General features: G+C 43.4%; 4 protein-coding genes and 1 long non-coding RNA gene across 28 annotated transcripts; all 5 read left to right on the top strand.

Annotated features, from left to right (window-relative positions):
- The first annotated feature begins 2,156 nt into the window (after positions 1-2,156).
- Positions 2,157-36,049, top strand: HIF1A (hypoxia inducible factor 1 subunit alpha). Of its 2 annotated transcripts, none has more exons than XM_033061458.1 (15): positions 2,157-2,318; positions 16,400-16,590; positions 17,384-17,529; positions 17,625-17,709; positions 20,888-21,000; positions 22,028-22,230; positions 23,858-23,964; positions 24,134-24,281; positions 25,163-25,383; positions 25,569-25,849; positions 26,352-26,474; positions 26,684-27,072; positions 27,911-28,019; positions 30,697-30,823; positions 30,966-36,049. In XM_033061458.1, exons 1-15 carry the CDS (start codon positions 2,284-2,286, stop codon positions 31,115-31,117), a joined length of 2,430 nt encoding a protein of 809 aa, XP_032917349.1. In that variant the 5' UTR covers positions 2,157-2,283; the 3' UTR covers positions 31,118-36,049. The 2 variants fall into 2 exon arrangements, with proteins under 2 accessions (XP_032917349.1, XP_032917350.1); XM_033061459.2 differs by lacking the exon at positions 2,157-2,318 and adding an exon at positions 12,990-14,024.
- Positions 36,050-44,551: 8,502 nt separating this feature from the next.
- LOC116997357 (pre-mRNA-splicing factor ISY1 homolog) lies at positions 44,552-45,132 on the top strand. Its single transcript, XM_033061905.1, is given in 2 exon segments — positions 44,552-44,927; positions 44,930-45,132. Coding segments are annotated over 2 exon segments (579 nt in total).
- Positions 45,133-46,071: 939 nt separating this feature from the next.
- On the top strand, positions 46,072-54,253 carry SNAPC1 (small nuclear RNA activating complex polypeptide 1). Its single transcript, XM_033063878.1, has 10 exons — positions 46,072-46,214; positions 46,870-47,029; positions 47,965-48,105; positions 48,588-48,692; positions 49,600-49,758; positions 50,164-50,238; positions 50,878-50,940; positions 51,503-51,644; positions 52,318-52,398; positions 53,885-54,253. The coding sequence occupies exons 1-10, from the start codon at positions 46,087-46,089 to the stop codon at positions 53,917-53,919; spliced, it is 1,089 nt and encodes a 362-aa protein (XP_032919769.1). The 5' UTR covers positions 46,072-46,086; the 3' UTR covers positions 53,920-54,253.
- A 4,160-nt stretch (positions 54,254-58,413) lies between these two features.
- SYT16 (synaptotagmin 16) lies at positions 58,414-163,660 on the top strand. 23 transcript variants are annotated; one of them, XM_033061619.1, is made up of 11 exons: positions 59,516-61,237; positions 66,197-66,338; positions 87,438-87,532; positions 88,162-88,266; positions 89,660-89,730; positions 107,783-107,900; positions 118,328-118,945; positions 138,983-139,239; positions 143,012-143,455; positions 144,487-144,676; positions 155,035-163,660. In XM_033061619.1, the coding sequence occupies exons 7-11, from the start codon at positions 118,399-118,401 to the stop codon at positions 155,346-155,348; spliced, it is 1,752 nt and encodes a 583-aa protein (XP_032917510.1). In that variant the 5' UTR covers positions 59,516-61,237; positions 66,197-66,338; positions 87,438-87,532; positions 88,162-88,266; positions 89,660-89,730; positions 107,783-107,900; positions 118,328-118,398; the 3' UTR covers positions 155,349-163,660. The 23 variants fall into 23 exon arrangements, with proteins under 23 accessions (XP_032917517.1, XP_032917514.1, XP_032917521.1 ...); XM_033061624.1 differs by having other exon boundaries at positions 89,664-89,730; XM_033061625.1 differs by having other exon boundaries at positions 88,240-88,266.
- Positions 163,661-170,312: 6,652 nt separating this feature from the next.
- Positions 170,313-182,531, top strand: LOC116997769. Its single transcript, XR_004418241.1, has 4 exons — positions 170,313-170,578; positions 171,755-171,877; positions 177,202-177,318; positions 177,402-182,531. It is a non-coding gene; the product is annotated as an uncharacterized LOC116997769 (long non-coding RNA).
- The last annotated feature ends 104,954 nt before the right edge of the window (positions 182,532-287,485 follow it).

The raw sequence follows: 287,485 nt of genomic DNA on the forward strand, positions 1-287,485 counted from the left end.
TGCACAGCTGCAGTGCACAACTGAACTTCTTCCTATGTTGAGCTGCCTAAACCTCATTTTGAAAGATAAAGTTGTCTGTGAGCCCTTGGGGAGGGCATCTTGATACTTATGCAAGACACTTGAGCTTGGCTCTTGCTTAGATTGTTTTTCTTCTCGAGGCTCCACTGAGCACAGAACAACAGAAATATCAGTAGTTCACAGCCACGCTGCCACCGGCTATTGTGTTGTCACAGCTCATAAGTAAAGTAGAACTGGGCTTGGTCCGTGTTTGGATGGAAAACCTTGAAGGAATAAAAGGAGGCAGAAGCACCTGTGCCTCTTCTGTGTATCTAACTGCTGTGGGCAGAAGCAATCCATTTCATACAGGAACTCCTTGTGATTGCTAACAAATGTCACAGTCACTGCTTTTTCTTCTGCTAAATAGAAAAACAAACAACCCCCCCAAACACAGAACACCCATGACTGTATGCCAAAAACAACTGCTTGTTACCTGGAAGCTGAAAATCCACAGCAGAAGTGTTAGGAAGGTGCAGTACTGAAAGACCATCACTTTGCCCTGCAGGTGTTTCTTATGTCACCACACATGCACACAGCAGCTAAAGAATGTCACTTATGCCTGTCAAAGCTGCTTTTTTTTAAAGGTATCATTACTGCTGAGCTGCAAACTGAGTAGTCTCGTAAGGTTCAGCTCCAGATGGTCATTTGAAGTCCTTGCTAGTGGGAGCCCACAAAATGCAAAGGAACCCCTGAGCTCTGTGGGGTCACTCCAGGTGGAACTGTGCCTTTCCTGCCTCCCTAGAGTGCTCACGCACACGACCCTGAGCTAAGGGTGCAGAGACAAGGCTTTTAACTTTAAATGTGAGGGCTCTGCCCCCAGTTTTCCTCTCCTTGCTCCCTCACGGCTGTATCCTGGCTCCTAATCCAAGAGGCCATGGTGTTCAGTGCCCAGGTGTTCCCTGTCCAGCCTCTCCTGCTGAGCCTCCAAGGTTAGCAGGAGACCCTGGGGCTCTCAGATGAGCAGTGCCTGAGGCCAGGCTTGCCATGGGGGGAGCAGGGAGAGGAAAATTGGATGCAGGCAGTGGGATGATGGCATTGGATGTGTGCCAGCCTGGGTGGGTAGCAGGGAAGGCAGAGGGGTCAGCAGTGCCCCGGTACAGCCCTGGTCCAGCCTCTTGGCTCTGCTGTCGGGTTTGGGAAGTTGTAAAACTTGCTCGAAATGTGCTTAATTACCTGTCGGGTCCCCTTCTGGGCTGCCCGGCCGTGGAGCTGACTGTTCCCTTTAATTAATGTGAGGTTCTGAACCCTTTAACTGGAAATGGGCTGGAATACATGTCCTGTGAGGAGTGGCTGCGGGAGCTGGGTTTGCTTCGTCTGGAGAAGAGGAAGCTCAGGAGAGGCTTCATCACTGTCTAAAACTCACAGAGAAGAGGTTGTAGGGAGGTCTCTGCTGTCGTGGCTGCAGTGAGAGGACAGGAGGACATGCCCTTAAGGCAAGACAGGGGACATTCAGATTAGAATAAAAAATGAAAATAAAAATTTCACTGTTAGGGTGGCCAGGCATTGGAACAGGCTGTGTGGGATTCACCGGACCTGGAGATGTTTAAGAGGCGCTGGGAGATGTGGTTTAGGGGCTAGAGGAGCAGTGCCAGGTGAATGCTTGGACTGGATGACCTTAAAGGTCTCTTCCAACCTCGAAGATTCCATGAGACTAAACGTCCTGGGTTTTCATTGTACTACGATACCTTTGGGAGAGGCAGCGGAGACAGGGACTGAACAAAGTTATGCGAGAAATGAAAAGAAAAGGAAATAAAGGACTAACTCGTCGCACCGTGCCCACGGGGGTGCGATTTGTGGCAGGATACGCTCGGCGCGGCAGCGAGCGGGCCGAGCGGGGATGGTGTGGGGATGGTGTGGGGCCATGCCGGGTGAACCCCGCCGGCGGGCGGGCGTTGTGGGGCCGGTGTGGGGCCGGCCGGGCCCGGGCCCGCCCCGCACGCAGCGCCGCACGTGAGGCGGCGGCCCCCGCCCAGCTGAGCGCTCAGCTGACCCCGCGCGCAGGGGCCGGGCCGCGCCGCCGCTCCTCACTGGCGCAGCGCGGGCCCCGCGCCGCCCCCGCCGCCGCTGCCGCGCCCGCACCTCCCGCAGCCTGTGCCCCGATGCTCTGAGCCCGCGCGGCCCCAGACCCGGCCAGCGCCGCCATCTCCCCGCGCCCCGTGGCGCCCATCGGAGCCGCGGCCGCCTCGCATCCAGGGAGCCGGCGGGAGGAGAAGCCATCCCGCCGCCATGGACAGCCCCGGCGGCGTCACCGACAAGAAGAGGTACCGATGCCGCGCCGCCCGCCCCCCGCCTCCCCCCCGCTCGCTGCTGCCGGCCCCCGCCGGCCTCCACTTTGTTACCGCGGCCCCCTCCTCGCCCTCTTCCCCGCTGCCCTCCCCCTGCTCCCCCGGCCCGCGGAGCGCTCCGCTCTTCCATTGCTCCTTCTCCTTCTCGTCCACGTCGCCATTTTGTCGGCGGGGGGAGCGGGCCGGGGCTCGGGGCTGGCGGCGGGGCCGGGGGCGAAGCGCTCGGTGTGGGCCGCGGTGCCGGGAGCGAGCCGGGGGCTGCTCCGCTCCGGGGAATGAGCGGGCACGGATTGATCGTGCTCGGCGCGCTCCGAGCCCGCCGTGCCCCGGCTTTGTGCGGAAAAGGGCCGGCTCGCAATCTGGAGATATAAAGATTTAAAAAATCCCCAAAAGCCGCGTTGGGGAGGTGTAAGGGGAGTGTGGGGGGGGTGGCGGGTGGACAATGTGAGTTGAGGAGTATGAATAATTCACCGAGGATTGTAAGCGCAAATTAGGGGAAGGTGGGGGGGAATAAAAGCCTTAAAAGCCTTTGTTAGGCGGTGAAGTTTAAGGAGCCGGGGGGCTCGGGTGAGCAGGTCCCGGCGGTGGGGCTTTGTGGGGGGATTAATCGCCGTATTCGCCATCTGCAGAAGGTTTGTTGATATGGATATCGATACCTTTTCTCGGCGTTTAATTATTCGAGATGAGCTCTGCCTGCCCTTCTATCCAAGGGTCATCTGAGCAGGTTAAGCGCCCTGAGTGTTACAGCGTGTAAGTTGTGCCGGGAAGGAGCCTGGCCGGCTTGTAAAATGGATGGTGAGCTTTGTGCTGAGCTGGGAGGAGGGACCGGGACAGCACCGGCTCCTCGAGCCCTGGCCGCGCTGGGATGGGGCACCAGCGGCTCTCGGTGCGCTGAAATCCCAACAGGGATGGCACTCAGCCTTTGGCTTCTCTGCTCCGAGCTGATGGCTCTTGAGAAGCCCGGGAGAAAATGTTGCAACCAAAATGATTAATCCATGCTTTGCTCTGCTGCCCTAATTTAGTGGCAGGTCTAGGAAGGGGTTTGAGACTTGAGTTCTTTACTGATACTTTTTTTTGTTGCTTATTGGGGGTTTTTGTTTCTTTTTTTCTTTTTTTTTTTTTTTCTTCTTTTGCCCTTGAGCATTTGTTATTTTTTACTTACCGTTCTGCCCCGCTGGAGGACTTTTTCTTTTTTTTTGCAATTTCCTTATCCTGGATGTAATCTGCTTTCTTGAGAATGCAAGAATCAGTATGCAAAGCTTATCCTTCCTTCCTAAAGGCAGGGCTTAAGAATGAGAATTTGCTCTTTTCTGTTTCCTGCACACAAGGTTCAAAGTTGGGAACATGTCTTATAAAAGAATATTCAGATTGCTGCTGTTGTGGGGTTTTAATGGAAAACATAAAGCTGTGTCTGTGGTGCATTCATCCTTGGGGCTGTGGATGTGCAGTTGAGTGGAGATGGCTAAGCAAAAAAGGAAGGATATGAGCTCAGCAGAGAACTTCATGGAAATATTAAGCATTTCTCAAAAACCTGGGTTGTTTTTGAAGGGTTTAGGATTGATAGCATTCATATTCAGAATACCTTGAAGGGAGAAGTCCTTTATGTCCTGTTCTTTATCACCTTTGATGATAAAACTTTGGCTAATTGTATATACAGTACACCTCAATTTTGGCATGGGTTAAGATCCTTTTATTCCTTGCCTCTCCCTCTGCTTGTGTGTGGATAGTGTTTATCTCTTGATAGTTAATGTAAAGCTTGTTGTTTACTTAATTATGTGCTATGAGAGTCAGAAAATATGGAATTTTACCAAGTTTATGTCTCAATCTTTGAAGTGAAATTTAGCTATCGCAGTATCTGGAGGTGTGGATTTTTATACTGATCTGTTGAGTCCATTTTCTGATGTGATTCCAAGCGTCTTATATATGTTCAGGGGTCAAGATTCCCTAAGAAATCAAGTCTCAGTGCCATGATTAGATATTGAATTATTTGGGTTTTAGCCATTCTTCAGTAGTTGTATCACTTTGATGTGCTCCTGGGTTTTCCCCCAGGTGCTGCAAGGACAGCGTTTCAGTGCATGGAGTGGGTGAAACAGAATTGTTTAGAGCTTTGTTTGCTCATCGGCTCTCACTTGAGCCAAACTGAAGGCTTTTGGTGAGAAGTAGGAGCTTTTTCCCAATGTTCTTTTAACAAACTCCAGCGTGCAGATGGCTGATGCAATGAAAAGCTTTTCCTCAGGTCTGTGCTATGATATTCACTATTAGCTGAGGAATTCTGGTGCCTTTTTCAGTCAATGAGCCATTTAGGGTTATGGGTTAGTCGTTACTTTTGTAGCGCCTTGCAGCTGGTAGGTAACCCAGATTCATTTTTCTAGTATGCTATAAGTCTTTATAGCATAAAACACGTATTTTTAGTGCTATAGGTGCTAAATAAAAATGGTAAGTGATTTCTGGATTATTCATTCTTGGGTCTAAAAACGGTGTAAGCCAGTGAAATTTAATATCCAGACATGAGTGCCTTGAGAGGAACTTCAGCTTTTCAGTTTCTCAGAGTTGGGCCTTGAAACTTATTTTTTAGTGTCTGAGAGGGATAATTTGGAAGACCAGGGGTTTTCTACTGGATTTCTGCCACTGAAATCCAGCTCCAGAATCTGTTTGAGAAGCCTGTATCCTGTGCTGATGGCTCTGAGGGCCAGTGGCTACCCCTGTGTTTTCTTAAACCTATGTGAGGTCTTTGGGATTGTACGTGCCACTGCTTTTGTCTGTTAATTTCTCTCAGTGCTGGGGGAACTGAGCCTCCAGTGCTGGAGTTGAAAATAAATACAAAACCCTTTTGTATAACCTGGGTGTAAGAAGAGGAGAAATCTTTCAGTAAATCTCCTGTAGAGTCTCCCGACAGGTATGGGGAAGGCTGAGTGGTTTCTGGCTCATGGAAAGTGGTTTTACTGCTTTCTGGATTTTTCTGGATTGTTTGCCTTGCCTCTGTTGTCTGTTCTTTGCACTGCCTCAAACACGAAAAGTTTTGTGATTTCCTTTTAATAAAAATGACCAGAAATGGTTTTACAGTGCCCAGTAAAGATGAAGGGGACAGCATAGTGCTACTGTCCGTCCTCATCAGCATCAAGGCACTGAAAATCAGGGAAGAATAGCTGTGGAGGATTTGCCTGCTGCAGAATTTTTCCATAATTTTGCTCTGCTGGTGCATTGGTTCCATTTATCAGTGAAGGTCTGATAATTTGGCAGTGAACTGATGGAAGCAGCAGGAGGGTTTTCTGGTTTTTGTTTACAGTCATGCTTGCTTTGCCCTTTAAAACACAGTGTCTCCAGTCTGCAGTCTGAGTCCCTTGGTTGGGGTGCCTGAAATGCCAACAACCACTCCACACTTAGCTAAGGGGGCTGGTGCAGCTGTGATCAGATGGTCCAGGCTGTCAGGGGGTCTGTAACAGGGTGAAGTGATAGTAACGCTTTTCTTTGAAGCATTTTCAAGCTTTTCTAGCAATTCAGCCTTCTGTTGAAATGCTTTTCCTTTCTGGCGTCTCTGGAGGCACATCCTGGACCATTTTTGGAAGGTGTGGGGGGGAAACAAAGGTAGCAGGATACTTTTATCAGCTTGTTAAGTCAACTGTTGGTTTAAAGGTGGAGGTGTGAAGTGGATAATCGATTTTATTCTCTCATTTAATTGCCATCCCCATCTTCTGAATGGTTTCTCTCTTATCAGAGGTGCCCATCAAGGACCTACTTAGATTAGGCTAAGGTGGCACGTCCTTTGTGAGCCTTGAGGAGCTGAGAAGCAGTGCCATGCTGTCTTCTTACTGCCACCACCAGAGAGGCCAGAGGACACCGTGCTGCTGACACGTGTGGAACACATGGATTCACCTACAGCTGCTGGTTTCCCCTGGCCGTGGTGCAAGCAGCCACAGACCTTTGTTCCTCCCTGTCCTTGAACTATAATTCCCGGGGTTTATGTGTCTGGTTCCAAGGCTCTGATTGCTGATGGTGAAGCAGGAAAAAAATTAGTCAATAAATATTAATAACACTGTCAAATGTCAGTGGTGTTGCAGTGTGAGTCCAAAACTCTTAAGATTGCACATGTTCCCTTTGGTGTGCTTCCAGCCTGGAGGACTCTTGTTGAACCTATAACAGAGTGGATTGAATTTTTGGGTGTGTTCATGTCACTCAGTACTATTATTGCACCAATTTCTGTTAGAATGCTGGATTTCAAGTAGACTTGTATGAGATTTTTGATATTAAAGGGGACATTGAATGACAGAAGCTGCTGATTTTTGAAAACCCTCTTTTTCTTTTGTACTACCAAAGAGAATTTGGCAGTATTAATTTATTCCCAAAGAGCTTTGGTGTTAGGACGTGCCAACAAAGTAATTTTTACATGGTTGGTAGAGTGTGCATGGCTAAGTAAACCCAGGAGGAAAGTCCCACATGGTTTAGTGGTGGTATACAAGAGCATCAGGCTTTTCCTGATGCTACTTCCAAGGAGATGCAAATACCAGTTCAATTACAAGATGTGTTCTTTAAAAAACAAGCAGATTCAAAACAAAAACAAATCTTGCCAGAGCCTTACAAGAAGGCACAGTAACCCATACCTGTTCCGAGCAAGGGAAGGAAAGTTCCAGATTACAAGTCATCGGCTCAACTGCACCTTTTATCTTCACATGCACAGTTATATGGGCAGGTGTTCACATGCCTCAGAAAAACCACCTAGGTAATGCATGGAAAGAACTTGGACCTTAATCATCTTTTCATGTTATAACAACCCTTTTTTCCCTTTTGAATTCGAGAAAGTTTGAGCATTTTGAGCTTCTCCTGAGAAACTTCGTTGGTATTAGAGTGGGTAGAAGAGAATGCAGGAGAATCTGAGTTTTCCACTGAGGACTGCTCTGAAATGGGAGACACAAGGAGGTTTGGTGACACTGGGGACTATAGAAATGGCCCAGGAGAGATGAGCCTTTGCACTTTAACAAATGACTGGACATTCAAGGAAGATGCAGGTTTCCAAATTGCCTCTGAACACGAAGCCTACTGAGATTTTTCTCTACTGAGATCTCTGCTGTTTAGCTTGGAACAAAAATCTCTATGAAAATTACATTCTGAAATCATGGAATGAAGTGAATGCATGCCAGCATGTGTATTTTTGAATGCAGTTTATGTAAGTGATGAACACTTCAGGGTTCTTTGATGTGGAGCCACAGCTTTGGTTGAAGCTACGCCTGCTCATACCAGCCTGGGGGTTGGGTTTGAGATTTCAGAGAAAGTGCATTGATAAAGAGGAGTTTCATCATGTGCATAATCTGTACTTTCTTCCTATTGAAGTCTGATAACACTGAGACTTGTAGAGAAATGCAGCCCTTTAAAAGCTGGAGATATTTTAGTACCAAGAAATTCAAAATGGCTTTGCTGGCACTGGAGGAGAACTGGTGCTTCAAGATGGTCCATTAGTTGTTCCTTGAAGACACCAAAGCATAACAAACTGTGTGTGTGTGTTAGCAGAGATACTGTGCAGCTTCTGTTTGATTTGCTGTAAACAAATGCTCCTTAAGCATTTTGAGAAATGTTACAACAAATCTTTTAACTCACTGGATTAAAATAGAGCCTGAACTTTAAGTGAAGAATTGAGGATACTGAATCAGCAGCACTGTTTATAATTACAGCAGTGGAAGGTTTTACCAAGCAACTTTATTTAATAACCTTTTTGACTCAATTGTAATAATCCTGGAAATGCTACCAAAAAAAAGATGAGCTGTTTTGTTTACCAGAATGTGTTCTTTCATTGTCAATCCTGAACCAAAACTAGACTGATGTCACTTCATGAAAAATTGTGCATTTCAAGAAGCAAAAGGATTTGAGGCCAAGCCTTGTTTTTGCTCACCAATGAGAATAGTAAATGAGCCGTTATGATAGAAAGGGAGTTACTAGAGGCTTACCTCCTTATGTTTGCTCCCTGCTCTCCTCCCTTGGAAGACATAAAGTAATCCACATCAAATAGAAAGGCTGCAGCCTTCACTAGCTAAACTAAAGAAAGGAATGGTTTAGCTGGAGATGGGAATTTTGGTGCTCAGTCCTTCAGAAAGGATTTTTTTCCTTGCACCCTATTGAGTCTATTGGATGCTGAGCTGACATTGCTGCAGGCTTTCTGTCCTAGCTGTTGTTGTAAATGTTTCTCTTGACTGCTTAGTGGGTCTGTTTGTTCTTTATTCATAGAGAAAAATAAAACTTGATATCTCTTACTTCTGTTCTCTTTCCCCCCCACTGTTCTTAAAACCTTTGATTACAAAATACCCTGTTAACTGAAAGCAGTTGAGGTGAAGGGATGAAACTTGGATGGAAGCAGTGAGGGAAAATGTCCAGCCTCCAGTCTTGAAAACCAAATGCAGTGAACAAAACAGAAGATATATTTTAATGCCATTATTTAGACTAAAATTACTTTATCAAGAGTCTGCATCTGTCTAAAGGTAGACCAGTTCTTTGCTAAAACATTAGCTGAGAGCCTGACAGATATCTTGGGGATATGTTTTGCATCATTTTTGTGAGCTTTGTAGAAGCAAAAGCAGAAGGGCTGAAGGGAGGGGAGCACTTAGTGTCTAGTTCTGTCAAGCCCATGTTCAGATATCTCTTTTGAATAGCTCTGATTTTTCTGTAATAACACACTTTAACTACCATGTATCTTTCATCCTGAAGGGTAAAGCACAACTAATTAAGGAAAAAATATATTCAAGGGAAAAGCCAAATAGCATAGCTGAAGAAAAAAAAATTCTTACATGTCACCACTGTCTACCATGTAGTTATTTTAAAACAGTATGTTATGATGCAAAGGTAAACTGTGAGTGAGTTACACTGTGTAGTAAGACATGATAGAATCACTTCACCATGATCTAAATTAGAAATGACAATATTTAAGCTTTTCTTTTCCCTTCTTATTCACATTTTCTATGTGGGGAGGTAGTTGGGGTTTCAGGTCAATTCAAGGCCAAATCCAAATGATGGATAATCTTGTCAGTGTGGTGCTGTGCTCGGTTCAAGCCTTTAAGGCTGTGCTGCTGGCTCCTGTGTGCTGTGATTTGTCTGCAGGATGGGTGTTTATATGGTTTGTGTGTAGGATGGGTGTTTATATGGATTTTGTGGTGTGACTGTAAGACTTCTCTAGGTGAGCTGACAGAGTCTCCTCTTGCTGCCTCTCCCCACTCCCATTTTGCAAATGCTGGTGGCTTTCAGAGTATTTGTGCTGCTGAAGCTAATCCAGGCTGACCTGCCTGCTTGCTCTCCTGATTTGCTAGAGTTTTATCAGTTAGGGGTTTGTTTTGGTGGTAGTCAGGCTATGGGAAGTGCCTGTAACTACCCTCATGTAAAGAAAATGGTTTAATTTGATGTGTTAGAAAGAAATTCACAAAGGAATGAATTCTAATAGTTTACATACAGTGGTGGTGTTTCTGCTTGGATGTTAAGTTAGTTTCTGCAGTTAAATCTCTTTTGAATCATTTATATTGTATGTAAGGAATTTCTGAGTTCTTTTCCTGAGCTGGATTAGTGGGCTGTGATGTTCATTAATTCATGAAGAGCAAGACTTTCTTCTGTGTAATCACATGCTTCTGATTACACACGAGGTTTGGGTGTGGGGTTTTTTTTTTCCCTCACAAGAACTCTCCACAAAGACTATAACATTAGAAGAACTAGTAAATAAAATCAGCCATAAAGCAATAATACTTTAAAAGGAAATCACGTCAAAGCAAGGTGGGTCAAAGCTGTAACTCCAAGCTCATGGAGAACTGGCAGCTGAGAGACTGCAGTAATTCTGCAGAGCTGCAATAGGAGGAAGGAGCCCCTCCCAGCCAATTTGGAAAAAGTTTGCCTGCTGAGGGATGAACAGTCTGGGCTGCTGGTCAGGACAGACAAGTGTGTCACTGCAGGGCTGGGAGGGAGAGGGAACGGGGCTGTCAGGGCTGCCTGCCACTCTGGGCCATGTTTGTCTCCAGACTGGATAGGTGGTGCTAACACTGCAGCTCTGTCCCCCCTCACTGAAGATGATAGCTCCTTAGCTCCCCAAATACCTGGATAACTGGATTTGAGTGGTCTCTATTTCATTATAAACCAGTTTTTCATATGAAGTTGTTGCCAGAGCCATTCCACTGTTTTAGTTTCTCCGTGCTGAGTGCTGGGCTTGCCTGGGCTTTCTTTCCACGGAGGAATAATTTAGCAGGTATCATGGCTAGCAGGCCTGGACAAAACACAGATCTTACAAACAGTGGCAAAGCCAAGTGATCGTGTATTCAGCAGTCAGGAGAGTAGAACTTTGTTCTCACACTCTGGCTGTTGTAAGAGGGGTTGGTGGGACATGCCCAGGGCTGAGCCATGCACACTCCACATGGACACAACTGGTTATTCTGGGTGTTCTGCAGGGTATGGCTGCAAACCAGGAGCTGCCCCTGTGTCCAGTTCAGCTGTGCTGCCAGAAATGCCTGGCTTAATTAGGCTGGGCCTGAAAAGGTGACCAAGTTTTATACCAATCACAGGAATGAATTCAGCCTTAAATGTGAGACCACTTTCTAAAGTTCCAATACCATCCTGATGTCTTGTACTTCTATATATATTACTGTGTTTTAATATTTGCAATTTTTTTGGTGTAATGAAGAAAAAAATGAAGCTGTGTTATAGTGGATATAGTTTTTATGACTCAATTTCTAAGCCAGGTGTTTCCCAGAGTAGTTTTATAGTCTGAGAGGAGAGATTGTTCCTGCCATGGGAGTATTATCTGAATCTTTTACTGGCAAATTATGGCAATTCATGGCAGAGCTGAAAGCTAGTTAAAGTTCAGGAAGGTTTATCAGATTTGAGGCTGGTTAGGATTGCTTGTTTCCTACATTGGATATTTCTATGAAACTTTAGGAAAAAATAATGTGATAAATACAAAGCCACTTGGTTGAAAAAAAAGCAAATCTAAAGAGAAAAATGTGAATTTCTGTCAGAAGATATTTATATTTTAGAATGTTCTCAAAACCTGTATCAGGAAAGACGAGCCTGGGTTAATTAACTGTGCACAAGTTATTTTACATGGGAACTGAGAATACCTGTAAAGTAAAATGTACCTGATTATTATTAAGTTTGGATGGGAGAAAATCTGTAACCATAGCAAAGTGACATAAAGGAAGCCTTGATTTATTTTTTTTTTTTGTTAATCTAATATTATGTACACCTTATACAAGTTTGCTTAACACCATGTGGTGATTTTAAAAGCTACAAGGAGACAAAGTTGACTGCTACATGTTTTAAGTTCTATCCATTGACCATTTTTAATCTAATTATTTTCAACCAAAATGTACCAGTTACTGGTGGTATTTTCCAGGGTGTTGATTTGTTTGTTTTTTTGGTCTATTTATTAGGTTTTCAATCAAGGAGATGAAAAATTTGGGCTGCACTTAGGCAGTTGGGGGCTCACTTGTAGGAATCTGCTGTGGAGGGGTCTTTGGGATGGTGTGGGGAATGAAGTGTTGTTTGGGAGATGCTGTGGCCCATGGTTTGTATGACATGATGTCAGGAGTTGCACACTCAAGCAGAGGCCAATATTAACATCTGCAACTGGTGGCCCTGGGTTGCTGCTGGTGCTCTTTGCTCTCAAGGCTGTTGGGCATATTCTTGCTGTAAAACTATTTCTGTTCATCATGATTTGAGGCAGTGAGTGGGAGTCTGGGTTACATCCTTCAGCTGCAGTGAGTCCTGGTCATGAAATACCCTTTTGCTCTGGGTCTCTGACTCAAATATCTTTTGGAGCTCAGATTTTATTCAACTATTGCATGTAAACATCTCTATATATAAGAAGTGGTATTGGGTTTGTAGGGGTCAGTGAAACTACTTTCAGTGAGCTCTGATGGATAATGTGCTTATGATTCTCTGCTTCTGTATTCCAGTGGTAGAAATACAAAATGGAAATGAATGTCTGGCACTGAAATTGTGCAGGAAAAATGAGACCTGCAAATGCATGCGATTTCCTGTCCAGCACTGGCATTTCTGATATTTTCATTGCATGCATAATCCACTCGGCTGCTGAGGTTCTCTTCAGGCTCCTGAGGTGTTTTTTTTCCATGCCAGACTGACAGCAGAAGCCTGCAATACAGCTCTGAAGTTTAGCGTTTGTTTTAAATGGAGCTTGGCTCCTTCTCTGCAGAATGCTATTTCTGCTAAGAAGATCATTTACTCAGGGGCAGTTCCAAAAGAATGGATAAGAGAAGTGATATGATTTGTTTAAACTGATTTTGTAGCACTTCACATCTCACTGTTTAAAATCCCCTTCCTTTCCCTCTGGTCGAGAGAGTATTCACTTTGGATATACATTTTCTTTACAGGAATTCAGTGTCATTTAATTGACTACACAGAAAATTGTGAGTAGCTGTACATGCTGATGTGTGATTTTTTTATTTACTTTATGCAATTGTAACCGAGCTTAGAGTAGTTGCAATAGTAAAGATTTTTTTTTTTTTTTTGTAGTTTGGTGGCATTTCCGTGTTGAGGCAACAATGACTTCACTTGGTAATTAAACCTCATTTGTGAAAGACCTTTTCCCTATTAATTTGACCATTAAAGAAACGCTCTTTGAAGCTGGTAGTTAATCTTCCTATTTAAATGGCTGGGTTTTACTCAGATTGGTTACAGCTTAGGTTTAAATAGCAGCTAAAAATAGCCAACTGTTGTGCTGTACAGTTTAAACATCTATCTATAGTAGTAGCCTTTCTAGAAGGGAAACACATAGTAAAAGGGAGAGGAGACACTGCCACTCAGGCAGCCCCGGTTGGTTCCAACATCCCCTTCTCCAGCTGGCAGCACTTGATGATCTTACTCTGGGATTAATTTTTAACAGCAAGCACTATAGGCTGAATTTGAGCAGTGTTTAAGTTGGTAATTAATAATTCAATGGTTGTGAGAAGTTTTGACTGTTCCTGCTGAAGGCTGCTGCCAAGGGTGCTAAAACCTGGCAAAAATCTGGAAACTACCCAAAATATTTTCAAGAACATTAGGCTGTCAGAAAGACAAGGGCTGAAATCCCAACTTGTGATATTAGTCTGTTTTCATCTCTTGAGTGCCCTGTGTGATTCACACAAGCCTGACAAACCTGTGGACTTGAAGTGCTCAGCTTGATTGCCAAAGCCAGGGGAGTTTTAACTTAAAAGTGTCTGCAGTTGAAAAGGAAACAGTGACAAAACTGCAGGAATCTGGGTGGATGGCAACCATCTACTTCCAGTAATTCTCTTGGGTTTTTTGTTGTAGGAACGTTTTGCAGGTGAAGGGATGTTGAATGAGTAGCTAAAAAATCAAAGGTATAAAGATGAATCTGTATAAGGCAACAGAATTGCTTGTGCTACTGTTACAGTTTCAGCTGGGATGGAGTTAATTTTCTTTCTGGTAGTTGGTTCAGGGCTGTTTTGGAGAATAATGCTGACAGCACACTGAGGTTTTAGTTGTTGTTGAGCAGTGCTTACCCTGAGTTTAGGACTCCTCAGTTTCCCGTGCTGTGCCAGTGATGAGATGCACAGGAAGGCAGGAGGGGACACAGCCAGGACAGCTGACCTGAACTGACCAAGGAGATATTCCAAACCACAGGGCGTCATGGCCAGTGTGTAAACTGGGGGAGCTGCCTGGGAGGTGCCAGCCCTGCTCTGGGATGGGCTGGACATCACTCACAGGGTGGGTGAGCAATTGCATTGAGCATCACTTGTCTGTCTTGAGTCTTGTTTCTTTCTTTATGTTGTGTCCCTCGTCATTGCAGTTACTATTTTGTTCCCATTTTTAAACTGTTTTTAAGTTGACCCATGGGCTTTACCTTCACTGCAGTTTTTCTCCCCATCCCACAAGGGTGGGACAGGTAGTGAGCAAACAGCTTTGTGGTACTTAGTTGTGGGCTGGGGTTAAACCACGACAGTTACCTTGAAATACCTTGGCAAAATAGAGTTACAGTGAGATCTGTGGTCCAAGAAAGAGGACAAAGATAAAGATTTTTTTTTTCACCTCCACCTTTAGTTTTCCACCAAGAAAAAAGGTACTTGAGGCCTGTCTTCAGTAATAAATATTTAATCAGTCAGGTTAAATAGCTGAAATATTTTTGCAGTATTGTTAAAGGTCAGACTTTTCGTAATGGCTATTTCCAGATATACCTGTATGTCAGGAGCCTCAAGCTTCTCAGACCAAGATATCCATCACTACAACAGGAACATCTGTTGGCACAGAGAAATTCGATGTGAAGAAATCTGAAATATGGGGAAATATTGTCAGATATTTTAGGCTGCCCTTCTGAGGGATATTCACAGGAATCAATGGGACTATTGTATGTCCAGAGTTTTTTACAACTGTAATTCCCATAAGTTAGTTTTCCAAAGGTCTTTATTACTATTATTATGTCAATCTATTAATGTTTCTCATTACACATAAATAGTTTTTCTCTGCTGGCAGTGGCAGGAGTAGAAGGAGAGGATGGTGGGGATGGCATACAGTTTTATCAAGTTGGTAAAAAGGAAGGTGATTGTAAAAGAGATTCTGATGGCTTATTCTGTCTTTTTCATGGATTATTAAACTTCTTCCATGTGTCAAGGCATTCGTGCTTCCAACATCCAACATGATATTGTCACACCCATGTTTCTGCACAAACTAAGCAAGGTTTTGGCCGCTGTGGGTGGCACAGCAGGGGAAGGACTGAAAACATGTTTTTTGGGTATGTGTTTGCTAACACTAACGAGGGGAGATACAGATTAGATATTGGGAAGAAGCTTTTTACTCTGAAGGTGATGAGGCCCTGGTGCAGTTTGCCCACAGCTGCCCTGTTCCAGTGTCCCAGGCCAGGTTGGATGGGGCTCTGAACAACCTGGGATGGTGGAAGCTGTCCCTGCTCATGGCAGGGGGGTGTAAACTGGGTGATCTTTAAGGTCACTTCCAATCCAAACCATTCTCTGATTTTTTGAATCTGTTTCTTTATGTCCCAGGGATCATTAACTCATAAATTGCTTTGCTCTATAATTTGTGGTACCTCTCACAAGATGTGTGCTAAGTAAAAAAGACTTTTGCACAGATCCACAGGCTTAGCAACATGAATTTGGCAATGGTAGTAGATGGCTTTTGAGTCTTGCTTTACTTTTTAAAACTAATCCCCAAACTGCCTTTTTATATCTCAAGCGAGTGCAAAATGAAGACATGGTGCCTTCAGAAGGTGTAAATGTATAAAAACAAAACTGGACAATAATAGTGCGTGGTTTTGTATTGTTCATTTTAAAATAAAAGCACATTTATTTCCTGAGGGACCACAGCATCACTGAGTTCTTGTTAGCAGGTGTGAAACATTTGCAGCTCCCATGTGAAAATGTTTAGTTCAAAACTCATCTGACCAGATGCATGAGGCAGAAGTGACCTGGTGTGGGTGTTGGGAAAAGGGGGAATTCTCCCTTTTACTGAGAGTCTTTAACTATTTCAGTGCTTTTTCTCAGTGAGCTGTTCTTTACATCTTTACAGAGGCAGTGGAAGGAGAATGAGGTATTGCTTTCCAGTAGAGGGGAGACTCTGGAAGGGGCTTTTCTGGAAAAAGAGTGAATCATAGAATCATCAGAGAATGGTTTTGGGCAAGGGGCTTTCTAGCTTGCTTGAAAAGCAGCATATCTCGTGTTAAATGAGTATCCTTGCTTATCTGACCTGTTAGGTGGGCTTTGTAAGGATAATAAAAAGGAAGAACTTACATGTACATGAATGTACATGACACGTGGTGCTGGAGCACTGAGCTGGAAATCACCTACTCTGTAATTTGTTAAATGGACTTGAAGGGTCAGGATTTGGAGGCTGGAGAGGCAGCACTCAAGGTATGAGATAAGCAGGAAAGGTTCTGAGTACAAAAGTGTCTCTTTAAGACTCTGTGGGTTTGAGTTTAGTTCTGGCAGAGCCCAGAGGGGCAGAAGTCGATACAAAGAATTACACTTGCTCTTTTAAACGGAGTCTTTACATTATTCAGCTTGCACAACTGATTAGACACACATCAGAGAGAGCTACGTTCCCTATACTACCCTGAAACTTTGTTTCTCTAGGATCAGCTCTGAACGGAGGAAAGAGAAGTCGAGGGATGCAGCGCGGTGCAGGAGGAGCAAGGAGTCGGAGGTGTTCTATGAGCTGGCTCACCAGCTGCCCCTGCCGCACACGGTGAGCGCGCACCTGGACAAGGCGTCCATCATGAGGCTGACCATCAGCTACCTGCGCATGAGGAAGCTGCTGGATGCTGGTAAGGGAGCAGCAGGGCACTGCCTGGGAGTGGTATGGAGAACAATCTGTTTGTAAGACCTGTCAGCAGTAAAAGAAATGAATGCATTGTTAGCTGTGTCCTTTCTCTGGGAAGGTGGGAGACCTTACAGTAGAAATCAGCTCTTGGCAATGACACAAGAAAAATCCACTGTTGAATAGACTTCTTTTTTTCCTTTCTATTCTGGTGATCCTGGTTGCCTCATCACAGCTGTAGTGCCCTTTTCAGTCTCATTTGACCCTTCTCCCAAAGTTAGATTCTTTCATTTAAACCTCTTTTTCCCCTAAACTTGTTTGTTCCAGCTGTGCTTTCTTGACTGTAGGGAATTGGTTCAGGCTTGGCTGAGCTAACTATAGTTGTGTCCCCTTCATATAAACTGCAAGGAAGTTTTGTAAATTGTGTTTCTGTGATGTGCTCCTCCGGAAGTGAAGTCAGCTGAGGATGTGTTGTCCCAGAAAGCCCCTGAGAGAAGATTATAATGCCTTTTTGAGATGGGTGGTGAATTTTTTGCCACATAGACCTGTTCCTTAAGGTGGAAGGTTTATTGGTGAATATATAACAGCACAGAGGGTTAACCTCACTCTGATTTTCTGTGATTTCTGATACCTTTACTAGAGCTTGAAGAATTGAACTGATCATTTATCTAAATGAGTTATACTGGTTTTGAATGGTCCTGCAAGATTGACTCCTTGCAGACTCGTGCCAGAAGTCATTCCCGCTGGTAAGTAAAGAATGGCTGGTGTTTGCTTAAACAAAAATGTGTGGCTGCTTGCAGGTGAGCTGGAGACAGAAGCCAAAATGGAGAAGGAACTGAACTGTTTCTACTTGAAAGCTCTTGATGGCTTTGTCATGGTTCTGTCTGAAGATGGGGACATGATTTACATGTCTGAAAATGTGAACAAGTGTATGGGACTCACTCAGGTGAAATACTGACATTTCCTAAGACTGTTTCAAAAAGCTGTTCCCTTTTATTTGTATGTGAAGTTAAACACCCATATACCTCCTAATTTTTGCAGTTTGAGTTGACGGGGCACAGTGTATTTGATTTCACTCATCCGTGTGACCACGAGGAGCTGAGAGAAATGCTTACACACAGAAATGGTGAGAAAAAAGAAAAAAAAAATCAATTTAATTTACTTATGGGTAGTTTCTGTTGGCATTAATATAGTTGGATATCTGCCAGAAAATGGTGTTGGGTTAAAAAGCTAATAGGTTTTTATTTCTTAATTCTCAAATTGAACCTCATTGAGAGAACTAACAACGGGAATAACCAATGTTTTGGCTATATCCTAATTGTGGAGACTTCATTAGGATTCTTTAATCTGACAAAATTAATTACTAAAATGGAGTTCCTGAGGGTTGAAAGGAAAGAATAAGTGCCTACAGGAAATTAGAGGTAGGTTGAATGAGAATGATTTTAAGCAATTACTGTAGAGGGACATGGAGAAGCTCAGTTGGTGCATTTGTCTTGGTGTGGCCTTGCCTTTACAGCACAGCTGACAACAAATGCTTTCTTCCAGAAATCTGTGGTTGTATACCCAAGACAAAAAGAAAAGATACTGTGCTTCAATTTTAGGACACCAAAACACTAATCTGGGAATATTTAAACAGCCCCAAAAAAGGGCTTTGGGGTTGATGCTTCTCTGCACCTTTTCATTGGTGCATGAAATTGGTATATTTTCACATTCTGGCTCTTCTTTTCTCCATCTGAGGGAGCAGAACACCATGTTTGCATGTGCTGTATGCTTTGAAATTTAACAATTGCCCATTAATTACGGCTTTTATGTCCTCTAAAGATTTGATAAAGGCTATAAAGACTTGGCAGCCTGCATGCCTCCAAACAAAGCTGCTTTACTCTGTAGTTAGAAACCTAAAATCTGACCTCTCTACTTCCTCTCTCATCAGATGAGGGTTATATGGACTCTGAATTCAGATAGTGATAAATTAATAAACCTGACCTCTGCTTTCTTTTAGCACTGTATATGTTGTGTAATTCTTATGTTGTCATCCTAGTTAAATTCTGTGGAAAGAAGCTGATAAGATACCATAGCATTAAGGGCCCAACTTTGATTTTGTAAGCATTTTGTAAACTTACCTGCCCCTAGAATTGAAGTATGTTTCTAAGGCTAGATTAGACTTCTCCCCCTTTGGAATTACAGTAATGTATCTTGGGGGTGGGGGAACAATTTCCCTAAAGCAGTGTAAAAATCCTGGTTTTGTTGCAAAAGGTTATTCTTAAAGATTTCATATCACTGAGTTTCATGCAGACCATCTCAAGCATGTCCAAATTGGCCAGATTGGAATCAGATGTCTGGAAAGCATTATTACAAAAGCTCTTTTGCAAATGACATTGGCAGACAGAAGTCTAAATTACAGTAGTAATAGTACATTTTTATATTTATTAGTATTCCCAGGTTGCCTTCTACTGCAGCTCTTACATCAGTGGAATTATTTTGGTTTTGAATGGAGTATTAAATATTCCCCTTTGGGACTGTGCAAGTGAATATAAATGCAATTGGCAGAAACAGAACTGCATTCTCATTTTATGAAGCTGCTTTTTAAACTTTCAAAGCTGGCCATTTTAAAAAATAATGTCTGGTGCTGAATCAGACTTGAAAGTTGCTCCATCTTTTACAGCTGCTTCTCAAAGCAGAGCCTCATGCATCAGGACTTGGAACAGCGATGTTGTGCGATCTTCAGCTATTTTGAGATTGGTTTAACTCTTAAAACTTACTGAATTAAAGAAGTTTTTGCTGCTTCTGTGAATTCTGCTTTAGTTTCTCCCTCACTTCCTCCACTATCAAGGTTGTTTTAAAATAGCATAAAATATGAGCCCTTTAGTATTTTCCCTTTGCTAGAAGCAATAAACAAATTAGCATGAGGGCTTTAACATTTTTCTAATTAATTGTGTTGAGCCAGTAGCTGCAGTTGCAAGCCACCATGCAGAATGTCACATTGTCTCATATTGTATAAACTTGTATCAGAAGTAAGCTCATGTGTTCTAAACTTTCCCCTCTGCCACCATTCGGTCCCTGCTCTTCAGCAAGCCTCAGCAAACTGGCTCTTCCACTGCTCCTTCTCCTGGGTGCTGCATTTCCTCCTTGCACACATTGTGAGCTGCTTGCAGCTCTCCTGATAGCATCAGTTACATTTTCTTTGCCCACAATAGTGTAACTAGTAGTTACGTTATTGTGGGGGCAAAAACTTAATTTAGAGCCTGCTGGTAGCAAGTGAGGCTGAAAAATAAGTGCTGCAACATTGATTTATATAGGGTTTCTCAAGTTTTTTCTTCCCAAGAATGTTAATAATGTGTTTAAAAACTTGGTTCCTGTTTAGTCCAAGAGTGTAAATCACTGTAGAAATATTTGTATGCATATAAACAGCTGAGTTGTTAATTTTGAATTGAAAAACTTGCAGTCCTGAAGAACAACAAACCCAAAAGGTGCTTGGTTTGAGCCTCCTCATAGTGAGTTACTGATGCATTTCAGTGGAAACCACCTTGATAGGGCTTCTTATTCTACATATGTTTTTCTTGTCCTCTGTCACAATTTTAAAATATATTGAATTTCCAATTGGTCTCTCCTTCTTCCTGTTCCTTTTTCCTGAAATCTGGGAGTGTGCAGTTGGCTGCAAATACAATCCTGACATTAAAACATTGAAACTGCATCAGGACAGACAGAGAGGGCTGGGATTGTTCACCCAGAAGAAGAAATGGCTCTGGGGAGATCCTTGAGTCCCTTCCTGTACCTGAAACGACTCCAAGAGAGCTGGAGAGGGACTTTGGACAAGGGCTTGGAGTGACAGATAAAGGGAATGGCTTCCCACTGACACAGGGCAGGGTTAGGTGGTTTTTGGGAAGGAATTCTTCCCAGGGAGGGTGCTGAGGCCCTGGCACAGGGTGCCCAGAGAAGCTGTGACTGCCCCATCCCTGGGAGTGTTCCAGGCACGTTGGGTGGGGCTTGGAGCAACCTGGGATAGTGGAAAGTGACTCTGCCCATGGCAGGAGAGTTGGAACTAAATGGTCTTTAAGGTCACTTCCAATACAAACCATTCTATAACTCTATGAAACTTCAGGGTGGGTTTTTTTTGTCTTGATAGTAAAACTTGCTCTGAAAAATACCATTATCAGAAGTGATATTTGGTGGATGAATCTTTTTAGCTTATTTTTTGGGTTTTCTCTTATTCTTAGAATTCTATAACATGTTTGTAGAGGTTTTTTAATGCCTTTGGAAAATTATCCAGGTGTTTTAAAAATTGGTTTGCTGTTTGCTTCTGCTAGGTCCTGTGAAAAAGGGCAAAGAGCAGAACACGGAGCGCAGCTTTTTTCTCAGAATGAAGTGTACACTGACTAGCAGGGGAAGAACAGTGAATATAAAGTCTGCTACATGGAAGGTAACTAATGCAAAGGAATATTTGCACAGTTTGGCAGCTTCCTCTCCAAATGTCATAACACTGTATTTCAACATTTTTGCTTCATGTAACGAGCTTGAATTTCACCAAGTACTTTATAATTTAATGATTGTGTTTCATTATACTGAATTTTAATGTTGAATACATCACAGAGGTAACTGAAACAATGTTTTAAAATTAGTTTTTCAAAACACTTTTAATGAATTTTCCATTTTAAATTAGAGGTCATTTACTTACAATTATAATTACCAAATATGTTTGCATAAAGCCTTCTCTGGGAAAAAAGTACTTGACATCACTTATGCTGATCCCTCATTTCTTTTGATTTGTCACTGAAAATGTGATAGTTGAGGTCTCTCTGAAGGACTTCAATGCCATTCTTTTGAAGCTGCTGGCTCTCCCTTTTGTAACAGTTGGAACAAAAAGAGGCCAGCCTGATAACTTTCTGCAGTGAATGCATTTTCTCCTCTGGACAAAGTAACCTTTTACTGTATCCAGTGGATTATGGCTCACGGTTCTCTTTTATGATTTGAATTTGATTATTCTGGATCAAACAACTTCTTTGCTGCTCTCTGTGAACTATTTCTGCTTCTATGGTTAAAAGAAAGCTCCACAAAATGCAAAAGTTCCTGTCTGTTGAAGAATGTATTTGATCTGTCATCACCTCTGCAGAATATCTAAAATGGGGGTTGCTATTATTACCATAACTTTCAGATTTAAATTGTGGGTACCTTTTGCTGAGACAGCTGCTCATCAGAGTTGTCATTACTGTGACTACAAAGAAGAGTTCACAGAACTGCAGCAATGTCTGATGTTGCTTCAGCCAGTGCTGAGGAAGGTGTTGGGCTGTGAACTCATCCCAGAATGTGTGGGGTGAGGAGGAGGAGGAGGACACTGCCCTGCTCCAACCATCCCTTTGTCACTGTCCCCTTGGCTCTGGGTGTGCTGGTGGATTGTGTTGTCTGACAGCCCAAACCTGGTCTCTTTGTAAACTCCAACTCCCCTGTAGGTGCTGCACTGCACTGGCCACATCCGTGTGTACGACACGTGTGGGAACCAGACTCACTGCGGATACAAAAAGCCTCCCATGACCTGCCTGGTGTTGATCTGTGAACCTATTCCTCACCCATCAAACATTGAGGTCCCCCTGGACAGTAAAACGTTCCTCAGTCGTCACAGTCTCGATATGAAATTTTCCTATTGTGATGAAAGGTAATATATGAGATTTGTACTGTAAAAAGTCATTAATTTGAAATATTTGCAGGGCTGGTACATGTTGGCTAATGTTTGCCTTCTCAATAATTTAATTCATCTTGACAGTGCAGTGATTGATGAAATACTTGGGCTTTTCCTAACTGATCAGGATTTCTTAAAAGACAGATTTTTAGATCTAAGGAGGATGCAGGGTTATTACTTTGGAATAACGAAAGGGAAAGAGACTTTTTATGTGGGCAGACATGACAGGACAATGGCTGTAAACTGAGAGAGGGCATGTTTAGATTAGACATTAGGAAGAAATTCTTGATGAGAAGCTGTGCCTGCCCCATCCTTGAAAGTGTTCCAGACCAGGCTGGATGGAGCTCTGAGCAATCTTCTCTAATGAAAGGTGTCCCTGCCCATGGCAGAGGCTTGGAACAGGTCTTGAATGTGCCTTCCAACCCAAGCCATTCTGTGATTCTATCAATAAATCCTTTGCCTTCAGTTAACTGCCTCTTCAAATTGGTCTTTGCTATATTGGCAGTGATTTAAATTAAAATGAAAAGATTCTTCCAGGAAACTGGAAATGCATTCTTCTTTCCACTGAAAAAGCAGGATTTTAGATTGGTTGAAGATGGGGCATTTTGGTGACTGCAAAGAGTGTGCCTGTAATACTTGTCAGATGTGTTTTATTTCTACTGCTTCCCCCTCCTCCCTTCCTCAGGAGATCAGTGTCTGCTTTCTTCTACCAAAAAAAACCCAGACATTCAGCTGTACTTTCAATGCAATACATCTGCTGTTGAAAATTAGATTTTGTGTTCTGGTGCAAATCAGGGGTGTAGTCAGACACATCAGACTGATTTTCCTATCCTCTGGGAACTTAGCTTGATAAATTTGATAAATGCAAATGAAGGAAATAGTCAACTCAAGGTTTTTGTTTGGGGTCGATTTGTTTCATTTTTTTTGGTTTTAATTTGGTGTCATTTGTTACTACCCATTTCCTTTATAACAAAAGTGAATTTCTAGTTAGTTGTTGCAGTTAGATGCAGAAAGAGGTTGCTGCAGGTAATTTCTGACCTCTGCAGTAACAACCTTTCTAGGACTATAGTGTCACATACAAATATTTATTTGGTCACATTCTTCATCTGGAATGGGGCAAAATACAAACACTTCCCTGGTTAGCACTGCCCTCTAGAGACTGAAGAAATCCCCTTTGCCTTTAAAGCAAGTAGTGCTTGAGTGGGAAGAGTAAAACTGATTCCTGATTTCTCTTGGTGGCAGGATTAAAACCATTGAAGTGTATCTTTTTATTTTGTTAAATTCTCATATTTGCCTAAACTACTCTGTAAGTAACTGGTCTACCTTGATGTAAAAAAAAAATGTCTAAAAAGTGGGGATTTGTTTAATCCTATCCCCACAACATGATTTATAAATACTCAGTGAGAAGTAAAATCCTGTGCCTGCTGAAATTTCTCTGTTAAAGAAGCATCAAAATAGCAATTTATTTCAAAATGAAAAGTTCCAATAAACCAAACTGCTGCTGATCTTAAGGTTTTGCTAGATGTGCAAGCATCCAAATGCTCTGGTATTTGTGCTGGCCCATGTCTGCTTTCATGTAGCAATTTTTTCCCTTGTTTTAAAGAATTACAGAGTTGATGGGGTACGAGCCAGAGGAGCTCCTGGGTCGCTCAATCTATGAGTACTATCACGCACTGGATTCCGATCATCTGACCAAAACACACCACGACAGTAAGTGAAAACTGAATTTAAAGCCCTCAAACTGCAGGAGATGAGAGACAGCCCTGGGGGAAAGCAGCAGAAGAACGAGGGCTTTCTTTTAGTTGCAATGAATACTGACCTCAAACAGTTCAGGGGTTTTTCTGCCTGTAATTAAAGCTGGTGTCCTTTCTGCTTTTAGTGTTCACAAAAGGACAGGTGACAACAGGACAGTACAGAATGCTGGCCAAACAAGGTGGCTATGTCTGGGTTGAAACTCAAGCAACTGTTATATACAACACTAAGAATTCTCAGCCACAGTGCATAGTGTGTGTGAACTATGTGTTGAGGTAAGTTGAGTGGACTTCAGTGTTCTTTGTAATCATTTTTACTGAAGACCAAGGCAGATTGTGATGGCACTGATCCCCTGCTGAGTATGATGTTACTGTTCCCTAACTGGGAAATTTTTCTTAAAATACTGCCAGTCCTAGGATTAGAAATTATATTTGAAAACAAAATGCTTTTTTGGTCTAGTGATGTCAGTAGATAATCTCTGCAGGCAAATGAGTGTAGAACCAGCCTCTTCTGTGTGATTGGAAGCACTTGAGCATTTGTGTGCATTCTAAACAACTCTCTAATCTTTGTCCCAAGTCTGGAGCAGCTAATTCCATTAATAACTGTCATGGAATCAGAGCAGGAGTAGTGGTGTCATTCTCAATCCCATTTATCTTTTTCTTCCTTAGAACTCCTCTTTCAATTAAAGCTTCAGCTGAGGGCAGACGGGTTGACTATTATTTTGCAAGTGTCTAATAGTCCTAAAGTAGTTTTCTCAAAACTTCAGTGAATGTCCCAATAGAAATATATCAAGATATTGCACATTCATTTAAAACAAAGAAAAGTAGTTTTGGAAATATCTAGCTTTTCTCACTTTTTAAAAAAAAATAATCTTCTTTTTCAATGCTTTCAGAAAAGCATGTTAATGTTTGTTACTTTTTTATGATTGCACCACGATTAGTGCTTGCTTTGTCTCTTACTTTTGAGGAAAGAATGAGAAAGAAAAAATTCTTAAAGCCCTTATCCTGATAATTGTGTGGGATATGTGTGGTGGGGTGTTTTTGGTTTGGGGTTTTTGGACAGGGAGAGTGGGTGGGTTTCAGCCTACAAAACTATTAAGCCAGAATTTATTCCTTTTAGTTGTTGTTTAACAGTCATCTTCCTCTCTGTCTGACAGTGGAATTGTTCAGAAGGACTTAATTTTTTCCCTTGGACAAACTGAGTGTATGCTGAAACCAGTGGAGTCTCCTGACATGAAAATGACCAAAATATTCAGTAAAGATGACCTGGATGATACCAACAGCCTATTTGAAAAACTTAAACAGGAACCAGATGCTTTAACTGTGCTGGCCCCAGCTGCTGGAGACACAATTATCTCTCTAGATTTCAGCAGTAATGGTGGGTGTGTGTTTAAATTGGAGAGTGTGTTAATTAGCAAAGTTACTGTTTTGTAGTAGATTTCATAAAGTAACCTCCCAATACCACTTGCCCAGTGGTATTTCAGCTGCTGTTTAAATTTAATGAGGTCCATAGACACACACATTACTGTTACTTAGGTTGATGGTTTCTTTTAATTTTTATAGAGTCTGATGAACAACAATGTGATGAAGTTCCTTTGTATAACGATGTAATGCTCCCCTCATCCAGTGAGAAATTGCAGAATATAAATATGGCAATGTCCCCACTACCTGCCTCTGAAACTACAAAGCCACTTCGTAGCAATGCTGATCCTGCACTCAATAGAGAAGTTGTATCAAAGCTGGAGCCAAACACAGAGCCACTCGAACTTTCTTTTACCATGCCTCAGGTGCAGGAGCAACCAACCAGCCCTTCTGATGCAAGTACCAGCCAAAGTTCACCTGAGGTGAGTTTCGTAATGTGGACATGCTGTCATTAAAATGGATGTGCTGTTGGGGCTTGTGGGGCAGATCTGGTTAAGGATGCAGCCAGGACAGGAATTGGAAATTATTTCTACCTTATGACTTCAGCTCACACCATGATCTGAAGAAACTGATAAATTGTCATAGCTTTTCATTAAAGTGAGCCTTGCAAATGTATGCAATACTATGTGATAGAAATAAGGAGAGCTTGGGATTGGTCTTCTTCATTTAGTTGGTTCAGCCATAACTTCTCTAAACAGCAAAGTAGTTGCAGTAAATTACTGTAGAGGCTACTTCCAGGTTTCAAATAACAAGTGCTTCCCTAGTGGGGTAAATTTGAATGTATACAGATAAATGTGGTTTTCTTTCCCTTTTAAATTTGTGCAGCTACAGTTTGGGATTAGAACATTTTGCAGATAATCTGTAGGTAATTATGCCAAATGATGAAATGACAGAAACCTAAAACTGTTCAAATTGTTTTCACAGCCCAGTAGTCCCAATGACTACTGCTTTGATGTGGATAATGATATGGCCAGTGAATTCAAACTGGAATTGGTGGAGAAACTCTTTGCCATAGATACAGAAGCAAAAAATCCATTCTCTACTCAGGTAATGTACAGTAACTTAAAATTCTTTATCGTCTTATTCTGCTTTTCCTTTTTAGAATGTTTTCAGGAACCCTTTATATGTAATATTTTGGTTAAAGTGTAAAATACATTTTTAAAAAATCGTAAGGATTTGGTAAAAGGAAAAGCCTTGATGAAGTCATAGCTGAGGTTTCTTCCACACTGAGAAGTTCCACCTCTTGTCTCTTCCAGGAAACTGATTTAGATTTGGAGATGTTGGCTCCTTACATCCCGATGGATGACGACTTCCAGCTGCGCTCGTTCGATCAGCTGTCCCCGCTGGAGAGCAGCTCGTCCAGCTCTCAGAGCGCAGGCACCGTCACCATCTTCCAGCAGGGCCAGGGGGCCGCGGGCAGGGCCGAGGAGGCGAAGCCGGAGCGCACGGACGATGCGAAGACGATCGTTGTCCCTTCCTCGCCCGCGCGCGAGGCCCCCGAGTCTGGCAGCGCCCCCGGCTCGCCCTACGGCGGGAGCAGGAGTCGAACTGCCTCTCCCATCAGGGCAGCCAAAGGAACAGGGGATCCCGTGGAAAAGCCTTCTCCAGGAGCACCCAGCTTGCTAACAGTCACGCTGAATAAAAGGTATCTTAAAAGTGCAGCTTAAGCCCTGGTATCTGTTCAAGGATTTAGATACAAATTCTGCCAGCTGTTGTGTGTTCATCCTCAGCGTTCTTCAGAGTAGAAATTGAGACATTTAAATTTGGGCATGTCAAATGAGTCTTTTTTCTTTTACTAGTAAACTCCCCTGAAGTTAATTTCCTGGTAGCTTTTATCTAAGCACCTCATGTAAAAGCCAGCTACTGTAAAAATTCTGTTTTACTCTTGTACTTGACGTGCAGCCTTTATAAGAATGCAGTAGATAATTTAGGTAGTTACACTCACACAATGTTTCTGGTGCTTTCCTTGTCCACTGTGTTAGAGGCAAGAGGCATCTACAGTCTGTGCTGCAGATAGCAGGTAGACAGATATCTATAAGCAATAGATATTGCTTTTCAAACTAAATGTGTTTTGTGATGGACTGCCTGTACTAGATATTTATCATATTAGAAAAGTATATTCAGTCAAACATGAGATTTGTGATATGTAAAAGATGTATCTGTACATACAAATATTCAGAATAGACTTTCCCTCACCCTTCATTCCCTTCTTTCTGTTGAAAGTGAACTGCTGAACTTTCATGCTTTTTTTTCTGCAGATTTAAAAATTTTTGTTAAAACTCATTCTGAGCTTCACAGCAAGATTAAAAGCTAACATTTGCTATGCTCATTGAAAATTATTGTTGAAATAAGTCAATTTATGAACAAAAAGTAGTGGAGTTCATAAATTCAGTTCTGTGATGTTGTATATATAAGTGTCCACAAAAGAAGAATGGCTTGAGGAAAGTAGAAACGTCTTAACAGCCTGAATCAATTTTTCTTAGATCTACTGCACTGGATGAAGAACTAAATCCAAAGATGCTAGCTTTGCATAATGCTCAGAGAAAACGAAAAATGGAACATGATGGTTCACTTTTTCAGGCAGTTGGAATTGTGAGTTTTGTTTTTACCATTTTAAAATATTCACTTTTAACCTTGCAATTTCTGAAATGAGGCATCAGTGCAGACTCCTGAGTTGAGCTGTTGGTAAGCAGAGCAATCTTGGGATGAGAGATAATTGATAGTAAAATTTACATATATATGTGCACACACACACGTATATATATGTGCTCCTCTTTAGGTTCTCTTATACTGTCAACTTTTCAAAAGTGCCTTCTATACCTAAGTGCATTTCTTGCTTTCTTTACTCTTCTGTGAACATATGTATTTCTTTAGTAGAATATGCACAAGTGTAAGACATCACATTTAAATGTGTAATTGCTATATTTATTGAATTTTTGAATTCAAACTCAGGTTTCATATTTGTCAACACTGGAGATTAGTGTTGTCATGTTTCATCCTATGCTTTTATTTTTCCATTTGGTCTGAGATTCCTTAATCAGATAACAAGATCATCTAAAGTGTGAGGGAAGAGAGCTCCTATAATAACTTAGCAAATCTCTATTACTGCCACTCCCTTTCGTGCATGCTCTCTGTAGTATTAACGTGGGCACTTGGGAGTAGCTCATCCTCGTCTGCTCTAGTTATTCAAAAGAAACTATGTAGATACTCCTAGATTTTTGTCACTTGACTGGGGGGGTCCAGCTTGTTATTTTCTGCAAGGGTACCTTGTCTGTAATCTTTGTCTCGCTGTCAGTTCTCAGTACTGTGAAACCTTGAGCTTTGCCATGGCACACTGCTCTCTCTCTCTCATCTTCACTGCAAATTCCCAGTTGTCGAGTTTTGAGAAATTTTAGTCTTAAGTCTTAATTCCTCTACTCAATGTAGCCTTTGAGCTTCTTTGTTTCTCTACTGGGCCACCTCCTAGTTGTAGTCATCTACCATAATTTACAGTGCAGGATTATTTTTCCTCTGAACTCTCCTTGATCCTGTACTAGCATTATAGTCTGGGCATAAGACAAAACAGTTTTTCTATGCTGTTTTGTGTTTTCATTTGCTAAATGCTTTGCACTTCCATGCATGTTGTTCTGCTGCTTCCAGAAGCCCTGTAAGAATTCACAACTCTGCAAGAAATATTATTGCCTTCCACTGCCCTTTTCTCACGCACAGGTGCTACAGCTCATAGTGTTGCTGATAAAATATCCAAAACAGCGTGAAATGTTATTAAATGCACAGAACACAAGCAGTTCAGTGTTAACTGCTAGAATAGTCTTCAGGCTTCTGTGCTTAGTGCCAGTTTAATGCTTACAGGTTCAGACTTCTTCCTTTGCTAAACCTTTTTCTTTTGTCTGTATCTGACAAAAGTGCTATAAATATTTTGATGGTTTCTTAGAGTCAGAAGCTGAATTTCCCTGAAGCTGGGTCTTAGTGGAGTTATTTTAAGAAGTGCTTTTGTTGTTTTGCTTCTCTCTCCACAAAGAATTTCTGGGAGGATATACAGGCCTTTGGCACAAGCAGAAGAAAAATGATGTTAAATCCAGAATACATGCTGTGCTAGGGTTGTACAAACACTTGCCACAACTTTTTAGCTCTAGGGAAGTGGGATGTGTTTTGCAAAGAGTGAAAATAAGTGAAGACCAAAGTAGAATACTACTTTAGCTTCCTAGGAAACAGGAGAATTAGACAAGGACAAGATATAGTAAGGTTATAAAATATTATATTATAGTGAGGTTATAAAATAATGCTATAAATCATTACACTGAAACAGTTACAAGCTATACTTTTCTTAACATGAAGGGCTGGAATGCATTCATGGTAAAGAAATAAGCAGCAGCAGCAATGTAGGTGATTAATCTCATAATGAACTGTAGCTCTGAGTTAACTTTAACTTCTCCTGTACAGCTGCTCTTTTGCCTTACATGGGTGTTTTATAACCTGAAAACATATGCTCTTCACTGTTCTGAGGATAATGGCAGTGTTCTGAAATACCTTCTCCTCTTTCTGTAGCAGTCAGTATCACTAACAAGACCAAACTTTGCAGATTCAAGTACTTTTGCCAGCAGACTTGATACTAAAATGATTCTTTTTCCTTCCATCCCATCTGTTTCAGTGGCAGCTTCTTCCTTATCCCAGTTGTATGAAGCCCCTTCAGCTTCCTAATCTCCATATCTTCTGTTCTGCTGTCAAAACAATATGCTAAGGAGCCATATCTGTACTAGACTGGTGTAGGACTGCATTTTCCACAAGGTTTGGGTCAGGTGGCTTGGTGGCAATAACTGGAGTGCAAGCAGAATTTACATTCTGAATGTGTAGATAGAATCAACCTACTGAGGTTCCTAACTCTGCTGCCTGCACTATTAATTCCAGTGCAGAAAGCCATGAGAGACTCCAGTGAAAACCTGATGCTTACTCACTCCAGAGCAGCAGTAATTAAATGGGTGTGTTTGTGTACATGTACACGCTAATCTTGAGCGTGGTAACTGGTGATCACCAGGATTTTGTAATTGTTTTCTGTAAGGGAAGTCAAGTCTTGAAACCTGATTCAATTTTCTGTTAAACAGTTTTTAAGTTACTGTAATTGGAAATATATTTCTCCCCAAATTCTGCACAAAATCCAATTTAAATTGTAACAATGCCACATTAGTACTTAGTGATGGGAATTTCATTTGGAAGAGGGACACTGAGAGCTATACATTATTCACTAAAAAAGATCAATTTTATTTCTTTCTAGGGGTCTTTATTCCAGCAGACAGGTGACAGTGGAGGAAATGCATCACTTGCTTGGAAACGTGTAAAGGGATGCAAAACAAACGGTCACAGTGGAGTGGAGCAAAAGACAATCATTCTACTATCAACTGGTTGGTACCTTCCTTTCCTAGGCAGAGGGGGTGGAGGGGCTGCTTGAAAAAGAACAGTCCCCAAAACTATCCAGATGTAGCTCTAGGAGAGGTTCAGCATGGTGAATAAAGCGCACTCTTTCTCCTTCCCCTCCCTCTCCAGACATAGCGAGTAAACTCCTAGGGCAGTCGATGGATGAGAGCGGACTCCCCCAACTCACGAGTTACGACTGCGAAGTAAACGCTCCCATACAAGGCAACAGAAACCTGCTACAGGGGGAAGAACTGCTCAGAGCTCTGGATCAAGTTAACTGAGCTTTCACAAAACTTGCTCCTTTTTTGGACACTGGTGAATCATCACCTAAAGCAGTCTATTTATATTTTCTATATCTGATTTTAGAAGCCTGGCTACAGTACTGCACTAATTCAGTTAGTTCAGTTTTGATCCCCTTTCTACTTATTTTGACAGTCTTTTTAATATGTTCTTTATGTAACAATAACTCAAACTCTAGTGCATTTTTATAATTCTTTGGTACATATACTTTTAAGTCCATTACATTTAAAACACATTTGCAATAGCAGCTTTGAAATATGCACCTGATTTAAAGAAAAAAAAAATATTTATTTTTTGGCTGGGGAGTTGGTCACCAAAACTTATCATTAGTAAAATGTCAACACAGGAAAAACTGGCAATACTTCCATCCTGCTTTTCATAGGTAGTTGGAAGATTTGTGCTCTCTTACTCTTTATGTTCAAGTAAGTTTTTTATGTTAATAGTTTTTATAAGAAACAACAATGCTTTGCAGCGGTGCATTGTAGCCACAATCGCACAATATATTTTCTTAAAAAAATACCAGCAGTTCCTCATGCAATATATTCTGCATTTATAAAAATTAGTTTTTAAGAAAAAATCTTTTGTTTGCCTCTGAAAACATGTTTAAACCTGGATTATGTCATTATTTTAGTCACATTGTAATATAAATTGTTCTTAAATGCTGTCTTATGCTTTTGACTTCAGTGGGTGTGGTTAGTCAAAGGAAAGGCTTTATCTGGAAAGGGCTAGCAGCATTTTCTTTTGATACGTTCTCAATTTAGAGAAAGTTTGATGTTCTTAAAGTAGTCACTTTGCCAGCTTAAAAAAAAAAAAATCCCTGCCTGTAGTTGTTGAAGTTAATGCTAATATTGTGTATGATCTTAAATCTAAATGTTCAGCTTACCCTGTGTGGTATAGGTGATATTTCAAGCAGATTGTAAAACATCTTGCATTGTTAGCAAACTTTTATCTAGTACATCATTGAGTTGCTCAATATTTTGATGTTTTGGTTTTATGCACCTTGTTGCTATTAACATCCATATGTTTTCATGTAGATTTCAATAACTTGAATATATTTAGAAGCCTTTTTATTTAGAAATATATAGTTGTCACAAACATCTTATTTTCCTATATGTACTGTACAAAACCTTCATTCACTCATTCTTTTTGCTCTTTGTGGTTGGATCTAACACTAACTGTATTGTTTTCTTACATCAATAAACTATATGTGGACCAGGCCCCTTTGGGGAGTGTGTTATCTGAGAGAAATGAGATAATTTATATTTTTGTTAGTGGTTATTGTTCATCCGTGTTCCCTTTTTAACTTAGAGTTGATTGGAAATCACTGCTTCCTTATTTTGATTGTGACATCTCTGCATTAATTATTTGAGCCTGTTCAGTACTGAAGTCTCCCAGACAGTGTTGTACTACCACTCGCCAAAGACGTTCCACTTCTCAACCTGTAATCACACCAGTGAGCAAACCTGCAGCATTTTTGTTCTGCTTTAGAGCAGAAAGAATTCATCTTTATGAACAGCTTCAAGGCTTGTCTCTGGAAGCTTTATCAAGGTAACACAGGAAAGCAGGAAAAGGTAAAATTCATAGGAGTGATTGATCTGAGATGGATTTCTATCACAAAACTCCATGATGAAAAAATTGAGCTGGTACTTGATGAAACTTGTTCCGCATTTTTGCGCTATTGACCCAGTGACTTTCCTTATTTTACTGTCATAAAACACAGTGCTACTGGTAACCCTGTGTTGTGTAAATATGGTCAAGATATTCTGTGCATTCTCCAAACTATTTTTAAAAAACTTATCTCAATATATGTAATCAATTGTTGAGTGTCACAGGAGTTACTTTGGTTTTATGTTGTAAACTTTTTGGTTTCATTGCACTGTTTTGAAATCAATGTCCTAGTACATAACTGTAACCTGTTCTCTGAAATTACTGTTTCACTGAAAGGAGCACTTTCCAAACTGCCACAAGTCTATGAAACTTAAAGGACACTATTAACAAAAAATAAGGCACTGGCAGCAGAAAATAGTTGCACACTAATAAAAGTTTTGACAGAAGTTGCACAGAGAGGCAAAGGTATGTTGGGGCAGTCAGCTGCAGCTGAAGCTTCAGGCAGAGAACATTTTCACTAGTAGTGAACATTTTTAATGCATTTTTAATGGCTAAAAGCAGCAGAGCTCCTCCCTGCCTGCTGTGTCTGGGCTGGCATTCTTTCTATGGCATTTCTTTCTGTCAGCAGTTAGGAGGTTTAAATAGTGAAGTTGGGTTAAGCCCCTGCTGTTCAGGACATCTCTCCTGCTTTAGTTCTGCATGGATTGATGTGGTGCTTCTGTGAGAGTCTTGCAGGCAGGTGAAAAGTGCAGCTGGGTTCTACTTTAGGACAGCCCCACCAAGCTTTGGGCTGGCCTAGGGTGGGGTTATCCCTTTGCACTCCCAAGAGCCAGGTCACAGGTGTTCTGCTGCTCTCTTGGCCGTGTTTTGGAGGAGCCTGACCTGTTTGGTTCTGTCAGATCCTCTTCAGTGTACTAAGAGGCAGGAAGTTTTCAGACTAAAATCTGTGTTAAAAAGAGAAGGAAAACTGAAGTGACCCATAGGATTTATGGTCATGAGCCTGCTGAAGTCAGAGAATGCCTTGGGTTGGAAGGGACTTTAAAGATCATCTTGTTCCCACAGCCCTGTCATGGGCAGGGACCCATTCCATGAGATCAGGTTGCTCAGAGCCCCATCCATGTGTCCCTGATCATCTCTGATCTTAGTGACAGCAGCTGGAGATTTAACTGAGCCATGTTTCATCTAAAAATCTCAATTCTAGCACTTTTTACTATGCATTGTAACAACATTTACTATGCATAGCAATAATATTTTGATTACTGTGATGAACTGCAATTGCTGTATTGGTTTACTGTAGGGGAAAAATAACCTAACAACCCTTTCCAAGCCTCCTGCAGACACTGAACAAGGTACAGAGAAGGAACAGTAATGGCTCTGGCATTTGTAAGAGCTTTGCTAAATGCAGATGCCAGTTTGCAAAACCTAGAAATACACCTTTCAGTTGCTTTTTTAAAAATTTGGGGTTTTTTCCATGTTAAACTTTTTTTTTGTCTGCTTAGACTCCAGGAACACAAAGTCTGATTCTACAGCTAATTTGGAGTACAAGCTTCTGGAGTAAATAACTTACTAAGTGTTTTCTTAGTGATTTTGCACACTTTCTGTGCCGACTTGCTGCCTTTCTAAAATGTTGAGGCACCATATTGGAAATGATGAGGAAATTAATGACTGTGAGGGTGATTAGACATTGGCACAGGTTTCCCAGAGCAGCTGTGGATAACTTATCCCTGGAAGTGTCCAAGGCCAGGTTTGGATGGGGCTTGGAGCAACCTGGGATAGTGAAAGGTGTTCCTGCCCATGGCAGAGTGTTGGAACAAGGTGGGTTTTAGGGTCCCTTCCCTCCCAAATAATTCTGTGATTTATTCTTTGTTGTAAAGAAGAAACTGTGGGTCAACACAGTATTTTCTCCTGTAGGTAGAACGTGCTAATTATGTGAAAATTGTAAACTGAGGAGAATTGTAAAGTTATCTTCCAGGTTTTCCTGACTACAGGAATAGTCAAGCCATACCTTGTTCAAGGCACAGTACAATTATTATTTTTGCATACAGATTTTAATTGATGTTTTAATAATCAACAGTGATGATTCTGTTAAAGGGTAAAGGATTTTTTTAAACTAGTATTTAGGATTACATAATTCCTTCCTTTACCTGTAAGTAGTTAAAATTAACTACAGCTGTAAGTCCCCAGAAATCACTTAAATGGGCTGTGCAGTAACTTGAGTGTAAGATGCTGAGTAAATAAAGGTAGCCTGGAGTCCAAAGTGCATCTTGCTAAAGTACATCTTCCTCCCACCTAGTGAGACTGGCTTGGACTTTGGTGATCTTTGGGTTAATAGAAACAATTTACCTGAGAAGCAAAAGATAATAATGTCTGTGTAGACACATTAAACTCTCCCAAAGTAATCACTGGATTAAAGAATTGTAGATTAGGGCCCAAATGAACCATCTAAACATAACACTGATGTGGGTTTTAAAGCTTAGTTTGGATGAAATTATCAGCTCTGCTTTCAATGAAGTGCAAATGTTGGGTCAAGTAATTCTGATAAATACAGGTTAAACTATTGCATATTTTATAGTAATGTTTCATAGTAATGTTTCATTACTTAAAGAGCTGTTTAATTAAGCAGCTAAGCACTGGTGGCTAAAGGCAGGATCTGTTGGCAAATGTTCTCCCCTGTTCCACTGCCCAGTGACCCTTTCCCGACAGTGCAGTGGGATCTGGGAGCATCCTGCTCTGTCAGCCAGGCTGGACAGGCCCCAGGTCACCCCTCTGTGCCCTTGCCACTGCTGCCCTGCTCCTGGCCAGGGCACACATCTCACTCCAATGTCACTGCACTTAGGCACAGTACTCACACTGCGAGTGTCCAGCATGAAAAGAAACGCCTCACAGGCCACAAGGACTTTGTAGGATTCTATTTTCATAGGAATTCCACACAAGTTGGGTATCCAGCTTTCATTAAAAATACCATGATGACTTAACTCTTGGAAAAGCTCCATTCTGGAGGACTGTGATTTTTTGATCCAAATTCTAGGAATTAATTGTCATTTTCCTTTTGCTTCCCTGTTTACCTTGAGCAAGTTACCAAAAAGTTAAAAGAGTTTGCTGCTGGATTTATACAGTACAGTAGATTTTGTGAATAATAGCAGTATTCTCTCATGAAGAAGTGGTATATTTTAATGGAATTCTTTTTTGGAACCAACGTATTGCAATTGATATTTCTCTTGAAACATTTTGACGTACTTGTGACTGTATTTCTTTTTGATTGTGTAACAGTATAAAATTCAATAAAAGAGAGGGTTTGTTTCTAATTTGTGACATTTGTGATCTTTCTGTCTATCCTCTTTCCCTATTGTAAAAGGTGGAGATTACTTTAAAGTGAACTAAAGCCCTGTGCAGAGTAACAAACTCCTTGCAGGTTTGAGATTTTACTGCCTGCTGTCAGAAACATGGGCATCAAGTTTATATAAATATATAATGTTTATATATCAGCTGAATCCTATTCACATGTGGTTATCCCACCTGAGTTAAGCAGATCACAGGCATGAACAAAAGAGATCAAACATGCAATTTAACAAGTCAGATTTGAGGATGGTGTAGGTTTTCCTGGAGGAAGCCAAAGAGAGAGCAACAGCTACAGAGCCAGAGGGACAGAGGACATTTATGGAGCCTCTGATTAATCACAGCAGGAAAGCCCTTAGTGACAAAACACAAACTCCACATTTGAATCCACGCTCACGTCTCCAGGTGATTTCAGTTGCTGTCGTTGCACACAAGAACTTGTGACCTGCTGTCCTGTTAAATCAATGCCACTTTTCCCCTGCACAGCTTAAAAAGCTTCTGCAACATTTGTGCTTGTTGGGAAGTCTGAAAGCAGGAGGCTTGTGCCAGTAGAGTATCATCCTGTTACTAACAGCAGGTTTGTACATAATGAAGGTGAAAAAAGCTATGAAATAAAATATATTCATGATTTATTTTCATGCAATTCCATGAAAACATTATTTCTTTTCATGTTTTCAACTAGAACATGTGTTCTAATGCAATCATATAAGGTATTAAAAAAAGACTTGTTTTGTGCCATATGCACCTGGAGTACCCCATTATTTACATCAGTGCAGGATAAATGGCTTTTGAACTGCAATTTATAAACTAGGAATTAATAGAGCAAGTAGTATTTCATCCTTTTGTTTAGCAGTTGAATATGAAGAAGATACAGTAACCAACACACTCTTCCTCACATCATTATTTTCTTTTTTTAGTTTGAAGGTATTAATTGTACTAAAATGTACTAATAAACAATCCGAAGAAGCACTGAAAACACAGTTGATGAAGAAGAGTATTAATTAGTCTAAAAATTGCTACTGTAATAAATTGTATATACCACATCAGGGGAATTGTACAGAGAGACCCTGTTACTTGGTTTTATTCTTCTGCATTTTGATTCTTTATGTGGTACCCACACTTCCTGCAAGGGAAGACTTAGGGCACGTTCACATGGGCACAACAGCTTCATCCTCACCACATCTTGCATCATGCAGCCCCATCTGCCTTAGGAAAAAAATAATCATTCCATATAGTGTTCCTTGAAACATCATCTCTAAGAAATCACCCCACTCACTGTAGGCTTAAAATACAAAAGTCAAAAAACACACTCTGAGCTTTACAAATTAAGCATCACTCCAGGGCCAGGCTCCTCTGCTCCTACTGAATTAAGGGATGACTCCTATAATGAAGCAGGGCTTGGCTTGAGCTGTATGCAGGCGTGAACTCACTCCATGATGTGTCAGTTTTGACTTACTTGTGCTTTGAATCCATAAATCTATTGCAGGGGGAGTACATGTTATCTGTTTTCCTAACCCTGTTGCCATTCTGTTCCAAAATCAGTGCAATCAGTTGAAGGGGTCACATACTGGATGAACTGCCCTACGTCTCTAAACGTGAATCCAAATGATAGATGAAAGTGTCTTTTCAGGAAAACGAAAAAAATGCAGAGCAAACCCTGGCAGGTGCAGCTCTCCTGCAAACCCTGTACAGTTCATATGCAACAGCTCTGCAAATATCTCTGCTCCTACAGTCAACAACATTGGCAACCAGTGGTGCTCACAGGCAACTGCTGCTCAGCTGATGGCAAATTACAGGATCCTAATAAAGGCTGCTAAAGGTTGCATTCCAGCAATCTTTTGGGAAATACAATAAATACGGAAAGAAGCTTGCATGCCCGGAGCACTGTGGGAGCTCCCGACATTGTAGGAGCAGACAGCTTAATGCGCCTCGTTGTAAGGAGCGACCTTTGGATCAGTGGGTTGATGCCAATGGTGAACTGGAGAACATCACGGTACCGTAGCCAGCAGAATTCAACACTCATTTGGCAGTGCATGATCATTTGAGAAAGCGAAATGGGAAGTTTTTACCGGGGCGTTGGGAAAACGCCTACAGATTTATAGATCCCAAAGGCACCACGCAAGGCTCCATCCCAAGCCCATACTTTCCCCCCACGCTGTTTGTCACCCGTTAAGGCTGTCCCTGCCAGGGGGGATGTGGCAGCTGCCGAGCTCGCAGCCCGTGGGTGCACAGACACCCGGGAGCGCTCCAGGAGCAGGTGCCGCTGTCCAGCGGCACTGCCACAATCCGCAGCCAAGCCCCGACCGCAGCGGCGATCACCGCAACAGCGCCTTGAAACCCGAGCCCCGTCCCTAAAGCCTCTGGGGGGCCCCGCCCGGGCACCAGACGCGGCTTACCTGGCCACTGCCCGTCCCCGGGCCGAGCGGTGCCGGCCGGCGCTGCCGTGGGTCCGCACTCACCGCGGCGCGGGGCTCTCCGGGGCCGGCGCTGGTCCCGGCAGCCGCCTCGGTGCCCGCTCGCCCCGGTCTGTGCGTGCGCGAGGGAGCGCGGGCAGGGGAGCCCCCGCTGCCGGCGAGGCCGCACCCACCCACCCTACGTGCGGCTCGGCAGCCGCGGCCCCCTCCACACCCGCCCCGCTGCCCCGGCCGCCTACGTGTGGCCGTGCATGCGGGGAGCGGCGGCACGGCACGGTGTGACACGGCAGGGCAGCCAAGGGCACGGCACGGCATCCCGCCGCTCGGGGGGGCGGCTGCCGGCTGAGCGCTGCGTGCCGCGCTCGCCCAGGCGGGATCGGGGCTGCCGCAGCCCTCGGGGCTTTGGGACAGCCGGGGCGGCAGCGGGAGCGGCGCGGGGTCCGGCAATGACCCCGCACCGGAGCGGGGCGGCCCCGCGGGGGAAGCGCTGCCCCCGAGCCCGTCGGGTCACGGCCCCCGAGCTCGCTGCCGGGGGCGCTGCGGGGCCTGGGGCGGGGAGTGCGGGGCCCCGGGAACTTCGGGGATCTCCTGCCCGAGCGGACCCCGCTCATCCCCGCGGCACCAGCCAGCGATGCGCTGCTCGGAGAGGCGTTCTGCCCGCGCACCGGGCTCGCCCTCCTCGGCGGAGCCGAGCCGCGCGCAGGCGCCGCGGGGCTGTGGCGGGGCGGGCGCGCATGCGCGGGGCGGGCGCGGGCCCGGCGGGATGAGCGCCGTGCCGGGGCTCAAGGAGGACTGCGAGGAGCTGCTCGGCGCCTTCCAGCGGGCAGACACCGTCCGCTTCGAGCGCTTCGCCGAGCTGTGGCGGGAGCGCCGCTTCCACAGCGTCTTCCAGTGAGTGAGGCAGGCAGGGGATGGCTCCTGTGCGGCGCTCAGGCCCCGCCGCGCTGCCCTCACCGGGCCCGCAGCCGCCGCTGCTCCGCCTGGCCCGGGCAGGGCCGGCCCGAGGGATTGCGGGGGAGCCGAGAGCCCCTCAGGGCCGGCCGGGGACAGGGGCTCTAAAGAGAGGGGAGCACCGGGCCCTCTGTGATGGTGGAAAAGATTTTTAAATTCAGTGTATTTCGCGCATGTGAAAAATAAAGTTCACTCGTTAGAATTTTTGTGAGTTCAATCAGGGACAATATTTAGTGTTGGGATGTTATCTTCCAAAACCACACCATTAGCTTTAAGCAATGTTCTTTTATACTTTTTCTTACATGAGTTAATGGATATTTACATATTGATACATTTTAGTGAGTTTAGATGTTGTAGAAGTTTTTTTGCTTGGTTTTAACCTTTGACTTGTCTGTCTGCCATTCTGTAGAATAAATCAATATATTTTATTTGATCTTGAAGCTCCCTTCTGTTTTTACACTTCTTGATAACAGAGTCAGTAATTTTTTTCTCTTGGTGTCTTGGTTTTGTCACTGTTATCAAGTAACATAGTCCATACTAACACAGTAAATAGTTAACATTCAGATTAAATAGTCCATAAATGTGAGAAGCAGCATAGCTATTTAACACTATTATTGGAGTTAGTTACACAAATTAAAGCATTTTAAAATGACATGATTTCTATTTTAGTATTATGCTAATGCACATTACATAATATATATTTGTATCACACTACTATTTATATAAGCTATACGATACACACATAAACTGACAGATTATACTGTACCAAAATGCAGTTAAAAGGAAGTAGATTGTTCTATATGAAAATCTTTCTGTTTAATAATAACTTGCAAAGGCGAATACATACATATGAAAGCCAATACTATATTGTTATTTATAACAAATCTCCCCTTTGCTTTTTCTTACAATATTTGGCTTGAGCTTAAATTTTTTTATTAGGCAAAAAGAAAAATAAAGGAAAGAATGTAGAAAAAAATAGAAAAGGAAGTGTGCATGGGGGTAAGGGACACTCAAAAAGAGATGGAAAGGGAGGGAGTAAAACCAGACTATATAAAGGAAAGACAACTTGCTTTAGTGATTTATATAAAAAATAAGATTCTTTTCAACTTCTTTAAGAAAACAATTGAGAAGACATTAGGCTTTCTTTTGATGATAGATACAGCTCGTCGAAGACTTTGCTAACGAGTTCTAAACTGACAGGAAAGGAGATAAAATCGAAAAGATGTGGTTTCAATACAACACCTCTGGGCTTTACAATAGGGCTTGACAGCTGCTGTGATTATTCTCTGTAATGCTGGTAAGATTAGCAACGGAAAGCCAGCTCTTTTTGAAACCTTAAGACAAATAAAACAGAGATTGAACATACTTTTTGGTTTTTTTTACAGCAGTTTTTATACTGTACTTAAATTACAGTACTTAAATACCTACTTTTATACAGTATTTAAAATGTCTTCATTTGCTTCTGTTGAATTTTTGCATCGTTTGCCTGAAGATGTGGGTTAGGTCTCATGCACAAGTAGTTTTCAACTATTGTTCCAAAGGGGACTCTTAGTTCACAAACAAAAGTTAAGCAGCAATACACACGGTTTAAATGATCTGTTTTCAATGGAACTATAGTCTGTTTTTTAACGTGCCCTTATACACATAGAATATGCAGTTAAATTGTAGAATTTTCAGCAGATTGCCTGAACATTCAAAGAATAAATTTTCACACAATTTTTTAAAAAATGAGGGTTATTTTGGATAGTTAGTCGAAGTAACAGTGATTGAAACTGCATTTGCAGTTGATTAGCATTGTCTTTAATAAGTCATTTATTTTGAGTTATTGAATTATTGTATTTTTAAAGGATTACAAACATACTTTAAGAGCAAAAACTTAGGATGCTAGTAGGCTTTTTGAAATTGGGGAAAAAAGAGAAGGCTGAAAGTAACTCCTGCCATCTCTATTTGTCAGTTTTTTGAGCCTCCTTAAAAGCTTTCAGGTCTCTCTGTGGGCAGTTTCACCTTAAATGTGCCTTGCAATAATGACAGATCTTACACTACACTCACCTCTGAGTCTACAGCTTAAACACAAAATTACAACACAAAATCTTTACACTCAGCAATCACACAAGATGTAGGACATACACATATACTCTCTTCATTTCCTATTCACACAATACTGAGGTACCTCTGTTGTTTAATTAGGTGTTAATATTTTTATAGGTATACTATTAATTAAATACAATGCTTTAAATTAAACATCACATCGTTTCATTATTTTTAAAATGAGATGCGTGTCTGGTTAGGAGCATGAAGAAATATCAAAACATGCATTGCAGAAGAAACTGACAGCAATCAGGAATAAGCTAGGTACAACAATTAAGAATATTTCAGATAATACACATAATTAATAATCCATGTCAAATTAGGTAATTAGGAATGTCTGGGACATTGTACCATCATCCCAGAGGCTGTGAACAGCAGACAAACCTCAATTAAGTGACGGCTTGGAAAATTATTTCTGGATAATAATTCCGAAACTCAGTCTAAAAATAAAGGGTCAAATTGCCAAGTCAAAGTGACTTGAATCTAGTTGTGATGCAGATAATATATGGTTTATTAGCAAATTCTTCATCCAGGTACAGCCAAGGTCTGGCCTCTGCCCATGCTCCAACTTGGAGGGAATTCCCTAAATGCATTTTAAAACAAGGAACTTCAGAACAGCAGTTCTGAGTAAAGGCCTTGGGGTTAAAGACTAAACAAACCATCTAGTAGTTGGTTCTCCCCAAAGTTTCCTTCAGGATAGAGATGCTTCAAACACAGCAAACTGCTGGAGTGCTTCTGCAGTAACAACTGGGAAAATCCACAAGAGTAGCAGTTCTGAACAGGCTTTCAACAAAGCTCAGGTATCTTTTCCTGGATCTCTGAAAAATATTTGAAATTAAGAGACAGCATTAGGTCAAACTATAGAGCCAGTGCCAGGACTAGCCAGAGAGCTGACCGGGTCTAAGAGATGCATAAGGAGCTAGAGAACGAAAAAGAAGGATCCTAAAATGACACCTGTGTTTTAGATAATTACAGTAATTTCACGATCATAAGCCACACTGAGTATAACCCGCACTTCTGGGTGTCAGCAACTTTTCATTCCTTGTCCATACATAAGCCACACCTGATTATAAGCCCCACGTTACAATACAGAGTGTGATAAAAGATATCTATTCTATCACCATCTATTCAGGGTGGGGGCAGTGATCCTTGTCTCTGTGGGAGATATTCTGCTAATGGGCCATCCATTGAAACCAGGCAGGGCAGTGTTCTTTATCTTTTCACCACCCATCCTTCCTCCAGCCAGTCATTTTCTGCTCATGGCCATTGAGTCCCACTGTGGGACTGATAAAATTACTGCATCCCATTGGGAGTTGCTCCAGCCAGGGGAAAGAGCCCAACATTTCTTACCAAGATAAAAACAGAGGTTTTGGGACACTAAGGGAGCCCCTTTCTCCACTGGACTCCAGAGGAAAACCGGATTTCTTCACATCACCACTGGAGCTCCGGAGGGAAACTGCACCTTGTACAGGAGCACTGCTCCAGCTGAGCCACATCTGTCACTGCAGGAGGATGCAACCACCATGGAATGGGACTGCTGCCAACAAACTGCCTGATGGGTGTCAGGTTGTACTCTGACTGTGTCAGGGTTTGGGGTTTGTTTCTTTGTAGTACTGTATTTCTATTTTAATTTCCCTAGTAAAGAACTGTTATTCCTAATTCCCATATCTTTGCCTGAAAGCCCCTTGATTTCAAAATTATAATAATTTGGAGGGAGGAGGTTTACATTCTCCATTTCAAAGAGAATCTCCTGCCTTTCTCAGCAGACACCTGTCCTCCAAACTAAAACAGCAACTTTTCATTCTTTGTCCATATATAACCTGCACTTGATTATAAGCCGCACTTTGGGTTAGGACCAAAATTTTAGTCAAAATGGTGCAGCTTATAATCGTGAAATTACTGTACTCAGAGAGATGTTAAAGCATATAAGAAGCTGGCTGTAAATACATTACTAAGACATTGTGCATAATTTCTATTATAAAATCAGTAAATTCACATCAATCAATATATAAGCAGTAACTGTCTTAGGAAGCTGAGATAAATCTTTCTAAACAATCATGTACCTATGACAGTGAAATGAAACAAAGGCACTAAAGCAGCTTACAATCAATAACAGCCATAATGTGGAATCATCACTGACTCCTCAGTGTTATCTATTGAAGATAAAACTGCAGAGGTTGTAACGGGCAAGGGAATCTTTGACAAAATCCAGAGTGAACACACTGTATCTTCTATATCCACCAATAGGTGTTTATCAGTGTTTGATCACAGCTGTTTTGGTCAGAATCATGTAATCTCTTAAAATAAAACAATATATATTACAACGTAGAAAAGTAATATTTCACTGTCTTGGGTTGCAGTGTAAAATGTAACCAGAAGTGTGTATTCTCTCACCATCTGTTCAAACCAGGTGGGGGAGAGTTCCTGTGTTCCTTATCTCTTCCATGACCCATCCCTGGTGATGGGGTGCGAATATCTTCTGCTAATGGCCAGCTGATAAAACCGGGCAGGGCAGTTTTCTTTATCTCTTCCACCACTCATCCTTCCTCCAGGGACAAATCTTCTGCTAATGGCCCATTAAGTCCCACTGCATGACTGATAAGATTCCATCATCCCATTGGGAGATGCTCCAGCCAGGGGGAGCAGGCAAGCATTTCCTACCTGGATATAATCCGAGCCTTGGAACAGCACAGGCAGCCTCTTCCCACTGGATTCCCAGAGGAAGATCTTCTACGCCACGGCTGGACCTGCAGAAGAAAGCTGCACCCTTCTGCAGGATCACTGCTCCAACAGAGCCACATCTGTCACTCCAGGAGGACTGCGGCATTTCTTGGGACTGCCACCAACACCCTGCCCGTCGGGTGTCAGGCTGCATTCTGAGTGTCTGCTGGAGCAGCAGGATTGTTTTTGGTGAGGAGGAGCGCTGCGGGTGCAGCAAGGAGCGGGGCCGGGTTCAGTTCCAGGCTCGGAGCTGCTGCGTGCCCGGCGCGTTGGGCGGCGCTGAGCGGCAGCAGGACCATGGCTCGCAACGCAGAAAAGGCCATGACAGCCCTGGCGAGATTGCGGCAAGCTCGGCTCGAGGAAGGAAAAGTCAAGGAGAGAAGGCCTTTCCTTGCAGCAGACTGTAATGAGCTGCCCAAAGCTGAGAAATGGAGGAGACAGATCATTGGGGAGATTTCTAAGAAAGTGGCCCAGATCCAAAATGCTGGATTGGGTGAATTCAAATTTCGGGACCTGAACGATGACATAAACAAACTTCTGAGGGAGAAGGGACACTGGGAGTACAGAATAAGGCAGCTGGGAAGTCCCGATTATGCGAGGATTGGCCCGAAAGTGTTTGATCTTGAAGGGAAAGAAGTCCCAGGAAACGGAGGCTACAAATACTTTGGGGCTGCCAAGGAGTGAGAGAGCTTTTTGTGAAGGAACCCTGGCCACCCCCACGGAGGACTCGGGCTGAGCTTATAAAGGACATCGATGCCGACTACTTTGGCTACAGGGATGAAGATGATGGGACTCTGGAGCCACTGGAGCAGGAATACGAGAACAAAGTTTTAGCAGAAGCGGTGGAAAAATGGAAGATGGAGAGAGAAGTTCATTAAACTCTCGAAAGTTGTTACTGAATTAAAGAATTGCAGATTAAGTCCCAAAAGAACCATCTACACGTAACACTGATGAGGATTTTAAAGCTTAGTTTGGATGCAATGATCAGTTTTGCTTCCAAGGAAATACAACTGTTGGGTCAGATAATTCTGATGATTACAGGTTAATCTTAATAAACTTAATATAAACTTAAATATTGCATGTTTAATTGTAATGTTTCATTGCCTAAAGAGCTGTTTAATTAAGCAGGTAAGCACTGGTGGCTAAAGCAGGATCTGTTGGCAAGTGTTCTCCCCTGTTCCACTGCCCAGTGAACCTTTCCCGACAGTGCAGTGGGATCTGGGAGCATCCTGCTCTGTCAGCCAGGCTGGACAGGCGCCAGGTCACCCCTCTGTGCCCTTGGCACTGCTGCCCTGCTCCTGGCCAGGGCACGCATCTCACTCCAATGTCACTACACAGAAAATGCTCTCAGCTTTACAAATGCAGCACAACACCAGAGACAGGCTCCTGTACTGCTGTGGAATTTCCCGCGGGGGAAGCGCTGCCCCCGAGCCCGTCGGGTCACGGCCCCCGAGCTCGATGCGGGGGCGCTGCGGGGCCTTGGGCGGGGAGTGCGGGGCCCCGGGAACTTCGGGGATCTCCTGCCCGAGCGGACCTCGCTCATCCCCGCGGCACCAGCCAGCGATGCGCTGCTCGGAGAGGCGTTCTGCCCGCCCACCGGGCTCGCCCTCCTCGGCGGGGCCGAGCCGCACAAAGAGCGCCCGTGGCGGGCAGAGCGAGCGGCCGTCACCGCCGGGCTCTGGGCGCTCGCAGCGGCCCCGGGGCCGGCTCGGGGCAGCCCCGCTCCCTCACGGGCAGCGCCGGCGGCTCCTCCCGGCTCGCGCCGCGCGCAGGCGCCGCGGGGCTGTGGCGGGGCGGGCGCGCATGCGCGGGGCGGGCGCGGGCCCGGCGGGATGAGCGCCGTGCCGGGGCTCAAGGAGGACTGCGAGGAGCTGCTCGGCGCCTTCCAGCGGGCAGACACCGTCCGCTTCGAGCGCTTCGCCGAGCTGTGGCGGGAGCGCCGCTTCCACAGCGTCTTCCAGTGAGTGAGGCAGGCAGGGGGTGGCTCCTGTGCGGCGCTCAGGCCCCGCCGCGCTGCCCTCGCCGGGCCCGCAGCCGCCGCTGCTCCGCCTGGCCCGGGCAGGGCCGGCCCCGAGGGATTGCGGGTGAGCCGAGAGCCCCTCAGGGCAGGCCCCGGGACAGGGGGCTCTAAAGAAAGGGGAGCACCGGGCCCTCTGTGATGATGGAAAAGAGTTTTGTGTTGAGTGTATTTCTGGCTTTAGGAACGTGTGTGATTTGAGCGCTGACTCCTCAGGGAGCTTGATGTAATTCCCGTGAGATTTAAGTCTGATCGCAGCATTCTGCATGTTGCACTGAATCGTTGAATATCCTGAGTTGGAGGGAACTCTCCCAGGTCCTGGAGTTCAACTCCTGGCCCTGCACAGGATGCTCCCAGGTCACACCCTGTGCCTTGTCCGAGCTCTTCTTGAGCTCTGTCTGGTTATGATTGTTGGGGTCGTCCTCTACAGGGCCAGTAGCTGTACTCAGTGATCCTTGTGGGTCCATTCGAGGTGAGGACATTGAATGATTCCATATTTTTAAAATACCTAAAGCTTGTTTTTGCATTATGGATCTTTCTAAAGTTTTATACTTACCTGGTTTAACATGCTGCTTTTTTATTTCTTTGTTTGCTGTAGTGGTAGAGTAAGAGCTTTAGAGAGGAATAAGCTCACAAAGAAGACTCTAGATTTTGCCCAGCAGTACTTCTTGCCCCCCTACTCCTTCCAGATCCGAGTTGGTGCTCTGTACCTTCTATATGGACTCTATAATGCCCAACTTTGTCGACCAAAACAAAAGGTAATTGTTCATGAGGTTTTATTCTCAGGAGATTCTAGGCATAAGATATGTGGTGTACTGCTGTCTGCTTTGTCATCATAAATGGTTAGAGCATTTCCTCTCATTTTCCTCAAATAAAAATACTTAAAGCCAGACTGGAACCATTGGGGAAGGCAGGGACAGAGAACGTGTTCATCAGCTGTAGGGTGAGCCCCATTACAGTTCTGTTCTCCGACAGACTGGAGACTGACTGAATTATTTCCACTTCCTGTATACCTGAAAAGGAAATCATAAATAGTTTGAGAGGCTTCATGCCTAAATGACACCTTCCTTACTGCATTTAGGATAGGAGACAAATATCTAAAGGAATTACAAACTCAGTGCAAGGAGAACAATATATGTTGTGTGCACATGCAAAATTGAGTCCAAATTCTTTAAATAACAAACTGAATTTGGAGTAGTCTACAGTGACACCGTGATGTTTCATATTTTGACCTCAGAGAAATCAATAACTTTTTATGAAGGTGAATTTAGGCAATTTTAAAGCCTCTGCTGGAGAGCAGCTGTAAGAGGGTACATGAGTTATCAAGAAAGTTAAGCAAAGTGATGTGAGCAGAGGGGATGTGACAGGAGAGAAAGGAAGAAATAAGGGAAAAAGAACATTTATGTGCATTTCAGTGGCAGCACAACCTGGTGTGAGTATTGTTTCCTAATCACTAGTGAAGGGGACTGTCCTAGGTGCAGACTGTTTTTCACACAATTCAGAATGTGAAGAATGAATGTTTTCAAATATCAGAAGCATTGTGTTCCATGTCACTGTCAAACAAAGTATAATAATCTTAAGTGCATAAAATGATGATAGTAATAGCAAATGTTTTAGTGGGATCCTTGAAGTCAGCTCAGTAATTTTTATGTTTGAAATATTGATTTAACAGTGTGTAACTCTTTTGTTGCAGATCAGAATCGCACTCAAGGATTGGCCTGAAATCCAGAAATTTCAGCTGGATCTGCTTGACTCCCAGCATTATGATGCAACCTATATCTTTAGGAAACTGCGGCTTGCCAGAGCCTTCCATTTCACAGCAATGCCAAAGCTAGTGAGTTATTACATGAGTGACTTACATTTTTAAATAAAATACCCTCATCTTTCAATGGCTGACAGTTCAACAGCCCTTGTGGTTAGCTCAGCCTTGAGGCCTTGTTAAAATGCAATATGTGGCTTTACAGAGGTAGGTGATGAAGAGCTTAGAGAATGTTTGAATGCTTCTCACCTGAAAATATTTTTTCAGTATGTACTGTTCCTAATAGATTTGAGATGTCTTACCAGTTGGGGAAATAGTTTGGATTAAATTCTTAATTACTAAATAATGGTACTGGGTTAAATTCTTAACTAGAGAATAAGTTGTGAAAAGTGCTGGCTCTGAGCATATGACAGCAAAGGTGTTGGTGGTGAGATGGTTTTATACCTTCCAGTACATCCCATCTCCTCCTCCATATTGATGGATATGCAGTAGGGATTCTCAGAGGAGGTGCCATTTAAAGTTTTCTTTTAGGTTACAAACATTGCCTCTTGTTTTAGCTGACCTACAGACATAAGAAGAAGACTGGGGAACATCATTTTAGAGAAGAATTTAAGGACCCGAGTAACAGAGTAAACACCCTCATCAGTAATGATGTACTGGAGGTAAGTAACCTTTAAACTGCAGATTAATCACTGAGATTTGTTTTGTTTTAATTTCTCTGTTGTGCAAGAGCTGTAACTTCTCTAATCAGCACAGTCTTGTCCTTTGTCAGTCTGTTTTGAAATGCAGACTGAGATAATTTTACCAGACACTCAGAAATGTGGCATTTAGTATGGAGGAATCGTGGTACCTTTTTCAATACTGAAATAATGCTCTGATGTTTTGTGGTTTTGCCTCAGTAAGATGTAAAAGGGTGTAAATGGTTAATTGTCACTTAGAGAAAAATGGAAAATGGGGGCAAGTATGTTTGTTTTGGTGTATCTGCAGGTTGCAGCTGGAGGATTGATACTTGTGGTAATATGCATTTACTTATCTGCAAGTTCATAGCCTTCTCTCACCTTTATTTCTCCATTCAGACCTTGTTTTTTGAATTATATGATGCATTTTATAAAAACCTGAGTAATTCAAGTCAGGTAAAGGGTCTTATATCACTCAGTGATAGAACTTGCTTTGCCATTCTTTTCATTTATTGCTGGCAAATGTGTATCAGTAAAGTTGGCAGCAGTGGTACAGAAATCTGTGAAGTAAAATGTTTCCTCCAAAGGGATGAAAATAAAACCATAGTATGAGAATGAACCTTGTGTGGACAGTGGGCCTGAATAACCTTCTTATTTTAAATAATACAAGATACTCTTTCTTCTTTAGCTAATTTGATGGGTATTTCTGGTTAGCAGAATTTCTTGGCTCTAAAACTCAAATAATCTAACCAGAATCAGTTTCTAACATTCCTCCTGGCCCAGTGGTCTCCTTAGAATGGTTTCTGTAACTCTGGGTTTGTACATGGAGGACTAATATTGCTTTACTGCTGGAATCTTTCCTGAAAGACACTTTTTTAAAAAATAATTTCAGGAACTGATGAATATTCACTACCACTATCACAAAATGAAGTGTGCCATTTCAGCTGACAAATCCCAGCCAGACAAGTCCCTGAGCTTGATAAAAGATGACTTTGTGGCTAATCTCAAAGACATAACCCTGGAACATCACGAATGGCTGCAGAACAGAATGGTAGGTACAACCACAGTGCTCTGGTGACTTAGCATGTTGGGTGAGCATGTGAGAACTGGTGTGATTACCTCTGAACTGGTGAATCTCAGATTGAAGGAGAAGGAACTGTGACACTGAAGGCATGGAATGTGTGACATCTGAGGCAGAGGTGTGGTATAGAAGAAAGGATTTGTGGGTGATCTTACCTCTGGATACCACAGCTGACTGCTGAGAGGGAAGCCCTGAAGGTCTGAGCTTGTGAAATACCTCTGTAACACATTCCTGCATCAAAGAATGGCCACAGTGTAGGATGGATGTAGAAAATGGGCACGTTTGTAAATACTTGTCTTGTTTTTTACAATGCTTGGGTTTTAGCTGCCTTGTATATGACAGATACTTGAAGAAAAACACTTTTCTTTCCCACAGAAATTATTCCAAGATGCTAAAGAAACTGACAAAATAGAAAACAAAAAGAAAGAAGAAGCTTTGCTAGCATCAGAGGTAAGGGAACTGAACTACTTTGCTGCATTGCACAGTTCACATCTGTTCATTTTTTGACTTCAGATCTCAGGCTAAGCAGTGTAGGTCAAAGTCTGATAGTGTCAAAATAAATTAATTCCAGGCACAGCTGGTAGTGCTGGTTGCTTGCTTTTGTTTTCAACTCACATTGTTTTCTATGGAGCTGTGAACATTTACTGCTGTGACAGCTCTTAGATGATCACAATAAAAAGTCTCTCTTAGGTAAGGAGGGAAAAGAGCTGTGTTTTCTTGGCCAAACTCCTTAAGTTTCAACTTAAGGCAATATTCATTTTTTATGCTACAAAATTGTCTCATGTTGTACTTGCCTGCTTTGTTCAACTTTGAATTTGAGTAAGATGTGAAGTTTTAAATTTGATTTTTCTCCTCCTGGGCTTTGTAACAGTGAAGGCAACCAAAATTATGCTTTGTCCTTTTAATGAAATTTGAACTTTTTTTTTCCTTGAAGTACCATTTTGGTGGCATTGAAGTTATGTAGAACTAATGACAGAGTTACAACTGTAGTGAGATATTGGTCAAGTGTTTGCCTGATGAAATATCTCATTTCAATACTGCTATAATAGAATAAGAATCTGTTCTGAGTGGACTCTTGTTTCTTTACAGGGTTCTGAAAGAGCAAGTGCCTTGGCCAGAATCAAATACAGGTCTTATTCTGCAGCTATTGAGGTGGGTATGAAAATTGATAATGGGGATGTGGTTTTTTTTCAAGAACAGTTTTAGGTACCAGTTTTATGTAAATGTTGGGTCAAAAATGAGTGAGTTAAAACTGCACTCTGTAATTCAGTTTTTGAATGTTCTAGTTTTCCTAACACTCCAGGGAAACCCAGAGTTCTTATTCTTGTTAATGGAACAATGCAGATAAGGCCTGTGCTTGGGGGGATTTTCATTTACAGGGTATCTATTAATGTCTACATTCTTTAAGTAGATGGAATTTTAATAAGATGTATAAAAATACCTGAGAGTTTAATTGCTGATATTCCTTGGATCTTAGATACTGGAATCTGAAGATGGGACTTGGGGGTTTAAGCTCAGTTGCAAGTTCTTGGAAGCTTTGTTTTAATAGCTTCTCCCTTAAAGGAATATTGTTGGTTTGTCTTTTTCTTAGCAGTCCTATGAGAAACATCTCAGCTTTCTCTTTTTATTAAAATCACATATCAAAAAATGTGTCATTTAATGAAACAGAGCTGTTGATTTTCTGTAGAAATTGAGCTTTTTTTGTGTCATTCAGGTTTCCAAATCCAGGAGACACCGCCAAGTGCAGTTAGAATCCTCTGAATCAGGACCCAGTTGTGGGAAGTCCCCGAGTCGAAGTAAAAAACCCAGCAGGAGACCACAGCCAGCAAGGAGAAGAGGTTCTTCAGAAACTGGAGGTAATTCTCCATTGCATCCATGAAGCTGGGGAGATTGCAAAAGTTTGTCCATTGCTTTGCTAGCTGGGTTAAATTTTGCTGTTCAGTGGGAAATTACTTTTTCTAAGGAAATTATTTTTCTGATATCCAACTTTTTCAAGTGATAGAAGTTGCTCTGCTGTCTAAATTTTTTGTTTACTCCATATTTGTTAAAAGTTAAGTGAATCTTAACAGCAAAATGGATTTGAATGGTCTTTATTTTTTGAATTATCTTAATTTTGAAGATGGGGATTTAATTTCAAAGTTCCAAACTCTATTTTGAGACTTTCTTAGCCTCTGCTAGGCAAAAAAAGTTACTGAGGAAATTAATCCCTCTTCAGAGATGAGCATTAGGCAATGTTGCCTTTGCTTGGCTTTAAATGAAGTGTTTTGGGGTAGTAAGGGCATTTTGAATTATTGAACTGAGTTGGTGATTAATTTGCTTTAAATTGGTAGTGTTAATTACTTGTTAATGAAGGTTTCTTAGTGAAACTTCAATATTTTGAAGCCATACTGAAGGTACTGTGAAAAGTAGATTTGTCTACAGCATTTGACAGCATCTCAGGAGAGCAGCAGTGAACAGTGTTTTAACTACTGGATGAGGGATGTAGAAGCAAAAAAAAGCTGATAATTTTTCCTCAAAATCTGTGTGCAGGTGAAATGCAAGTGGCAAAGGAAACTGTAACTCAACATATCGGGATGCCAATAATCACAGAAGAGGACACAGATGAAGGAGGTACAGCAGCTGGAATTCCAGCAGACCCGTGCTTGTTTTTCAATATCCCTCTGCTGTGGTTTTCTAGAAACACAAACTGAAACTAAAAGCTGATATTTTGGATCATGTCTTGCTGCCTTGCAAAAGCTAGATTTGGTTTTAGCCTGCAAATTGTTGCATGAAAATTGAAACTTTAAAACACTGTGACAAAATCCTGAGAGTAATTTTTTTCCTACACAGATCTCATTGTAGTGGGTTCAGAGTTAAAATTGATCCAGTTTAAAGGAGTCTCATTCTTCTGTAATACAAGTTTGTCTTGAGGACTTTCATTGGGTAGGGAAAAGTGATTTTTTTGGTCAGTCACACAGTTACAGAAGATGCCTGTTCTGGGAGCTTAGGAAAGAATGGCCCTTGCTGCCCTCACCTTTGCTGAGGGGAGAGAAAGTTCCTCTCTAGCCTTAGTTTCAGCTGGGCAGTGTTTCATGGATTGAGCTCCAGTACAGCAGTAGCAGCCTCTCCTGCACTGGAAGTTATCTGACTTCTTGGGGTAGGACTCTGGGAACTGCAGCAGGGGATTGAATGGCTTTGCTGTCACTCAGGCTGCTGGAAATAATGCAATTTAATTGGGAAGCAGTTCAGAAGCAGATTGCTCAAAGCTTACAGTGGAGTTGCTCTGCAGAAACTTCAGTGTGGATGATCCTGAGCTGCTCTGCAGTTCAGAAGCTTCAGGGTCTGTTCTCAACTGCTTGAGGAGAGTATGGCACTGTATAAAGAATCTTTTGCAATAAATTTCCCATCAAAAATTGTATTTAATGGAAAGATATTTAGTACAAAAGATATTTAATACAATTTAGTACATTTAAATATATTAAAATAAAATTTTAGTGATGTATATTTATATTTGCTCTTTTTAGAAGCAAAGGAGCATTTTGTAGTACTGAAGTGAGATTGCATTCTCTGGTCACTTTTATTTGTAGACAGTGGGAATTCAGTAAATTTTAAATGGCAGATTGAAGGTGCTGTGGACCAGTTAGTATTGTACTTTGTTTATTTTCCCTTCACTTGTCCACTTGTTGTGGACAAAAAGTTTCTTTCTAAATCAGGAACATTCTTCATTTCTCAGAATTTTCCAGTAAATTCTGAAGCATTAAAAATACACATAAGCAGTTTCTTCAGATATTTTGTGAGTATTCCATTTGTCAAATTTCACAGCAAAATCTGAAAGATGTTTGTGAGGAGCAGGAAGCTTTTAAGATGGAATGAGTTTGAAGTACAATATTCATCAATGCAATTTCAGTTGATATTTCAAATTATAGTGTGCTGTAGAATCTAGAAAGATTTTTTTTTTCATATTTAAAAAACATGGGGAGAGGAACTGAGAGGGATCTCAGGAGCTCATCTAATTAATTTCCTGTGCTGGATAGAATTAATTCTACTTGAACCATTCCCATGAGGGAAGATGGATTTAAAGGCTTGTGAAAAAACCCTTCTCTTTATTTTCTTTCAGAAGTATCTCTCCCCAAGAGGAGAAGATTACGTTAGAGGATCCGGCTGGAGAAGCACTAATGTTCATTTTAATGACAAAATGAAAATGTCAGAGGTAACACCAAGTGCTTGTTTTGGACACCTTTGAACATAAAAGAAGTGTCTGGGACCAGAACCACAGGGGATGCTGGAATACTGGTGGTGGCTGGGATCTGTATTCACCTGGTGAATGCTTCTTGTGGGAGATGGAAGTTTCTGAGTCCTGGCTGAGATGGAAAGAGAAGGCTCAGAAAATATTTGCCCGTGTAAGACATGTCTGTAATCCTTTATTTCTATACATCAGGTTATTGACTGTTGAAAATTAGTGCAATAAATTATTTTTTATGTTTGACTTGCTTCATTTTATGCTGTGTAAACGTCACTGTTTTATTATGGTTTGATCCCACACATGTGGAAATGAACTTGCTTTTTGAAATAAGCTTTTTTTTGTGCCCTGTCTCCAGCAGATCTGGAGTTACTGTGTATTCAAATGGAGGGATGAAAAGGATGTTTATTAATTCTGCAGATAACCCTAAGCTGTACAAGGGCAGGACTGGAATTTAAAATGATCTTTATAAATTGGAGGGGAGTGAAAGAAGTGGGTGTGGAAATAAACACAGATCTCAGTATTGAAAACAGGCACAGCATGGGGAAATGTTTGCTTGGCAACAGTGCAGCAGAAAAAGCAAATGGACTCAGAATCATCAGCTGGGGTGTTTTCTGTAACTCTAAAACCAGTAGAATTTGTGTCACTCAGCCTTGGAAGGCTGTAGCTTTAAATATCCCCATCTGACCACAATAGTTTAAGAAGAATTTTGCTGTCCTTGGAATTTCTCCAGTTGATCACAGCTGTTCTTTCAAGAAATCCAAAGAATTCAATTGTCCTTTTCTACAAGAAGAAATAAAAATTAGAAATTTGAAAGATTTTTGAAAACAAAAGGAACCTAATTTGAATTAATTAGTTTGGTAGTATGACTCTCAAAGGCCAGAGGAATTGAAGTGTTCTTACCTAGAAGAAAAAACATTTAAATGGAGATACAAATGGTTTTACTATAAAAGGTTTCTATATTAAATGTGTTGGTTGGCAAGGAGGAATGGGCCAAAATGACAAAAAGAGGTTGAACACTGGAAAAGCTGATGATGAAGTGCCAGTGTTGCACTTGACCTTGTTAACAAGAAAAGAGGAAACACTTTGTAATAAAACCAAACCTTACTGCACTGTAAACTGAACAGTCAAATATTCAGTTGAGTAACCAAAGCCTTGATAGTCTAATCAAAAAATAATTATTAGCCCAGATGTAGTTATTCTAGAAAAATAATACTTCTACACAGATTAAACATCCCTATAGGGGTAGCAACACAGTTAAAGTCATCATACATGCATTTAGTTTCTACTATTTTTTTCTGGTTTATTGTTCACTCTTCCACTGTAATCTTTGCCCTGAGGTTGGGCTCAGGCTGTGGATGGAACATGCCTCAGATGGGGTCTTAAAAGGACTCATCTATGGCTATAAACATTTTGGAGGTATCATTTCTGTAAAGTTAGAGCAATTTGTTTTTATTTGGGTTTTCTGACAGTGCCTGTGCTTTTCTGTTACCTGCACAAACCCTGCCTCTGTTCATTTCTTCTACTTTTTGGTGAGCAGGTACAAAAAACCCGAAAACAGACCTCAAAGGGAAACTTAATCAGACTATTTTTGCTCAGTAACATGTTTAAGGAACATGTTTAATACTGTTCCCTGCAATGCCTCTTTTTCATAACCATCTAATTTGCCTCTCCTCATTCCTTTGAGCCATCCCAAGGGCTGAGTAAGGGGTGGGATATGTCACAATTTTTGATACTCAGTGGCATGAGTCCTCCCTGCACTCTTCAAAGGATTTACAAAGCATGCAAAGGCTTGGCTAGGCACTAGGATGGATGCATTCAACAAGCAGTTATTTTCCTATTGTAATCATGAAAACAAATGTTCTGTAGTTTGTTTATCAAATTACATCGATGTAAAATGGAAGTCATGATTAAGAATAAACTTAGAACTGCTGAGTATATGCATGGTGATGTTTCAAAACAGTAATCCTGAGAATTTAGAGGCAGCTGTAAGCAGAGTTTCACAATGCTGGTGTAATCTTTAAAGGAAAAAAATCCCTTGCTGCAGTCTGATGGGCAATAAGAGGCTTTGGAAAACAGGAGAGGGACTTCCTAAAATGCTTCATTGAAGCAAACAGCTGTCATTTAAAAACCCCTCAACAATAATTCTGGACTTCCAAATAGTAATTAGTAGTAGCAGACTTTCTGGGATCTAAATTTTCTCCTGGTTGTAGCCTCAGCTACCACAGTAGTTAAAGTCTGCAAGGAAATTTAATCTCTGTAATGCCAGCCTAACTTCCAGCTGTGCTGGTGGATAGGAGTGAGGCCAGTGTGTATCTGGATATTGTTACAGTTTTCAGAAATAAATTAAATACATATGTTTTCGCTAAAGCTCCTCTGAGGTAGATGCACAACTGTCTGTTCATCCAAAAGTAATCACCATTTCTTTGGCAAAGCTGTAAGATCCTCTTAGTGGAGGCTTGAGCCAGTGCTCAGTGTTTGCAAGGATAATGTGGGTGATGAAAAGCAAATTAAACCTAAAACACCTAGAGGTGATATCAGTTTACAGAATCACAGAACCAATTGTCTTGGAAAAGACCTGGCATCGACTCTGACTTCTGACTGATCACCACCTTATCAGCCAGAGCATGGCACTGACAATTTTTTATTGTTATTAAAGCAACCAACAAGGTCTAATAAAGTCAAAGTGCAAAAGACTGGAGAAATTAAACTCAAATACCAGCTTGGGAATGCTCCTGTAAGAGCTGTGCTCAATCTGGAGCTTTTTGCAGCCTTCAGACTGAAGTTGAAACAGTGACATGGAAGTGATGTGAAGAAATTCCAAATGCCTTGGATTTTGATAGTGGAATTTGGTGTGTGTATAGCTGAGTGTTAATGTAGGTATCACCTCTAGAATAACTGCAGAACCCTACAGTAAAAGGGATTTTGCTCTTTGTTATAAGGCCAAATTGTTAACTGTGAAATTCTTATTAAGTAAATTCATGTTGCTACCAATTGGACATCTCTACTGTAGTGAGCACAGAGAAAATTAATTAATCATCATCTGCATAAAGAAACATACAGAGCTGGAGAGACTGTTCCATTCACTCTAAACCTTTTCTTTTTCACACTAAAATAAAAAACAGCCAGCTTTCTTTTTGTTGCTTTTTAATTATTTTTTTTTTTTTTTTTTTTAGGATTCTAAAAGTAGACCTGATCTCAAAGGACTAAAAGATACTTTGAGGTTTATTCTAGTATTATATTTATGTGTCTTATGTAACAGGACCCTATGCAGAGTGTTTGTATTCTCTCATCACTTGGGACATGCATAGCAGGTTTCTTCAAATGACACTAATGTTTTATCCCTTCTTTTCTGGAATGTTTCATTTTGAAGTTCATTCCACATGTGGAGTTGCCTTTTCAGATTTTACAAAGCTTGCTGTGTGGCTTCCTCAGCCCATTTTCATTGGTCCTCAAATCAGGACACCTGATTAAGCCAGATAATGGAATATTTCCCTCCTCCACGTTCAGCCCAGCATTTGGAAATGGGGCTCCTGGAACTTCGTCAGCTACAAGGAATTGAAAGTGTGCTAAGCTCGGTCTTGCTCCTAGCACTCAGGACTGTAGAAGATCCTGAGATGGATGGGACCTGCAACAATCCCTGATGCCCAATCCTGCCCAGCACAGGACACCCCAGGAGTCACACCATGTGTCTGAAAGCTTTGTCCAAGCACTGAGCTCTGTCAGGTTTGGTGCTGTGACCACTGCCCTGGGAGCCTGTTCAGTGCCCATCCACCCTTTGGAGGAAGAACCTTTTCCTGGTATCCAACCTAAACTTCCCTGACAGCTTCAGGCCATTTCCTCGGGTTCTGTCACTGGGCACCAGAGGAGAAATCAGTGCCTGCCCCTCTCTTCCCCTCAAGAGGAAGTTGTAGACTGTGATAAGGTCTCCCCTCAGTCTCCTCCAGGCTGAACAGACCAAGTGACCTCAGCTGCTCTTGTATGGCTTCACCTCTGGGCCTTTCACTATCTTCATAGCCCTTGGGTCAATCTCTATGCTCTGACATAGTTTGGCTGTGATAGAAACCATCAAAGCAACATTAATCTTTGAGAAGTTTGAGCTTTTTGCAACAGACACCAAAGTGCTTCCTCTTTAGTGGCAGCAATGTAAACCTGGGTATGGGAAATAAGGCAGGACACAAGAGCTGCAAAGGGTTATTGGAGATGGGGAGTAACTTGTTTTTTTCTTATAAGAGAGTTTTGTGTAGGGCTTGAAAAGTAGCAATGAAATCCGAGAGACAGGCTCAGTGCACTCAGCTGAGCAGGTGATGCCGACACAGGGCTGCGAGTTGCCACTGTCCATCCCGGCGGGGGTGGGGGCTGCCTGTTGTGTCTCACACGTTGCTACCAACCGGCCAGCCCAGTCCTGAAGACCCAGGAAAAGACACGGTACAACATCTTGGGAGACGCAGCGAAGCCCTTCCCCTCCCCAGGCTGCATTTTGGGGTGAAATGTGGCAGAGCCGCGGTCCCCGGTGCCGCCCCGGCAGAGGCAGCGCCGCTCCCCCCGCAGCCCCGCGGGACACCGCGGCCGCGCCGGGCGGGGATGAACCGAGCCGGGATGGACCGAGCGGGGTGAACCGGGCGGGGATGGACCGGGCGGGGATTAATCGGGTGGGGTGAACCGAGCCGGGATGAACCGGGCGGGGATGAACCGGGTGGGGTGAACCGAGCTGGGATGGACCGAGCGGGGATGAACCGAGCCGGGAATAACCGAGCCGGGATGAACCGGGCGAGGATGAACCGGGCGGGGATGAACCGAGCTGGGATGAACCGGGTGGGGTGAACCGAGCCGGGAATAACCGAGCCGGGAATAACCGAGCCGGGATGAACCGAGCGGGGATGCACTGAGTGGGGATGCACCGAGCGGGGATGAACCGAGCGGGGCCAGCGCGCACCCTCCCCGCTGCCGGCCGCATCCCCGCGGGGTTCGCTCCGCTCCGCACCGCGCAGCCAGCGCGGAGGCCGGGCCAAGGCCATGGACACGGACGGTGAGTGCGGGCGGTGCCCGGGGAGGGGGCGGCGGCGGCGGCTGCGCTGGCCCGGGCTGCGGGCAGAGGGATGGTGATGGGAGAGGGATGGAGCGGGAGAGGGATGGTGATGGGAGAGGGATGGAGAGGGATGGAGTGGGAGAAGGAGAGGGATGGTGATGGGAGAGGGATGGTGATGGGAGAGGGATGATGATGGCAGCGGGATGCTGACGGGAGAGGATGCTTCAGGATGCGGGATGCTGATGCGAACGGGATGCGATGGAGTGGGATGCTGATGGGAACGGGATGCTGTGGGATGCGGGATGCTGTGGGATGCGGGATGCTGATGGGAACGGGATGCTGATGGGAGCGGGATGCTGATGGGAGCGGGATGCTGATGGGAACGGGATGCTGATGGAGTGGGATGCTGATGGGAACGGGATGCTGATGGGAGCGGGATGCTGATGGGAGCGGGATGCTGATGGGAACGGGATGCTGATGGAGTGGGATGCTGATGGGAACGGGATGCTGATGGGAGCGGGATGCTGATGGGAGCGGGATGCTGATGGAAGCGGGGCACTGAGGGATGCTGACAGCCCCGGGGACGGGCACGGAGGGGGGAACAGGGCCCAGCTACAGTGGCCCGGGCCATGGGACGGTGGGGACCCTCTGCCGCGGGGCCCGGGGGGTGCAGAAGGAGGCTCGGGGGTCGCTGTCCCCCCGGCCGGGGGGGTGAGGGCGGTGCCCCTCAGGGGTCTCGCAGGGAGGGCTGGCACAGTGCGCTGCCTGGGTGCTCCTCACGGAAAGGGTTTGTGTGCACGGACATGAATTCTAGGGAGAATAAAGGAATAGGAAAGCTGTTTTTTGAGCTATTAACAAAGAACAGGTGTTCCTGTAATCATGGGGGACTTGTGTCTGGGAGCCTGGGAGTTGTTGGGTTTTCTCACCACAGTATAACAGAAATGATTTGAGGGATGGTTGCCTCCAGGTTTTTGGTTGATGAGGATGTTGTTTTGATTGATGGTGCTGTTGACCCACCCTGGCTCAGCTCGTGGCCATGGCAGTGGTGCTGCTGCCAGGTATCTCCCTCAATATTTCACATCACAGCACTAGTGAGTGCTGAACCTGAACTGCTGCTGTTAAACACAGTCCTGGCAATCTCCTCCTGATTTACTATAAAAACTTCAATGTTTCTTAAAAATTGATGGGTTGATTTTGCTTCATCTTTTGCCAGCTTAGGGGAAAATAATCATGTGAGCCTTTAAGAGATGCCAGGATGGCATAAAGCAGTGTATGAACTCTCAGGAAAAGATCCTAGGCTTGAGCTTTTTATTAAAAAGATTGGATTTAATCAGAAGTCTAATTTCCCTCCCTCTTTTGCCATTTGGTGATGTTCCTTTGTGTTTACTGTTCCTCATTTTCTTTCAAGGCTGTGTCTCTAAGGAAGGGTCGTCTCAGGCAAGGCCCAGGCTGATGGGTGGAGTTGTGGATTTTCCACATCATGGAGTCCTTTGGTGCTTCAGCGTGGCCTTAGCAGAATTAGGAGCTAACCTGGTTCATTTAGAGCAGTAATAGTGCACTTTTACCTTGCAGAATCTGTCCTTGCATGAGTTAGATTTTAAAGCAGGGCTCCACATCTGACAGTTGAGTCCTCGTCTGTTTGAAAATTGCTAAATGTTTTGATTGAGAAATAATAACCTGAAATTAAAAAGATGGAGGGAAGCCTGAAGTTAAAATGAATAAATTGGCATTCCTTGGACTTGGTGTGCTTGTATTAAATTCCACTTGGATATAAGCTATGATTTTTATTTAAGTGGTAAAATTTGGCTTTATATCCAACCTCAGCAGATCCCAGCCTTTCCTGTACTTGTATGGAGCAGTGGCACCAGCAGGGGACCAGGGGATTCTCCTGTCTGAGGAGTTTTGGGAGGAGCAGGGGCATCCTGAGAGTTCAGGTAGTGTCTACTTCTGTCCTTGTGTCAGAGCTGTTCCTCTGAGAGAGGCAGAAGAGCCAGAAATTCTGTGATTCTGGGCTGCCAGAAGAGGTGGCAGTGATGACTTGAGGTGATAAGAGAGACATTTTATAGCTGTCTGCTCTGGTTTAATTGCTAAATAATTCATTGTTCCTGCTGGCTAAAGCATCAGAAGAGAAGGAAGTTTGGTTTCCAGTAACTATGGCTTCAGCTCAATTGGAAATGAATTCAAGCTTGGACACAGTTCAGGTCAGTGCCAAACAGAACTGTGGATCATTTGATGACATTTCTAATGGTTTTAATTAAAGGTACAGGAGCCAGTTCTGTTTAGCCCTTTACTGATGATCTGGATGAAGGGATTGAGTGTGTTGGTGACAGCACAAAGCTGGATGGGAGTGTGGATCTGAAGGAAGGCTCTGCAGAGGGATGCAGAAGGCTGGATTGATGGAGCAAGCCCAATTTTACAGGAGCACAAGGTGAAGTGCCAGGTCCTATACCTGGATCACAACAACCCATGTACCACCTCAGGCTGGGGGCAGAGTGGCTGGAAAGCTGCCTGGAGAAAAAGGAGCTGGGGGTGTTGGCAGCAGTGACCTGGAGCAGGTGTGCCTGGTGGGCAGGAAGGCCAATGGCATCCTGGGCTGTGTCAGGAATGGTGTGGCCAGCCAGACCACAGCAGGGATTGTCCCTCTGGACTCTCACTGGTGAGGCTGCACCTCAGATCCTGGATTTGGTTTTGGACCTTTCATGTTGTCCTAGTTCGGAGGACAGGTGTCTGCTGAGAAAGGCAGGAGCTTCTCTTTGAAATGGAGAATGTAAACTCCCTCCCTCCAAATTATTATAATTTTGAAATCAAGGGGTTCTCAGGCAAAGATATGGGAATTAGGAATAACAGTTCTTTTCTAGGGAAATTAAAATAGAAATACAGTACTACAAAGAACAAACTCCAAACCCTGACACAGTCAGAGTACAGCCTGACACCCGTCAGGCAGGGTGTTGGCAGCAGTCCCATTCCATGGTGGCTGCATCCTCCTGCAGTGACAGATGTGGCTCAGTTGGAGCAGTGCTCCTGTACAAGGTGCAGTTTCCCTCCGGAGCTCCAGTGGTGATGTGGAGAAATCCGGTTTTCCTCTGGAGTCCAGTGGAGAAAGGGGCTCCCTTAGTGTCCCAAAACCTCTGTTTTTATCTTGGTAAGAAATGTTGGGCTCTTCCCCCTGGCTGGAGCAACTCCCAATGGGCTGCAGTAATTTTATCAGTCCCACAGTGGGACTCAATGGCCATGAGCAGAAAATGACTGGCTGGAGGAAGGATGGGTTGTGAAAAGATAAAGAACACTGCCCTGCCTGGTTTCAATGGATGGCCCATTAGCAGAATATCTCCTGCAGAGATAAGGATACTTTTTATCACACTCTGTATTGTAACACAAGATACATGTTAACAAAGACATTGAGGGGCTGGAGCGTGTGCAGAGAAGGGAACAGAGCTGGGGAAGGGTCTGGAGCACCAGGAGTGGCTGAGAGAGCTGGGAAAGGGACTCAGCCTGGAGAAAAGGAGGCTCAGGGGGGCCCTTGTGGCTCTGCACAACTCCCTGACAGAATGATGGAGCCAGGTGGGGGTCAGGCTCTGTGGGGAGCAAGCAATAGGGCAAGAGGAAACAGCCTCAAGCTGTGCTGGAAGAGGTTTAGATTGGATATTAGGAAAAAAAAAATTGAAAAGATTGTCAAGCATCAGAGCAGGCTGCCCAGGGCAGTGGTGGAGTCACCACCCCTGGAGGGATTTAAAGGAGGTGTAGATGTGACACTTGGGGATGTAGTTTAGTGGTGAGCTTGGTAGTGCTGGTTTGGCTTGGTGATCTTAAAAGTCTTTTCATGCCTAAATGATTTCATGATTTGATGGTATCCTCATAATATTAAGACCATTCTGTATATTTTAAAATCAAAGATCCCCCAAGAGAATATATTTAAAAGAGGAAACATGTGACTCTTCAGAGTAATTTTTAAATACTTGAAGTATATTGAGTTCCATTTAAAAGTTCATGTCATTGTATCTTGGTTTTAGTTTTCCTTTCTTGTTTCATTTTGATGTAACACTGTCTAAATTCTTGCTAATAGTAGACCTGCATCACATCTGGATGTGTTGAAAGCAAATCTTAAAAAATATCTGCTTTGTGGAAAACATTGATTACACTTGTGTGGTTTTTTTCTCAATATCTGAAACGCAGGTACTTGCACAAAGAGCCTGTACTTGTGCACATGCACCTGTCCCTGTGAGAAAACATTTAGGTACATAGCCAAACTTCAAAGTAAATTGGAGAATATTTAAAATCTATTTCCTTCCTGTTTTGATTCAAGGGGTGGGGGGATATTCTCCAGGGATGCTGCCTCTGAGGAGAGTTTGTTTTTCAAAGGATAGGCGCCTTTATGTCTTGGAAGAGAGGATGGAGAGGGCTTCACTAAAGAACCGGGCTGCAGTTCCAAAGGTGCAGAGAGCATTCAAAACCTAAAGGGCTGCAGGGCTTGTGAATCCCACAGCCAGCCTTATAATAGCATTTTTAGAGGTTTGAAGACAGAAGTGAGTTACCAAACCAAATATGTTTGAGGTTGCAGGACACCTCAAACAGAATGCATCCCTTTAGCCTTGCTACTGCTGGCTGTAGCATTGATTTAATGTGCTTAGGTCACGATGAAATGGATCCTGTTCAGTGCAGAGGGGCAATTTTGCAGGAAGTGTGGGTGTGGTGTGGCTGAGGATGAGCTGGCAGCACAGGCAGGGAGAGCACTTCCAGCTGTGTCAGTTTTGGGAAGTGCAGCACTGTGCCTTGCCTTTGCTCCAAGTAATGATGCCAGCACTTCCTGAGGGACCCATCTGCAGGAGTCTGGGATGTTTATTTGTCCTCTTGGAGTGTTCTTTTTCTTCCTGTGCTTGTGGGAAACAAGTGAGTTCCATCTGGGTGCATCCTTCCGTGGTGCTGCTCAGCTGTAGAGACATCTCTGAAGTGAACAGGAGCAGTCACAATCACCAGGGGTCATTTCTAAAACCATCAGGCAGCTTTGTTTTGAGAGGCAGCCTCAGATGTGCCTTGGGTAGGTTGATGTCACGACTGATGGGGCTGAGCAGTCATTAAGGAGACTTTGTGCTCGTGTCCCATTTGTGTGATCTGTTGTTGATGGCTCTGGTTCTGCACAGAGAAAGTTTGATCAATTATTCAGCAGGGGCTGGAGTCTAAGCTGCCTCAGAGCTGGCAAGACACTGCCTCTACAGATTGGTGTGCTTGGTTGTTATTTAGGCACTCTGACTCTGCACTGACTGCTCTTTGTGTGGTTTTGGGAGATGAATTCCCAATCAGAGGAGAATAGGGTTATCAGCTACATACACTTACACCCAGCCTGTGACAGTGGCTGTAATCAAATCCAATTAGGCATGTTTTAATCAGTCAGGGATGCTAAGTTATCTGTGCTGTCTGGGATGAACTTCTTGGACACCTTCCTTTTTATGTTTCAGATAGATTGGCTTTGTGTTGGAGGGTTCAATGGGTGGGTAAGCAATCAGTGAAAATTGCCAATATTATCCCTCAGCAGCTGCAGGACTTGTTTAAAGCAATGAAAAGTGACTTCGTGGCCTTCTCAGTGGGTATGAGGGAGACAAGGTGCCATTTGTGAAATCCTGAGAAGAGCAGCACCAGGAGGAGCCATGATCTCAAGAACAAAGTCCCTGATTGCATCAGGACAGGTTGAGGAGGACAGAGAGAGCGTGTCAGCCAAAGAAGGGATGCAGGGAGGGTATCCCAGAGCCCACCCTGCACACACACCCACAAAATTACACTTGTTCCTCCCACAGCTGCACTGCATGTCTGTCACAGTCCCATTTCTGGCTGAATAAGCTCTGTGGTGCTCCCTGGGAGGCACTGGGAAGGGCAGGGACGGAATGGGGCTGGGATTCAGCCACAGAATCCCAGAATGGTTTGGGTTGGAAGGGGCCTTAAAGATGAATTAATTGCAACTCCTCTGCCACAGGCAGGGACACCTTTCACTAGACCAGACCTTGCTCTGATGCTGACTTTGAGACTGTGGGGCTTTTGCTTCCCCTCCCTATTTGCCTGTACTGTTTCTACAGTGCTCTGTAATGAAATACTATTACTATTACTATTACTATTGCTATTACTATTACTATTACTATTACTATTACTATTACTATTGCTATTGCTATTACTGTTATTATTTTATTTATTATTATTACTTAGTGACTCAAATGCACAAGACACTGGGTGCCTCCAAGGAGTGGGGAGCCAGTCCTAATTATCCTTCATTGTCTTGATAGGGTTTGAAAGCATCTGGAAACTTGCAGATAGTGCTTATTCCTACAGCAGGCAGGTGTGTTTTTAAGATTGCTGTTATTCTAAAAAAAATTACAGGATTGCAGATGCCAGAACTACTTATTTTGGGTCAAAACCAGAGTTTTCAAACCCTTAAGCACTCCTTACAGAAAAGTGGAACATCAAAATGTGGTTTACATATCAGAAGTGTTTGACGAGCATATTCAGATAATGTACATGCATTAAACAAATATTCCCTCAAATGTTTCCCACCACATTATCCTGACAACCAAGTGCTTGCACAGTTGGACCAAAAATGTGTAGTCACTGAAAAAAACCCAGTAATTCTGACAAAGTTCTACTCAGGCCCTTTTGGTGTCTCACTGCAATTGAAAGAGAAGAGCTGTCTAAAATAATTTATTGCTCTTTGGTTTGGAATGTTCTCTTCTCCTAAACATTATTTCTTCCAGTGTGGGGAGAGGGATTCTGCAAATAGAAGGCACCCACATGATGCTGATTCCTGCTGGTAATGTGAATTTAAGACGAGCATTTGGGCCACTGATAAAGGCAATTATTGGGATCTTGAGGTTGTCTGCAGAGAAGAGTTTGTGATGTATTTATCAGACAATGACAGGGGGCATGAAGCACTGTTCTTGAGTGGGCATTTCTTCTCTCTTGTTTTCTAGTGACTCTTTGGAAACAACATTTTCCATCAATAACTTTTGTTGAAAACACTTAAGATGTTTGTTGTCTGAAACCTTTTTTGCATAGCATGCCTTGGTTACGCTTTGTGATTAAAAACTTTGAGTCAACCCTGAAGAAAAACACAATCACCATAGAAATCCCACAAAATGCTTCATGTGTGGGTGGGTTTTGTCCTCTTTCTTGTTTTGCAGCACTTGAAATCTTCAGAGTTTCTCTCCAGAGGAGCAGACAGAAGGAAAGAAGTTTTTTTTCATTGCCACAAGGACTAGAAGGTTACTTGTTATAGCAGCTGATATTTTTGCCTCATGATTTACTTCAGATCTACATATTTAGGTAAAGCACCTATTATTGTTTGATGAAAGCATAGATTTTAGTTGGTGAAGTTGTGATACTTGCCTTTAAAGTCTTAAAAAAATGTGCATACTCCATGAAACACATGTAGAGTTACAAATTATTTTATTTTCTGGGTGCAAAAATGACTTTGGAATTTCTATAACATCAATAATACAATTATATTCAGTGGTCATCATGTGGGGGATATAACAGGGCTGGGAGCCCTGCTGAAAAATTAGTCCAGGAGGTTCTGTTGCTGTGCTTCAGAGTAAATGCTTGTTGAGTTTTTTACTGAAGCTGTAAGAGATGAGATGTTCAAATGCTCACAGTATTTTGCAGCAGTGCTTTGGGTTTTGTTCTGTAGTCTGAATTACTGGGTTTGCTCCCTGCATTTGAGTATAACATTAATAATTATTTCCCTGGCTTCACTTGGATTTTATATGATTGTTTTATCACAGACTTTCAGTGGAAGCAGAATGCATTTAATGCTGAGGTCAGAAGACAGCCTGTAAACAAACTAGAAATTGGAAATTCTGCTGTGTTTTTTGAGGCAGTTCCCAGATCTGACAGTCTGCAGGTTTTTGTGTCTGTGCTGTTCATGCTGTGTATCAGAGTGGTCACCCTGCCTGGCTCCAAGAGCCACATGCCAATGTTGTCATGGACTGAACCATATGATGTGCACCTAATTGTGTATTTATCTGTCCTAGTTTGGAGGACAGGTGTCTGCTGAGAAAGGCAGGAACTTCTCTTTGAAATGGAGACTGTAAACCTCCTCCCTCCAAATTATTATAACTTTGAAATCAAACGGCTCTCAGGCAAAGATATGGGAATTAGGAATAACAGTTCTTTACTGGGGAAATCAAAATAGAAATACAGTAATACAAAGAACAAACCCCAAACCCTGACACAGTCAGAGTACAACCTGACACCCGTCAGGCAGGGTGTTGGCAGCAGTCCCATTCCATGGTGGCTGCATCCTCCTGCAGTGACAGATGTGGCTCAGTTGGAGCAGTGCTCCTGTACAAGGTGCAGTTTCCCTCCGGAGCTCCAGTGGGGATGTGGAGAAATCCGGTTTTCCTCTGGAGTCCAGTGGAGAAAGGGGCTCCCTTAGTGTCCCAAACCCTCTGTTTTTATCTTGGTAAGAAATGTTGGGCTCTTCCCCCTGGCTGGAGCAACTCCCAATGGGATGCAGTAATTTTATCAGTCCCACAGTGGGACTCAATGGCCATGAGCAGAAAATGACTGGCTGGAGGAAGGATGGGTTGTGAAAAGATAAAGAACAATGCCCTGCCTGGTTTCAATGGATGGCCCATTAGCAGAATATCTCCCACAGAGATCAGGATCACTGCCCCCACCCTCAACAGATGTCGATAGAATTTTTAACCCAAGACATTATTACATATTTATACATACTCATGAAATAAGGCCCATATGTAAGGGATCCTTCATGGTGGAAAATAGTGAACCCACCATGCAGTCACACAGCCTTGACCGAATCTGATGATATTCTCATTTCAACCCAAATATTGGCAACCTCACCTTTTTCCTTCCCCAGGAACCCAGGCCACAAGACCTGATCTGTCCAAAATGACAAAGCCACCAGAGAGCTGTGATTTAGTAAAGGCAAGTGGAAAGTTGTACCTGAAGGAGGAGCCCTCAAACTGCACTGTCTGTGCTGGCACAGCTCAGTGTGCCTTGGTTTGGTGCTGCTCAGGGATTTCCTCTCCATCACATGGATTTCCATTTTGTGTGCTGTGAAGGTCAGGTGGGGCAGGGGAGGCAGGGGATGTGCTGCTCCTTGTCACTCTGAAAAGTGCTTTAGGTGTGTCTGAGCCACAGAATGGTGTGGGACAGAATGGAAGGGACCTTAAAGATCATCTTGTTCCAGCTTCCCTGCCATCCCCTTCCACTACCCCAGGTTGTTCCAAGCCCTCCATCCAACCTGGCCTGGAACATTTCCATGGTGGGGCAGCCACAGCTGCTCTGAACAACCTGTGCCAGAGCCTCACCACCCTCAGAGCCAAGAATTTCTTCTTAATATCGAATCTAAACCTACTCTTATTCAGTTTGAAGCCATTACTCCTTGTCCCATCAAGAATTACACCCTTCAGGCTGTGAAGTGTTGCCATTTGCTCCTTGGCCCAGGCCTCCCAACCCTGTCAGCTAATGTTGAAAAATCAGTAGTTTTAAGTCTCCAAAAGCACACACTCCATCACTGACTCAGACCTTTACTCTGCTTACCTCTGGCTTCCAAACATTTCTCCTGCAAAAACATGAACTAGAAACAGAAGTATAAAACAAAGCTGACCTTCTCTTTTGTGCTGACTCCAGTCAAGAAAACGTGCTAGCAACTCAGGGAACAGAGCTGCAGGTTTTAGAGGAAGAGGAATGGATTAAAGATTTCCCAACAGGCAATCTCCAGGGGAGAAGGAGTGATTCTAGTGGGCACATTTGTTTTCAGTGCTTCCACAGCAATGACTATGCTGAGTGTGTAGTCATTTATTTGCCCTGCTGAAGGCACAAGAACAGTTTTCCAGAGCTGCTCTTATCCCCACTTGCCTTCCCATTGCTTCCTTGTTTTTTTGATTCAGTTCTTTACTCTCTTCACTTCCCTTATCTCCCTCCAGGGCAATGGATAACTGGGAGCTGTGCTTGGCTCACTCAAGAGCAGGGAACACGGAGGGAACATTTCCTTCCCAGACACTGCAGTGAGATCCAAGAGAAGGTTTTGTCGTTCCTCAGACAGAGCAGTCCCACAGCTCCAGGAGCCTGCCAGGCTCTCCATGGGAAGCCCTGCAGCCTGTGTGGATTGCTCCAAGTCAATCCATGTGAGAGGCAGGGCAGCATAAAGGAAGAATGTGCCCCTTTCTTGGGCTGGAAAGAGGAGCCTTTGGACTCCTGAGCTGCTGCCCACACCCTCTGTGCTTGGCAGCAGAGCAAGCAAAAAGTCAAGATTGCCTTGGGTCAGGAAAATTTCTCACAATGGGCTTGTGCTCCTCTGGCCTTTCTCTTTGGTCCATTGAATGCTGAAAAGGAGCAGCTCCAGCAGGGTGTGCTGAGATAATTCTTCAGGAGTGCCCCACAGGCCAGGGCAGTGAGGATGGGGGGTTCAAACCCTTCCAGGTAAAGCCAGGACTGCCCCTCAGGGCTGGCCAACCTTGTAGCCATGCTGGAAAGGAAAAGTGCTGCCCACATGATCTCACATGGTGCCTCATCTCTTTAGTAATGGATGATCTCACCAGGAAACGTAGGCAGAAGTTTCTGTGCTATGGGTTATGGGGAGGATTAGGTATGAAAGAGTTCTGCTGTTTTGGTTCATGCTGTCATGGTTTCTGTCAGCAGGTGGGTGCCCAGGGAATTTTAATGAAAAAGATGTCAGATCCCCTAGGATTAGGTGTCAACTGACTGATGATTTTGAGGAATGAAGTCTTGAATTTGGCACATAAAAATAGCAGTTGCGTGGGACCTTGTCACCAACTTCCTTTGAGAATCAACCCTTTTCTGAGAACTTTAACTTTGGGATTCTGCTGGTGTTCAGTTCTAGTATGTAAATATTCATTCACCAAGTCTCACTCTTGTGCACTCTGCCCCCAGTGCCTCCCTGCAGCATTGGCTGTGCTGATGGGATGACAGTGGGTCACACAGCAAGGTGAGGAGTGTAAGGCTGAACTCCACATGGCTGGAAATGTGTTAGTGCCATGATACCACAAGGTAGCAGCTGTCTTACCCTCTCTTTTTATTTTCCTCTTTGAAACCCACTCCACTTGTTTTATAATTACTTGGGCTCATTATGAACGCAAAAATAGCTCCTCTATTTAAAGAGAACAGATGGTTTTTCTAATGATTTTTCGTTAAGATTGAATGAATTGTGGTTGAGTCAGAAACTGCCAGCCCAGAAACGTATGTTTTGATTAGAGAAATACTTGATTAGGTTAATTGAGTGTGACTCAGTGTGATGTACATTTGGCCAACTTAAAAGCTGCCCAACTTTGTCTTGGGTAGAGACTGCAGAACAACTCTGAGAATGGAGCAGCAGGGAAGGGAGGGCAGGGGAAGATGGAATGTAACTCTTTCCGGAGGACTGGGAAACATTTAAAACATGAGGACACATTTGTCCATTCACATTTTGTTCCTGAGAGTGAGGAACAAGAGCAAACCCTTCCAGTTTCCACCTGAGAGGTCTCTGAACAAGCCAAGCTTGGACCCAATCTCAGGGGCAGGTCAGGGTGGTCCTGGGCACCCAGTCAGGAGGAGAGAGGCAGAGTAAGCTGTAGAGTAAGTTTGCCTTTGGGAAGTCCTTGTGGCATGAGAGACAGCAGGGATTTGGTTAAATTCATAAGTTTAAACAAAGTTTTGGTTAAATTTTGGTTAAACTCACTCCACAGCTCAACTAAAGCACTTTGAGTGAAACTGAGCCTTGCTCAGCTGAAGACTTCAGAGCCGTGTTTGTGACATTCAGGAGAGCGTGGCTTTTAGCAGACAAGTAATCTTTTCAGACTTTAATGGAAAAGGAGATAGAAGATCTCCTGAGCAGGCTCAGTGTCACTCAAGGTGCTTTAGTTAGGCTGTGGAGTGAGTTTAGTGTGCTGTAATTTCCATGCAAGCTCAAGCTTGGTGGGGCAGGGTACAGTATAGATGATGTGGAGCTCAGCAAAACTCCAGAGAATAACCTAAATCTCCAATTTCTTGACTATTTAATGTTTGCTGGAGACTAAGTGATTGTGATACCTCAGTCCTCTTCCAAACAGTGGCACGTAGCCAGAAAATCTCTTAAGAGACCTGTCCTGTGCTCCTTTCCTCTGTGACCAGAAATGGGATGCACAAAGTGCAGTCCCTGATGCTCCCACTGCAATCCAGGGGTTGGTCTGGGCAGGGTCCAGGACCTTCTAGAGACACTTCATTTCCTGGGGCTGTGTATGTCTGTGTAAGTCTGAATATAAATAATAATGTGTAAGTCTGAATATAAACACAAACCTCTTTGAGAGGGTTTTGTCATTCCCAGCATGTCTTTTAGCAACTGGGCAGCCATTCTTTCCTCTTTTTTTGCCTTTTCCCAATGCTCCTTATTCCCACTCCCTTTTCCCTGTGTGGCTCCTTCTCCAGACCTGATCTCAGTGCTGCTGCTGTGGTGCTGCAGAGCTCAGCAGGTGTATGTTCTCTCACCATTTTATTAGTGCTTTTTCTTCTTTTTCTTTTGTTTTCACTCAGAGTCAGGATAGAATGGTCATGACATGGATTTTTTGTTTGGACTTGGTTGTTTATTAAATCTTATTTAAAGTACAGGGAGTTCTTTAGTACTTATAGTTATAAAGCTAAAAGTGAGAAAATGGAGGAGAGTTTAGTTAGTTACAAGGTCTTTTAAAGCTAAACAGTTTAATTAAAAACTAACATTTATATTATTTATAGTTTTGACTCCATAACTAAACCCCTGTGACCCGCACTGGGGGATTTTCTATTTGACTAAAAACCATTACTTGAAATCATGAAGAAGAAGGAAGAAAGAGACAATGCTTAAGAACTTCTATTTTGTCTTATACCTATTACTATGTTCTAAAACCCCTAAATTTTTAGCCCTCCACCATGTGACACCACACACCTTTATTTAACTACACACTCATGATTCCAACTCCATCACTCAAATTTGGAAGCTTTCCCCAAGGCTTTAAGTCAAAAGCAGCATTCCCTTGGGGGTCAGGGTCAGAAAGCACAGAAAGTTCAAAGTTCCCAACCCAACCCCAAATTCTGGGTTCCAACAGCAGGCAGCTGCTGATGGGCAGCAGGAGGGGGCTCAGCCACAGCTCTTTACTCTTGGAGGGGATTTTGTGTGTCTGTGTCCCCTCAGGCACGTGCCCTGTTATGTGAAATTAATTAATGGAGATTAATCCTCTCCCACAGCATTTGTGTGGAGTTTGATGTGGGCAGTGACAAACCAAAACAAGCAGGTCCTGTCCTTATTTCATCCCCTTTTTGTGGCAAAATTGTGTCGTTCAGGCCATCAAGGCAGACATCAGCAGTTGGGACAGAATGTGGGGGTGAAGCAGCAGGTCTGGAATGATGTGTAGAAAATGCTCTGCCCATCCCAGAGGAGAAGGATGAGATGAACCAGCCCACCTCTGTTACAAGGGTGATCAAATGTGTCCATGTGGCTGTTAGGATGTGATATTAACAGAGATATTTGCTGTAGTTTGATATGTCAGGGTTAAGGTATGTTTTATGCTCTCCTTGCTGGATTATGAATGGAAAAAATGATTCCAGTCAGCTGCTTGAAGGTGGGTATGTAGGTATGGTAGTGAGCTGTGTTGGAGGATCTTTCATCATGAATCTGAGAGAAAGGAGCTAAAACTCATTTAAAATCAAAGCAAAGCACTCACAGGAGCAATATCCACCTTTCTCTAGCACTGCACAGAAGTTGGATGCAGCAGGTCTGAGTGCAGCAATTTTCCATCCTGAGAGGACCAGGGAGATTCTTTGTCCTGTGATCTGAGTTACAGGAATAGTTGTGCCTTTGGGGAAAAGAGCAAGGCATTAAAAATACAATACTTATTTTTCTCTGTGTTAGCATCTTTATTTCTCTAGGAGATAGGGATGCTGATCTTGAATTTCCTTCCTAAAGGGCAACACCTTATCTCATAGATGTGCCTTCCTAAACAGATGCTGGGACAGGTGAAATATTGTCCAAAATACACTGACAACCACCTGAAGAGTTTGAATCTGAATTCTTGTCCATATTATTGGCCGTGCCTCATATCAGGCAGACAGCACCCCCCTCTGTGGTGTCTTTAGAGCCAATTTTGTAAGAATTTTTGCCTAGACGCTGGAATGAGAAAGCGAGAGAGGCTCTAGAGGGCAGTGCAGCATCCCTGTGACGGGAGTGCCTCCAGGATTCGTTCACAGGAATCTCACTCTGCAGGATGAATGCTTAAAATAGATAAAAAATAAGATAGAATTAAGCAGTAGTTTTCGTTATTTCACAGGGAGTTTCGATTGATGATATTTTTTTTTTTGTACCAAGAAGACTTAGCCCTCTTTTTAGAAGAGTTTTGAATAATAGACTGGCTGTACTACATTTGAAAAGGTTTTAATATCTTAAAAAAGAAAAAAAAAGTGCAATATTTGTGTGTACAGTTTAAGGAAACAAACAAACCAAAGCTCATCCCTCCTGTGCCCCCAGCAGAGGCCACATTTGTTTTCACACTGCTTCTGCCCTTCTCCAGCACAGCCTTATAATGCAACACATCCCCTGACTGGATGTGCTCCTGTTTCCCTTTTAGAGAGGTAAATCGATAAATCATCCTGTCAGCAGGGCACAGCTTGAAGCAAAATTTCCTTGTGCTGGAAGGTTTAGAATTCACTTCAGGAGGGAGCTCAGATGTGCCACACACACCTGCCTGCTGATAATATTCCAGGGCAGCATCCAGAAAGGCAGGGTGGTGATTGGGGGTGTCAGCCTGCTCTTCAACCTGGAGCCTGCTCCTGCTGTCAGGAGGGGTCAGCAGCTCCTTGCTACCCCATAAACACCTGTATATGGCTGGCTGGTTATTTAATGAGCATTTGGCATGGTTCTTCACTCTGTGAGAGAGTTCCTGTCTCCAGACTGGGCTGCTCAGGGGGACAGGGGGTCGCTCATGCTGGAATCAGTGTTGAAATCCAGCAGAGAGCTGTTTGAGCCAGGACTGTGCCACCAACACCCTCTGCAAGGCAGCACATGAGGGATTCCATCAGCTCTCAAGGGAGCAATACTTCTTCCAAATTAAAATCGACTGCCTTTCACAGCAGGGGAGAGGAGATTATCCCAGGCAGTGACTCGGGGTGAATGCACAGGATCCGTACGTGGGCTCAGCATTAGATAACTGATACTTTTGAAATCCGTATTTGTTTGTCTTCTAAGTAGAGTACATCTTGTTCATCTGTGCAAATTAGAGATGATGAGAGGAAAGGAGGGGCTGTGGATAACAGAGAGGACCTTACATAACTGAGGTGAAAAATAAGATGCTCTCATTTCAACCAGAAGGAAGGAAAATTGCTTATATGCACTTCCAGAACAATACTTTTTTTTTTTTAAGGCAGAGTTTCCTCTCTCCCTTCTATCTACTTTCTTTATTTCCTTCAGTTCTGCCTTTAAAGAGGATGTACATGAGACCTACAAATGCCACAGTTCTACCATGGCTAATTTCTGTTTTTGCAGCAGTACCTATCCATCTTCTCTATGGTTTTTGGAAGAGCTGCTGCTGGTGGTGTTTGTCCAGGTGAATTGAACAAGTTGCCTGTCAGACCACCCTGGTTTTCAGACACCAAAATGTAGAATTTTCAAGTGGGAGACCTGTTGGTAACAGACTTTGTGAATCACACTGTCTGCTGCCTGATGAATGTTGTGGAGGTATTACTGTAGTAGAGATTACTGCTAATTTATGTTTATACCAATTAATTTCCCTATGTGTTTCCTAATTAAATAAGGTATGACTGTAAAGCAGATTAACAGAATGATGCCAAATTCCTGTCTACACAGTTTTCTTCTGAATGAAGCTTGATGTTTCCTCTATGGTCTAAAACTGAGCCATGTGTGCTGTCTTCATTTAGATTAAAAAGCATGAAATCAGCTTAATTTCATACTGCTATTATCTAAGACTGCTTTGATTTTTTGAAGAAGAGAGATAGCCAAAGGGCTGAATGCCATTGAATTTATGTGCTGCAAGTTCTTGTCATTAGCATTTCTTTTGTGTGCACACTCCTTTAAGATAAGGGACAACTCTTCTTCTTGGTGTTCTCACACCATTCCTCTGCTTGCCTGATGCTCCAGGTGTTCAGAAGTGGATGAATAACAGGGAGGAAGAGATTTTATTTTTCCTAAAATTTGAGAGTCAAAATACAGTTGTTGGCTTTTAAATAATGGTGCTTTTTTCCCCCTCTTTTTCTCCTGAGTGATTTGGCCTCCTGTTAATGGGGTGATCTGCAGGGAACTTGGCTGAATTCTGCCTGTTTTAACAAGAGATAAAGCCCTCAGCACTCTCTGAAGAAAAGTCCAGAAACTTAAAATACAAGTTAAGCAGTATAAGCAGTGTCTGGGCACACAGAAAGTTAATTGTTCTACTAATGAGAGATAGTTCTGCCTCCCTCAGCTGGGCCAGCTGGGAACTTAGAGAAGCAAACATGATGACTCTGGGCCCTAAAGCTTCTGCTGGTGTCATTGCTTTTGGAATTCTTGCAGTTGTAAGGAGAGAGAGCGATTTGGAGTTTAATATTCCCTCTCTTCATATGCTCCCATTAAAGCTGTGCTCGTGGCTCTCAGGCTGGATCTGATGTAACCATCTCAGCTTCACTGGCATCACTTTCTACACTGGGAGAGCTTACCAAGGTTTTCAAATCAAATTCAGTTCACTTGAGCGAGTTGTGAGGGCTGTTCCTCACCTGCTGGAGCTGCAGGCGTGTGCCAACTCCAGAGAAAGTCTGAGCAAGCACCTGAAATGGAAAGGCAGAGTTGGCAGCAGTGCTGGGGGAAGTACAGCACCCTCCTGCACGGTCTTGTTCCACACACTTATTCCTCAGATAATGCTGGCTGGTTTAGTGCTGAGAGAAACACTTTTTTGTCTAACTTGAGAAAGCAAGCATGAAGTCGTGTGGCAGCAGGGTACATCCCCTGTCAGTCAGTGCGTGGCAGGAAAGCTCCTTTCCATTGCTGACAGAGAATGTCATGCTGGGGATGGGAAGGCAGCACCTCCTGGGAGGCTCCTTGTGCAGGGAGCACAGACTCTCAGTGCTGTGCTGGGATGGTGAGAATTGCTGCTGCTACTCCAGAAAGTGCAAGACAGGACTGGTGGGCGTCGGGAACGCAAACCGCTCTGAGCCTTGACAAGGCTGCTGCAGATTTGCCAAGATGAAAGGGCTGGCTTCTGCCTCATCCCTGAGCCTGTCTGCCAGTGCCATGGAGCCACAAGGCACCGTGGGGTGGTCTAGACAATTTGCAGGTGCTGTTTGAGTGTGTGCCTGCCCTGGGGTTGGATGCAGTCATTGCTAGCCCGGTGTGGGAGTGGGAAGAGACAGAAGGAGCTGCCCAGCACTGTGGAGAAGGGGATGGAGGAGCCATCCTTGAAGCACAGAGGGAAAATGAAGTTTTTCAGTCTGTCCCTGGGGCTGTGGAGGGAAGGGTGGCTGCAGCAGAAGTAAATCTGTGTGGTCAGCACTGCCCTGGACAGCAAGCAGAGATGCAGGGCTGACATGAGAGCTGCTTCTCCCTTCAGGATTTCACCCAACTTCCCCAGCCTGTAATCCAGGGACTCATGGGCACCTCTGCTGCTCCACCAGGATGCAGGGATGCAAGGCAAGGTCACACTGCTTTCCTGTAAGTGGCAGGCATGTGCAGAGTGTAATGGATAATTCCATGATGTCAACGACCAAAAGCAAACGTCTCGCAGGGTGTAATTGCTTTCCCTACAGTGTCAAGTGCTTTTATGTGTTCAGCATTAATATCTTTGCATTGATTGGGAGGAGAAGATAAAAATCGATGATTTACAACACTGAAGTGCTTAGAACATGACATTAAAATGACTCTGGGAGACTTAGCTCATAGGGGACATAGTAAATACTCTAGAGGTACAGGAAATGAAGAGACTCTTCCCAAGTCCTGAAACCAAGCAATAAATTTGATAGATGCTGTGTTTCTCTGCCTAATGGATTTTAATACTGACTTTCTTTCTGTGGAATTGCTCTCTTTTCTGTTGCTTAGTTGTGGCTATTTTTTACTCTTATTTGTTTGGATGTTTAGGACCCCAGGCTAAACGGAGACATTATTATTTTCATGAGGAAAATCTATAGCTTGAGCAAAATGGGAAACAAGTCCTGTTTTGGCTGGCTTTGTACACTAAACACCAAGAGTGTGTCTTGAATTATGAGTGCTGAGGAGCACAGATAATCACAGAAAATAAAGCTGGACAGGACCACAGATCCATCCCTTTGCCCCACATCCAGATGAATCCTATCTAACTCACTCCTGACAGATTTCTTGCTGCAATTTAAGCACTGGATTTAATAGATACAGAGATCAGATAATCTCCCTCCTATCCATAGTGATTTTTTATTTCCCCTTTCTTTCTTTTCCCCTTGTGTCTCATGTTTTCTACAGACTTTTTTTAAAATTTTTATTTTTTACTGGAAATTTAAATTGTCCTTTTTTTTTTTAACTCCCAGTAAGCCACCAGACATGGTGCAGTTACTTTGATTCCTCTTGGTCTAGAAAATAAGACACAGTGGTTTTTGCTGGAAGTGTTTATATGCTACTTTTGTATTAGTCAGGAGAATCCTAACTGTCTTTCATTGCTGGCAAAAACTCATGTGATGAGCTGTTCCCTGGAGGGGAAAAATGCTCTGAGCTTCCTAAGGACTTGCAGCCTCTTGTCTGGGAATCTCAACATGAGTTTGGGCTTTAAAGTAGAAGGAAAAAATTGACAAATGAAGGCTGAAGGATTCCAGATCTGCCTGGCATGGGGGGCCATGTGGTGAAGTGTGCAAATAGATTGCTGGTGTGTTTAGCTGAAAGTCAGATACTGTGTGCTTGCATTTATGTGAGGGGCACAGAGCAGGGTGTCCCTGAGGTGCTCTGCTGGCACTGTGCATCAATAGCAGCAAAAGTCAGCACAGAGTTTACTCTTTGTATGAAACAAGGGCAGGAAGCCACAGGAAGAGAAGTGACAAAGGTATTTTCAAGAATTTTCACTAAGATTGCATGCAGCTACCTGCAGACACAAGGTAAAGCCTCAGCTAGATCCAGTGTCATTTTCTTCCTCAAACCTAAAATGAGAAAGGAAAAACTGTTTGCTCAGGACTTTCTGCCTCTTCAGTGCACAGGTCTGACTTGACTTTGGCTGCCTGCTCTAATTGCTGTTTAATGAAAAAGCTGTAAAACCCTGTGGAACAGCCAATAAATCAGCAATGCATATGGAAAATTCAAAAAGTGTGTGCATCCCCAAAGTGACACGAGAACAGCAGGGGATGTGATAACCTGAGATCTTCTGACCATTTTACCCCCAAATCCCTGTGGGAACTCCTGTTTTTCCACCTGGCTCTTGGCAGAATTGATGATTTCTGTCCCACCATCTCCTCAGCCATGCACTGCCTTTGAATCCAGTCCAGCCCAGCTCTGCTCCTCTGCCAGGCAGGCTGCTGTGGGTAGTGCTGACTGTACATTCCATCCAGCACTGCCAGGAAATTGCTGCCCTAGGGTGAGGCCAGGAATACTATTATTGTTAAGTTTTTAAGGAACAAGTCAAGGCTGTTGCTGAACTGAGGGTAGAACATGCTGTGAACTGAAATAATTAACACTGCTTTGATCACAGAAGTAGGGATTGCTTTGTCTATGGCTTTATACAAAGTTAAAGGAAAAAGTGAAAGGTGTTAATGGTACCTCTTCATTAATCCCTCAGACTGGCAAATTAGGTCCTGGTTTCTGTCCCTGCCACCAGTGTTGGTGTGTAGCCTCTTCCTGTGCCTTTCTCACTGCCCTTGTGCCTTTTGGTTTGGTTAAGAGTGATGCTGGATCACTGGGTGGATAAATTTATGGCAATTCAAAGCACAGCTTAGGTGGTCCAACCATGTGGTTGCCACTGGTGAGGAAAACTCAGGCAGGCTGACCTTGTGCTGGATGAGCCTCTGGCACACCTCGTGCCATCCCAGCCTGCTTTGTCCCCTGCTTGTCTGACACCTGGATTGCCAAACACCAGCCCAGGAATGTCTGCTGAGAGTTAACTATCATGCCAAGGATGCTCCTTGAAGGCAGCCAAAGCCCTGTTCTGTCCCTCCCATGCCAGCCTGGGAGGTGATGGCTGTGCCTGCAGCTGGGGGTCACACTGGCTGGTTTGGAGGGTTTGGAGCTGTGTGCTGCTGCAGACCCTGGTCAGGAGCAGTGGTGTGGGCTCTGCAGTGCTCCAGGCTGTAGCTGCTCTGGGAAGTGCAGGGTCAGCTGATGTTATTGGGGTTGCTGTAGATGCCACTGGTCCCCCCAGCCTGAGTTGTGCCACCCTGGGCTGCAGAGCAATTCCTGCCTGGTCTGACCAGTGATGTGTCACTGCAGCAGCAGCTCCTGGCTGCAGCTGAGGAAATGTCAAATGTGCTTTTGGCTCTCTGGAGGTGAGCAAGAGGGGTCACACTGCTTCCTCCTTTTCTGCCTTGTCAAGGGAGCTGCAGGGCCCATTCTTGGTGGGTGTCTTGGCCATTTTAATGAGCCAGGTGTGCAGTGGGTTGGCTTATGTGTATTTGATTTAATGGAAAGACTGGAAGAAATTCTTCTTTATCTGATACTCCATTTTTATTCTTGCCTGTCATCACCTGCTCCTCACTGCTTGTGTCTTTTACAAGCTGTGGGTGGTCAGGCTGTGACCACAAAGCCCCACAGTGCTTTCCTTTCTCCCTCTCCAGCATGCCCTTGTAAGACCCTGGAGAGGGAGAATCGCTGTGCAAGCTCACAGCACTGACTGGGGACATCTGCTCAAGCACAAGAGTGAGTAGAAGTACTAATTTCTGCAAAGCTGCTGAGGGTTTGTGAAAATGGGAGTGGCAGATGAGAACCTTGCCCTCTGTGTCCCAGTGGTGGCTGTGTGAGGTGTCACTGCCCCAGCAGCAGCAGCAGCAGGCAGGACAGGCAGCATTCCCTGTGGCACAGCATTCCCTGTGGGCACAGCATTCCCTGTGGCACAGCATTCCCTGTGGCACAGCATTCCCTGTGGGCACAGCTCTCCTGGTTGTCCCTGTGGGGAAGGAGGAGGAGAGAAGCAGAACCAGCGTCTGTCCCGGTTTGCTGGCAGCTCCTGCCAAGGGCAGAGGCAGCACAGATGCTGCTGGTGGAGGGCATCTGCTTTGGAAGGGCACAGAGCTCCTGTGCAGGGAGTCAGCATGCCCTGAGCCTGTCTGCAAGGCTTGGCTGGAGGAAATGAGGTTAGCAGAAGCAGAAGTTTCTGCAGCTTGCCTACCAAGTGACGGCCCAAGTTGGCCCAGGATGCTGGAAACCAATTTTGAGCCTGGGCACTTCTCCATCTCCATCCAATCTGTGCAGCAGCACGCCACGCTGAAGAGCAGGAATGTGACTTTCCCTGGACCTGTCTTGTAGAAGGTAAAGCACCATATGGAGGCTGATGGCTCAACCTGCCTGCAAAAGGTATCTGAGAGAGTGAGGAAACACAGGGCCCACATCTTTGAAGATAAAGAGGAGTGTGTGGGTGCCATTTCCTCAGCAACTGAAGCTGCTGCAGTGTCTGATCTGTCTGTGGCTCCAGACTCCCTTCAGCAGCAGTTCTGCTAAGGGGGCAGTTGGGAAGAACTTTTGCTCCATAACAAATTTTCAAGGGAGATCAGATATGAGATCAGAATGTGTTTTTTTTTTCTTGTTTAGTTCAAATTTTTTCACCACATGCTGATTTTTTTTCCAGGTTTGATATTTTTGCTTTTGCCCATGAGATTTCTTCTTTGAACTCTGGAAAAATTCTTGATACAGCCTTAGGAGTTCTATTTATTTATTTACTTATTTACTTATTTACTTATTTTCGTCACTCTCTCACTTTTCCTATTTTGCAGTACCTTACTTTGAGGCTCTTTAGACTCAGCTATCTAATGCAGAATGTTTTCTGCAGGCAGAAATCCATGGGAATTATGGGCACTTAGGAAACTTGAGTCTTGAGGTGGGCAGATGGAAATTGATGTGCTTTTAAATCTGGAGAACTTCTGGAAAATGTTATCTCCCTCTCTTGCTCCCTTCCTGTGATTTGCAAGATTGTGGAAATTCAATTATGGGAGGTAGCTGTGAACACAGTGAATAGAGGTGGTCACTTTTTGTTCCCTTGCAATTCAGAATGACAATCCACACCATTAAAACTCAGTGCATGTGTACTTGATATTAAACAAATTGGATAGCTCTGAGATTGCTTTTTTCTTCCAGGGATACAAGGATGAATTGAGCCAAAGCAGTTGGCAGCCTGGCATGTCTCAGCTCAAGGCTGCTAATGACACATCCTAGAAACACAGAGCATCAGCAAGTCCTTTGTACTTTGCTTATATTTTTCCTGCAGTAACACGAGAGCAATTACAGCTTGGAAGGATGGGAGTTGGAAGGCTAGAGGAGATGAAAAAATTCAAAGGGAAAAACAGGATTTCACGAAGTGAAGGCAGGGGGTGTATGTGGGTGGGCGAGGGAGCAAGCATCTGTAAATAGTTGGCACTGACAGCTGCCTTTCAAAATATGTGGGAATCTGGAAAGAGAGAGGTGGAACAGCTGCATGTGTGTGTATGGGTTTGGGAAAAAGAAGAGCAATGTGCAGCCTGTGAGAGAAGGAGCAAAAGAGCAGAGATAAGCAGGAATCCGTGGAAAGGGTGAGAGAAAGTGGGGCAAAACCAGAGTGAAGTTGGGGAAGAAAGAGATTAATCCCAAGGGAGTTTCAGGAATGGATATAAACTGTAGTGCAGCTAAGAGTCACTGCTGGGGGGGTAATTGTCACTGCCACCTGCCTGTCGTCCCAGCCTGGCCTCCCTCCCCTGCCTTTATCTTTTCATTTATCATAGTAAGAATTCAGCCTTCCTAAGAGCAGGTCATGGGGCTGGGCTGAGGGATTAAAGCCAAGTCTCTGACCTCTGTTCATATTGTAATGCTTGTAAGCCATTGACTCATCCTCTTTATTGGCAGGTTGATGGATTCTTAACTGGGCTGTTCGTGGCATCTCAGCCTCGCTGCCTGAGATGTGCCTTTTGTGTTTAAACTCTGACTTAGAGAAACAAGTTCATTTCAGGCTCTTTGTGTTTCTCTCCTCCTCCTTTTCACAGCTTTTACTTCTTTAAATGTAGACTTCTTTTGACAGATCATCTCCATGGTAACTAACAGGACCGGGCTGCCTACAGAAATTGTAGTAATAAAGTGGTTGGATTTTACACATGATGAAAAGATGATGAAGCACAATGATAGGTGATAAAGACACAGGTAATTGCTCTAGAATAATATTGCTGCCAAGAAGATGACTGAACTCCCACACAGAAGATGAACAGATGGTGTATTTATTGAAATTCATAGGCTGAGGGAAGAAAATGTAATTGATGGCTGTGTAGGTTTTGTTTCAGTTTACTATGCTCTGAGCAGAGCCGGGAGAGCGGCGAGCCGGCAGATGGAGCCCGTATGCAGAGCCACTGGATTTTCACTGGAGATCAGAATTCCAATCAGGGCCATAAAGGCAGCAGAACCACTAATTGCTCTGATGCATTTTGCTGGTTTAGACCTGTCACATAGCCCTGGTTTATTTTAGAAAGGATGTAATTCTTCTGTAAGAGCAGTGACGGTAAATTGCATTAGAATACCAGGAACATGGAAGTAGAGGCTGGAAAAATGCACATTTGCAATACATGTGCTCAGTAAAAGTTTTCCAAGACCAGGTGTGTGTGTCTGCTTTAGTGAAGGGCAGCTGTGGCATGTTTGCTAACCTGATTGCTGTCGTGCAGAATCCATGGGAAGGCAAAGCCAGAGAGTTTTCTTCTGTTGCTCTCTGTGTATTTTCAGGTATGAGTTAAAACTGTTAAATGTGATGTTGAGGCACCAGTGAAAATATTGTCTGCCTTTGTATGGCAGTGCTACAGATCTGGTTTGAGTGATCCCAACACAAGAAAGGCGTTGACCTGTTGGAAGAAGCCCAGAGGAAGCCACGAAGGTGATCACAGGGCTGGAGAGCATCTCCTATCAAGACAGCTGAGAGAGTTTGGGCTGTTCAACTTGGAGTAGAGAAGGCTCCAGGGAGACTTTTGAGGCCCTTCCAGTACCTAAAGGACAGCTAGAGAGGGAATTTTCATAAAGGCATGGGTGACAGGACGAAGGGGAAAGGATTTTAAGAGAAGGAGATTAGGAAATTTTTAGAATAGATGTAATCAGGAAATTTTTACTCTCTGTGTGGTGAGGCACTGACACAGGTCTCCAAGAGCAGTGGTGGACTCTCCATCCCTGGAAACACTCAAGACCAGGCTGGGTGGGGCTCTGGGTAATCTGGTCTAGTGAAAGATGCCTTGCCCATGGCAGGGGGGTTTGAACAAACTGATCTCTACATTCCCTTCCAACCTCACCCAACACTGATGGCATGACTACATTGCTGCCTTGTGGTGTGGTGCAGCAATCCCAAATGTGCAGTGCTGTGGTATCCCTTGCCACAGGGCTTGGTGCCCTCAGGTTCCCCAAAAGATTACTTCAGTGCTGCCAGGAGAATTTAAATTTCCATGGGAATCAGTCTCTGAAGGGTTTCTCTCTGGAAAGTACAAATAACCATCCTTAGAGCAAGGAGTGCCAGCTCAGGAGCATAAAGATTTTTCTGTATGGATAACAAATCTACCTGTTGGGGGAGAAACTCCCTTGGGAGGAGCTGGTAGAGCTGAAGTGCTGGTGGCTGTCTTTGCTGCAGCTCCTCTGTGCTCAGCAGCTTCAGTCCCCCTGTTGTGCCCCTGCTAACCCCCACAGTTTTGTGATTTATTGCTGATAATGCCTGGGGGCTGTTTAGTACATCATATGATTCTCTCTTCCTCTGCAGTCTGGTGCTACTTTATTGATTGTATAACTCATTTTCTCATCAAGTTCTGCAACAAAACCACTTCCCACTTGGGTTTACCTCCAGCTGCACCTACTCTCATGTTGACTACGTTTGTAGCTCTTGCATGTAAGGAACTTTTAGAAGGTGCATAAACATGAGAAGAAATAGTTTTTTCTTCTTACAACGGTAGTGCCAATGAGAATGAAAATAAATATGTAGGTAATAGGGAAGAAACTCTCTCTCCAGGACACTCTGCCCCAGTGAGGAAAGGAAAAGTTTCAGGTTCATCACTTGACAGTGTTTGTGTCAAATTCACCTTCCTTTTATTCCTTCCCTTCAGATTGTCAGGGCACCCACATCTTTTGTGGCACCTGAAAAACCTGATTTGCATGCAAATTGCTCCCGTTTAGGTTGAAACATTTCTGTCATTCTTTTTCCCAACTTCTTCTCTTTTTCCTGCAGAAAAGGAGGGGTGGAAAAAGTTACTTAAGTGGTACACCTTCTTCATACAAGATTAAACAGAATTGCTCTGGAAGTGGAAAGATGTGCTTTTTTGAGACCTGTCAGGCAACAAACAGAGCACTGAGTTAAAGATGCCTGAAAGATGTGCTATATAATAAAAGAGAGGAGGACTAAAAAGAGACTGACCTACTGCTAAATCTGAGCATTACTTAAGTGCATGGAGCGTGGCTGGAGTTATATTAAACCAGCCTAGTGACTGTCATTGTGGTGACTGGTTCCTAAGGAGCCTCCTGATTTATTTTCAGTGTTGCCCACCCCTGTTGCTAAATCCAGGCCCTGCAGACCTCACTGGGGCACCCTGGGGGAGTCCCCTGGAGAAGGTGGTACAGGACATCCTACAAAGGATAAGCCTTGCTTGAGATAAAGGGCTGGATTTTTTAGCTTGAACAGATTTGTCAGGTGCCTGGTGGCCAGAGTGCTGCCAGCTTCTCTCTCAGCCTGGCTTTGTTTGTTGCCCAGCTGCTGGCCTCTTTTCTTTCTCCCCCAATTCCTGCTCTGCCCTTCACCACTAATTGAGTGTTTCAGGCAAAGCCGGTCAAAACATTTTTAGTCAAAACTTATTTTGCTGGCAGCCAAGCTTGGCAGCATCAAAGAAAAAAGATAAATTAAAAATACTGTCATTTTTCTGGGAGAAATTCTCATTTAAAAGCTGGAAGCTGAACTGTTGTCACCCAGTTGAGGGGGAATACATTGCCAATTGCTTTTTTCCTTTTCTAGTTTACCTTCTCACCCTTTTCCCTTCCATCTCCATTTCCCCTCCCCATCTCTTTTCCCCTGCTTGGCTGTGTTTCCCTACTTGTGCCAGAAAGGTCAAGGGAATCCAGGCTGGCATGAAGACTTTCTCTCCAAGCTGAGCGTTTTTCATTCAAAAAGTCATCAGATGTTTTCCAACATCCCTTCCCTTCAAATGTGATAGCTATTCTGGGGCTGGTTTCTGCCTCACAGAGAATCACAGAATGACAAGAGATGGAAGAGACCCTCAAGGATCATTGAAGATAGGCTGAAGCTTCTGTGGTTTCCATGCCCATCAGTGGGGCAGGGCTGGTGCTCCATGCACTGGTTCCCAGACCTGCCCATCAGGCAGCAAAGCCCATCCATGGAACTCTCTGTGTCTCCTGAGTGTCCTTCTGCTTAATGCACATAGTGGGGCTGAAAGAAGGAATTTGTTTTGCCAGTGCTGGAGCAATGTTACCTGGCCAGGAGAACAACCACTGTAGGAGTTTATCCTTGGGATGGAGGGGACTCCAGGCTGGAGGAGAGGATTCTGGTGTCCTGGCAGATGGAAACACAGAATAGGTCAGGTTGGAAGGACCTCAGTGGGACCACTGCTTCAACTGAATCACATCTGTCACTGCAGGAGGATGCAGCCACCATTTAATGGGACTGCTGCCAACACCCTGCCTGACAGGGTGTCAGGCTGTACTCTGACTTTGTCAGGGTTTGGGGTTTGTTTCTTTGTAGTGCTGTATTTCTATTTTAATTTCCCTAGTAAAGAACTGTTATTCCTAATTCCCATATCTTTGTCTGAAAGCCCCTTGATTTCAAAATTATAATAATGTGGAGGGAGGGGGTTTACATTCTCCATTTCAAAGAGAAGTTCCTGCCTTTCTCAGCAGACACCTGTCCTCCAAACTAAAACAGCAACTTTTCATTCTTTGTCCATATATAAGCTGCACCTGATTATAAGCCGCACTTCGGGTTCGGACCAAAATTATAGTCAAAATGGTGCAGCTTATAATTGTGAAATTACTGTATTTGAATACAGTGATGAGATCCCCTCTCAGTTATCTCTTCTTGAGGCTGAGCAGGCGCAGCTCCCTCAGCCTTTCCTCATAGGAGAGAAGCTCCAGCCCCTCAATCATCCTTGAACCAGCCCAGGAGCTCCTTGTCCCTCCTGCGCTGAAGAGCCCAGAGTTGGCAGATCCATCAGCAGAGTGGTGACCTGCCCCTGTGCTTCTGGCACAAACTGAGAGCACCTCAGGAAAGCCAGCATGAATAAAGATAACATTCCAGACTGATGGCTCATGCTAGTTTAGGGGTGATCTGGCATTATTGAATATCTGTGGTTAGCTGGTAAAGGTGAGCTGCAGGAGCAGGGCACTGTGTGTACACAGAACACCAGTTGGGTGGTGTGGTCCTCTGTTAGTTGCTGGGTAATCAGCAGTGGAAATCAGCTTCCAAACACCATTCCTGCTGGAACTGATGCCCCTGAACCTAAAGCAAATGATCAGAAGTGCTTATTGAACAGTAAAGGTACTAAAGAAAGTTATTTTATTTGATTGACTGAGTGAAAGTGGCAAACCAAGCAGTTAATTTTTTTTACAGTATGTTAACATCTTGCATTCCTATGGGTTCAGATTATTTTTAAATTTAAAAATTAAACAATAAAAGTTAAACAAGAAAGCAATCTGTGGTGCAGTGCCAGAAGAGTGGTTGTGCTGTGTCCAAGCAAAGGTCCCTGATGCTGGCTGGTAGCAAGACCATGGGGAAAATATCTAAGAGCAGAGTCTGGCTTTGTGTTCCCAGGTTCTGCCAATCAGCAGCTTGGGACTTTCTAACCCAGAGGTTATGTTTGATGACCTGTGATGAACCCATTTATCTGGTTTTGAAAAACTTATACTTCCACCTGCAGCAGTGAATTCCACAGTGTTGTGCTGCATGAAACATTATTTCTGTGCATTGAGATTTGTGCCTAATATCTGTTCATTTTGTTGTGTGCCCTCTAGTTGTTTTCTAGAAGGTGTAGCTACAATTCATTCCTTATTTGCCACCTCCATAACACTTATTACCCCTGTTTTATTACCCCTCCATCTGCTCTGATCCCATAATTACCTCTTTAATTAATTTTTTTCCTTGAGCAGAAGCTCTTGCAGACCCCTCATTGCCCAAGTTGTCTGTATCAGTGTGCTGCTATTATGTGGTGTGTCTATTAAGTCTTTTAAGAAGTCTTTTAAGAGGAAAGAGGAGCAGTATGAATTTATAATGGCAATGCTTTTTGTGGTCTTACTAGTTTTCATAATGTTTCTTTATTTGCCTTGTTCCTGAGCACTGAGCTATTTTCAAGGAACTATTTGGGCAGTCACCAAGATCCCTTTTCTGGGTGAAAACAGTCCTGAATTACATCCTTCAGCTTCTCTGCAGGTAACTCTGGTGCAAAATTTGCCTTTCTTAGTCTAGGTTTATCATCATGAGTGTTCCTTGTACTCCACCACTGGTGACCCCACCAGCCTTCAGAAAGGAGTCCTATTTCTGCAACACTTGAAAAGGAGCTGTAATTAAATTTTTATGCCTTTGGAAATTTGCTGACCACAGTTGTTTTTTGGTCTGCCCTCCTATGATTCCACATTGGACTTGACAGAAGTTCACCATCTGTTTTTCTTTTCCTCCTCTGAACATCATGTTCACATTCTGAAGGATAGTTGTTTTTCCTGTTTTTTGCTTTACTACCAGTAATTGCCATAAGTTACCACTCAATCCCAATCAACAAATTTTTTTTTGGTCCTTTTAAAATATTTTGAAGTAATAGGTGTCTTGATGCTTTCCTGTAGTATCTGTACATGTTCTCCTGAAGTATTTCTGCCTTTCCACGTATTTCTTTGGAATGCTACACTGATTTTTATGTAGCTCTCCTTTTTCAAATATAGGCTTATTACTTAGATTTCTGTGAGCTTCTGGGTGTTGAAGAATAGCCATTCTCATGTGTTGTTGGGGACAAGTTGCTCTTCTATTACAGGTTTTTAACTAGTTATTTATAATGTTTAAAAATACAGTGTTTTCAGCACCCTGTCAAGACAATTTCCCAGTCTCTGTGGCTTCAAATCATTCCTTATTTCTGTCTCCATACCCAGTCACCCTGTGGACAGTGTCACAATCTGGTAGGTTTTAAACTAATCTTAATCTGTGGTTTTTTTAACACATTCCACCATTTCCCCTGACATTCTCCTGCTTCTCATATTGAGGGATTTACAGCTTCCCACTGGGTTTTGTCTTTCCTTCTCAGCCTTTTCTTGCTGTGTCTCCCCTCTGTCTCTCCCATCCCACAGCAGCTCCAGCCTTGCCTGTTTGGTGGTGGCACCACAGTGGGTGCAGCCTTGGATGTAGTGACAGGACAAGGAGGGAAAGGCTTCAAACTGAGAGAAGGAAGGTTTGGGTTAGAGGTTAGCAAGAAATTCTTGACTGTGGGGGTGGTGAGGCCCTGGCACAGGCTGCTGAGAGAAGATGTGGATGCCACACCCCTGGAAGTGTTAAAGGCTGGATGGATCTTTGAGCCTGGTCTAGTGGAAGGTGTCCCTTTAATGTCCCTTCAAACCCAAACCAGTCTGGGATTCCATGATCCACAGCTGTGGTTAGAGCCAGCTGCCTGGGGGACACAGGTCCTTGCAGGGAAGAAAAGCTGCTGGAATGTCCTCTTGTGCTGCAGCATTTGTTGCAGGTTTTGATTTGCATCTCTGATCTCCACCAGACATTCCCCTGCTTGAGTAGATTGACCCTGGCTCTAATGTAACAGGCAATTAATCAAAGGCTGACTAATTAGCTCTCTCCATGGCTGGCACCTTGCAGAGAGTCTGGGAATCTGTTACATGCTACTCTGCAAACCAGCTTTATGCTCTGAGATTTACAGCAGTTATTCTATTGAACTCTGGGTTTACTGTAAACTTCAATTATTATAATCTCTGAAACATAATAAAATTCCTTTGCTTAGCTTCCTTAAGTGGTAATTTTAAAACTAAGTTTTGTAACTGCTTTAACTAATTACACTGAGGAGTTTGACCATAGCATTAAAATTTAGGTGAAATCTGTCATCTTTCCTTGGACTTAAATACCTTGAAAATTTATTGGCTAAGCAATAGAGTTTAAACTTACTTTTCAGTGTTTAAAAATATTTTCTTTTCAAAGCTCTTAATTTTGATGCAGATAACTTCTGAAGTTTGACACTGCTGAAATGCAAAACCTGATTTTTGAGTTGAGGTTCTTATTTCCAAGCTGCAGCAGTTAGCAGCCATTCAGTGATGTTGACTGACATCTGTTAAGAGCTTTAAACTGAAGATGTGCTGTGAAATAGGACAAAATTAAAGCAGAATAAACATCTGCAAACACTTCTTCCTCCTGCATAGCCAAAGTCACTTAAGTAAGCGTGTTTTGTGCTGGGGTGGTTTGGAGCAAAGGGCAGTGCTGGGATGCAGTTGGAGGCTGTGGCACTGCCCCAAGGCTGGGACACTGCTGTCATGAAGAATGACATGGAGGTGATTTTTTTCCCTTTTTCTCCAGCCAGGCCTATTTATGACCTCCCTGCTGATCCTCTGTGCCCCATTCTGAATTCATCTTCCTGCAGGAAGAGGGTAAGCAAACTGTACTTTGCTTGTTTGGTTGAGTTTTTCTGATGCTCCAGAAAATTACATCTGTTCCCTTTCTCGTAACAAATGTTCAAATCTCTTACTTACCAGTGTTAACACAATTAAATAAACTAAATTGTTGTGGGCAATGCTGGCTGTCTCTAAATGTACCCCAACTTTCTTTTAGTTCCTTTTCTCACCAGCCTGGATATAATCTGTTGATTTTTTCCACTGCTTCCATGTTATTTGGTATATGGAGTCTAGACACAATCACCTCTGCTGTGTTTGTTGTTTATGATCCTTGGTGCCTGTATTGTTGAAGCTGCCTGCTTTGCTTGGCTTTCTCTTAAAAACTTTTGTCCTTTCTGTTGCTTCAGTGACCTAAAGAATGTTGATAACACTGAAAAGACAATCTTTTTTTGCCCTCCAGACAAATCCTGAACTGAACTACCTGTGCAACTAGTGGTGAATCCCCCCTGTACATTTTTCTGTACTGTTAGTCTAGTGGCTGTCTTTTCACTGTTTTATTTTCTTTTCAATGCTGTTAGATAATTATATTGCACCAGCTCAATACAAGAGGAGTTTCACCAGCTCTGGAAGCATAGCTGGTCTCTTTAAAGTGAGTTCTCCCTGTGTTTTCCGGGGATGAGCATTCCCCAATGCTCATGAGTTTCTCTTCAGCATTCCTGGAAGTTTTCAAGGTTCTTCTAAAATCCATTGCTAAGGTATTTATTTCTCTGCCCTATTCCTGCCTTGTTTCAGAGCAGGCTGGAGCTGGGCTGGGCTGGCATCCTCCTTTCCCCAGCACCCCAGGGTGTGCTCAGGCAGATCCCTGGCTGAGCATGGCCAGTGACAGCGCTTGTGCCATGTCGAGGTTTTGTAGTAACATTCCTGGTACTTTGAGCTCCTTCTTGGCTGCCTGTGCTTGCTCATGCCTCTCTAAATGGTTTCACTGTGTGTGGTGAGCAGCTGCTCCTTTTCCTCCAGTCTGATACTGCTGCTTATCAGTGGCTGAGATTAAGCTGAGTGTTTGTACATGGCAAGGGTTCTAATGAGCCAGAGCCACTCTGGAGGAATTTTTCTCTTATTTGAAGTTCTCAATCAGTGCACATGTTGCTGTTTGCTGGTTCCTCTTTTTTTTTTTTTCAATTCCTGGGGTATCTGGTTCTGTCTCCCTCATCTCTGTCAGGACAGCAGTTAGGTGGGTGTTTCCCTCTCTGCCTCTTGTACCATTTCCCATGCTGGAGTGGTGGCTCTTGCCTGTGTTCCAGGTCTGTTTGTCACATCTGTCCAGCTGCATTGCCTTAACCCATGTGCTGACTCAGGATTTGTGTTCTTGTGAGGTTCCTTCTCTAAATGCAGCCATTGCCTGTGACTTTGCTTGTGTTTTTTTGAGATTTACATCTGCTCTTGTCCATAACCTTGCTTGTGTAACCCACAATGTTTCTATTTAATTTGGTGTTTACAAAGTAGTTTGTGGACTCAGCTGCAAGGTGAAGAACACTGATAATTTCTTTCCTAATTACTGATAAAAACCTACCATTTTCCTGGGAAATTCCAGCCTTTCTTCAACTCCTTTGCAACTATAATGATTTTGGTTGCATTTCTGTCAACAGCCTCTTTCAATGCTGGATTTTTCTTTGACATATATATAAAAAATAATCACCTAGCTTTAATTAGAAAGCCAAAATCCTTGCCACTGATTGTCAAGTCTCTAAGTAGACTTGAATCACCCTTGTGTACATAGATTTTTTTTTTGGAAACCCACCTCATGGGGAGTTTGAATTGTCTTCTCTGCTTGCTTTGTTTTTAGGGGTTGATTTGCCTGCTCAGTTGTAATTCCTGGGCATCCCACTAAACTGAGTGCTGCTCCAGGCTTTCCCTCTTCCCACCAGCAGAAATGTAGGTTGCAAGAGAGACTCTGGGGTTCTCCTGAAACTTCTGCAAATTCCTCTGAACTGGACCTCTCAGATCCACTTCAGAGGTTGTTCAATTAGTGGAAACTGTCTGACTGGATTAATTGAGCCACGAGGTCCAAGCCTGGGGTGAAAGTGAGAATTGGATCCAAAAACCCATTTGTGAAGTGTACAGGAGCACAGGACTGTGACTGCCTGGCAGCACCTATTGGAATAGCCACAGGGAAATTATTCAATCAAATTGCTGCTTGATAATCTACAACTTCTTTATCTGCATACTTCAGCAAGCCAGGTCAGATTTCTCCACTACTGGCTTTGTGGCCAAATGGATTTTGTTGATATTTTGGACTCTAGCTAATCCTTTTGTTTGTGGCTAATGGCTCACAGCCTTATTTCAGTTGGTTTTCAAGTGTGGTTTCAGACACTTGGTCTGTGCTGCTTGATGGAAATTTTAGTGAGGAAATGCTGTGGTGTCCATACACGTGTTTAATTGAAACACTGCTTTGCCAAGACAGTTTCCTCCTCCTCTGGAGTTCAGGACCTTGTCATCTGTACCTGTCAGCAGGCAGCAGGTGAATATGACTCGGACAGAAACAAGTTGTGCAAATATTTCTGCCTTCACTCCTATCCAGCACAGGCACATTCCTTCCAGCTGGCCCAGAGGAGTGGAGTGCTGGGAGACACTGTCTGACCTCAGCACGAAGTGCCAGAGATGTTTCACTCAGGTATTCATGCCTTGGCAAGAGGAGTTCACTGCCATGAGCTGTTTCATAAGCTTTTCTGGTTTTGGGGCTCTTGACTCAGAGACCTGACTCTTGCAAGCAGTTTGCTCTTCAATCTTATATTTCTTTTGAATAAGACTTGGGGCCAAGAAGGGAGAAATGCTGGACTTTAAGTTCAAGCACTGGGAGATGTATTTGCTTTTTGCAAGTCTAGAGACTGTTGAGGAAGGTTTAATGTACTGAGCAAAGTGAAAGTGTGAGTTGTTCCTGATGTGTGCAGTTTTATTGCCATCCTGCCTTCCCTGCAAATTCATGCTTTGTTCAGCCCAGTTTACCTCCAGCAAATGCTGCAGCAATAATTGTTTTGCAAAGAACTACGATGAGAGTGGTGCCTGCTAAATACCAGGTAGGTGGCAGGTATGCCATGGCTGCTGCTCTGTGAGGGAATTAAATCAGCCACACCAGCACAAAGCTTCTTTTTCTTGTCATAACTGGGCTGTGTCAGGGTTGATCTCTCATCCAGACCCAGGGCAGGAGATGCCTGAAAGGGATCTCACTGCCTGGCCAAGCTGAAGCACATCCTGTTGCTGGGGGAACAGCCATTCCAGTGGTTCCCAGGTGAAAGGATGCCTGATCTTTGGAATAATGGTGTAAAGGTTTATGTGAAATACATTGTCTGGGTTTTAAAAATACCAGCTTGACATTTAATGGGACATAAAGGGAATATATCTAGAGTTTAGCTGGTGGTTGACGAAGAATAATAAAAACTGACTGCATCTGAAAATGTATTTGAATTCCTGCCAATTGTGCTCTAGCTCTTTTAGCACAACAGCTCTGGAAAAAACAACCATAGGAAGGCCAGTGTTGAGTTGACAAGGATGAGAGTTTATTCTCTTGACATTATTGTGCTATTATTTCTGGATTTTTTTTCCCCCATTGCATCTTTGTAAATGAAGGTTTCAATAACGAAGTGGAGTAAGGGTTTGGGAGATGAAGAGAGGCAGCTGAGCACATGGGAATCAGAGTGGGAGACTTGTAGGGTCTCCCATTTCCTTCCATAAATGTGAATTCTGGAGAAATTTGAACAGAAGTGGATAAGCATCCCACTTCTACTAAAAAGAAAGAGAAACTTGCATAGGGAAGAGTTCAAAACTAAGGGAATAACAGAACAATCATTGGGAAGAAGTTTGGAGTGAGCAACTTCTTTGTGCAGTAAACCTAGATAAACCTTATTGAACCTGAGACCTTATTTTCTTTTTGACAACTCCTTTCACAGCCTCCCTTCTGGAGTTGCTAGCTGAACATTTATTTTCAATCATGCAGCATTGGAAATACAGGGAATGCACAGGGGATGAGGCACCCGCAGACCTGTGTGCCCAACTGCACAGGCAGCCTGGTCTGCAAATCTTCATTCCAAGTGAGCAGGGGAATTTCCCCTTGGCTTTCCAGACCAGACAGCCCTCCTGGGTGATGGCTGGGTGGGAGTGGCTCACTCAGCTGGCTCTGGTGACAAGTCTGACATAACCAGGCTTGGTGTTTCCCTCGTGGCTCTGCTGCACTCCTGTGTGCTTTTAGCCACAGCTCCACAGCTGCCACCTCCTGCTCTGGCTCATCAGCAGGGCCACTCAGCCGTGCCTGATGTGGGCACCACGGGGGCAGGGGACAGGCTGTGAGTCTGGGAACAGGTCACCTGTCCCCAGCACTGGCTCTTCCCCATCCTCCCCAGCTGGGATCCATTGGGATTCTGCCATGGCCAGACCCATGGAACTCCTGGGGACTGAGGTCTGCCCAATAAGGACTCCTCCTCTTGAGCTCTTTCTAAGTAGCTTTTATTCAGTCTGGACTGCTCTTGAGGGATCTGCCAGGCAACAGCTTTTAGGAACAAGATCATCAGAAAACCTCTTTTTTTTTTGGTTTTTTTTTTTTTGAAAAAAGAGTTGCATTAGGAACACCTGCAGAAAATTGCCTCAGGGAGTAGTTTGCTTAAGAAAGGCAAGATGCTGCTGAGAGCAGATTAGAGCCAGTTTACAAATTGCTGCAGGCAGAGGGGCCAGGAGCCCTTTTGGTTGTGAGCAGTCACATCTGTGCACTCCTTTCCATCCCCCCATTTTCTGTCCACCTTCCTCACCCTCTCTCATGTTCTGAGCATTGTGAGTAGCTGGATTCAGATGTGTGGTTTTATTTTTTAGCTTATTTCTGAGGGACATCAGGTGTTCTAGAAGCTGGAAACAATTTTTTACACCAATAAATGAATTGTTGGGAAGAGCCCCAGTTTCACCTTTTGCAGGCAGAGACTGAGGAAGGGTTTGCCCTGAATGTTGGGGGAAAATGATCCTTCTCATGCTGGGATTCAAAACTACATCCAAAATACACATTCAAAGTAGCAGCTGTGTGGAAAGTGGAGAATGTACACTCATGGTATGTGAGGCTCACACAGAACCTTCCTTAAAATTAAGGTTAACGTGGGATGCCGTGGGATGCTTACACCTTTTACTCTAAAAACAGCTTTTACCTCTGTGTGAAAACCCATTGGGAAGACAGAGCTGCTGGCACAGCTTTGCCCTTCCAGCCTGGGATCCCCCAGAGACGGAGCAGGGCTGGCCCAGGGTGAGCAGAGGTCAGGGAAGCAGTGACTGGCAAAGGGGCAGGCTGCTCCCTTTGTTTCAGACTGAATGATCCTTTACCCTTTTACTGCAAATCTGTGGGAATCCAGGATGGGAAAGGTGCATTTCCAAAGTGGATCCAAAATACTTATTACCAGACTGTGAATTGAAGCCAAGTAATAAATGACATCTCTGTACAGGAGAGAAAATCACTTACAATTTCCAATTTCCTGATACATAAATGGCAATTTTTTTTTTTAGGCAAATTTATCAGTAAGATAACTGTTTGAATAAAGACCTAGCACTCACAAGGTGAGAGCAGCAGAAGAGGTGAGGCAGTAGTATTTAAATAACCCCTTTAGGAAGTGGCATAAGCTGCTTTATCTCGTTTCCCTGGCTCGCATTCCTTTGGTGGCTGTCACATGTTTACCAACCAGCAGCAGTTCCTTCTTCCTTGGGATGTTAAATCAACAAGTACATGCAGAGGAAAGGGCAAGAACACCAGCACCACTCCTGTTTCTCAAACTCAGGACTGTGCCTCTCTTCACTTCGCCCAGCTCATGTGAGTATTGCAGGTTCTAAGGACTTAGCAGGCTGTCCCAGGAAGAACACTTTTCTCATAACGCATTTCAAAGCTTTCTGGGGAAATTCCATCTCTGGTTTGACTCATCTTGCTGCTTTATGTAAGTGTGATTAGGTAAGTCTCGTGTTTGAAATGCTTTGGGGCTATTTCTTGGTGAGAAGACAGCTTTCCTGGTGTGTTACTTTGGAGACAATTACAGTTTGAAAATAAAACCCTATCTTACCCTCACTTCTAACTTTGGGTTTGCATGCTGCTTTGGTTTCCTTGAAACACAAAGATCTTGGAAATTGCAAGGAATGAAATAGGAGTAAGGCTTTTCTTCTGTTTTCTGCTTTGACATTGTTCTGTTTCCTGCTGTCATTCCAGATTTTATTTTAAGGCAGTAGTAGATCATAATTCTAGTTCCACAATGAGTAACAGAAGTGCAAAGTATTTGCATTCCTGTTAAGCAGAGGGCACATCTGACTGCTGTGCAAAGGAAGCCATGGGTGCTTGCAGGTGTTTGTGACTGAGGTTCAAAGAAAAAAGGAACTTAGTGTACTGTGATGGCTGTGGGAGAAAACAGCTAAAGGGATCCCAATAAAATAGTAAACAAATTCCATAGCTCGGCTCAGTGTGTCTGAAAATACCCAGGAGCAGGCTGCACTTTATTCTTGTGGTCCTTTATGTCAAGTGTTTTGCAGAGTGTGGATGTTTGCTCACGTGGGCTGGAGCAGTGCTGCAGAAGCCCTTGAAGTGCACAGAATCTATTTTAGTGATCTCCATTGCATCTGTTCTGGCTACCAGTGCCTCTGCCTGCCTCCCCCTTCCTTCTCCTGGCTCTGAAGTGGCACAGCTCTCCGTTTATCCCTGACAACAGCTGGACATCACAGCTCTTGCTTGAAAGAAACTCTGGGTGGATGCTTTGTAACCTGTTAAACAAATGGATCCTCTGAAACAACTTTGTGGCTGCTTGCACCTGGAGAAGGCCCTTCCATCTGGAGAAGGCCCTTCCATCTGGAGAAAGCCCTTCCATCTGGAGAAGGCCCTTCCATCTGGAGAAAGCTCTTCTCACAGGGTTTGGAGAGCTGGGGTCCTGCCCTGCATGTTGTTTTCACAAGGGAATTATGGAGGGTGACTTACAACAGCTGTTTTCTCTAAGATCATTCCCCCTCCCCACCAAATCAGTCTTCTTTTCATCATTAATTTTCATCAAATCATTCTTCTTTAGATTTCTCATGGCTTGTAGAGATAGATATTTCAGGCCTAAGTACCAGGGTTCATCTTTCATTCAGTTTGGCTGAGCTTTTCAGTTTTTGGCTGATCTCAGGTTCAGTAAAACTGAGGAGTGCCTGGACTAGAAGGTGTGATGTAGGAAAGAATAAACTGGGAAGGCACACACAGGGAATGAGCTGTTGTCCTTGCCACTTAAAATGAGCTCTGCTCCCCTCTTTATGCCTGCAGGATTTCACTGTCTCTCCTTTGTCACAGAGCCTGGGTTAGCTGAGCAATCACTTCAGTTCCTTCCTTTCTCCACACTGCCCCAGTAACTGGTTGTACCTGTGGTTAACTGGTTTATACCTGTGTGGAGAGAGAAATATTCCCAGGGCCATGGTAGAAGGTGGCAGAAATTGCTCAGCTCTTCACTCAATTAAATACATGACTCCAGAAAATGCTGACATTTCCCCCCTACCCCCACAAGCATTTGTTTAATGGCTTTTGTTGTTGTTAGAACATATTTTCTCAGGGCGTAGGTCACTTGGTCGATACCAGAGGCCAAGAAATCTTCCACAATGCTCTCTCTCTTTGAAATCACACCCTGCTTTATGAGCAGCAGCCTTCTGCTTCAGGCCTCCCTGCTGAATGCCAACAATTCCTGTTCCTCAAGAGCAGGAGCCTGAGGCTGCTGGCCCCAGGAGCTGTGGTGGGGGCAGCTTCTCCTGAGCAGACATCCCCTGCACCAGGTCAAAAACCACCTGGGGATCCCTTTTAGCAGCACCAGAAGTTAATCTGGCAGCAAATAACCTGTGTGGAATGAAACTCCATGCAGGATCTGGGGGTTTTGGGTTCGGAGAGTTGTGGCTTAGTGTGCTATGGGATGCTGTGAAGAATGATCCAGGAAGGAAAGGAAAAGCTGAATGGCAAAGCTGAGTCTGCTGCTCTGATTTCTTTTTTTTTTTTTTCTGATTTCTTTTGGCAATTGCACTGAAAGGTGACAGTCAGGGCCATCTCTGGTGGTTGTTAGATGGAAACTGGTGTTTGTTCATGGATGTGAATCTCATCACCACCACTCAGAATTCCTTGTCTCAGCAGCAGCAGGACTGCAGAACACTCCTCTCTCCCCGCTGCTGCTCATGCCTCTTTTTGTGTCCCCTTGGTTTGCTAAATGCCAGACTGAGCGTCTGGATTTGTGGCTGGGCTTAAATGCAAGGGCCAGAAACCTTCAGAGGAACTTTATAAAGGTTGGTCTGGCTACTCCTTTATAAAAAAATAAAAATCAATGACTGGTTGTGCTTTCAAGACAAAATTAGCCACCAGAGCTGCCCCTTTAGCCCTGCCAATTAGAAGTTTCAGAAAAAAGCAGGTGTTCTGTGCCAGTTTGACAGCAGTCCCTGATCAATGAGCGGCACATGCTTGTCTCACTTTATCTTTTTGGTCAGCAGTTTGCCACTGCTGGTGCCTGGATGTATTTAATGGGAGCTGAAAAAGGGACAGAGCAGCTTCAGAAGGCTCAAAACAAGTAGCACCAATAGGGTGTGCAATGCCAATATCGGAAACTTCATTTTAATTCCCAAGGTCAGGGGTTAAGGTGTGGATATTGTGAGGGTCCTGCATCCTGCCAGGATGTGCTGAGTGCAGGTGTGAGGTTGGGGTCCCTTTCCATCCTCCTTCTCCTTTGGTACCTGCCAGGAGACGCCTGTGGCCCACGAGGATCCCACAAACAGCAGGGCAAGGAGCAGCAAGGCTGTGTTCAGAGGGTGCCCTGCTTTCCTTTGGCACGTGGCCTGCTCTCCACAGATGGGAAATCGTCTAAATATTAAGAGATTTGGTTTGATTAGCTAAAATCTCCTGTTGGCAGCACATTTCCAGTCCCTGGAGCAATGGAGATCAGACAGGTTGCCAAGGCAACACTCAGCCTTCAGTGAGAGGTTTACTGTGGCGTCGTCCTTGGTCAATTGATGGAGTAGGGTTTATTTAGGTCTTAGAGGAAAAAAACCAGAGCTGCTGTCCAGCCTTTTGCTGTGATGAGTCATTGTGCCTTGGGTCAAATTGGTGAAACTAAGAGCAAGGTTTTGTAGATGAGAAATATAAGTACATGAGAGCATAAAGGTCCCAATTAGATTCCTCTTTGAAGAGGTGAGAGCACTTCAGTTCTGAGTGGAGACAACTTATTCTTTTTCATCCCCCCAAATAAGTGAAACAGCAACTGAGGTCCTCTTTTCTCCCCCCTCTCCTCCCATTTCCTCTCTCTCCCAAATGTAAAATACTTATTTTTATTCTCTAGAGGACTCTGTGCTTGCTGTTGAATTCTTGACTCATATCAGAGGTCCTTCCAGCTTGACCTTTTGTCACTGCTTTGCTTGTTGCTCTCTGCTCCCTTGTCTCTTCCAGAAACCTTGGTAAATCCAGCTTGTGAAAGTTTCCATTTCATTACATTATTCCTCCTTTTGTATCACCCAGGAGATGAAAATCTCATCGTGTCACCACCGTGGCATGGGCAGAAAGTCACTGTGTCTCTCACTGCCTGTTAATTGTTCTGGATCCCAAACCAGGGAGTGCATGGGGACAGGAGCATCTCTCACTGTGACTGTCCCCTGGCTTTACTGACACAGCAGAATTGTGCCAGTGGTGGGCACAGCCTCTGTGAAATTTTGGAAGAGACCTCATTCAATGCTCTCACCAGCCAAGGAGGGAAATGCCATTGTGCTGAGTGTCAGGCCTTAATTTGCTATGTTAGTAAAGGTTTCTGTTTTAAAATAATGCTGGCAGTGATAGGAGAGACTCCAAAGCTACAGGGATAACAGGACCACAGGGAGCTGAGGGTGGTTATACAGGAGTCACCATCAGAGTGCCCCTTTTTGCTTCTCTCACTGTTGAGATGGATGTGAGCTGTTTTCAGCACTGGATACCCTGTTAGTTCAGGGAGAAATCGCTGTACAAGGAAAACTTGCAAAGAGTCACTGCATGGATTAACAGGGAGAGCCAGGCTGGCATTTCCTGAACACACAGGTGCTGTTTGTTCTCTTTTGAGTGTGGACCTCAGCTGGTGTCATGTAGCATAGGGAGAAGAGAAGGAATTGAAAAATAACTCTAGACACTGCTTGCTGTGAGGGAAATTCTGACCTTCTCTGTAATAAAACCGAGGCATGAACTTTATACACAGTTACTTGTACGTGAGAAGGAAAAATTTTAAAGGCTGGAGGAGCTTTTAAAAGTCTGCATTGGCATCCTTATTTATTTATCCTTTTTGAGAGGATGGCAGCTGATAGATGTGTCACTGTGATGCTGCACAGTTATCTTCTTTCCCTGTCTCAAAATACTGCATTAGTGATACCATGGCAACAAAGAAGTTGTTTTTAAGAAAAGGGGAAAAAAAAAAAAAGCGTGACTTCAGTGTTCAAGAAAGGTGGCAGACTGACAGCCCTAGTCTTCCTTTTCTACCAGTAAGGCAGTGTTGGTGTCAGCTATGACAAAAGGTATCAGGTTATGATCTCTGTGTTGTACTGGGACTGAAAACAAACCTGGGACACCATCAAAGACAAACCTACTACAGGGAGAGCAGGCTGAGAACCCTCTGGGAAAAGGTGCTCTTGTTGGACAATTCAATTCTGTTTAAATTATAAATTTTTCTAAGAAGTGCATCATCTTGAAAAACTTTCCTAGACCCAAGCTGTATCTTCTTTCAGGAGGGAATTTTCCTCTGAAGAGTCTGTGAGAAAAAACAGCTGTCCCTTGGTACTGGGGTAGTTTTTCCAGAGGTTGGAAAGTCAAAGGATATCTGGAAGGGGCAAGTTGAGATCTCTGAACTGTTTGATTTATTTGCATTTGAGTACAGCTCTCATCTCTAACATGAGAGCCCTAAGCAGAAGGAGATTGGCTTTTAAGGATTAGATTCTTTAATTTGCTCTAATTCAAGTTGTATTTATTATTATCACTACAGACACTTTCTTGCTTTTCTGTGTCTCAGGCGAAAGCTTTGACCTCCAAGGTAGCTCACTGCTTTGTGTGACAGCTGGTTTTACTGTGGAAAATAGTTCCAGAGTGCAAAACTGAGGATTTTGGCATAGCTCAGAGATTAGAGTGAATATCGAGATGGAGAATAAATGGCAGAGCAAACTCTTGAGTGTGAGGGTATCTCACAGACTGTGAGCTGAGAAAGAAATTTTCTGCCTGGTTCCAACTTTTCTTCAGTGGTCTGGAGAAGAACTGAGAGGAAAAGTTGTGAGGCTGCAGGTCTCACTTTGATTATCTCAGATGGGAGCAATGCTGGCAGGGACCTTGGAGAACCACCTTGGATGGGTGTGAGCTTCTTTATGCTGTCCCCATCACATCTGTCCAGCCCTGACATGGAGGGGACCAGCTTTCAGCTCATGAGTGAAAAATTCTCAGCCTCCCTGACCCCCTTAATTTCAGTGAATTTTGAATACTGTGCAGAACTGGAGCAACTTTTATAGTTATTGCTAAAACTGATGATGAACCTCTGGATCACCTTTGCAAGTGACCTCCACCAGACAATGTGGATTCTCCCTGTCCACCAGGACACATTTCTGCTCCCTTGTTCCATCTGTGTTTGCTTACAGATGCAGGAATGAGGAGAGAGCCAGGACTGTACTGGGTACAGAACTTAGGTGTCATTGTTTGCAGAGGCTGTGTACTTGAACTAATGCTCCACACTCGTTTGAAACACGTCCAGCAAAACTAATACTTCATCTCTGCTAGCTGAAAAGTGCCTTTTGTTGAAGGCAGAATATTTCACAGAGCTGTGTGTGCTCAGTTACAAATGTCATCAAGAGCACTGCTAAAAGGCCAGGATGGGTTTTTTCGCTGCTGGGAAAAGAGTGCTGCCACAGGGTCACACACAGCAAAACACAGAGCAGCCTTTGGAAGGTGGAAAATCTGGCCTCAAGGAAAACCTTTCTGAAATTGGGCCTGTGGCTCTCACAGGCTGGCTGCTTTGAGGTTTGCCCTCCAGTGTCTATGTCTTGGTCATTTATCTATAGAAGGTTCTAAGAGAAATCCAGACTGCATCCTGAGAATTCAAGTCTGAGTCTGGCTTTTATGAGCAGGCTGAGAAAAATCAAATCTTCTGGCTCCAGTACAGGCTGCACAGTGAGCCAAGCTGAGCCCAAAGGGTAGAGGTTGCCCTCCCTAGTCCTGCACCTTACACGTGGTATTGGGAAAAGGAAAATGTGAGTTTAAGGGAGAATTTATCTCATGCCTTCAAACTCTAAGGGGACAGCACTTGCTAAATACCACTGCCTGTGTGTCTCCTGTTGTGCCTGGTGTGCCTTCAGTTCAGTGTGACCTGAAGGTTTTGAGCACATCTACTGGATCACATCCCTTAGAGAATCAGAGGATACAGCTCCCCAATTTTGGGGGAAAAATGCCAACTCTGGCTTTTGTGTGACCCAGTGTGACTGAGGAGAGATGCCTGAAGTCCTGTGACTGTCCCCATGATGTCACCTCTAGATGAAACCTCAGCTTTGGGGTGAAATGTGAGGTAATTCCAAGCACTGAAATGCCTGTGTAGATGGATGTAATTTTTCTTGATTGTTCTTTTGGGTCCAGCTTCCACTCTTTGGGGTTGTGCCTGTGTTGTTCTGTGGGGCAGTTGTGTTCAGAGACCTGCTGGGGGGATAAATGCATTGAAGCCTGCAAGGTGTTTGGGTGGCAGAAGAGAGGGAGATGAACTTGATTTACTGTCTCTGAGACCTTTGAAATTGCCTATGCCAGAGGTCATAAGGGCAGCTTAAATCTTTGAAGATGACCTGCACATACATCAGCAGCTGCTAAAAGTGGGTTCATCCCTCCACCCTTTGATCAGACAAAATTGGCAGTCAAAGTAAATAGAGGTATAGTCAGGTCATAAGTGCCTTTCAGTTCTTCATCTTCCTTATATAAAAGGACTGGAGAATCTCCTCATTCTTGCTATCTATAAATCAGAACATAAAAATAAAGTGTGTGAAACCCAGCCTCTATGCAGGGCAAGTCCTCCTGTCTTGGATGGGAATTTCACTCCTGCTACAGCACCAAATGTGGTCTGATTGCATTTCTGATAATGTATTTGTGGATCACCTTGAGGAGATGAGGGGGAATTATACAACTGTTCCCTCCCAGTGATGTTAGAAAGGGTCTGGCTTTGTCTCCTTTGAAATAGATATCAGGAGAGAGCTGCAATCCTGTGAAAACACACATTTATTTCTGAAGTGTTTGTGTATTGTGTGTGTGGTGCACATGAATAGAATTGCCACCTGTCCAAGGCTGATAAGGACGAGCAGTGGTCATGTTCTTGCAGTTTGCTGTGTGAAGAATTGGCACCCACAGCTTCCCCCAGTCTGAGTTTGTGAAATGCTGCATGCAAGGAGTTGCTTCACCACTTGTGGCCCTTTCTGAGTTTGCATAGATGAGGATTGGTTGGAGATTTTTCCATGATGGATACAGTGTTAGCCATGGCTTCTGAAAACCCTGTCCCTTTTTCTTCTTTAGTTACCCTGTTCCTTTAGGAACCCAGATATGGCACTGCTTTCCTCGATAACCTTGGCCTCAGCTTGTGAGTGGGCAAAGTGACAAAATTCTGATACCCATGTGCTCTGGGCACTGAGCAGAGGAAGTGACTGAGGAAGCTGCTTGGTGTTTCCATTGCCCCCAGCAGGGAATTGTCCTTGCAGTGGGGCTGCTGCCACCATTCCATCCCACATAAAATCCCTTCAGGGTTTGCTGAGCCTTGCCAAGCACAAGGATGGACTCCTGGGCTGGGCTGGGCTGTGACACTGCTGAACAGGGATGAGGATATGGAGACATGCAAGTAGGTGGAAACTCTCTAATACATCATAATAGTAATAATAATAATGTACACTTGTACTGCCTTGCAGCTTTTGCTGGAACTTCTGCCCACGCACCAGCCTACTTGGTTCACAATGCAGTGTGCTTGCTAGACAATTAGTGGCTGATAATGAAAAATGTCATGGGAACCAGCAGGAAAATCATAGCTTACTCCAAATATATAATGAAATGTAATTAGCACAGACAGCAAAACAGACAATTTATGGTTTCTCTTTTTTTTTTTCATAATTAAAAAGTACCAGTAAACATTCCTTTTTCAGGAAGTTTGGTATCAAATGAAATTAAAGAACTATTGTCTGGAATAGTATTTTATGCAGAATTTAACCCTTGCACAGCAGCATGGACTAAGATCTTGCAAGTTGCAGACTCTCTAAGTGAATTAACTGTGGAACTTCTGGTGTTCATTGCCTTGGTCCATCAGGAGAGGCCAGGTCTGGTGGCAGGATTGTTGTGAAACAGCTGGGTACAAACCCAAAACCCACTTGGATTAAATGCATGCAACACTGTGGCCAACACTTCTCTCTTGTTCTGCTGGACAGACTCTCCCTGAAGTCATCTTGTGGTGTGACTGTGGCTTTGAGGCGAGGCTGGAGCAGGAATAGCATTGTAGTGCCTTGTGCTCCCTATGTGCTCTCTCAGATTTCTTCTGGTGACCTCACCTCCATTTCTGATCTGTTTTCTACCTTGGGGCTCTTCACACTGCACCTCTGGTTTGATTTTGAGCAGTGGGCAAGGAGTGTGAGCAGCTGTGTGGCCTCAACCTGCCAGGAGCACAAACCCCATTTCTTGCCTTGTGCTCTCAACCAGAGCAGCAGAATGAGTGGATCCACTGTGGCACTGCACAAAGCTGTCTGTAGCGTCCATTTCTTGGCTTAAAAAATGGGTAAATAGGGGAAGATCCTGGCTGAATGTTTATGTCCCAAAGTTTGTCGTGGTCAGCACCTCCCAGGATTTGGACCAAGAGCTGGATGTGTTGGATGCACATTTTCTCCCTCCAGGCACAGCCTGTCACCCGTTGGTGTGAGGATGGACATTTCACCTGTGTGACACGTTCCAGCCATGCTGCAGCACAGGGGATGTGTGTGCATTTCTGCTACTTTTGCTCCTCAGCACCTCTCAGGCCCAGACAAGCCAGAACAGAGCCCTGCTGCAAATCAGGTTTACAGCCATTTATTTCCCAGGCACTGCCTTACTTTGGAGTCTCAAATGTGCAGGGTTTCATCTGAGGCTTGGGAGGGGAGGTGTGATCAGGACTGTGTGCAGGAGCAGCCTGTTTTCCTCTTGATGATGGAGAAGCAAATTACCAGCACACCCCACCTCCAGAGGGATTTGAGCTTCCAGCTGGAGCCAGGTGCAGTGTGTGAGGCAGTGCTCCCTCCCAGACATCGTGGCACAAACTTCTGCCATGAATGTTGTGGTTGACTAAAGAGAAAACTTGTGCATAAAGCCATGGGACAAGATACATGAGATGGGTTGCCTTGTGCTGCAGAACTCCCAGCCACCTCCTTGCCATCTTTAGGAGGGGTAGGAGAGTTGCTTGGTGCCTGCAGAGGAGGGAGGTGAAGGATCTGAGGTGTTGTTGGTAGCTGCCTGATGCTCTTTTCCATGCAGGAAGAGTCTGTGCAGTCCCTTCTTGCCTGTGCTCCCAAAAACTCTGCCTCTGTGTGGACAGTTTCTAGTATTTGGCATTGAAAACTTCCTCCTGGAAGCTGATGCTGGACCTTAGGTGAGCTCTCATAGGTGGTGCCTTTTATATTTTTGTCCCAAGGAGTAGGGGAAGCTGTAAGAGTTGTCCCAAGTACTATGTCACTGAGCTACTACTCTGTTGTTCCTCTGTATCTGACCAGGAAACAAGAATTAGATGGGCAATAAAGCTGCTGTGCCAGTCTGAGTTAATTTAGAACAAATTTATAGCAGGTTGTCATTTGTCTCCCAGCTTTCCTTCAGGATGCCTGTCTAGTCAAAGATCTGCTTTTTTCTTCTGGGATTTTGCAAGGTGCTTGAAGGTCTGTTGGGGAAAAGAGACACTTTGAGGATTTTCTCCAGCTAGGGGTTGTGTAGTGTTTGAGAGCAACTGTTGAATAATTTATATTTAAAAATACTGGTGGATTGCTTGTGTCCTGTCTGAAAAGGGAAAACCCTGGTGTCCCTGGGCTCACTGAGATTTTTATAATATAAAACAAATGGTTACAGTGGTGTCCTTGCTGCACACATCCCCTTGTGTGCTGAGATGTAGCAATCCCACATGTTTTATGTATAAGGTAGAGCATTATCCTTTCTCCTGCTTATTCTGTGCTCAAGAACAGGGCAAGTCAGTGATGGGATGCAGCCAGGCTTTCATGTATATTCTGGGGTTATGGCTACTTTGATTTAAAGTCTCTCCTTTGATTTATCCTTGGCTCCAGCAGCCATTTACTGGTGACTTCAGCAGCTGAAAATAGCCAGAGTTGATGTCTCAGCCACCCTCACATCCCCAGCCCTGCTCCCTGGGCTGAGGTGTGAGGGGAAAATGGGTCTGAGATGTGCCAGCCAAATTATCTAGGGAGGATATGGCAGCAAATTGCAGTGCTGGCAGGCTCAAGGACAGGTTTGGGTGGGCTCTGAGCATCCTAGGGGAACGTGTCCCTGTCCATATCAGCAGGATTGGAACTATATGGTCTTTAAAGTGCATTCCAACCCAAACCATTCTGTGAATTTTCTGTGCCCATGCAGAATAGAGCAATGAAAGTGTAGACTTCACCTTGCTGTCATTTAAGCTGCTGTGATTCAGTGAATATTTCTGTTCCTTCCTCAGGCTGGGATGAGGAAGGTCAGAGCCACCTCCAGAGTTTGTGTAACACATATTCCTCTGGGTTCAGTCCCAACCACTCATTTGTTTTGCATGTGAGCTGCTGCTATACACTGGTGATTTTTATTTCCTGTTGAGACATGTTGGCTTGTATTTAAGTTTTATAAATCCCCTTGGTAGCAGTCATAGGTTGCACTATCAAGGCTGTAACTGGGGACAGTGTAGCTCTTCTAGCCCAAGTCTTTTGCTGAGTCAAGCCTTATAAATTCCCTGTTGGATGCTCCAGAGGCAGGGCTGGCTCTGTTTACATCCTTCTATCCTACTCATCTCATCTGTGAGCTGCAGCTTTGTAATCACAGGCATCCCTGGTGTGCCACTGATGCTGCTGATGTTTCATTTTTATGGGGTCTTTGACTTGAATTGAGCAGCTGAACTTCACCCCTTCCCGGTGAAGTAATTACCAGAATAACAACCCATTTTTTTTTTGCAGATGACACTGAAAGTTTTTGACACATGCGCCCTTGCCACCCACATCAAGTGATGTATGTAGTGTTTGTCCCTTGTTTTGGCATTTTGATATGTGTGAGAGAGGTGAAATGGCTTTAAAAGCTTTTTGCTGGCGCCTGTGGTTTGTTGCAGACCCAGTGGTACAGGCAGAACATGATAAATTGAAATCAGACTGTTTCTTTACAGTTTGACATAGGGATGTTGATGTTCAGGGCTGGGACATCAGCTAGTGCAAAATCACTGTGCTCATTACCTGTGGCCAAACCTGGCACTTGAGGAGCTAAACTGAATTTCCTGAGCTCGAGGCTGATTTTTTTTCTCCAGAAAATAATGGTAATTATGTAGTAGGGTAATATACTTCTTACTTAAGGGTAGAGTAGCAGTTGAATGAGGATCACAGGCTATACATTAACCTGGTTCTTAGTAAATGTAATGAACTTAGTGGGTACCATTATGTATAATCTGATTGTCCTAAAGAAAATACATAAATTTCATAAGGTGTTGGGGCCTTAATGACCAACAATCCTCTCTTGGCTGGATCCTTGTTGTAGTACAGATGAAGAGTGTCTCTCTTGGAGCTGCTGGAATTCTGCATTCCTACAAAAGTTTACTAAAATCAGTTGGTGTCTTCCCAGTGCTGGAATTCATGCTGTGACAGAAATGAAGACCTTGATTGGAACCAAGTCATGTCCATCCTTAGTAGACTAGATCAGTGTGTTAAATGGATGTTGTATCCAAGCCCAAATTCTGCTGGGTTTCAGTTCTGTTTCTTCTGCAGAGAGGATGGAGAAGCAGAGCCATGGATACAGCTGTGCTTAAACCACATCTTTCCCTTGGCAACTTTTTCTTGGTTGTGCTGATGATTTTTTTTTTTTTTTTTTACTTTCTCCCTGCAGTCCTCTTTCACTCCATCAACAAGAAGCTCTGTTGTGAAGAGAGAGGTGAGCTCCCATGCCTGGAACAACAAGGGAGAAGAAAACACTAAAGAAAAATCCAGAGCTGATGAGGGCTTTGGTGAGTGTCACAGTGTACATCAAAGGCAGTGTAATGGAGTTTTCTGGAGGCTTTGATTGCTGGGAGGACAAACACAGACCCACCTGGCTGTTTCTCAGGTTGTTTGTGTGGAAAACAGTAGGGTTTGGGGTAATAACTTCCCAAATTTCACCATAAGGGTATGTGATTGCTACCATGTTCCCACTATCTTTGTTGTCTGGAGTGAAGTGTTGAAAAATGAAAGTCAGCACTGGGGAAAGAAGCACACTCCCTGCTCTGTCTGCTGTGGGAGTGTTTTGTTTATCCAGTGAGGAGCAAAATGTGAATGTTTCAGAGTAACAACTGTGCCTTTCTGCTCACAAAGGACATGCCTGTCCTGGTTTCCTTGTAGTAGCTATTTCACGCTCCTTGTGTTTGTTGTGTTCTGGAAACATCATGTCTTGGGTAAACCCGTAAGTCCTGCAGTAAAAACAGCTGGGAATTTTACTATGTTAGACAAAGAACATTTAAATTTTTCTCAGCCATCACCAATGCATCTGTTCTGGTAATGTTGGCAACTGCGAATTTGGTAATTTCTTCCTGTATTTGTTTGTAAATTTGTGTGTCATAAGTGTATAATCACTGAGACAACCAAGAAGAGGCTTCAGAAGCCTCCCAATTGAAAGTTCTGCTTCTCAATGGCTCAATCTTAAATCTAATGGCAGAAGAACACAATCCCAAAACATAGAGCTCATGCAAGGTTATTTTGTTGTTCATTTTGCCTCGTGCCTCAGCGTGGCTGCTGCAAAGGACATGATCTGGTTGTACTTTGAGACTCCAGGACTCATGGGCAGTTGAAGGCTTGGATGCCATCTGTGGTAGGAGCTCAGCGGGACTAATTCTTGCTAAATTCATTAGTGAGCCAGGGACAGGCACCAAAAAGGTACAGGAACAAGTGGTACTTGAAATGATTCCCACCCACGCCCCTCTCCACTGAAAGTCCTAACTTCAGTGTTTCTAAACAAAGACCATGGGGTTTTTTTTAATAAGTTTCCTTCATCAATATTATTTTTAAGTCTTTTTCCCCTTCTCTTCGCCTCCCATCAAGTGGTGTAAAAATGTGGCTTTTATTTCGGTTTTTAAGATGACACATCTCCCAGGAGCGTGTGGGTGTTGACATTCTATGGAGCTGTCACAGGCTATCATGTAAACATGTATTTGCAATGCTTTTTAAAATGTGAATTATTAATAAACAGAGTGGCTTGCTTTTTTTTTTTTTTTGGTGTTTGTTGCTTCCAGATTTTGAAGGACAAGAAATTGCTTCCCAGCTGACACTCTCTGCAATTTTCATTTCAGACTAAATCTCATGTGTCTGAGTGATAAACCTTTGAAAACATGGGCTTATAATGGAAACACTAAGTCAACTTTAACTACAGCTGTGCCGTGCAAGAAAAATACCACATACATTAATGAGGTGCTAAATCTGATACAGCAGAGGAATGTGTTGTAATCATTAATTACAATGGAAGCTTAAAGCTGGAGTCTGCTTTTTCCGTTCAAATAAAATCAGCTTGGCGAGTTGGAGCTGAGAGTTATTTAAAAATATCACCTCTATATTTAGTTTAAATTTCACCGTGGTGTCTTGGTACTTGTAAAGTCAATATGGAATCTGTGTGTAGGAAATGCCAATGCTTTTAAAGGACACCAGCATGAGGGAATATATTAAACCCTGGGCTAACTCAGTGTGTCATATGGCGAATGCAGAAACCTGGAGGCTGAGCTTGGGCAGGGAAGCCAGGGAAGGCTCTTTCCAGCATGGTGAGGGAGCTCTCCCAAGAGGAGTGTTGACAAGCAAGAGTTTGCTTCAAATTCAGAATCTGGCTTTGATGGGTAGGAAGGAGCAGGATGGGGAGCGTTTGCAACATGCAGTTTGTTGGTTAGCATTCACTTTTCCTCTTCTCATCTTTTTTCTTCTGAGCTGTGTATGCTGCAAGGAGATCCTGATTCCAAGGGCTCTGGTGTTCTATAACATGCAGCCCACTATTAATTGCTCTTCCCAGTTTTAAGCTGTCAAACTGGGCAAAGATTTTCCACACCTGGAATTAAGAGTGCTGAGAATATGTCTATCTAAATGGGAGAGCATGACTGTGACATCTGCTACAGGATGAAGCCCCACATGCAATAGCAGAGGTGAATGAAGGGATGTGTGGGTTCAGTGCATGAGCTGCTCCTCTTGCCCTTGGATCCAGCTGAGTTTTGAGTTGTCCACCAATGAAGAAGAGAGTTGGTAGAGAAACATGAGCAAATCTGTCTACTTTGCAGGTGTGCAGGGTGACATTTAGAAAATGTACTGTGAAATGTCAGAGTCTCGTTTTTGTTGTTGTTTTTGCTTTCCTGTATAGAGGCTGACATCAGAACAAGGCAAGTGTCAGAATGAAATAGGTGTTCCCATCATCATGGCTCTAGGATACATCTGGCTGGTTTTCTCTTGACTTAATTTTAATTGTGCAGTTTGTGTCTCTATGGAGGGACAAAGATAAAGAAAAGATCTTTGTGAAAATGGAGATTTCATTGAAAACCTTTTAGGAAAGTTCAGGACAAAGACTCTTAATTACTGGGACAAAATGGATGGCAGATTTTTGTTACTTTAGACTGCTGTGGATCCAGTTCTTGACTGGTTTGTTGACTCAGTGATGAGTCCATCTCTCAAGCAGGGATGTGCTGCCCTGGTTTCTTCTCACTCAGCTGCAGGAGGTTCACTGGGAGGGCTGGAGCTCATCAGGACACAGCCAGCCTGCATTCAGGATGCACTTGGCATGCAGGGGAGGGCTCAGAGCAGGCTGAAAAGGTGAAGCTGGTAACCACACACCTGGAGGAAGGTGGCACAGAGCTTATCAGGCCCAAGCATGTGCAGAAGGAAGAGGTGGTGGCATGAAGCAGCCCTGGTCTTTGTGGAGAGATGTAGAGCCTTTATATAGGTCATGTGCAGAACTCCTTAGTGAGGGAAGATTACCTGCCATACCTTCAGAGTCAGCTGGGGGGGTGCTACACAGCACTGGTGACCTTTCAGCACTGGGAGAGTGTGCATGGGAACTTGCCCCTTGAATCCTCTCTCCACCCAAGGAAGGAGGATCTTCTCTTGGGCAGAGGCCTGAGAGAAGTCAGTGAGGGCTCATGTGGGACCTTTTGGTGCTGTGATGGTTTGGTGTCCCTGTCTGTAGTGTGAATTTTGGGACGAAGAGGAGGTGGTGATGTTCCTATGCACAGTGTTTGTAGTGTTGGGGAGCCCTTTGCTTCAAAATTTCATGGGTGAAGTGAGTTTCACAGGTGCATGTGACAATGCTGGGCAAACCTCTGTGCAAAGAGCTGCAACCAGCCACGTGCTTCAGTGCTGTGGCTCAAGGGAGTGAAGGGTCCTCTTCATTCTCCACCATAATCTTTTTATAGTGATGTGACTGAGACTGGGAAAGACATTGTAGCTTAGTACACTGTGCTTTGTATGGAAATATTCCAGTTGTGCCTTGCCTTGAACACTTGTTAAGGATGTACTCTTGATGTGTGTAAACAGCATAAATATGATGAGGTTTGAAGGAAGATTTTTTTTTTCTTCATTTTTCCTTCTGTTTTATCAGCCTCAAGAGCACTTTCAGTTCATGTTCTCAAGCTGTTCTGCACAGCCACTGTTCCAGCCTCTGGGGCTAGCTGCACACTTAAAATAAATAAATGGAGATGCAGTTCTTATATAAAACCACTCATCTCCCATAGCCAAGGCTTTGAGGAAAGCATCAACACCTTGAGCACTCACCAAGGGCTGGAATGTTAGCAGTGCTGCCTGGGTACTGCCTTCAGTGCCAGTGCTGCCCTGGGGACCTGTCACATGCAGTGAGTGGGACTGTCACACGCAGCAGAGGCAGAGATTCATGTTTAGAAATAAGAAACGTGGGGGAGTGTGACAGCACCAGTCTGGCCTCCTCCAAAGTTGTGGAAAACCCAGGGGTGTAATTTTCCAAAGAAACTGAGCAGTGGTTGGTCCTTTTAACTGTGATGCTGAGTCCCCAGTAGCTCTGTTGTCCTTGGCAAGGGAAGATTGAGAGTGAGCCTGAGGTTGTTTCTGTCACCCAGCTGAGGTTCCTTGACCAGTGGGAGGAAGGAGAGAAACTTGTGAAAGGGAAGTTTCTCAGTGCCCAGAAGAAGCTGCTCTTCTAAATTGCTTTTTCTCTCAACAACTTCAATAGAGGGACATAGGAACAGTGGCCATGGGACAGTGTGATTGCTGCTGCTGATGCCTGCCCCAGATGTTGGAGAACCTGGTTTGCAACAGGCTGAATTAAATGAAGAATTAGAGTAGCTGAGGGAGCAGTCCCAAAGTCAGGAGGGACAACTGTCTGCTCAGATCTGTGGCTCCAAATTCCTTTAAATCCTTTGAGTCTAAATCTGATTTTCCCAGTGACCCCTCAGCCTCCCAGCATTTCTGGATTGACTCAGCAGTGATAGGAGATGGGAGCCACAGACTCAGCCATGTGTGCACACAAAGATGGATCATCCACAGCGTTTTTGTCTCCCAAACAGCACTGTCTGCACTGCTCTTGGTGGTCCACACAGAGCAATTCCCACAGACTCTGTGAGGATGGAGTGTGTGCGTGGGGGAAGGAGTAACAGGAACTGGGTGACTCCTCTAAATGTTTCTAAAATAACTTCATTTTGTTGAACAGCTAGACATGCTCTCCCACTGCTAATTTCCATGCAAGTAATTGCTCTGATTGACCCTGGTTTGTTCACTTGCTGCAGACTGGGACGGGATCTGCCCCAGGAACAGCGTGACAGCACAGGTGGGTGGGGTGCACTGCTGGTGTAAACTGGTGTTTCTCCAGCCTTTTGAACTTGTGATTTCCTTTTGGTTATTCTGCCTTCATGCAAGCTGACAAATGGCAGCAGCTCAATTACAGAACTTGCTGTAATTTCTGACTGCAGGTTTCTTCATTCATTCCCCTAATCCAGTAATTACAGATGTTTCTCACTCTTTCAGCCTGAAAGAGCACAGTTTCCACTACTAACACCACTTTTCTAATACTCCAGTGATTTGTGAATTTCTTTATGCCCTTTATGTAACCCTCGGCTGGAGAAGTATAAATGAAGTTATTCATTGCTGCTTTTTGTACAGCCATTTGGCATGGAACATTAGGGGCTTTTTTGTGCCTCTGGTGACAAGCAGCTCTTTAAATGCAAAGGGCTTTATTTTGATTTGAAGGATGTCACTGCCTTCAGTGGAGTGACTCTGGATTTAACATCAGTGCCAAGTCAGAATCTGGCTTGCCTGAAAATCCAACCCAAATATTATGGCCAGGGAGGTGTTGCCCTTTTATCTTTCCTGAAAACTCCCCCAGGGTTTTGTGTTAGTATTTTGGTGGCAATAATATCAATTTGTGCATTTACAGATCCTCTGCTGTCTTGGTGCCCTGGACTTACATGAGATGAACACACCCTGATTTCAGTAGCTCTTACAATCAAGGCAAAAACAGAGTTATGAAGAGGTCAGTATAGGAAATCACCATCAGCTCCTCAGCCCTGTTGCTGTTGGAGCTTCTGAGCACAATATTTGAATCCTGGTCTTCCAAGAACAAATTTTTTTTTGCATGAATTTGTCATCACATAGCCTGTATGATGGAGAGACCTTGGTTTTCTGAAAAAAACTCCACAATCTTGAACCATAAATGTCACATTTGCATAATTCCTTTTTTCTTCTACCTCTTTCCTCTTCTCCCCATCCCACTGAAGCAGAGAAGATCAGTAATTTTTTTGCCATTGTTATTGACAAAAGGAGAGCATGAACAAAGGAATGAAAAGAAAGTAGGAGACAACATGGGGCTAAATATCCTGATCCAAAACCACTTCTGTCATTTGGGTATCAATTTTTACAACTAATTTGGCACAGCATCAGTAGCAAGCTGCCTGCAAAGACATGAGATGATTTGGGAGTGAGAAATAAGTCTGCAGGCTTCCTGTGCGTGGGCTGAGCCCCGTGCAGCCGGGTACATTGCTGTCTGCCTGAGCTCATCTTTGTTTTCCCTTCACCATTCTGGGGCTTGCAGGACCAGTGCTCTGCAGCAGTGGGTTTATTGCTGTGTTGATTTGTAACCCGTGAATGTTTCCAATGAGATGTGTCTAATTTATTGGCATAAACCATTAGATTTTCCTTCAGTGCCCCGGAGTTTCTGATTCACCAGCTGAAAACTATTATCACAGAGCACATAATCACTTGGAAAGTGCCTCTGTATTCTCTTTTTTTTGTGTGTGTGTTAAATTCAACCACATAAATAGCATTTTTATTGGACAAAATAGGCCAGAAAAGTACCAGATGTTCTGTATTTCTGTTTTGTTCCTACCTTAGGGAAGATTGGTCAGTAGTGATGCTCACAGCTGATGTGGGCACTGTCTGTGAACTTACCTCAAAACGCTTCTGCAAGAGGCTCCAGCCCTCTGAACAGTTTCAAGTGCACAGGCTGAGCTTGGCACTGTGACAATTTCAGCTGGAAATACATTTTCATCATAGTAATGTTTGGTGAGAGTGCAAGGGCTTTGCAAGCATCTTGTCAGATGCAATTCTGGCAACTGCAAGGGGAGCAGAGTCCAGATTGTTCCCACAGCCAGGATAGAGGATTTCTTGGCCCAGTGTTGCTGCTGCCTGCCTTCATCTCAGTGCATTTCTAATCTACCCTCTGCTAGTTTAAATATCTATTTTAATTGGGTTCTACTCTGAAAGGAGGACCAGGCTCATTACAGTTTTCAGTAGCTCAAAAAAATCTTACCTCTCTAAGCCTTCCTTATTTCCCCTGCCATGAACAGCCTCACCTTTTGCACAGACCCTTGAGGTGCTGGGCATCAGCCTAAAACCTTGTTTTAGGTTTTCCCCCTGAACTTGGAGCAGAACTTCATGCTGGGTCAGTCACATTACCCTTCTTTGATGTGCACACAAATAAAGCTCCTGCTCATGGGTATAATTAATTTTCAACCTCTGTTCTGCCTCAAAGGGAGAAGTTTGGTAGAAAACTTTTCCAAGGGCCACACAAAAAGTGACTGAAGACAAGGAAGTTTGTGCCTACACTCTGCAATAGATTGAATAAAGGAAACGTTGAGAAATGCACAACTGAGGGCACTTTTTTTTAGGAACCTACCTATCAAGAAGATTGAAAGACATTTTGGTAATATTACAAACCTCTGCATTGTGGTTTTGTTTCAAATTCTGGTAATAGTCTACTTTTTTTAGCAATACAGTAATTGCAGCTCTCAATGGGAATGTTACTTGGGAATAATGATCCTATCAAGACAAGGGAATATAGATTGTAGTAAAGGTTATGATGGTTTCTGTGAGAGGCTTAACATTGATCCTTTTAGTTATCTGATTTTCCAGGAGAGATTAAAAAAAACCCCTAACTACTTTGAGTTTAGCATGTGATTTGGTGTGAAAATTCTTATGGGTGGTTTTAGAAGATGGAACTTGAAGTAAATTTGCTAAACTGCTTTTTTCCTCTCTCTTGTTTGATGAATACTTTTAAAAAGAAATGGATTTTTTTTTTATTTCCCACACATTTTATGCTTTTCTCAGTTCTTTCAGGCTTCTTTTTTTCCTTCTTCTAATGCAAGTCAAAACTGTTGGAGAAATCAAAAGTAAAAATCCGTTATGTTGAAAAGGCCATGTTGTGAAATATATCATAAACATGCTGTTAGAGCAGTGTCTCCTAATTAATGGAGAGAGCTCCTGGGAAACAGCAAGCCTGTAACACAGCTCAGCCCCCTTTGATCCTCTGGTGAGTTTGTAAAATCGTTGCCCGCCTAAACTTGTCTGCAGCTTGTTACACGTTTTATCCATCTGCTGCAAGAACAAAAATAAACCATTTATAATTCAGCTGAACTCCAGTTGTGCAGCATATCACTGACTGGGGAGTCTTTAGTAAGAGGATGGTAGGAAAAGCAAAGCAAAGGTGAAACAGAGTCAGGCACCCTGGAAAAGACATTGTTTTTGCCTCTAGAGTTGCATGTGTGACTTGCAGCTGTTACTGCAGAGTGGTTTAGATTTTTTGGTGGAATGCGCATCAGTGTCTGTCTATTGTCTATAAACTGAAATCAGAGTTATTGGGGCTGCTAGGATTTAATCCAGACAAACGTCCCAGTCTTGGGTGGAGCTGTGCATGTGCATACCTGTGTGTGTGTCATGTTCTCCCCCAGCCTACAGGCACCTGCTTGGGACACAAAAATTCACATTCAAGTTTTATTTGCTGCTTCAGATGTGACCTCATCCAAGCTCTGCAGGTGGCCGTAATCACTGCTTTACTGCCCTTGCTGAAGCAAAATCCTGCCTTGAAGACTCCCTCCATCGTTTTGGTTGTGGTACCAACCTCCCCGTGTCAGTCTGTGATGTTTGCCTGAGCGTGGTGTAGCCAGCCACAGCATCCACAAGTGGGATAGCTCTGTTGGACCCATCAGGTGTTAGCTCCAAAATCTAATAACAAGAGGAGCTAATTATTCCCTGTGCAAATATCACAAGGCTTGGTTCTGTTGATTTTTGTAACAGATGAGCACTTCATTTCAGCACCCATATGTTTTATCTCCATCACTCAGCTATCACTCTGGATGCCTGCATCCCTCTGAGGGCTTCTGCTGCCATGGATCTTGCTGCTGAGACAGAGGGAGAACACTGTGAAGTTCTTTCATCATAAACCAGAGATTCATTTGCTCTTGTCTGTAAATAAATGACAGGTTAAAAATGTACCCAGCATTGAGCACTTACCCACCAGAGTTTATCTCCTTCCATGCCTGGGAGAATCTCACTGTTAAAAGTGCCATCTCTCCCCAGTGGCATTTCTGTGATTTACCAGTAGCCAATCCACATGATGCTGCAAATGGGCTGTTTGGAACCTGTGATCTCTTTTGGTCTATGAGAAAATCAGTTGTACAAAGCAGAGAGGCTTTGCCAAGGGCAGGGATGCAAAGAGGAGAGTCAGTGAAGGGAACAGCTCACCTGGGAGGGGAGGCTGTGGCACTGCCTGTTCCCTGCCAAAGATTTAATGCATGGCAGGGAGCTTTACCTGGGTCCCAGGGTCTGAGCTGAGAGCTGGAGGCTGCCAGATTATGCTGGAACAGTGTGTGCCCTGAGCTCAGGGAGTTTGTGACAGCCACAGCTTTTAAAATGCCTTCAGTAACCCACATTCATTTACTGCCCTTGTTAGGGCTGCAATTCTTAGCACACGCTGAAGCTGACAATAAACCTGTTGCAAGTGTCTGCAGCATAAATCAACATCACTGAACAAAATCACTTGGCACAGGTGCTTTAAAAGTTAAAGTCCTCTAAAGTCACTGCTCTCATGTCTAGAAGAGCTGCTCACCAAGCAAGGTGGGATCTCCTTGTCTGTACTCCATTTAAAAATCCACAACCCTGAGATTCCCACTACATTTCTCTGGAGATCATTTCACAAGGTAATACACGTTGCTGCTGAGTTTATTTTCTTGCTGTTACACTGTATTTACCCTTTTATACTTTGGTTGCTTTTAGACCTCTCAATTCAGCAAGACATTTGTATTCATTTTGAAGCTTCTTTTTAGTTGTCTTTTAGTCTAAAATCTGCACCTATTTTGTTCTTTCTTCCTAAACCCATCATCCTGTTTGTAGGTTTCTCCATCTCAGAGTTCCTAAAAGAATATCTGTCTTGTGATAATGTGGGAAGATGTATATCGGGCAAAAAGGCATGTTAACTTTCTGCAAGTTATGTTTTTATTTAGAGTTTAGATGAATTTTGAGAAAGCATCATATTGAGATGACACCAGTGTTTTTGTTAACTTGCTTCTGTTCCCAGTAATTTTGTACCTATAATATTACATCTCCTCTGTTTGACTGGGGTTTTTTTAAGTTTTATTTCTGGGAATGACGAAACAGTTCTGGGCTATGGGCAGAGAGAGTTTCTTCATAGCTTTTCTTCTGGAGAAAATAATTTGAGATACTTCACTGCCATGGTCTGCTAATGCAAGATTTAGGCCTCTCATTTTCATCATTCAAAACATAATTCCCCCAAATTCACCTCCTTTCAGTTTTCTCACCTGGTCATTCTAATGCTAAGGAAATTGGGGCCAGGAGGTTATTTGAGATTTTTGATTGCAGGTTGTTTTGTACCTTTTTTCCCCCAGATCTGTTGACAGCTGTAACCAGAGTGTGTGCACTTGAAAAAGTTACTTGTGTTCCAAGGTTCTGTGTCCTTATTTTTATCTAAGGTTTAGCAATTGAATAAAAGCTTTCCTGATCTCTGCAGGAATGTGTGCAATTTGCCCATCATTTCTGGATTTCTGGTGGTATTCTCAATGGGTAGAAGTGCTTTTTCCATTTCCCCCTCTCAGTTCTAGACATCTCACATAGATAGTGTGTCGACAGGTGTTGATGGACAAGCAATTTACAGTAATTTCTTGTGGTGCTTATTCTGTAGCTCCCTGAATTATAAGTGACATGCTGGCAAAGCTGAACAACTGATCACCAGACACTGGCATAGTGTTAAACATGGCTTCTGAGGCTGCTCAGAATTTCCTCCAGCCACTGTCTTCTTGGATGTCTCAAATATACGAAGCCATCCAGCAAGCAGGAGACTCCATCTCTGCCTCACTGCTGAATTTGAGTGGAGTGGGTCGTAAGCCAGAAGAGAGGACCCAGGACTTGGAGAACAACGGAGGCGTTTATGAGGATTATTCTGAGGGATCGAGTGATGAACGAGACCTGGACCTTTGGGATGAGGATTATTTCTACCCTAGAGAAGACAGCTACATTGGAGGCCCTGATCTTGCTTCACAGAACCTCCCTCACGGCTCTGATGTGGGCTCACAGAGGCAAAACCAGCTCAAAAACCCCAGCACTGTGGCAGAGCAGTGTGCTGAGAGCAGCAGGTCCCTGGCAGCCAATGGATCCTGCTGGATGGGGGAAGATCTCCAGCCTGGTGATCGGCTTCCCCCCATCGCTGAGGAAGAAGGTGAGCCCTCGGTGAGGATGGGAGGTGCTGAGCATAGCCTCAGCTTGGCTGGCTCCTTAAACACTGCCAGTGGCACCTGTGCAGGTAAGAGCTGCCATGCACCCTGGCTGCATTATCCTGGCCTTTCCTTGCTGCTGCTGATTTGATTTAGTTGCTGATCTGCTGATTATGTTCTGTATTGTCTCTGTTTCCCAGAGCTAAAATAAAACTCCCCAAATCCCAAAGAAAAATCTAACCTTTCCAATTCTTCCCTCCTTCATGAGACTAATCTCATTGAAAGAAGTGGAGCTCTGCAGGGTGAAATGCTGTGTTCTAGAAGGCAATCAGGCCCTGTTGCTGTAGCAGGGAGTGTTTTGCTTCCCTCTCTGCTGAGTTTCTGGTAGCAGGACCCTTCAAAGGGAATGTTTAGCCTGAAGTCTTTGCTTTGAGAGCCATCTGCCTTTGCGTCATTGCTATTAAAAAAATAATATATATATATATATGTATGTATGTAATCTCAAACCTTGTTCCTTTGTGCCAGGAATCTCAAGATGTTACTGTGCCATGTGCTGTGAAATGCTGCACTAAAAAGCCAGCCGTATCTCATGATTTTATGGATGAAAGGCTCCCAAATCACTTTCCTCCCCTCCCACCGCCCCCACAGGCTTTTCAAACGAGACTGAAGAGACAGCAGGCAGGAGATTATGGGAAAAAGAACTGAGTTTGATATTTTCAGTTTTAAATAGGCCTAACTATGACTTCTGATCTTTAAATGACAGCAGGAGTGTTTTCAGGCAGTTGTGCCCAGAACTGAGTTTCAGCCACATGATTTGTGCTCACGCCATGTCACAAGTGTGGCTGGAGAGCTCCTGGGGCTACACCCAGGAAAGCTGCAGTCCTGCTGACACCATCCTTGGGTCTTGCTGGCATAAATCTGCTCTTTACAAACAGCCTAGGAATGGGGATAAGGGTGGGAAGAGAATGAGGGGCTGGGTTCTGCAATATGGAGCTGATGAAGAACTTGAGGCTCGCTGAGGATCTACAGATTTTGGCTTCAAATATCTAATTTTTTATTTTTTTGAGCAGGTGGTAAATGCTGTTGAAAATGTCTGTTTTATTGTGACCAGGAGCTTTTCTTCACTCTTGGCTTCTAGGGAAGTCTTATGCATTTAGCCTTTTCTGTGCAGGCTGTGGAAGATCAGCCTGTTTGTTTTTGTATTTAACAGGAGTATCAGACTGAGAGGACATAAACCTTGACGGTGCTCTTTAATGACTGTAAAATTAGCTCTTTTCTTTATTGCTATTTCTCACTCTGTTATGGCCAGGGAGTAAATAATTAAAAAGCACTTTTGGTCTAGCTGTTCTGCCTCCCAAACTGGGACTGCTTGTTTCGTATTCCAAATGAAAGATTGCCAGTTCTCAGATTGAAGATCTCAGAGTTGTATCTCTTGGAGCCCCATCCCTACCTTCTGGTACCCATCCATTGCCTGTGCCATATCCTGCCCCAGGGTTTGTCCCTAGGCACGGAGCCAGAGCTGCAGGGCTGGGTTTGCTGTGTGTGCTCGGGTTGTGTGAGCAGGGTGTGCAGAAGTCATGGAGCAGGGCACCAGGGAATCCAGGGAGTGCTGGGGCTGTGGATCCTCTTGGACAGGTGCTGTCCTAGGGCATGGCCTTGTCTCCTGCAGCCCTGTGCCTCAGGAGGGGCTGCTGGAACAATTCACAGCAAATCCAGGTGCCAAATGCATCATTCCAAGGGCAGCCTCCTGTTCCTGGGCCCATGCACATCACAGTGGGTGGGAGCAAAGGTGGTGACCCTCAGGGAAATGGGGCCCAGGAATGAGCTGCTGTCCCTGTCAGAGCTGTGTGTCACCTGCAGGGACATCTGAGAAAGAGGGTTCTCAGGAGTGGGGATGCACCAGTGGGGTTTCCTGGTGAGAGGGACTCAGTGACAGACAGGTGCCAGAGTCACCCATCCCTGCAGCTCAGCAGAGGGTCCCTCTGGACATTTCTCCCAGACCAGAGCAGGTACTGATCAAATTGCTGTTTGACTCTGTATTTTTTTGGCTTTCCTTGTCCCTTACCTTCCTGGAGCCATTGTGGATTAGAAGGCTGGAGCCACAGAGCTCCCAGCACCTTCAGTGCTCCTTCCAGAGCTCTCTGCTTCCACACCAAGCACTTCAGGGACCATTGCACAGCTTTTTGCACCTTAGGGACTGTCATTCCAAATGGTCTCAGATAGACTTTAATCTTTTTATCTTGGCAATGTGCTGCACAAAGGGCCATCCAGTGGTCTCAAGACTTCATAGTCACAAAAGTTGGCTGTGTGAGGGTTAGAGGGCTGGGAACTGATACCTTTTTCTTTCAGAACTAAGTCGTATAATGGGAGAGAAAGTGCTGAACTGTGATTTCAAAATGTCTTCCACAGACCCTTTGATGTGGAAGAACTCATTTCACTCTTCTAAGTGAACTTTCACATCCAAAACACACATGCTCTTTGTATTTCGTTTTTCAACTCTTTATTTCCTCTTTTTCCTTTAGATTCATTCTCTAACATCAAGAGTGTGAACTCTTCTGATGGTAACCTAGACATGCAGAGAGGCTGTAACACTCTGGCACTTAAAATTTCAGACATGGATTAAAATGATCAAGAGAAGATGTTTGAGGTATCCTTATTTCTGTTAGCTTTTTACCTAACCCTAAGTGACAATGTGAGTGACACATGGACTTGCTGACATTCAGCAAAGCTGTTCAGAAGTATCAAAATGAGCTTTGAACATTTTTCCTTCCATTTGGCAGTTCCCCCCTCCCATTTCTGCAAAATACGTGTTTCCTGTTTATCCTTGTATTCTTTTCAGAACATTGCATCTTGAATTTATTTCACTTAATGTACCATATTTCTCTCCACAATAGAATATTTTAAAGCTAAATTGGCACAAAACAGTAGCAATGCTGAATGCTTTTTGTTGCCATGGAAATATTTCTGGGCACTTACTGAAGACCTGGTTGCCAATAGTAATGTAACAGAGAAAATAGATATGCTTCATTTAACAGCCACTGGTGATTAAAGAGCCACAGATACCTGTTACAAGGTCATTCCAATATATAGTTTATTTAGTTTAGGGGGAAAAAGCCCTGCAGCCCTAGGTGAGAATACTTTTGTTTTAAAAGAGATGCAAAACAAAATTCAGTAGATGTTCCCTTCTCTTAAACTGACAGCATTGCTTCTGAGATGAAATAAAATAACACTGTAGTTAAAAACCATCATTACTCCTTCTCCTTTTTATCAAATATGTTTTTGATCCCATTTTTGCCTCTTAGGAAATGTTTCCTGGCTCCCAGAGTAGATTTTCTTAGGCTCTGAAGCAGCACACATATTACTGAAAACCTATTTTAGGCTTGGGGATCTAATAAATTGTTTGAGCAAGGAAATTCTTGGGTTTTTAAGTCAAATGTCCATCAGACACCATGAAGCAAGTTAACCATAGAGTGCAGGTTTGGCTGCTGCCCAGTGCTGGTCTGTAATTAAATGATGGTAGTAAAGTGCTAGCAAGTTTTCAAACAAATGCAAGGAAAAGTTTTGGTTTTTGTTTTGTTGGGATTTTTTAAATCCACAGGTTTTTTTGATCCTCAGTTTAATACTGAGAATGTAGCTCAGCAGGAAATATTGCAGTGCCAGGTGTTTGACTTAAGAAGTTAATGACAGCAAGGCAGAGTCTTCTGTGTGTGCAGATTGCTGCCACCAGTGGCAAATGGTGCAGCTGTGAATTTTGCAGAAACAGATGAACTTGCTCTCTCAGGCCCCTGTCCATTGCTTAACCTCGGTGTTTGTGACAGAGAAACTGTCTCAGTGCAGGGCAGGGAGAGCAGCCTTTGCATCCCCCCAGGCTGAGATGCTCAGCTGACAGGGGGAGGCTGCCAGATCCATCATTGCACATTTGGCTTAAGAATTGAAAAAAAAAATCCAAACCAGCAAACAGTGGAGCAACAAACCACATCTGAAGGTAGTGCACTGTGAGTAGAAGGGTAGAGTTTGCCAGTCCTGCTTCCCAGCATGAATCTCAAGGGGAAAAAAAACAGCAATAATGAAAAAAAGTGAAGAACAGCAATGACTGAGCAGTGAAAGCAAGAGGGCTTTAGCCCACTTCTCCCTCAGGGCTGCTGTCCTTGGCAAAGAAAAAGCTAGAGTGGCCATTAAGTTCTCAGTCTCACCAGACACTGCCCTGAAAAAGCAGCAGAACTGAGCCTTGAGTGAGAGCTGCACAGTGGTGAGGGCTCCCAGGCTCTCTGGCACTGCTCACAGCATTGCTGTAATGGACAGGTGAGCACAGCTCTTCTATTGCAAAGGAAAGGAGCAATTAGAGATTTTTTTTCTCCCCCCAAAACTGGACAGCCTCAGTGCCAGCTGAAGGCTGCTTTTCAGCTGCACTAAAATCATTTTTGTGGCCTTGGAATGCTCGGAAGTGTGAGACCCTGTCTCGATGGCTGGCCAGTTTTCCTCAGCCCGAGTGTAAGGGCAAGCACACCTCTGAGGCTCTGGGAATTTTTAAATCTAGAAAGCACTATTGCATTTACTTATCTTGGCCTCCAGCTTAACAGGGGTCATTGATTTTTGCCAGTAATTGCTGTAGTAAAGGAAATTATTCTTTCTGCTCTATATGAACACTCCTGACCTCAGTAAATGACCCCTCATACAGACAGGAAATCCTAGGCAAGAAGCAAGGTTTTCATTAGGACCTGTAAACCCACATAGCAAAGAATACTCATAAGAAGAAGATGTTGATTATGTGATAAATTAAATTTCTGCTTGAACTTGAGACTAAAATAGATAGATGGCCAGTCTCCACATTGAGAAGTGTTTATGGATTTTATCACCTGTCTGAGTATGGAGCCAGCCAGTGTTCTAGCCAGAATGTAACCCTATAAAAATCAGTGCCTGTGCTCCAAGAAGGACATTTAAAGAGGCTACACTGAATCAATGCCACCATGAGGACTAAGGGAATGAAAGCAAAGGCAGACAGTGGACAAAAACACTTCAGAGAAAATACTCCTGGCAGCTCGAGTGGGATGAAGCACAAACGTGACTCGAGACATGCATCTGCTCTCTGAAGAATGTGATACAAGCCCGTGGCTTTCTGAAGTGCAGACGTGAGTTTGCATTGAATGCTTTCTCTCTGGGAAATTCAGAACCACTCAAAGTGTTTGTGCACAGACTTTTGTCCTTGAGAAGATGGTACAATGTTCCCACTTGTATTTAAAGTACTCCCTTGCAGTCCTGTCCCTTCAAATTTTATAAATGTAAGGAATCTTCATGCAGGATGTCACATGTGAGTGGGGATGAGAGAGCACAACAGCCCCAAAAGGAGGGCGGATTGTGGCATGTCAGCTTTACAGCCGGGGAAGTGAAGGCAAACTAGTTCAAACCACAATTTCTCAAAGCTCTGTCTTGGGCCTGTCAGCGTTTCTGTTCATGCTCAGTCAGTGATTTTAGACACATTGTCTTTGGGTTTTCACCAAGCTCCTGGTCTGGTGGGCAGAGCTCCCTCGTGCCCATCTCCCTGGGGCAGGGGGAAGGATGCTCTGCTCAGGAGTACTTGTCATCTGCTCCTGTCATCTAGAAGGTTGCATAAGCTGCGTAGAGAAGGATTTATTTGAGAGGATGAAATGGATTTTGCCATTCAGAGCAGTAACAGAACAAATTGTGTGTGAGCGTGTGTGTTTGTGCATGTATTTTCTGATCCACTTTTGCTAAGTGACATCCTCTTCCCACTCTCCATATGGCAGTTGCGACTCTATCTTCCTCTGGGAAGGTTGTTTAGCACTCAAGAGACTTCATTTACCAATAAACAGCATCTTGGCAGCATCTGGGAAATGCTGCCTTTCTCCTAGAAACCCTGCCTCCTCACCTTCCCTCTCCTACTACAGGCGAGGCAGGTGTGAATGATCTCATTGTGTTGTGGTGGGGGTTACGTGCAGCCAATACTAGCAGCACTCTGCAGAGCTGGAACATAGTATTTCTGTGTGCTGACACAAACAGTACTACTGTTTGTCTTTTTTTTTTTTTTAATTTTTTTTTTGTGTGTGTTTTTTCTTTTCTGTTGCAATTGCTGCCAGCCTGGCCTGCAGGGGCTTGGTGGCAGCACAGATAATCCATCCCTGCTTCCTCCTGTCCTCTTTGCAATGCTTAACAGCACCAAACCCACTAATGTAATGTGTATGTATTACATTTTATATAATATATATAATAATGTTACTAATGTATATAGAATTATATTATAAATGTTATATATATATAACATTTATACATAATGTAAACTTATACAAGATGAGATTACTCTGCCAAAAAGTGAGCTGGTGTTGATCTCCACCATTTTTTGCCAGACAGGAGTGTGGATAGGACTTCCTTGTGCCCTGGTAATTTTTGGCTGTTGTAATGATCTGGTGGCAGCAGCCATAATTTGGAGTGGACTCCTCAAGTGGTTTTAGTAACCAAAGGGAAAATTAATTTTCTGCAATGAAAGCAAATAGGGAGATTAGAGTCACGGAGGTAACACTGTGTAGTTTTAAAGACAGGGAATGTCACTGTTGGGCTTTGGGGATCGTGCAGGTGATGAGGAATGTGGTTGGGCTGTACCTCACAGATGCTCTTTGTGTGATTCTCATGCAGTTTCCACAGATGGACTTAGGGACACTTCATCAGTACCTATTTGTAGACCAACAAGAACTACTTGGGTGGAATCTTAAATCACTCCATAGCAAAATCTGTAGAAAATCCCTTCCTGTGTCCATGAAAACAGCTGATGCTCTCATGGCATCACTGCACCACCTCAAAGTTCCCTCATGTCCAGGCAGGCACTCCTGTGACTCAAGAACTCGGTACCCCTGTGAGATGGAGCATCCCTGGAGGGATTCATGAGGATTTGCCCCCCCAGGCTGGGTGTTTGGAGGAGTTTACCTCCTCAGGCTGAGAGGGATTCAAACCTGTACAGTCTATACAGCATAGCTGTTGTGGGAGTATTTTCTAGCAAATAATGAGGCTGGTGCTAGCGAGAAAGCCCTGAATTTGGATTAGTGAGAGTGCTGTGGTTTGCTGGAGCTCTGTGTCTCAAGGTCAGTTTGGGGGTTAGACTTATTGCCATAAATAATGTAGCTACAAAACCCTTGGGCCTGAGTTTTTTTAATTGATGTAAAACTGCAGCTGAGCTAGAACATCCTTCCCCTGCCACACAGCTGGGCTGCTTCCCATGCCTGGCATCATGAGCAAGCTGAGTGTGTTGACTCAGCCCAGCTTCTTCCTCCAAACAAGAGCCAGCAGCCCCTTCCCTGTGAACCAGGTGAGTTGGCCATGTGGTTGCTGAAACCAGAACAAAAGGAAGATTAGAAGGGCAGGAGGACAGGGTTGTCCCTTTTGGGTGGCAGCTTCAGTCCTGAAGGCATGAGAGTCTTGCTGCACCACATCCCCACCCACTGCTGCTCCCAGAGCTGGTGATTTTCCTGGAGTGCTGTGGTGTTACAGTGAAGGGGGACTGTGGTGAATCAACCCTCTGGCAGCAAACAAAGTTTCAATTAGAAAAATCAGTGGGAAAATAAATATCTGCCTTGTTGCAGTGCAGTTGTTTTCTGTATCAAATCCAAACAAACATCTTTTGGAGGGAGTTCATTTCCACACTGTTAATCAGCAAACAAAGGCTTGTGGGTGTGAAGCTGATGGTTGGGTGCTGTGAATGGTTTGAGCATACACTGGGTCTGTGTGGAGTGGTGAAACTGCTTTAAAGAGGAGCAAAGTCATAACCTGAGTTTTCTGGATGTTTCTTTGGCCAGTTTGATTTCTGCTAGCTGAAAGCAATGAGTGCCAATCCAGAGAAACTTCCTTAAATGTACTGGAGGAAGTTTATGAACTGACTCCTTTACATTAGAGAAAGTTCACATCCCAGCCAAACAAACAAATAGAAGAAATGATGGATGAGTAACCTGAAGGAATTCAACTCACTGTGGTATGGAATCTACCAGGAAAACTGTCATAAAAATAATACTGGTGAGGGGAAAGGTGTTGGAAGGAAAGGACAGTGCTTTCTACCTCACCAGCCATTGGCATCCAGCAGCGTGTTCAGTTTCTGAGCCCGTGAGCATTTCCAGCCCCACAGCCCAGAGCACACTCAGCTCCACCTGTGCCGTGCAGTGTCCCCAGTGTCACACAACATCTGCTGACAGAAGGAGCCTTTCTGCCTCTGCAGCTGCATGTTTCCTGCACACAGCCCAACCTGAGCTGGCAGGGAGCTGCAGGCTGACTCATGGATGTAACTGCAGCCACACCAGGGGTTTTTCTGGCTTAGCAGTGTCCCCTACAGTGGGTAATCTCGTAATCTCTCTCTTTTTCTTTTTTTTTTTTTTCTTCCACTTCTGCACAAATCCTGGGCCTGTGCTAATAGAACCCAGTAGAATAAATGAAGCCTGACTCATATTTGCTCCACATGTAAGATGTAAAGTAGGTGATTGGGAAAATCAAGGAGGATTGTGGTTCAGCATCTTGGCTGCCATTTCCTACAGCTATGGAAGAACCTTAGGCAGCACAGTGAAAGCCAGTTGGAATCCCATGTTCCTATTTTTAAAATCCAATTTTGGGAGCAGGAAAGAAACAACAGGAAAGTATGCTGGTTTTCATGCTGTTTTCTGTGGGCAGTCCTCTATTTCTTTGCACAGCTGTGTGCAGAATTGGGGTGTATTGCTCTGACTGCTGGATTGTTCCACTGTAAAGGTCGTTAGAGCCAAAAAAATCTTTTTTTCTGGTTACTCTCTTTTTTGATGTTTTGTTCTCTTTTCTTAAAAATTGTTTTTGTTGTAAATATTCCCTGATACAAAGGCTTCCAAGCTGTGATTCTCTCCACCTGTGTCACATGCAAACACCCAAACAAACTCACCTTGAGCAGCGTCCTGGTTGGTTTGGTCATGGAGTGAGGACAGATGGAGAGGCAAAAGCAGGACTCAGCAGAGAGGGGCAAACATCACCCTTAGCCCAGGACACCAAATACTCCCTGGTTGTTAGACCTGGCAGGAAGGGGTGAAAGCACATAGGGATGGTGCAAGGAGAAATCCTCCTGGGCAGTAAATGAGCAGTGGGTGTTATTCAGGGCTATCCTGTCTGAGCAGATGCATGGGTTCACTCCAGCATTTTTTGGCACATTTGGGATCTAAGGGAATGGCTTGCATTGGGTGCCCTCCTCCTTCCTTGCTCCATTACTTCGTGTGTCAGTTTGAATTCCCAGTTCAAGTGGATGACAGCAAGAGCTGCAAGAAGGCTCCAGACTGAAAACCACTGCAGAGCTGTACCCTGGAATTGATAGGAGCAGCTCAATGTGTGTTACTGCGTGTTCCCTGTGCAAAATGTTCCTCCTTTTTCTGAGAACCTTTAACAAGTCCCTTGTTTGCTACAAACCTTTCCAGTTTTCCAAAACCAGCTTTTGTTTCTGTGCACAGTTCTAGGTTTTGCTGAGGTAGGAGCTGTTGCAGATCACTGCTCTTCTCTGTCATCCTGATCATGAAAATTTTAAGGCCAGGCCTGTGTGACTGCTTCTGTAAAAGCAAAGAACACGGCAGTGAGTTCTCCTGGGATGCTCTGGGTGTATGCATTATGCATAGATGTGCTGATATTGTCTTGGTTATGTGATCAAATGCATTTTTTTGTGTTCTACTGCTTCCTTCAGGGCTTGGCGATGTCTCCATTGAAGCTCTCACTGACTTCTGTAGAGCAGAATCAAAATCTCTTAGACGAAAGTGGACTCACAAAGGCAGCATTAAATGTATAGGAAAAGCAGAAATTTGGCATTTGGAAAGTTTCCATTGTTCAGACAAAATGACTGTTGTTTGTTGTTGTTTTTTCACATGCAGGCAGACAGGATGCATGCAGTATCTCTATATTTCACACCTACATGATGTATTTTATTCAGTAATTTTTTTTCTTGGGTAAGCTTGGAGCAAATCATAAGTTATTCTTTCTACTTGGTAACACTGCAGAGAATTCTTGAATTATTTATTTCATGCATTTTAGCTCAGTGTATTTAGATGCCTGTAAGCTAACTTTGTAACTGACTGGGTGTTTGAAATTTCTAAATAAATAGTGGTAGTTTGAAATACCTTGCCAGAAAAAAGAGGTCACCCTTCTTCTTCCCCCACTGTCTCCTCTGGGAAAAAAAAAATTAAAAATCCCACATGCCTCGTTACGAGCAGTGGGAAGTTGATTTGTAAAACAGATGCTGCATAGAAGTAATTGACTTGAAGTTGCTGGAAATATGTATATGCTACACAACATCTGCAGATCTCAAGATGTATTCATTATCTTTCCAGAATTTAGATTGTAATTACGGGCCCTTTATTTAAGTTTCCATGGTGATGTAGAAAATGCTTCCCCCTTGTCCTTTGCTAATCAGGCCACTTGTGTGTTTGAATGGTGATGGTTTTCCTCTCCCCTGGGTTAAGTTACTGTTATTAATACAGAGATATTAAGTTGACAGGGAGCTGTCGGCTGCTCAGGCAGCGATTCAGCAGCAGGCACATCAGGCATTTGCTGCAGATTCCCCAGTGCCACCGTTTAATTAGCCTGTGTGCTTCCAAATGTTTGTGAGGAATAGCAGCCACTGTCATAACAAGTGATGCAGTCGTGCCTTGGGGATTGGGGAAGTTGAAATCAAAGTCAAGCAGCCAATAATAAATCACACCATGCCAAGCTTCTCTCCTCCATCCTGCACCCTTCTCCTCCCCTCTTAGCAGAAGGGCTCTGCTGTATTTGGTAGGGGGGTGCAGATGGGTCAGGAGCTGTCCAGGAGTCCTGTATCCACATGGCCTTGGCAAAATTTCTTGTGATACTGAGAATTTCACATTATGTTAAGGCACATTTATCTAAGTTTGCAGCCTCAGGCCCATGGACCCAGGATTTTAATGTTACTGGACCCAGGATTTTAATGTTACCATTGCTTGATAAAATGGTGAAAGGTATGGTTTAATTACTAAAGATGTTATTTTACACAGGGTTTTAGGAAGTTTTTTGAGTGAAATGTGGACTTTTGATTTAACTGGGATAATTTTTAATTTTAAACTTAATCACCCAAAAGACATCCACGTATTATTAGAACTTCACAGCATTTGCTGAGCAATTAGATAAATTCTGTTGAGCTTACATGAGCTGCAGGTAGAAATGCAGGTATCAGGCTGAAAAGGAATGTTTATTTTTATGTCGTTTGATTATTTGGCTAGATCACATTTAGGCCAAGGGGTTGTTATAGCTTGAAATAATTTTTATCTAAGAAAATTTCAAAGAAGGTTATTTTTAATAGCTTACATAAAAGTAATCAAATTTTACGATGTCTGGTCACCGACCATTTACAAACTAATGTTTAAAATTTTTTTCACTTTTACCAGAATAAGACGCTTTTTTCCTTCAACTGAGAGCAGTTTTCCTGCAGGAAGAGCATGCTTATTGTCAAACTGTGGCACACCAGACCAGAAGGTCAAACCTACCAGTGTGGTGGCATGAAAGGAGCTGGCATCTGCTGGGATCAGCTGGGCTTGCTGCTCTGTCCTGGGAGAGAAGTGCTGCTTGCTGTGCAGATTTATGGAGCTGTGACAGCCCTTGCCATCAATTTTATACTGCAGATTTTTAATAGACCTAGCAGAGAATGTAAAAGCAGGTCCCACTTTGCTCACCTGAGGCTGGTGTTAGGTTTGAGGTGGAGGAAGGTGCTTCCCTCCCTCTGCACCCGTTTGCTCAGCTGCTGGGGTTTGCCATGGAGATTATCAAAGTGAGTCTTGGCAACCAGATCATGTCCTGCATGCTGCAGGAAGAGCAGTGGCCTGGCCACACTGGGCAGCTTCTCTCCTCCATCCTGCACCCTTCTCCTCCCCTCCTAGCAAAAGGGCTCTGATGTATTTGGTAGGGGGTGCAGGTGGGTCAGGAGCTGTCCAGGAGTTCTGCATCCACATGGCCTTTGCAAAATTTCTTGTAATAATCAGAATTTCACGTTATGTTAAGGCACATTTATCTAAGTTTACAGCCTCACACCCATGGACCCAGGATTTGAATGTTACAGTAAATTCATGAATACAAGCCGCACTGAGTATAAGCCGCATCTATGGGTGTTGGCAAATATTTCAGGTTTTGTCCATAAATAAGCCGCACGTGAATATAAGCTGCTCTGTCTTTCGCAGCGAGGATCCGCGTGCAACAAAGTTGCCAAATAGTAACAGAACCGCAGCATGGCAGGTTTACTGGCTCAACTAAGGCTGTGCAGGCTCAGCCCGCTAGGGGCTGCTGACGGGGCCAGGTGGCCCAGCCCGGTGCTGCCGCTTGGGGATGGCCGCCGCCTCTGGGTTCGCTCGCCCCAGCCCCGCACCCGCCGCGGCACCAGCCGGGCACGGAGAGAGCGGCCTGCTCCCACCGCGGCGCCGGCCGGGCACGGAGAGCACACCCCGCTCCCGGCACGGCGGGCGAGCACGGAGTACGCCCCGCTCCCGCGGCGGGCGCCTGGTCCCGGCGCGGCGGCGGCGAGCGAGCACGGAGTGCCCGCTACTCCCGGCGCCGCAGCGGAGAGCGGGGGCGGAGCCCCCCGCCTCCTCCCCGAGCTGTGGGGATGTCAGCACAGAGCCCCCTGCCTCTCCCCCGCCTGAAGTAGGGAACTCCCCTGCCTCCCTCCCTCTCTCCCCCAACGCTGCCAGCGCTGAGCTGGCCCCACCCACCGCGCAACACAGTATCCAATTTGTAACAATCGCGAAATCCTGGGTTTTACTGGCAGGCGCTCGGCTCGGCACCCTGGGTGGCACTTCTGGGGTTGTAAATGTCAGAAAATTATTCACATATTAGCCGCTCCTGATTATTGGCCGCATTTCCGGTTTGAGAGCAAAATCTAAGTCAAAATGGTGCGGCTTGTATTCGTGAAATTACTGTACTTGACCCAGGATTCACACACAAACTGGGCTGTGCACACACAAACTGGGCTGTTCACATTCACACACACACCTGGGCTGTGCACACACAGACTGGGCTGTGCACACACAAACTGGGCTGTGCACACATAACTGGGCTGTTCACTCACAAATCCACATGTGCACAGTGACTGCTCCATCCCAACCTCCTGCTGCTGTGCTGCCCTCCTGCTGAGGCAGGGACACCAGCAAAATGCCTCAGTGTTTCCATCCTTGAAAACCGAGGAATATAAAGCATGTTCTGAGCCCTCCTTTCCCCATCTGGAAGATGCTCAGCCCTGGTGAGGGTACAGCCACCCCCATGCACCACACATGATGGCAGCAGGAGGGCCAGGGCAGCATGGGGATGTGCTCAAATGTGTTATCTTCACTTCTAAAGGTTATAATTTACATTGTTCTCCAGAGCTCACCTGCTGCTGGCAGATGGAGCCAGCACTGACTGTTAGCCACGTGCCATATTTATGTGTTCATGGTGCTACCCTCAATGAGTTACATCTGAGCTGCATTTTTTGCACAAAAGTTGTCTCCCCACCTTAGCAGGGGCTGCAGGGGAATGGAAACATGAAAAAGTTTGCAAGTCCTTTGTTTACTACTTTGTCTTTGCACATGCAAATGATTTTACAAGCTGTTCTTCTGTGTGATGTGACTTTGTGTTGTGCTCTGTTAAATATCTTCATTTTAAAAAAATAAAAGTAGGTTAACGTGCAGAGTTGAGCAGGGTCTAATAATATGTAAATGATGCTGATACAATATGACATCACCAAGCTTTCCAGAGGTTTGAAGAGGTGATTCCCCAGTTCATGCCCCAGTCGTCCCTAAATTCTTGGTCACTTTTTCTTCCCAGAGGGTGCACCTGAGAGTCAGAAGTGTGCTGTGTCCTCTGGCTTCTTGGCCAGGAGCAGCAGCCTGAGTTGTGTTTCTGTCCCAGTGAAGGGATACAGGGAGGAGGTTGAACAAGCAGCATCTTCAGGCAATAACCATGATGTGATTAAGCACTTTGAGATCTCTGGGTCATGGACACGAAGTTTTTCATCAGAAGTATCTGAATAAAAAGTAGGTGTGGAGTGTAGACCCAAATTCAGCCACTTGCTCTCCAGCCAACAAGGAGCACAGGACAGAGGTGTCTGGATGCAGAGGTGCTGCTTGCATGGTAAAAGGTTTAAAAAGTTGCAGTCTGAGTTCTGTAGCCTCAACACAGAGAGGGTGTTTTGCTGTGGAGAACAAATCCTAGATCTTCCCTTCTCTGTTACTAAACTTGATTTCCTGATTTTACCTGCAGCTAAAATACTTAGTGGGAAGTGTCCAGGTCCAAGACTTGCTGAAGTCCATTAAGATATTTTCATTAATTGCATATTGTTATTGAATTCTTTTCCTTAACCCATAGGGATTCTCATTGATTTTTATTGGAAATTTTTCCAGAGTAAAGACTGCAGGACTTGGTTGTAATTATTTTTTATCTGTGCCACATAAGTCATCTCTTTAGTGAGCCTTTTAGCAGAAGCTGAATGTCTCCTTTTGTAATAACTTCACAAACACAAGGTGAACATTGAATGAATTATGCTGTATCATTTGCCAGTGCATACGCCAAATGTCAGGCAATGACAGAAACTGAAAATTTATGACACAGAAGGGAAGAATTTTATGATCTTCCATGGACTAATGTAATGACTCTTTTATACAAACAGAGATGAAATGCATTTAAAAACATAGCTATTTAGAAAATTGGTCTGAACACATTTTAAAATCTGGAGAAGTTCATTAGAGGGAAGAGCCATAAAAGTGCCCTTTGTTCTTAGTTCAATAGAATGTTTTAATTTTGAAATATAATTGCTAGAATTTAATGCACCCTGCAGTTAAATCATTTGAAGATATGTGTCCCCAGCAAACTCTTCTGGTACAACACGGTGCAGAGCTGCTCTTAGTGTTATTTTCAGAGGTACCTAGCTGGTGCCATGATCACAAAACAAAGATTTGTGGATGTAAAGCCATCCCTGTGCCCCAAGGGTGTATCACACACTGCTCCAGCTGAGCAGATGCTCTGGGTGGGAAGGATGAAGGAACTTTTGGAAGTGCAGAGTCCAGACTGGGATCATGGCAGGTTCAGACTTTGCCTGAGGCTTCTCCTTGTGTACTCTTAACAGACCTTTTACACACGTTGCTGGTAGTTTTAATTTCTTACATAATCCCAAATCTATAGCAAACTCAGGCACAGAGTGAAGCTGAGCATCTTGGAGAGCCCTGAATAGCTTCTCTCCCACTCAGCCTTGGCATATGGCAGAGTCTTCTCACATTGTGTTCTTACAGGAGAGTTTCCTTGACCCTCTGCTTCTGTTTTCACTGCTGTGACAGTCTGCACTTTGGATTCATTTAGCTTCAACTTTTCACCTGTTAAAAAATCTTAGTAGTAACCTGAATAGATCCTGGAGTGCACACAGCATGGAGGAAGTGTTTGGAGGATGCTCTGGGGATTGAACGGGCTTGGATGCCAGCTCTGCCCACAGCCTCTCTGCAAATCACCCTGTTAATAAAGAGCCTATTTTAGTTCTGGAAACATGGAGCCTTCTCAGACTATAACCCAGCATGTGGTAAATTAAACAATCTTGGCCTGATTGCATAATGTCACTTGAAATTTAAGATCCTTTTTCTCTTTAACCCCTAAAATTTACAAGCCATTTTTGTTTAGATTTATTGTAATTAGATAATGATTCTGCTCCTTTGAGGCTCCTCTAGGAAGGTTTTTAGCACTCTTTTGGTGGCTAACCCCAAAATAACCAGGGGCAGGAGCGCTGCTTGGCCTCCCTGTGGGTTTGTCTCAGTGCAAAGGGGGGCAGGGGTGCTGCAGAGGGGTTTGGAACTGGGGCTGTAGCAGGTGCCAGGCAAGAGATTTGCAAGGACAAATATGCCTCAGGCCCACTAAGCCATAGCTCTGCTGTCTTGTAGGAAGAGGGGTTTGAGAAAATCACTGCTTGCAACTAGGAGGGTTTCAAGTCCAGAGTTACCTAGGTCCATACTGAAATCCTTTTTCCTCTGGATTACATTAAACAGGTTCTTAATTTCCATCATGACTTAAAGAAAGCATCTAATTTAAAGCATCTAATTTCTCTCAAAGAAAAGACATGCTTTTTAAAATTTATTTGAATTTTTTTTTAAATGGAAGCACAGTGATTCCTTAGAGTTCTCATAGCAATCCTGGCCTTGGTCAGCACAGGTACCAGGCACACATAAATTCTTCACCTGTTTTTCTTGCTGGTTAATGAACTATGAGGTGTCAATTTAGCAAGATCTACCAGTCCTCATCTTTTAACTCTGGCAGTGGGTTTTAGGAAGTGATGAGACCTCTCAGGACATTTATTTGGCAGAATATAATGATTCATAGAACTCAGAGATTGTGTGTCATTGAAAAAAAAAGGAAGAGACTGTAAATTAGCCAGAACATTTGCCTGCCAGTGTGAGGAGGCACTGCACAATATTTTCCAGGCTGGTTTTCAGTGTTTGATGTGCCAAGCATTCCTTGCATCTTGGGACAGATGCTCCTATATCCAAGTTCCTGTTAGGGCTCTATCAGGAGGTCATGCTCATCCTTTCATCTGACAGTTTTTTCAGTTTTTTCACAGCCAGTTCTCCAGCCCTCAACACAGACTTTTATGATTTATTGGTGATTTCTGCTACCCAGTATCCCTCTTGCCTCCTTCCTGGATTGTGAACATGGGACTTGAAAGAGAAAGTTTGGAGACAGAATTCTTAAGAAAAATCACACTTTTTCATTGTACAGTACTATCTGCCCTTAATCTTGGAATTGTCTGCTATTGCTCTGCAGGGACTCTTGGCTAATTAAAGTTCAGGTAATGCTGCCTCAACCCCTGTCCCTGATGCTGTGCTGTTTATTCACATCAGGTATTCAAAAGACGGTTGACATTTTCTTCCTTAAAGATCTCTCAGGTAAATTACAGGCATTTTACTGCTCTGACCTTTTCCTTTACAGGAGGAACTTTTGTTTTCAACATTTTTATTTTGTGAATATAATGTTGGAAACGGATGTAATTGGAGAGGTGTAGTTGTTCTAGTCTGTATAGCTGGTCTATTACCTGTAATGATGATCTGATACTGGTATTTATACGTGATTATCTCCTACCAAACTGCTTTAAATTTAAAGAAAAAGCCAGACTGTTTCACTGATTGGTTTGGGTGAATCACCTTTTTCTTTACTTCCCTTTGAATACTACATTTTCTTTCCTAACACATTCATTTTGTGCCTGAGTCTCAGGGAGATGGCTTGCTCTATTAATATATTTCTGGAGTTCTCCTGTTATGGGTAGACTTTTATGGCTTTAATGTAGTTTTTGAAAATTCCTCTATTATTGATCTAGATATTATCCCAGCAGGAATCAAACCCACAAGACAATTGTATGAGGATAATTTCTTACTACAGAAGCATTTTATTCTGAAAGCCTGCTGTGTGGTGTGTGCTTTGATGGATGACCCACTGTTTAAATGTGTATTAGACATTGGCTTGCTAATTAAATGCCTTAAGGAGTGCCTGCATCCATTCAGTCTCAGTAAATGCGTGGAATTTCTGTTATTTTATTTCTTGCTTATGCTCTTGTGTTGAGTTCTTTCTGTTTTCTGACTTTGTAGAGAAGAAGGGGAGTAATGGCAAAAAACCAAAATCACTTTTTGCCCTCACTCAAGACTTTCAGCTGGGGCAGAGGCAAGACAATGAGGACTCTCAGTTCAGAACTAGGTGTGCCAGATGGGAGGATGAGGAGGAGGAGAAGAGATGGGTTTTGCATTTCAGAAGGGAGTGAGAAGAGCACTCACCTGGAATTTGAGAGATATGAATTTGGATCCCTCTTTGCTCCTGAAGGACCATCTCCCATGAGGAAGAGGACCATAATTACAAAGCTGTGAGATGCTCTCAGACTTCTTGGCTGAAGTGCCTGTGCTTGAAGCATTTTACTGGGGGGGAGAGTGGAGATAGCTGAAGAAATGGGATAAAGTTATTCTCCTAATTTCTGAGTACTTGAATTGCAAGAGCAACCAAGGACAGGAGCAAGGACTTCTGTTCACCTGGAGGAAATGTTTTCTGAGTATAATCCCCATTCCTCTCCTTGGAATTTTGTGTGTGTGGAGCAGATAAGCATCAGAAACATTATATTTGCTGCTAAGGCCAAACATAGAATTTCTTCCACTCAGAAAGATTTGTCCTTTTTGTTCTAAGACAGAGGGATGTGTAGAGGATCATGGAATGGCTCAGGTTGGAATCTCATCCAATCTCCCTGCCTTGATCTAGTTATTCAGAGCCCCATGCAGCCTGGCTTTGAGCAATCCAAAGCTGGGGTACTCACAGCTTCTCTGATCAGCCTGTGCCAGTGGTCTCACCACCTCATAGCAAAGAATTTCTCCCTTATATCCAGTCTAAATTCACCTGTTTCAGTTTACAACGTTACCCTTGTCCTGTCACTACAAGCCTTGGCAAAAAGTGTCTCTCCATCTTTCTTGTAACCTTCTTCAAGTATTGAAAAGCAGCAATAGGTCTTCCTGACACCTTCTGTTCTCCAGGATGAACAACCACAAGTCTCAGCCTGTCTTCATGCACAAAAAGGTGTTTCAGCCCTCAGATAATTTCCATGGCCCTGCTTTGGACCTGCTCTAGCAGGTCGAGGTTTTTCTATCTTGAATCATCTCCCTCAAGATCCTGGAAAGTGTCTCATCAGGTGCCATGGATTTGTGGATATTCAAGTCCCTCAGAGGGTCTCAAACCTGATCTTCTCCTGGAGATTCACAGCCTTGAGAGTTGTGGGACAAGCACTTGACAGTAAAAACTGAGACAGAAAAAGCTGTGGGGCACCTCAGCCTCCTCCACGTCCCCTGCCACCAGATTCTCAATCTCATTTATCAGACAGAGAACAAAAAACATTGATTCATTTAACAGAAGCAAACTAATAGTTTTGTATTAAACAAAGTAATTAATGCTATCTTTTAAAATTTGAATTTGAGACAAAATTTAAAAAAAAAGGATTGGTCTTTAGTAGCACCCTTTGTAGGAACAAACAAAGACGTGGCCCTTCATCTTGAAGATGACCTCCAAGGCCCCTTCCAACCTCTCCTCCTTCTGTGGGACCTTTAAACCCCAAACAGCTCTGTTGGCAAAGGGAATTGTTATGTTTTCATTGCATCATCAGCTGTCTGGAAGTACAAGCCATTCTTTCACTGTGGCTGCTTTTTTCTTATTTGAAAGAGATGGAGGCAGAATCTCTTTCCATGTTCCTGAAGCAAGGCTCGTCCTGAGATGCATTAGGAGGAGGAATGTCCCTGGTTTTCTTCTGAAAGTGTTTGCAGAACACATCCAAGGCTAAATCATGATGTTATTCCCATCTGTGTCCCTGGACATGTAATTATCTGTGCTGTTCCATCCACAGAGCTCTCCTGGTGCTTTCAAGAAAAGTGCCCTGTGTTCATTATAGAGATTTCAGTGGTGTAGAAAAGGAATCTGTGGTGTGAATCAGAGAGGATTATTTTATTCTCATTAATGAAACTTACTCTAGCCCATGGAGTACGTGTGTGCAGGACAAGATGAATTAAAACCAATAAAAGCAGTTAGGAAATTAGGTAATACATCTCCCTTAAGTTGTCCTTGGGAGGACAATTCAGCCCAAGCACAGGATTTAGAGATTCCTAGTTGGTTTTTGGAGCTGGTCATGCACATCTAAGCTCTCAGGGATGGGTGAGAGGGTAATGCTGCCCCTCTGTTATGTCTGTGATGCTGCTTTCCTCACAAGCACCATGCTCTTGAGGACAATGCTGACTCCTGTCATCTCCTCCTCCTGCACAGGAGGAAATTGTGATACCTGTTCATCAGGCCTCTGCTGTGCTTCTTTGTAGAAACACACTACACTGATACTTGCATTTTGTGGATAACTTCTTTAAGTAAAGGCAATGGGTTTCTCAGTTCAGGATGGGGTGAGGAACAGCCATACCCCCTCCAACAAATGCTGATTTTAACAGGACTGGTTATTTTATAGGTTCAGTGCTTCAGGAAAGAGAAATTATCTATTGTAAGCACTGGGGATTAGGGAAAAGTTAAAAAAAATAAAGGAGAGAAAAGCACCTTTTGGAAGGGGGAGGAATTTATTCTAATCCCTCTGAATTTATTTTCTTGCTGAAATTTGTTAGATCTGGATGGACTAAGCCAACTGAGTTACCAAGACAACATCTCCTGTCATGAAGATGACCACGGATCTGTTGATTCAAGAACAACAACCAGGAATAAAGGCACTGGGCAGCACAAAGGGCCCAGGATGGAGCCCAGAACTGGGGATGGAGTCAGCCAGTCACACAGGGAAGGACGTCTGGAAATGGAGACAACATTTGCCAACCAGGGATTGGGAGTAAATGATGCTACAGACAGCTCATCAGCTTGGAGCCCTGAGGTATGGTGGATTCTCATTTATTACACATGGTGAAGGCTTTTGAAGGATATTGGGGGCCAGAAAAGGTTAGAGGAGAAATAAAGTGAAAAATTGATCAGCACAGGGTATTGATGGTACTCCTGTGTGCATGAGCATTTGTGTTTCCCCTGTTTTCTGGTGTTTTACCTCTAGCTACTTCACAGAAATGCTTTCATTGTTTGATTTCTGACTGCAGACTCTGAACTGAAATTGGAACTTTAGCTACCCAGCAGCATTACTGACATTCAGCAAGGAGCTCTGTGGTGGCCCAGGGCTTGGCCACTGGCTGTGCAGGGTGTGTGTCCCAGGACATGGTGTGTGGTCACTGGGTCACATCTAGATGTGCTTTTTCCAGGTAGTTTCAATGACTTAGACCATGGGAATAATCTGGAAAGCTGGAGGCAGCTGGTGGGGGCGGCCTGTGACCTGACCAAGTGACCATAATCTTGTCCCCATTGAAACCAGGCAAACTTTTAGGGAAAGAAAGAACCTGAGTCTGCTTTCCTTTAGTTCTGCACTTTTATTTTGAATCCTTGATGAAACATTTCAGATTTTAAGGTATTATAATCACCTGATAACTTTGCATCCCCTTTTTCTCTCCTAATCTCTCTGCGTGATTAGTTGATTTTCATTATTTTACTGCAGGATTAAATTTCTGGAAAAATATCAGCTTGCATCAGACACATTCAAATATGAACAGAGGTTCATATCTTCTGCCTGAGTTAAAAGAGAGTTGTGAAAACTCATACCTCCATCAGCCTCTGAGCAGCAAGGCTTTGAGGGAAGGTCCCTATCCTGGGACCTGCAGCCAGCTCAAAGCTGGGAGGCAGCTCCTTGGTGTTTGGAGCAGCATTTTGGTTTTCTGTACAACTCAGTCCCACAAAACACTGCAACCCACCTGGGAGCTGTGTGTGGCAGCAGCCTGCCCCTGTCTTTGCTGTGCTCCTGACACACCCAGTTTGTCTGCCCACCTGGGGCTCATTTCTCCTGTTCATGTGCTTTGCCACGGTTCACGTGTGCTGCAGTATCTCCCGTGTCCTCTTGTGTTTCTTTGGTTTGTTTTGCTCCTGCTGTCTATATTTTAAAAAATGCAGAGAAGGGTTCCAGCATACTGGAGCAGAAATGCCCAAGACACAGTTTATCTCTTACAAGCAGCTTCTCATTCAAAGGTATTGTGTGGATTAATGAAAGACTTTTTATTGCAGGAACTAAATGTTCTGACATGCCAGAAATGTCCAAGTGTTATTATGCTCCACTCAAAGGGCCTCTCTTTAGAGACAGAAATGGTAATTTTATGCCCCTGCAGTGGAACCACAAGTACCATTTCAAGCCTTGTCCATAATTAGCTGCTCTTTCAGGTTTCTCTGGCAGAAATGGACTTATTTTACTTAGTGGAGTGGATGTTGGCTGTCCTGAATGACCGGCTTAGACGTACAGCATCAATCAGGATGCTTGGCTTGGCCTCTCAATAACTGTGCTGGGAAGAGGGAAAGAAAGAAATTCCAATCTTTCCTTGGATTACAGTTCAAGTGTCTGTATAACCAACACATTCACAAATCAGTTGCAGCCCAGCTGGGTTCCAAAAGCAGAGGGGAATTCTGTCGATGACTTGCACAGAAGGAGGATTTGTAGGTGTGCAGCAAACCTGCACAGGGGTGAGGCCTGGACAGCACAGTTCTCTCAGAAAGGGCCAGACTGGGAGGTCTCCAAAGCTTGGTTTCCCATGGAAAGCTTACTGCCAAGGAGTTTGGCATTTCTCTTTCCCCACTTGCTTCCAGTTCATGCAGTCTTCTCTGCAGTGGATCTGGCCACAGCTCTAGTAGCCCAGTTTGAGGTTTCCTGAAATCCAAATATTTTCTAGCTGTATGGTCAAATTGCAGATATCTGCCCTTCAGTCTGCCTTACACACTACCAGCAGGTCATATACTCAGCCCTGCTGGGGCAGGAAAGTGTCTCTTGGATTTTCATTCCTGTAGGTTTGTGCTGATGCACTGGAGTTCACATTTTCCAGCTCAGACATGTAGATGAAAGCAAAGTTATGCCTCAAGCACCGTTGTCTCCACACCTTAGCAGCAGTCTTTAAATCCTTCTCCTTAACAGCAAATGCACAGATAAAAGTATGGAGGGATGAATATGTGGAGGGAAATATGAGTCAAGCACAATCCCATCCAGTATTTAATATTGTTTCATCAACCAGACAGAAATAACTTGTCTGCTACACAGGAGCACTTAACATTTTCGTAACACCAGGCTCTCTCCAGGTAACCTGGCCTGCCTTGTATTTTATGCTTTTAGCAGCCTGCTGTTCATACAGAAAGGTGTTTCTGTAGGCAAGCAAGAAATTTTGTGTGTTGTTCTCCCTTTGACATTACTTCTGCCAGACATACAGCAGCAGGTCTCTAATCTGCACGCTTGGACTTCTGTGTTCATGTGCACAAGTCCTAAACACCTCTGAAAATGTGAAAATCTGGAGCTTTGCATGTCGTGGCAGATGAATCTGAGCACTTCAAAAAGGAGATTGACAGGAAGTAAACAAAGATTTGGATGTTTATCCGTGGCCCTGTTTGAGACACACCACCCCAGACACTTCTGAAGGGACTCAGCACCAGACGTCCCGTGGCCCATCATCTGTTCTCTGAACAAAAAGATTCCTGTGTTGGAAAGTGTTACTTGAAATGTGAAAAGAAGATAAATGCTTGAGGAGGAGGGTGACTCAGATGCTGGTGACAGGCCTTAATTCACCTTCTGGCTATTAACTGAAAATCTTTCCCTAGTACAGTGTATACTCATGTTTAAATACAAATCATTGATCACTATAGCAACCCCTTTATCATATGAAGCACATTCTAGCTCTAAGATAAAAAAGCACTGTTGAACAGAAACCCACACACCCACTTAGCAAAAGGTAAGGTGAGCATCCATGGTTTTATCTTGTTTTATCAAGATGGTTTTTGTTTTAAAAGTAGGTAAAAGATTGTGTGTGAATTGGTCTGCACATGTTGTGATTGTTTATTTTGAATTTTTATTCTGAATGTATTAGTACCCAAACTGAACAGAAGGAACAGATGCTTCTCCTGGGAGATTTTAGAAGGGTATAAAGAATCAATATGTATTTAATCAGACTGCTTTTCCCCATTATCATTGCTTTAGCTGTAGGAAAAGTATTGAATTATGGGCTAGTATCTAGAAATGGAATTTCCATTCCACAAGAAATTCTTACATGGTTATTTTCTCTTCAAATTGAACACAGACCCTAATTTTTTTTTAATTTCTAGCAAAACAAAATATCAAAAAAGTTAGCAGATTTGGCTGAATATTTGATTTTAATAATGTAAAAAAATTCACCTTGAAAAACAATTCCAGTCTATTTCAAAGCAACAGGTTAAGTAGGTCAAATTGTTTTGCTACTGCCTCAATATTGACGTGAAGGAAATGTAAAAATCCCTTTGTTTAGTTTTTATCTATGTAGAAGGTTTGCCAAATTAATCGTCTCCTGCAAAACACTTAAATATTGATGAAACTTTTTGTTGGAAATGTTTCAACAAGTGCCGTTGCTTACTAGAGCGTATGGGGACTATTACACAAAATCAGGCAATTAACTATCATTGGCCTTTCCAGAAACAGTGGGATCCATATTTCACTCAGCAGCTGCCTATACTTGCAGGCACAAGTGAGGAGAACAATTTCTTTTTAAATGGAGTTGGAATCAGAGGCATTTGAGCTGCAGTGGAGGTTTTACTCCTTCCGTTTGCAGGAGCACAACGGAGTGAACAGTGCGCCAGCTCACCACGGTGCCCATGAGCCCATCTGCAAATGTGGTGACCTGGATGTCATCTTCACCTATAAACCCTCAAGTCAAAAGCTGACAGCCACAGTCCTGGAGGCCAGGGACATCCCGGACAAGGACCGCAGCGGTGTGAACACCTGGCAAGTGCACGCGGTTCTGATGCCGGGCAAGAAACAGAGGGGTAAGACCAGTGTGCAGAGAGGACCCATCCCCATCTTCCAGGACAAAATCACCTTCAGCAAGCTGGAGCCACAGGAGCTGAGCAGCCACGCCGTCCGATTCCGCCTCTACGCCGTGCACAAGGTGCGTGGGGAGAAGATGATGGGCGAGCAGCTCTTCTACCTGAGCGGCATCAGACAGGAGGGGGAACTGAAGGTGACACTGCTCTTGGAGCCAAGGAGTAACCTGAGTGTAAGTCTGGTGAAGGACACGTGGAGCCCATAAAATTGTTGGTTTTTTAGTGAATGTGGTGTTCCTGAAGTCTTTCATTCGGGGCTGTCAGTGTGTGACTGGCGGATCTGACCTGTCCCCTTGCTGATGTGAGGGCATTTCTTCCCTGTGCAAAGCTGTGTTTTATTAACAGCTCAGCTAGCAAGCTTACACAAAATCACGTGGACCTACTACATTTGCACGAGTCACCATTCAGATACAGAAGGTTGATCTGGGAACCACCAAGGCATAATTAGTCTTAATTTCAATAAGGGCTGTGGTTCTTGTGCAGCACTGTGTTGGTACTGCCAGTGCAGAAGCAGCCTCATTTGGCCCTAGATACCAGCTTGTGGATCTCCACTGTGCAGCTTCCATCTTGCCAGAAATGCTTAGTAATGTTCCTCTACATAACAGATGGAAGCAGAGAGGTGGGTCATGGGAAGAGGAGCTGACTGTGTTGCTTCTTAATTTTCCATGCACATCACAGTTTTATCCAGCTCTGGCTATGCCAATCAATTTGTGTAGATGAGCTCTGTCATGATTCATTGTCTACAAAAATCTCAGAGAGAGGTTGTGCACGTGAAATGAATAAAATGTGCTACTCCAGGTGAAGTGGAGAATAGTGAAAGTGTCGTGGTAGCAAGGAGAGAAAGTAAGAAAATGCACAGTACATGGCCAAAACCTGCCAAACTGAAAAGTGTGTTCCATCCAAAAGCCATTATCAAGGAGATGCACAGAGTATTAGTGTAGCAGGTTGTTTGCTTATCTCAGAAGCTTTGATTTACACTCGTGATAACACTTTACTCAGAGTTTCTCATCTTTAAAGAGAAAGTTCAGAGATGTGTTTTTCTAAAAGCGACATTCTGATTCTTCTGGTGCCCCAGCATAATTAATTCTCAGTTATTGTAATTTCTTAAGAGAGATCTTGCTAAACAAGGCCACAAGATATAAATTTGGGTGGGGGGAGGGGTGGTGAGTGTCCTGATGATTCTCTCAGTGCTCTTTCCCTGCAGAGTGCAGATTCTCAGCTGAGTCTGTCAGCAATCTCTCACAGTGATAGCGCTTCCTCAACACAGTCCCTGTCGCATGGAGGGGTGCCAGAGCTGCTCGTGGGACTGTCATACAATGCCACCACGGGGAGGCTGGCAGTGGAGATGATCAAAGGCAGTCATTTCCGAAACCTTGCAATTAATAGGCCACCTGGTAAGTACTTGCACTGCTATTAAATAGCACCAGTGAGCCAAAAGTTGTTTTTTTATTTTCTTCCTCAAGGTACTAAACTACAGCGTTTCTGAGCTGGGTTTGCTTGCAGAGTACCTGATTGAAAATTAAGTATTATTTTAGATCCATGTGCTGATAAATATTACAGGGAGATTGGAGGGAATCATATGAAGGCTCAGCTGATGGGACAGTACTGAAATGTCTGCTTTATTGCTCATACCTTCACAATGTGATTATGGCAAAAGTGCTGTTTACCCAATGCACGGAGTAATTCTCAACAGATCCATTAAAAAAAGGGAGAAGCACTTTCCAAGTATTTTAATATTACCATGTGACCCACACAGGTCCTCCTGGTGCCATTAAGTGTTTCCCAGGGCTACACTTGGTTTAGTCCCCTTGCTGTGCTGCTGAGTGACCTGGTGCTCTGGGCCCTTTGGGGACTCTCCTGCAGTGAATTCTCCACTTCTGCACAAGGAAATATTCTGCAGAAGGAAGATTTGAAAGTTGTTGCAACAGCTGAGTTCCCTTCCTCCAGTCCTAAAGTAAAAAAAAATGGAAATTGCCTTAAAGAGGTTTAGTTGGTGCCTGAGCTGCAGTGAGTCCTTGAGGAGGATGGTGCTGGTAATGTTTGTGATAGAGATGGAGTCACAGCCACCTGTTTGTTGCTGGGTTGCCTCATTCAGGGGTTGAACAGCTTCATTTATCTCCTGCTGTCCTTTTGCCTCCTGTCTGAAACCAGCAGCTGATGGCAATGTGAAACAACCTTTTTGTTTGTTGGTGTCTTTGCTTTCTGTGATGTGTGCCTGCTTGTCAAAGCAGGTAAACCTTTGACAATTCCTTGCCTTCTCTGGATTTGACAGAGTATCTCGAGCTACAAAACACTGAAATTGCTTTTGCAAGATGCTCTGCTCTTTGCTTCAGATCTAGCAAAATATTTATGAAATATTTTAGTACATGGATGTGAAAACTCGGGTTTTCCACTAAACAGAAATAGTCTGTGTCATCAGTCAGTCCCTCGAGAATGAAGGGCAAGTCTGTGCAACAGTAAAACACCTGACCCCAGCCTGTGCAGCCCTCACTGTCTTTTGTTAGCTGTGAAAACCTAGCCCTCCACATGGATTGCTTAGAGGCATGTTCTTGTTTGCATGCACACGTTTTAATAAAAGGTTTTAAGTTGAGATCCTTTTTAGTAATTTAAACCAAAGGTAGGCTAAGGCAACCATGCCCCAGCAGGAAAACTCTCCTGTTTATATAAACTGCCGAATAGATATATCCTAAAGTTTTACTCTCAGAAATGAAATTAAAGTAGCCCAAATATAGGTCCAGATTAATTTTCAGGCATCTGTAATGCCCACTTCCTTTTCCTATAAATTAAATTCATCCTGTCTGTATGCAGATGATACAGACCAGTGTCAGACCAATGTCTCTCAGTGCTAGACCAGCTTGTAGGTGAAACACAGAAATCCATAAATTATTATAGGCAAACTCTGAACCTATCAAAATCTATTTCTTTTATTCCAAGTCACATTGTTGCTTCTGCCTTCTGAATTGTTCTTCTGTGCCTGTAAAGCCCCCAGTAGTGCAGAGAGAAAAAGAAAACCCCGTGAAGCAGAAACTGAAAGGAATTAAAAAGAAGGAAGGAAACCAGCCCTTGTCTCAGTGCTGGAGTAGCATTTCACTGATAACCCCTCAGGCACTGCAGAGCAGTCTGAAACTTGCTGCTGGCTGAATGAGATGCTCAATAAATCCTTCTCAAGGTGAAAGCTAAAACTGCTGAGCTCCTTTCAGGAGGTGAGCAAAGAGCCCTTGTGTTTTCTCAAATAGGTCCTATTTGAGGTTCTGTTGTTCGAGGCTCAGAGGGAGTGATTTCTTTAAAGTATCATGGAAATTTTGGATATAATAGTGCTGTGGAACACTTAAATGCCAAGCCTAAACTGCTATTCAGGGCAGCCATTTATAGCAAGACTGAGAGAAGCCAAGGGGCAGAATCCCTCTCCATTCCCAGCCCTGGATTCACAGACCCTGTACACGATCCATATCCAGTCCTGTCAGCTTTTAGGAATGGCAAAGGAGTTTTGCACAACAGCAAAGTCTCCAGCTGTGCTTTTAGGCCACCTTGACACTCTTCTCTGCCACCTGTAGACCCACACCGTGTGTGTTGCCTTCTTGGCATCCTTGCACAGGGATTTCACTGTGTGCAGAAGAAGGCACTGGACTGGGCATTGGCAATTTTTGGTATTAAAGACTGTAGAGGCTGAAACAGGTGATTTTCTAGAGAAGAAAAGGGAGATGGTGCTTATCTCAGTGTTGCCTGGACACATTTTCTCCTTCACTTAAACCTTTAAACTGAGTCAGGTAAATGTCAAAGTCATGGGTGCTTTAGTGGGTAGTAAATGGGTTAGAAAACAGCTGGGCAGCTTACAGAAACTTAAATCGTGCAGGCAGTGTCTCCTCTTCAGGTCACATGTGTGGGATTTAAGAATAGTTTGGTGAAGGATAAGCGTCCAGGTATTGTTCTGGGGAACATGCTGAGTTATAGGCCTAAGCTTGCAATCCCTGCTCACACAAATAGATCCATTATCACTCAGAGCACTTAAGAGCACTCAAGAGTATGGCTCCAGCACCGGACCATAAATTATCTGGGTGTGCCAAAAAGCCTCCTGCAGAAAAGCATCTACAGTTTTGTCAGATGTGGACACTGTTGGTATTTTAGTGCTAATGACTTGGGTGCTGTGCAACTCATTCTCCTTGCTTCATGTGAAAATCATTAACCTGTGCTAACATTTTGTAGGATTTAATATTTTGGTCTGTGGTCTTGTATTTTCTTAGAACAAAATGCAGCATGTTCGTTTAAAGGGTGTTTATTATTAAAAGAAAAAAGTAACAAGAGAAAGCTTACGCCACTGGCAGAAATGTCTTTAAAAATTTATAACCAGTTACATACTACGTGCATTGAAGTAATACCTTGGGATCACAGTGATGGACCAGGAATCATTTGAGCTAGTCAGTGCATAAGCACAAAGCCCAGAAATGTGTCTGCCCAAGTGATGCTAAACCTTCATCAGCTGCTCTGCTGGGTGCAGCTCTGTCTCCTCTAATCCAGCCTTCCTTCTGTTCCCTTCTGCATTGCTTTTGGGGTTTATGTCTGTGTGTAATGCAATGTGAGAAGAACTATTGTGAAGTTATTCCCTTGCCTAAGAAAAGTCCTCCAAGCTTTTCAGCAGCTGCAGAATTAATCACACATAATAATTGCATCCGTGCATGATCATTATTATACCAGCAGCATATTAACCCCATTAAACAAATACAATAGCACTGATGCTGGAAAAGACAGGAGGGGAGAGAACAAGCTATCAGGATTTCTATGGGGAACAGGAGAAATTCTTGAAGTAAAGACTTGTCTGAAAACAAACATCTATCTGAGCCACAGGTAACAATGCCAACGAGTACAGAAAATGCTCCCATAGCAAAATTAGGATCTTTAAATTAGAATCCTATTTGCTCTGGGATCAGAGTGCTTGAAAGCCATTAGTGGATTTTATTTTATCAGCTTATTTTTGAGGGAAGAAAAGTTATAATCCCTGTTATATTCCTGGAGAACAAAGGCACAGGTTAATTCCTTTAATTACTTCAAAGCAGGCCAGGAAGCTGAATAAAAGAAATTAACTTTTAACCTGCACATCTCGCTCTGAACAGGGAACTGGCTTGAGCTCCTGAAGCTTTGTGATTCATGTTCCCATGTCATCAATAATAGAAAAGGGATCTGTGCCAGGTCAAGCTGGGATGGATTCAGTCCTCCAGACATTGAATAACAGAGCAGTAGATGTGCTGAGAAGCTTCTTGGTGCTGAGTGCTTGCCAGTCAGTGACCAGATTGTAGAAAACCACCTCTCCTTCTGCACCTTCTTCTTACCCATCCATGAATATAGCTGAAGTAAGCTTATAATAAGAACAGCTAAGGAAGCTTTGTTCTGGGTGGAAAAGATGAGGCCAGCTGCAAGGAGCCCCAGGAGGATGTCTCAGTAATGAGCAGCTGGGCAGTGAAGTGGAAGTGTGGATGAGTGTGAGGTATTGCATGGGGACACAGGTGGAATTCAAATGTGATCTGGATGGACTCAGTGCCACTTGGGAGTGAAATATTAGGCTTATGGTAAATAGCTGCAGGAAAATGTCAACCCAAGGGTCACCAATAGTATGAAAAAACCCCCTAGATTTAAGGTGGACAAAACAGAAAATTGGTATTAGATTGTAAATACACATTCACTGGTGTAATGAACACCGTGTACAGTTCTGTCTTCCTCTGTTCAAACAGAATATGGCAGAACTGAAAAGATGTGGTGAGGAGTGCTGGAGACAATCAGGGGAATGGGAACAGCTTCCAGTGAGCTGTAGCTGAATAGTCTGTGCCTCCTACACAAAGGGTGCTACAACAAAGGGAGATGGGGGAGGACTCACAGAGGTCTCTAAGTGTCATTGAGAAAGTGCACTGACAACAGCCATTCGCTGTTTTCTCCTGATATGAAACCAAAGGATGGCAAAAGGAAGCGAGGAGGGAGCAGGGAGGTTCTGAAGAGGAGACAGCTCTTCACCTACGCTGTCAAATTCCTCACTACAGGATGTCATGGATGCTGGAAGTTCTGTGCAGCATAGGGGAAATTCACAGAGAAAGTTCCACAGAGGATTGTTAAATACAAAGCCTCTGTCTGAGAAAGTTCTCGAGTCACAAATCACTGGAGATTTGAGAGTATTTGTGAGAGAACCGGCATATGCTGTATTTTCATGGATTCACTGCTGTGTGTGGTACTGGGTGCTGTTGGATGGATGGGCTGGGTACAGCCCTTCCACCACATGTGGGACCTGGCTGAGCAGGGTTAGGAGAACAAGTGTCACAGCCAAAACAAGTGAAAAATGGACTTTAAAGGAGTAACTGTGAGATTTTTGTGGGGGATATCCCATAATAATTAGACATCCAGGGATAGTACATGGCTATCCAGTCATGTTTTCCATAGTTTTAGGTTTCTAAGAGGTTTATGAAAAGCACAGTCCATGATACATCTGCTGGGTATAGAAATGAAGATCTTTCTGGATCAAAGGACTGCATTTGAAGCGGATGGATGGTGATGCTCTCCCAGCCCCATAGCTGTGAACAAGAAAATTCTTCCCCTCCCGAAACAAGCAGGAGAAAAAAGCCATTTCCAGCAGAGTGGAACAATCCTAATTCCAAATTTCAGCTGGAGCTGAATGTTTAGTGCGAATGTGCAGAGGCACCACCGAGCAGGAGATGTGATCACAGGCTCTGTAATCAAGCCATGCCCGCGGGCACTGCTGCTGGAGGTGACAAAAGCCGGGCTTAAGCATCCTCACATCCTGCTGCTCCCGCTGCTGGGAAGGTGTGGGTCCTTTCCATGATCTGCTCGCTGTGCATCCCTGCTTGCTCTGGTAAAGCTCCAACCCCCTCTCTGAGGCACAGCGATGCACTAATGTGGGCAAGAGTTAAAATTGTCCTTATTAGAGGAGAGTCACGCTGTGCATCTGGAGAGATTTCTGTGCTCTGCTTTGGCTGTGTCAGCCCGGACTGAGGCTGCACCTCCTCAGGGTTTGGGTGAACTGAACATGGGGTGTTGAGGCAGCAGAGGAGGATCACTGAAGAACTGAGCTCCAAGGTGTTCCAGAAGGAGCTTTCCTTCCTGAGTTTCCTTCCTGAGAGACCTGTGCAGGTGCTTCCAGGGAGCCCTCATCTCCTGCCCCTCTTGCCTGTCACTGATGCCAGCAATTCCCTCCTCTCAGGCCAAACAGTGCTCCCAGCACATTCTTTTCTGCTGCATTTTAAACTGCTGGTCTGTTCTCTGATGACTCACATGTTGTGAAGGTTGCCAGATCCAGCCTCTCCCTTGAGAGAGAGCTGCCAGCCCCGGGAGAGGGAACCTGAGAAGAAGAGCCTTGGTGGAACAGGGAAAGGAAAGTTGGCTTCTCAGCAATGTAGTAGGCAGCTCCCAGCTCTTGTATGATTTATACAGTAAGCCATAAACTGCCTTAATCCAGACTTTTGTGATGTGGGATTGGAATCAAAAGCTCGGGTCTAATTCTCCTCCCAGCTGCTTTACTGATCCAGCTGCAGTGAGCCCAGTTCAGAGTGTGAATGCTCAGTGTTCTGCCCCACTGCTGGTTGAAAGGGGAGGCAAAGCCAGGACTAATGGTCTTCTGGGCCTCAAACTGAGCCCTCACATTGAGCTGCCTGTACAGAGCAGCAAAGAGCCGAGCTCTGGGGCTGCTTTGCCACGCGGCGCTGCCATTTATTATGTAGGCTGGGAGCGTGGGCTTGCCAGCTGGGGGAAATTAAGCTCCAGGCCCAAGGCTTTCTTCTGCTGAGGCTGTTATTAGTGTGGATTGCAGCATGCTGACATGGTTATCCTGCTTTTGGAAATGAGCTAGCCTGCCTGGAGCGCGGGTGGGAAACGGCGCTGTGCGGTACCCTGCAGTCCACAGACGTGAGGGGTCAGGAGTCTTTGGTTGTTTACTTCCTTTCTAAATATAAATTCAAGCAGGGGGTTGGATGCTTTTGTGTTTGCAGTGCTCTTGCTCACGGGTCAGCTTTACTAATAATGGTGGTGCTCAGTGCAAGTGAAAGCAGAACGCACGCTCTGGTCCCTGCTCCAAAAACAGGAACGCATAAATTACAGCTGATTATTCCCCTGAGTTGTCATTATCAGTTAGTTCCCTCAGAAGAATCATGACAGAAATGGGTCATTAGAAGAATCCTGGAAAAACTGATTGCCTTTGCAGATGAACTCTCCAGAGGTGTTTGATGGTTGATGGAGACAGAGCAGTCTGCACGAGGAGAGCTTTGCCCAACCCTCTGGAGTAAGAAGATGCAGCACTAGCCCAAAATGTGTCTGGCTTCTCACAGCATCCCTTGATTCAGTGCTTTTCACTCTGGTATTTAATGCAGAGATGTTGATATTTTATCTATACGTGAACGTTGTCCAGTCCACTCATACCAGAGAGGCAAGATGAGTTCAGAGTAAAAATGCTCTGCAGAGAACTTCTGTTCAAAAACCTCTATGGAAAGGAGAGCCTGGTAGATGCTGTGCTAAAATTGGTCTTGGCAAAATTAGACTTTGCTCTTGAATCTTCACAGACTTTTGTGTAACCGTGGGCAAGCTGCAGTCTGACACTCCCAGATATTAAGAGGTCTCACTCTTCCTCATGTCAGTGAGATGGGTGCCTAAGCAGAAGGGGAGCACTTAGGCATTGTAAAGAATGTCAGCTCTAATCTCTTTTCCTTTTGTGTTTGATGGAGGTGGCACAAAAGTAAACACTCTGAAGAGCACAGAGTGCTGAGACACCACGGTAATGAGGCCATTACTGAACCTGAGCATGTAATTAGATGGAAAATGTTTGCCTTCATAATGAATAGATGCTCTTACACATACATTCCTCAGTAAATCATCGAGTTCATCCTTACCGTAGCTCCGCTAATTTCACTGTGTAACTGGGGATGGATTTTCTTTGGCAAAGTCAACAGGAGGGGAGAGCTTTTCATCCCAGAGGACCAGACTGGATCACAAGAAAAGCTGTGTTTTCTGATGAGATACCTAAAAAGATGCTGCAAAGAGCACAATGCAGGAAGGGAAAACTACAATCTTAAAATTTAGTCAGTGAAGCAGAATAACAGCTCAGCCTCGTATGTACCAACTCTGCAAAGCAAATTTCAGATGCTAAATATATGATCCACACCTACTCTTTTATTTCTGTTCAGGCAAGCTTGATTCTTTTGGCTGGTAAAATGCACCCAGTGGAATAAACTTGGGGAGAATGAGCAGCCTGATTTAGTTGTTGCTTGCTCTGGTTTTGTGCCTGTGTTTTCCTGGGGGTGAATAGGGCTCCTGCAATTAGCTCTGCCTTGAGCAAAGTCTCCTTCCAGCCTGATCCAGATGATACCTGCAGAATCCCCACCCACCTTGGTATTGAACAGAGGGTCCTGGTGCAGAATTATATAGAAATATGAAGTATATTAAAGAAAAAAACAACTTTTCTGACTTTAACTCATTGGTGGTGTGCTGCCCATTTTTCCTCAAAGCCAGCTGTGCAAAAGTTGAGGCCTCAGTCAGGGATGTGACATCCCAGAGTTTATGACTACAAGACACTCATCCATTCATTGCCTACAAAATTAACTGGGACATTCTGAAATAGTATCCTGTGAGGTGCTTTAGCTGTGGGTCTTGCTGTAGTGTTAACACCTAAATCATCTGTAATGGTATCACTGTCTGCTACATCACTGCTGAATTATGGCATCTGCTTTTTTGATTATGACTTGGTTGACTCCTTTGGGCACTGTCCAGATGAATGTGCCTGCAGTTAGGTGTGATGAATCCCACCTGAGCTGCCAGTACTCGTGAAAGTCAGAAGGATGACAGCAAGGTATACCATGGTTAAAATCTAGACCTCAGTGCTTTCCCTGTCTTCTTAGAAAAAGAGATGCAGGCATGTATGGGGGACCTTTCCCTAAAGTAACATAGAGAGGTAATGTTGGGCTGGTTGTGAAAAGAAAGAAAAATTTTGAAGTTCAAACAGAGAATTGTACTAATTACCTTCTTGATCATATTTTAAAATCAGCCTGGTGGAGTTCTTCCAAAATTTTGAAATCCCCTTCTCAGGGAAAAAAAAAAAAAAAAAAAAGACAAATACATTAAAAAAATTAAATCCATACAACCCCTACTTATCTTTGTATTCAGGGAGTTCCCTGCAGTCTAGACCAGCAGCCAGCACTTACACATGAGGAATGCTTCAGTGCACATTGTGGTTTGTCAGTGCCAAGCACAGTGACATCCCTGCAAATACTGTAGGAGTCGTGCCTGGTTTCACATTGAGTCAAGCTGGAACACAGGGTCCTCTCCTGGGCTTTGTGTCCCGGATGGGTCTGAAGTTGTCACAGATTTCAGCCCCTCAACACTGAATATTAAGGTGGAAATTAATAAAGTGGGTTTTTTTAATAAAGTGGGTTTTTTTCCTTCCCAGATACAATCAGGAAATTGAATCAAAGCTTTGCCTTTCTGTGTGACAAGTTGGTGTTTGCTCTTCACCCCCAGTTATGCTGGGAGCCAAGCTGGCACCCCCAGCTAATGACTGGGCTGAACTTTCCCCGCAGTAACTTGATATCCGTACAGCTGTGCAGGCTCACAATTTGCTCCTTGATTGTCAGCCTCCTGACAGCTTTTTCAGTGGAACAGTTTGAGAGGAGCGGGAAGCCCTGCTTTGGAGACATGGAAGTGTTTTCACACCTGAAGTGCAATTTCACACCTTGTGTTGCTCAGTAGATAAGTGCGTAAAATAGCACATCAAACGGGAACAGAAGAGGATAGAAATGCTGCAGACAAGAGATGGAGGCTTGTTATTTATTTCCTATCTTCAGCACACTCTGAAATAATACTCACTTGCAGGAACCCAGGCACAGATTACGGAGGGGTTAGCAGAGGACTTGTCTAGCTAAGCAATCTGTCACTGTCATGTGCAGAGCAGGGTGAAAACTTACACTGAGCTGGGTCTGTGGGGCACTGGGAGCTCTGACACCACAGTATAGCAACCACATAACAGAGGAGAACTGATTAGTATAGGAGGCAGCAGGAATTTAAAGAGTAGATTTACAGGAGCTTTACAGGAGCACTAAACTGGACCATCCCTTCCTTGTATTTGCTAAGCATGTTTACTCCTTGTATGGACTCCTTGTATGGACTTCAATTGTAAATAAAACTGACCTCGAGTACACCAAAAAAAATAATATAAAAATTTGGAAAAAATATTAAACTGTCATAGGAGATCAGATAATTTCACTGTTTATGCAGAGGTTTTTTTCCCCTCCTCTTCAGGACCCTTATTTTTATTGGTATCTCAAACAACAGATCGTAGAGAGAGGTGGAGAGGAGAGGGCAGCCAAGGGAAGCCTGGGTAGGACAGCCCCAATGAAGCTGGATTGTGAGGGAGAGGAAGGGAAGGTGGAGACAGTGTTTGAAGTGAAGAATCCATAGAGATACTCATAATTTTGGTTAGTCTTAGGTTTGCTAGGACTGGATACCTGATATCCTGTTCTTCCCAAGAGAGTGGAGCTGACACATGGATCAATTTTCTTTTCTCCCCAGCTAAATGTGAGAAAATCCAAGAGGTGCTTTCATCTTCTACTCTCATCCCATGGATTTTACCAAGGAGCGCCATCCATCTGTTATGCACTGCAGACTAAGCTGCTCTACTTGGGCGTTTTTTGGAGGCGTTTTTTGTCTGCCAGGGCATTTCATTTCACCTGTCACCTGCACCAAACATGTCATTCCCTCTTTTTTTTTGTCTTAGATACCTACGGGAAGCTCTGCCTGCGCAACTCCGTGGGTCAGGAGATGTCTCGCTGCAAGACCTCCCTCCGCCGGGGCCAGCCCAACCCTGTGTACAAGGAAACTTTCATCTTCCAGGTCGCCCTCTTCCAGCTGTCTGACGTCACCCTGCTGATCTCCATCTACAACAGGCGCAGCATGAAGCGCAAGGAGATGGTCGGCTGGATCTCCCTGGGCCAGAGCAGCAGCGGGGAGGAGGAGCAGAGCCACTGGCAGGAGATGAAGGACTCGCAGGGGACGCAGGTCTGCAGGTGGCACACGCTGCTGGAGTCCTAGGGGTGGCCAGGGCAGCCTGCAGGGCCTGGGACAAAGGGCTGTTCTCATTCTCTGGCAGGGCACACAGCTTTATCCTACTCTCTCCATGTCATGGATATCAAAGGTGGCAAGGACTGGGAAGCAAGTTGTTGCCTTTCCTGCTTGCCCTGCATTTTCCACATCCATGTAACCCTAGTGAGAAGCAGTGAGAATACCTGCAAAACCCTTTCCTTGGTCATTGTCTTGCTCATTTTTCCATAGGCTTAATCAGCACGGACTGATTCTGATATGAAGCTGTTTTCTTCTAGGGTGAACTCTCACTTCCCTCTCTTCCCTTATTTATATTAATGAAGTTTGCAAATATTCTTGCCACGCAGATAGCTCACAGAAAAGCTAACCTGCATGCAGATCACATCCTCTCCCTTTTATTATCGTGTTTCTAAGTCCTAGAAATAAGCATTTGATACCACTGTAGACTGGATGATATATTTTTCAGGCAGCATGAGAAAGCACTCTTGATATTCTCTGTCAACTTTTAAGTGCCTAGACATTACTACTGTTCTCCTATACAATGAATATAAGGACTAAATGATACTGGTATTTTTAATTAGGCACCCTGTGCACCTGTTAGCCTGCATTGACATAGGTTTGCACAAGAGATAACAAGCATCCGTTCTATATTGCATTATACAATGCATGTTTAGATGTTTACTTGAAGTTATGGCTTCTGTCATCACAAATACCAAAAAAAGACCAGAACAAACTGCACAGCCACCTTTGTGCCTGAATCACTCCTTTCTGCATCATTTTGCCCATGTGTTAATGTGGTTTTTAGAAGTGAGGTTCATTCAGAAAAGCATTTCTGTGAGCATTACAGGAGAGGGCTTCAGATCCATGGTTTTTCTGTGATTCAGCAAAGCTCTACTCAATTTTCTGAGGGCTCTTCTTCAAATCTCCTGGGCTATACTGTAATATCTCCTTGGGATATGGAAGGGGACTGATTTTGGTATGCTGAGCAGTAGAGGCTGCCAGACCATGTCCCCTAACCTTGGGAAGGAGCTCTCTTGCAGGCCAGGAATAGGGTTCAGAGGGGCTGCTGGCTCTGCTGAACTAGCACTGGAGAAAAGAATTGTGCTTCCTGCCTCCAACTGCAAGCAGTGCAAGGAGCAGCCTTGCTGGATGAGGTGATGACACTGTCACGTGGTTACTTTTCAGACTACATTGTCCTTTTCCATTTTAATCTCTTTTCCTGTCTCTGCAAGCTGAAGTCACGGAGTTGATGGATGGAGGATGTGTCTCAGTCTGCTGCTTGCCTAAGTGGTTGTTGTTGCAGTGCTGTGTGTGACACAAAGGAGGATGTTCATCCTCAGTGGAATGTAGGCAGTGAGGTGCTGAGATCTCCAAATGCTATCAGCTGCCCAATCTCCCATTCTCCACACTCTCTAGGAGGACTGTCTCTTCTCCATTCCTGCTGATGACAGCAAGACACAGGAAATATTTTGCTGAAGAGGTTTGTCTGTGCTGAATCACTTTATAGTTTGTTTTTGCCATTTGCAGAGACCTGGCACCAAATTCTGCCTCCTCCTGCACCCCAGCCACTTCCTTCACCCCAACGGTGCTGTGCAAACCTAACAAATGCAAATTTTGGCACTGGCTGTTTGACCAAAATTGGTCCTTGGTGCTGGTTTTCATCACATCCAGGCTAGACAGGCCCTGAGGGCAGTGCTGTGACACTCACAGGTTATCACTGGGTGTCACAGAGGCTCTGCCTGTCCTCAGGAGGCAGACAGAATAATCTGCACAGAGAAGCACTTCTGCTACAGGTGATACAAGTTATTCTACAGACCACGCTCTTGTATCTTCTTATCACCTTTCAGAGCATCATTTTTCCAGGGAGACTGGTGGCTATCCTATGCAGGAGGGTTCTCCTCCACTGTCTAGATAAGCTGGCATGTCTGCTTTGCACTACTGGGGCTTTGTAACACAAAACAGGCTGTAACCCAAATGCAGCTCATCCAACAAATATGTTCTTGACTGCACTGCTAAAGCTGATGTATTACAAATGCAAGAAAAAGTGAACATCTGAGTGGTAATCAGCAGAATAGGATTTTATTTATCATACGCTCTTCTGCTGGGAAAAATAAAAAAGTAGAGGAAACAGCCCAATTCAAAAGGTGCATTTGCTGATCCAGTTGTTTTCCAATCTCTCAATTTTTTTTTTTTTTTGTCCTGAACTGCATAAAATGTATATGCAAGTGTTTATAATTAATTTTAATACCTGGAATGTGTGTGTGTAATAAAATTACTGAGATTCTCTTCAGAACTTCTTGAACCTGCAAAGTCTTGCCTATGCTTCATGATTAGCTGAGGAAAAAGTGTAAATTCATAATACATTTCAGCAGTGAACTGGAGATAACCCAGATTTATAACAGCATGATTAAAAAAAACCTAATGAAAAAGATAATTTTAAAAAACAATGAACTACACTGGGTTTGGACTTCCATGCTGTTTTCACATTAAGATCTTTTCTGAAGATATTGCATTAAGGGAATTGAATTTTAATGTATAATTTCATTGTAGAGTTTTTGGAGTCAGAGAAAAGCAAGTGAAAGCAGTTTACTTTGAGTAAGTTAATACTTAAGCAAGTGTTAAAACTTTGCTGTCCAAGGAAAGCAGGTTGCTGCATCCTTGCTGCCACATTTTACCCTTATATTTTATCAGAAAATTTTGGAGGGAAGGGGCAAGGGCTGTACCATCGGGTTTTTGGAGCTACTGCCAAAACTCTTTGCACATCCATGCCTTGAGAAGTGCTTTTGTGGGGTTCTTCATGTTCCTACTAAAGCAATGGGGAAATGTAGGACTCTTGGGATGAACAGGGTGCTGGTGGTACTCATGCTTGCTAGCTATAATTTGGGATTTTTATTGCTTTTGTGGTTTGTTTTTCCTTCTGTCTGTGAAATGGAGGCTTTGCAGAAGCTCTGGCATATTCCAAAGCTCCTGTAATTCTTCCCATTGACAGACTGAATTAGTCATGGCTAATATTGATACAGGCTGGGCTTGTGCTCATGGTCTTTCTTAGGTAAACACCACTGTCCTTTTAGTCACTGCTTTAACCCCTTGTTTCCTTTGGAAGTGGCTGACAAGACTGAATTTCCAGGAAGTTTTCCATTCTTTGGGAATTCTGACTCACTTGACTCACAGATGGCTGGTGGACCCTGTGCTCCACTGGCTTCTCCATGTGGATGCTGCTGCTCTCTGCTTCTGTGGGGCTCCAGGTGGGGAGAAGAGCTGTGAGAAGGCCATGGGGAGTTCAGGGAGCAGGATAAGAATGGATAACCTGGTTCTGGGATGCTTGGGAACTTACAGATCTAGATTATGGATGTTTCCTAATGCACTCAGGTTTTCTAAGAGAATTCGTTCTCTTTTGACACGACTGTTTGTGATCCCTTTATAGTCTATTTGAATTTTCTTAAAAAAAAAAAAAGGGGCCTGAAAATGTGGAAAGGGATGAACTGCATTGGCCCAGAGTATTATGGGCAAGTGGCCTGGATACATCTCTGTACCTTGAGCAGCATCCTTCAGCTGCTTGCAGTTTCCTTGTTCTCTCCCCAGCCAGCATGCCCCTGTCCGAGCTCTCTGCTGCTATTCCATTTGTTCTTTTTTAATGTTTATCGACAACAGGACAGAGTGATCTCACCTGTCTGTACTCCCCATAATAATGGTGATCTGCAGCTGATGCCCACAGGAATGAGTTCTTCTTTTAGCCCACTGAGCCGCAGCAATCGCTCACTGAAATGCCCATTTGCAAAGGCTTTATCTGGATCATCTTCTGCATCCTTTGATTTGTCTGGGTTTCCTTTTTGCCAGTGTCTTTAATTAGCTGGACCCTGCTGTGGCCTGCTCGTTCCTGTTGCTCTGCCTTGTCTGCCTTTCCCTCCAGGGGCAATGTGGGCTGAGCAGCTCCTGGGGTACTGGACAATGCTTGGGTGTATTTTTAGCAGCTGCAGATCCCGAGGAGTTATTTGGTGCTTTACATAGCTGACTGATCTTCAGTCATGGATGTCTTTAGAAGTTCCTGGATGCACAGATCCAAAGGCTGCCAGCTGCTATTGATCATTTTCCCAGCATAAAGCTGAAGGTGGGAGCTTGGCAGAGGAGCAGGCATTTCCTCTGGTGGCAGTTCATTTTCCCCTTCAGCTGGAGCTGGCAGTGACCTTGGAGCTGGCGTGCCTGCAGAGCTTGCTTTCCACTCCCATATTTATCATCATTTTTAATCTGTGTGATCACAGCACTTCATCTCCCTGCCTCTCAGCTGCCTTCTGCCCTTCAGCACGAAAAGTGGACTGAAAGGCTGAGCAAAGAATATGGCCTTCTCCATCACATTATCCCCTCCCAGAGGGGTCATCTCAAAGTTGTGATGCTCCTGATGAAGACCTTGCCTCCCTGCTCTCTTGTCCACTTGTGGAGTTTGAGGTTTGTTGTTTGGGCTGTGGCACTTAAATATTTACAGAGTGGTGACATCCATTCACCTCAATGTGGACCAAGTTAATGACAGAAGAAACAACCTGTTCTCTATTTGCTTTCTTCCTTTTCTCATGGGCATTGTGCTCTGCAAAAGGACAACAGAGCCTGCAGGAATTAGTATGCAGGAACATCCTCTTCCCATTTAAAATGTGCTAAGTGTGATGTTTGCAGCTATGGTTTGAGGGGAAGAAACAAAGCAGCCAGGGTTTGTAGAGAAGCTCACACTCTGAATGAGGCAGGTTTTTCCCTCCAGCATGTGATACCCCAACAAATACATTCTCATATCCCAGGAAGTGGTGCTGGCTCTGAGCTCATCTGCTTCTGTGATACAAGCAGCCAGAAGCTGACAGATCCTAAAGCTTGGAAAGGCATCCAAGATAATTCCACAGAGCTGGTCTGGGTGTTTATTTGGGATCTGGAGAGGATTTAACAAGCTGTCATGCAAGAAATGAAAACCCCAAGCAGTGGTGGGAAGGGGGTGGCAGAGGAGAGAGGCAGAGAGGAAGGCTCTTGGTGTGCTGGTGCTGCTGTAGAGCTGGGAATTGCTCACTCCCTACTCCAGAAAGCTGCACAGCCGGGCTGCAGTGGCACCAAGCCTGAGCTGAAACCCAGCTTCTCTGCATGGCTCCTGGGCTCCAGATCTGCTGAAGGCATACAGCTTTTTTATTCAGTGCAGAGTGAGCTTGTGTCTTCCTGCAGCCTACGCTGTGGGCCCTAAGAAATGAATGTGTAAATATTTTGTCTCTCACAGCAGCCCAAGGTCATCTTTCTGGAACAGCAAACAGGCACAGAATCCAAAGAAGATCAGTCTGTCATATGAGTAAGGTTAGCATCTGCACTTACAAATGACAAAGGCTATTAATCCTCATGCTGTAATCCCCAAGCTGTTTGCCAGCTGGCAGCAGGAAGATGCTCCTGCTCAACCCACACAGCTATCCATGTTTTTTCACCTTTATAAAGCAGATATAGGTCAATACTGCAGCCGGAATAAAACCTTGGTAGATGCCATTCATCTCTTTTGGCATTGCAATCCCTCTCCTTTCCACTCAAACCCTCTATACAAATGAAGGGGTAAGAGGAGAGCTCTGGGCTGGGCTCTCCCTGTGCTGCTCCCCCAACACAGAAGGCTGAAGGTGAGATTATTTTTTCTTTCTCCTTTGCCCCTGAGTTTGTCCTGGGTGGATGAATTTTGAGATCTCTCTGCAAAGCTGAACAACCTTAGCAAAACTTTGTCACTAGACTGGTCTTTACATTCAGAGCAAGGAAAACCTAATTCTTGCAGAAGGCAGACGAAATTCCAGTGATGGGGTTTTGTTTGTCTTAACTTGGGAACCTGCATAGGATTTGGGTATTGCCCATCACAGGAGTGTAAACCCCTGAATCTTCTGAGCTATCACAGGTGGAGCAGAAGGAAGACTGCAGGTAGGCTGTGATAGTCTGTGATCTCACACACCAAAAATCTTTATGGTCACTGGGCTGTCCCCAGTGAGAATTAGACAGCTGGGGTTGGAAATAGTTGAGGAAGAAACACAAAAGCCAGACAGGAGCTGTGAAACTCCATTCAGACCTGTTACTTGCTCATCTCTCAAGGAAATTGGAAAGCAATTTTTTTTTTCTTTAACAGGAATCACAGCTGCTTTGGCAGCTGCAGGTGTGAGGAGCTAAGGATGTTTCCTCCTTGTTTTTGTATTTCCTCTGGCTGTCCTCAGGACATCAAATAGACACCAAATACTCTGGAGATGTTTGTCCCCTGTAATGTCATTCCCAGTGTGGGCTGATCTTACTGAAAAACCAGAGACAAAAAACTGATATTGGCCAAGGGGGAGGAACAAGGATTCAGGGTTCACAAAAAAGCAGGATTCTTCCTGAGCCCCATTAATTAGCTGTGACCTCCAGGGAAGACACTTCATCATGCCAAATACTTTCCCCTCCCTTCATTTCCCTTAGGGTAATATTGCAAATTTCTCTCTTCATTAGCAGCTAGGAAAAAAAAATGATATAATTTTGCCAGCTGTCCTCGCCCCTATTGTGTCTTGTTAACACTTTCCAGGTGTTTTTCCTTCATGCTGTCTCCATCACTGCATCTCCCATCCTCTCATTAATATCTACAGAGGTCTGGTCCAAGCCAAGTCAGTGCCTGGTAGCAATATTTTATGTTCTTGGTGCTCAGGATAAAACCTGTCCTCTAGTCCCTTGTCACTCTGTGGCACCTCAAGCACAAGTTTTCCAGTTAAACTGGTACCACATCTCTCCTGTATTCCTCTGCTGGCATTGCTGTGGTTTGTGTCTTGCTGGGCTGTATCCTCAGCTGTAACTTCATTGACTTTTTCCCAGCAGAGAGTTTTGTTTGTCAAGAAGAGTAAATGAAGTAATCATTTGGTAGACTTAGCATTTAAATACTGTGTGACATTTATATGTGTGTGTATATATAAAAATGTTTTTTATGGCAGAGTGCCTCAGGGCTTTTGCATGAAGCACATCTCAATGTATATTTGACTGTTGATTTAAATATATGGTATGTAATAAGTTATTTTTAGTGTGTATTGACTTCTTTCTATATTGGAACAATATACCATCCCTGGCAGGGTTTTGTTGTCTCTCTGTTGTGGGCACAGCTGGACACTGTAGACACTGAGGTGTGTCCTTGTCCTGTTTTCTCCTTGTGCTCCAAGAGCTGGGAGTTGTTCCCCTGAGGAGCTTTGTGGGTGGACAGACATCACTCCTGGGGTTTGTGCCACAGGACAGCGCTGTGAGCCTCCTACTGCACCTCCCTCCTGGTGTTTAGCAGAATATTTAATGTTCTCCTCTCTCTTCTGCTCAGCACAGACAGCTGGTTGGTGTTCAGAGTGATTCAGCCCCATGGCTGAGGGAGCACCAGCAGCAATGGAGATCTCAGCTCCCCTTTCCCAGCCTGAGATCACAGAATGGTTTGGGTTGGAGGATTTAAAGACTATCTCATTCCAATGTGCAACCTCCCACCAGACCAGGCTCCTCAGAGCCCTGTCCAACCTGGCCTTGAGCACTTCCAGGGATGAGCATCCACAAATTCTCTGGGCAAGCACAAAATTTACCTATAAACTGTTTACTTTAAAAAATAACTATACAGACAAATTAATAAAAATGCCACATCCCTAACTTCTGTTGGTGCAAAAGCAAGGATTCTAGAGCTTGCTTTGACTGTAGAATTATTTTTATGGTAAATAAATACATAAAGGCAGAACTTTTCCTACTGTGAAGATTATAAGAAACAAATTCATATGTCCTTTTCACTTTTGTAAAGTTCAAAGATTTGCACTGAAAATTGTACCTTGAATCTTGTTACTGAATGATTGGTATTGACTGGTGAGAGGCCACTGGGATGGTGTGAGCATTGTTTCACTTGCTGGGTATGTGATTGAAAGAAATATCTGGAGTTCAAAACTGTGATAAAAAGATTAAAAATGCAAGGAAAAGATGTTTGGATATTCAACTGGAAAACTACTATGTGCTTATTCTTAGCTTTTCATGTAGTTGACAATGAAGCATTTTTTATTCTACTTAAGTGCTAACGTGCATGATCATACAATATATTGCCTCTTGCTAATTATATACTGTGTTAGGAATACTAATGTCTAGATGATATCTGACTGGAAAAAAGAAAAAATCAGCATTAAACCAAACTTCTGCAGAATTCTGGGTTGAAACCACCCCTGCACACACACAGCTGTCCACACCTTAGAAACAGCCTTATTTTGTTATGGAGAATGCTGCTGTTACAGGTTTTATCAATAAAATAGAAGCAGATGGCTCATGTAGACATGCAAACCCAACATATTCTGCTTTTTGTTCTCGCTGTGGCAGAACAGAGTGAATATGCATCCAGGAGAGGGGCACGTGTTCTGTTCAGAACAGGGATGCACGTTCCTGGTGAATAATGCAGGACTGGGAGGAATGGGAAGTGCTGCCCTGCCCTGTCCATCCACACACACACACAGGGGCCCTGTGGCAGCAGGCTGGGGAGTTTTGGGGGCTGAAGAGATTCCCATGTCTCACTGATGCCCTGGAGTGGCTGCCTGAAACAGAGCCTAGACAAAATTAAGAGTACAAAAGCAGGTATTTATTGAGGGTCTTCACTAGGTACACCTTGGGCAGCCAAAAGCCTCTGAGGGGTTAAACCCAACATGGACAACAGCCACAAGTTCTTCACACAATTACAAGTTTGGTCCATTTACATATCAGGGGTAAATCCTCCAATTACAGTTTCAGGTAATGAAGTAATTTACTCCAAGTTTGCCCCCCCCAATTCACTGTTGTTTGTATCTTTCAGGGCTTGAGACAATAAGGTGTCCTTGAGCTTCAGGCCTAAAGAGGAGGTTTTTTGTCTGGATAAAATGGGAGAGCTGTGGAGTACTAGAGTTATACACTGAAGCAATACAGGATCTGAAAAATATAAAAGCAAAATCCTAAGGCATCACCATCATATCTCTGCCTCCCTCTGCATCCAGCCATTCAGCCAGCTCTGTGTGGGGGAGGAAAAGTGCTGGCTATGCCTTTGACATCTGCCCTTCCCTATTCTCTCATCCAGCCCTGGCAGGAATTGTGGGAGAAGCCCCCCCAGTTCCCTCTGTGGTGGTGCCCTTCACTCAGCATTTCTCCCACACACCTGTGATATCTTGGCACCAGGGCACAGGGGTGAGTGTCACCAGTGTCCCTGCTGTGTGCAGGTACCAGCCTTGCTGCCATCCTGTGTCTGTGGGGCACAGAGGGATGCTCCCATCAAAGCTGGGGTGGCCACTTGGTGCAAACAAAGGTAGGAGCTCAGATGTTGAGCTGGAGAGGTGAAATTGGGCCAACAAAGGGTGTGTCTGCATCTGGTGGCTCCTTCTGTTTGCATCTACCTTTGGTCATGATGTATTTGTGAGTGATTTGCTTCTGGCAGGTTGCAGTTTTAATCCCTGCCCACATTAGGATGGAGAACGATGGAAGCCAGAAAAATTCCCAGATTGGTGACTTTGAGCTGGGGTTAGTTTGTTCCTCTCAGAATAGCAGTGCCATATTTGAGGGAGACATGAGAAACCACGATTTCTGCAGCCCTGCTGGCACCCACAGGGCTGGCTTTCCAGGACCAGCCCTGAAATAGAGTTTCTTTTTCTGGCAACAGTTGGTAGCTTCAGTGCTTGGAAACCTCAGCAAAGGCAGTTGAGATAAGACACGTCTGAGGACACAGAAAACCCAGCCCAGGGCCCTTCATCTTAGACAGTGGAGAAATAGGATATGCTGGGAGTTCAGAGGGAAATTAGGGAGTTTGGAAAAGCTCACCCTCCCTGGTATAAACTGGGGATGAAGTACATGTTTTGCTAAGACTGGTGTTAGTGGTGACCAGGCTCAGCTGAGAGGGCTGGCAGGGGCTGCAGGGTGGGCTGGGCTTTGCTCTGGGTTGCAGCAGTCCCCCAGCAGCTCCTCCAGGCACAGAGGGGGATCTGCAGAGCCAGGCACTGCCTGCAAGTCGCTCAGGGTTTGGGAGCTCAGGTGGGCACTGCTGCCAAGGTCTGAGTTGTACCAGGACAGCATTTTCCTGGCTTGGTCATCCTAACACTGCCTCACCCCCTGCATTGTCTGAAAAACACTTTAAATTCTCCCTGGCCAACCAGCCAACCTCAATTCCCCCACCAACTCACCCTGCTCCTCCCCAGCCACCCCAGGGCTGAGGGATGCTGATGGCTGTGATGAGGGATGCTGGTGATGGCTCTGGAGGAGCTGGGCACTGCTGGGAGCACCACGCTCGCATTGCTGCTCCTGCAGCCTCACCTGTCTTTGGTGCTCAGCCCCAGGGGGTTTTTCCCAGGCTGACCCCAGCTCAGGGCTGACCAGCAGAGGGTTTGTCTCATTCCTGCAGGCAGACTTGCCTGTGACCCCGTGTGAGCTCAGCACACACCACCATGGAGCTGCTGGCACTGAGCTCGGGGAGGCGACTGGGGAGAGGTCTGGGTGCCAGCACTTGGTCAGCTCAGCCTAAACGAGGCTGCCTGTAAATTTGGTAGTAAAATCTCAGGTTTTCTGTGTGCATGGTGTACAACACCACATGCAATGCAAGGGCTTAGCACTCCACTTGCTGCTCCTGCTGGGACAGCACTGCTCAGCACGAGCACGTGTGGGCCCCGCCGGGCTCCGGCTGTGCTGTGTTTTATCGTTCTGATTATCCTGTCCTTCCTCCAGCTGCATTTTAATTCTTTAGAATGACTTCATTCCCTGGCAAAGCACCAAGTGCTGTTTTGTCAAGACATCCTTTTTTTTTTATCCTAATTTTGACCACTTGGAAAAGTCACATTTTTAATGTCAGGAAACAAAGTTTTGAATTTCAGCAAAAGAGTGATATCATTTTTCACGAGAGGGTGAAAGCATTCCCACTTCTCAATCAGCTCAGTGGAGGCTAAAGCTGAGCTGTCTGCCATCTGTCTCCTCGCCAGCCTCTCTTCCACCACCATCACTTTTTAACAGGTTGGCCAATTTCAATCACATTTGAGAGCAGGGTAACTGTCTCAAAGACAGTTCTGCTTCTACAAATTTTGTCAGCTGGCAGAGATCATTTCCAGAGAAGCAGAAAGGAGTGGGTTTGATGGCCAAGGGTCGGTGAGCTGGTCCATTGTGACAGTTCCAGCATGTGCTACCCCTGCTTGAGCTGGGGGCTGTCCAAGGGGACGTGGTGGAATTTGGCTGGGGATGTGGGGAGAGTGTAGGGGGTAAAGAACACTGATATGTAGGAGAATGAACTTCCATTTTTTTTTTCCTGCTCTTCCCCAGCTTGCTTCGGAAGGTTTTAAAAAGTTTTTCTCAAATGTAAAAAGGTAAAAGAGAAATAATAAAAACATAATAACAATAAATTTTATTGTACAATGAATTGGAAGACAGAGAAGAAAAATAGCATTCTAGTATAGAAAGAAGAGAAAAAAAGAGTTGGTCTGTGTTTTAGATGGAGTCAGGATTAACCTCCCAAAGCATCTGGTCCCTCTGAGGCTGGCCAACCACTGGGAGGCATGAACAGGGTCCAGAAACTGAAACCACTCATCTTCATTTGCTGTGACAAGCCAAAGGCTGGGAAAGCTTTTGAGGGTCTGTGTCAGCTGGAGGCACCTGCGTGAGCCAGGCCAAGGATAAATCCTAGCCCAGGATGCAGCTCCTCACATCTGAAATTTCTCAGGTACAAATGGAGAACATTTTGGGTGCATTTTATCTTTTGAAAATACCTTCTGCATGCTGTGTTTAGAAATGCAACCCCTGTGTAGGGATATGTGGCCTGGGAGGGCTGGTGCTTTTATAAACACATCTTTTTAAGGTTTGGTGCTTGAATTCAAAAGGAAACATTAATTTAATTCATTTTTTTTTAACACTTGACTTGAGTAGACATAACTGCTTTGAAATGAAGGAACAGATTTTTTTTTCCTAATTCTGTGAGACAGTTAAAGTAAATGCTAATTTCTATGGTTTTATATTTCCAATTGCTCTAAACCATTTAAATACACGTATTTGTTATAGCACTGAATATGTCAGGCAATCCTGCTTTTGAAAGACTAAAATAAAAGAAAAAAAGCTGCTCTTCTATTATCTGCCTGTCCAGGTTTTATCTTGTGCAGCACACATTTAAAATCTTATCTTCTCAAATAATATCCCTGTCAATAGAGACTTTGGTCCCAGCTCGTGGGTCTGTTTAATTTCCGCTGCACTAAAACACTGTGCGAGTCAGCTGCGCCGTGATTCCTGACCAGGCATCCCTGGCAGAGAGGAAAACTCCTCTCCACACAAGGAGGAGAGGTGATTTCTCGTGCTTCCATGGCAGGAGGAAGGAGATGGGATGGGGTGAGATGGAACATCTTCTCTTCCTCCTGATGGAAGCCCCTTTGAGCCAGCAGAGCAGTGCTGCTCTACACTGGCAGGGCATCTCCCCTGCACTCTGCCCCTTGGGAAGTGGGCAAAGAAAAACACTTGGACTGTGGAAAAATTTCCTCAGGACTGATCAGGTGATGGAAACAACTCTTGGATCCAGCTGAGGAAGCACAGCTGACCTTCTGGCTGTAAATTATTGCCTGCTAGCAAGTCCTGCTTGTGTGCTGACAGGAGAGGGGAAGATGTGTCTTTGCAGTAGAAATTGTGTTGAATGTTAAAAAAAAATACAGTACATTTCAGGAAGATTGGAGTGAGTGATGCTGTCGTTCATTCAGCTCTTAGGCACGGAGTAGGTGCTTCTGTGTCTTCCTTTTCTATCTCTGCTTACAGAAGTGATATTACTGAATTAATTACAACATCTTTGTGAAGAGCTGAAGAATCACTTAAATCTTCAATTCATCAGTACAGAAATGTCAGATTCATCTCACAGTAAATTTAAAATTACACCAACCTGAACTACTGCTACTGGCAGCATAATAATAAGGCTGGTAATCAAAATCAATTAAATTCTAGTGCCTTCCTATTGTCCTAGAAAATTCAAATCTGAAATTAGTTGGAGTTTCATTTGACTTCTCAATAAAAGAAGCAGAGCTTCAGAAGTAATTTGATGTAAATATGTGGCTGTGAGTGATCTTTCCTCAGGCTGCAAAGACCAGGGGAGCCATGTGTGCACATTTGTGCACACTGAGTACCAAATGCAGCCAGGTGATCCAAGTCAAGAGAATAACTACCTGAGCCTGCTGCACTGACATGTGCTAGCTGAGTTCCAGGCTTGCCAAGACCCAGTTTGTTAAAATTTGGTGAGATACTGATCCAGGTGAATGCCAAATGCAGTGTGACTCCATTCCCACTGTCTAAGAAGGAGGAGGACAAAGCCTGGTTCAAAATCCTCTGCAGAACCTTCATGGAGCAGCCAAAGGGAGGGGAACTCCCTGTGTCCTCCCAGCAGTGACATGACCAGATAGAATGTGCACTGGAATCTCACAGATCACAGGGGAAGAGGGACTTGCCCAGGAGCTGTCAAAATGAATATGTTCCCATTGCACCTTGCCTTGGTTTTGGCACTGTCTGAGCCTTTGAGTCACCTCTAGTAGCAGGATGGGAGATGGCAGTAGTTGTTTTGGAAGTGTTCAAGGTAAGGCTGCATGGGGCTTTGAGCAACATGGGATAGTGGGAAATGTTCCTGCCCATGGCAGGGGGTGGAACAAGATGATCTTTAAGGTCCCTTCCAACCCACAAAATTCTGAGATTCTGGGCTGGACTGAGTGGCTGCTTGGATAGGGAGGCTGTGGCATGAACATGAGTCTGTCATCCATGGTAGTTGTGAGGAAATGGCCACAGCTGGCAGGTGCAGAGGAAAATTCATTGTCTAAAGATGTTTCTTCTTGAAGAAAAGCCCTGATCAAAGCCCAGGCTTGATGTTGGGGCTGATCAAAGCCAGTGTTGTACCAGTAACCCCAGTGCAACCATTGGCACCACTCTGGCTTTCCAGATTGTACAACTCCTTTTCACTCTGGAGTGACCCACTTCTTCCAGGGAAGGTCCCTACACATAACTGGTGTGTTTTTTTAAAAATGCATTTTTTAAACCTTCCTATCTGTCAGTATTTACATACAGAGTTAGGCATTCAGGGAAAGGGATTTCCCCTCTTCCTGCACACTGTATTATACAGGGAAGATTTTGCTGACTCCTTTTAATCTTTTTCTGGACCTTTCTGGGTGGACCCTTGGTTGTGAGGGTAGGCTGAGCTTGGTATCCCACCTATTGCTCCAAGGAGGCTGTTCAGCAGTAAAATCTGGCTGAGATGCAGGAGCTGTTCTACCCCACAGTGACCTGCTCTTTTATTTGGGAGGAGGTCTGGGTTGCAGCTTGTTTCCCTACAGCAATCCAATTTCTGGCCATGGCATCATGGGTGTAAGTGCCAGAGTGGGCACAGAGGTGGAACATCCCAAAAGCTCAGGGGAAAAAGTGAGCCAGGATCTGATGGTGGGCATGGAGGGAAAAGGGAGGATCATGAATCAGGAGGGAAGAGGAACATGGCCCAGTAAGAGAGCAGAACACCTCTGCTCCCTGCCAACAGGACCGAATTGACTTCTCTCCCTCCAGCGCTTCCAGGCACTGGGTTGTGTTTCTCCCAGCCTTGCTCTGAAGCGAGCAGAGCTCTCGCCCTCTCTCAGTGCCGTAAGGAGCCCTGGGCACCTCCACGGCTGCCGGCTCGCTCCGCGCATCCTTCAGCCCGCCCTGGGAGGTTTTATGGTCCCCCTTGCCCGCCCCTGTCCGGGCTGCTCCCCCCTCCCCGTTCTGCCGTTTCACGTCCCCATCCTCAGCCGCGAGCCCCAGGCAGCTCCTCACCGCCTGTCCAGCTCTGAGCCGCGGCACCTGCTCCATCCTCCGGCTCACCCCGCAGCCCGGCCCGGCTCGGAGAATCGCCGTGGCGAGACCCGCTCCTCCCTCCTTCCCTCTTCCTCCTCCCTCCCTCTCCGTCCTTCCCTCCCTCCCTCCCCGCGGCCTCGAGTCGCGCCAGTGATGGAGAGAGCGTCACCGTCTCCTAGCAGCGCTCCTAGCAACGCTCCTAGCAACCGGGCAACATCTGCTCCCGCTGGACCAATCCGCGCGGGGAACATCTGGGCACCCACCTCCGCGGGCTGCGGCCGGGAGGTGATGCGCTCCTCAGTGGCTGCAGGGACCCGCAGGAGCTGCCACCGCCGCCAGCACCGCCAGCACCGCCAGCAGCACTGCCACCACCTCCTCCAGGAGCAGCGAGGGAAGGACGGAGCAGCCCTCCCTCTGGAGCCGGGGCTCGCTGGGTGAGTGTCACTGAGCCGGGGACGGCGAGCTGTCAGCGAGCTGGTGTGGGGCTTTGCTGGTGGGATCTGCTCCAGAGGGTTTAGCAGGTGGCTGTTGGCGTGGAGTAAGTTTTGTGCTTGTTTGGGAGCTCTCGTGGCTTTGCTGCAGCGTGGAGAGGGAAGAGCTGAGAGGGAGGCTCCGCGCGTCCCGCAGTGCCACGGGCAGAGGTGCTGCTGCTCTGCCGGACTCTAGGAAAGGTCATTTCCACCAGAGTCCTCTTTTTACTGTCAGGGCTGAACTCTGAAAAGTAACCACTGCTCCTCTTTCCATCGCCTGTTAATGCTGTCATCCTCTGGGATGACACAACTGTCTAAATATAGTTCTTATAGCTGCGAGACATGAGTACGCACACACACGAGCTCTCTTTCCCTTTCTCTCTTGCAGGATTTAGACATGTCTAATTTCTCTCATGTACTCAAAAAGTCAGGGTGTCTCTGGCACACACATGTAAAAGTGCAGAGTTTAGGTATACACATGCATCTGTGATTGTTTTCCCCCCTGAGAGTGGGAGATATTCTTACTACAGCATGCCAGATACTTCACCCGGAAGGCAAGGCACCAGCCTGGAAAATGTACTGTATGTCAGGCAAACTCTGAAATGTGCACCCTGTTACAGAGAAATGGGAATCTGACTTTCCCCAGACCTGTACTGCTCTGCAGGCGGTGTGAGTGTGTATGATAGAAAATTAATGCTGCTACTCAAAATAATGGCATGGTTTTAATAGTAGCCCCTTAGCTTTCCTCTGAGGTTGACAAGAATTAATGGAGAAATAAATGTGCCATTTTAAGAGGTGGTTGGGGCAGAATTAACGTTCTAGCTCCAGAAACATCCAGATATTTAGAGGAGCAAGCTGTATTTTAGCAGCATTTGCTCTGAGTGGATTATAGCTACACCACTAAGAGACAGAAATGGTTTTTTCCTAGTGTTTTATCTACTTTCCTGATGTGTGAAAGGGACTCCAGGAAGCAAGGTCAAAGTTAGAGGGTTAGGTGTAACATCTCAACTTATCGCTGTTACTAAGCCCTATGGGGATGCTGAAATAGCACTTTCTCCCCTCGTGGTCCAGCTGCTCGCCGTGTTTGTCCTGATTTTGCCACCTGAGCCATGTGTGTTTCTCCTTGATCCACCCCGGCAGGTGACCGTTCAGCAGTGCCGTGCTGCCAGAAATGCTCGCTGAGCCCGTGCGAGGGGGAAATCTTACCAGGACTGCTGAGATTACCCCAGGAAGACCCTTTGCAGGCTGAGTCCGCATCCTCAGGTAACCAACAAGTTTGCAAACTTCGGCTGGTTGGGCTGAGTGAGGGAATTTGCTGGGATTGATGTCGAAAAGGGGTGAGCCTGGAATTATTATTTTATTCTGTAGAGGAAAGCAGTGGGACTATAAGGAGGGAGACAGGAGCAGTCTCTCAGCCATTAAGTCTCATGCCTTCATGCCCTCACGGGAGCTATTCAGATGCTTGTGCCTTGTACACATGTGTGCCCAGGGAGAATCTGCAATTAGGAGGACGTGCAGAGCAATCAGCAAACTAAAAGGTGCTTTTAAAGTGCAAAGCCAGCAGACGAGAGTGCGGCTGGGGGTCCCCCCATCCCCGTGAGTCAATGAAAGGGGGATTGCTCTGCCTGATAAGGCTCGGTGTGCTAGAAGGGATTGCCATCGATTGGCAGCCGCGTGAAATCCTGGGGCTGGCATGTGTTTTCGATCCACATGTTCATCTGCCTGTGGTCTGCTAGCTTTGCCTTATCAGCTGGGAATCCCACAGTGGGACCAGCTGCTCGTGCTGCCCTAGGAGAGGAGAAAAGCAGCAGCGGAGCATGTGAAACCAGGGGCACGTTTCAGCTGAGCACCCCCTAATTGCGAGTGCTCTGAGTTCATCACCGCGGTTTGACAGCAAGGACACGGTGGTACCTGCCATGTCAAAGTCACTGATAATAAAGGCAGTTTCTGTGTGCTCGGAAGCCTCAGGTTTCGTATTTGAACACTCCAGAGATGCTCAGCGAAGATGCCCGTCTCGGGCAGCTGCAGCTCGCGTATCGATCGCTCTCCTTTAGGCTGCGATAGGAACCCTGCAGGCAGCGGCACATTTGAGTCACCAGCTCCGTGCGGAGCCAGCCGGCTCCGTGCTCACCCCCTGCAGATGTCTGCATCAACAACCAAATAGTATCGACTCGGACGGGCCCTTTCACTGCAGCGCTGGGCAGGCAGGGAGGAATTTTCTTCCCGAGGAAAGGCAGGGGAGGTGCAGGAGCAGGCAGGTGTGGGGATGCTCCCAAGGGCTCACGCACAAGTTCTGGGACGGGGCTGCTGTGCAGATCTCGGTTGTCTGAGACGCAAAAGCACAAGCTCAGGTGGTTTTTTCCTGCATGTTCAATCATTTTTTAAACTCCGTCTTAGCTCCTGTCTCGGCTGGGCTGCAGCCCCGTGGAAATCGCCCGGCATTAATTCATGCTGAAGGGGGGCTGCTGTCACTGGGGCGATGCAGGAGCGCAGGTGAAGTGACTTTGCTGCAATTTGCAGTTCAAATGCCAAGTTGCCATGATATAAATCTATTTCCAATCCAATTTAGATAAGACAGCCCTCTGTCCAAACACGCCTAATAACTCTGCGAGTACCACACCACAGGGCACCGTAATTATTCCTGGAGAAATAAACAGGAACGGACACATTTTGCTCTGTTAAAAGTACAATTAAAGCCCTTGCGGAGCTGAGCCCGAGAGCTCCTGACACAGAGGCGTCTATTCCCTCACTGCCGCGCGTGGGATTTATATCCCAAACTTCCATTAGCGCTAATAGCAGCTCCAGCCGCCGTGCCCCGATGTGCTGTGCATTCCGAGCAGGCTGCTCGGGGCTGTAAACACCGGGCAGGGCTCGCCCTGGGGCTGCCGAGCCCCGGCAGCGCCGCCCGCAGCCGCGAATTGCGCCGAGCCCCCGGAGAGCGGCGGGGGATGCGGCTGAGCGCTGCCGGGATGCTGAATGCGCCTTCCCGAAGCTCATCCAGCCTGGAAGGACAAACCTCAGGCTCGGGACTCAGCGCTGTGCTGGTTGGTCCCCGTGGGGAGATTTTGGCCCCGTGCCTTGTGGTGTAGCGCTGGAGAAAACGTAATGTGATTAAGATGTATCTGTCTCTGAGCTTGAGTGAGGCAGAGGCAGTGACTCATACCACCTTGCTGGAGCTGTCAAAACACTTGGCTCGCGAGAATAGCCTTCTACACAAAAAGCACTGATTCAATATGTTTATATTTAAACAAAACACTCAGGGTCTGATTCACTGCGGCATTACTACAGCCTTGGATGGCTGTAACCCCGGCCAAGCAGCTCCCAGGCACGCACAGAGTGCTGACTTCCAATAAGTGTCAGAGAAAGGCTTGGTCCTTGCGAGCCTCCTGCATGGAGAGGGGTCCCTCGAGGGTTTCAGCATCGGTGCTGAGGGCACAGTGCAAGGTCACAGCTCATGCCTGGCTCCCCTGAACCTGCAGACAGGTGTGTGGGCACCAGCAGCAGCCACAAAAGATGATGGTGATGAAATGGGGTGGTGGTGGGATGGCAGCTGCACCGATCACCAGAGCAGACCCTGAGCTTCTCTTGAGCCCTGGGATGGGACCTGTGTGTTTTCAGCTCGCTGTCTCACCCTGCAGGTGTGCAGGCAGCACCCCTTCCCTCCCGGGAGCTGAGCCACCTGTGACAGCCCGTGGGAGCTGCTGAGCTGGGGAAGTGGGTGCTCCAAGCTCTGCAGATCTGGAGCTGCTGGGCTGTGCTGACAGATGGTGTGGTGTTGAGCAGCTTGGGGCTACTTTGCTCCTCTAGTGTAGTCTTTCATTTAAAATTGGGAACACATTTCAAGCCAAACTTACAGCCTAGAGTTTAGTGTCTTAGTGTTTGCTTGGGTGTTGTTTCCCTTCCTTGCTCCAAAACTAAGTTATGGGTGTTGGGGTGAGGGATTTGTGGCAACTTTGCTGTTTTAGCTGGTGCAAGGTCTTTAGACATTTAAATTCAGCCAACCAAGAGTATGTCCCAGGCTGGTGCTGAACTTAACCCCAGGAAGGGGATGCCAGTTGGGTGCTCAGTGAACCCACTGCCAGGATGGTCATGTGTGTCCCTCAGCAAAATACAATTTTTCCGTCTGCTCCTGCCAGCCAGCACCACCGTGGCATGTGCAAACCCACAGCCCTCCTTCCCTCCCAGCCACAGGCTGCTAGTGCTCCTTCCTTGTCCTGGCTCCCTGATGTCTCCGTCACCACTGTGCTCAGGGGATGCTGAATTTCACATCACTCTCCATCTCTGGGGCAGGGAATGGAATTCCTGTGGCTTGGAGCAGCAAGGGAGAGTTTTGTACGGAGCTGGAAGAGCTGCAGGACTGAGCTGAGATGCTGTGCACGCTGTGCTTGTCTGTGCTGCCCCTGCACTCAGAATGATTTTCTGCTTCCACTGCACACAGGCAGTGATAGGGCTGTGCTTCCAGCCTTCTCCCTGAAAAACACTAGGGAGTGTGTTTTAGCACTTAGAGGTTTGGTTTGAGGGACAGGGTCTACCTGTGTGCTGGGTTTGGCTCCTTTCCCAGCCTGACAGCCTGGGTGGCTGTGGGATTGACATTTCATCTGTCTGTACCTTTGTCTTCCTCAGAGCAGGAAAACTGTAATGTTCTCCCATCCCATGGCACTGGGAGATAAATGAATTTGTTGTTGTGCTCAGATAACACAGCACAGTGGGGTTTCCACCTAGGAGAACATGATATCAGAGTAATTAAATATCCAGGCTGCCCAGGCTCTGGTGTAACTCAAATACTGGAATAAAACCTGCTAGCAGAGAAGGTTGCTGCATATGAATTTAAATCTGTGTTTGCAGCTACTCAATGCCAGTGGGGTGGTGAAGATCACAGCCCTGCCCTTGCCTTTGAGAGCTGAGGTGGGTGCTGGTAGCATCTCTGGTGTGTGTGATGGTCCAGGGCAACTAGAACCCTGTAGCAGTCCCTGAAAACCTTGGCAGTGTTGTCCCACTCTAAGAGCAATAGTCCCTCTCCTGGAGAAATGCTGTTCTGAAGTTCAATCCAAGTCCATGATGGGTCTCAGAGCAGGGCTCAGGGGTCTTGACTCCAAATCGGGGGGTTAATCCTCCAGTCAGTTTTCTGCACATGAAACCTTCATGAGAAACCTCCATCCTCACAGACTTGAAATTCAGCCAGAAAATGCAAGAATCCTCTCATTGAGGGGATTTCTTCTTCCACTTCTTGTGGGTTTTTGGTGTAGAAGGAAGGGAGAACACATTGCTCCTTCCTGCCAGTGAAGAAGAGGTGCTGTCAGTCCCTGGAATGGTTGTGTGGGTATTTCATCACTCCCACCAGCAGCTCAGACTCAAGGAGCCCTCATGCCCCATGGAAGGATCCTTCCAGCAACATGAGCTCTGTGTTCTGGCTGTGCAATACATTTTGGCTTTTCTATTGCGTCAGGGAAGCTGTCCAGAACCAAATGCTTTATTTCTTCAGAAAATCTCAGTTTCAAATGCTCCCATAAGGAGATCCCAATCTGGGGAAGAAAATATTTCCTGTAGGACCTGACTTTGAGTTATTCTGTGATATGTCTCTGGGTGCTTTCTTTCCCTAGATTGCCTTAGACATCAGTCTAATAAAGCTTCATTCATTTATTTATTTATTTTTAAAAGTACATTCAAAAGCAAATAAAACAAATTTCCTGTAAAAAGGAGGGTTTGGGAGGAGACTGTGCCTCCCGGATATGCACATGGCTCCTTGTGTTCTCTGGTGAATAGCCAAGCCAAACCCAGTCCTGGCTCTCACAGGGACCCAGTGCCCACCAGGCTGAGTACCACTGGAATCATGGACCTCATTAAGATGCCGAATTAGCACCATGTCACCTTTCCAGGGAGATGAGCAAGCTCAGAGCAGGAAGCCAGGCCTGGCTGCAGGTGCTCAGTGCCCTGGTCCTCTGCAGGGCTCAGCTGTGGAGGAACAGACCTCCCCTGGGCTCTCACCACAGGACAAAACCCAATAATTCCTTTTCTAATCCCAAAAGTTGAGCCACCATCCTCTGTGCCCTGAAAAATCGAAGCCAGCTGGAGACAAAACCAACTCCATCACCCTTCACTGAGCTGGGGCTCTCCTGCTCTTCTGAGACAACACTACCATCTAGTGAATGCACTCTGCATTGGTTTTCCAGGGAAGCCACGGCGCTCCGTGCATGATGTGTGGAAATCAAAACCCAATCCTGGGCCCACAGAGGGCACAGGGTTCCCTGTCCTGGTGGCCCCATCCTGCAGGGCATGGTGACATTCCACCTGGGGCATCTCCTGCCTGCTCTGCGGGGCTGTGGCTGCCCCAACACCCCACCCAGCTGTAGGATCAGGAGTCCCTGCCTGTGCCCAGAGGGGCTTGCTGTGCTGGCAAGCCTCAGGGTGGCTGTTTCAGACACAGCTTCACATTTTTCAGCCTCTCTCCTGCTTTTCCAGCGGGTTGAGGGCAGCAGGTTGAGGCTGAGTGTTGTCCTGGATCCCTCCTTGCCCTACACACCCCAGACCGATGTGGCAGCCACCCTGGCATCAAGCACTACTGACCTTCTTTTTCCTCTTTTGTGCAGAGCTGATCTGATCGGGGCCTACCAAAGACATTAACGACGTCGAAAGTAGCTTACTTTAAGAGAAAATATGCAGAAGAAGAACATTTACATCAAGATTACCATGAGTATTGTCCAAAAGTGAGTATCTCTCTCTGTCCAGACCCCACCCTCCCCCTAGTTCCACACCTTGGTGCTAAAGACCCATCCATTTACTCCCCCAGCACCTGATACTTCCAGAGGACCGGACTTGTATCCTAAAACTATCTCTCCAGAAACTCCGCTTCCTGGACGACCCCGAAGCCTATCTGCGTAGGTCTGTATTAATTAACAATCTGTTGAGGAAGATTCACCTAGAGACAGAGAGGGAGAGCTATGAATACTTTAAGGAGGCTCCGTGCTATAGGACTGCCTACTCTGACGCACGAAAACGGCTGAAGCTGATGGTGCAGGAGTGCTGTTCCCAGTCGCTCTATTATGAAGAGCTGCACTCGTATCGCATCGTGCCTTACTCTGCAGAGAACGCCGTTTACGGGATGGGCTACACGGGCAGCCACCTGGAGCAAAATTCTCAGTTGCTTATTTATAAAATGAATTAAAAGTAGCTGTTAGACCCACTGATGTTTGTTTCTGAATGCTTGAACTGCTTGTGGAGGTGTTGAGGTGAGGCACTAACCGCAGGTGTGTTTGCGAGCGGAGGCGCCGGGAGCTGAGTGGAAGGTGCTTTGGATGATGCTCTGCAGCCCCTGCTGTTCACCCCCGTGTGAAGCACCTTGCTGTGCACACAGACAGGTGCAACACAGAGGTCCTAAACCTGCAGAGACGGTTCGTAGAGACAAAAGCTGCACTTAAAGTTACCTGTGTGTAGATACGGATGCTCCAAATCACTTTCGCAGCTAAATGACGCCATCCCCGGTGTGAGGGGAGCCCCCGAAGCAGTGGAGTAGTCTAACAGTGAGGAGTAAAACACAAGTTATCTGCTGTAAAAGTATAGACAGAAAGTTTCTTTGAGAATTGCTTTGACCGTGAAGGAGTCAGTGCCAAAGGAATAAGTCTTTAGCTTAGGATTTTCAGAGACTGAACTCGCTTGCTACTTACAGACACTCTAAACTGAGATTTGCAAGGGTTTGTGGGTTGGGGTTTTTTTTAAAAAATAATTGCATTCACCTTTTACTTATATTATCTCTTAGCTGGTATCTACTTTGCTCTTTTAATACGAACCAGAATGACTCACAGGAAAGATTGTTTCTTCAGCCCATCATCGGTGTTCCCTTAACTTCATTTGCCTCTTCCCCTAGCTGTTTCCCTGATACTTCTTTGCATGCTAATTTGCTGTTTGGCCCGAGGTTCACACTGGTGCTAGGGAATAGACAGCAATTTCTTTTTATGTGGACTATAAAAGGCAGAAAAACAATGATAACTCTCATAGATAGAGAATGAATGTATCTGACAGATGCTGGTAAGACCTCAGAGGCTCTCCTGATGAAACTGCTCAGCATTAGTAATTATGTTTCAGGTTAAGTGAAATGTCTAATTTCAGTCTGGGAATTAACTTTAAAATATGTAAATATATATATTTCACAAGCTATGGCATGTGGGATGTTCAGCAAACGGAATGACTACAAGTGGAAAAGCTTCAATAGCTGCCAAAGCTACGTCATGAAAATACCAAAGAGTAACATTAGGGGAAAGATGATGCTCCAGCAATGGGGTCAGAAGCAAAGATTGCACTATAATCCGGGGAATGTGATTAACGAGCTGTAAATTAGCTGTTAGCGATACACTCGCAGCTCCCCTGGGGGACCTGCGTCCCAGAACTGCTGAACAAACACACGAGATGGTTCAAAGCCTGTCAAAGTCCTACAGGTCTGTTGGCTTGCAGCGGAGAAAATGGCTTTGCCTCGCTGGCTATCACCACTTTAAAGCTTTAAAGCAAAGTAAATAATAGCGCACACTCAGCTGGAGGCAGATATAGATAGATATATATATATCTAAGTACCTAATTTTTAAATTTATTTTGATAGGCTTTGCTCTTAGCAGATGTGGCTGATGCTATTTCTGAAGCATTATATAGTGTGAACAAATACCGTGGCTTGCCAGGAATGTGCTTTTTGTGTCAGATTCCTCCTGTCACCCTGCTCAGAGCATCTTGGTTGTGTGTGTTGCACATATCGCCACAGCAACCCAGGCACGTGTTAGTGCTGGAGAAAAGGCAGAAAGGCAAAAGCAAAAAGATGTGAAGAACAAAGTTGACTCTGGTATCAGTAGTTGGAAGTCAGTGCAGGTTTAGGAGACAGAAGGAAGCAGTAAAATCCAGATTTTTGTGGTTTTTTTAATAAAAAAAATAAAGCAGTGTGATTCAAAATAAGGATAACCTGCAAACTGGAGAATATAAACATCTCAGATACTGTGGGAAGGCTGAAAAAACAGGGCAGTGCTGTTTGGGAGGTGCTGTTAGTCATGGTGAATGTTCAGGTTTCTGTTTTTGCTTTGAGACAAGTCATATTTACTTATCTCTTAGAAAAGGGTGTCTTTCACTCCTCAGCCAGTGCAGTTCAGCCTCAGAGCTTCCTGGCTGTGTGTGGTTAAATTCCTGCTGTTGCTGGGTTTGCACCGGCCCGAAATCAGGCAGCTGATCCAGTTGAGTGATTTGAGAAATGGTTTCAATGATGTTTGAGAAATCTCCAGTTTGAGAACTCTTCAGTGGAAAGGGGCCATGCCCACTTCAGCAGGGGGCTGGGAGAGCCCAGACTGCTGCTCAGGGGTGCAGGACAGCCCCAGTGGCAGCAGTAGGAGCTGGCAGAGAAGCCCATGTGCTGTTGTGAGAGGTGCCATCCTCCCCCAGGAGCTCTTTGGCCTCTGTGGCACTGGGAATGCCTCGTGTCACCCTAGGGCTAGAGGAAAAAAGGAAAATTGCTCCTGTCTTCTAATTTTTCAAACCATGTAATTTTCCACTCTGAGGTGGTCTGATTTATGCATTTTTTTCTCTTCATGTCAGTTTTCACCTGATTTCATAACAATCTAGCATGTACAGGAAATGCTTAAATGCTGCTTTTCTCTTGCAGACTGACTTTTTATATTCATAGGATGGTTCTGGCTTGAACAAACAAAACTTTAACTTAAAATTAGAAATGAAGTTAAAAAAGCTCAGTAGGATCAAAGTCTTTAACCTCTCCTGAACAAAAGTACATTGACCCTGTCAGATTCACCTTTGAAGAGGTTCTTTGCCTGCTGGAAGGGGCAGACACTTTCTTGCCTATTGAAAGCTTCTCTGTGAAGGCCTTGTGATAACTGAACAGATATAACAGACAAAAATCTGCATCAGGTCACAAAACTCCTTGGGCTACCTAGGAAAGAGGATGATAATTGAATCATGTTTTTCTCATGTGCTGTTTTCTTGAACAAAACTCATTGTCTCTTCTTTTAATTTTTACTTGCTCCAGGAACCGTCAAAATGAATTACTTCTTTCTAGAGAACAAATTGGGTTTTTAATGGTTGACTTTTTGTTATGGAATTGAATCAAAGATTCACTATTCTATATGCTTTAAGTCTGCTTCAGTTTTTGCTGCCTTCTGCTTTGCTCAGTGATTGGTGCTGCTGAAAAGTGAGTCTGAAAAATTCAACTTGAGTGCTTAAAAATAGTTTATGGGATGATAAAGAAGTAAAAATGTGCAATAACATTGCAAGTGACTTTTGAAATATTTAATTTGACACCTTTTGAATTATATACTTATATTGATTTTAATATTTAGTTGCCAAGTTACTGGGTACCAGCATTTCAATACAGCTACATACAGTGATTTTTCTTTTATGGGTTTGTAGCTACAGTTCAGCTCTTCTGGCTTCTGATGTGAGAATCTGTCTGTAGGTGGTCAACTTTCAGTGAGATAGATTTTTATATATATATGTTCTATTATGACTGCATTAGGAACTCCTACATATGGGCTATGTTTGCACTGGATGTAAAGAAAGTCCTTGCTTCCCTTTGACTCAGTTGCCTTGGAGATAGAATATTCATCAGAGAGAATATAGAAGAGCTGGGTAACAAGGACAGACTTGGAGAGGAGAGCTGATCATTTTGAAAATGACTGGTTTAGGATAATTCATTTTTACCTGGGAATAGCAGCACACTTGGCTGTAATTAGTGATTTTAGGAGTTGAGTTTTCTTTGTGCTGCTTTTCTGGCTGGACATGCTGGTGAAGGGTGCACAGGGGTGGCTTTGTGGGGGCCACAGTGTGGGTGTGGATGGGGTGCAGAACCCCAACACTGAGTTTGAGCATCCTGCTCTGGTGAAGGTGTCCCCATCCATGGCAGGAGGGTCAGAACCAGGTGGTCTTTAAGGTCTCTTCCAACTCAAACCATTCCATGATTCTGTGACATTAGGGCCCTGATCCTGTAAATGCTTGGGTTATCACCCGATTTCCTCGCACAGACCCTGTCACTGGAGCCTGAGAGGCTCCTCTTGTGCTTGATGCTCAGCATGTGCATGAGCCTGTGCAGGGCTGGGCTCAATCCGCTGAGATCCGCCTCAATCGCCGCGCCAGCGGTGACGGTGACCACGGAGCTGCAGCCTGAGCTCTCAAATACATCTCTATTGCACTGTAAATTGGACTTCTGTTTTCCAATGAATGTGTTGAGTATATGGACTATTGTGCCTTAAAGTCCCATCCTTGTGTGAGCCTTTGTAAATGTTCTGTACATCTGCAAACCGTCTGTCGCTGGTATCTCTGTGCACTCTCTACAGATCTGATTTGGTACTTGGCAGGACCTTGGGAAACCCAGCCCTGGCCTCAGTTTGCCATGAACACAGAGGGGATTTGCCAATTCCCTCTTTTCTTCTTTCAGATTGCTTTCCTCTCCGACATTCATGAAATTTTGTTTTTCTGGTTTCCATCCTAGCTGGGCTCTGAGCACCAGGAGCCCTTTGCAGGAACTCAGAAAGTTGTAAAAAAGTTGTCTCCAGATTTTAAACACCACCTGTAGTACGCTCCCAGGAGGGAATCAGAGCTGCATATAACAACTGTGGCAGGTGTTGTCAAGTGTATCATCATATATTTGACACGATTGACAAAGCAGAGAAGGGAACACCTATTTCTATTGAAATGCATGAGCCTGCATTATGTTAAATATATGGTGATTATACACCAAGTAATTGGAATAATACCTACTGGTTCTGTAACAAAAAAAAAAAAAAAGAAAAAAAAGGCTTTTTAATGTTTAAAATTATCTGGGACCTGATTGAAGGTTTTTATGAAATTGTTTTCTAAAGTGAATAGTAGAAAAAATGTCTATGTATTTTAAATATACATATGATGTGCATGTTATTAATAAAGATCTATTTCTATTGAACCAGATGGACTCTTGTTGATTGTTATTTTGTTTACAAGTTAACATGCAATGTTTCTAAAGAAAAGTTTCTAACTTCATAAATCCCCTAAAAAACTTATAACCACGGATTCTTCTAAGGACCTGGATCAGAGGGGGAACCTGGGGTAACTCCTCTGTCATTCACTTGTCCTGCCCTGATCCCATTGTTTGCATCCTAACTTGCCTATGGACTTGCAAGACCCTTCTTCTTTTCCTTGTTTATGTATTTTATTTCAAAATCTGCAAGGAACCATTTTCCTAATGATGCTCTGCAGGGCATGTTCCAGTTGCTGCTGAAGGGTAAAAGTTAAAATAGCTAGCTTTTGGAGCCATTCAGAAAAACGGAATTTTTAAAGTGAAAATCCTGATTATGATGGAAAGATCCCCATCTTCCTTATCCTAGGGAATTGTCTTTAGGATTCTTTTCTTGAAGAAGCTGAAGTGAAACACTGAACATATTTAAGAGATATACTGAAAAGGAGAAATATTTCCAAAAGGATGGGCTTTCCCCTGTGGGCAGGAGCCTCTTGAGGCAGTCACAAGGAAACATCTTCCAGGGCCAGATGCTTCAGCTCCCATCCCCAGCCAGGACTTGGATATCACCTGGGCTGCAGGTGCAAGTTTTGTAAAGACTGAGCACCCCAGCCAGGTGCCATAGGCACATCAGTCACCTCCTCTGAAGGTGTTGCATCAGGAGACAACAGCTGGATGTTTCAACCTGAGCACAGCTCTGAAATCACTGATCCTGAACCTCCTACATGCCTCATGTGAGTGTGGTGCTGCCAGGATTAACAGCCACCACTCAAACCCTGACAGATTCTTTATCAGACACAGTTCTTTACCTGTCTCTGAACCATTCTTCTTTTTAACCAGAGAGCAATACCTAGACCTTGGCCTGGGGATGTGCATGGCTTAGAGGAATGGGCTTGCTGCATGTATGCAGTTTTAATCTGTTTTTTACCACCATATTTTGTGTGAATGGCCAAGGGTCTCTGAGGTGACATAGCCTGGCATAGAGAAATGTATTCAAACGCCCAAAATTCCTCCTGGATCCTTGGTAGGAGCTGCCACCTCTGAGGATTCACCATACTGGTAAGATATGCTGAGGATTCCTCAGCCCAGCTGAGGGGAGAACTGCCTTAGTCTGGAAATAAAAACCATTGGAGCAGCTTCCCACCTCCCAGAACAGAGGCACTGTGCTGTCCAACACAGGTAAACACTTTCCCACTACGGATCTTTTCAAAGTCATGTGGATCACCCTGACACAAAGCTAATTCAGCTGCAGACCTAAGGTAGGGCCTTCTATGCCAATTCCTCTGCTCTTAAGGAGGTGATGAAAATACCACAGCCAGACCATTGGCTTGCTCTGCACTCAGCAGTATTTTCTTTTTAGCTCTGTACAGCCACTTTGAATTGAAGTAGCTGCTGGGCTGCCCTACCGTGGCAGTGCCAGCCCAGACCCATGGAGCATCTGGCACAGGACCCAGGGAACCCAGCTAAGAGCTCTAACTCATCATTACATCCCATCCTTGGTGCATTTCAGGGCTTAATTAATTCAGCCCCGAGATGAGCAGCTCTGATGGCCAAACCAGGTGATGCTTTGAGCTCCTGGCTGCAGTGCTGTGCAGAGCCCTACAGCCTCCCAGCTCTCCCAGTCCAGTGGGGAGGTCTGCTCTGCCTTGGCTGATGTGCCACTGATGGGAAAGTGCCCCTCGTTGGGCTGCGTGGTGCCAAATTGTATCTCTTACAGGTTGAGGGAGTCTTTTTTTGTGGCATAAACTGCTCGGTGGAAATCAATGCCATTTTGCTGCAAGGAGGTTTGTGGGTAACATCTGCTGCCAGGGGAGAGGAAGGGTGGCTGGAAAGGAAAAGGTCTTTCTCCCTGTAAGGTGCCAGAATCACCTGTTCATAGTGGGGAAGCTGTAATTGGCTCAGGGCCATGCAGACATTTCAGGTGTGCTGACACTCCCATTACGTGGTTCCCTGGGTTCTGTGCCAACTGCTCCATGAATCTGGGCTGGCAGTGCCAGGGTAGGGCAGCCCAGCACAGTCTGGGTGTCTGACAAGCCCACAGCCCTTGCTGGGATGCTGAAGGAGTTTTTTAACCTTTCCCCATTTGGATCATCAATCCCATGCACAGAAAGCATTCCAAAAGGCTGGATGCACCATGCCCCAGGCAGAGCTCCCTTATGCAGGCAGGGGTGACATCTTGAGGCGGTGTTATCCAGGGAAACATTGGGATTTTATAGGTAGATGGAATTGCAGGGTGGGACTCTGGGAATGCACCCGCTGTGACAGTGCCATAAGGTCCTGCACTGTGTTAGCAGGTACTAATGCAGGTCCTGCACGTCCAGGTGTGGAGTGTGTATCCCACAAAGATATCCCATCTTCTGATAATGGAATCAGAGTGCTGCTCCTGATAATCCCAATTCATTTGCGCACAGCATTAGTGTAAATAGCTATTTTGCTGCAAAATTTTGGGTCTAAGGCTAATGGGCATCTTGGTACCCCTTATGGGCACAGGCTAATATGCAGATAGCTGTGGTGAGGACACATCTGCCCTGGAGGGGAGCCAAAGACTGTGCCTGGCTGCTGCTCAGACAGGTGGTTTGCAGAATGGAGAGGCTGGTTTGGGAGCACCTGGTTTAGGTTAAAAAACCTGGGCTGGAAGTTCTCAATTCCCCAAAGTCTTGCACTTGCTACCAAGGAGTTACCCCTCTCCTGGGTTTGTTTTAGTTTGTGTTTTAAGAGATGGGTCTGAGTTTGTGTTTAAGGAGATGGGTCACACTGCATCTGAGTGAAGACATGACCAGGGGCTGCTGGACTGGCTCAGAGGTGTCTGCTCTGGTTCCACTTGGGATAAAAAATCAGTGTTGGGAGGGAGACTTGTCAAGAAGCTGAAAAAAACCCACATGGATCTTGCACTTGCAGATTTAAGGCTGGGATCACCTGGAAATTGAGGGCAAGCTGCAGATGGCTCGGGGCAATAGTCAGTCAAATGCTGGTACCCTGGGGACTGAGCCTGCCCTGTAGGACACCTTGTCCCTTGTTCCCCAGGCAGGTCGCTACTCCCCCAGCGGTGCAGGGCAGGTTTTGTGCCTGAAGATGGCACTGCCACACTGAAGGATTGCTGTCGTGGAGCTTTGTGGAAAAGCAGGAGGGCAGAGAAAGGAGGGGAGCTCAGGGGTGGCTGCTGGCTGGGTCCTGCTGCCCATGGACAGGCCACTCCCAAACAAGGCTCTGTGCAGCATCATCCTGAGTTTTTCTTTCGCTTTTGGCCCCAGATAGTGTCCAAATCTTGCTAGTTTGTATAAACTCTCTGCTCTTTGAAAAAGCTGTACAGTGTGTGTTGTTTGCTGAGCTCTGCAGAGGTGTGGTGTGAGCAGGACAAAATGCAAGGAGCTGCTCCTATTTACAAGACACAATTCCCGTCTTGCTCTGGTGGTTAGGAGATGGATGGGAGTGGGATCCAGGCTCTGCCCAGGTGCTCACATCACGTAAAACAGCAGTGGCCAGAGCCAAAATGAAGTTGATTTTTCTGGGCTCTTGGTCCCCCTCCCCTTCACTTCTTGAAGGACCTGAAGAAGCAGCAAATGGTCCCTACATTGTGCAGGTGAGAATTAGAGCCTGTAGTAAGGGAATGATGACCTTCCCCGACCCCTGGATGACCAAGGTGTCTCAGATCTGTTGTCTGACCATCAATACTGTTTCATTGCAAAGGTGAGGGGAGACCAGACGCAATTTGGCTGAATTGACAGTGATGTCTTGAGCTGGAGTTGGGTCTGGATTTACATTTTTCTGTGCATTGGCACCCCCAAAGGCCACTGAGAGAGAATTCTTTGCCCATTATGATAACTCTGTCTCTATCCACACACACACAAAATGCATATCTGTGTGTTTCTCTTCACCACTGGAGGGCTGCATCAACCTGCAGACTCTATTTAGGTTACACTAAACCCAGAGCACCTGTCACATTGAGAGATGTGTTGTGCCAGCATAATTGGGGAAGGCTGAAAAGCAGAAAGTGTTTTCTTTTGGGAAAAATCTGGCTGTAAACTTCATCGGTTTGCAGCGAATGCGCTTTTTTCCCTGTTGGAAACTTTGTGGTTAGTTCTAATAAAGGTAGTGGGCTGGGAGGGAAGGGGGGGATTTTTTTTCAGGATAGCAGGGCTGTGAAAATAGGAGCTTCAGTTTGTTTTGAGCTGCGTTCCTTCTTTCATAAATTAAATACTAGGGCCATTGGAGACGAAGAGGTCCTTGATCTCCTGGATTTACTCCCAGCCATCTCTTTCCGTGCTGTGCTACAGCTGGACAGTGATTTCCTGAGGCTCAGCCCCTCTGGTCTCCAAACCCAAGCCCTCCTTGGTCCCCTTGGGATCAGCTTTCTGCAGAGCTTGACAATGGGCTGAGCTCCCTTTTCCTGCTCAGCTCTCAGGATTGAGAGGTGCAGTTGGGCAGCAGGAGCTTGACAAGTGAAATGTCTCATCTGCAGATGTGTTACAGTGTTCTGAGGAGTTGTGCCTCTCTGGGGCTCTCTGCTCAGGCTGTTGTGGGTTTTTTCTTTCCAGCTTCACAAGACTTTGCAAATTTCTATTCCAGCTTTGAATTCCTGTGGCTTGGAGGCACAGCAGAGGCTCTAGGAACAGCAAGGCAGGCATTGCCTTAAGCCATGCCTGTCCCCTTTTAACTGCAGGCTGGTGCTGGAGGTTTGGTGATCGACTCTCAGGCAGGGCTTCCTTGGGGATGGGAAACCATGAAGATCCACACTCGTGAAGATCCACACTCGGCAGAGAGACTTTGCTGCTTGTCCAGTTGGATCCATCGCCTTTTTCTCATCCACCTTGGGCTCTCATCTCCAAGGGTTGCTGCAGGAATTCAGCCAAGAGCAGAATTGGATTGAATAAAGCTCTGCTTGGACTACAGAGGGCAGCAGATACCAAAGGTTTCATCCCAGGCTTATTTTAGCAGCTGCAGCTCTGTTGGAGAAGTTCCCTGCAGCTGAGAATGGGCTCCAGTGCAGGGACCAAGTGACAGCAGGGCCACCTTCCTCACCCAGGGTGGCTGCTGTAACCTGGGGCTCTTCTCCACAAACTCTCAAAGAAATGTGCTTGCCAGTAGAAGCTACCTGGAGTGCAAAACTGTGTTTTGTGTTTTCCAGACCATGGTGTGATATTTAAAGTTGTTTTTTCCTCCATGTAGGTATGTGCTCTCCCCTGAAAATACAAGGAAGGGCTGCCAGGTTAAAGCCACAGGAGAGTGCTCCATGGATAAAGTCTGCATTGCTTGCGGGTGTTGCAGGTGCACACAAATCCCTCCCCACCTTGGTGGTTGTGCTTCTTGCTAGGAGCTGGGCAGGGAAGTGTGTAACTGCTTCAATGAAAGCTTTTGGGGATTTCTTGGAGAAGTCTTTCATGGAACTTCAAATTTTGCAAAGGCCTTTCTAGATGTGAGCTCTTTGTGCTGCACCTTTCTGTGTCTCTCTCCCTCCCCTCCCAGATGACCGGGTTCCCTTTAAACTCCTCTGAAAATAAAAGCTTTGATAAATAAATCAAACAGCATTGTACTTCAGAATCACTAATGGGATCTGATGCTGGTCAGCCACCAAACTACTCCCTTTGAAACCCTTGCAGAAAGGAAACCAGTTGTATTAAATATCTGGTGTCCTCGTGTCATTCATATTTTTGGAGCTGTTTCCCAGTTGCCTGCCCAGGTTGCCCAGAGCAGCTCTGTTTGCCCCATCCCTGGGAGTGTTCCAGACCAGGTTGGGCAGGACTTTGAGAAACCTGGTCTGGTGGAAGGTGTCCCTGCTGATGGCAGGAGGGTTGGAACTAGGTGGTCTTTACATTCCTTACAGCTGAAATAATTTTGTGATTCTTTGAGACACTTCATTTCTCTGGGAACCAGTGGTATAATTTTCTTTTCAGCATATGGGGGAATGTGCCAGGAGAAATAGCCATGCAGCTCTGTTGGTTCCTTCTGAGCCCCTTCTAGGTCAGAAAGAGTTTTTATAGACCTGTGAGTGGTGGCAGCACCTCCCTCTGTGCTGAGTAATGCTGGACGCTGCTATGAGGAATGCCAGCAGTGCTCACCACTGAACTGAATAAATGAGTGGTGAAGGGTCTGGAGCACAAGTCCTGTGAGGAGCAGCTGGGAGAACTGGGGGTGGGCTCAGCTTGGAGAAAAGGAGGCTGAGAAGAGACCTCATCACTGTCTGCAGCTCCCTGAAATTAGATTGCAGCCAGGATGGGGGTCAGTCTCTACTCCCAGGTAACAAGCAACAGGACAAGAGGAAACGGCTTAAAGTTGTTCCACGGCAGAATTAGGAACAATTTCTTCACTGGAAAGGGTAGTCAGGTATTGGAACAGGCTGTTCAAGGAATCAGCATCCCTGGAACTGTTCAAAAAATGTGTGGATGTGGTGCTTAGGGTCAAGGTTTAGTGCTGAACATGCCAGTGTTGGGCTGATAGCTGGACTTTATGATCTTAGAGGTCTTTTCCAAGCTTGGTCATCCTATGATTCTATGAATGTGCAGAAATGGAGTTAAATAAAAGTCTGTCCATTGTGCAAGAATCAGCTGGGATAAGGTATTAACACAGGGAAACAGGCATTGGACTGGCTGTTTTGTCTCTTCAGCAGTTTTTTTGGGTTTTTTTGGTTTTTTTTTTTTTTGGTTTGTTTTTTAAATTGAGCTATTTTGGGAGCTTAGATAAGCTCAGAAGGAGGTGGTAGGCGAAATTTTGGTAAATTTTATCTAGCTTTCCCTTTTGAGCTCATTAAGGGGTGACAAAAGGGCAACTGCCAGAAAGTATCCAGTCTTGGTTTGGAGGCTGTGCTTTCCAAGTAGATTGTCACAGTGGTCACAACCACTTTAAAAGGTGATTTTTTTCCTTTTTTAAATTCCTTTTTTTAAGTGTCTTGTTTCCAATTGGAACTGGTCTGGACTCAGCTTCTAGCCAGGAGCATTTTCTTAAGCTGCTCTCCTAGATTAAGCATCCCTTTTAAGCACCTGTTATCTTCTCCCTGTGAAGACAGTGTAATCAAGTTGCCTCCCACTCTCTCTCTTTCGAGACTAAATAGATTGATCTCCTTGTCTGTGGCTAAAAGGTCTTTTCTAAACCTTCCATCAGAGCTTCACTTGGGTATGTGGGCCTGAAATGGGGCTGTAATCACTCAGTGAGTCTTGGGCTAAAGTGATTTTCTAAAGTATGACACGAAGCATTAAGGATTTTTTGGCCTGTAAGGAGTGTAGCTGTTTTTAAATCCAGTTTCTTGACTCTTTATGTTTGTTTTTTGTTTCAATGGTTTGGATTCTACAATGCAGAATTGATTCTGGATATATCACCCTACAGTGCCAGGAGATAGGTTGCTGGCTTGGGGTGCAGATCCCTTTGTCAAACCCAGAATATTTCCTGTTCTCATTAACTCCAGGTCATTCTGGAGAGAGAAGATGAAGGACACAAACCTGCTGGAAGGGGACAGGGAGACAGAGAGGGCAGCTCTGAACTCAGGGAAGCCTTGTGCTCCTTCTGGCTGCTGCAAGTGCCAGTGTGATGGCTACAATTCAGGTTATATTGTGCCAATATTGGGGTTCATAACAACTCCTCACTGCCTTCCATGATGTTTTCCTAGCACAGAATTTCTGACATGAAATTCTTCACAGATAAGAGATCTGTTTTTTCCCTCTACCACAAAGAAATTTAAAAAACACCTGCATATTGAAAGAAAAAAGGGAAAAATATAAAAGGATGGACAACAGAGGAAAGAAAAGAGGCAGATTAAATAGTTTATGTTGTCTCCTGAGTGTTGCTCAAGCTGCTGTCTGTAATCCTGCCCACAGTGTCGTGATAGTGTCAGAGCTCAGGGCACCATGCAGGTCCCAAAAGTCTCATCCTCACAGTGAGTGCAGAGCTCTCTGAGACCACCCAAGTGTTACAGAGCAGTGTTAATCAGGAAATCTCACACCTGGGAATCTTACTCTGTAATAGGAACTTCAGAAACTCTTGAGCGCTTCTGTAGTCAATGCTAGGAGCTGCTACTGCAGATCAAGAGCAGGAGAAACTCCTGTTAAATCAACATTAGATTAATATTTATAGTGCTATGACTGATGAGGAGACAACCTGCCTTCACACTGATAATTGAAATTCATCCTCATTCCTGTTGCAGGAGCTGGTTCTGCTCCACCTGGAATGCCCTTTAATGCTGTCCAGAATGTGCCTGTAAAACCAGGTGTGGGAAAACTCAGATGACTCCAAGCAGCTGTGGAAGCATGCTGGATCCTTTTGTGAAGCAAACTTCCACTGATACAGTGCAGACTTACAGTGCATGTGGTGGGGTGGGGTCTGGGATATGTGGTGGGAATGCAGGAGCAAGGGGAAAGCCAGAAACCCTTTTAGTGGTGACTTGTCCCATGGATGAGTTTGTGCAGATGGGTTTGCTGCTGGCTGATTCATTCCTGGGATGAAGGGGAAATGCAGGGAGGGAGACAAAGCTCTGTCCAGAGAATTATGGTGGCACACAACACAGATGTGTGTGTCTAGTTATGCTCTAGACAGTATCTAAGGACTCAAGGAAGGATATCCTGTTCTCTCTAAGAACCAGTAGAGTTCTTTTCGTTCCAGATGGTTACTGGTTTATGTTCCTGTTTATCTTTTATCAAATATAGTAACAATAAAGCTCCAAGATTTTTAATAACTATAGTAAACCAAAACAGGCAAAGTTTTTCTTGTTTTCCTAGTAACTCCCCTGCCTTCCACTGAAAAAAAAAAAAATTCTCCAAACTTGTGTGGGAGAGAAAAGCCATCAAACAATCTGTGGCTGCCAACTTATTTTTTTTAAAGTCCAAATTAAGGTGAGGTCAAGGACTGAATAACAAACCCCAGAAATATGAAGACTTTATATGATGCCAAGGGCAGAACTGTGGTCCTGGCAACTGTGATTGCTTTTCTGAGGAGAAAAGAAGCATGTGTGTTGTGTATTTGTTTGTAGAAAGTCAGACATACTTCTCTGAAATAATCAATAAAATAGAGATATTTCCTTCTGCATACCATGGAAATAATAGAAATTATGAGATGAAAGTGAATAGTTCAGAAATAAATGTATAAACATCACTTTACACTACTAAATTGTCTCTCCTGATGAATTGTAATAATTAGCAAGCTTTCATTTCCTAGTGATGGTCCTTCTCATGAGAACATCTTCCATCTTTCTGGTGAGCAGCTGTAACCAAATATCCATAACAAGTGAATGTGCTGGCTGTGACATGTCATGGTTACCACGTGGCCATGAATGCTCTGCAAAACACAGTGTCCCACAACAACTCATTAAATATTGTTTTTCTTTCATATACTCTCATTAATTTGTCAGCTCGAGGTGGTTTTATTTTTCCTTTAATCCTGTGTTCTTACTTTCTCTGAAAATCTTTTAAACCTGTTCAATTTGAGCTTGTAATAAAAGAAAAGCCATGAAATCTTCCTGCAATAACAAAAAGATGTCCTGATGACTCTGTTGTTCCTATTCCAGCTGAGATAAATTTCCAGGTGTGAAAGTTTGTGTACTCCTGATGATGCTGAATGTTCCTTGTACTTTCTGCTCGGATTTCACACAGAAATGACCGTGGCAGTACTGTGGAGCTGCTAAATGGGACTGTCCAGGAGACAGCAGTATCCAGAATATGAAGGAAAAACTACTCATCTTAAAACGGAACCCTTCATTCCCTTTGGAGCAGACAGGAGAAAACATGGATGGAATACACTTGGGAAAGGTTGGCTCCTCAGAAGATTGTCTCCTTTCATTTGTGGCAGTAAGTTCTTTTCTGAGGTGACTGGTGTGTGGCACTGAACAGGGTAGCCCTTGTCTTTACATGTAGTATTATGAGCTTGATGTTTCTTTTTAAATTGACTTAATATTTGCCTATTTCTGAAGCACTTTAGCGCTTCTGTTTCTCAGTGCTGTCTGACTCAGGATAATTAATTCCACAAATAACTTCATCTTGAGGCCAAGGGAACTTTTTGGGAAAAAAAAAATGCAACAAACCAGAGAACCAAATGGTGGAAACATATATGGTCTGTTTATTATACTTTTGGTGAAGGAATTAAGTACAGTAATTTCACAATTACAAGCTGCACGGAGTATAAGCCGCGTTTCCGGTGTGTCAGCAACGTTGATGTCTTTGTCAATAAAAAAGCCGCACCTGATTATTAGCCGCACTTTCATTCGCGGCGAACTTTCACAAAGTCGTCATTTAGTAACAGAATTGCGGGATCGCTGGGGCTTACTGGCTTACTGCTGACCTTGGAAACATTATTTCCAAGTGAAAAAAGACACAGACCATAGCTGCGGCAGCGTAGCCTTTATTTACAAGCTGAAAAAGACACGAACAATAGTGTGGTCATTTTGCGAGCATTCCCAACGGATCTGCGTTGCCTTTAAACAGCAGCTCAGCCGTGCAGGCGAGGAGCCGGCACAGCCACCCTGCTCATCCGGCCTGGCCCGGCCTGGCCCCTCCCTTGATCCGTGCGAGCACAGCCTGGCCCGGCCCCTCCCCTGATCCGCGTGAGCACAGCCCGCCCAGCACTTCCCCCGATCTGCGCAAGCACGGCCTGGCCTGGCCTGGCCTGGCCCGGCCCGGCCCCTCCCCTGATCTGCATGAGCACAGCCAGCCGCGCAGCCGCACAAGACTGAAAACACTTAAAAAATAGAGAAATGTCACACACTTTTATCAAACTGCTGAGAGAATGCGCCGAGGGAACTCGCCCCAATAACACCCCCCGCCCCTCAGTAACGCCGCCATCCACAGGCAGGCAATAAGCTGTTCTCTGATTGGTTCATCATCGGAACAACGGGAAACCATGGATTTCAAACCATTTTTGCTCGGGACAGGACTGGCACAGTACCAGGTAAGGGCAGATATCACATTTTTGTTAATATATTAGCCGCCTGGGAGTATTAGCCGCACTTCCAGGTTTCCACCAAAACTTAGGTCAAAATGGTGCGGCTTGTAATCGTGAAATTACTGTACATAAAAATACTCCTTGCTTTATGTGTCTAGTGCTGTGTTATACACAGGAGCCCCAGAACTGCAATTTATCATTTGCTTAAAGTTTGTGCATGATCCAGTTTCAATCCTCCTGGTGCTGCAGCCTGTAATGAATTGCAGTTGGGTCCAGTTCCACAGATGAACAACCTCATGGACTCCCAGTAGCTGCTTGTGCAAATGACCTGGATGCCTGCACTGAGCCTGGGTAGGAGAGGTCACCCCTGTGGGGTAAATTGAGGGTTGTTGATAAAGTTTGATTGTGGAATGGAGAGATTATATAGCAGCCTGTGCTTAAATGAGAGTGTCAGAAGTGAAAATTGCTACTTCAGCTCTTCACTCCTCCTTTTCCTCGCTCTCCCTCCCCAGGCAGTGATGTGCAGGTGGGTTTGTGTTTTTGCAAGCTGTGCTCTGGTTTGTGGGGTGTGGGTTTAGGGTGCTGTGCTGTCCCATATCCCTGCACCAGCCTGGATCAGCCCCAGGCCTCTGATGGCTCTCCTGTACAGCAGGGGCTGAGCCATGCCCTACCTGGAGCAGGGTGTGCATTGTGCATCCCTCATGGTTCAGGGATGCTTCAGAGACTGCCAGCACAACGAGCCATCAATCTGAAACAACAACCCACAGGCGTGCATGGAAACGCGATGCTTTCTGCCACGGGAGAGAAAAGACTTCCACAAAATGACTGTGGAGCAGCATTAAACCCGAGTAAAGAGCTGAATTAATCACAGGCTCCACCAGAGCGCTGGGAGGGTGGCACAGGAGGAAAATGAGCCACTGCTGAGAGCTGAGCCAGCAGCCAGCTGATGAGGTGCTCTCCTCACTTCCAAGGGACTCAGCAAAAGGATTTTTCTCCCCCTTGGAAGTGAGGTGGCTTTTCAAATGTAGGGAGGAAGATGACAGTAAACATATGTTGTGCTTCCTGTTAGCTGCTGTCTGAGATTGTTCTCCTCCTGTGTATGACTGATTCTTGATTTGTTTCCACACTTCTTTTGCTGTGCCCAAAAGCAGGAACAAAAGGGCAGAGGAGCAGCAGAAATGTGAAAAGACTCAGAACAGCATTCACCACCCACAGCCCTTACTTCTGGGTATTTTTTGTAATATTTTTATGTTAGGGAGGGCTGCATGTGACAAGAGGATTTATGGCTCTAATTCCTTGTTCCTGCATAGTCACCACATCCTTTGGTCTCCTGCTTCTCTGAAACATCTCATGAGCTTATTTCAGCCATCAGGTGCAACTTTTGAATTCCAGTGTCTGAAGTGTTTCTGCCCATGCTCCCTGATACTTCCCACAGGATTTTTTTGTTAAATGAAGTATTTCTGGGTCGGACACCACATTGCTTTCAGAACTTTGGTGCAACACAACCTCCTGGATTTCTTTCTTTTTGTGGGTACACCTGGCCCACACAGGAGGTAGGTAGTGGTTTTGCTAATTCCTGGGCAATCAGAGAGGTGATTAAACCCCTGCTCTTGAATGGCAAAGAAGGTGCAGCACAGCCCACAGATGGGCTGATGGTCCAACACAGGCTTATGACAACATGGTGCCAACCACCAAGAACTCTTGGAAGTTTGTAAAGCCATGAGAGTCATGGATTCTTCATGGCCAGACCAGCATTTAGGGCTCCTGTTTTAAATTATTCCTCTGGGAGGCACAGGGGGAGAGAAAGTAAACACCTTTTTATAATCCTCCCTCTACAAGTCTCATCTCTTTGTAAGGCTTTAGTCCAATTTAGAGGTAAGAGTAATGTCAGTGGGATGTAAAAGCACTTAGGCAGGACAGCAGGCCCTCTGAAATGTGGCTCTGGGCTCTAGAGCCCTGCAGTTGGGGTTGTAATCAGCCTTTTATCTCTGTGCTGGGCTATTTGACATATTTGCACTCTGCCAGTTCCTCCATCACGTGCTTTGGCCGGAATATTTTCCTTGGTGGGTACCAAGGCTGTGCCTGGAAGGTTCTATGGGTCACATCACTCTTGTTTTCAGCTTTGTCCCGGCCTAGGCAGTGCTGGATCACTGCTGATGCTGCTTCATGTGTCTCTTGGGTGTCTCTCTCCCTCAGACCCCTCCTGCAGCTTCTGTTTGACTCAGACAAAGTGTCCCTGCGTGTCACTTCTGGGAGCAGCTGCACAACCCAAGTCCTCTTTGACAGAAATGTCACCTACCTCCTCCTATCATCTTTTTGGAAAACCATCCAGTTTTCCTCCTTGCCTAATGCTTTAAGATTTTTGGACTGCTTTTCTCACTCATCATGCGCTCCTCAGTGGTGTCTGTGCACCAGAGCTCCAGGGCTGCCACATATAGAAATATTGGTGAGCTGGAGCAAGGCTGGACAGGAGAGCAGTCAGATTTATTTATTTTCTCTGACTGTAACTTTTGCCTTCTGGGCAGGCAGTGGGGACCTGCCATGCAATCAGTTACCAGTTGAGCTCAAAAGCCAAAGTTCTGCAGCCGGAGTTATGAACAGCCTCTTATCTCTGTGCTGGACACAGACAGTGACCTATTTAACACATTTACCACTGTGTCTTAAAATAGTTTTTAAAATTGCAAGTGCATGACGAAAAGCTGTGCAGAAACACTTCAAACAAATTTTTGTTCTACAGCTTTTGCTAAAATCAGACCTTCCCCCCACTCCCCACCATGCCCCCCCCCAAAAAATTGTCTTGGCTTGTCACTTGCCTGCATGGTTAGTGCCAGATGGAGCTTAATAGCAGGTACATAATATCCTGCTGTTTAAGGGTTTAAACCTTTTTTTAAAAAACAAAATAATTCTCTTCTTCCTTTTCTCACTTTTTATAAGGGTCATGTCTATGAATAGGCAAAAGCTTGAATTGTGCTATGTTTTGCTAATCTGTGGTGTTTAAAAATGGCCTTGCCCTTTTCTGAGATGCTCTGGTTTTTAGCTTAATTTTTCTTTGAAATAACAGAAGTGGAAATCACAAGTATCCCTGAGAATTTTAGCTACTTTCTTGCTATTGTGGCTAAATCAGTAAAGTTATAAGTATAGAGGATGACCAAAAATCATCCAGATACTGAAGGACAATCACCACAATCACGCTGCTCAGCAGGAATACAACTGCAAAATACACTAGAAATTAATTTGAGAGAAAAATATTAATAATAAATATCCTGTCAAAAATTCTAATTCTAAGCATCTTTTTCATTGTTAACTGCATGTTTATTCAGCATTTACAGAGGATGTGTGTTTGTTGAGGGGATTGTGACAAGGAGGGATGAGAAAGATTTCAGGAAACAAAGGAAGAGGAAGTTACAAGTTATTCCAGGACTGAGGAAAGTTGTAGGTGCAGATCCCTTTGCATCCTTTTTTACTAATTAAAACTTCAGGAAAGCTTGTCTCTGCTACCTGCAGGACCACCTTGTGGAAAACCAGAGCATGACTCTTCCCTTAATTGAGGAACTGCCCTTAGGTGTGATAGGAGTGCCCAAAAGCTCAGTAGCTTCCAGGTAAATTGTGGTTTGTGCTCAGGTTCCCCCTGCTGTCCCTCCAAAGCAGAATAATTTTGTTAATGACAGCTGACTCAAGGTTGGGCTTCACCTCCATGCCTCTGCCTGTAAAGATTTCTTTGCACAGATACCAGGCCAGTTCATTTCCCAGATGCAGGGATCAAAGGCACGATACAAAGGCTCAGTGTTGCTGTGTGCTGCAGAAGAAGGCTGGAAGCAATTTGGGTCAACTAAAGTTAGAAACCATCCTCACCTCACGAGACAGATGTGAGCTTTGAAGTCGGGGAGATGAGCAGCAAGATAATCTAGGAAAGGCACTTTTCCCCAGTTCAGTTTCTGATTTGTGGACTTGAAGCCTGTGCAGGGCTGGATGCCCTGGATGTCCTTGGGCGAGGACAGTCTGCCCAGTCCTGTGACCTGCCCTCAACAGAGGGTGAGAAATGGTGTGAGGAAATTTAAAGCACTTGAGTGAGTAATGCTGCAGCTTATTTCTGGGAAACAATCCTTCCTCACCTAAGGGGTTTGTGGACAGTTTAGGCTGAAGAGCAAAGGAAGAGCAAAGACACTCAGATCCTTGTATTTGCCTGCTGTCTCTGATGTGAACTGTACAGTTCTAGCATCTTCTACTTCATAATTTCAGTATTTTGTGCCTTCTGGGGCTGGTGGGAGCATGTAGACCCAATATGACTGTCTTGTACAGCAAAATAAGTCCTGTTCACAGTCTAAGGGGTCTTCTATAGGAAGGTCCTTACCTCTGCCTTTACCTAACCACATTGTTACTTATTTGGGGATTGACTTATCCCATTTATTTGGGATAAGGACAGATCTGTCTCCTGGGCGTTCTCCCCTTGCCTCCCTCAGCTCTGCAGACATGGATTCTGTGCTTAAAGAGTGCGAGTGGGGGCTTGATGAAATCTAATCCCCCCAGAAACTGGGAAGAGCAGCTTTGGTGAAGCCCCAGTTTTGTACCTATGTGTACTCACTATCTCCTTCTCACTATTCCTCTTTTCCTGCCTGGGAGAAGAAGTCAGCTGGATCCCTTTGTGCTGTTTTGATGAGCAACCCTATTATTAGGGAAATCCCTGCCATTTATTTCTGGCTTCCCAGTCTTCTCCCTACTGCAAACTCCTAAGGGATGAAGCCTCACAGGCTGTAATCCGTGCCAGCTGTGAAGCAGGCTCCGTTCTAGAGATGCTCTTTTACCTTTCCCAAAAGTCTTCCTTCACTCCCAAATTCCAGCCTAAGGGATTGCTGAGACAGGATCCTCCCTCTGCAAGGATTTTACAGTCCAGCTGGTGGACTGAAGCCAAGCACAGGCTGAAGCAGGAACCACTGGGCCATGAACCCATTCTGCTACAAATGAGCAAATGCTCTGATCCTGCTCCTGGTGTATTGGCTCAATTAAGGCTAGTCAGAAAGCTGAACTCCCTCAGAAATATTCAAATGACAGCTCCTCAAGGGGTTTATGCATGAGAAGATAACTCATGTAGAGGAGGTTTCTGCTCCAGACCATCTCTCTGTGTCCTTGCCATGTCTGTGTGACACCAGTGCCATTGACATGGTGACCTGGTGAGTTATCTTGGCTATCAGAGATAACTTTACCTCCTTTCCTGCCACACTGTGCAGGCAGAAGGAAAATACTGATGCAGGTCATTGACTGAGAGGTGCATCACTCCCATCCACACCAGGAACTGCCCACAGTGATGTCCACCTGGAGTGGCAGGGAAAGTGTCCTCTTCCATGGGAGCTGAGAGCAGGTCTTTTGGTATTTTAAGAGTTGAAATACCAAAAATCACAAATGTGGGTCTTGATGAGGTGAAGGAAAGAACAGTTTTTAGTGTCTCTTAGCCCTCTTTCTACTTGCTGGCATCCTGCAGCTCGAGGTTTTCAAATAAAAATCCTTTCCTTTCCCCCTGGTCTGGCACCATACCAACATCTTTACATTATTTTCTTGTTTTATTTTATTTTTTTTTCTCTCCTTGGAAGCCACTAAGCTGATTGGTTTTGAACATTCTCCAAAAGTGCTCCTTGAAGCAACAATGTGAACCCTTCAGCACAAACATTTAGTGTTAAACTGAGAGATAGAAAGAGTTGGGCAAGCTTAATATCAAAGAGTGCTGTAAATCAGGCCCATAATCTGAGCAGACCTGGCACATAATTAATCTTTGGGGAGTCTCTAGGTAGCAACTTGCAGGTCGTTAGTCAGTGAACTCCCACAGGTCTCCCTGGGTTTGGGATTAAGCTCTGTGTGTGAATAATCATCCAATTAACCACCTCATGCAGGGGTTTGAGAGACCTTCAGTGTCTGCTCTTGGAAGAGGTGTGGGTTTGAGCACAGTTGTGCCTCAGCATGCTAACAGGAGTCGAGAGAAATTCAGAGAGGAGGCAGTTTTCATCTCAGGTGGTGCAGGAGGGTTTGAAGTTCTCATTTATTACAGAGGCAAACACTTCTCAACCATAAAATGAACTCAGGCACATTTGCCTTGAGATGATTCCTGAAAATGGTGAAACATTAGAGACTTTTTTGAGGTGATTTGATATTAAACTTTATGACAAAGGCTGTCCCAGGCTGTTTGCTGTCTCACACACATCTATAACAATTTCTGATTCAAATTATCTGTATTTGAGAACTTTTTTTGGCAGAATTTATGTTGCCCTGTCAGGACCAGGTATTGTGAGCTGAACATGTGCTCCAGCCTGAATTTTGAGCATTTTGATAAGGAGAAGCAGCCTGTGGGAGGAAGGTGGAAAGGCCATGGTTGAGTTTTCTGTGGAATCTGGGCTGTGAATCTGCCATCCAAAGTTGTGGCTCTTCAACTTGAGCTACATCTCGTCTTCTAAAGGAGTGCTTCACTCTCACCCTCCTGGGAGCTCTCCTGCTCCTCACCTTGGTGAGCACCTGGGCTCTGCAAAGGCTGGAATCCCTGTCACATGAAAAAAGTAATTTTCTCCACTTTGTAATGGAAAAGTCTCCATTAGCAATGCTCACCTGGAGCACAGTTCACCCTCTGAGTGTGCTGCATTCTGCAGAGCATTCAGGGAAACCCTTCTTGGTTAAGGGGGAACTGGGGTTAAAGCTGTGGAGACCTTCCTGCCTTGAATTTCTGACTGTTGTTACAAGAAACAGGAAACTGTGGCATGCAATCCCTTAAATACAAGTTTTCCAGGCAAAGGGTCTAAATTACAATTATGAAACCCTTTGGAATTTTGAAACCTTTTGAAACCTTAGAAAAGGGTCTTCTAAAATTGTTGCCTGGAAGGAAACTTGGGCACAGGTTCTGCTCGTTCACTCTGCTGCAGCTTGCTATAGTATTTTTAATGCCCTTTTCCTCTGATTTAAGTAAGAAGAAAATTAGCATTGATATGAGCAATAGAAGCAAATGTGTGTTTTAAAGGTACAATTCTCCCCAGCAAGGCCATGGATTTAATAGGCTTTTACTGTATTATCGACAGCACAATGCTGTGGCATTGAACCACAACTACAGGGAACAATCCAATTATTGTTCAATTGAGCCAAAGCAATTAGTTGGCTTAGGCCAGGGGATAATGCAATCAGCTGGAAATGTTCAACAATCAGATTTGCAGAAAGCTGAAACTCACATTTTCTATATTTCTTAGCAGACTCAGAGATCTCCTCCTAACTAATGAGCACAGGCAAAGCAATAACTCAAAATTGGTGGAGACTTCAAAAGATCTGTGGCCAAGGTAATGAAGGCTTTCAAACAGGCAGGTTATTTTTGAGATGCACCAATTCATGGTCCTCTCTGTATTTCATCCTCCTACAGCACTGCAAAAAGTACATTCAAACTAATCTTCAGACTTTGACACCTATTTTCCCTATTTGAATATTTAAAAAAGGAAAAGTAGTTACGAAAGTCATTGTTAGAGCTTAGATATAAGGATATAAGGACTGAAGCTCTTGTTAAAGTGGATGTGTAAATTTGGGATACTTGAGACTGGTTGAACAAAAAATTATTTAATCAAAACTTTTCCTACAAAATGTATATATTTATGGTAAGGTGACTAACATTTCTGGAAAGGTTTTTCTAAAAACTATTTTTTTTTGTTTTGGCACTGCATTTTGGTAAATATGTGGCCTGTGTTAAGGAAAAGATTAAAAGACTCAAGCTGCAGCATTATGTGAGTACCCTGTGTTCCTCCCTGTAGCTTAAGGATCTTTTGAAAGTGGAATTAACATAAGCAAATCATTAAAGACTCAAATACTTTTGTCTCATGCTGAATGAGCAATTGGTACATTATGGGCCTGACTGCTGTTCCACAAGTGTTATACTCCCTTCAACTCCTTTTGGGATTGTTACTACTCAGACTAATGGTATAAGGGATCCAAATTATCTCGTTTCTGGTTGAAAGAATTGGAAGAGTGTGCTTCATAACTGTACAGTGTTGCTTTTGCCAACAAAACCTGAATACAGAGCAACTCTTCCTACCTAAGGATAATCTGCTTACATATAGTTTTTGTTCATCTGCCTTTTTATCCTGCAATATGAAAAGTGCTCCTGGGTTTTGTTATGCAGAAGAGCTGACATGGTGCTGCTGCATAAGAACTGTCAAAACACAATTTGAATGGTTTGAATCTGGATATCCTGGTCTAACACAAGTGGTCTTCAGGCATGGTCTGCTGAAAACCTCTGGGGTTTGATTCCATTACACTGAGAAAAGCTGGAAGAGAACTTGATTTATTCAAAGGCTGAGGGTAATCTGGGTTTGAGCAGAACAGGCACAGAGGAGTTTGTGGTGTTATAGACATCATTCCCTCTGCACTCAGCCAAAGGAATGACTGCCCTAAAACCAATGTCTTTTGAACTCAGACCATCACTTATTAGGGAGGTTATGTTGTAGTAACCCAAAACTGCTTTGGCCTCTATCCTGGTGTTGGAAACAAACTGTTGGATTTCTCTGAATCAAGAAAAAATGCACACATTGGAGTCTCTTGAAGGTTGACATGAAACTAGGTCATGGCAGCTCTTTTGGAATTCTGTCTTTTGCCTGCATTTTTGTGTGAGGTGTTGTCTGGAGCACACACTGGGCACTGCTGGGGAGATAGATGGGAAGTCTTTTGTGCAACTCTTTAAAGTTAGCTCAGAAATCTATCAAAGTGAGAGCTTGTCTGGATAAAGGAGAATAGTTAGGGTTTTTCCCTGTCTAATTAATAGATTGAAGGCAGTGATGTGGAATGGAAGAGTTCAGGCAAAATTCCAATCTAACGTAGTGCTGGATGTGAAAATACTCCTGCATTAAGAACAAAACTATGGGATTCACAGACTTTCATTTGCCTCAAGTGTTGATTAAAAAAGCCCAATAAGTCCTTATCTTGTGCCTTCACATCTCAATGGATTTATAAGATGGGGGAGTGGAAGAGACCTTGAGGTGTTGGTCCCTGAACACCAGACTGCAGCATCAGCTGGTTTGGATTGTGGCATCTCTGCAGACAGATCTGGCTCTTGTGTGCTGCTGAAGGGGAGAAAGCATCATTATTCCTGGAAATTCGGAGTGAATGCTAAGTCTTTAAGTGTGAAAAAGGATTTTTCTTGCTTCTTAGTTTATCTCGAGGCTGTTTCTGAGTTCTGCCCATTTGCCTTCACGCATTCCAAAGAATTTGTCTCCGGAGTTGAAAGCAACTGTTGTAATGCTAAGTCAGAAATATTTGGGGAAGACATTAAAATACAATTCTAAAGGGTTTATGACATGCTGTGCCATTATCTACCACTGTATAAAAGTTGAATAAAAAATCAACCAAATGAGCTGCACTATTCATGTAAAGCTTGCTTACCTATGAATAATGTGATCAACGCAGATACAGCATTACAATTTATCAGCATCATTGGAGTATTTTTATCTGTATTTGCATGTCTTAACAGGAGCAAGTAAAGGTACTTAGGTTGTAGAGTCAAACTTTCAGTGCAAAAGAACTTGGCTTTGCATTCTGCTTTTTTTTCCCCCTCTTTCTCTTTTTTTTTCTTTTTTCTTTCTTTTTTAATTTTTTAAAAATTTTTCTTCTTTTTTTCTTTTTTCTTTTTTCTTTTTTTCTTTTTCCTTTTTTCCTTTTGTCTTTTGTCTTTTTCCTTTTACTTTTTTCTTTTTTGTTTTTTCTTTTTTCTTTTTTCTTTTATTTTTCTCATTTTTTCTTTTTTCATTTTTCTTTTTTTCCCCATTTTGTTCTTTTGTTCTTTTATTCTTTTTTCCTATTTTTTATTTTTTCACTTTTTTCTTTTTTCTTTTTTCTTTTTTTCCTATTTTTTCTTTTATTTTTTTTCCTTTTTTATTTTTTCTTCTTTTCTTTTTTTTTCCTTTTTTTTTTCTTTTTTTTCCCCTTTTTTTTCTTTTTCTTTTTTTTCTGGATTTGATTGCCTGTTGTATGAAATGCTGAGTTTTCCTTTACCAAAAAAGCAGAGATCTGACATTACAGATTCCATATGTGCCTTCCTACATTGCATGGAGTTATCAAACACGTGCAGCACCATAGAAGGAACTTGGATCTGCTCAAGGCAGTGCCCACCTGCCCAGATTCCCCTCTCCTTTCCATTATGCTGTGTGCTTCTTAAAGCCATTCTGCTCCTCACAATGAGAGAAAAAGGAGAATTTAATGTCTGAGCTGGGGGTGCCTTGATAGCACAAACTCTCCATCTGCCTGGTGAGTTCCTATCCGATGCTGTGCAAACCTAGCTCTTCCCAAGCAGCCACCAGCTCTCCTCAGCTTTCAGGAGCACTGAGAGAACTGCAGTGTGGGAGGGTGTGTGGCAGCTTTCTCTTGTCAAGAGAAAACTCTGCCACTTTCCCTGCTCACCCTGGTTATGCTGCTCTGAATTCCTGCTGCTGCTCAGCTCTTGAGTTACAGTAAGAGGTAGTGAGGAGAGAGGGACTTTTGACACAGGCAAGGGCTAATGCCTTTAAACTGAAGATGGGTAGATTCAGATGAGACATTAAGTAGAAATTCTTGACTGTGAGGGTGGTGAGGCACTGGCACAGGTTGGCCAGAGAAGCTGTGGGTGCTCCATCCATGGAAATGCTTGAGTCCTATATAAATGCAGCCTCGGCAACCTGGTCTGGTGGAAAGACACTTTGCCCAGGGCAGGAGGCTTGGAAATAAATGGTGTTTAATGTCCATATTCTAACCTAAACAGTCCTAGCATTCTATAACAGGATTAAACAAAGGAGAAAGGACAGACTTTATTTCCAGAAAAAATGGTAAAAAATGCATTCTTGATTTAAAGTTCTATTTTGTTACCTTTTCCGAGTAGATCCAAGTCTCTGTTTAGGTAGAATTTGCTCAGTTCCTTTCATGTGATCTTCTGGAGCAGATCTGGAGTCAGACAACTCTTGTAATAGGGGTTTGGCAATAGAAAAGTTACAAGGAGTGTGTGGAAATCTCTCCCTCTGCTGCTCTCGATCTCCACCCTTTAGACAAGACACTGCATGATACAATGAGCTTACACTCAGTAGCTCTTCTTCAACTAAGTGGAAAGGAGCAGGGCCATGGTTCATATTGATGTGTAGCTGATTTTGTTACTCAGCCTTTGGACAAAACCGCTGCTGCTTATTCACCTTTGTGATTGATCACTACTGTGATCTGATAGCTACTGATGTTGTGAGTCACTTATGAGGCTGGACAGCCCTTCTCTGGCTACTAAGCATTGCACAGAGGTTGCTAATTGAGTGACTCACTTCAGTGTGCCACCTTTAATGCCAGCACTCTTTTGGTCATTTATCCAGGTTTCACTCTGGATGGGGTTATTGGTGCTGTGGGATGCTGAAACATTTGGTTAAGGTGAAAGGCTCCCTAAAGGCATGACTCACCAAGATGGTCTGGTAACCCAGTCATGAACATTCTAACAGGAGAAAGGATTTCTCTTCTTAATCCTGAGGGCTGTATTGTTTTCTGTTAGGTTGCCTCTTGCTTTGTCACACCTGCCCAGGAGTGTAATGGGATAACCCAGGGTGTGCTGGTGCTCTGCACATCTCCAGGATAACCCATCCATGGGATAACCCAGGGTGTGCTGGTGCTGTGCACATCTCCAGGATAACCCTTCTGTGGGATAACCCAGGGTGTGCTGCTGCTGTGCACATCTCCAGGATGGGCAGAGCTTTGCGGACCTTGGAACACTGGAGCCGACCCAGCTCTGCTGCCCAGCAGGTGACTTGCATGTCTCATGTCCTGAGTCTTTTTGTGCCCATGAGCATGGAGGTACAAGAAAGTGACTTTCAGAAAAGGGGCAGGAAACATCTTTCAAATGCAGCTAGGTTGTTTGATGTAGTCCAGCTGGGCACAGAAAGCTGTTTTCTTCGTGGCTATGATCCTGCTCTGTGATCTTGTACTTGAGAGGTACTTTATGATGATTGCTGGGGGTGTCTCAGCCCTTGGAGCAGCCTAGTGTGCAGAGCCCAGAGGAGTTAGAAGTCAGCTGTGTATCTGGTGCAGAGCTTGGAGCTAAGCAAGGGAACAACTGAGGCCTGGAGGCAGCAGAAGTCAGGGCATTTCACTGCTGCTGCTAATACAATCCTGCTGGTGCACCTACATGCTGCCAGACAGCAGCATCTCACCCCAATTGCCTTTGGTGTCTCAGTGATCTCTCTTCAAGAGTAGGAAATGTTGTTTATTCCTCTCTTCCTCATCTCTACCTCAAATAAGTGTGATTCCTTAGAGATGCTCAAGTCCCAAACACTATATGGAGACAAGTTGAGAACTGTATGGAAATGGATTGTGAGGACACAGAAAAAAGAATTCTGCAGTGTCTGTGCTGTCACTGCATCTCTGGGGATTCCCTTTCCCATCCACAGTTCACTAAATTTATGCCATCTGCTGGGGGATGTTCTTAGGAAGTGTTTAGTGCCCAAGGCTGTTCTGTGCTCCCCAGCACGGTGGGAGTCACTATCTTCAGTTGCATTGCTTGGGTGAGAAATTGCTGAAGGCAAGAATCTGCACCAATTACCAGCAATAAATGCTGAGGAGTGAAGACTGGGGAGGATGTCAGATTGTTTAAGTCTCTTCCAACACAGTTGTGTTGGACATGCATTTCTTGAGATCTGCAAAACCTTGGTCAGCATTTCTGAGGTACTTGACCAAGTCTGAGCAAAGAAACCACTCTGGGCTTGAAGATGAAGAGACCTCTTACTTCAAGTAGGAAGGATGAAAAGCTCACATGAGTGCCAGTTATATTTTTAGTGGATTCCAGAGAGAGACTTTCAGACCTGAGCTGTGAGAGGTGAACCCTTGGGGTGAGAAGGAAAAACTGCCTTACTCTTCTTCCCAGGTAAGTTCAGTTTGTGGTCCTTTGTTATGATGAGTCTGGCAAAGCAACAACCTGCTCATGTTTCTACTGGTTCAGACACCACAGGAGCTCCCACACAGAAAAAAGTTGTGAGAGCTTCTGGCAAACCTGGTTTAAGTAGCCCAGGACCCTTGGGTAGGCTTTGACCTTGCAGAGGAATTACCTGCACCATGGATGGGGAATACAGCTCTCTGTATATATCCTCAGCAATTTGTAGATACTGCTTGCATCTTCTTCTAATGTTTTTTCATTACTGCCAATGGCAATGGCTGATTTATTTAAAGTCTCCCTGATGCACAATTAAAAGTCAGCAAAGTCGAGCGGTCCTCAGCAAAGTTAAGATCCTCTAGAACACGGTCAGTAGCTGTCTGGAGGAATAAACAAATGAGCTGAAAGTCAAAATATAATTTAACCACAGCACAGATGCCTCTATATCAGCTAGGAATTTTTCATTTTCCTCTATTATGTTTTGTTATGAGCTTTATTCATATTTGAGTCACATGCAGAAGAAGTTTCAGATCTTTCATGTCAGACTATAAAGAAATGTAGAAGCAATAACTTCTTCCAAATATTGTGTTCTAACCTTCAGATGGATTGCCTGCAATTATCCCACTGATGAGAAATAGTAATTCTCCCCAATGTATTTCCATGACACATCCTTTGAACTCACAGTGATCTGTAAGCATTTTAGCTCCTTGTAGAAAGAATCTTTCACTTGCTGCCTTGTAAACAAATTGAAGAATTAATGGTAAACTTAAAGAAAATGGGTGATTTTTTTTTCTTTTGAACCAATAATGCAGAATCATTTTGGGTGCAGGAAGGGCTAAGACATCCAACAGAAATGTTTCCCCACCTCAGTACTTGGCTCAGGAGTGTGTCTTCAGTTTTAATCAGCCATGATTGTTTTCAAGGCCAGGCTTACCGGTCTTCTAAATTTCAGACTTATGTGAGTGCCAGAATTTGGCTCTGTGTGTGTTTTCAAGCACAGTGGCCCTGGCCAGAACTCTTCTTTATGTGGTTTCTGGCAACCAGGTTTGGCTGGAGCCAACTGAGCTCCAGCCCAGCTCCAGCTGCAGAAATGCAGAATTTTCCTGAACACAGGGAATCAAAAGATGGGTCAGGACCTTCACGAGGAAGTCCACCAGCACACGCAGGAGAGAAGGGAGAAGGCCTTCCTCTAGGACTGTCCAGACACACTGCAAGTCTTAAACAATCCCATCTTCTGAAATTTCCATCCAGATTTGGAGGCTGACACCTCCCCAGTGCGGAGGCAGTGTCAGACACAAGCAGCTGTGTGCTGGGGTGTCCTTTGCCATCACACACAACAACCAGGGTGTGTTTTGGATGGAACAAAACAGCACTGAGATAGGCAGTGATGGCAACACATCCCCAGGCTGTCAGGACTGCTGCTGTATTCACTGATTTTCCCAGAGCATGCCAGCTAGTTTCTCTGGTATGATAATTGTTTACCAAGGTCTGTTATGGGACTCCCAACAGAACCATGGTGTGGGTGCACCGTGTTGCAGGACTGATCTTTCTTTGAGCGGGAGGAAGGTTTCAGCTAGCTCTGCTCCATACCACAGGGCTTGCAAGACATCTCCTTGAAAAATGAGGTGATATTTTTCAAAGCTGAGGCCTGAGGCAGGGTTTGGCATTTGCTGAGCTCAACTTGCCAAGGATGGGGACTGTACACCAAGGGCAATTCCCATCCTGAGGAGGTAATCTGCCCTGTTCTCTGCATCTTCCATGATGAGGCAAGAGAGTTGTGTCCATCTCAAATGGTTTCCTGAAGGCTGACTGTGCTCACCTGAATTTCTGATGTCAGGAAGGTAGAGAACAACTCTAAGGCTTTAAGCAAGAATAATGCAAATTTGTGATTATTCTGGAACTCCTTAAGGAGGAGGACATGAGGGGAAGGAACTGATTAAAGTAGATTTCCAGTTTCATATAATAACTTATGACTGGGCTGGAGAAAAGCTGGCAGAAGAACATTGCTGAAACCTTTTAAACCAAAACAGTCCCAGTTTGATGGGAAAATCTTTGAGCCTTCCAGGAATAACTCATATGCTAATGAGGAGGCTATATTTTGTTTCCTTCCAGTAACATCTATGGGTGAATCAAGAAGAGGGCTCAGTGTGCTATGTGTTGCATAGACTGTGTGTTGGGCTCTCAAAATGTTTCTGAAGAGTCCTGAAGAGACAAAGGATGTGGAAGACAAGGAGGAAGAAGAGAGCTTTGGTAATTCTATACAGAAAGCTAAAGTCAACTGAAGTTAAGGAGGTTTCTGAGTTCCCATAATCTGCCTTGTTTAATATATTCTGGATTTACAAATGTCAAAAACCAATCAATTTCAAAAGCTATGAGTCCTTTTGTAAGACTCTTTGGTAAGTCTTCTGTATTTTTCTGTAATTGGAAAACTTTGACTGTTTCTCAGTTTCATGTTTTTGAAGATCCTCAGACAAGAGGATTCTCATCCTATATAAAGCATAAACTATTGGTAAATACAGTAATTTCACGAATACAAGCCACATGGAGTATAAGCCGCATTTCCGGTGTGTCGACAACGTTGATGTCTTTGTCAATAAAAAAGCCGCACCCAAATATTAGCCGCACTTTCATTCGCGGAGAACTTTCACAAAGTCATCATTTAGTAACACAATCGCAGATCGCTGGGGCTTACTGGCTTACTGCCGACCTTGGAAACATTATTTCCAAGTGAAAAAAGACACAGACCATAGCTGCGGCAACGTACGCTTTATTTACAAGCTGAAAAAGACACGAACAATAGTGTGGTCATTTTGCGAGCATTCCCAAAGGATCCGCGTTGCCTTTAAACAGCAGCTCAGCCACGCGGGCATGGCCCGGCCCGGCCCCTCCCCTCCCCTCCCCTGATCCACGCGAGTATGGCCGGCCGCGCAGCTGCACGAGACTGAAAACACTTTAAAAATAGAGAAATATCACACACTTTTATCAAACTGCCGAGAGAACGCGCTGAGGGAACTCACCCCAATAACACCCCCCACCCCTCAGTAACGCCGCCATCCACAGGCAGGCAATAAGCTGTTCTCTGATTGGTTCATCATCAGCACAACGGGAAACCATGGATTTCAAATCATTTTTGCTCGGGACAGGACCGGCACGGTACCAGGTAAGGAGAGATATCACATTTTTGTTAATAAATTAGCCGCTCCGGAGTACTAGCCGCACTTCCAGTTTTCCACCAAAATTTTGGTCAAAATGGTGCGGCTTGTATTCGTGAAATTACTGTACACACTTATCTCATTACTTCTGTAGCTCTGTTCATCAGCATCCTCTTCCCAAAGGGTGCTTTATCCTGTCTGACAGCAAATGGCATCCAGACAAGCAAGGCATTTCCAGGAGGTAGTTTGCCTGTGGCATGAACCAGCTTCTCTCCATTGCCTGGTCCCTAAAGGGTACATATTTTCAGAAATGATGATGCTGGTGTGGGTTGTGATGGCTATCAAAGAGATCACTTTTCCATTTGATGGCAGAGAATCTGTCCCAGCATAAAATGATAGAATAATTTGGGTTGAAAGGATCTTTACAACCCCACTGCAATGAGTAGGGACATCTCCCACCAGATGAATATTTTCAGGGATGGAAGAATTTACTGGTATTTCTTGCCAAAGGAACCTGTAGCACCAAGCTGACTGTGAATAAAAGAAATGGGAATATTCCTGCAATGTGGCCCTTCTGCTTCTAGGAACACGACAGCAAATGTGTAAAAAGGGTTTGAGTGGCACAGAATTTAAACAGCTTTTTAAAAATCCACCTCAATTTAAAATTGAAAGATTATTCAATATTACATAATCTTGAAAAAGTTGGACAGATATGAATTTAGCAAAGTGGTTCCCATGCCAGTAGGAAATATGTAGCAGAGAAGGGACTGTCAAAGCTTTCAGAGGATGATGGTGCAGAGGCAGATTCCTTTGCAGGACCAGCTCCTGCCTGCCCAGCAGGGCACCTGCACTTGGACAGGTTTGTGCAACACAGCCTGGGTGGGACCCTGAAAAGTTTCAGCCTCTGCATTTCCTACAAAAATGTGGGAGCATTTGGCGAGCTACTGAGTGCACTACAATTGTGTGGCATCACTTGTCTTGAAATATGAATTGTTCTATGACTAAGAAATCTCTTAAATTCCTGTAAATAAAGGATGGGAACAGATTTGCTGGTGGGAAGTGTCCCAGCTCAGCAGTTTTTCCTCAGCCCTAGACACTGCCATTTGCTTGTATTACTCTCCTAGATTTGTAAATATTGCAGAACATGAGGAGTTTAAATTTTCATGCTTTAAAGCAGTGGCAGTGGCTGTGCCATGGTGGGGAATTGGGCTGGGAGCTTGCACCAGCCTGGGTGATTGATAAAGACACACAGGAGGGGTAGGGTAGAGGCTTCCCAGGGTTCATCATCTGTGTGGATGGAAATGTCCCTCCCAGGTAGAAACAGAAGCCTCTTGACTAAAACATTGGAGTGGAGATTTCTGTTTGAGCAGAGCAATGAGAGAAGATGGTGGTGACCTAAGCTTTTTTCACTCCATCACAAACAAACAAACAAACAAAAAACCTGCTAATTGGTCATACTTGTTTTCTTTCCCTGTTTATGTGATTTCTTACTGCTAGGAAACACTTTGGTTACAAATCTCAGGCCCAGCAGAGAAATACCCTTTGTGTTCTGGCTGAGTCTCTCTCAGGAATGGAGTACTAAGCCCTCAGATAGTTCAGGTGGTTTTTTCCTGTATTAAATAAGTCTAAAGCTGCCCATTGCAGGTTGTGCTAGGCTGGCCAGCCCTAAGCCCATCCACATGCATTCATTTAAGCAACTTAGAAAAATCCCCAGGCTTGTAAGAGAAGCCCCACATATTTCCCAGCTTGCTGAGGTGGTATAAGCCCTTACAATTTGAACTAAGGGTGTTTGCTTGATGAAAACATTTGCTGTCAGAACATTATAGCAGCTGTGAGCACCTGACTCTTTCAGTACATGGTGTCTGATCATATGATTGGCCCTTTGTGAGCTAAGAAATAATTTCCCCATTGACTATCTTTTTTAGGTAGTTTTCTTTCCTAAATTGCTCACATAGGGCATATAAATCACACAGCCAAACTGCATATGGAGCAGACTTGCTTTTGGGTTTGTGAAGATATGAAATATGTAGCTTGTATTTTGCAGTCATAGCAGTCCAAAAGAAAGTGCAGATGATTTTTGGAAAGCATCTTGAAGGTATTTTTCAACATCTTCATTTTTAGGTGTCTGACTTGAGGGATTTTTGGAGAATTTCTGCTCTGAATATTTTATTTGAGTAAGGAACAGGTTATGAATACATTCAAGCAACTGCAGTCAGTAGCAATTCAGAGTCCAGAGACAAGGAGAGCTGCCAGACCTGATGTATGGAAAAGGACTGACACATTGGAAGCAGTTATAAGTGCTACATTAATTTCTTCACCACCATTTGGAATCTGAGAGGTTCAAGACCATCCTGTTCTTTTTAAGGTGGACTCACCACCCTTAATCCAGTCACCAGGATCTGTCTTGCTCTCTTTGCAATGCAGGCATTCCCTGATTTTAGGGGTTGCACTTGTATCTCCTGCAGGGACAAAAATGATGGTTTTTCCGTGTGCATGCAGTAATGAAGGGTGAACTGCTCTAAAGCAATTTTATTTCCTTTGGTAGTGATGTGTGGCACCCTCACACAGAAATGATGTTAACTGAGGGCAAATCTACATCAAGGTGGCAGTAGAGGATGCAGAGTCCCCTGCCAATGCAGGTACCCCTTCTTCAGGCCTCCTAAAGAGGGATACACATGGAGTTACAAAAGATACACATCTTGGTTTGCTGCAGTTGTGCTCAGTGATGTGTCAAAGCCCTGTGGGATCACTGCTGGCTCTCTACACCCACCTGTGAATATTTTGGCATTGCCCTTGCTCAGGGAATTCTCCAGGATTTGGCCTGTTATTAACAATTCTAAAATGAGGGCTGCTCACAAATCGTTTTTAATAGATGCAGCGACTTATGTGTGTTTAATCTAAAGCCTGTTTGCTTGGGGTTTAGGCAGCTGGGATGAATTGCTCCCAAAAATGATTTGGCATGCAAAAATGGTGCTCTCTGGTCCTGGTATGATTGCGTTGAAGACACACAGTGTTTAGCTGGCTGAGAGCTGTGTTTAATATGCACCAGTGCAGTGAGCACAGCTCTTGGGGGCCAAGATTGCTTTGCTATGACCATTATGACACTGCATACCTGAGTATGCAAAAACCCCCTGAAAATACACTGCTGTCATGTCTTATTGCTTAATGATGTAGCCAGAGGCAGACCTGGCATCAGGGCCATTCTTTGCTCCTGGTGGGGAATGCATCTTTAATCCCATCAGAGCAGAAACATTTAGAAACTGCAAACAGAGCCTACTCAGAGCTGTCACTTCACTTCCTTAATGAGTCCATTCTTCAATCAAGGTAGTTTCTTCTCTGGGAGCTCAATGATGTTTGAATATGGGATATTTATAGTGTTAGTGTCAGGCTCTCAACAGCCTAATGGCTGGGGCCAGGCAGCTCTGCTTTCAAAGGGTGGGTCAGATGGGGAGGGAGAGGTGAGCACGCTGCAGGGCTTTGGCTGAGCTTGGAAATTCAGATTTCCTCAAAACAAGGGGCTGGAAAAGCTGACACCTTATTAATTCCCCTTCCTTCTGGACGGGGCACTGCTTAACAAATCATGCCATGTGAGGAGAAGGGAAGGAAAATAAAGAGGGTGAAATAAGTGCAAGATTAGTGCTTGCTCTTGCAGCAAGGACTGAAGCACAGCATTGTGCTGACAGTGCTGGGACACCCCTGCCTCTGTCAGCAGCTCTGCCAGCTCCATTTGCTTGCCTTAGCCTGGCTTTGCTCGTCCTGATCTGCCTGGACTATTCCTTTAAAGTAATCAGACTTGGCTGTGGCAGAAGTACAGGACTGGTGGCATGTTGTGCTTTGGGAAAAGTCACTTTTCTCTATCAGCATCCTTTCCCCTCCCCCCCCCGCCAGTTCTCCTATGACTTCAACTCCTCAATTTTCAGGAATTATTTAGGACTAGACAACATAGCAAGTGGGTGTGTGCTAATACTGCATTTTGAGCCTGAACTGGAACATTGTGTCAAATTTTCCTGTATTTTTTGTCAAAACTCTCAGGATCTGAAACTGTGTGATAGACACCCAAATTCAGGCCCTGCTAGTTATGCATTTTTCTCAGGTCAATGGGGAGATGGAAGAGTTTTCTTCGATCTGTAAGCTGTGAAAATGTACCTGACCTGGCCAGAGGGTTTCCACCGCCTCCTCCTGAGGCTGCTTGGGTTTTCAGGGTAATAAAGGGCATTGCCCACCAGCTCTTTGCAAGTCCTGGCACTCAGCCCACCTTGCACACTCACCTCCTATTTTGCAAGCTGCCAAATGCCTGCTTGCATGCTAAGAAGAGGTTGCTTTACAACTTTCAGATAAAATATTTATGAGTGGTTGAAAATTATCAGTAAAAGCATCCAACCACGGCTACGCAAGAGGAGAGTTAGAGCTTTACCAACACCCAGCCTTTCTCAGCAAGGAAAAGCTCTGCCACTTGTCTTTCCTGCCACCATAAGCACGTTGAAAACAGAGTCCAGACTTTCATAACAGATAGTTTTGAGGATCCTGCCCTCTTCTTGGTTTTAGTTATCACACTGTCATATTGCAAATAACTCTGGGTGGTTTTGGAGGAAGGTCATTGCATCAGTAACGATTTCCCCTCTGGAGCTGTGACAAACTTGTAAGTGCCTGGGAGAGATTTTTTTGTGTGTTTTATCTTAGTGTACTGACTGCTTCTGCCATGAAAGGGCTTGGGTATTGTTTCTTTAAAAAATACATTTTGTCAGGCCTTGTCATCTTAAAAAATAATCATGTTCAACAAAGCAGCATCATATCAAAATTGCCTTTACTCCACAGCCTCACACTTCAAATCTGCTCCTCTTCCTGCTTTGAGAAAGCTTTGCTGTTCCTCATGCTGCGAATATATGACTCAGAGGAAAAAAAATCATAAACCCAAACCAAACCAATATTTTTTCATAAATGAAACAAGGCTCTGTGAAAGCTTGGCATTGCCACTAATGCTGCAAACAAACCTTGTTTATAATAATCAAATAAACTATGGTTGTTTCTGCGCCAATAAAGGAGGCACTTGGGAGGACAGGGCACTGCAAGCACCACCTGTGTCTGCTCCTGCCTCTGAGTTTTGGGGTTCCTGCTGCCAGATGAATTAAGCAGGAGGTCAGATGGGATGACCAGTGTAGTTCCTAATGCTTCATAATATAGTGAGTACCAAGGCAGGCAAAACACTGAGCAGGAGCTTCTTTTTAGCTCCTGAAAAGTTAATAATTTTGTCATGTAAACAAATTTCATACATTTCAAGGCCTGACATGTGAGTTGCCCTTTGTAAGTTAGAGCCAAGGGACAAGAAACCATTGCACCTGAAGTTTAAGTCCAAGTCTTTATGCATTTATTTGCTATTGTTTCACTGGCTGTTAAACTATTTGCTAGTACTCTTCCCATATTCATGAAGCACTATAAATACTTGCAGAGAAAGACTCCATTATTTTTTCATAAAGGACAAGAAATGCAGTTGGGAAGTTCAGTTTAGTAATCATAGTTTAGCTTATAAACAACTGAGGGCTTGCTGGGTTCCCACTAAAAGCTTGTCAGGTGGTGCCTATGTTCTGAGCCCTGGGTGTAAGATGAAGTCCAAGTGCAAGGTGAAAAAGTTAAAACATTTCTAATTAGACACATTCCCATATGTGAGATGTACAGCCACCCTCTGATGGTGTACTTCACAAACTCTCTAAATATGGTGGAAAATCGTCACTACCTGTTACCACCTGCCAAGTTGCATGTTTGATTTTTAACCCCAGGTCCTCTTTTAGGTTCCTTCATGCTGCCAAATAAAATTATTTTGGTATGAGTAGGAATGGAATTCTGCCCATTTGTTAAGAAATCATTTTGGTGGACCCTGACTCTCAAACTCAGTGTTTATGTATCCTTAAAATGCAATCTCTCATTCAGATCATAACAAACTTTGGCTGATGGAAAAAAGGTGGTTTTGTTCCTTGCTTGTGGTGTCTTGGCACAAGGCCTGTTGTGGTGATGGGGGGCACTGCTGTTACCCTTAATAGATTTCACCTCAGACATAATCTGACTCAAGTTTTCAAATTATTATTGCTGTACTCATTATAACCACTTAAGCGATATTTTAAACTTTGCTCTGAGTCACTATGTAGGTTTTCTCCCCTCCCACTCATTTGAAATATTTTCTAGATATTCACCCATGTTAATGCTCATTAATTTAGCTTCCAAAATTAATAATCCCCTGATAAAGTACTCCAGTTTAAATAACTCCTTGGGCTTTAGGCAGATGTCATATGTGAGTCATAATGTATTCCCACCACTTTGAGAAGAATATTGTTCACAGTGTCATATCCAGAAACATCAAATTATCTCCTGAATACTTAGAAATGAGTATATATTTGGTAACTAGAAAGAAGAGATGAATGCTCCAAAATGCTATTATTGTAGTGATACTTATTAGGTGTTTTTATTTGTTGGCTGCAATATAGTAGTTTAAACAGATCTGACATATTTTCAAAAGTCAAATGGATAAGACACTCTTAAGGGAAGGCTGGTAAGCATTTTCTAAACTGATTTTCTTGCAGGCTGGAAGAACATTGATATATCCCTCAGCCATCCCTCTTACAGCTTGGTCTGCACTGAGCTTGGCTTCGAAATCAGGCAGAGGTAAATGTGCTGCTCTGTCCCTGTCTCATTGCCTTGGCTTTCCTGGGTGGTGTGGTTTAACCCTAAATGGCAACTAAACACCACACAAATGCTCACTCCCACCTACCCTGCTGGGATGGGGAGGAAAAGCAGGAGAAACAGTTAAAAAAAACCCCAAACTCACGGATTGAGATAAAAACAGTTTCATAATTGAAACACAGTAAAATATAATAATATTAATGGTACTGATAGCAATAAAAATAGTTGTAATTAAAAAAAGAAACTAAATTAAACTGAATACAGACAAGTGATGCACAGTGCAATTGCCCACCACCCACTGACTGATGCGCAGTCTGTCCCCAGCCACCAACCAACACCTCCTGACCAGCTGCCCCTGGGAATGACCTTCTGTGGTTTGGAATATCTCCTTGGTCAGTTCAGGTCAGCTGTCCTGGCTGTGTCCCCTCCTGCCTTCCTGTGCATCTCCTCACTGGCACAGCATGGGAAACTGAGGAGTCCTAAACTCAGGGTAAGCACTGCTCAACAACAACTAAAACCTCAATGTGCTGTCAGCATCATTGCCATACTAAATCCAAATTCCAGCTACGAGGAAGAAAGTGAATTCTATCCCAGCTGAAACCAGGACATTTGGTTTTAGCAGCTAGTGTGATGAAGCAACAGGCTGGAATTAATCTGGAGGCTATGGTGTCATCTTGGTGGCTGCTTGTCTGTGGCACCAATAAATGTATGCCAATAAACATCTCTGTGCTGTCAGCTTTCCTGCAAAGAGCCTGCTGCATTTCCTCCCTTGGAGAAGAGGGAACAAGGGCATGGGGTATGTCCAAACCCTCCCAGAGTGTGGCTTTAGCTGCCTGTTTGCTCAGCCTGCAGCCTGCTGAGAGGGAGGGACAGTGCTGCTGGACCATGGCCAGCAGATCCCACTGTAGAGCTTTTGACGTGTCAGCTTCTGCTTGTGGAAAACTCCATCTGCAGGTTTACAGCATGTGATGTCTAAAGACAGATTGGCACTGAGAGACAGGCAGGGCCCCTGCCAGGCTGCTGACAGCCAGAGTGTGTCAGCAGCAGCTCTGTGTGTGCCAACGCTTGGAAATCAAAACCAGTTTTTACCTAAAGCACCAATCCAGAGTTTGAAATGTTCACATCTCCCTCCCTGGGGACGTCGCCTACCCAGGCTGGCACAGGGACTGATACAGGGACTGGCACAGGGACTGGCACAGGGACTGCAGGGTTGTGTAACTTTGCTGTCACTCTCAGTTAACATGCAGAGTAGTGCAAAGAGGTACCTGGGTGGGGGTCATTACAGAACATATGGGTTGTCAGTGCTAGCAAGGTGTGGTAGGAAATATAGGCATCAAAAACATGGATCTGGTGTCCTGTGGGGCACACCAGCACAGCACTCCAAGAAAAAGGCTCAGATCAGGACCATTCATGAATACAAGAGAGGAAAAGCAGGTAGGAAGCAGGGAAATCTTACAAATCCTGTGGGCACTGCAATCCAAGGGGGATGTGACCAGTGAAACCTGGTCTAGGCAGGAAGTGGGGTGCTGATGGTGGACATAGGAAGGGAAATTTTTGTATGGGAAGATGGAAAGAATGGGGTCTCCTGAAAACAGAAAACTGAAGAACAGTCCTCAATTGTGTTAAGTGTGTAAGTGGCTTCAAAGAGAGGGGGAATAATCTGTTCAAGTACATGGTGGGTAGAAGCAGTAATAATGAATTTAAATTAAAACAAGGGAGGTTTAAATTAGCATAAGAATTTTGTCTCTAAGTATAGAAAAAAAACTGGAATAGGAGGTGGAGCCTCTGTTATTCAACCTGTCCCTAAATTCTTCAAACAAAATCAGTCAAGGATGGCTCAGGCAGAGCTAGAATTTCAATTTTTTTTTCTCGGCCTTATTTCTTGATGGGGGTTGGCAGGGGAGCAACAAGGTATTTTTATCTGGCTTTGTTTTCCTCTTTAAGAGTGCATTTCAGCTTTGCTACCTTATTCTTCCTCAAATCATCTCTATTTTGGTGGGATCATGATCTGAAATGACAACCTTCAACTGAGCAAAAGATTTGTTTATTTAGGACAAAACTGTAAATTTGGGAGTTCTCCTTTAATTTTTGGCAGCCACTGTCTAAATCTTCCATCAGAAGAAGTGGGGAAAAAAATTACATTATATTGTTCTTGATACTGTGACAATCTCCCTGTATCACCTTGGGCAGAACTCTAACACACCCCAGAACATCCAGGTGAGGACAGTAATCTTTATTCTTCAGAGAAAAGAGCAGGTTGTACTTTTTTAGTGGCAAGGACTATTTCTTCTCTGTGCTGCCCCCATTATGTGGAGTCACACTCCAAATCAACCTGTGCCTGCAATAGGCAGTAATCTTCCTTTGTTAAAATTTGATATCACCAATGTAACACACATACAAAAAGCTCCCAGACAACCCTTCCTAGATGAAACCCTGTACTAAGGTGTTTAAAGAGTTCAGAAAAAGGAGAAGAGAGCTCGCTACTAACACAGAGAGAGCTGAGGCTGTGTCTGCAGGAAGGGTGTGTGCAGGAGAGACATTGTCAGGCATTTTGGTACCACGGAGCACCAAAGCCGTGCAGTGCTGAGCTCTGAAGCCATCGGCGCCTGTTGGGAGTCATTATTAGCTTATGGGAAACATTTAGAGCTGTTAAGAGTCATTATTACCAGTTGGTAGTCATTATTAACTGTTGGGAGTCAATATTAGCTTTTTGGAGTAATTATGAGATTTCGGGACTCAATATTAGCTGTTGGGAGTCAATAGTAGCTTTTGGGAGTCATTATGAGCTTTTGGGAGCCATTATGAGTTTTGGGAGCCAGTATCAGATTTTGGGAGTCAATAGTAGTATTAGCAAGTCATTACTCGATTTGGGGAGTCATTATGAGTTTTGGGAGTCAATATTAGTATTTGAAGTCAATATTAGTTTTATGGAGTCAATATTAGCATTTGAAGTCAATATTAATTTTTGGGAGTCAATATTAGTTATAGGGAATCAATACTAGATTTTGGGAGTCATTATGTGTTTTAGGGAGTCAATATTAGAATTTGGGAGTCAATATTAGCATTTGGGAGTCGATATTATTTTTTGGGAGTCATTATTATTTTTGGGAGTCAATACTGCAATTTCGAGCGAATACAACTTTTTGGCAGTCAATATTATTTTTCAGGAGAAAATACTAGATTTGGGGAGTCAATTTTAGATTTTGGGAGTCAGTATTAGTTTTTGGGAGTCAATATTGACTTTTGGGAGTCAATATTAATTTTGGGGAATCAATATTAGTTTTAGGGAGTGAATACTCGATTTTGGGAGTCATTATGAGTTTTGGGAGTCAATATGAGATTTTGAGAGTCAATATAAGTTTTTGGGAGTCAATATTAATTTTAGGGAGTCAATACTTGATTTTGGGAGTCATTATGGGTTTTGGGAGGCAATATTAGTTTTTGGGAGTCGATATTTGTTTTAGGGAGCCAATATTATTGTTAGGGTGTCAATATCAGGTTTTGGGAGTCAATATCCTATTTTGAGAGTCATGTGTTTTGGGATTCAATATTATTTTTTGGGTGTCAATATTAGTTTTAAGGAGTCAATATTGGTATTAGGGAGTTAATATAGAGATTTTGGGAGTCATTATGAGTTTTGGGAGTCAATATATCGATTTTGGGAGTCAATATATCGATTTTGGGGTCAATATGATTTTTTTGGCAGTCAATATTATTTTTATGGAATCAATATCAGGTTTTGGGAGTCAATACCCTCTTTTGGGAGTCATTATGTGTTTTGGGAGTCAATATTATCTTTTGGGAGTCAATATTCATTTTACGGAGTCAATATTGGTTTTGGGAGTCAATACTCGATTTTGGGAGTCTATATGAGTTTTGGGTGTCAATATATAGATTTTGGGAGACAATATTATTTTTTGGGAGTCAATATTATTTTTGGGAGTCATGAGTTTTGGGAGTCAATATTATTTTTTGGGATTCAATATTATTTTTGGGAGTCAATATGAGTTTTAGGAGACATTATGAGTTTTGGGATTCAATATTATTTTTTGGGAGTCAATTTTATTTTAAGGGAGTCAATATTAGTTTTAGGGCGTCAATGTTTGCTTTTGGGGGTCAATATTAGTTTTAGAGAGTCAATACTCAGTTTTGGGAGTCAATATATAGATTTTGGGAGTCAATATTATTTTTTAGGAGTCAATATTAGTTTTAGGGTGTCAATATTATTTTTGGAAGTCATTATGAGTTTTGGGAGTCAATATTTTTTTTGAGAGTCAATATTATTTTTTCGGTGACAATATTAATTTTAGGGAATCAATATTCGTCTTTGGAAGTCAATATTAGATTTTGGGAGTCAATATATAGATTTTGGGAGTCAATATCAGTTTTTGAGAGTCAATATTATTTTTTGGGATTCAATATTACTTTTGGGAGTCAATATGAGTTTTAGGAGACATTATGAGTTTTGGGATTCAATATTATTTTTTGGGAGTCAATATTATTTTAAGGGAGTCAATATTAGTTTTAGGGCGTCAATGTTTGCTTTTGGGGGTCAATATTAGTTTTAGAGAGTCAATACTCAGTTTTGGGAGTCAATATATAGATTTTGGGAGTCAATATTATTTTTTAGGAGTCAATATTAGTTTTAGGGTGTCAATATTCAATTTTGGGAGTCATTATGAATTTTGGGAGTCAGTATAATTTTTTAGCAGACAATATTATTTTTGAGAGTCAATATTAATTTTTGGCTGTCAATATTAATTTTAGGGAGTCAATACTCGATTTTGGGGGTCATTATGGGTTTTGGGAGGCAATATTATTTTTTGGAAGTCGATATTAGTTTTAGGGAGCCAATATTGGTATTTGGAGTCAATATCTAGATTTTGGGAGTCATTATGAGTTTTGGTAGTCAATATATAGATTTTGGGGTCAATATTATTTTTTTGGGAGTCAATATTATTGTTAGGGAGTCAATATCAGGTTTTGGGAGTCAATACCTAGTTTTGGGAGTCATTATGCGTTTTGGAAGTCAAAATTAGCTTTTGGGAGTCAATATCATTTTTCAGGAGTCAATATTAATCTTAGGGAGTCAATACTCAGCATTTGGAGTCAATATTAGATTCTGGGAGTCAGTATTAGTTTTTGAGAGTCAATATTATTTTTTGGGAGTCAATATTAGTTTTAGGGAGTCAATATTATTTTTGGGAGACTATTAGTTTTGGGAGTCAATATTATTTTTTGGGTGTCAATATTATTTTCTGGGTGTCAATATTAATTTTAAGGAGTCAATACTTGGCATTGGGAGTCATTATGAGTTTTGGGAGTCAATATTAGATTTTGGGAGTCAATATATAGATTTTGGGAGTCAATATTATTTTTTGGGAGTCAATATTGGCTTTAGAGAGTTAATACTAGATTTTGGGAGTCATTATGAGTTTTGGGAGTCAATATTATTTTTTGGGAGTCACTATTATTTTTTGGGAGTCAATATTTATTTTAAGGAGTCAATACTCGATTTTAGGAGTCATTATGGGTTTTGGGAGGCAATATTGTTTTTTGGGAGTCGATAGTAGTTTTAGGGAGCCAACATTATTTCTAGGGTGTCAATATCAGGTTTTGGGAGTCAATATCCTATTTTGGGAGTCATTATGTGTTTTGGGAGTCAATATTAGCTTTTGGGAGTCAATATTAATTTAAGGGAGTCAATATCATTTTTTGGGAGTCAATATTAATTTTTGGAAGTCAATATTAATTTTAGGGAGTCAATATTAGGTTTTGAGGGTCAATATTAATTTTAGGGAGTCAATACTCAATTTTGGGAGTCATTATGAATTTTGGGAATCAATATAAGATTCTGGGAGTCAATATAATTTTTTGGGAGTCAATATTGGTTTTAGGGAGTCAATATTGGTTTTGGGAGTCATTATGAGTTTTGGGAGTCAGTATTGTTTTTTGGGTGTCAATAATATTTTTTGGGTGTCAATATTAATTTTAGGGATTCAATACTCACTTTTGGCAGCCATTGTGAGTTTTGGGAGTCAATGTTAGCTTTTGGGAGTCAATATTATTTTTAAGGAGTCAGTATTATTTTTTGGGAGTCAATATTCATCTTAGGGAGTCAATACTCGGCATTGGGAGTCAATATTAGATTTTAGGAGTCAATATATAGATTTTGGGAGTCAATATTAGCTTTTGGTAGTCAATATTGGTTTTAGAGGGTCAATTCTAGATTTTGGGAGTCATTATACGTTTTGGAAGTGAATATTAGATTTTGGGAGTCAATATTATCTTCTGGGAGTCAATATTAGTTTTTGAGAGTCTATTATTTTTTGGGAGTCAATATTAGTTTTACAGAGTCAATATTATTTTTGGGAGTCATTATGCGTTTTGGAAGTGAATATTAGATTCTGGGAGTCAATATTAGTTTTTGAGAGTCTATTATTTTTTGGGAGTCAATATTAGTTTTACGGAGTCAATATTATTTTTGTGAGTAATTATGAGTTTTGGGATTCAATAGTATTTTTTGGGAGTCAATATTAATATATGGGAGTCAATATTAGTTTTAGGGAGTCAATATTAGATTTTGGGAGTCAATATTAGATTTTGGGGGTCAATATTATTTTTAGGGAGTCAATACTCAGTTTTAGGAGTCATTATGAGTTTTGGTAGTCAATATTAGATTTTGGGAGTCAATATAAATTTTTGGCTGTCAATATTATTTTTGGGAGTGAATGTCATTTTTCGGGAGTCAATATTAGATGTTGGGTGTCAATATATAGCTTTTGGGATTCAATATTATTTTTTGGGAGTCAATATCAATATTAGGGACTCAATATTAACTTTTGGGGGTCAATATTAATTTTAGGGAGTCAAAACACAAGTTTGGGAGTCAGCATGAATTTTGGGAGTCAATATTAAATTTTGGGAGTCAATATTTTTTGGGGTAGTCAATATTATTTTTGGGAGTCAATATTATTTTTTGGGTGTCAATATGTATTTTAAGGAGTTAATACTAGATTTTAGGAGTCATTATTGGTTTTGGGAGGCAATATTTTTTTGGGGAGTCGATATTAGTTTTAGGGAACCAATATTATTTCTAGGGTGTCAATATCAGGTTTTGGGAGTCAATACCCTATTTTGGGAGTCATTATGTGTTTTGGGAGTCAATATTAGCTTTTGGGAGTCATTATGTGTTTTGGGAGTCAATATTTGTTTAAGCGAGTCAATACTCGATTTTGGGAGTCATTATGATTTTTGGGAGTCAATATTATTTTTTGGGAATCAATATCAATTTTAGGGAGTCAATATTATTTTTTGGGAGTCATTATGAATTTTGGGAGTCAATATGATTGTTTGGAGTCAATATTTTTTTTGGGGTGTCAGTATTAATTTTAGGGAGCCAATACTCGGCATTGGGAGTCAGTATGAGTTTTGGGAGTCAATATTAGGTTTTGGGAGTCAATATATAGATTTTGGGAGTCAATATTATTTCTTGGGAGTCAATATTAATTCTAGAGGGTCAATACTAGATTTTGGGAGTCATGAGTTTTGGAAGTGAATAGTAGATTTTGGGAGTCAATATTAGATTCTGCGAGTCAATATTATTTTGGGAGTCAATATTAATTTAAGGGAATCAATATTAATTTTAGGGAGTCAATATTAGCTTTTGGGGTCAATATTAGTTTTAGAGAGTCAATACTCAGTTTTGGGAGTCAATATATAGATTTTGGGAGTCAATATTATTTTTTGGGAGTCAATATCAGTTTTAGGGAGTCAATAGTATTTTTGGGAGTCATTATGAGTTTTGGGAGTCAATATCATTTTTTGGGTTTCAATATTAATTTTAAGGATTCAGTACTCGGCTTTGGAATCAATACAGGTTTTGGGAGGCAATATTATTTTTTGGGAGTCGATATTAGTTTTAGGGAGTCAATATTTGTTTTAGGGAGTCAATATTTGTTTTAGGGAGTTAATACTCGATTTTGGGAGTCATTATGCGTTTTGGGAGTCAATATATAGATTTTAGGTGTAAATATTATTTTTTGGGAGTTAATATTGGTTTTAGAGAGTTAATACTAGATTTTGGGAGTCATTATGAGTTTTGGATGTGAGTATTAGATTTTGGGAGTCAATATTAGATTCTGGGAGTCAATGTTAGTTTTTTAGAGTCAGTATTATTTTTTAGGAGTCAATATTAGTTTTAGGGAGTCAATATTATTTTGGGAGTCAATATTAGCTATTGGGGGTCAATATTATTTTTATGGAGTCAATACTCAGTTTTGGGAGTCATTATGAGTTTTGGGAATCAATATGAATTTTGGGAGTTAATATTAGATTTTGGGAGTCAATATAAATTTTTGGGAGTCAATATCAGTTTTGGGAGTCAATATGAGTTTTGGGAGACATTAGGAGTTTTGAGATTCAATATTATTTTTCGGGAGTCAATATTAATTTAAGGGAGTCAATATTAGTTTTAGGGATTCATTATTGGTTTGGGGGTCAATATTAGATTTAGAGAGTCAATAATCAGTTTTGGGAGTCAATATATAGATTTTGGGAGTCAATATTTGCTTTTTGGGAGTCGATATTAGTTTTAGGGAGTCAATATTGGTTTTAGGGAGTCAATACTCGATTTTGGGAGTCATTATGAGTTTTGGGAGTCAATATTAGATTTCAGGAGTCAATATTAGATTCTGGGAGTCAATATTAGTTTTTGAGAGTCAATATTATTTTTGGGAGTCAATATGAGTTTTGGGAGACATCAGGAGTTTTGGAATTCAATATTATATTTTGGGAGTCAATATTAATTTATGGGAGTCAATATTAGTTTTAGGGAGTCATTATTGCTTTGGGGGGTCAATATTAGATATAGAGAGTCAATAATCAGTTTTGAGAGTCAATATATAGATTTTGGGAGTCAATATTATTTTTTATGAGTCGATATTATTTTTAGGGAGTCAATATTGGTTTTCGGGAGTCAATATTGGTTTTAGGGAGTCAATACTCGATTTTGGGAGTCATTTTGAGTTTTGGGAGTCAATATTAGATTTCGGGAGTCAATATTAGATTCTGGGAGTCAATATTATTTTTTGGGAGTCAATATCAGTTTTAGGGTGTCAATATTATTTTTGGGAGTCATTATGAGTTTTGGGAGCCAATATTTTTTTTTTGCGTGTCAATATTATTTTTTGGGTGTCAATATTAATTTTAGGGAGTCAATACTCGGCATTGAGAGTCAATATGAGTTTTGGGAGTCAATATTAGATTTTGGGAGTCAATATATAGATTTTGGGAGTCAATATTATTTTTTGAGAGTCAATATTAGTTTTAGGGAGTCAATATTGTTGTTAGGGAGTCAATACAGAGATTTTGGGATTCAATATTTATATTTTGGCGTCAATATTTTTTTTGGGAGTCAATATTATTTTTAGGGAGTCAATATCAAGTTTTGGGAGTCAATATTATTTTTTGGATGTCAATATTATTTTATGGGAGTCAATATTAATCTTATGGATTCAATACTCGTCATTGGGAGTCTTTATGCGTTTTGGGAGTCAATATTAGATTCTGGGAGTCAATATTAGTTTTTGAGAGTCAATATTATTTCTTGGAAGTCAATATTAGTTTTAGGAGACATTATGAGTTTTGGGATTCAATATTATTTTTTGGGAGTCAATATTAATTTTTTGGAGTCAATATTATTTTTAGGGAGTCAATGATAGCGTTTGGGTGTCAATATTAGTTTTAGGGAGTCAATACTCAATTTTGGGAGTCATTATGAATTTTGGGAGTCAATATTAGATTTTGGACTCAATATAATTTTTTGGTAGTCAATATTATTTTTGGAAGTCAATATTTTTTTTGGGAGTCAGTATAATTTTTTGGCAGTAATTATTATTATTGGGAGTCAATATTATTTTTTGGGAGTCAATATTAATTTTAGGGAGTCAATACTCGCTTTTGGGAGTCATTATGTGTTTTGGGAGGCAATATTATTTTTTTTTGTGAGTCGATATTAGTTTTAGGGATCCAGTATTATTTTTTGGGAGTCAATATCAGGTTTCGGGAGTCAATATCCTATTTTGGGAGTCATTATGTGTTTTGGGAGTCAATATTAGCTTTTGGGAGTCAATATTCATTTTAGGGAGTCAATATTGTTTTTAGGGAGTCAATACTCGACTTTTGGAGTAATTTTGAGTTTTGGGAGTCAATCTATAGATTTTGGGAGTCAATATTATTTTTTGGGGGTCAATAATTGTTTTGGGAGTCAATAGTTGCTTTTGCTAGACAACATTATTTTTTGGGAATCTGTATGAATATTTTGGGTCAATACTAGCTTTTGGGAGTCAATATTTGCTTTTGGGAGTCCATACTATATTTTGGGAGGCAATAATCTTATTTGGGACTCAATATTAATTTTGAGTGTCAATACTATCATTTGGGGGTCAATATGAGCTTTTTGGTGTCATTATGGGCTTTTGGGAGTCATTATGAGCTTTTGGGATTTAATATTGGTTTTTTTTAAAATCATTATCAGCTTTTGGGGGTCAATATTAGCTTTTGGGAGGCAATATTAATTTTTTGGAGTCAATACTAGCTTTGAGAATCAATATTAGCTTTTGGGAGTCATTATGAGCCTTTGGCAGTCAATATGAACTTTTGGGTGTCATTATTACCTTTTGGGAGTCATTATTATCTGTTGGGAGTCAATACGAACTGTTGAGAATCAATATTAGCTGTTGGGAGTCATTATTAGCTTTTGGGAGTCCTTATGAGCTGTTGGGAGTCATTATGAGATTTTGGGAGTCAATATTAGGTTTTGGGGGTCATTATTAGCTCTTGGCAGTGATTATAAGCTGTTGGGAGTCAGTAGCAGCTCTTTGGTCTTTGCATGTCCTCTGGAAGTGAGATGACACCACTGCAAGGAATTTTGGGCTGTAGGAGGTTGCATGTCTGAAAAGTAGGGGGTTTATAATTCTCGAGGTTCTTACAGGGGAGAAAGTAGTTCTTTAGGCTCAGAAAATGAAACAATATTTGTCTTCATTGCTGTCCTAAAACTTCTGGCTTCTCTTCCCTTTAGAAATTGTTTCTACCTGCTTACTGACTCGTGTTTCCTCATGAACATGAACATTTCCTCATGAGCATTGCTCTTGGGCACACCAGAATTGTCTCTGGTCATGTCCGCAGTGTTTACTCTGCAGGCAACACACCCAAGTGCTCCAGGGAGATGTGCAGGGCCCTGAGGAGTCTCTGCTGGCTCCTGCACCCCGGTGAGAATGTACTGGTTTTTGGAAAGGCAGATTCCCAGTCTTACTCAATTTCTCCTGGTGCGGTCCTTAGGGTTTGATACCTTCTCGTGCATGTTTTTTTTGTTTGTTTGCTTGAGTTACTGCTATCATCATAACAATTTGATTTCTGTGTTCCTCTCCTGTCCTTTCCTTGCACACCATTACCATGGGAGCTCACCAACAATTTTCCAGGGAAGAAGAATCAGTTTTTTAGCTAAGTACCAAAACAATCCCAGGGTCACACAGTGCCAGGGGCTTTCAGAAATGGAAGCAGAAGATTCCTTTTAAAACACAGGCTCATTAGGCTTGATTGAAAATTCTCCATGTCTTGAAAAGTGGCAGTGGGAACAGCTTTTTAGCCTGGAGAAGTGTTGGTCTGATCCTGACTTTGTAGTGTCAGTTTGTGCATGGTGTTAGCATCTGTTTTCCCTGGCACTGAAGCTTGAGCAGTGAGGAAGTTGAGATGGGGAAAATGCAGAAAGCAGGATGGGCTGAGCCCCAACACACAAGCAGTGAATTATTTCTCTTCTTAGGTGGTCTGTTGTTGTGCAAATCCATGAAATCCTGTGACATTTCTATAAACTTATGAATAATTTCTTCCTTTCAGAATTCAAAACCCCATGATGCTTTTGTTCCAATCTCTTCCCCATGACCAGGCAAACCCCAGGACTTTTCTCTGGGCACATTAGAAGGTGGGACTTTACTCTTCACCTGTTTAAAGCAGGCAACTAAAAAGAACACTCCTGCTGCAGGGGAGGAAAAATCTACCTGGCAGCGAGGATAACAGAGAAGCGAAATTTTGCATGGAGGGCAGACACATTCAAGGTGAGACTTCTTTGGGGAATGATCACATTTCAGTGGGACTGTGCAAAGACAATGATGCTTTCTGAGAAAAGATTCAAAGAGGAGCAGAAGACTAAGGGACTGAAGCATTCCTGGACTTGTCTGTGGAAGCAGATTCAAGAATCTGAGGCAGTGGTTTAATAACCATGAGAGAAGCTGCAAAACCTTTGATTTAAAGCTGTTCTGCTTGAATGCTATTGCTATCAGACACCCTTTTAAAGCACTGAAAGCTTTGCCAAGGAAAAAAGGCAAGGGAGCGGTAAAATATTACAGCAGTTTGACTCTATAGCTCTTAGTGCCTGGAAAACTTTTGGATACCAGGATAACAGCAGCAGCAGAAAGCATGAAGTTTGATAACTTCACATCTTCTCCCTCTGATCTCTGACATTTGTGTGCTCAGCAAGGGTCTAAGAGCACTTGAATCTGGAATTCCCAGATTCCATTCAGCATCTTTTGGTCTGGCAGTCCCCTGTGCGGAGAACTCTCCACATCCTGCTCTGCACGTGAGAGAGGTGTGTGTCTGTCTGGAGGGATTCGATCCCATCTTGGAACACTTGCAAAAACGCTTATCAAGCTGTGGGACAAAGCACGAGGAACTGAAGTGAGAAGCGACAATCTGCTCTCTGCAGCAGGGAAGCACTTGGCACAGATGTAATTTATAACTGAAAGGTTTGCCAAGTTTTTTTTTTTTTTTTAAAGTTGTTCTGCTGACTTTTGCAGAAATGTAACCTGGGAGATTGTAGGATGGCTCCTCTGAAACAGATTTCTGGAGGAAGTGGGGTGTAAATGAACAAGATATGGTGGGGCAAATTCCCAGCTCCCCAAAAGTCATTTTACATTTGTAGTCAAAGTCAAGAAGATCTGAGATTTCCATAATTGCAAATGATAGAGCTTCAGTAATTAACAAATTATTTTAAATTCTTGATGGGGAATGGGGAGTGTAAGGCATGTCTGGATAGCTACTCCTCTAAAACAGGGACATCAAAAAGCCCCAGAGTGGTATAAAACCAATTGTATAACCCAAATATAAAACAAACAAGTAAATAAATATATATAAAGCCTTATATATCCCCCAAACCATCTGTCCCATCTCTGGAAGTGTTCAAGAGCAGGTTAGATGGAGCTCTGAGCAACCTGGTCTAGTGGAAAATTTGGTGCCCATGTCAAGGGGCTGGAATGGAATGATCTTAATGATCCTCAAGCCATTCTATAATTCTGTAATAAAAAACAAAAACGAACCAAAACCAAAACCAAACCAAACCAAACCAAACCAAACCAAACCAAACCAAACCAAACCAAACCAAATGAAATAAAAAAACAAAAAACCCAAACCAACCAACCAACCAACCAACCAACCAACCAACCAACACAAAAAACCCCCACAAAACCCAAAAACTAAACAAAAAAACAACAATAAAAAAACCACCAAAAAACCCCACCAAAACAAAAAACCAACAACTTCCAGTCTAGCTGGAATTTGCCATCAAAGAGCAAAAACATGACTGTAAGGCTTCAGGTTAATTTATGTTTCTTTAGGTGGGATGCTCCGTTTCAGTTTGGATTTGACCTGGAAAGTCAGGCTGTTCAAACTGACTTTCAGGTTAATTCTGCAAATGTGGGGGCACAGGGAGGGCTGGGGGCTCCCCAGGGTGGCAGGACAGACCATCACAGCCAGGACCTGTCCCACTACCTCCAGGGAGTGGAGCACTGGGTACCCAGTGATGGGGTGGGAATGACAAGGAAAGGCCAAGTCACCACTCCTGGAGGGGATGTGGATTCAGGATCAGCAGGGCCATGGAATGACTGTGCTGGCACTGGAGCTCTGATTTCTCGTGAATTAGGATCTGGTTGTATCTTCTGTATCCACATTAACACAGATAAATTGTCGTGCAGCACTGTGTGTGCTCCTGTCACTGTGGGAGGGGTACTCCAGAGCAGGAAAAGGTCACACACAGGAGGTTTTGCAGACAGACACCACCACGAGGATTTCTCACATCATCAGACAGTTTGGACACTGGGAGAAATCAGTTTCTCTGACTAAGACACAGCAGAGAAAGTTCCTTGCTTTGCACAGGGAACAAGATTCAAATATACATTTTATTTTAAATGCATATTTCACTTCAGGGTCTATCTCTCCAGTTAATCTTTCTGTCCATGCTCATCTTCCAGATTTATGCAATGTTTGGGGTTCCAATGTTGTTCAGAAAGGTTTTCTAATTGCTCCTGGATAGTCAATTGCCTTTTTTTGCAGGTTGGTTGAATTCTGTTTGATAATTAGTCCCACATCACTTGTATAAATGAAATAATCATCTGACCACTGGAAGTTGCTTGCAATGGCAAAGTGGCTAATTAGAAAACATTCATTTTGCAGTGCTCTGCTCGATCTGCATCCTTGCTTAGTGCACATTGCTGTGCACACATTGCTGGGCTTTGCTGATCTGATGTCCAGCCAGCAAAAGCCAGGTCATTTCTTTCTTAATTTCAGATTCCAAGTTTAGGCAAGTGTCTGTAAGCTGCAGCCTTGAACTTTCATAAAAGTGACTCCTCAGAGCCTGTGGCAGAGCTGTGTGAATCTGCCCATTGTAAATAAGGGAACAGAAGGCAGGGTTTGGATATTACGAGGGGTAAAGCCCAGCATTTGATATGAGTTTCTGCAACTAGGAAAAGAAAGAAAAATCACTGATGTATTTAATTCTCTGTTGCACAGTGTGCTACCAATAAAAAAAAAAGTCTCAAGCAGATTGTATATCATTAGAAGCAAAGGAATAAAAGCAAATGAGTGTCAGAGCAGAACTTGTTAAAGGAAAACAAGAAGAGAAACGAGATCCTTGATGAACAAATCCTGGGGATTTGCTCTGAGTCGAGCATGCAATACTTGCTGTTAAACAGCTTTGCCAGTCAAACTTGGGAATCATCTGGGGCTGTCTCTGAAGCTTCCACCATTCAGAATATCAGACCCTCTGAGTACAAAACACATTTAAACATTTAAGGTTTCTCCTGGTATTTGCCTTAGCCAGAAAAATGGGGCTGTGCTTTGAGGGTATTTAGCATGAATATAAGTTATCTGCATATCTCTTCAAAAGGAAATTCAGTGAGAAACAAGTTATGTTCAAGCCTTTGAAATTCCAGGTTCTAAGCTGGCTAGAAGATGGGGTTACTTGCTGGTTTTCCTTGCTTGGGAGAATGTCTGAAATGGAAAAACCCTCACTTTCCCTTTTCTGAGGGATCCTAATGTGAGAGTGAAAAAAAAATGAATCAATGCCATGATGACTGTCAGGAACTGAGCAGATATCAATACATTTTTTTTCTTATTTCCATTCCTAGAGTTCTTTTCAACAAGCAGTGCATGGAATTCATTCCTTCCAGTAGTTTATTTTTGGTTTTTTTAATGAACAATAATTTTACATATGACAGCATTCAACTGTCACTGCATCATTCCTTGCACACAGACTGTAAAATTCTTGTCAAGGGCTGTGCACTCTAAGTTGTCATACTCTGTTCTTAATGGTTCAGAATTGTATGAAAGAGTATCTTACTAAACTTGATCCATGTTATTTTCCTCCTTCACACCTCTCCTACTTTACACAGGACAGATTCTGATAAAGCTGAATACTTTGATGTGTTTATCTGCTTTACACAGCAGATTTATCCAAGTGTAGAAGTGTTAAGGACTCATTTTTCAGTGAGCAGCTCCTGAGGTGGGGCTCACTCTGGGCCACATGAGGGTTGACTTTCCAATTTATACCACAATTTCATGGAGTCAGGTGATGGCAGAGATGCACATCCTCATTTAAAACAAGCTAAATGCATCATTCTAAGAACACGAGGGAGGCCTGTGAAAACAGCCGACCTCTGCATGTGGAAATTTTTATGTCCAAAACAACACCAACAATGACAATGATGTCCCCATCCCTGGGAATGTTCCAGGTCAGGCTGGGCTTTGACAGCCTGGTCCAGTTTAGTGTCCCTGCCCATGGCTGGGGTTGGAACTGAATGAGTTTCATGGACCCTTCCAACCCAAACCATTCTATCATTTTTGATTCCATTATTATCATAGCTAAGAAAAGGTAAGTATGAAACACCAAAAGCCTTGTAAAACAAAGAAATGACTTGTAGCCTTGATGTCATCAACAAACCATAATAAAAGTGTGAGCAAACATACGAGTTTGCACATGGGTCTGCCACAGCTCAAATTTCTGTCTATTAAAAGAAACCAGCTGCTGAAGTGAACTTAATAGTTCATGCCAGCCAGTACAAGGCAAGAAGAAACCTCTCTGTTTGAGAGGGATCTATGTTTAACTTGCATCTGTGTCAGAAATAGGTGCAGTGTAACCATTCTTCTCTTGTAAATTTAAACTGATCTACATCAAAATTGTAGAGAAAAACAAGACAACAGCAACATTTCAGTTCTCTCCCTCAAAAATGAAAAAAAAAAGAGATCAAACAGAGTAAATTTTATGGGAAGGATGATACTTGGTAATGGAATGAAAAGTTACATTCTTAAAGACAAGACAGGCTACTTAAATTCTCTACCTTCATATGCACCTTCAGTATTGCATTCTGGAAGGCCAAAAGCTCAAATGTAAGCAGTGCAAAGAGAAGGATGTGATTTTTAAGCAAGAGAAACACAATGATTAACAAAAGTGGTTGTAGGTTTGGGGGTTTTTTAACAGCAACTTCAGTTTCTGATCAATTCTTAATTTGATTTAGAAGCATACAGGTTATGGTAATTTTGCATGCTGATGCATATGATGAGTCCTTGATTAAAGCATCTAGTTTATAAAGTTTTTCCTCTCTTTCAAAATATTGAACAGTGCACTATTTTAGACTTAATGTCTGTGCCCCACTGGATGTTAAATCAACCACACAAACCACACAGGGCCATACAACTCCACATTTGCACTGCTTCAGATCTAGACAAGTCTGCTGAAAAGCAGAAGAGAATCAGCAGCAAACCAACCCGAGAGTCTTCCCAGGTGATCCTTTCTTCATTCCTCCCAGCTGCAGAATTAGTGCCAGCTACCAAGCATCCCTTCTGTGCTCAGCCTTGAAGTGGAAAAGTGGACACCCCAACAGCCCAAGCCCTGTCTGGAAACTTTAACAGAACACTATAAAGAAATAAGAACCATCATTCCCACCTATGCAAAAAAATCCAGAAGGTGACAAAAAGCATTAAAAAACAGAGATGAGGAATCAACATCAAAGTTTATTGCACCAGAAGTGACAGCTACAACAACACAGATACCAAAGCTCAGTTTAGAAATACCTGATCTGAAAGGAAGCCCAGATAAATAAACAACACAGAACTCATCAAAAATTCCCCCAGAAGAAACAGAAATGAACAAAAGAAAAAAGAGAATGATAAGGTGGAATCCATAGAAGTAATGGACCACACAGCAAGAGGATCCATAGAGGTGGGAGGACTGGAAATGGCACTGATAAAACAGCACTGCACAGCTCACCTGACATACTGGAAACAAGACAAAAACAACAGAAAACCAAAATTCGGGATATTTAGCATGGGAAAAATGTCAGGGGAACCATGGAAACTTAGGAAGGAGTTTTTAGGGAAAGTTCCAGAAAACATGAAACCAGCTTGCATGTCAGATAATGGCTCTGCTAATGAAACTGAAAATGCTGGACATTTTAGATGCTGAAATATCCTTTCACATCTCCTTCCAAGATGCCTAAGGGTAGGTTTGAACTAAGTTTTTCAATCAGAGTATCTTTCTCATGTAGGAACAGAAGAAATGCCTGCTAATCTTTCAAGGAGTGTTGGATCTAAAATTTTTCCTGTCTGCAAGAGAGATAGAGTTTGTAAAAATACTGTATTTAGAATTTCTGGTTTGGGTTTGTCCTACATTGATATTCATTCCTCCAGAACCGAACAGCATTCTGCATTACCAAAAGGGAATGCAATGCTAAAAATCAAATGAACGTTTCAGAATCTGAATCATGAAAAATGTCATCTCTTCCTGATACGAATCTGCAACAGATTTTGAAATTTTAAATGAAGATGGATCTTTGGAGCAAAGAAGTCTGAAGCCAGGAGGGAAAACACCATCTCCTGAAATATCTGTGGGTGACACAGAATGTACAGTTAAAATACATTAAACCTAAACCAAAAATTCAGAATTTCTTGCTGTAAGAGAAAACTGTCAGAAAGTGACATCAGTTCTAAAATGGAATCTGAAACTTCCTAGAGAAAAAAAAAAATCAAGTTTTGCTGATGAAGACATTGCTCAAAAACCAAAAGAGATGCTTCAGTTGAACTGAGAAACTCTGAAACAGGAATTATGATAATATTTTTCTGGCTGGAAGAAGGATGAAATTGAAATTTGTGAAATTCTGGAATCTCCCTAAGAACAAGGAGAGAGCTGAGTTCTGCTCTCCAGAAGTGGAGCAAACCCAGCTAAAAATGTCATTGGAAATTGCTGACATTTCTGTGCAAGTTCCAACATCAGTACTTTAAATTTGATATGTCACATCCTGGAGGAGAGAGAGGCATTGAGAACTCTGAAGAGATGGAAATCAAATTAAAAAGGAGAATAGGAGATAAAAGCTGTTGAAGCTGAGACCAAGGCACTGGTGAGATGTTTTTAAATGCCAAAATATAGAATATCTTTATTAGGCTGGACATCCTTAAAGGCAGGAAAAAAAAAGTGATGCTGATATTGAAAGAAGTCCAGAAAAGCTTCAAGTAGTTGATCCTTGTGCCAAAATACAAATTTGAATAAAATATTCCTTAAAATACCTTTCCTATGCAGTCCCCAAAATAACAGTTGGAAAAGGAAGTGTTCCAGAATGAGGAGATTTTATGAAAACTTCTGGTGTCAGCTTGCCAGAGATGGGAGAAGATATTTCATTACCTGCAAAGAGAGCAGGGATTAGAGTGAATATTCCAAACCCAGGTACAGCCTTTTGTACAGGTGCAGTTCATCTTGGTGCTGAAGGACAAAACTGCATAACTCACAATTCTCAGCAGAGCTGTAGAAACCAGAAATGAGTGCTTAAAAATGACAAAAAAGAGCAGTTTATTAAAAAAAAAAAATCCTACATGTTCTCTGACTCTTCAAGAGCACAAAGTCAGACCACTGGATATAGAGATCCCCAGAGCAGAAAGATCTCCTGAGTTAGACAATTCAGGAGTAGAATTTAAGTGATCATTAGCTGGAACTAATGCAGGTGGAAAACAAAATACATAGATGGTTGTCTTTCAAAGGAAGAGCTGGACATTTAAAATCAAGAGGAAGCAATTAAAATAGGAAAATTCGTGGGTGAAATGAAAATTACAGGAGAAAACAGTCAAGACATTTGATAAAAAAGGCCTGGGTGTGAATGGTCTACAAGAAAGGATCAGAAGATCCTGCTTATATTGCAGCAAAGCTGGGAGGTGTAATGGTAGACATTTCAGGAGTGAAAAGGGATGTAAAAAGTGCTAGAGAAGATCCTGAAATAGAATTTCAAGTGGCAAGTGTTGAAAAGGACACGTCTGCAGGAGTGGAAGAGTGTGTAGCAGAGAGCACAAGAAACCCTGTCACCTATGGAGACAACAACAGGCGCTGAAAAAATTGAAGTTGATGAGACCCCATCCAATGTTCCAGTTTTTCAGACTCCTCTTACATCTCCAGGAAGAACTGACCTGATCTTGTATGAGGAAGAAAAGCACAGTCATTCAAATTCCTGGAGCTGCTACTCCAAATGAGGATTGCCTTTTATCAATATTCAGTGAAATAAAATGATATCTGCGTTCTTAACTTTCTAAGAACTAAAAATGGAGCAAAACCCAAACCTGACACTTATGAAACTTTGATGCTACAGCACTCACCATTAAATTCTTAAGCACATGAATGTGCTGTACTGTGCACAAATGACTGCATTGATTTATTTATGTCTGCCCAAAAGGAAACAAAGCACCATGGTTATCTGCTGAAATGTGTGTTTAATGACAGTGCAATTGCTAGATGTGGTGGGAATTGTTCTTGACAGATCTTTTTTCACTCATTATGATCCTGAATTCAATGGATGTGCATGTGCAGAAATGTCTCTTTTTGAATCCTGTATTGTCTTTCCCCATTATACAGGAAAAGCAATTAGAAATTGGATATTAAGGAAATGTATTTGGATGTCAAACCATCTCTAACTTCAAGGATTCCTCATTCCTTCACCTTTGAGGTAGGGCTAAATATTTCAATGAGAAATGGTGGCTGCCTGTGTCCATCTGCTCTCTGAAGAAGCTGCTCTCTAAGAATTAGGCTTGGGTCAGTCATTTGGATAATTTCTCTGAAGTTTTTCTCTCTTTCCATGTCATTGGCCAATAGATCCAAAATTACCATGTCAGACAGCAATGGCAGACATCAGAACTGAGGAAGTCCCAACCAATCAGGAAAACAGAGGCCAGGGAAATGTGAGTTATGTGATGACCAACGTCCATTCCATCAGCAGTTCCTGTCTGCTTGCAAGGTAACCTCTCTGTGAACTTGCTCAGAAAATCTGGCCCACCAGGTAACTTATTGAGCATTTACAAATTTGAGTTTTCTTCTTATCTTTTTTTTTCCCTGCAAAATTTACCCCCAATTTTTTTTCCTGATTGCAGTGCAAATGTAGCTTGGATTTCCCATACAAAGAAAATGCTTCTGCTGGTCAAACAAATCTTAAAAAGATTTTCAAACTGACCACTAATCACATATATTTATTGCTGGGCATTAGGAAAATTCTATCCAGAGATGTTTCCTGTGTATGAGCATTAATACAGCACAGGTTTTTTTGCTGGCACAGGATAACAAACCTGTGAAACAGAGCTAATAAAAAGCAGCTTGGGGGGTGTTTCTATTTTGCAAGACATTTTAATTAGTGAATGAAATGCTGAGCAGAATCTAGAGAGGAAATGAGGCAGGAGAACACTAAAAGCAGCTCCATCTCAGCATGTTTGTAGGTGAATACTCATGAAAAGTCAGTGTTATCTGCAGTATGTGCCTTAAAACTCTGCATGAATGACAACACTTATTGGCTTGTAAAGTGAATATATCAACCCTGCAGGAGCTCAGGGATGGAGGCTGACTGCAGGGAGGGAAGGGACGTCAGAGTGGTTGAACATCTGAGCTGTGCTTTGGTCATAGAAAGGGCCTCACCTGGGGTGAGCTCTGAGTTAAAAAGTGCATTGAGATCCCTGAATGGAATAAATGAAAAAATAGTTTGGCTTTGAGGTCAGGTTTGTAGGTGAAGTGAGTCAGTTCTGCAGCTGATATGAAGTGATAATACCCAAGGGATTTAAGGAACATTTGCCAAACTTGAGGTAATGTTACTGTGCCTTTAAAAGATATGTGAATTTTACCTGGGAGGTGAAATTTTGTCTTTAAACCTCAAAGTAGAACAAGTTGGACTGATCAAAACTTTGTGGAAGAATGTCTACAGGCTCCTAAAAATCTTACTGTCAATGAATAGCAGTCTTGGAAAAGAAAGAAAGGGAGATAGGGATACAAGGGACAAAAGAAAGGATTGTTGAAGTTGGCCTTTCTCTGTTGAGGAATAGTGTCTTTTTTAAAAAAGGAAGATGATCTGATCAGGCAAGAGAAAAAAACATCCAACAGCTGGGATGAAAATGTGTTGGTAGTGTGCCTGTGTTTGGAAGGATCAGTGAAAACACACTAAATAAACCTAAATATTCAGAAACTGAGCTGCCGAACATTTTAAACTCACTCTGCTGGAAACCACTTGAAATCAAGAAGCAGGGGGGCTGGCAGGAGCCCATGTCCCCCTTTCAGAATGGCTTTTTCCATCAGGCTGCACCAGACCTGTCCTCCCTGCCACGAACACTGAGGTGGAATGAGAGGTGTGGGTGGAGGAGGGAGAACCAGGTGCTGCTTTGGCTGAAAAAATGACATTATGGCTTAAATGCCATGAGTAGGGGCCTACCAAGCTTTTGTTCCAACTTCCCCATTGCCCACAGCATATTGATAGAAGTTTTTCCCCATGCAAATGATGAGAAAATTTGTATTGGTCCTGCCTTGATGTGGGGAAGAAAAGCTCCCACTCATACTAATGCTGGTGGAAATTGTAAGAGGTCACAGTAATCACTGCATTAAATAGGAGCATTGATGATGCTTGCAGCAATAAATACTAATGTTTGCAATGCCACAGGTTGTGTGGTCAGTGAAATTTAATGTGCCCAGCAGAGCTCCCTAAAGGTGAATGACCCCACAGAACCCACAGCAATCCAAATCTTTCTCGTAATTTAGAAAACCAGTCTTGCTCTGCTGCTGTAGCTGTTGGTTTCCAAGGCTTTCATCACCTACAGAGAAATCATGTTTGACACAATGCTGTAGTTATTGAGAACAATAGTTCTATTACACAGTGCACCTAATATATCAAACTCCACATTCCCCTGCATGCAGACAAGATAATTTTTTAATCTTTTACTGAGTCATGCAGGACAGCTACACCATTGGTAGAGACCACCAGAATTACAGCAGACAGGGCAAAAATAATAGAAGAGAACTTGTTTACATATCAAACAGTAATTTTTTTTTGCAGTAGGTAGGCTATTCCCTGACTTTAGTGCTGCTGTATCATCTGTTGAAACAGCTGGTACCTGCTGCTGGTAGTGACAGGATGCTGTAAAAAATAATCCTCTAGTTTTGATCCAATTTTCTCTCATTCCTAAAAGCACTCTCTGCTCTGGAATAAATGTGCTCTGTTTTTGCCATTATTCTCCTGTATGAACCTTGCATAGCAGCAGCTCTGGTTTTTAGGGGAGAAGCTAATTTCAAGTTAGATGAGAATGTCTAAGACAAACATGATAAGCCTTATTGATGGTGACTTAATTCATGCTGACATCTCCATACTTTTAATTGTTCTGACTGTCCCCCTCCACCTCTCAGACTGTGTAACATAGCAAAGCATCCTCATCCACAAGGAAATCACCTTCATCAAAGTGTTAGATTTTAGCAAATAAGTCTGCTGCTGGAACTAAAGAAATTGTGTTATCTGTGTCCCACACTGGAATTCAGGTATAGATTATTTGGGGTGAAGCTGGGCATTTGTGGGGTTGGCTCACAATCTGAATCAGGCTTAAGGGAGAGTAGGACCATCACTTCTTCCTTAAAAGACTGAGTTTCTCATCAAGAAATGCAGTGTGTGACTAATGAATTACAGATCTATTAAGAATTCCCCTAAGAATACTCAGAAGGAGATGAGAATTAATTCATTATTCATTAGCAAAGCTGCTTAGATTCGGGAAGTGTTTGCAGTCTGGATTAAGGTGTGAAGTGATTGCAGGGTTAAACAAGCTGGACATCCTCACCTGCCTGCCTGCAGCTCTCTGCAGTTTTCTGGAGGTAATTCTACCCAGCTGCTCCGAGCTTTTTGCTGATTTCTCATCTTTTAAATGACTTGTGAGGTATTTTTCTGCAAAGAACAAAGTCTGCTTTCTGCTTTGCTGGCCATGTGCTCTCCCAGCACAGAGGCTCCTGATACTGGGGGATATTGAGAGCTCAGGGCTTTGTTTTGTGTGGCATTTACAGCAACTCCTCCTTGCTGAGACTTTTGTGCTGCATAAGGCATCTCCCACGGAGCTGGAAGCATCTGTTGTCTGGTTTTAATGATATTTTTTCACAACACCCCTGTATGCAGCCTTATGCCTGGAGCCCTCCTCTCTGCTCCCCTCTTTCACCATGGCCTGTCTTTCGCTGAAGTGGAATCATCTGCTTGTCAAAGCCACACTAAGCACTCTGAGAGAGTTTCTGTGAGTTTGCAGCCCCCTTTCAGGTGCCTGGATGGTTACCTCTTGTGACCATACATATCTCTATCTATGTATATGTATATATATATATTCCACTACAGGTTCAGGGTCCTCTCTCTTTCCTTTCCTGAGTGAAAAGTTTCTGAGGTGTTACCATCTCTGTTATTTCTTTAATTTGCCACTGCTGAGGGTTTGTCACTTCCATGGCAATGTCCCATTTTCCTCATATAGCAAAAAGTTGTTGGTTTTTTTTTTTCCCAAAAGAAAAGGAGAAAAAGGCTTTAGTTTTCAGGAAACTTTGAACACTGTCCCCTTGCTCTTTGTTATTTGCCAGTGGAGAGAGACTGTTAGATCATATTAGCCCAATACCCACTCATTTGGATTTCCAGCCCCTCCATTTCTAGGAATTTGTTATTGCCTTTGTGCAATTGTTCTGGCCTCTTCTGGTCTCCTGACTTCCTCCAGGGTTTAATAAAACTTAGTATTTTCTCAGCTTCTAGGATGCCCTCAACAATCACTTCTACAGCACAGGGGTATAATAATAATTTTCAATTCTGTTTCAATCCTTTTATATCTTTCCAGCAGTAAATGGATGCGTTCTTGTGAGAATGTTTATTTGGAGTTGTTAAGTTTATTGAAACCTATTTTGATTCAGAAGTAGAATATCCTTTTGCTGGATATGATATTCCCAGGCTGTTTGAACACCTGGTGTCTCTCAGGCCAAAATTCTGTGACCATTTATGCATGTGTTTAATTCTACAAATTAATGTCATCAGGATAGTCCCTGTGCAACTTTTGAGGAAGCAAAGCTTTTCTGGTGCTGTGTCTTTCCTTTCATGCAAATTCTCTCTATTAGGGGTCATTTAGAGATGTCTTTGAGGAGAGGCTCTGCTCGAGGTGTGCTGCAGGACAGACAGCTGCAGTCTGTCTGTCCTGTGCTCCCTGAGGAGCAGGGTGGATCTGTTGGCTCACTGGGAATGAGGAACTCCTGTGCTCCTCTGGCCCAGAGTTAATGAGCAATAATTTACTAGAGTGGGAGCAATGTGTGGGGAGCTCTGACTCCTGCTCAGGGCAGGATGCTTGACAGATCACAGAACCACAGAATGACAGAATGGTTTGGGTTGGAAAGGACCTTAAAGATCATCCAGTGCCAACCCCTGCTGAAAGATTAAATTTTCCCATTTTACACGTGGAAGGGAGATCCCTACTGCTTTGTGGTTTACTATGGGAGGGACAAACAAGTTCCTTGAGCACTTGGAGGAAGCTGGTTAAACCCTCCATCCTTAAGAGATGGGAGCATTGAGTGAAAAATCTCACCCATGAGTCTTTTGTCATCTTCTGATCTTGGGATAGCTTTATGTAGATTATATAGGTTGGTTTTCTTATTTTTCTCTTTTTTTTCTCTTATGAGGGGAGTGCATGATAAGGCAGAGGAGAAAGAAATTGTAAATCCAAACACAGATCTCCACGATGGGTTTGGAGCAAGTTAGGTGCTGTCTATGAATTAAAAACAGTGTTTGGATTTCTCCTTCTCATGCCCTTGCAAGCTGTGGCTGTGTACACATGCATGTTGCAGCCTCAGAATCACAGTGGTAATTTTAAAGTGTAAGCTATTATTTTCTGAATTAAATCTGTCATAAAATATGGCATCTTTTGGGGCTGCTTTCAGTCATCCCTCAGCATTAAAACCTTGAAGATAGCAAGTTTTTCCAAGTGTGCAAGCAATTCTCTTTCTTCCTTGGGTGCTATTTAAAGTGTGTGCTTAACTTCTGTAGCATGGGAGAAGTCTTGTCTCAGTTTTCAGCCCATTTCTACATCACACACAGAGTAGAAAAAGGGCCATAGAAAAGGGATTGATAATTTATTTTCTCTGAATACATCCCTCGAGTTTCTGTTCATTTCTGAATGAATGCAGAATGGTAGATACTGAGCTGCTGCTCTCTCTCTAAAAGCAGGACTATGATTATTACAGGGAAATGACAACTGATGAATAGGTAACTTTATCAAGATTGTTTTCATCACGCTGCTATGATGAGGAATAATCTGTAATTAGAAAGCTGTGTTGAAGTTTCTAGTCTGGAATCATTTCACATCTTCTCTGACAGGCAGGTTTATTAATGTCTTAATTTGAGCTTTACATTTGCCCCTTACTAAATCTATAGCTTGCTATGCAGTACTGAGTATGAGCACTTGTAATGTTCTCCTTGGCAGCTGGGAAATGACCAAAGATAGGAGTGTGAATTCAGTAAACTTCAGAACTATGAAAAGGTTAAAATCCTTTATCTCCAATTAGATACATTTTGGAATCCCTTTGGAGCTTAAATAACAGGACACATATATATTTTATTTTATTTTAAAAATATCTGAATCTTGATGAATATTATGGAAAAAATTTAAAATTTATTTGCTATTGCATGTTTAATGTCATCACCAGCAGTGAAAGATTTAAATGTATTTCAGCATCTAAACTGTAACCATCAGCTATCCCACCCAGAGACTGCAAATTTCCTTAGGCAATCATTTGAGATTCTTTTCAAGTTAGGAAAGCAATGTTTTTTCTTGGCTCACGTGCAAATTAATTCCTAAAATTTTGCTTCCCTAAAACTATGGCATCTTTGTTTTCATGACAGACACTGGGCTGGAGCTCCCATAAAGGCCACAGCAGAGTGGGAACCCAAAGTTCGTCTCCAATTGCTCTCAACCTCTGGCCAGGGGCTCCTGACAATCCTGCTGGTCTCTCTCCCTGCATCCTTCTGGGGGCTCTGCTGCTCCCTTCCCACTCTCCAACAGTAGATGGGGATGCTCCGTTGGCAGAACTGATCCTCTCTGCTGCCTCAGAATGTGAGGGAGAATTAATTATGCAGTTATTTCGACTTCAGACAGAAATGCAAGCCCCCATCCCAAAGACTGATTCTTATCAAGCAACATCCCAGGTTATCTGAGCTCTGCTGAGTGTGTACTGAGAGGCAGAAATATGACAATTAGAAATTGCACTCTGAAGAAACACTTGCCTTTTTTTGTGTTTGTTTTTGACTCCCATTATTCTGCCTGGAAGAAGTGTATAGTGGATGGTGGCAGCTGACTACAGGAGCTGGGAAGCTGCACTTTTCCCAGGAAATGTCACCATACATTTTGCAGTGCCACCTGTCTCATTTGTAGCAGTGATTGCTGCCTTCTTGCTGGATATCCTGGAGGAGGCAGTGACTGGCATCAGAGCCCTTTTCCCACTTCAGGCATAATGAACTCCTACTGAGCTCAGCCAGGGCTGAGATGGAGATCACAGGGAGGGGCAGAGTTTAAATGGCCAAAAGTGCTTGGGAATGGGGATGAGGATGTGGCTATGGAGGGTGCTCAGCTCCACCACTGCTGTTCACAGACTAAGCTGAAACATTTCTTGGGCATGTTTCTGGTGAAGGTGGTGCTGATGCTGACAGGAACCTCTGTGGCTCTGAGGAGCACCTTGGGCTTGCAGTAGACAACCTGTTCATCAAGCAGCAGTGGGGTCTGATAGACTAGAAATTATCTTCTGTGTTGGGGTTTGCCCCAGGCCCTGAGCCCTGAGCTGCTCTCTGGCTTTTCACATGCCCTGGATCCTGAGCCTCTGCACCAGAACAGAGCACTTGGTCTTTGCTGATACAGAAAGTTTTTTATCTTCTTGTGTCTTGCTGTGAGGGTTTCAAGCAGCCAGGGCTTCTGGTTTCTGGAAAATAAGCTAACAAATTCCACTTTGCAAGATTACCATTTCCTCTTACTATTTTTGGAAGTGCTTATTTTAAAACCCTGAAATTAATCTCAGGAATGCCAAGCAGCACTAAAAAGGAGGAGGGGTAATGGGGCCTGGGGAGGAGGGAACTAGAGGAGAGCTTATGTCACTGAGTTTTCTTCATGTAATTGAGTTTGTTCTTTAATCACAATAAACAGTCATTTGGTTCTGAAATGACTGTCATTGCAGTACACCCTTCTCTCTTCTGATTCCTGCCATTTTTGGCAAACACTGCTTACAGTACAAAGGCCTTTGCAGAGTTATTAATCATGTTTGGCAGCCAGGCTGCACTAATCTACTGTCTGGAAGCAGGGAAAGTACTAACTTGTGCTTTTGGAGATGTGGTGATTAAAGCTCTTTACACCTTTGTTGCTGCAATGAGAACTGCAGGAAAAAGATTGGATGTCCACAGGAAAAGCAGAGCTCCTCAGCCCTTCCCTCCGTCCTGTTAATCAGCACTGTGCTGGATCAAAATGGACATTTTTGTGGGACACGGTGCAAAGCTCTGGGGAAGTGGTGGCTGTGGTGGTGTAAACACAAATTTCACAGCAGGTGGATGGGAAGGGCAAGTCTTTGCACATCTTGCCTAAGGGACCTGGTGATTTAGGAATCGGGAAGGAGTAAGAACTTTCCTGGCCTGATTCCCATCAGGAATTTTGAAACAAGGTTTCCTGTTGAAAGCAAATAATTGATGGTAAAGGGATCAAAGCCTCTTTCTTCCCCTCCAGCCCAGTGGCCACATCCTTCATGTCTACATTTGGAATGTGTCAGGCATGGAAAAGTGGTGCCAGTAATCCAGAACTTGGAGCCAGCAGAAAGTGGCTGCATGTGTGTGCTGTACTCCATCAATCCTGTCTCCACAGATGTCAGGGTAGCACTTCCCATGCAAATAAAACAATTCTTTGGCTCTGAATACCTTCAAGTCTCAGCTGTACCTGAAGTTAAAGCACAGACAGACATTAATTATTCTGCATCTGACAAATGGCTCCTTCCTGTGCAGAGGGAGAAGCTAACTGGCAGCTCTGAAAAGACCTGCAGTGCCTCAATTCTGGATGCAGATTTTTGGTCTAATTCGATGACCCAGCATGCAGGGAATAGAAGCCAGATCTGTGTTTATAAATGGATTATTTATGGCAGGCAGACCTGTGGTGATTTTTCATTTCACTGATGGCCAGCACATGGATGCTGTGTAGGTGACATGGAGCAGAGCAGTGGCACAGGATGCTCTTGGACAGGAATAGTATGATCCATCCTTCAGATTTTTATTTTCCTTCAGTTCTTTTTTTATTCATATACAGTGCCATGCATCTGTTAGGCACCTCCTGAGCAGGTGGATTTTAAATGAAGTTTTCCTATTGCCAAATAATTGAACTCAAAGCTAATGGGGTGTTATCACTTCTCATGTAGAGGAAAAGGTGGTGTAGGCACAGGTGCTTCTGGCTGAGCGTTTGGCTTCTCACTACTGGCAAAGAGTTTCTTGAGGAGTGTCAGCAGTTACCCTTTGAGACTTTTTCACACAGTAAGAAATGGCATAGACATAGAATAGTTTTCATGGACTTAGCATACAATGGCTTTAAACTGTATTAATTTACTGTCCTGAAAACATAACAGGAGAGTAATGAGTCGGTGATCTGCAGAGGAACTCAAAAGAGATTAAATCCCCTTTTCTGCTGTACATGATGACTTTGCTTGTGCATCACACAATGCAAAAATGGGTCTGAGGTACCTCTTGAATTTGGTGTAGAGCACAGTGAAATTAGTGTGTAAGAGAGGTATAGAGAGGTCCAGTCTTAATCTTAGTAGCTGAAAAACCTCTGTAATAGCCATTTTTTTAATTACAAGGAGCTTTCAAGTAAGAAATTATTTAATAAAAACAAAAGTATTTATGAAATCACATTGATTTCATTTTCCTGCTCAAGATTTCAAAGAGTTTTGGAATCTATTTTGTTTGTATTTCAGATTTATCTGGGATAGATTTATTATTTCCTTTCATTTTCTCTAGTTTCTATAAGTGCTTGAGTCTGAGGGTGAGGAAGAAGGGTAGGAAATTGTTCACAAAGTCCTCAGTTAAGGCTCAACCAGCTCAACCTGGAGAGTTCAAGAAAGTGTGGGTATCATCTTAACAACCATCCAAAGTTAAATTTCATCTGTTTCCTAAATCAAACAAACCAGAGGAATTCCAGTACATGGATAGAAAGTATAGCTAATGCAGGCATCTCTCCTTCTTAAGAGAGGGTAAGTTTCATACTAAATCCTGTTTTTTACTGTCCTGAAGTTGTGCTACTAATTCAATATTTTTCACTGCTGCTGCACTTTTGTGACAGTATGCCTTAAACTGCAGTCCTGAGCTGTTAGATCCTTTTAGCCAATATATTTATATTTTCATTTTATGGAGTACTTTTATTACATATTGAAGCAGCAGTAGCTTCACCTGTCTAAAACTTCTAAACTCAAAAAGATGAAGGTTGTAGCTGGCGTTCCCTGATGAGGAGAGGTGATTTGAAGTGAGGTGAAGAGAGATTGGAAAGATTCTTCTCATCCTGGATATATCCAAGCCAGGTAGAAGACACTCAGCAGTGAGCTCTTGAGCAGGGAGCTCCACATGGACAAAATTGTATGGCTAAATAACACCATGGAGATTACCCTATCTGGCTTTTTCCTCTGGTAAAAGAGCCCTACATTTGAGAGGGCAGTAGCTGTTTCACAAGGTCCCTCTGCCAATTTTTTTTTCCCCTGAGCACTATCTGAGCCCCAGACACAAGTTTGGGGAGGATAAAATAATTTACAAACTGCTGATTGAGCATGCTAAGGATTTGTGGTGATTGGTTACATCCCCATCCCTGGGAATTTGCATCCAAAACTCACAGTGGGGTGTGGCTGGGACCTGGATGCTTTGATACCACGGCACTTTGATTAATCAGGAGTGTATCTATTCACACTGCTGCCACTGTGGCTCTTCTCTTGCTCCCCAGATATGATGCAGAGGTATTTAATGCCCCTCTCAATCAACTCAGTTGTTGAAATAATAGAATTTATTTGAGATCTACAACTATCTTTGGTCCTCTGCCTTTATCTACAAACATTGGCTCTCACATGCAAATCAGATAATTGCCTGAGCAAATAATGACTGAGAGTCCAAATTCTATTGTTTGCACAAATACCACTTGACATGTGGAAAATTTAGAATTGTATAATGTACAGCTAAGCCTTGTCTCCTCAGGCACTCAAGCAGAAGAAATCAAATTATGAGAGGCACCACCAGATAGAATGAGATTTTTAGTTTCTGATATGACTCACTCCGGTATCCTCCATGATAATCTTTACAGTCTGTTAAATTAGCACAAGGGTGATGTTCGTTAAGTCATGCTGTCTAAAAAACTGCAACTGGTTTCCAAGAAAAACTCATTTTAACTCACTTCTGAAGACTCAGAAGAGGTCTCCTGGTTCATCAGGAGATCTTTCTTACTGTCTTCCAGAAGGCAACCAAGATTTGTCTTGGATAAAATTGGAATTTCCCTTCACCTCTGTTCTTACTGGAAGATTTTCCAAAAGATCCCTGCTTTTTTGTTTCCCTACACACATTAAATATATCTTTATTGTAATGCCATCACAGAAAAGAACAATTCCAAGGTGTTGTATCTAAATGTCAGTTTATTTTGCATGTAAATTCCAGTAATTCAAAGAGTGCAATTAAATATTCTGAGTATCATTTAAAATATTTACAATTCTCTAGCCAGATAAGACACAATATTTTTAGTTGAAGATATTCCCCAGACATCTGCTTTTTTCTAGCCCATATGGTGAAATGTGTGCCACATCTCATCTGTACGTTATGCCGTACAATCGCTGCCAAAAAGGATTCTAAGTTACTATCTACAGCAAAGCTACTCAGTAATCTGGCAAAAACCCTTTCCAGAGCTCTGTCTTTCGTAATCTCTGAGCAATCAGTGTCATATTCTGACCTTTTTTTGGAAACAGTGTTGGAATGTGGTGGAATCATTAGTGATGTGCTTAGTCCAAGACCCTCTTGAACAAGAGGCTATTCACAGTCCTCCAGCTGGTCTGTATCTGTTCCACTAAGGACCCTTCACCAATGGATTTTTTTCCTCTGCTCTTTTTAGCATAATCCAAAGGCTGCAGTGAAACTCTCTTGGTTAGTACCTAGAGATTAAATAAGAGCAGAAATGTGTGCTGTGGATGTTTTGTTGCTAAAGCTACAGTCCTCATACTGGATTCAGACTTTCTCTGCAATGGTCTGGGGAATGAAGTTTGGTTTAGGATATTGTCCAATTAAACTGTAATTTATAAACTATATTAAATGTGATTTATAAACTATATTCTGGTATTTCAGCTAGATTTAAATGGCAAAGAGAAAGAGGGGGAATCATAGAATCTTGAAGGGTGGGAATGGACCTTAAAAACATCTATTCCCAGCACCCCAGCCATGGGCAGGAGCACCTTCCACCAACCCAGGTTGTTCCAAGCCCCATCCAACCTGGATGCTCAGCTTCTCTGAGCAACCTGTGCCAGGGCCTCACCACCCTCACAGTAAAAAAATTCTTCCTCATATCTCACCTGAATTTCTCCTCTTTCATTTTATGCCCAATACTCCTTATCCTATCACTACAGTTCCTGACAGAGCCCCTCTCTGGCTTCCCTGCAGCCCCCTCAGATTATGGAAGGCGCAGTGAGGTCTCCACACAACTTCTCCTCTCCAGGCTGAACAGCCCAACTTTTTCAGGGAGGGGTTTCATGGAGAGTTGCTCATTTTATCAGCTTTGTGGCATCCTCTGGACTTGCTCCAACAGTTCCTTGTCCTTCTCATGTTGGGGACACCAGAATGTCCCAGCCAGCTCTTTACCCACCAAGTAGTCATCTATCAAATCCATGTCTATCCAATTTGGAGACATCACGCAGGACAGTATCATATATAAACACATTTGAAATCCTTGTATATGGATTTGGCACCAATAATTAACACAATTAAGATGAAATTTGATTAGACCCTAGTGACATCCCAGGTTCAAGTGTTGGTGGCCTTTTGCTCATGCCAGAGGTGGTAATGTGTAAGAATGGATGTACACTTCAGAGAGAGCCTAAACTGCTCAAGGCATTGTGCTTTAAAATTTCTGTACTACAAAATCTGTTCTGCAACAACAGGAGTCCCTGAGACTCTCATTAGGGTTGTGTCACCTCTCTGTGCTCCATGAAACATTTTGAGCAGCTGTGTGATGTGTTCATCAAATGAGGGGGTTCTACACCAGTATATGTTGTTATTGTGTTAATCACCCAATACAGGGCATCTGGTTGAGTTCAAAATCACTGCTGGAAAAGTTTCTGTACCTGGTGCTCAACAGGATTTCTTCTTATTAGCCTCTTCTTTCTCCTTCCTTAATGATGTCAGCTTCTTCACCATGCCTATGTAGCTAGCTGCAGTTCCTGGACAGTTAATGTAGAAAGGCACATAGGATATTAGCTCAATAAACCCATTTTTGCTGTATTGCTTATCAGCTAGGGTCTACATAGTTTCATGCATTTATTCTGGAGGCAGAGGATGTTTGCATGCAATCTTCTTACTGCAGATGCTATTTTTCTGATCTGTTGTTTAATCCAAACACAATGTTTGCAGCAGAAATATTGCAGGGAAGAGGAATCACGCTTTTTAACAAGGTGAGGAATGTAGAAGGTTCTCTCTATTTCCATGTCCTAAGCTAGAAAGAGGTGAAAGGAAAATACCATCAGCCTGCTAAAACCCCATTTCAGTGTTTTGCTCACCTTGCCCCTTTCCTTTTGAAGAGTTGCCTTTTCCTTTCCCACCACTGAGGGAGAGGTGTGAAATGCTCTTTAATTCTGTCTCAGTCCTGTGAGTAAATCCTGTTGCTGGATCCTCTCAGTTCAGCTGTTCTCTGTTGCAGAGATCTTACAGACTGTCTTTCAATTGTTGTCCCTATTACCCATCTGTGACATTTAATTTCTCTTGCTAGGATTCTTGTCCCTTCCCACTCTCAGCAGAGGTGGGTGGTAGGGAATAATTGCACCCCTTTTTATTTAGGTTTTGGTGCCTTTCACCAGAATTTTTATAGACCTCTTGATATTCTGAGGACCTGTCTTTGCCTTTCCCAAGTGTATAATTATTCTTGTTATCTTTAATTATACGTGCACCTAGGTATATCAAATTAATTCCTTCTCTTTCCTTGCCTTATTATAGCTCTGCAATAGGGGCAGTTTTGTTATTCTTTGTTATATATATTTGTTATTCTTTCTCTATTTGGGGCCTCTCCACTATTGCTTAAGAGAGAGCTGGTGCTGTGAGGAGGATTTGCTGCTTTTTGGTAGGGTCACCACCCCAGTTAGAGAGCCCTGGTCAGCAGGGTTGGGTGGCAGGTTGCAATGAGATGCTGCTCCTACAAAAGCTGCCTAAGGGTAGCAAAGGGAAATAACCTTTCAACTCTGTTTTTCTTGTAATGTAAGTTATGTTCACTTCATGGGTTCAGAGTATGATTAAGACCTCTATGTCTTTAGAGAACAAACCAGGTAAGTAGTTATGATGGAATGGTTTGGGTTGAAAGGGACCTCAAAAACCACTTAGTTCCAACTCCTCTGTCTTGGACAGGGACAGCTTCCACTAGAGCAAGTTGTGTATAAATGTATTAGACCCTCAATTCAAGGGGGAATCTGCTGTGCTTTAAGGGACAGCCTATGGGATATGTTGAACTGGGGCATTCTGAGATGGTCGAACACAACAATAGGTTGCAGAAGTCATTGCCATTAAAAAGCACAAAACAATGCAGATTTTGGGAATGCATGTTATTCACATTTTTATGTCTTTTTGGCAGACAAAGGAGCTGGACTGCAGAAATGTTTCTGTTGTATCTGCTTTGTTCCCCTTTACAGTTCTCCACAGGGTGTCAGGGAAGCTGCTGGTGAGAGAGCCCAAAGTGCTGCTGTTGCTGGGAGGGGATTCTGCTTTCCTCTCCACAGAGATGCAGGCAGCACTCGCCTGTGGGCACAGCACTGGCCACAGAGGAGCATCCCCAGCTTGGCTAACGAGCACCAGCTAAAAACCTGACCCAGTGTAACCCAGCATGGGCACCAAGGGCAGAAATCACAGTGAGGAGCAAAAGGACAAAAGATTTTGAAGTAGCCTCTTATGCAAATAATGCAAAAGCCTTTCACTTGCCTATATTAATCTTGAAGAAATTAGCATTTAATTTCTATAATTAGCCTTTCATGCACTCCAAGGAAGCGAGCATACACTTACACACTCGTTCCTGTTTCTTTTAAATCTTGAAGGCTTTGCCACTCGGTTGCTAAGGGGAAGCAAGGATTGGAGTCAGAGAGGAACAAAAAGCAAAACTTGCTCCCAGGTGTTGGTGAATCATCAGGGAATGGAGGTTTTTAATAATGTCTAAAGGATGGCATAGGGGAAGTGTGTGGGTGTAAATTTAGTTTTCCTGAAAGGTGCAGAGCTGACAGAGCAGGGATTGCTGTCCAGAGAGGGCAGAGGGCCAGAGGGATCAGGGCTGGAGCTGTGTCCATGTCCTCTGTGCCTGAGTCACCACCTGGACAGGGTGTCCTGAGCATCACACCAGCACCCTTGGTGTTCCTCTGGGAAATGAAGCCTGAAGGGAGTCTGTTCAGCACAGAGAAGAGAAGTTATTTAAGAGAAGAGAATATGCCATGGAGGCATGAAATCTTAAATCTTAAGAAAACTGATCCAGGTTTTCCATTTCCTTAATTTCAAAACCAGGAAGATACTAGGTGGAGCAGTAAGCTAATGAATAAAAAGATGAGAATTGGAAGGAATTCTCCCACATATGTTGATGATAACTGAATCTGTGGAATAAACCTAGGGATTTTTATGCCATGAATTTCCAAAGTTAGTACTGTTTCTTAAATGTATATTTCAATATTTGCACCATAAATCTGATCCTGAGAGTTGCATTTTTAGTCCTGTGGCTGAAATTCCCCTGCCAGCAGTTGATGCAGATCAAATGTTGAATTTCAAATATGTGCAGCAATCCAGAGATCAAAGATTGTGCATGGAAACCTTAGCAAACAGCTAAGAAAAAAATCCTCTACTCTGCTTGTAGGTAGCTGGCAAACAAGAAGAGCTAGGGGCTGGAGAATGACTGGAGCAGTTTACTATGAAATATCTACTGGGATGTAGTTTGTCATCTGTGGCTGAACATTATAAAGTGCTGCTGCAGCTCTGCCAATAAAATACTGATGGTGGAATTGCTGCCCAGCTGGAGCTTTCTCAGAAAACAGATATAATTATTTAGATTCTGTAGTCTTTGGACATTGATCATGTCAACAAAGACATCCCACAATTATTAGGTGCCAGGTGATCTATGTTACTGTTCTGTAAGGGGTTCACACTTTCCTGCTGTTCTCTCAGCAGCTTCTGCCATGAGCCTGGGATGTGCTGAATGATTTTATTCCAGATCAGAAGAGCTGAGCTCACTTGAGCCCTTGCCAGGGGTTGGGTGCATCACCTTCCAAGCTGTGTTCAGCCACCAGTGCAGCTTTCTCCATGCACTGTGCCATGCAGGCTCTTTTCCTCAGGCAGGGTTTTCCTTCCTTCCATCTACTCAGTCCCTTTTGTGTGGATGCTGTGGCTTGATCCAGCTGGTGTAGCACCCAACACACATATCTTCCTGAGATACCTCCTCTGCACCAACCTCCCCACAGAAAAGACTGAAGGAAGATGAGAATGGTTAATTAGAATTGGATCTCAGGTGCTACTGAAAATCAAATAATCACACGAGATAAAGGACAATAGGAAAATCAAGTTTTCAGAATGGTTCTCTCTTCCTCAACCCACTAAAAAAAAAAGTTGATATTCTATATTCTATATTCTATTGATTGTGCCAAACCATCACTTGGAGATGGAAGAGGCATCCTTTCATCTAGAAGGAACTATAAAAATTAAACAGTAGCCAAATGTCAGCTTGGTTAGTCAATAATATTGCCTCTGACTTCCTCCTCATGCTCAAATACTGCAAAACTTTGCTGAGGAGATTATTTTCTGCCCTGTCTGGGGATTTTGGAGCCTTGTTCTTTCACTTGCATGCAGTGAATGACCTTGTCTTTGTCCTTCTGTTTTGCAGCAGATAAACTTCACAGCTTTTAATACCTGTTTTAGTGTGGTGTGCAAGATTTCCTCTTGTGGTATGACTACTATAAAGTGTCTTCCATTTTGAAATATTCACCTAGACTAAGGTTTTAAAAACAGAAATTAACTTTCTTCTCTTTTGAATGTTTTTTGGTATAATTTCCTCACCCCACTCCTCTCCACTGAGTCAAAACTCCACTGAATATGTTACTGGTATTTCATCTTGGTTCTCTGAACATCATTACTGAGTGTGATGCAAGTGTGATTATTTTTATTAGTGTCTTGAAGCTCATCAGTGAGCTGCCTGTCTCAGAGCTGGAAATGGAGCCATTCCTCATGAAAACCTTTTAGGAGGGAGAGGTGTCAGAGCAGAGTCATCCCTCCACATTCTCATATCAGAGATGAGAAGCTGTTTGTCTTGCTTGCTCCTGCTTCTATCAGCCCTGCATATTTCAGATAAGTAAGTAATTCAGGACTGGAAATGTTACCTGTTAATTCCTTCTGAAGTCAATGAGGTCAACTGAAAATGTATAATCCAGAAACACTGAAAATACAAGAAAAACACCAGCAAGTTACTGGTGCTTGAAATTTTGTTTTGTTATCCCCTGCAAACAAACACAAAGCTTGATGATTCAGTGCATCTGCAGTTTCAGAGATATATATTGGAGATTAGAAAGGGAAAACAACATTATACTGCTATGCAAAGCCTGCAGCAGGCAAGAATATATTCTCACAATTTCGGTGGGACATAAAGAGGTAAAAACTAAGCAATACCTCATCACCTTGGATGAATTTGATTTGTTCAAACACATGGGTCAATTCAACAATAGGAAGGGATATTTGAAGTTTATTATGATAAAGTTCTCAAAAAAAAAAAGAGTTAATAAGACATTTTATTCACTTCCATCTGTGACTCCTCCTAGAAAATCTAGGAATAGATTATCTAGAGAATGTGACTGGTATTTTGCTTGCTTCTTTCTTCCTTTGCCTTTTTAAAGCAGAGCATGTGGGAGTGTAGGAAGAATACCCTCCAGTTTCTCAGGCATTATTTTCCTCAAGATTATTATGACAATACCCTGGCAGTATTTTTGTATATGTATATATATGCACCTTGAATTGAAAACACCAACAAAACCAAAACTAAAAACAGAATCTAAAACTCCAGGCACTTAATTCTATGCTAAATCCCCTGCTGAGGCTGTGCTGGGAAGACAAACAGTGGAGCACTGCTTGGAGGGCAGGGTGGCACTGAAGCCACTGGAGCTGTCACCTCCACCTGGGCAGGGCTGAGGAGTGTCAGGAAAAGGAGACCTGGGTGCAATGAGAATCTGCCTCTGCTCCATGCTGGGGGAAGGAGCTGCTGCTAGGAACAGATCCAACATGCTTCCTAGAGCTCTGGGTTTTTAAAAGCTCTCAGGAAGCAGCAGTAACGTTGCTGTACACTTGCTGGTTGTGTTCATGCTGTTCTGTCTAAAGGGCCCATCTGTGTCCTAAAAACCAGGATCTCTGGCTGGCTGTGCCATGAATCCTTTGGCATGTCCTCCTAGGTGCTTCCCCTGGGATGTTCAGGATATTCAGAGCATCCAGGAAAGGTCAGTTTGTGTTCTACAGGATTTTCTTTCCATCAGTCTGGCTCTGTCACAGGAATTGTACCAAGCCGTGTGCCTTGACCCTTGCTGCCACTGAGTACCACTCTACCAGTCTTTTATAAAAAAAAACTTCTGGCCTCTAAATCACACCTACAGGCAATATTGTTATTACTATTATTACTATTATTACTATTATTACTATTATTATTACCCCAGGCTGGTAACCCTCAGCACAGTGTGGGCACAGGACCTGCTCTTAACTCCTCCACATCATTTTTAGGGACTGTGAGCTGGGGAGAAGCTCCTGGCAGCCACAAGTTCAGGGCTGAGAGACTGCAGGGACGTGCTGCTGTTGCAGTGCTGCTTCAAGATAGAGGAGAGGGCCCAATTTGTGACCTCCCCACCCCTCATTTTGGGGATTAGAGTTATTTGCACTTTGGCAGTGCCCAACCACCAACTTTGAACACACAGAATCTTCCTTAGAGGTGTCCCCAGGCAGAAGAGCTCCATCAGGAGCCAGCAGCTGTGAGGTTTTGCAGTGTTCTGTAGCAGTCCTGGAGCCAGATTACATTAATATGTGTGAATTTACTGTCTTGGACTCCTGCACAAGGGAGCTGGTTGCCTTCCTTAGCTGTGAAAGCCAGAGCCCAGAATAAAGACTTCTGGAAGTGTTGCCCTGAGAGGGAAATATGTACCAGAGAAATGAAAATATTGAGTTGGTGGCTGTTGGGTTGATTGCTAAAAGCTCTGTTTTACAGACTTGGGTAAAAAAGAGCCTTGACTATTTGCCTGTCCCAAGGGTAAAAATGTGGGGTCAGTTTAGTTAGAGCTAAGCTTTTTTAGCCATATAAGCTATTGCATCTGGCATGAGTGCACTGGCCCATACAGAAAAAGAGCTGATTCTCATCCTGCTTTAAAATTTAGATCAATAAAAATTAAGCCCCTGCAGTAGTCTTCTGTTTTGTTTTCTTTTTATTTAGCTCTACTGGAAGGACTTAGAGGATTACAGTAATTTCACGAGTATAAGGCGCACCCTTTTGACTAAAATTTTGGTCCAAACCCGGAAGTGTGCCTTATAGTCCGATGCGCCTTATATATGGACAAAGTTCGGAAATTTGCCAACCTGGAAGTGCGAGCCTGCAACAGCCCCAAGCCGCGCTTGCCGGCACCGGGGGCGGGCGGGAGTGCCGGGGCCCGCGCACGGGGAGGGAGCTTGGGGCTGCGTTTAAAGGCTACGCCAATCTGTGAAAAATGTTTGCAAATTGAGCACCTGCCAGTAAACCCTGCGATTGCAGGATTCCGTTACTAATTCGGTACTTTGTTGCATGTGGCAAAAAAAAAGTGCGCCTTATAGTCCGGTGCGCCTTATATAACATACAAAGTTGCGAAATTTGCCGACTCCCGGAGGTGCACCTTATGATCGTGAAATTTCTGTAATTTCTTGTGGCTTCCTTCTGTTCAGTTGCAGAACCAGTGACTGCCTATGCTGAGTTCTCTACCACTTGAAGCTGAAGCATCAGGATTGGAAGTTTTTCTGGAAGCTGTGTGTTGGGACAGTCAGAAACCTTGTGGTTATCATATGAATGATGGGGAAACTGCTATGTTATCTATGTTACAAGTTTAGGCCAAGCCAAATGGCCAAAATTTGCTTTATCTTGTGCTCTCTCCAAGCTATAATGAGAAATTTTTTTTATTTCAGTGACGGATTTGTAAATCTGCAGGACCAGGAGGATTACTGACCTTCTGTTCTGATCTTGTCCTCAATAAAGTTAATAATGTTTCCCAATCAAAACACTTCCATGAACTAAGGCAAGCCATTATTTTAAAAATCAAACTAAATTATCCTCTCTTCAATTAAAAATCACCTAAAATGGCAAATCCACTGGTTTAAAAATTGGGAAATGAGTAGTCAGTCCAAAATTTTAATACCCTTGGGATTTAACCAGGTTTTTAAATCTACTTTTTACAAGCCTACTTTCAAGGTTCTATAAAAAAAGCCTCACAACTCCCACCACGAAGTTCTGCTAGACTTACTATCTACTTTCAGTCTTCAAAGCATGCGTGGGTGGTGATTGATGTAGATGTATTGCAGAGTGAATATAATTGTCAAAAATTTTAAAGCTCTTCGAATTTTCTGTTTCTATAGAAAAATAGAATTTTCCTTGCTGGGAGATGCTGAAGTTGTCTTGTTTATGGAAACTGAGAATCAACACACGTTGTTTTGTTAAGTTTGGGTCTGATTCCTACACTACATGTGTTGTGGTTTGTCCAGAACTGGAATAATAGTGTTCTTTGCTGAAAACAAATACAGATTCATATCTTGTTCATATATGTAAGATGATTTCTAGGTGCATTACTCATACATCTTTTTAATTTGTATTTTAAATGTAACATCTAGTGCCCATTTAAAATATAAAAGTGCTATTTCTCCAGGAGAAATCTTTACCCCATTACTTTTCTGTAAGACTGATATTTGTTGTCATTATTTTCCCTTATATTAAGTGGTGGAAGTTTTTACTGTCTACAAAGCAGTGGTATGTGACAGTTCATTTGAGGTGTTGCACCATTTGGTCACCTGCTCAGATGGATATTGAGACTTAGAGCCGTGTTTGTGGCAGGCACAGACACCTCCCATGCTCTGTGCCCTGATTGCAAGAGGAGCAGACAGAACCAGAGTGACGCTTGTCTGGGATCACAGGGAGGATCAAGAAGAGGGCTGGGAACAGGAGACACATCCTGCCATGCCAGGCCAGGCTCTGACTCCTTGTGATATGTAAATCTGAGACTTTCCACAGAACTGAAGAGCACTCCATCAAGAGCAAAACTTTGCTGGCAAAGCAGTAAATCAGGTGGTCTCTGAGAGTGGCAGCTAAGCAACAGTGTTATGATAATTAATTATTATCAAATTGAAAAGATCCCAGTTTAAATGCTTGCAGCAGTGACCATGGCAGTTCAGAGTCATTTTCAGAGTTATCTGCAGAGTTGTCTGGCTGCCAGCTGATGATTACTTTCTTGCAAACCATTTTGTGCACACACACAAAAATATTGTTTGAGAGAATTCGGAACAGCACTTCACCAATTTCTCTGTGTATCACAGGAAATATGTCAAAGCACAAAAATAGCTGCCAGCAGAGCACTGCACTCCTCCCTCCCCGTTTGGCTCAGGCTTGTGTGGGAAGTTAAGCTGCAATAACAACAGGCTCCACCTGTGGGTATCACTGCAGCTCATTTACCTGCAGGGACAGTGGTGAACTTGGAGAGCAGCATCTCCTCTGTGCTCCTTCTCTCAACCTGAATGAGTCTGTGCAACTAATTAGTGAATTACCTCAGCTTCAAAGAGAGACTTTTACTTACCCTGAAACAGACCCTTTTTGAGAAAGGTATTTAAATATATATTTTTCTTGAAGCAGTGAATAAGAGAGAACCAGTGTTTTGCTTTATCAGGTCATAACTAGATAGAAAATGGAGGATTTTGGTGAACTTTGGATTCTAGAATCAGAATGGAAGTTTCAAGAGAAACAACTGGATATGAGGCAATCCTGGAGATTGCAGATACTGAGGGAAAGGAGTAGCAAAAGCCACATACTTTTGGGAACAGAAATCACATCACTGTTAGGTTTGACCTTGTATATTAAGCTGTGGAGGTGAAGGCAAGAGCTAGGATTCTGAATTTAAAAAGACCCAATTTCCCCAGGATGGGGGAATTGATGGGCATATATAATTGGATGATGCTACTGCAGGGTCACAGTGAGGCAGGGAGGTCAGCTTGAAGGTAAGACTGCAGCTGCTAATAGCTCAGCAGAGCCTTTTCTTTCTGGAAATAAATATTTAGAGGGGCTGGAATGACTGCCTGGTAAAGAAATTATGCATTCAAACTATGAAAGAAAGCAAGGCTTATAAAGACTTTGGAAGGGTTACACGGAGATTGGTCAGAGACACAAAAGGAACTTAAAAGGGGGAGGAAAAGAGAAAATTTTACATACAGTCCATAAAATCAGCTAAAAAAAAATTTTGTAGTCCGGAAAAACTGGTCAGGAGGGGTGGTATGTCGATTGGTTACTGAATATTTAAACATAGCATAAAATGTGTTTATTGCACTCATACTTGCTGAGGAGTCTTTGAAACAAAGGGACAGGGAAATCTGATTTTTTTTTTTCTCTCACTTACTTGGAGTAGACTGCAAGAATCCTGGGAAAATGATTGTACATTCACATCATGTCATCATCTAAGTACATGGAAAATGCTTTTATAGGATGCTGAAGAAGGATGCCACCAAACTACAAGGGCTTTGCATCACATCTCCAACAATCTTCAGCACTAACAAGGTACAGTTAAACTTTGGGAGTTCTCTGAAGCATCTTGTCTCTCCTGCTCTCTTTTCCTTTGTGATTTTTTTGTTTGTTTGTTTCTTGTGTTTGCTCCTTGATTTTGGTGTTTGCTACAATGTGGTGTCATTCAATTTTAGTTTTGATCAACAGGTGGGGCAATGTCTGCTTCCAAGGAGAGTGTGTGTTCTGTCAATATTGTGGTGTTTGGTTGTTTTACTGTACCAAATACAATTTGGAGCTTGTGGGGTGGATTTCAGAAGAACCTTAGATGAGATTTTAATGGTCACCAGAACTTGTAGGTTCTTCATGAAATATTTAGTGAGGTGATTTGTGATTTATTCTTGAAAGGACCTCTGGAAGTCCAACTCCTTCCTCTAATTAAGGGTGGGTTACTGAGGTTGCTCAGGGCCTTGTCAAATACAATCCCAAACATCTCTAAGAATGGAGACTCCAGTTTGGGCAGCTCATTTCAGAGTTTCATTAAACTCTCAGAGAAAATATGTTTTTATTTTCTTTATGATGTCTTTTTTTTTTTTTTTTTTTTTTTTTTAAGGAGAAGGAAGTGGTTGTGATTTATGCACCCAGTCTGTAGCTGGAATTACCATCCTGTCCATTTTTTCCTCTTCTATCTCTATGCACCTTCAAGAAATATCTGACAGTAAATCCTGTTAGTAACCAAACAAGATGTTTGTGTTTCTGAACATTTTTGCAGTGAGGAAATGGAATCCTCCTTGAGGTCATCTGCAATTTTAAGTGTGGAAACACCTAGAAATCTGGACATGACCAGGCACCTGTGGCAATGACAACTTCTCCCTGGTTTATTTCTGTTTCACAGTATTTGGTATCACCATAAAATTGTGTTATACCTCAAGAATTTAGGTTAGAGAAATGCCCAAGAAATGCCAAAACAAAGCAAGGGTAAAATGTATATGGAAACCTGGCCTTTCAAATGCATTTTTACTACCCCCAATGGTGGCAACTGAGACATCAGGATTTTATTCTATTTCAAGTCACTCTTAGGCTTGTCAAATAATCCAGTATTTTCCAGCTTTAAAGCATTTCAATTTTAAATCCATCAAAGTCCTTTTGAGTAAGAGGATGCTTATGTACAATATCCAGTAGACATTGGTACATAATTTCAGTGTGCTCTGAGCAGTAAGTTATTGATTAGGCCAACATAATATTTATAACTGAATAATTTAGACCTAAGATCTAAATGCAGAGGGATTTTTTTTTTCTTAAAATTGCATTCTAGCTTGTAGTTAGTGTCTTGAAACAATTGAAGGCAGGTTCAATGCTTTTTGAACCAGAGTGAAATCAGCAGATTTGGAGCCCATACTTTTGGTATTTAGTCCTTTTGCAACCATCCCCAGTCACCTGGCTGACAATAAATTTTGTCCTCAAGTTTGCTGTGGGAGATGACTCCTTCACTAGTGCCTGTGACAGGAATTTTCCAGCTTGTAAAACATTGTGTTTTGCCTTCAGGAGGAGAGAACCTCCAGGTCTAAGACTGCAGACATCCTCAGGCCTTGGAAGGGGACACTGCTCCTCTCTCAAAGCCTTTCTTTGTGCTGTCCCACCTAGGCAGGCTTTACCTGGAGGTTGTTGGAGTCAGTGAGCCAGGAGTCTCTCTGAATTCTTCAGGGAGAAATCAGGATGCAGGGATTGAATTAAAGCCTTTGGATGGATTGAAGTATATTAAACCACTCACACATAAAGTAGAGGTGTAAGTTTAAGTTTTAGGATAAGTGAGTCAGTAAGTAAGTTTTAGAATGAGCTCTGGTGCTTTTAGTGAGTGAAAGGTTTCAGATGCCAGAGTAGAAGTGTGAGTTCTAGAGAAGTTAAAAAACATACTGGTGTTTTCAGTGGAGGCTCCAGGAACATCGTTTTAGACATAACAGACCTATAGTAAGAATATTGCTTACATTTTTCAAATAAAACAAAATAGACCATACGTGTAGTTTATATGTAACCTGGCATATTAACAAACTAGAATTCTAATAGGTTAAGGAGTGGTGGCCCAAGTTTGTGTCTTAGCTTGTGGAGAAGATTATATATAAGAACATACACTGAGGAGAGCTGGTGCGCTTTGCCATTTTGCTTTTTGCCATTTTGCTTTTTGCCATTTTGCTTTTTGCCATTTTGCTTTTGCTTTTCCTTTGCTTTGTTCACCACCATCATCAACAACTGAGAAAAAGCCAAGAGTTGCCCAGCAACATCAGCCCCACCGGGACCTCCAGGAGCACCTTCTACTTCTATGTGAGACTTTATACCAAAATTTAGCATGGACTTTCATGTCTGTGACTTTGCTTTTGAGACTGATGTACTTCTGCAATAAACAACTTTTTAGCAACTATTAGCTGCTTTGCTCATCTCAGAAGATAACCTGACGAAGTTGGTGCCCAGAGCACTGAGTTAACCTCACAGGTGGTAACTGTGGGAATCCAGGACATTTCCCTGGCTTCTCTGGAACCTGGGCAGGGGCTCAGAAGCCTTGGCACAGTGCCCAAAACCCCTGTGGGTTTGATTTCAGTCCCAGGGAAAAATTACCATTCTTATATGAAGAATTAGAAATCACAAAAAATAACTAGAGCATAAATTAGATTTTTAGAAGGTAGAAAAGGGAATTTAAAAAATTGTTTATAATAAGAGTCTGGAGACAAGATGGAGGAATTTGGGCGTGGTATGTCTTTCTCCTTCTTCATGGTATCCATCTTTTGGGTTAGGATGGCACTTCTGGATTGGTTTGGGAGAAAGCTGGGCAGTGCAATGTAGGTGTCATGTGTTGGAAAGTAAACAACATGTACGTAATTTATAGTATAAAAGATAACTCCTGCTCCAAGGGTGAGCAGCGTGCCTCCAACTGACCTGCTGAAAAGATCTCAGTCAGGGAAAGAATTCCTTAGATAAGGAAAAATAAACAACCTTGGAAACCTCAGAAAATGGCTTCTGACTCTTCCTTCGGTGCTCAAGCTGGAAAACAAGAACTGTAAAACCAGCAAATGCTGTGTGGTGAGTGATCTCAGACTCAAAGAGATGCCACTGTCACAGGTAACCCCTAATGGGGAGCAGCACTGGCAGCTGGGCTGGGCTCATCCTGCACAGCTCTTCTGGGACCTGCACCAGCTGAGGATGCAACCAACTTCTTCCCAAGCCTCACCTCGAAGCCTCCTTGTTAACACAGCAGCAAAAGCACTCCTTGCAATTAAATCTCCATCTTCTCAAGTAAACATATGCTGAGGTTTGTGTTTTATCACTTTGAAATAAGATTTTCCCAACTTTGCTAATTAGCAGCGTTGCCCAAACAGAAAGAAACATATGGCTTGTGCCATGCTGACTTGAAGCCTTTGGAGTTTCACTGGAGAATAATTAAAGTGATTTTGATTTACTGGAGTGATGAAGTACGAGCCACTCTCATTTGGCCTTATGTCTAGAAGCTCTGAGACAGTAAGGCACCTTAGCAGGAGAGCTGTAACAATTAACACGAGCCAGATTGTTATTATTGAGAGAGCTTTGTTGCCGTTAACAATCATTTGTAATTATCAGGAGGCTTTACATAATTCACTCTAAAATCTCACGTTTACCTGTCACTGGAACCTCGTGGTTAGTTCAACTTGGTTTAAACTGGATGCTTGAGGGATTGCAATTCTGCTTGAAATCACGTAGCTGGTTATAATGAAAATCTCTCCTGTCGAATGAATCCTTTCCTTTTTTTACTGATAACGCCAAGGAACTTGCTGTCCAGTGCAGATTTTGAGGTATATATTTATCTCCATGTTTTCTTTTTGAGAACAGATATGCATGGAAAGTGCATATTTCTTCACTGAACAAGTGAAAAATTTTAAAACTAAAATTTTGAATATTCAAAACTAGGTCAACATCTTCCCTGTAAATCAGATAAGAAGAGATGCTGTTATACATAAAAATTCAGTTTCCTCCTAGGAAAAAATTAAGGCAGAATTTTTACCAGCATGGATAATTTACTCTGTGCTCCTGATGCTCACCATGAACTGGAAATAAGTGAGCTTGTTTGCACATAATTGTAAATTTGGCTCCTCAGATGGCTGTTTAACAAAAGGTGTGTCATCTCCTGCAGGTTACTTAATATAAACACAAATTCCTCTGAATAATTTGAAATTAAACTGTATAATGTGGGTAGTGGATGTCATAAATACACACTGCTTATAAATATACAGATTTTAGAAAATGAAGAATAAATAACTGATGCCAGAACCTTTGTTCAGAGGCAAAGGGTGTGAAAACCACAAAACAGGAAGAGCTTGAACTTCTTGATTGAGTCTTGCCAATTAATTTTCACAATAGGGTTCTCTGGACTCTGTTTAATAGAAGCTTCTGGAGATGCTCCAAGGATCTGCACAAGTTGAAACTAAAGCCAAGCCCTGGTGTGGTTTGCATTCAGGACAAAGTCTCAGGTGCTTGGCAGGCTCTGGTGAAGCCTGGAACCAGGCATGTTCATGAACCCTTGGTCTGATGGGGACAGCTCCTCTTGAAGGCTTCATCCTGCCCTGGAACTGAAATTGCTCTTTTAAAGTTTTGAAGTTAAAATTGTTTGACTTTTTCTCTCAGGAAGTACATCTGTAATTGTGTCATCTGAGCCACAGAACTTGCTTGATGCTATAAATGGGACTTCAGGAGGCTTTTGAAAGTCTGAGTGTTTCAACTTGATTTCTCTTAATTAATTGTAAAAGGTTTCTGGGCTTTGGATACTGAAATGTCTAAACTGGTGTAAAAAAATTACCTCATAAGTGGAAACCAGGTTTTAGTTCTGTAAATTACTGAATATTTCATGTGTCTCTTTCAGAAAACAGATGGAAATATGCACTTTGGGAATGCTCCTCCCTAATGCAGATGAGTGACTTTAAGTAATGGAGAACAGTCTTGGTAGAAGAAATATACCCATATCCAAGGTTTTCTTGTTTTATCTTACCAGGGCCAAATTCTGTGTTGGAAAGAGCTCCTTCTGGTTTTCTTGGCCTAACCTACCATGCACAGATGCCACCTTTCTTTTGACCAGAACTCAGGAAAGCAATTTCTTCCCGTCCTTGCTGGCATCCTCAGGAGGCAGGTTCCTTAGGGCTCTGGTGTGACACAGAAGTGGAAGAGGGTTTTGTTGGAGTGGGGTGCTTCGTGTTTGAGGCAATCAAAATTATTCTGTGACTGAAGAATCAAGAAAACTTGCATTTAGTATGGGCAGCTGCCATGCAGCTCCCTGCTCTGGTGGGGGGCACTATGGAGACTTTGGTGCCTAAGTAATTTATGATTAGTTGAAAACTGTTGTGTCTCATTGCTCACACATGTTCTACTCAAGAATAAGCTGTAAAATTGATCTGAGGCCCATCCTAAGTGTGAATCTTTGTCTCTCTCTCAAAGAGCAAAGCTCTCTTTCAAAAATGTAACGCTGTGTGTGACGCAGGAGTTGCCATGGAAAAATACATTGAGCCAGTCATTCATGATTTATTTATAGCAATTAGAATGCACATCCCAAGATCCAATAGTAACTTTGATTAAAAAAAAAAATCATCTAGACAAAGGATTGAAGCACGTAAATTGTTGGGAACACTTGTGAGTCTGAATGGTTAATATATTATTTTAAAAATTGACTATGTATGTTCCTGGACAGGGCTTTGAAGTGTAAGTGCTGCTGATATTTGCTTCTATATTTCTGCTGCTGATAATGTTATTGCTGTTGTTCTATACTTACCATCTGTTCAGTCCCTATTTAATGGGTATAGTAAATAGTAGATCAAAGTGAAATTTTTCTTCTAATCATCTCTTTTGGAAAACATTTGTGTAAAAGTGAATGCTTTGGAGAAATCAGTACACCTGTATCTTGCTGGAAACATGGTCCCCAAGATCCTTAGAGCTGGATACACTTGTCTGTGGTGCTTTAACTACTACAGGCAGTGAATGCCTCCCTCCTGATTGCTTCAAATTGCATTCAGTGAGAAGCCTTTTGTTTATCTATTTTGATGAACATTAACTGTATTTCATTGCTGATTTTTTTGTTAGGCAACTGATGAAGTATGGAAAATTCTGATCTTCCACACATGGGGGGATCTCAACATCCAAAACTGTGGATGCCCCATCCGTGGAAGTGTTCAAGGCCAGCTTGGATGGGGTCCTGAGCTACTTGGTCTAGTGGAAGGTGTCCCTGAACCAGGGGTGATCTTTATAGTTCCTTTCAACCAAACCATCCTATGATATCTGCTTTACTTTGGGGCAATTATAAAAATCAAACAATCAAAATCACAAGTTTTCAGGTTAAAGTATTTCAATTTCTCTAATGAGTATGAACTCTTCAGGGTTTTCTTTTATTTTCTTTTTCTCCTCCAGGGACATGTCCTATAGATACTTTGATGGCAGCTAAGGAACTTCTCTGGAGTTTATTGCCCTTGTCCTTCTATGATCATGTGGCTTGCTGAGTTTCATTTCAATTCGGTGGTTCGTGGGTCTGTCAGCTTTCATCGATGTATGCCTCCCTCAGAGGTTAAATCAATAGTGTTTTAAGCATATCTTTTGCTTTCCATGAGGGCAGTGCTGGAGGAATTGTGATTTTACACTTCCATATTTTTGGTATTGAAAATGTAATGTTGAGGAACAAAATCTACCTTAACGAAAATCTGAAAGCAACTATTGCATAGCTGGTCTTAATTGACGTGGAGTTGATATGAGGAGTTAAAGGCCTGAGTTTTCACTGCTGTGGAGCTGGGTAGGCAAGAGGTTTTTCTGATTATACTTGTGCCTGTCTCATTCTGCACAAGTTCCATGAACCAGTGGCCTCCTGATGGAAAAGGCTGCCAAACAGCTGCTGCTGTAGCAGGTGTGTAAGGGGTGAGGTGTATTTGGGAATGAGAGAGGTCAGAGGCTGTGGGAACCAAGGACATCCCTCTGGCTTTCCTGGATGGTTCCAGACCCTGGCAGGGGGCTCAGGAACCTTGGCACAGTGCCCAAAGCCCCTGTGCCTTTGATTTCTCTTCCTGGGAAAAACTACCACCCTTACATGAAGAATTACAAGTCACAAAAAATAAGTAGAGTATAAGTTAGATTATTACAAGCTGAAAAATTAGATTTTTAAGATTGTTTATAATAAGGGTCTGGGGTCAAGAAGGAGGAATCTGGACATGTTCTGTCCTTCTTTCTCCTTCTTCCTAGCATCCATCTTATGGGTGATGTTGGCACTTTTAGATTGGCTTAGAGCAGAATCAGACTGTACAATATAAGTGATAGGTATTGGAAGATAATTGTAAATAATGTTCATGTAGTTTATAGTATGAAAAGATAATCCCACCCCAGGGGCGGGCAGTGTGCTTGGGGCTGACTAACTGAAAGGACCTTGGCTGGGCAGGGAAAGAACTTTTAGATTAGGTAAAATAAACAACTCTGGAAACAACAGAAGATGTCTCCTGACTCTTTCTCTGGTGTTTGGGCTGGAACAGAGACTCTAAAACAACACAGGTGGTCGACTCAGGTTCCAGAGACACCACCGACCACAAGGCTTGGGTGGGGTGCCTGGGATTGTCAGGAAGCCCTTCCACAGAAGAGAGAGGCTGTCAGAACTGTGCTGGCCAGAGAGCATGAGACACTGGCTTTGAGGATGTGAGCTGAGCTGTGTTTGGGGCCACACTCAGCTGGGTGAGGATCTCATCCCTGCTTTGGCAACAGGCTGGGGAACAGCTGCTCCTGAGGGGTGTTGCTGGGTCACTCTGTGTGCCACAGACTGCACCTCACTTGTGTTAGGGTTCCTCTGGTGTGAGCAAAACTTTTGCAGCCACAGAGAGATTTAAAATAATCGTGGGGTTCTGGGAGTAGCAACAGAGAGCTGTGTCTGCTGGGAGAACAAAACATCAACAGTGCTGAAGGTGAGTAGAAGTTATGCCCTACATCCTGTCTGCAAAACCACAGCTCTGAAACTTCACAGAGAAACAAGCTGACAACCAAGAGATTGCTTTCCCTGCTTTGCTGCTGGGAATTACAACTGCAGACTGGAAGCTTCCTTTGTCTGCAGGTTGAAAATGTGGCAAACACTCTCCCATCTTTATTAGTGCAGCTTTCACCTCCAGTAATGGAGAGAAATGCCTGGGGTTGGGATGACATTTTGAGCTGAGATTCACCTGCTAGACATCTGCACTTCAAACTGACTTGTTGTTGAGGCTCCCTGCAAAGCTGATGGAGAGAAATGGATATGTTTAAGGAGTGATTTATTTCATACCATGACAGCTATCTAAAATCAGTCAGACTCACTGAACCTTAGAAGTTTCTCTTCCTTCATTGTGAGAAAGGAGACTGGACAAATGACTTTGTCTGTTTACTGTTTGCTCAGTTAAATCCAAGTTTTGCAAGTTGTATTATTTATATAAACAATATTTCAGTCTAACATAATCTAATAAGCTGTTCTCTGCTTGTTTCTTTTGTGACAAAATTTACTGGCCACAGATTCTTGCTGTGAGTGAATTGCCCTTAACCTTTTTCGTGATACAGACACATGAACTTGTGAATATTTGCAAGGATCAGCTGGATTGCTGCTCAACTCCATTTTCACAGACAAAAGCTGACAGGTTTTTGTTTCATTTTTCTGCCCTAGAGTGAACACTTTCTAAGGTGTAGCTGTCAGCTACCTGTTAAAGCTGAAGAAACAAGAAATGTGTTGACCCAGCCATAGCCCAGACCTCACTTGCATGCCCAAAGGCTCTGTCTCCAAATCAGCTCTGAGACTATCTGCAATTCCCATCCCTCCCATTTTTTTTAAGTTCTTGCTTTTTAGTTTTTTTTCATGTGTGTTTCTAGTCATGCATGTTATGTTTACATTTAAAACTTGTACAACCAAGCATAGATAGCTGTGCCCTCCTGTGAGAGGATGTGCTGTGGACAGCTGAGGCACATGGACATTGCAGTGTCCCTTTCTTGTCCTGGGGAGGGCACAGCACAGTGCTGCAGCCACCATCTCAGGGCTGGCTGTGCTTCTGTGCTGCTCATGGGCAGAAGAAGAAAAATAAAAACTTAAATTGTGTTCTTACACTGGTGAAATCAAGAGAGCTGAGATGTTTACTCTGGTGTAAATGGCAGGTTAAACTGACCTGCAGCCATGTGGAGCTGTGTGATGGAGAGGGACTGTTCATTTCCTGCTGGATTAGAAAATGCTGGTCAGCACTAGGGAGGCACCTACCCCAAGGGATGCCCTAGTGTCCAGTGAGTGGTGGCTGAAGACACCTTCCTTCCCCATGTGACAGCAGTCAGAATTGTGCCCTCTCAATCTCCCCTTAACTCATTTACCCCTGCTCTGCAAGACTCTCTTCAAGGAGGTGAGACTGATGTAATTCTGCCTGTCCCAAATCAGTTTCTCCTGATGGGACCTGGAACAGGAAGGAGTTTCTGACAATGAAGCCAAAGGTGTGCTCAGTAGTGCCCCTCAATGTTCTTTTTCCCCACCCTGAATGTGTTCTTTGAAAATTACTGGGAAATGAATGGTGAAGGCATTGTACTTTGTGTGGGAGGGCTGTGCATGTGAAAAGCAAACGTTAATATTTCATGAAGGGATCATCTGCTAATGGCAGGAGGGCTCCCAAACCTGAGGCTATCACAGGGGTGCCAGTGTTGATGAGAACTAGCAGATTTATGATCTTCCTCCCCTCACTGGCTAACAGGGAAGGCACAAGTCTTGCAAAAGCTGATGTGGGAGGCAGAAATAAAGCTGTTGAGGAGCTGAGCTCATCCACCTTTGTGTGTGCTGGGAGGTCTCTCTAGTGAGCTGTGGCTGAGCAGGGATGGGCAGGTGCCAACCTCCCATCCTCCATGGGCTGCACATGAGCACACTGCTGCTGCCACCCACGCCAACAGCTTCTGTTCAAACAAACAGCGTGATTCTATCTGCAATCCTGATGTTCCCTGAGCAGTCAGGAGACAGGGGAGGCCTAATTTGGTATGTTCTTGGAAGTATTACAGACCCCAGAATTCACCTCTCCTGGCAGCAATGCAGTGTCTGGCCACCAGCACATTGCTGGGCAGCTGCCAGGAGCTTTGGCAGGGTGCAGCTGCCTTTGAGGACTGAGTGATTAATGCCCTGGTGTTGTGCAGTGCTGCTGACTGTGTGCCTGCTGTGTGTCCTGGCTGTGCCAGTCTGCAGAGGTGGGCACATTTGCTTAGGTCATAATTCTTTGATACTGGATTTTTTTTCATTGGTGCTGGAGTGACTTGTGACTTTTATTTATGGCACTGTAATCTTTTCCCAGTCACCAATGAGCAGATTTGGAAACGTGCTCTGTTGGATAATTCTCTTCTCTCGTGCTTCTCAGTGTCTAAAGCCATCCCAAATCCTCCTTGGTGTCTGCTCTTAAACATTTCTCCATCAGCAAGTGCCTGCTTCCTCCTCTTCTCTTTCTTCAGCTGGAGGCATCTGACTTCATCTCATTCCTCCATCTTTCCAAATTGTAACAGAGATTGGGTTGAAAGCAAATTTGGGGAAATTTTAGCTGGACCTGGCACAAGGGTTGAATTAATTTTGGAACGTGCAGTGCTGTGGAACCTAGAACATCAGCAGTGAATGCCATTTGCCACATGAACAGGAGAAGAAACAAAAAAGTTTCAGCAAAAAAGAGTGTTGCCATAATGTGTGCATTCCTCAAAATCACTGAGGGCAGACCAGTGGCCTGCTCAGTTTGATGTTTGCTCAAATTGGCAACTTCTTGCTATTTTTAAACAGTACAAGCATTTCAGGATGCTGTGAGCTAATGAGGTTGTCTGTATAAATTAATATATCAAACACCTCAAATATCTCTTTTAAGCTTACCTAGGTTTGAGCTAAAAGATAAAAAACTGGAAATAAACCCAGAGGCTTATTTTGTTTATTCAACAGTAGCCCTTGGATCTTGGTTTATGACTCAGATTTCTATTCCATTCCATACAAATCCCCAAAGCTGGCAGGAGTGTTGATCTGCTGGAGGGCAGGAAGGCTCTACAAAGGCACCTGGACAGGCTGGATCAATGGAGTGAGGCCAATTGAGTGAGACTCAACAAGAACAAGTGCCAGGTCCTGCATTTGGATCCCAACAACCCCAGGTACCACTGCAGGAAGAGTGCTCAGTTTGTGCCAGGAGAGGTTTAGATTGGATGTTAGGAAGAATTTCTTCACTGAAAGGAATTCAAGCACTGGCACTGCCTGCCCAGGGCAGTGGGGGAGTCACCACCCCTGGAAGTATTCAAAATAATGTAGATGTGGCACTTGGGGACCTGGTTAAGTGATGGACTTGGCAGTGCTGATTCAACTGTTGATGATCCCAAAGGTCTTTTCCTACCCAAATGATTCTAAGGTTCTGTGAGAAGAGAATCTCTTCTAGAAGAAGAATCTCTCTTTTCAAAAATGTCTACTGTTGTAGGTTATGTATGAAACTTCCTTCTGAAGCAGGAGAATAAATATTCCCATGTGCTATTAAAAAACCCCTCAGCATTTGCTAGGTCACCCCAAAATCTATTCCAATTCTGGATGTAAAACTGTGCAAGTTTCACTCTTAAAACCTGAAGTGCAGTCTCTGTGAGCCACTTCATTTTTGGTTGGTGAGACAGCATCTCTGTGAGGAGCCAATACTGACTTGTGGGAATGTGAATTTGCACCTGGAGAATCCCTAAGAGCCAAAACTGCAGCAAGTTCACATCACCAGCAGTGCAAATTCAGCACAGCTCTCTGCTGGAGCATTAACTCTTCCCCCCAGATGCTTTTTGTGGGGCTGCCAGGCTGATGTGTGGAGCAGAAGGGAACAATGCACATCCAACCTCTCCTGTTAACATGCTGCAGACTGGAGAAGGAAATCTGTCTGCAGGTATAAATCCCTTTGTGTTGCTGTACTGCACAGGAGCAGAGGTGAAGGCTCATTGTCAGCCATGGATACAAGCTAGGCTTGATGAAGTGGATCACTTTGTGCTGTGACACCACACAAAAAGAGCATTTCTGCCTCAGATCTTCTGTGGACAAAGCTGGGGTGCTGGCTTTGTAAATTTTTTAAAATTCTTGCTTGCTGTAACTCTCACCACGTGATGCAGCACAGAGAAAGGGGGAGGAAGCCCAAAGTTGTTCTCTGGAAAACCTTAGGGAACTTCTCTTTGTGGGAGGGAGGGTGATGGAGCTGGAGGAGATGCTGGGGTTTGAAATCATAACCTGACTGCTGGGCTTTAATTAATCTGAGAGAGAAAAATGAGAGCAATAGTGTGAGTAGCACTGAAACTGAGAATGGATGATTCAGATTTGGTGAGATTGAGAAGTTGACCTGCACCTAAACTTTTTGTATCAGGTTTTTCCTCAAAAACAGGCATAATAACACTTCTTTATGCTCTTGTCCACCTTTCACTTACCTTCATTTTTAAAGTTTTATATAAAAAATACATCATGTATGGATTTCCACTTAGCATAATGGAATATTCATAGCAGTTGCATTTCATATTGGTGCTGCAAGGACCAGGAGTTCATTGCTCACAAAACCATTTTGTGTTACCTCTCTCTAACAGTACAGAAAAATCAATGAGCTTCTAATTAAGACTTAAAAAGAAATGTAGGCTAGTACTTTAATCCTAGATCAATTTACTTTTTTTTTTTCATAACAGCATAAAAATTTATCTGCTGAGACCATGATTAACTACTTCAGCTTTTGGATACCTAGCTACACCACTTTGGAAGAAGTGCAATTAAATGATTCATTTCACATCCATTCTGAAAATTCATAAATAATAATAATACTAAGGGAGAGGACTTAAAACACTGGTTTTGTACTGAAGGAGGGGGAAAAAAGACCCTAGATACAAAAGACATTTCTTGCATGAAGTTGTCTTCTCTGTGGAAATGTAAGTACCACATACTAGTGGTGTGAGGTTTTGCTCAGGAATGTTGTGAATATTTGTGTAAGAACAAACAAACAGCAAAAGAGCACTTTTTTGGTCATCTGATTTTCAGAAGACAAAACTAGAGGTATGTCTAGTGAATATGGACTGGTGACAGACAAAGCTCAGTGCTGGTGGTATTTAGTTTGGGATGCTTTGTTACAGAAACCAAACTGCTCCCTCTCCTCCACAGCACCAAGTTCAGCTCTCAAAAACACAATTGGTAACAATTGCAAAGTATAGAAATAACACCAATTGTAGAGCTGCAAATCACCTTATCAGGCTTAAAAATACAGCACGTGAAACTCAAAGCAAAACCTTTGTATGCCATTCCTGCCAAGGGTTTCCATGTCTGGTCACTGGCCAGAGCACACCTTGCAGTGCCATCCTCTGGTTCCCACCTCCTGCAGATGCTCATTTCTTCCCCAACCACAAGACAGGATTTGGGAGGGCATCTACAGGGAAAGCACCAATAAATTTCTGTACTCAAAGGCATGGTTTTGGAATCTTTCCTCTCTGTTAGTGAAAGTTGTGATTGTTGAAACTGTGGGACTCAACATGTTTTGAGATATTGTACTCTGACAAATCGACAGAGGGGCTCAAAACTTTTGGAGGAGTTATGTTTGTACACACACTGCCAAGTGGCATTTGTTGTGCAAGCTTAATTCTGTTTGGAAATGAAGGCAAGAACGGCAATGGTGACAGAAAGATGTTTTTCTTCCAAAAGAGATTGAATGAGGCTTGAATTTGAAATAGGAAAATTAAATCACTGCTGGACTAAAGAAGACATTTCTGTCAAAAGCATAAGCTTTGGGACCAGGTCTAGGGAAATTTGGCAGTTATTGTGAATCCCTGGTTTGTGTTAACACAGCCAGTCTATTATAGTAGCATTGAACTCCTTTACAAGATGTGCTTTGTGGATGACAAAAAACTCTTTGAGATCAGAGAAGGAACAGCACAGGATCCTGGTCCACTCACAAGCAGACAATGTGAGTACTGCTGTATCCTTAAATTGATTTTCTGGCAAGCAAAAAGTAAAATGATTTATTTTATTTTACTAGAAACCTATTGAATTATAAAAATAGTTGTGTGCTGCATTTAGACATGTAATAAGTTTAAATTCTGAAGGTGAGAAATTTCCTCCCCTCTTGTTATCTGACACGTCTGGTGATAACCTCAGTTCTGTGCTGTCTGTGTCAGGATGATGAAATCAGATATTGAACTGCCTGGATCTGCTGTTATTAGAACTGATATGATTCGGAGTCTGTAAGTAACACCAGGAATACTCTGTTGTCTCTGCAAACAGGTCCCTTGCAGGTTTGGAAAGGGGGTGAAATGGATTCATCTATTATGTTTCTGTGTATGAGTATGGGAGGATCTGGGCTTAAACTCAGCTTTCAAAATCAAAGATTAGAGTTTTACCAGAAAGCTGCTCAGGATTTGATGTGAACTCACAATAGGCTCTTTGCTGCACTCATTGCCTTAATGCAGGAATTGTATAATATTGAAGTCACTTTATATGGTTCACATAATAGCAACCACTATGTCAATAATCAAGTCCCTCTGGAATCTGCCAAACCAAAATGCTATACTTTTTTGTAGGAACATTCTGTGTTGTAAATGATGATTTATACATCTGAAAAGAAGTTTGAGAGGACTGCTGTCTTTTGCTCTGTTTTAGAGTGCTGGATCCAGAATTTTTAAAAAAATTTATAGTCCACTTTGGCCTGACTACACTTCTGGAATGGCCTTTCTGGCATGCCTCAGCATGGGATTGACAGAAATAAAAACATCCCTTTTTCCCTTCCCCACAGATTTCAAATTCCTCAGACCTGCTGACTGCAGCAGACATTTTTTCTGTGTGTTGCTTCTGTGCAAGGTTTATATTTGAAGTGCAAAGAGCAGACAGTAGCTTACACAGGTACAAAGAGCAGAAGTTTGCCCATTTCTCTGCTGTGATGGGCAGTTTCATTTGTGTTTTATTTAATGGTTCCCTGACAGAGCCAGAAGTGTAAAAAATGTGGTGTTCAGCAAGTGCAGGGAGCTTTGCTTTGCTGTCTGCATTGTGCTCCTGTCCAGAAGGTCTGGGAGCAGCAGAGGTGGCACTAAGGACATGCCAGCTGTGCTGGAGTTGCTGCAGCTCCTGGAGTAATCCAGAATAAAGCAGGGAGAGACAATGCATAGGTGGCTTCAGGACAAGGGAAAGAGCAGAGAAATTTGGCACAGCTCAGAGCACCCAGAGCTGCATCAGGCCACAACTCCAGAGTCCTTGGGATACTCTGCATCCCCATTTAGCTCTGTGTCTGGAATTGCAGAATTCTCTGTGTCTGGAAGTGCAACTTGTCTCCTGTTGGCAGCCACGTGTGATTATCATCACTTGGGCTGCTCAGCAGGGTTTGAGGAGCAGGAGTGGTGCCGGCAGAGATGCACCACAGACCTTTGTGTTAACAGAGCCTGCAAGATCAGTCCTGTCACCCTCTGCACCTTGTCCTGCCTTGTCTCTGTGCACATCACCTGCCCCAGCAGGCAGAGGGACTGCAGCTTGCTCAGGGGTGTCCCTGGCCAGCTGAAAGCCCTGCAGCAAACCTTGTGGATGTAGGTGCTGCTATCCCAGGAGACCGGGCTGCCCCATTTCTGCAAGCCCCATATAAAAAGCAGGGTGCTGAAGGACGTTTCCTCCTCTCACCACTCTCTGTGTGGCTGATCCAGAAAAGGATGGTTTTGTTGAGACTTGAGTATTTCTGAAGGAAGGGGTGCATGTGCATGTGTGTGGGGGGAATAAAAAAAGCAACATTAGCGCGTTCTGATGGAGTCGCGTCCCTGCCTAACTTAATGACAGACACCCACCCATTTCACAGGGGTCAAGATTTCAGTATCCTGCATGTGGGGGATCTGTCAGTAATGCTGTCCTTGTTACAGCAGTAGCTGAACTCCTGTTAGCATAGCAGGCTGCAGGGAGCTGCCAGTTAGCAGCTCTGTCACTTACGCTCCCTTCATGTGAGTGTTTGTGTTTGATTGCTATCTTGGTTAGCCAAGAGGCTTCATGTTCCTGCAATGTCCCTGGAGTTATCTTAGTGCTGAAAGAAAATGAGGGAAGAGTCTCTCAAACTGGACAGTTCAAGTCTCACATCCTTCTCTTGGGTTTCATCTCACATGAAGGTCACTCTCGCCTCTGTCACCTCTCCTCTTCCCTCTCCTCTCAAACCCTGCAGGCACAAAGCCACCCCTGACTCTCATGCTGAGATCCAACCCTTTCCAGGCTTGTCTCTGTATTAGGTAGAAGTCTTCTGGCCTCTAATACACTAGAGGAAAATCAGCATGGACTGAGAAATTGCTATTGTGACCCTTGGGAAAGAAAGAGCAAGATGGCAACAACCATTTAACACTGACTTCATACCCAATGAGTTGAAACTCTAGAGCTGTCAAGACTCTCTGGACACTTATCTCTGCTCAAATAATTTTCTGAAGATGTCTGTTCAAACAAACCTCTACAGAGGGTGGTTTCACCTGTCCACAGTGTTCTTTTATCATTCTGCTCTTAGGGCTTAGTTGGGATTATTCCTTCTGGCACCTTCTTTTGCTTAGTGCTGTACAGACAAAATTGCCCTTCTCAGAATTATCAGTAGGAACTGGATCTAGTTCAAGAACAGTTTAGCCTCCAAACAACTAGATAATAAAAAATTGTGAAGACTGCATCCACTGTGGAAGCATTAATTCCTCCAGCAGTGGCTCTCTAACTGATGTCTATATCCCTGTTGTGGTGGGCTGAGGTTCAGCATTCTCACTAAAAAAACGAAAATCTCTCATGTTTCTCAAATACCTGACCCGTGTGCTGCCCTCACAGCCTATTTAAAATACAATGCTAATTTCCTGAGACAATTTGCATCTATTTTCTTATTTTCTGGTCAAGGTCTTGATAAACTTCCAGATAAAGTGATGCATGTTGGGACTCAAAGCTGTTTCTGTCCTGCTTCCAGGGGTCTCTTCACTAAACTTTTGTGGCACTGCAAGCTTGACACGGGCTGTATCTTTTTATTCTTCACACCTGTGCAACTTCTGACATGGGTAAAATGTTCCCTATTTTACAGCATCAGAATGTTGCCAATAAAAAGGTTGTGATTCAAGGTAGAAAGAGCACTTTGAAAACTTGCATTTCTTCAGTTGAAAAGTAATGCTGTTTTTGTTGTGAATGCTCTTCTGCTCTATAAATCTGCTTTAAAAACCTGCAAAAACTGAAAAAACTTTTCAGAAAGTGCTTTTTTAGGTCCCACATAGGTTAAATTTTGTCTTCCACGTTCTTACTTCTGCATTTCCTGTTTTTTAATGGACTTTGTATACACAGAAGTGCCCCATTATCAGTAAATTTGCTAAATGTGATGTGCAAATGCTGCAAAGGTTCCTCACCTGCCACTGAATCTTTAGACCTTGACTCTGAAGTCACCTTTTCTAGACTCATACAGGCCTTTTCCAGTTAAAATCCCTTCCATGTTCTTCCCATTGGGCATCTCTGGCTGCACCTTGGATCAGGAGAACACTTCAGATTTCCCACATCCTGGAGATGTCTCCATTGGCACTGTTGTCTGTGTGTACTTGCTGAGGGTTCTCCCTGATCCTCCTTTGTGCAAATGAGACACAAATGATAGGTACTGGTAGCAATGTTTTAACCACAATATGTTGAAACTTGGGAGCACATAGCTTTTGTTCTTATGAGGAAGACACCAAAAGCTGATACTCTAGTTGTAGCTTTGGCTTAATGTGGGGAAGTATGTGAAGAAGAGATTGTTTCTTGAAATTTCATACCATTAATCTTACTCACTGGAGGTTAGGATTTGTAAATTAAAACTGGAAAAATATTAGATGAACAAACATAGCTGTTTCTCAAAGGAAAGAGATGGATTTACAGGGAGAAACAAGAAGTTTTTCATAGCTCGTTATTCTACCCCAGAATCTTTAAGAGGTAAAGAAAACCAGGGGCTTAACATTGGTATGACATGGAATACATGGCAAAAGTAAGTCCCCTTTAATGTGGCTAATGTCTGATAAATTAATTAAGGTTAGATTGAGTAATTAGAGAACAAGTAAGAGAGAATATGAAGTGACAGGTCTGGAATTCAGGCATGTTTTCCAAAGGACTAGCTTGTTTGATGTGGGATCTTTTTAGACTAAATGAAGGATCTTGGTAATATGCAAGATATTGTGCAATATTTTTTCATTATAGAATATTGCTGCAATTAAGTAAACATATTTTAATATTACTGTGACACAAACTAATGCACTTATCCTAACCAATTGACTACTCCATATCTGTCAGATCATATGCAAAATGCATAGTTAATAAGTAAACATGAAGATGAATAGGCGATTTTGGAGCTGTTTCTGAAGATGATGTGGCATCTTGCCTGATGCTAGTCATGTTTTTAGCAATGGGGCTTAGACTGGAGTTAGTTTAAACAAATTCTTGTGAGGCTGATTAACTCTGTTTGGTTTATGTGAACACACTTCTCCAACAGCTTTGGTCCTATTTAACAAGCAGGGGTTATCAGTCTGAGAAATAAGCTAATAAACTGAAGAAATAATTAGATCTTTATAAGCAGACAGATGGCAGGGTCATGTCCTTTGATACCAAGAATGCCAACGAGCTTCTCTATTTTTACAATTGGATTGTTTCATCTGATAATTAAAAAAAAATGCAAAAACAAACCTTAAAAAGCTAAAAAGACCCAAACAAAACAGATCATGGCATAAATCTTGGGTTTTTTCCCTCTATAGGCAATCTTTACTGTAGCAACGTTTTTACCATGATCTAAAGCCTAATAAAGCTATAAGTACCAAACCAGATAGAATACTGGCATGCTGTTAAAAAAATGAAAATAAAAGGGAAAAAAAAAAAGATTTCAGGGTTATGAAAGCTTCCTTCAAAAGCTAAGCTGTTGAAGCTCATCACTTTTAGGAACTAGGTCTGGTGTTGGAAGGCAAGGAGGAGAATATGGACTGGTGGAGAAAACGTGCAAACCACAAGAATAGCAGCAGAAAGACATTTGCATTTGTGCTGGATTTGAGTGTGCAGGGTTCATAAGAGGACATTGGCTGGGAGGGGACTCCAGGAAGCTCCAGGGCAGCACTGCCTGTAGAGGAGGGGACAGGAAGGGTCCTGGCCACCTCGGTGTGATCAGAGTTGGAAAGGTCTAAGCAGCACCAAAGAAGTGTTACCAATTTGCTTATTGCTAAATGGGTAATATCTTAGTCTTCTAAATGGGATATTGGCCGTTTTCTCGCAAGTCATAGAACCTTAGTGTTGGAAGATTGTGTTAGAAGGGACACTTTAAAGACCTTCTTGTTCCAACCCCCTGCCATGGGAAGGGACACCTTTCACAACACCAGGTTGCTCTAAGCCCCATCCAACCTGGCCTGGGACACAGAGATGGGGCATTCACAGCTTCTCTAGGCAACCTCTTCCAGTGTCTCACCACCCTCACAGTAAATAATGTCTTCCTAATCTCTAATCTAACCTTGCCCCCCTTCAGTTTGAAGCCATTCCCCCTCATCCTTTCACTGCACACCCTTGCCCAAAGTCCCTCTCCAGCTCTTTACCCCCTTTAGGTACTGGCACATGCTCTAAGGTCTTCTCAGAGCCTTCTTTTATCCAGAAAAAGAAATTTAAAAGGTTTAAATTTCAGCCCAAAGAGGAGGATAAAACAATGGCACTTAATTCACAGAGACCTCTTGGTCATTGGGTGAGGTTCAGAAGGGAGTAAAAGGCTGCCACTGAGAAAGAAACATGGGAATGTTTAATTCTTCATAGCTGCCATTTACATTCATAAGAAACAATATTTAGGAGACTTCATGCTCTTATATACATACAGTAATGTGATTTTAGCTCTTTATTTACCAAACGGCATCTATTTACAGTCTTTGCCATGCTTTGTTCCCTACATACTAGTAAATCTCTGTTTGTAGAACAGTTTATCAAACCTTTTGATCATTAAAATAATTCCCTCCTCACTTCAGAAACGTTCTATAATGATTATAAAGAAGAAAAAAAATCTTTACTTTCTTAAAATAACTTGGAGTGTAGGAGAAGGCTTTGAGTTCAGAATTGCAGTCACTGCTGTCTGCCTTACTTTGACTGGTTCTGCTATTGACTGGGTGTAATGGATTCACTTGATACTTTATCCCAATAGATTCAAACAGCAGACTGGCTCAAAGGTCAGTCTTTTGTTTCACCAGGAATTCCATTATTGCATCTCTCAGTCTGCTTATGAAATACGGGAAGTTATCTTTTTAATTTCTTTGGTCACTACTGTTTCTTGAAAAATGAGTATATAAATGGATTTCATCTAGTTTATCACAATGCCTCTTTACATACCAGGTTTTGAAATAAAAGTGGAGATTCTAAAATATTATAAGTACCTTTGTAGGGTTGTGGGTGTCTGCAAAGTCCCTTTCTGGGAAGGCAGCCTTTTGAAGCTCAATTCAGAGCTGGTGTGATCCTCTGAGGCTGCATCAGGACATCTGAACTAGGTCTGTCTCTCTCTACAGGAATGTGTTTCTCTTCACTGACTATGGATGAAGCTTGGGAACCTTTTCTCCTTGTGCTGACACAAGCCTTTGAATAACTGCTGAAGACTTCATAACTTCTTTCCTCCTAATGAGGTCCATTAGTGCAATTTAAATCTCATTAAGCTAATTGTAGTCTGTTAGACTACACATCTCTGAAAATATGTTTAAAAAACATGAGGGATGTTTAACTCATCAGCATGTTATATGAAGTACTCAATTAATATTCGAGTAAATTTCCCTTGCAGTTATGCTTGTATCTGGAGCAGTTGGGCTCCATAAAACATCAGTAAAGTATTGTGAAGTAATTGCCCTTTTCTATCAAATATAGCAGTGTTCTTCCTGGGAAATTAACCCCATAAAGTGATGGAAAGATGAAATAATGTTCCTGGAGTCTATTCATTCAGGGGATGGGTCTATATATCCAAGTTTTGCCTTCTGTCAAAATACGAATTGAAGGGCCCTTGATTCTGGGATCCCTCCCAGATGCATTGACATGAGTGCTGCTGCCTACCTGTGAAGGAGTGCTTTTTATTTCCATAAGAATGAATTTCTTTTAGAGGTCTCCCAAAGCAGAGGCCTCCCAAAACCCTGTTCAGTCTAGGGAAAATCTTGGCTACTGTCTAAGGCTATAAGACAGAAATAGAAGTGTTGGCTCTCCTGCTTTAGAAAGCTCTTTGACACATTTGTGTTACTGCAAAAACTTCTCAGATCTTTGTTTCCCCAAAGACATGTCAGGCTCGAACCTTGAATGAATTCCTGCTGGGAAAGTTGGATTTGCTCCCTGCAGGCAGCCAGATGTGGTGCAGGACCTGTTTCTCACACCAGGGAGGGAAGTGGGGCCCTTCCAGAGAGTTTTGCCAGCAATATGCTGGGTTTGGCAGGGCAGCCCCAGCCAGCCCTGCTGTTCTTGGGGAATGAAGCAAGATCTCAGGCACTCAGACCTTATTTCCTGCAGGTTTTTGTAGGTCAGAGCTCATGTGGCTCTGACTGGGAGTGTACTGGGGCTGTGTGTTCACAGCCTTCACCTGGTGAGGAGCTGCCTTTTTCCTTCACCACCTTTTTCTTCTGGTGTGTGTCTAGCCCATTGGGTCAGTATAAAAAAAACTGTGTCCTCTAGACATGGCAATGGGGGGAGATCAGGTTAACAAGAGACACAAATAAGAGTTGGTTGGTTAACGAGAGACACAAGGAAGAATTGGCTGGTTAACAAGAGACACAAGGAACAATTGGTTGGTTAACAAGAGACACAAGGAAGAATTGGTTGGATTTTTTTCTCGTATAAAACCAGTAAGTCTTCAGTTTTTCATGTTGAAGCTGTCGCTTCCCCATCCCAGCTCACTTGCACTGACACTTGTGGGCAACTCAGACGTTAGAAACTTAACTTCTTCCTTCCTTTCTTTCCTCCATGTTTTGTAGTCACTTGACTGAATCTTGGCCAATGGTAGAAATCCTCCTTGGGCTTGTACCCTTCTGGGCTAGTGAAGTCTGCAATGAATGGAACTGGTGAGTTACAGGGAAGGATTTTGACATCCGAGAAAGAGCTGTGAGAGAAGGCTGTACTAATTAGTAAAACTTGTGATTAAAGTAAGTATGGGGTAGGGAATGAGAGAAGAGAGGTTGCTGCAGCAACAAAAGCTGTGCGGGTGCTAAATGTGCTCATTATAAGCTTGAAATCCTTGGAGAAAATGGATTGTAAAGGCTTATTGCTGACAAAGAGGGGTTTAGATGGAAAATTGAAGTGTAACATGTTTGGGTATGTGGAAGAGTTACTTGTGTCTTTCAATGTAGGAGAGTCACTCTCCATTCTGCTTAGCAATGGGGGAAATTAATGTTAAATTTGGGGGTTGTAATAGGAGTAGAAATTGGAGAGCAATGAAGCTTCCAAAATCGGGATGATAGATTAGTGTGGTGCATGGTATCAATTCCTGTAATGGTCAGTAAATTTCCTATGGAAAAGTAGCTATAAAATAGAGCTGTGTGTTTCCTGTAATGACACAAGAAATGTGCAGCTGCTCTCTGGCTTGTGGGAACACTGAGAAACAGGGGTGGGAGGTGACCACCACTGATGTGGCTGGAGACCAAAGAGCAGTAACAGGAAGGTTACTGTCAGCCAAGGCTGTTTTCATTTTTAACACTCTCTCTAGTTCAGAAGCAAGGGTTTGTTGTTTTGGTTGTTTATTTAGATCATAAGATGCTCCTTGCATCATATCTTTCCAGAGAGGGAAAGTGAGAATAAACTATTGACAAAGTTGGTCAGGTTCCTTGGTGTGGTACCAGAAAACATCACAAATGAGCTCCAATAAAGGAAAAAAAGCAATGAGGGGAAATATGGAGGGCATGGAGGAGAAACACCCTGAAAAGAGGGAGGAGAAACATCAAAGCAGTTCTAATCTGGGAAGACTGCAGGGTGACATGACTTTAGGAACTAGTAAGATTAGGCAAATGTTACAGAGCTTTTTTTGCTCTTTGAGTTTGTTTTCTTTTTCTCTTTTCTTCCAATGAGAAGAGGTTTATTCTGGAGAAAAATGGTATGTTGACAACAACAAGGCTGGACTTAAACTCAGGAGGCCAGGTCCTCATCAGATTTTCGTCTTCCAGTCATAATTCAGAGGAGAACTGAATACTAAAGAAAGGAGAACTGAATACTAAAGAAATCTTTGTGAAATCTGTTTGAGAACACACTGAGAAAAACATTGAACTATGTCTCTTATGATCCAGTCAGGCAAATCTTTGAAGCAATAACATTCCCCCATGGAGGTAGGAATTGGTATGCAGATCTGCCTGCTGTCTCTTGACTTCCTGGCACTGAACAGATGAGTCTCTGTCCTCATTGCTTTTCCTCTGACCTTACAGCTCCTGGGCCATTGGCTAGAAAAGGGTTTTTAATTCGTGCGCTCTTGTACAGAAGGCAGAAATCAGGATAGACATGTCAGCTGCTAAGTGCAGAAGGCTTCACCCTGAATTCTGATTTCCCTGATGCTCTTTTCTGCAATCCCAGGATACAGACCTGTGTCCAAGAGTGTGGCAGTTTGAGATGTGTCCTCTTGCCTTCAGCAATGGCTTTAAGCATCACTTATCCAGCACCTTGAAGTGAGAACCCTCGCACAAAATGTAACTAAGCAGTGGGAATTTTATACTTCGAACAGTGTCTTAATGCACTTGCAGATCTTGCCATCATGCTCGTGCCCTTTTAGCTTTTGGCCTCAAAATGCTGGGGCTCTGTGTGGTGCAATGTTTGAGTTCAGCTGGGGCATTTCTGAGGCTTTGAAAAACGTGATTTGGGTTCTCTCTCAAATATCTTTTGTCTTTTACTGGTAGAGCTCTAAAGAAAAGCATCTTATGTAAGAGATATCTGATTGAAAGAACTCAAATGTAAGAGTGAATTCTGGCATATTTTTCCTTGGACTATGGCTAAACTCACCACACATTTTGCTCATTTCTTCTCGAACTTCAGCTTCCAGTCTTTGCATCTTCTTTTTCTTCAGTCAGGCACTCAGCTGTATCTGAAATCTTTCCCCCAGAAGCATTAGAATAGGTGCAAAGTATCAGCCTCTAAAGCAGACACTACGTAGTGTGGTAAAACACAATGAGCAACCATTTATTAAAAAAAGAAAAGAGATATGTACAGGTACATCTCACTGCCTGATTTGAAACTTCCAGGTGATAAAAGGACCTGGCACAATGAGGATGTCGTTTTGTTCCTCCGTTCCTGTTCTCTAATAATATGAGAATTTGAAAGGCATAAATATGCAATGAAATTTTTTTCCCCAGTTATTTTTATATCACAAGGCACGATAAGAAAAGATACTTTAGGTGAGGTATTTTAATAATGGCCCTTTTTCAGTTGATGATTGAAAAACAGCAGCAATAAGGTACAAAACCTGTCCGTGAGCTTCTAAATAATTACTAGGCACAAGCTTGTCAATGCTATATTAAAACATTATTAAAGTTAGGGGAATAAAATCAGCAAGAGTTGTTTATCAGCTTGCTTATATATCTGGAACAAGTTGAAACAGACTGTTAAGGGGTTTTCACAGCATGTGGGAAAAGGCTACAGATCTTTCTTTGGGTGGATTGTCCTTAGTAGAATTTCTTTAGCAGAGCTGTGCAGATCTTTCCCTTCTGCAGTTCTGTCTCCTTGTCCCAAAAATCACAAACAGAATGGGACAGGCTTTCACAAAGGGGAGGAGGTGTTCTGGTAGGACCAGCTTTGAAGCACCATGTTTCTGCAAAGGTTACTTCTCTTCTGAGTAAGTAAAAAAATAAATAAAATGTTCTAGTTATATTGTCATCCAGACTGTAATGGATGTGAAAAAGAGAAAGCTCAGCTGGAGAGTGAGGAAATATTGGGAGACAAGGTTCCATGGTGGTTTGAAGCATTTCCTATCCCACGAAGAACACTCTATTTATTTAGGTTTGGAAAGCTATAGCACATTTAATATACTTGAATATGTAAGTCAAGCAATCCAAAGCTGAAGTAGATGAGACAGAATTAGATATATTGTGTGATAGAAATGATGTATTCCAGTATGTCTTCATTTTCTTATTCCCTTAATTGGGCTAAATAATCCTTAGAGTGACAGAAATTATAGTTTTCAGTATAGTTCATGTACAGGTTCATATACAGGTTTTGGTAAGTAAAGTCTTGTTCCCTTGTTGCCCTTGGAAATCTGGACAGTCAAAAGAATCTGGGAATGCTGCTATAATTAAATATGGGGGATGTAGTGCAGTGGCCTTATCTCCTTGGTATCTCCCACAAGGAAGGCTCTGGGGTGGGATGTGTTTTTATAGAAAAAACAATGGTTATCACCCTCATGAGAGAAGATGGGGCACAGTGAGCTGCTCAGAGATGGCTGCAGACAGCTGATGCTCCCTCAAGAGAGATGGACTGATGTCTCTTATCTCATGTTATTTGCAAAATCAACGGTGCAATTTATTCATAATGATGTTTTTCTGATTGCTTATCTGAGAACTAAGCTTTCCTAATGGGAGGACATAAAATTGATTTGATCAACTGTTCCTTCTCAAATCCTGAGGGAGGAGAGGAGAGGGAGAGGAGAGGAGTCAGTGTAGCACAGGCCAGGATGGACCATCATTATGTGAATGAGTGTTTAGACCTTGCATTATGGGCACAAATGGAAGGAAATTCTGTTTAAACATATAAAAATACTTTTACTGCAAATGTGGTCAACGAGTGCAACAGATTGCCCACAGGGGTTGTGAAACGTCCATCCTTGGAACTGTTCAAAACCTGACTGGGCACAGTCTGCACAACCTGCTCTCCTTGGCCATGTTTTGAGCAGGGCATTTCAACAAGAGCTTCCTTCCAGCCCCTGCTGTGCTGTGATCAGAAACTCCCAGACCAGCAATGGCCAGTCTGCTCTCTCTGCTGTTTCCAGTCTCATGCCCTGTGGATAAAGAAAGGTGGAGTGAGCCAAACACAGCATGCACAGATAACCTGCAAAATTATAAAAGAAATGTTGAACATTTCTTTCTGCTGAATACTCCTTTGTCTGTCCTGTAGCTATCACTGTTCAATCTTGAGTCCTACTTCCCAGCATCCCAGTACGTTCCATCCTTTACAATGGCCCACTCCAAAGCCAGGTGAAGTTTCTGTGTTGTTTCCTTCTGATTTTGGCAAAAAGGGATTAAGTTCCTAATCTAGCTTTGTTTTCTGCTGGTGGCAAATCTAAATTGTAAAGAGGAGGCATTTTCCTCATTGACTGAGTCTCATGCTGCTGCCTGGCTATTCTAAGACAGGATCTGATGGAAACTGCTGTTCTGGGTCTCTCTAAAGGAAAAACCTGGGGGAAAACCTCAGTTTTGAGGCAGCTGATGGTCCTGCTTGGGATACACAAATTAATCACCCTCCAAAGTGATTTGTCTGCAGAAAATACTGCTGTGCTGTGACTCCATGGAGCCTCACTGAGTGTGTGCACACACACTTCCCTGCCAGTCCATCCTCTCTGACTGGCAGCTATTTTTGCAAAGCTGCCTTCTGTTTTGTCTCCTGCTTTCCTGCCTTTGCTCACACACGTCTCTCACTGGTGCCATCCCTCCCTCTCTCTCATGGGCAGGGAGCTCTTCCCCCACTTAAACCTGCTTTGCTTTCCATCCCACTCCACCATCTTCACCATCACGGGCAGTGCCCTGAGAACTCTTTGCCTTTTCATTTTGAAGGATGGATTTCCAGTTTATTATTGCCAGACTATTTCTTTTAATACATAACCATGTGCCACATGTATTTTTTTCCCCCAACAGAAACTCACTTTGCTGCAGCCTTTGTCTTACAGGCACCTGCAAGCTCTTTATTGATTTGTCCTGCCAGCTCTCCCTGCTCAGTCTCCATGCTGTCAGGTCTCTGGCTCTGTTTACTTCCTGCAGCTTTTCTCTCCTCACATAAAGGTGAAGGCAGACATACCTGTGAGGCCTCTATTGTCAGTAAAAATGGACTTCCACTGTGGCCAGAAGTATCTTTCTTGTGATCTCATACAAAAACCTGAATTTAAACAAAGTCCTTTATCTGTCTTCACCCACAATAAGTGCAAAAACACTCTACTAGTGTATTTTCTATAGCTTTATAAATAGACTGTTCCTTTCCTTTCCCTGCTTGCTCAGGGCAGCTGAATGAATACCATCCAGGGATATTTAGTGCCCTCCACCCTCTCAGTAGGCATGGCATTAAAAAGAAAACAAAAAAGATAAAAGGGTTTGATGTAAAATGACCATTTGCTTCAAAAGAGCATTGAGTGAATAATAGATCAAGCTTCACTTTGGTGAGTGTTTTTAATAAAGGATGTGCCTTTGCCCACATGTTTCTGCTCAGCATTAACTTGAGAGACTGAAATGTTTGAGTATTCTCTCTAATTTAATAATCAGTGGTTAATTCTCCTCTGCCCTCTTCTGATCCTTTTGATAGCATGTATTGGCCACTTAGAATATGAAGCTGAGATTTAAATTGAGCTCAAGCCTCCAAAGCTTTGATCAGCAGACTAGCCTGGGTTTCTTTGGCAGAAACTGAAAGGTGTTGGCATTCAAATTCCCAGCTAGAGCAAAACCAGAAGGTGCTCCTGCAATCCCTGCAGGGACACTGGCTGTGTTTGGTGACACAGCTGAACTCTGTGGAAGGGGTAGGGCTGACTCAGCCACACTAAAGTTGTAACTCCTAGACTGTGTCATACTTTCCAGGGGGTTTGCCAGTGGTTTAAAATAGAGAATTTGGGGTTGTGAATCTTGGACCCCAGTCCCATGTCACCACAGGGGATGTGGGACTTGTCCCCAGTCTCCCTTGGGCTGCTCCTCCTGTCAGTGCACACACCCAGAGCCACTTCAGCTTTTTCTCCCAGTTCCCATCCTATGGAAAATTCCTTCTTTCACCCTCCATGTGACACTTGGTGAAATTCTCGTGCCCCATCACATCCTGACCTCTTCTACTGTCTGACACTGTGGTTGTGCTGTTCCAGCTGCTGTCCCAGCTGAGTTGGATCCGTGGCATTTGACCTTCTCAGGCTGAAGACTGACACTGGTGGCTGCTCTGAACTGAAATTGTACTTCCATGGGTTCATTTCATGCTAAACCTCACAATGGCTTTGCTAAAAGGGAAAAATAAGATAATTTGTAACCCATCTTGTGTTGATTTGCTGTGTGTTAGCCTTGGTTTTATCAATATTACCTCAAAGACATTGGGGACGTTTGTTAGAACCTCTGTGAGGTGGGAAAGGATAATCACAGATTTCCATCTGGTTAATTAAAATAAATTCCTGCTTTTCTCAGGAAAAAAACCCCAAAACACTAAAACCAGCATTTATATTTTTGTGGTTTCCTAGTATCAATCTTCTGTACTTGGTGAGACCCAGATTCTTTAGAACCTAAGGTCAGTTTTATTTAAGGTCCCAGTTGCTCTCAATGGAAATTTTGCAATTTACATGAAGGACAATAAATTCAGGTCATCACCGTCAGCATAAATAGTTAAACCCCTATTGCTTTCATCCAAATTCAAATTGCTTGCTGATAATTTGAGCAGTAAACTGGCTTTGATAAATTCCTTCCTCCACATTATTTTATCATCATAATTATTTGCTGTTCTGCTTTGAATCTGCAAATTATCTCATACAGCTATATTTACATATGCAATAAAACTGGGCACATGATTTATTGTCTTGTCAACAGCAAAATAAATAAAACAGTTTGTCAGAGATTACCCCTGACTTTTGGGCAGAGCTGTAATAAATAAATAAACA

Source organism: Catharus ustulatus, chromosome 6 (assembly GCF_009819885.2).
Source record: "Catharus ustulatus isolate bCatUst1 chromosome 6, bCatUst1.pri.v2, whole genome shotgun sequence".
Lineage (NCBI taxonomy): Eukaryota > Metazoa > Chordata > Aves > Passeriformes > Turdidae > Catharus > Catharus ustulatus.

What these genes read in the sequence shown, in the direction of transcription:
- HIF1A (XM_033061458.1), top strand. Translation starts at nt 2,284, where the DNA reads ATGGACAGCCCCGGCGGCGTCACCGACAAGAAGAG. An exon ending in TCTAGATTTCAGCAGTAATG is followed by an intron (nt 25,384 to 25,568) that starts GTGGGTGTGTGT and finishes TAATTTTTATAG; the next exon opens with AGTCTGATGAACAACAATGT. An exon ending in AATCATTCTACTATCAACTG is followed by an intron (nt 30,824 to 30,965) that starts GTTGGTACCTTC and finishes CTCCCTCTCCAG; the next exon opens with ACATAGCGAGTAAACTCCTA.
- SNAPC1 (XM_033063878.1), top strand. Translation starts at nt 46,087, where the DNA reads ATGAGCGCCGTGCCGGGGCTCAAGGAGGACTGCGAGGAGCTGCTCGGC. An exon ending in TCAGTAATGATGTACTGGAG is followed by an intron (nt 48,693 to 49,599) that starts GTAAGTAACCTT and finishes AAATAATTTCAG; the next exon opens with GAACTGATGAATATTCACTA. An exon ending in CTTATTCTGCAGCTATTGAG is followed by an intron (nt 50,941 to 51,502) that starts GTGGGTATGAAA and finishes TGTGTCATTCAG; the next exon opens with GTTTCCAAATCCAGGAGACA.
- SYT16 (XM_033061626.1), top strand. Translation starts at nt 118,399, where the DNA reads ATGGCTTCTGAGGCTGCTCAGAATTTCCTCCAGCCACTGTCTTCTTGG. An exon ending in TGCCAGTGGCACCTGTGCAG is followed by an intron (nt 118,946 to 138,982) that starts GTAAGAGCTGCC and finishes GAAATTTGTTAG; the next exon opens with ATCTGGATGGACTAAGCCAA. An exon ending in AGCCAAGGAGTAACCTGAGT is followed by an intron (nt 143,456 to 144,486) that starts GTAAGTCTGGTG and finishes CTTTCCCTGCAG; the next exon opens with AGTGCAGATTCTCAGCTGAG.